General features: G+C 39.1%; 8 protein-coding genes, 1 long non-coding RNA gene and 1 pseudogene across 18 annotated transcripts; 5 read left to right on the forward strand and 5 right to left on the reverse strand.

The window, feature by feature from the left end:
* Positions 1 to 13,091: 13,091 nt before the first annotated feature.
* Positions 13,092 to 26,680, reverse strand: fbxw2 (F-box and WD repeat domain containing 2). 3 transcript variants are annotated; one of them, XM_042395905.1, is made up of 8 exons: positions 26,365 to 26,680; positions 24,286 to 24,578; positions 21,461 to 21,683; positions 19,657 to 19,851; positions 18,292 to 18,425; positions 17,081 to 17,167; positions 16,789 to 16,958; positions 13,092 to 15,079 (listed from the first exon to the last, which is right to left on the reverse strand). In XM_042395905.1, the coding sequence occupies exons 2-8, from the start codon at positions 24,550 to 24,552 to the stop codon at positions 14,791 to 14,793; spliced, it is 1,365 nt and encodes a 454-aa protein (XP_042251839.1). In that variant the 5' UTR covers positions 24,553 to 24,578; positions 26,365 to 26,680; the 3' UTR covers positions 13,092 to 14,790. The 3 variants fall into 3 exon arrangements, with proteins under 3 accessions (XP_042251839.1, XP_042251837.1, XP_042251838.1); XM_042395903.1 differs by having other exon boundaries at positions 26,332 to 26,680; XM_042395904.1 differs by having other exon boundaries at positions 26,522 to 26,679.
* Positions 26,681 to 31,678: 4,998 nt separating this feature from the next.
* crb2a (crumbs cell polarity complex component 2a) lies at positions 31,679 to 65,661 on the forward strand. The gene is made up of 13 exons (XM_042394342.1): positions 31,679 to 31,858; positions 46,886 to 47,578; positions 49,294 to 49,489; positions 51,595 to 51,734; positions 53,276 to 53,446; positions 53,533 to 53,646; positions 54,882 to 55,835; positions 56,683 to 57,257; positions 57,807 to 57,972; positions 58,852 to 59,722; positions 59,847 to 59,963; positions 61,597 to 61,723; positions 62,090 to 65,661. The coding sequence occupies exons 1-13, from the start codon at positions 31,792 to 31,794 to the stop codon at positions 62,309 to 62,311; spliced, it is 4,413 nt and encodes a 1,470-aa protein (XP_042250276.1). The 5' UTR covers positions 31,679 to 31,791; the 3' UTR covers positions 62,312 to 65,661.
* Positions 65,662 to 69,258: 3,597 nt separating this feature from the next.
* dennd1a (DENN/MADD domain containing 1A) lies at positions 69,259 to 103,467 on the reverse strand. 5 transcript variants are annotated; one of them, XM_042394855.1, is made up of 23 exons: positions 103,164 to 103,462; positions 99,509 to 99,573; positions 93,006 to 93,049; positions 92,726 to 92,775; positions 89,875 to 89,994; positions 89,312 to 89,381; positions 88,062 to 88,142; positions 87,876 to 87,929; positions 86,681 to 86,791; positions 84,948 to 85,048; positions 83,719 to 83,764; positions 82,555 to 82,656; positions 81,532 to 81,657; positions 80,133 to 80,234; positions 79,940 to 80,027; positions 79,650 to 79,690; positions 77,695 to 77,766; positions 77,539 to 77,595; positions 77,048 to 77,245; positions 76,095 to 76,159; positions 75,335 to 75,472; positions 73,246 to 73,492; positions 69,259 to 72,824 (listed from the first exon to the last, which is right to left on the reverse strand). In XM_042394855.1, exons 1-23 carry the CDS (start codon positions 103,178 to 103,180, stop codon positions 71,754 to 71,756), a joined length of 3,066 nt encoding a protein of 1,021 aa, XP_042250789.1. In that variant the 5' UTR covers positions 103,181 to 103,462; the 3' UTR covers positions 69,259 to 71,753. The 5 variants fall into 5 exon arrangements, with proteins under 5 accessions (XP_042250789.1, XP_042250790.1, XP_042250791.1 ...); XM_042394856.1 differs by having other exon boundaries at positions 77,093 to 77,245; positions 103,164 to 103,461; XM_042394857.1 differs by lacking the exon at positions 75,335 to 75,472 and having other exon boundaries at positions 103,164 to 103,459.
* Positions 103,468 to 105,810: 2,343 nt separating this feature from the next.
* On the forward strand, positions 105,811 to 133,432 carry nek6 (NIMA-related kinase 6). Of its 2 annotated transcripts, XM_042395057.1 has the most exons (10): positions 105,814 to 106,168; positions 119,798 to 119,898; positions 121,395 to 121,535; positions 122,304 to 122,366; positions 122,619 to 122,729; positions 122,869 to 122,977; positions 124,256 to 124,363; positions 124,696 to 124,790; positions 130,541 to 130,654; positions 132,450 to 133,432. In XM_042395057.1, the coding sequence occupies exons 2-10, from the start codon at positions 119,821 to 119,823 to the stop codon at positions 132,558 to 132,560; spliced, it is 930 nt and encodes a 309-aa protein (XP_042250991.1). In that variant the 5' UTR covers positions 105,814 to 106,168; positions 119,798 to 119,820; the 3' UTR covers positions 132,561 to 133,432. The 2 variants fall into 2 exon arrangements, with proteins under 2 accessions (XP_042250992.1, XP_042250991.1); XM_042395058.1 differs by lacking the exons at positions 130,541 to 130,654; positions 132,450 to 133,432 and adding an exon at positions 128,398 to 128,733 and having other exon boundaries at positions 105,811 to 106,168.
* Positions 133,433 to 139,690: 6,258 nt separating this feature from the next.
* Positions 139,691 to 145,798, reverse strand: psmb7 (proteasome 20S subunit beta 7). The gene is made up of 8 exons (XM_042396145.1): positions 145,694 to 145,798; positions 144,131 to 144,224; positions 143,536 to 143,633; positions 143,122 to 143,262; positions 142,852 to 142,967; positions 142,470 to 142,528; positions 142,221 to 142,372; positions 139,691 to 139,916 (listed from the first exon to the last, which is right to left on the reverse strand). The coding sequence occupies exons 1-8, from the start codon at positions 145,753 to 145,755 to the stop codon at positions 139,805 to 139,807; spliced, it is 834 nt and encodes a 277-aa protein (XP_042252079.1). The 5' UTR covers positions 145,756 to 145,798; the 3' UTR covers positions 139,691 to 139,804.
* Positions 145,799 to 154,035: 8,237 nt separating this feature from the next.
* Positions 154,036 to 161,922, reverse strand: nr5a1b (nuclear receptor subfamily 5, group A, member 1b). The gene is made up of 6 exons (XM_042395365.1): positions 161,782 to 161,922; positions 161,517 to 161,658; positions 159,457 to 160,103; positions 156,379 to 156,498; positions 155,194 to 155,341; positions 154,036 to 154,566 (listed from the first exon to the last, which is right to left on the reverse strand). Exons 1-6 carry the CDS (start codon positions 161,911 to 161,913, stop codon positions 154,313 to 154,315), a joined length of 1,443 nt encoding a protein of 480 aa, XP_042251299.1. The 5' UTR covers positions 161,914 to 161,922; the 3' UTR covers positions 154,036 to 154,312.
* Positions 161,923 to 163,126: 1,204 nt separating this feature from the next.
* Positions 163,127 to 166,760, reverse strand: LOC121885798. Of its 2 annotated transcripts, none has more exons than XR_006092613.1 (4): positions 166,515 to 166,760; positions 165,852 to 165,879; positions 164,704 to 164,758; positions 163,127 to 163,897 (listed from the first exon to the last, which is right to left on the reverse strand). It is a non-coding gene; the product is annotated as an uncharacterized LOC121885798 (long non-coding RNA). The 2 variants fall into 2 exon arrangements; XR_006092614.1 differs by lacking the exon at positions 166,515 to 166,760 and adding an exon at positions 166,020 to 166,494.
* Positions 166,761 to 169,962: 3,202 nt separating this feature from the next.
* LOC121885745 (carnitine O-acetyltransferase-like) lies at positions 169,963 to 187,788 on the forward strand. Its single transcript, XM_042395468.1, has 13 exons — positions 169,963 to 170,298; positions 170,416 to 170,531; positions 171,637 to 171,690; positions 172,400 to 172,565; positions 176,520 to 176,694; positions 177,933 to 178,111; positions 178,955 to 179,055; positions 180,830 to 180,949; positions 183,347 to 183,469; positions 183,898 to 184,033; positions 184,985 to 185,047; positions 185,661 to 185,798; positions 186,954 to 187,788. The coding sequence occupies exons 1-13, from the start codon at positions 170,014 to 170,016 to the stop codon at positions 187,161 to 187,163; spliced, it is 1,866 nt and encodes a 621-aa protein (XP_042251402.1). The 5' UTR covers positions 169,963 to 170,013; the 3' UTR covers positions 187,164 to 187,788.
* Positions 187,789 to 197,408: 9,620 nt separating this feature from the next.
* Positions 197,409 to 232,355, forward strand: LOC121886243 (carnitine O-acetyltransferase-like). Of its 2 annotated transcripts, XM_042396202.1 has the most exons (14): positions 197,409 to 197,636; positions 198,055 to 198,351; positions 201,165 to 201,286; positions 207,613 to 207,666; positions 208,332 to 208,497; positions 213,479 to 213,653; positions 214,861 to 215,039; positions 219,591 to 219,691; positions 220,539 to 220,658; positions 225,743 to 225,865; positions 226,293 to 226,428; positions 227,974 to 228,036; positions 228,487 to 228,624; positions 231,724 to 232,355. In XM_042396202.1, exons 1-14 carry the CDS (start codon positions 197,610 to 197,612, stop codon positions 231,931 to 231,933), a joined length of 1,911 nt encoding a protein of 636 aa, XP_042252136.1. In that variant the 5' UTR covers positions 197,409 to 197,609; the 3' UTR covers positions 231,934 to 232,355. The 2 variants fall into 2 exon arrangements, with proteins under 2 accessions (XP_042252136.1, XP_042252137.1); XM_042396203.1 differs by lacking the exons at positions 213,479 to 213,653; positions 214,861 to 215,039 and having other exon boundaries at positions 197,410 to 197,636.
* LOC121886244 lies at positions 211,176 to 212,423 on the forward strand (annotated as a pseudogene).
* Positions 232,356 to 240,365: the final 8,010 nt, after the last annotated feature.

The following is a 240,365-nucleotide window of genomic DNA, read 5'->3' on the forward strand; positions in this document are numbered from 1 at the left end:
ACACCAAATATCCATTCATTCGGAAATCGATAATCATTTGCATTTGGGAGCCTCTGTGCAGCACTGTTCTGAAATGTGAGTCAGCCTCTATGTCGTTGCCTGGGAAACTCTTGACGCGATGTGAGTGCCACTGCTGTCAGAGTGCCTTTAAATTACTACAGAGTAAGAGCGCAAGCGTATGGGATGCAGGTTAGCTAATGGCACCACCTAAAGAGAAAGATCTAACACAGGGGACAAATATAACCAAAGTTTTTCTCCAAAACTCTGGAGCCAAGCAAAAATACATATTGGGAAGAAGGGAGAGTGACAGAAGTGGGAGAAGTGAGAGGAGCCGATGAGGGGGGAAGCTCAAGCTCATTTTTATGCAATAAATGCAGCTTTTTAAGTTATCCTCTCCTTGTGATCTGACTGCACGAATATGCCATCCTGCGCACCTCGTCTCTTTAGGATTTTTTCGGTGCGTACCTCCAGGCCTGAAAAAAATTCTAGGGGAAACACTGAATAAGTAACAAGAATGGTATGATCAGTAGAGAAATGTCAGATATTTTTGAGGTAATTTAGAAACAGTGTCTCCATTACATAATTTGTCCACCAAAGAGCACTAACAATAATTTCTACATCAAGTCTGCATTAATTTGTGTCAAAGTTACATCACTGTTATGAGCTAATGTAGTGTTTACAAATCAATCATTTAAATTATAATTCATCTACATCATCATGCAGTAATAATGTAATGTTTATATGAATGAGTGCAGATTTCATGTGTAACATAAATGATTACACAACCCCAGCAAGTTTTAAGGATCTGCAAATTGATTTTCAAAATCAGTGAAACCAAATGACTGCCTTAGATGTTAACTTTTAAACACACAGGTATCGTCCTTTAATAAACACAAAAGCACATTTCTTCAAATAGTGACAGCAGAGATTCAGTTTGACTATAATTGTTCCTCTAACAACTAGTGAATATCAGGAATTAATCACAAATAGAGCATACATTGACCACTCCTACCAATGTCCTGTGAATGACTGAGCCTGTGTTTTTGTTTGGTGTTTAGTATTGTATTGTTTTATTATTGCAGTTCAGCTGTACTAAGTGTTCTGCATTGATTGACACTGCTGCATCCCATTTTCAAGTCTGAGTGGAAACATTGTACTTTTTTTTTTGCTGTTGTTGTACAGTACATCAAACTTTATTTATTTCACATGCTGTTTGAAGGGTAAAACTCCAATTAAGTAGAAGAATCAAAGACAGTTGAACATGTCCAGGTAATAGTATAAGCTTGTTTAAAAGATAGAAATGACAGTGACAGATTTGTTGTTATTCCATCCCAACAGATTTGAAATGAAACAGACAGACTATGAGGTTAAAGTAAGGAGTTTGATGTTAATGTTAGTGTGTAAACCTCCTCAGGTGAACTGTGTTTGATTTATGACCTTTTTATACATAATCTCCAATTTTAAGTGACAGAAAGTAATCAAACAAATTAGCTGTTTTTTTTGCTTGAAATCTGGTGTTCAGCAGGTGAAACTCATGATCAGTTTGAAGTCAGGTGATTGTTTGGCAATAAAAAATCCTTGGTTACTTATGTTTAGGATGATTATACTGCTTCATTGTATCAAAATTGGGGCCCTGTGTATAAAAAGAGCTTCGCAGTCCTATACTGTTCACCAAGTATTGGTATTATATACATCCTAACATACCTTAAAAGCTGATAGTGCTTTGACCTCATAGTTATTGTTTATTGTTCCATTATACTGGAATTGAACCAAAACAATTAAAAGCAAAATCCAAAATAATTTTGACCAGCTTGTAGGTCCAGGATGTGTTAGCCTAGCTAGAGCACAGAGAGTGGTTTACATAATATCTACAAGCTAGTCAGCTAGTAGTCCTAGTAGCTGGTCAGTTCATTCAAGAGTCATCTGGGTTATTGTTCAAACCTGGCTGCTGTGAGGAGGGCTGGGTATCCAACTTCAATACTGTTTTAGGTTTGACTAAAATGTGTTTGTAGTATTGAAAAGTTTTAAATACCAGAAGCTGGGATTGATGTCTGGTCAGATTTGTAGTTACTGACTTTTGATCAGAAACTGATCTGAAATGATCAGAATGTTTTTTTATTCACTTTTGATGTATGCTTCCAGTCTTTGTGCTCTGGCTAGGCTAAAAACACCCAACCTATGTGACCTGGACCAATAATATTTCTGTACAGAGATAAGACTTATATTGATTTTCTCATCTGACCCTGGGTAAGACCCTTGAAAGCTCACGATTTACTCGCTTTTTACCAACTTTAACTGTGTAGAGTAGGCTTTACCTGCATCATCTATATATAATTTCATACTGCAAAATCAAATAATATTGTGGAGTCATGTACACCAGTATGTTTTGATACAGTACATTTTCTGGAAGATGGACTGGATACAATAACCAGACAGGAATGGATGGTTTTGACTAATGTAGCAATTGAAATACCTGACAAAGTATTTTAAAAATCATATAAAAGTGTCCTGCTCACATTATGGCCACAATGACCAGAGCTCCCAGAGACATTAAAGGGAGAGCTAGGTGTAAATAGTATGTCAATATTTCAACAGTTGACAAATTTATGGTTTACATTCATCAGTTATATCATCCTCCCCCCAACCCTTCTAACTTCTAATTGTGCACAAGGTAAACATAACTAAACATGGCGACATCCAACACGTATTGCATTAGTAATGCTTAGATCATGGCAGAAAAAGGCAACAAGCTCTATGAATTTCTCTTCACTTTTCTGCTGTTGTTGTTTGTTTAGTCCACTGCTCTCTGCTTTATACAGCATCTGACATACTGCCTCCACTGTTCATGTGTTGAACTGCATCTTGCAGAGGTGTAGCATAAATTTCGGATAACACTCTGAAGGAATGCCAGATATGTGTGGCTGCCACAAACAGTTAACTAACCACAAGTATATCACAAGCCAAAGAAGCACATTCTCCAAAATGTTTCTTTTGAAGAACCTCAACGTCTTGCCAGGATTTAGCATGGGTCATTATAAATTAGACTCATCAGTTTAATGCCAACTACTGTATGTGCCACCACAGTTTTCATGAACTTATCTCCAAACAGTAAATTGCAAATGTTGCAAATGTTTTTTATAACCAATGCTGATGGATCTTTGAATGACTGATCAAAAACAGCAAGCAGCCCTAAAGATTAGTCTTACTCAAGTGAATTCTAGTTATAAGTGGCTTTAAAATGCCCATCTTTTCTCTTATTTATGCCACAAATAATTACAAACACCCAACCAACATCTCAGCATGTGCCAGTGAGTTTTCCAAAATGCAACCATTATCAATTTAGATGCAGGTTGACCCAACACTTTTTTGTCACAAATGTTGAATGAAGAACCAAAAGATGACACGTTTAGAATAAATTCCCTCATGACTAGCAGTGTTTTTTTTTTTTTTTAAAAAAAATGACTATCCCAATAAAATTGATCCAAATATAATGTATGTTAGCATAAATTTGTACATGATTACATCATATCACTTTCCAGTTTGTTTTCATGAAGTATTTCAACAGTATTGCTTTACTGTTTTCTTTCGATCGTTTTGATACTTGTATATGTTAAGATCCAGACATTTTTCTGTTTTGATCAAATTCCTCTGAGGAGAAACTGAGTGTGTTCTATGGGGCATTGCATGTATTTATTTGTACAAAATTTCTAGTGTCGTAACTGTGAAAAAGATAACCACTCGGTTGTGATTATCAGTCTGTGATTATTTTGCTAAGTTATTTCTTATCATGGCATTGCTATATGTTGCTGTATTTTTCAGCTTCAGCCACTGAATTGGGAATAAAATTTATGTACAGAAAGTTGTTGACTTTATGTCACATAGTTTCTCCTGTGTGGTGCATCAATACTACTTTCCATGTGGACATTAAAGGTTCCCTGTGGAGTTTCAGACCTCTATTAGTGCATACAGTTGACACGACACACAGTGCTGCTGCTGGTTTCACATTATTCCACTGATCTACAGCAATGCACCAAAAAAGGCAGAGAAGAAGAAGGCGACAAGCTAGTAAACATGGATGTAAACAGTGCAGGATTTAAAATACTTCTACTTTAAAATACTAAAACACTAAATCATTTATAGAGGAAATGCATTCAACACTCTGACATCTGAGTCAGAGTGATGGTGGTTTAGATATGGATTTAGACTGAGAGCATGGCTGGATTCAACTACGGCTTATCAGTCTCCCACTCAGCTTTTCTATGGTATAATACAACCTGGCCCCACATTTGCTGTGTCATAATTTGAATAAAAAACATACAATATATAAACACAAAACTGAGGTAATGAAAATCTTCAAACAAGATTCTGACGCTGGGACCCTCTTTAAGGTCAGATAGATCAGGTAATGAAGCAATCATACTGATGCTGGCCAACATGATCAGTGTATCTGAGCTCAGTGACTGCAGGTCTGAGTATCTTTCTGCCAAACTAGATTTAAAATGTTTAAAAGTACTGCACCCTTGGATACTCAGTGGTAAAGAAGTCCACATACGGACTGCCTTAACTGAAAAAAAGTTTTGACCAAACTTCAACATTCAACAGTCCCCTTTAGTGGAGCTCTTGTTAACTTTGATCCAGGACTACAGGTTGTTACAAACTGTTCAAAAGATTGAGGTGCAAGATTGTAAATAACCGTAAAGAATAAACCGACATTAGCTATAAGCAAAAACATCTCTGAAGTCAGAAGATGATGTTTTTAAATTTGGTTTGAAATAGTAAAAATGCATATATGATATCAAAGTTGTGTCTTATTAAGCATCTACAAAAATCGGAGTGAAAGTGAACATGCATAACTGTTAGAAAACCTAGTTAAAGAACAGCTCTTTCTCATATTACAGCTAAACAGTAACTAAAATATAGAAATAGGCAATGCAGTAACAGAATCTTGATTCATTTTTTTGTCGGGGACTACAGATGCAAATTAGCTTCGAGCTAACTCTGGTGCAGTGCATCTTTAATGTTTCAAACTGCACACTGTTCCATTCAATAAATAAATAAATAAATCATATCTGATCAGCACTGCCTAGTTTGACAGTTTGATCTGTGTTTCGTGAGCTGTGTGTTCAGGGTCAGCTTACTCTGTCTATCACAACACATTGCTGAGAACACAAAGGAGGGGGGGGGGCACAATCTAAAGGAGCCCTGTGGAGTTCTGTTGTAAACAAACTAAAGTTATGTTGACATTGAGTGTTACTAACCAAATAAGTGTGTATAATGGAGGTCTAACAAGTGTTGAATGCATTTCCTCTATAAATGATTTAGTGATGTAACTAAATTACATAGTTAGAACACTATTGTGCATTTGTGTTTCCAGTGGCTTCAACGATATTGCAATAGTGATGAGAGTTTTTAGGCTTATTATCCACTGTTTTCAGTGCTGGTTTATACAGATTATGGAGTGGTTGCATTGATGAACTATTTGTCTGAGACCAGGTTGTAACACAGAAGGAAAAGTTTGACAGTATCATTGAAGGTCTAACAAGTCCTATCAACAATCTATCAAGTATCAGTAAAGTATCAGAGCTGCTTCATTCATAGAACTGTTTATCAACAGTATATTAACATAATGTTACATCACATGAGTCTGCCCTGTCGCAATAATGTAATAACTGCTCTTAATGTAATAACTGCCAATAATATAATAATATTTCCATTCTTAATGTAATAAAAGTTGGTAATAACTTACCCATAATGTAATACATTATTACATTATTGGCTGGTTATTACATTATTTGCTGGGTTTAAAGAAAATCATAAAAAATGTAATAACTGGAGCCAATAATGTAATAATATACTTATATCACTTTATTCAAGTTTTATTTATTGGCTATGAAGTGTCACACTTCCATGACACTTATCCTTACTGTTGCTTCTTTCAAATAGCTGCTCAAAAACTTGACCACAGTGATTATGTAACATAACCATGGTGTAACCCCGGATTCACAGAGTATAGGTAGCTGCTGCTATTGTTTTCAGTTCATTAAAGTTAACTGTAACATTTTGCTCACCTAAAAAGGTCTTGTTCAGCGTTTGGTTGTAGTAAAAGACCCTCTAAGGAGTTTGATGTTCAGCTTTTCCAGTAAGTACATTTTGTTTTAATGGTTTTTGGCTTGCTTTTCACTTGCTAATTAACATTAGCATTATCACAATTAACCATAGATTGTAAATGCACCATACTAATCAAGCTAGCAGCTAGCGTTAGGGTCAGCTCCACCCTCTCATCCACAAATGGGCACTTCTCCAAAAATCAAACATGGCGATGGTCAAATGTCTAAATTCAAGGCTTCAAAATGACAGTTTACAAACAAATGGGTGACATCATGGTGACTACGTCCATTTTTTTTTTTTTACAGTCTATGGTAGTGAGTGTGTAAATGAGCGTGTCTAGAAGTGCGAGTGCAGAGAACAAGCAGCAGAAAAGTGACGTGAATGTTAGCAGGGCAGAGGAAAAGGTTAGCAGTAAGTTGTCAATGTTGCAGTGAATGTATAGCAGTGGCAGCTGGTGACTCAAAAAATTGGGGAGGACAGGAGGAAAACCAACATGGAATCTTACAACAAACTGCATCAAACTGTATCATTGTCCCCCACTCAATGAAATCAGAGGGGTGGGGGACAATTTTATATGCCAATAAATCAATTTGCATTCAAAAACAAAACCCCTGAGTGGTGAAAAGTCTGCTTCTTTAAAGACATTTAGCATATACATATTGTTTCTAAACAAAGAAGTGCTCATTTTAGCCGTGGAGTGGTTCAAATGTGTAATTTTACTAACAAAGTGAAATTCAAATTTATAGTATTGTTCTATTGTGACAACAGATTTATGTTCTCATCAAAAACAGACAACTTATCACATCATTTACAGGTGTTTCCTGTGTATTTTCTTAGTATACAGAAATATATAAAGTACCACAAAGCTTATAATCTGATACAAGTACAGATCAGTGCTGAATACTAGAAAGACTGAACACTAAAAACATTCACTGATCTAAAAGTGTAGGTTCACATCAGAAAGTGTTAATGCATGTATCAAATACATGACTTACACACTCTTATCTATATGCACAACATACAAAATATAGTCTACAAAACTGACATGTTAACACTTATGTTATTCTATTTACTTTACGCTATTAATCAATATACAGCTCAGCTTAAAAACAAACCGAAGAAATTGTCACAAGCCAGCAGCCAGACCTCCTGCACACTCAGTCACTAATCACACAACATCAACAGGTGACTGAACAACCACTCATTTAAAAATGGGATAAATTCCAAATGAATGAATGAGTCCAGACAGCTCACTGTAACTTCAACAAGCAAACTACCCACAACACATTATATGAACTCTGCTGCATTCTTGTTGAGGAGATAAATTCACACAATAGCCTCATAGAGACATTTAACCATCAGAGATGAAATTAGCGACCTAAGAGACAGAGAGAGAGAAGCCGTATCTGACTCACGTTATCTGACGTCTTCTTCTTTCTATCATGGAGATGAAGTATTCATGTCATAACGTCCATTTGTGGCCGTTGGTCATTTTGTTTGTTAGTTAACTGAACTTTGTGGCTGCTGGTTGTCCAGTCTGATATCATTAGCAACAATGACAAACAAGCTAACTCTCTCTCCAGCCTCCACGGCAGCGTCCTGCAGCTGCTGCACTGCACAGTCCAGATCCATTCTCCCATTAGCTTAACAACAGTCCTTAACAGTCCTTCCATGGATGTATAAAGAGTCATTCAGGCTGCTACAACAAGCTAACTTTTGCGTTGACTAACACAAGGAGCTATCTACTGCTCGTTATCCACTGCTGCTACTCTGCCTTACAGTGGAGAGAATTGAAGATGAAATCTGGAAACTCATTGGACCAACGCAATGTCAATATTACATTCTGGTTGTTGATTGGTTAAGGAGGACGTCCTCCCTTGGAACGTCATTTTACGTGTCTTTGCCAATCATAGATTAGCATGAAAAAAAATGAAGTACATTAAATCAATGTAAGAGAGCCAGCCCTGCGGAGGACAGCAGGCACCCGTCCTCCTCTGTCACCCACTCTCCCCCACTGCTCCCCACCACCACTTCACACACACTGCTCTTTCTCCTCCTGCCCTGCAGGTGTTGCTGTTGAAACATTTTAACTAGAATTTCAATAATGTTTTTTTTTTCCAAAGAAGAGAGGGGAAAAAAATTGTAAATAATACTGAGATTTGGTAATGGTGTATTTCAACCAAATATTCATTTTTATATTTTTATCTCCCTCTTTCCTCTCAAAAAATAGAGGAGGAGCAACCTCCTCTGCCTATATGGACCAGCCTCCACTGATGTACAGTATAGGCTAGGTGTGTCAGTTAATAAATGCTGCAGCTTCTCAAGACCAAGAAAATACTTGTTTATCAAAGGGGGTTAGCCCCGAAGTTAGCAACAATGCGCTAGCCTAACCTGACCAGGCTCACTTAAGGCACACTGACCTTTAAGGTGGACCAGCTATTCTCATTTTAGTGTCAATCTCAGCTGCCCTTCACAGAGAACGGAGAAATGTCTGGCTGATGAGTGTCTTGACTTTTTTGATAAGCCACATACATGTGACCTCAAGACATAAAGGCAGCAAGACGCCTCCCCAGCGGCTTCTTGCTGCTGCTGCGCCGCACAGTCCAGATCCATTCTCCTGCTCCTGTCCTGTGCTTAACAACAGTCCTTAACAGTCCTTCCATGGATGTATAAAGAGTCCTTCAGGGCTGCTACAACAAGCTAACTGTTGCGTTGACTAACACATGGAGCTATCTACTGCTCGCTATCCACTGCTGCTACTCTGCTTTACAGTGGAGAGAATTGAAGATGAAATCTGGAAACTATCATTGGACCAACGTGATGTCAATATTACATTCTGGTTGCTGATTGGTTAGGGAGACGGTTCTCCCTTGGAGCATCATTTTACATGTCTTGGCCAATCATAGATTAGCATGAAAAAAAAAGAAGTACATTAAATCGATCTAAGACATCCCGCACTGCTGAGGACAGCGGGCACCCATCCTCCTCTGTCCCCCACTCCCCCGACTCTCCCCCACTGCCCCCCACCACCGCTTCACACACACTGCTCTTTCTCCTCTTGCCTTGCAGGTGTCGCTGTTGAAGTATTTTAATCAGAATTTCAATAACGGATTTTTTCCAAAGAAGAGAGAAAAATATTTTGTAAATAATACTGAGATTTGGTAATGGTTTACTTCATCCAAAAATTCTTTTTTATATTTTGATCTCCCTCTTGCCTCTCAAAAAATAGAGGAGGAGCAACCTCCTCTGCCTCTAAGGACCAGCCTCCATTGCTATGATTCTTTCCCATATGTCTTACTGCATCACATATTAGGGGCAGGCTGGAGAAACAGCCATATAACCTCTTGAGTTCTTATACAAACAAACTCTAAAAACAACAAACAAAAAAAAGCCAATGCATTTCCATCACTGTAGGGTACTCGAGAAATACAATTTACTGAGCTTTGGCAATTTTAGATTATTCTCAAATTTGTGCCTGGTTTATAAAATTTTAAGTGGTTAGGCCCCTCCTCCAGTATGTGATTTTGTGTACACTCGCTCAGTAAGTTCTATTAGATCCTCCAGAATATCCTCTATACAAGATTGTACCATAACATTTCGTCACACTGCATCTGGGCAGTCAGCTTTCTCTGTGAAAGCCACAACTCAGTGGAATGTCTTACCTGATGATATGAAGAGCTGCAGTTCCATCAGTACATTTAAAACAAAATTAAAAAGTCTGCTGAAAGCTACTCAGCTCTGTAACCACTGACTCTGCATTTCATCTCATGGTCTTCTCATGAACGCAAATTATCTTGCTTTTAATTTGACAAGCTTACATTATTAATTTCTTGCTGACATTGTGGGTGTATATGATGTGCTATTGTGTGTAGCTTTGTATTTTGTATTATGTGTCCTGTGTGTTTTTTGTTTTGTACTGTCTGTTATTGTGCTGTTATATGTCTTAATTGTGACCTGCCGAAGGGACTTCAGATGAAAATTAACTATAAGCTAACTCTGGTACAATACATCAACTGGTAACATTTGTGTTACACAAAGTACATGGTCCCAATAAATAAATCAATAAATGAATAATATTGTACATTTCTCTCATCTATTCAATTCTGGTTGTAAATTAAAGGATAACTGGAGCTCAGAAATGTTGCTACATCAAAGAGAAAGAAAAAGTGACTTACCTGTATCACAGTGGTGATTTACAGTCCACTTCTTTAGATCACTTGCTTGTTAATTAGAGTGTGGTTGTCTACTCAACTGCTCAAAATAAAATGAACAGAATCCAAACGGCTCTAATTTATGCGGGACATCAGTTCTAGAACTCCTTTATGATGTTGACTGCTCAGTTAACCTGAGTTCTAAAGGGTTCACATCAACATCACATTCAATTCAAATACAAATAAAGCATTGAAGATACATTAAATCTTTAAATATGGCAAGCCCTTTGAAATGACACTTTTTAGCCTGTAAGATATATAAACATTTCTACAAAACAGATACCTGCTGGTAATATCTTAATATTTTGTGACTTAACCATCAATTACTTGAGCATGACCTGTAAATAACTCTGACAATAGGTGAACATTGCTGAATAATATTTCAAACTGTATGACAAAAGAATATTGAAAACATTTAATCAGATGACAATGTCCTCTGCAGGTATATGCAGTTTTTTAGCTTCTTAAACCTGCTCAACATACAAACATACTGCCAGGCCCTTTACTTATGCAACACAGACTGAGCTACTATTTGGAATGATATTGCCTGTAAACCTCCCAACATAAACAGTGTATATACTGCATACTGTTGTTGGAATATTAATAATTTTATTAATATAAAACCTGGTCTGGGCACCGCTTCCTTTAGGCTAATCTTTAATGTCTGGAGGAAACATTAAACCCTGAATTCAGTTCTCAGTTTTATCAATTACTCAGTCTCATAACTTCAAGTTCTTGTCCAAGCAGTGACCTCTATTTACTGCAGCTCAAAGAAAGCAAACAACAACTTCTTAGGATAAATGAAGACATTCATTAATAGCTAAACATCTTGAGGATACATGATAAAGCATGTGATAATAAATAAAAAGAGTAATAAGGCCTATAAATGGTAACAAAAATAAAATAATAAAGTTTGGAAATAGTGTCTCAAAGTGTTTGACTTGAGGCTGACATATTGCAACGAGGAATGCTAAGGAAAAGCTAAACATCCAACCTGAAATTCTTCACATATGTTTTTACATTTTTATTACTTCAGAAACTTCATTCATTCAAAACAACTACTTATCTAATTTAACTAGTAAAATATGATTGTCTATGAGGTTAATGGATCAAAAGACAAACAAATATATATATATATATATATATATATATATATATATATATATATATATATATATATATATATATATATATATATATATATATATATGTGTGTGTGTGTGTGTGTGTGTGTCTAGGTCATTCACTGTCCCTCAGGTTGCATGTTGCTACATATTGGGCAGCAAGATGCCCTGTCTCCTTCTCCTAGGAGTATTTTTAGTTGAACTTGTTAAAGTAAATGTACCATATTTCATTGAATGGTTTACATTATGGGAGGAAATGCATCTTTGCCTGCTGCCATGATGTTATTTGCCAATTTGTGGTCACTGAGTCTGTGCTTGGTTGGGATATGTCTCTGCTTTCTATCTCTGACTGTAAAGAGATATTCTACCAATTCATAATCTCTTTTAAGGCCACATAATATTCTAATCTACTTTGGCTTTTAGTTTCTTCTTTTCCAATGTTCAAAATCTTTCTCTCTCTCTCTCTCTTTGGTCTCTTTGGACCAAAAGTTGATCCTGGTTCAACTTTCTTTCTTTCTTTGCCACCCATGCAGCCTCAACGCTTTACCCTCATTCAAATGAATGGGAGGACTGGCGTTTTCACTGCCACACCTGATGTGGTGTGAATTCAGCCTAACGGGCTATTTACACTGCTGAAGTGTGTCAGACACTTCAGCAGCCTTAAACCCTGGACAGAGAGGCTGCGGAGCAGTTTTTATCCTCAGGCTGTCAGACCTATTAACAAGGAAATGTAGAAAATATGATGCATAGTGTTAATGTAGCAAATATTCTGCTGTCTTTTTTGCACATTCACCTGCTATTTTCCACAGTATAGAATATGAAGTGTACATATTTGGCATATACAGTTTATTGATTACAGAAAAATTCCCCAAACATTGTTGGTTTATCTTTTCTTCAAGTAAGGGTCAGGCAAACAGGCCAAAACACCAGAGGTTAACATGGACCTCACCAAGTCCAATTTAAAGGAACTGTGGTTGCTGTGATGAAACAACATTCTGTACACAATTTGCAAGGGATGATGCCATGACATGCACCATACTTCTGTACTTGATAGAAGTCTTGAAGATGGAGCTGGAGATGGAGCTCATCTTTAAGAGAAAACAAAGTGAAATCAGCATACTTACAACTAATACTAATTTGATGTTTTTAGAGGAAAGGTTTCTACCACTAATGACCTTTTCAGACTTTAATGTTGAATAAAATAACATTTTAATGGTGTCAGCAAGTCACATTTTAACTGCTATATTTGGTATACAGATGGGTTTTAACAAGACCAAGAGTCTACAGCCACACTAGCCGCTGTATGAGGCTGTTGTAGCATGCTAACATTTGCTAACGAGCACTACCGCACAACGTACAGCTGAGGCTGATGGAAATGTCATTAGTTTTGCAGGTATATGGACCCACATTACCGTCCCTAAAGCTGCTGCTAGCAAAACAACACTCACCAGGAACATGATGTTGACTCACACTCACAAATGGTGGCATGACCAAATACAGACACAACTATATGTATTTGCTACTTTTATTTCTTTGAACGACTGCAATATTGAAGCTGATTGTAGATGGATGCAGGTGACCATAAAGCTATGACAGTGCAATAGATTTTGTGAAATAAAAACAGTGTGCAGAGTTAACTCTGAAGAGATACTTCAACACAAAATTTAACATCCCATTTCATATTTCTCCTTTTCCATTTCAATGTATCACTTTATACACAAATCATATTACTGTAATTTCAAATTTAACCGAGTGCTGCTGGTGGGGCATAATGTGGTGCAATGGTCAGATAACAATACAAAATATATTGGTGGAGTTTTAATTAGATTTGAAAAACCTAAACTAAGAACAGTCTGTACATCTGCTGTGTACAATAATCCATGTGAGGAACAGGTTACAGTCTGTATACAAGAAAAAAAACTTATCTGTCATAAATGAGGTTTGGTGCACATGAATACATTTCCATCCGTAGTGATCTGTGACTTACCAATGCAAAGGAAGACATCAATGAAAAATTCTGGGAAAAAACACTCAATTATGGCTGAGGTTTCAGTTTTGTAGAAGCAGAAAACCTAATTGAGACAATGTTAAAACTGATGCACAGAAGGCATGATTTCAGATCGTTTCTCTTGTTAAGCCAGGAAAACCATCAATTCAAATTTTCTTGTTTAAAATAGTAATTTTGCACAGAACCAACTACTTCACTTCTTCTCTGTGCAATGCATTATCGCCTTTAGAAAAATAAACCTGATGTTTAAATACAGTCAATGATTCATATAAGCCATTCACTGAGCAAGTCGTGTCAGGTAGATAGCTATAAAATTACAGACATCTTAGACTGTTAGAGCACAGTAAATATGAAAAATCCAACATAAAAGTAAGATTTACAATGTAGTCATCACCTTACTGTAATGTGCCGGAGTTATCAAGGAATTCTAGTTTGTAACGTCAAATGAACTGAAAAGGCACATCACATTTCTTAAGCTGACATTTAAACCACATACCCCTTTTTAAAAAAAGCATATTCAGTGGAATTACATGAAATCTCACAATGTTTTACATGGTACACAACAATGTACCAAACCACTTTTTCAACATACGATACGGTGTACAGCTTCCTCGGGGATGGTCTGTAAAAACCTCAGGTAACATCTCCCTTGTTGTCAAAGTCTGATATCAAAGGAGATGTTCTGGTTTATAAACTGTGCTTAAGGCAACCCTGTTCTCTACAAGGAAACCAACATTTTGGCAAATCAGTTCAGTGAGCAGCTTGGCATTAGGCATGTTCGAGCCACAGCACATTTGACATAATCTTATCCTGGTAAGAAAAGGTCAGTGGCCAAAGTTGGCACCCAAACATAGACTGGATTAAAGGTTGGCTAAAATATTATCACTGCACAATGCTAAACTCTTCAAAGAGCTAATTTGCCAAAAAAAACAAACAAAAAACCCCCCAAACATTTCCATGTTTAAGTCTATTACATGAGAATTCATATGGTTATGTTTATTTTGGAACTTTTGATGGCATTTTTTTTTTTAAATGGTCGCCAAGACATCTTGGGTCTTCAAGAAGTCAATTTTCTTATCTTTGTTTAAGATCAGAGGACTGATAAGAGGTTTACAGGTTTCTGCAGGAGCAAGTGCTGATCTAGCTCTGAGTTTGCCTTACATTTCCATCTCTTACTGTTCATGTTTATGTCTAGAGGAGGACTGTATGCAAAGGAAGAAACAGATAAAAAACAAGATGCTTTGGTCCATGCATGATCTGTTAAGGTTCATATGTTCCAGAGCACACATGATGGTGGCTCATATCCTAGCAGTCTGGGGTTTGGTGTCCTTGTTTGCTTCTATCCGTTCTCCTTCCACAGTACCAAGTGAATGCTATGGTCGGGCATGCTTGTGGCAAACACCAGTCCAGTGTCATTACCCCCGTCCAGGCCGTTGAGCCAGGACGTCACACCGGCCAGGAAGCTGGATCCTCGTTTGGATTTTCTGTAGGCTGGTAGAGGCCAGCGGCCCGAAATGGCCTCTGTCCTCAGGTCCATCACATACAGGAACTGGTTGTCGAAAAGGAGTGCAAACACCTCGCCAAAGCTGAGCAGGGACAAGTTGGCTGGGTCCTGCGTTTTTATCACCCTAGGAACATAAAAACATGCTGCATTAAGACGTTATCTTATAATAACAAAGTTCTCTTATAATTCTCTGTAATTACAAAAAAGGAAAAACTTGTTACTGAGGTTTATGTTTTACATGTACAGTACTGTGCAAAAGTTTTACTAAAAGTTTAACCCTTAAGTTTTTCACTTTAGATGTTTAGATTCTTATCCATTATGCAATACCATGATAGAGGCATCCCATCAGTCCCAAATGTATTCTGCAAGAAGACAATGAGCCCAAACATCCAGCCAGAGTCATAAAGAACTATCTTCAAGAACAAGGAGTCCTGCAACAGATGGTCTCTGATCTCAACATCATGGAGTCAGTCTGGGATTAACATGAGGAGACAGAAGCAGCTGAGATGCCAAAATCCACAGAACTGTGGCAACTTCTCCAAGATGCAGGAACAACCGACCTGCCAAGTACCTGAAACACTGTGTGCAGGTGAACTGAGGAGAACTGCTGCTGTTTTAAAGCCAAATATCAAATTTTGATTTCATTTAAGTTTCTTCTGTTGACTGAAGTTTGTATCAAGTTGACTGATAAAAACAATTCATGGCATTATTTTTGAAAGCACCCTCACTTTACTTTTAGTGCCTAAAACGTGCACAGTACTTAGTAAAACAGTAAAAAGTTTTGTGTGATGTAATGCACACGATTTGATTTTCCATTTAAAACACTTTTTTTTCAGCACTGACAGCTATGCCGTTGTTAGACTATCGAGTCTTTATTTGTAAAGATCAACAGATCATTGGTTTAATGCCCTGACAACTGTCATTTATATTTTCAAATTCTTCTTTAAAAAGATGAGCTACATGATATCAAGTGTGATATAACTACCATATTTTTTGGGAATGTACCACACTAAGGCCATATGGTCAAATTTAAATAATTTATTTAAGATGTAATAACAATAACTTATTTCAAACTGTTTAACACAAGAACAAAAAGAACCACTAGATGGCAGAAGGTACTTTACAACAACTGCTTGAGTTTCTTCCCCTTGTTAAAAGCCACCAGGATTAATCCTGGTGTGAGGAAACTAAGTTTCTGCATGTTGCACATTTTAGACGGTCCCTGTGCACTTGTCTCACAGCCGGCTGTACATAGAGACTATAGTCCAGCTCAGAGGACTGATGGTGAAAATTAGGTTGTATCTCGTTGTCTACATTACTATTGTTTGAAAGAGGCGTTGTTTGTGTTTGAAAAAGGTTCCGCTTATGAGTTTAAGATCCAGAAAGTTTGAATCTGTTAGTATATTTCCAACTTTACCCAAGTGTGTAGCAAAGTCTTCAAACTAGTTTTTCTGTCAACGATGCCTTTGTTTTTTACACAACAATCCTACTTTTGATTTCACATGTTGAAAGTACAATATTTTCTTTTTTATAGAACTTTGAGCCCATGGTCCTCATGTTAAGAAAATACATATAAAACGTTTTTTAAATTCCCATAACTTAACTGCAATAAGAGCACATAAGAGCACAAAACATCACAAATTACATCTCAATTTTTGAGAAAAGCTGCTGCAAAATAAAAGATTTTTGGCCACAATAATCACAACTGTTATATACTTGTGACATCTGCTCCAGGAAGGTGAGTTTGAATTTCACAAATAATGCACAGCAGCTACAGAATAGGTTCATTATTTCACAGAGACAGATTTTGGCATTCGTTGTGTATTATTCTACCTGAGAATCTCAAAACTGGCAAAGTCCCACTGATAAACTCCGAGGTCAGAGCTGCAGACGATGTAGCGTCCATCAAACTGCAGGCGAGGCTGAAGGCTGATGCTGCGGTTCTCTGACACTGACAGCGTCTTCAGACACTTACAGTTGATTTCTCTCCCTAAAGGCCAGACCTACAGAAGGAACATAGTGTTTGCTCCATCTTATGGACTCCTCATGTACAGCAGCTCATAAAACAGTAATTTATTGTTTTTCAAACAACACACACATCAAACAATAGAGACATCAGTATTACCTTAATTTCATACTTGTCAGCACTTAGGAGGATATAATCACCAGGACTGTGCACCATAGATTCTACTTCACTTTTCTGTAGTATCACCTGATGGGAGATAACACAAGATGCACGTTTGAAAACACATTGTTTGTAATAAAAGCAACTGAGAACCCAAAATAACTCACACGTCATTTTTTTTTAAAATATGCGTCAACTTAATGCAGGGTTTCCACCAGTGTACTGACTCCCCGCTGGGCCTAAGCATTTTTAAGTTGTCTTTTAAACTAAAATGTGTTATACAAGTAGCTTTAAGGAATAGCTTAGTGTGTAGGTTGTGTGCAGTTGAGAGAGAGAGAGAGAGAGAGCATGTGTGATGGTGAGTATAAAGTTAGCAGTATAGCTCTGAATGAAGCAGTGCAGTTTGTGTACAGTTAAGGCTATTTATTGGTGATAAATGCTACAACTCCTCAAGACCAGAGCCAAGTTCCTGTGTCTTAGTAGTGGACTCAGTCCACCTTGCAGGTGTCCATCACCAAGTCCACCTGTCCACCTTTCAATGGTCAGTCCAAAAAAAGACACTTGGCTGCCGGGTCTAACAACTTTTCTGGTGGAAACCCTGTATTAAGGTTATGTTAAAAAAAAAAAAAAACCTGAAGAAATAGCCTATAATTAAGGATGGGGTTCAATAGCATTTTGTCTAATTTGAATCCAGTATTGAATCCACTTATCGAATCTGAATCGTTTCAAATTTCTAATTGAATCTTATTATGTTTACTTTTCAACTACTTCACCAGCATAGCTGTGTGGTCATTAAAATAAACTGAATTTTAATGAATTTGCAGGTAAAAAGGCTTAAACTATAACTCAAAGGGAAACTTTGGTATTTTTCAACCTGGACTCTATGTTCCCATCATTTTATGTCTAAATGACTAATGGGGACAACAATTTTTGAAATAGGTCCAGTATTGAGCGCGAGCGCTGCAGCCAGCAGCCGTGAAACAGGCAGCTTATTAGCTACAGTTGATCGAGCTTTAACCAACATCAGCAAAGTTGATCTAAAAGTGAGAAACTTGGTTTGCCAGCGTCTGAGCTTAATGAAGTCAGGGTTTTTTGCAGACCCAAAACCAGATCCAAAATGGAACCAGCAATCAGAACCCATCGCTACTTATAACACTTAGAGATTTTTTTTCCCCCCTAAAATAAAACTTGAAAAGGAACAGTGGGCTGACCTTGGTGACCCACTCAGTGTGTCCAGTCAGAGTGTTGAGACAGGCACCAGCTGACAAAGCCCAGACCTTCACGGTGAAGTCTGCAGAGCCGCTGACCAGCATGTCCAGCTCATCATTGTAGTCCACACTGAAGACTTAGCACACACACACACACACACACACACACACACACACACACACTTCTTTAAATAAAGAATATTTAAATGGCTGCAACTAACTATTATTTTCTTTATTGATTAATCTGCAGATTATTTTCTCTATTAACCAATTAATCATTTAGTCAATAAAATGTTGAAAGAATAATGTAAAAAAAAAGTATTCACAATTTCTTAGAAGCCATGGTGATGTCTTCAGTTTGTTTGTTGTGTCTGACTAACACTACAAAACCTTAAGATATTAATTTCACTGTCATATGACAAAGAAAAACAGCAAATTTTCACATTGAAGCAACTGCAACCAGCAAATATTTGGCATTTTTGCTTGAAAAATAATTTAAAAAAAAAACTATTCACTTATAAAACTAGTCACCAGTTAATTTTCTGCCAACTGAGCACTAAAGGTCATAATATCAAATGCATCATATCGCTCTCACATTGCCTAATTTTTTAAATGAAAATGCATCATACAAACATTTTGCTCTTTGAGGTTATATAGAGTAAATTCATGAGGAAAACTTTCCCCCGATTCTATTTGCTTGGTACACTGCAGTGGAGTGACGATAATACTAAAAATACTGCTGAGGTTTCATATTAGCTTGAGCTGAGTTGTATACAAGCAACAAGCAACCCCCAGAGCTGAAAAATGAAGCCAACACTAACTGCAGTTCCTTGAACGGCCACTTGAGGCTGTCTCCAAAAGCCAGTCAATCTCCATTGACCCTCATGTTAAAATGCCCAACTTTACAGCAGAAATAAACACGTTTAAAGCAGGAAGTGGCTCTGTAAACTGTGATGAATGGATGTTTACAACAGACAGTTTAGATAATAACTTCATCTTTATTTTATCGTCTCACATAAGTTTGAATAACCTGGAGGTTTGTTTACAACCTGCCAGACTTCTTTCTGTGGCATCACCCTGTTGCCAGAGCTCAAAAACTTGGTAAGTACAATATTATCATAACCAATTGAAATTATTGTGAACGCTACAAAAATATTTGTAGTAAATCACAGTTAAAAATTGTGAAAGCTTTGTTTTGTTGAGGTTATGTATTTAAATGCATTTGGTTGACTTGGTTGTTTATGTATAAATACTTTTAATGTTCTTTGCTTTTCTGTGATGTAATGAAATGACCTACATAAATAACAGTTTGCTTGTGTATTATTCTAAACAACCCGGAACAGAGAGGTGCTGAACATTTAAACCAACCTGCTCCTGTGTGGCCCCGGAACTGCTGGATTTTAGCCCCTGTGCTCCACTCCCAGCATGCAATGGTGTTATCAAAGGACCCGGTCACCAGCTTCTGTTCATCAAATTTCACTGTAGCGCAGGTGTGTGTCTGAATTCCATAAATGCACTGCCCAGTGCGCACATCCCATAATTTGGCAGAAAGGTCATCGGATCCTGAAAGACAAGAGGACATTTATGTTATTGCTACAAGCTCTGACCTGCTTTCATAACACCCCGTCCAGACCACACAGTCTTACCGTGCTGTGTGTAGCCCATAGACTGGATGGAAATAAGGTGTAGCTGTGGTGTCTCTGGTTTAACAGGTGACAGGTGTGTTATCAGTGTTTATGTTCTCTGAAAGACTTCATGATACGAATATAAAGTCACACAGCTGATGGACTGTTAGCCTAGCATGCTAATCCTACTATCTATCTATAATAACAACGTAGGTGTTACTTTGTTATAGATTAGTGGGAGATATATTATTGGGCAATAAGTAAGAAAATCAAATTATGGTTATTGTTACAATAATAGAATTTCAGCTGATAAATGACATCTGATTATACAAAGCCTTCGCTGCGGACGGGGGATGCATCTTCTCTTCTCCTTGTGTCAGTGTGTGTTTGCAGTCAACAAATAGTTGATACCAGTAAGGGAGACGACATGAGTAATTGATCAAAGTGTTGAACAAGCAGAACATAAACTTGCAGAGGTTTAACATCTTCAACTTCTCTCCTCGCAGTTAATTCCTGACAGGGCTCGTTATGCTAATAGTGAACCCCAGAACCAGCAAAAAGCAAGTGCTACCTGTTATAAAAAATATGATTACACTGTGTATGAGTGTTACTATTTTATCTAGATCATGATGAATTGTTCCTGTCTTGTACTGCAACTCTGCAACGTCAGCAGACTTATCAGCAAAGGTTAAAGGAAGTTCAGTATTACATTTGTAAAGAGGAAGATGTAGAAATTAAAATGCGTTGGAGACAGGCTGAGACATGTCATCTGGGGGTCAGTTGGGCAGGATGGCTCCTGGACAGGAGAACTGAAAACAAACATGACGTTATCTATAAGTCTGTATTTGATAGATTAAGAAAAGAACTGTAACGCCCACTTAAGATGTATAAAACCCTGTTGTACGTGCTCCTCAGGGAGCCTTTTTCTTTGTAACCTCATCCTGTGTGTTGCACAACGCTCCTTCTTGTACAAGAAAATAAATTCTGTTAAATTTGATACTTCGGCTCCGGACTCTATTGTTTAATGGTCATTACAAGAAGTTCTTTTAACACTAATTGTATGTAATATTTCGTATTGTCAACTAGTCTCAGCCAAACCAACAATGAACTGATCTACTAACAAGTACTGCTTGTATATCCAAAGAGTTTGATCACATTAGTTTGCTTAGAAACGGCTCCAAAGACTAATAACAGCGTCAAGTTTTCAGTCTCCAGAGAGTAGTTCTATGTAAGGCGGACGCCACTGAGCATGTGCAGGAATGTGGTTCTGTGTACACCTTAACTAGCTTGTTGTGCTACATATCACAACCTCTGACTTTGTACTGAAGTTCTTTGAGAAATTTACAATGTAGTACATAATGAGAGCTACATTAATACAAATGTTGCTGTGTCTGCTGGATGTGTAAATAGGCAACTTACACATTGATTTACATATATATCCATCCTTTCCAAGACAGACGAGAAGATTTTCAACACCTGTATGTAACTCAAGCCCAAATCTAACCCAACATTTTCCATATTCAAAATCATGCAGAGCCACAGTGTACCTGTGCAGAGGAGGCCGTCCTTGTAGTAGAGGGCGTACACACGAGCGCTGTGGCCGATGAGCGAGGACGTCTCAAAGGCTTCCTGATCCTTCAGCTGCATCATACGCAGTTTAGCCTTCAGGTAGACCCCCTTCCAGTGTGTTGCATCCTGAATGGACTCATCAATCCTCCAGCCCAGCTTCCGACACACACCCTGCCACACCTCTGTACATGAGCTTATCACCTATAAAGAGACGGACACATGTTGGAATGTTTGAACGCTGCTTTCAATACAAGAAAAGGTTTGTAAATTTAGTTTTTATGTTCTGAAAACAAATTGTTTATGAAACTGAATTATTATTAGCCTTTCTCGTCATATAAGGTAACCTTTCATTTAATCAAAGATCAGTAGTAACTCTAACTAACTTATTTTATCAGAAGAAAATCAATACATTTTGTGCCAATTTGCAACAGTTGTTCCTAGATGGCAAACACAGACACAGGACTTTGACTTGCACCAATGCAGCCTGTATGAGTAGAAAACTGTGACATTTATGCAGCAGCATCATCGAGACCTGAAATCTTGAGTAGTAATGATCACAGAACATCACACATCAACTGTGCAGACTGCCTATGCTGCGCTCTGTGACACCCGCCATCCCTCTGAATTATCAGTGGGATAAGTAAGTAAGTAAGTAAATTTTATTCATGTAGCGTCATTCAAAACCAATGCAAACAATTGAGAAAAAAAACTGAAAGTTAAAAACAGGAATATCAATATAAAAAACAATAAAAACCATAAAACTACACAGAGGCAAACCAAATCAAGAGTGTGAGCATGATTGTGGGTTGGCCCTGATACATGTTGCATTCAAATTTGAAGATTGAATAGTAAATAAAAACTTGGCAAATTCAATTAGGAAGCCATTATTTGGGCCAGGTGGGCAGTAAATCAACAGACAGTAAAAGAGATTCATCAATCTAATCCTGAGCACGTACACATCCAAAGTGTTGAACTTGTTGAACTATGTCCATGGAGTGGCAGATAAACTGTTTGGAAAAAACAGCAGCTAGGCTGCGACCAGACATCCTGGGTGCACTGACAAAGTCACAGTCAGTGGGGGACACAGACACAGTGAATCCTGTCTCTTTTGAAGAGCAAAGCATGATCCCAGAACAAGTTAAAAAGTTAAAATTGTCAATAAAATCCATGTTTTGAGTGCTGCATGCAGATTGGAGTAAGGTGTGCAGGCTGAAAATGCGGCTAAAGTGCTCAACTCCGCGTCCAAAGGACGCGAAGTTGAGCACTCAGCCCGAGAAAGACCTCCCAAGCGTCTGATGACGGCCTCCCACATTATCCTACGGTGCTTCCTCCCGATTGTGGAGTAATGAGGCCCCCGCTGGCCACAGGTGGAGGAAACGCAGCGGTGATGGGAGGGGCCATGGCTGGAGTGGGGTCTGCCAGCTGGGGTGAAAGCGGGACTGCAGGGGCATCACCAGGATGAACTGGAGCCTCATCCATCAGAGATATGAAGCCGTTAGAGAGAGTTCAAGGAGGTGGTGGAGAAACTCCCCCCCTAACCAAATCCCTCCTTCGGCCGCGATGAACCACTTCAGCCAGGATGGCTGCGACAGCATTGAAGTGGAGCTGTGAACCGGGGCCATTCCCATGCCGACCTCTGGATCAGCTGGCGGCTCTAGTGCAGAGGCAACCAGCTTTCATTCAGAGGAATGGCCACTCACTTCGGCTGCAGGACTCTCTGGGCGGCCGGCCCAGTGCAGGTGTGTGTTGAGGGCAGCCAGGGAAGGGTGGCTGCAGAGGCCGAGACCAGTTGTGACATTGGGGAGGAGGGTGATTGGGCTGCCTGGGCAATAAGGCTGGAGGAAACATGCTTTGCCTGGGTAGCAGCAATGCTACTCAGGCTGTCGATAAGCTGATCCTTTTTTTGAAGTTCTGTCTTCAGGTGGTGAACATCCTCCTTCAATTGTGAGTACTGATGATTGCGGTCCACATTCACAGCCATTATAGCCGACTTCAGTTCAGGAATAACTCACAAAACAACACAATCATTCAGATGGAAAACATGAAACAAGGTAAAAGTAATCCAAGATTGGTGAGAGTGGTGTTCTCAGATGTGTGCTCTTGCACTTTCGTGACTGTACCTGCATAAGACAAGTCCTTAAAACAGCTTAAGATCCACGTCCAATGATTAAAAATCCTTATCCAGTTAAATGACAAACGACCGTTATCTGAAAGTGTATTAAAATAGATATGGCCTAAAACTGGATAAAAAGTCCATTTCTGACAGATTTTCTGGCAGGTACACACAGATGCCGACGCATGCGTAGGGTGCTTCTCATTTGCCTTAATTCATGCCTCCTCACTCCTCGGGTGAGCCAATAATTCACTTATTTCTGCTCTGTAGAATGAAGACAGAGAAGCGAGGATGCTTCCCTGAGAAAGCACGATACACGAGACCATTTCCATTATGAAAATATTTTAACAGACCGACACAACCCTTTATCAGAGATCTGTTAGTGAAAAAAAACCAAAGTTGATCTAGCTGCTCTGAAACTGCATCAACACAGCAGTCATATGCAGTTTTACACCAATACTCACGTATATTATTATTCCCAATTTTTATTTTTTTCCCCAAATCAACAATTCAAAGTGTTAACTGGAGGCCAAATTAATAAATGAAGCACAGAACTACTTTCATTCATTAACATGTTTCTTTTCAATAGTCTTTAGAAGCTGCATCCTGGCTCATAATGGAGAGTCTTTAGACTTTATTCCTGTATGACAATGCCTGTTGTCCTTCAGCAATAAACATCATTATATTTACCTTATTCCACTGTTTGCAGACTAGGCAGCAGGTGAGCAGGGTCTGCGGATCCAGCCAGCGCAGTAGGTAGAAGGCCAGCTCCAGAGGAAGGAGGCGCAGGAAGTCGCGCTTAAGCAGCGTCTCCAGTCCATTAGACAGATGACGGAGCTGGACGGCACCACTTAGCGATATGAGGTGGTCCAGAGACTGGTTGCGCTGCTGGTCATTTAGTGTAAGGAAAGTGGCGGAGACTGACTCCAGCCACCCCTCAAAGGCCGCTTTCTCCATGGGCACATGAGAGCGACCTGCAACACCTACAAGAGTAACGCAGGATCTAACTTCAGCATTTCATTTTTTACTCAAGATGAAACTCACTTGTCAAGCAGCAACAGAGGAGTAATCTGATGAATCAAATGTTTTTTTCCCTGACTGAATCACAAAGATATTCAATTTGCAATGATACGATTAACAGAAGGAATACCTTGTATTTGAGAAACAGTGACAAATGTATGATAGTTTTACTTTGATCAAAATTGTAATTGATTAATTTCCTATTGCTTGTTTAATCAATAGGAGATTAATCTGGACGGCTGTGGCTCAGGAGGTAGAGTGGGTCGTCCACCAACCACAGCGTTGGCGGTTCGATCCCGGCTCTTCCTGTCCATGTGTCGAAGAGTCCTTGAGCAAGACACTGAGCGCCAAATTGCTCCCGATGGTCAGGCCAGCACCCTGCATTGCAGCTTTGCCGCCATCAGTGTGTCAGTGTGTGTGTGTGTGTGTGTGTGTGTGAATGGGTGAATGAGAAGCAAAACTGTAAAGCATTTTGTCTGTTGAGGTAAAAAGGTGCTATATAAATGCAGCCCATTTACCATTTACTCAAATCAGAATTATGTAAACCATAAAACTTACAGAGTGAGACATTGACAGTTAAATGTTTATGAACTCTGAGTGTCTGTAAGTTTGTAAATGTTTTGTTTTACTTAAAATGATATGACATACAGTATAAATGTGTAATATAGATACAATGTATTACAAAACGTATCAGTACTAATAACTATAGGTTTGTATCAGTTCCATTAGTATGTATTCTATCACTGAAACAATCACTGAATTGCCTCGAGTGATAACTTTACACAGAGGGAAGTGACACAATCAAAGTGCAGAAGTGAAAATAACATAATAATCATGATGGATTTGTCAACTAGAGAAAATTAATAAATGACAATTTTGAAATTAATTTATCATCAAAAACATATCAACTAAAACTGCCAAATATTTGCTGATAACAGATATTAAAATGTCAGCATTTGTTTTTATCTTCTCTTTCTTCAGTTTCATATCATTGCAAAATTGAATGCTTTGAGTTTTTGTCACAGCTGGTCAAATCAAAACCAGCATTCGTAATGTTTTAGTGATGTATGACCAATCAAATGACTCACTTGACCAATCTGTGGTAATTTCATTAGCCAGAAACAAGAATATTTTGAAGATTTGTTGGATAATAGCAGATACGTTTAATAGCTTATAAGTTAGCTGTGGTAACGAGCTGTCAAACATGTTGTAGCAAAAGGCAATTCACAATTATTGTGTCAACCCTCAATGAATACAATTTGGAAATAATTTTACCATAGAATATTTTCTATTCATGAACTAGCAATATTATTTGGCTGATATGAAATTAAACTACGGTGGAGTCATGTCATAGTGCAATGTAAACTCGATAAACTGAGACTGATAAAACAACCAGACGAACAGATGAAGGTTTTAACGTCAGGCTTAACGTTACCTAGCTTACCTTGGCTAAGAAAATGCAATACTGGCCTCTTATGTAACCTATGGCTGTATGTGATAAAGGTTTCATTTTACAGAAATACTAATTATGAGACAATGACTTTTACGAGCCGATTGTATCTGCTTTATGCATTCAGCCTATAGCTACCTGGCTAGTTAGCAACTTTGGTAGCAACCGTTAGCTGAGTAACACTAGTACAATTTAATAGCAAGTTAGCTACAAATAGTAACAGTTAACCAACCAATGAGCAGTATCTCGTCACATCATCTACTCACATTCAAAAATGGAAACACTAAATGTGCACCAACCAGCCAGTCGCAGAGTTTCTTTATCGCCACTTTCCTGGCTTAGTTAGTTCACATAGCGAAGTTAGCTGTCGTAAGAAGGGTTGTCCGAGTAACCTAGCTTCGTAGCTAACGTTAGCTAACCACCGTTATGAGAGAACTTGAGTCTGTTGTGACTTACATAATGTTTCTAATAGAGTAGTGTTCACAACATTTCCCAAGCAGGGGTCTTTGAGCAGCAGTAGGACAGAAGGATAGCAAGTTCTGACAGCATGAAAACCAAAAGATAATGGAAACGCTATCCCTTTACTGTACGCTTCCTGCTCCCTCAGGTTTGTCTTGAAGGAGGCGCCGTGGGGCAGCCTGCAAACTCTTCCCCGAAAACAATTAACGTTATATGCATAAACTGGATACATTTAGAAAGATACAGAAATTATCTTTATCCATACATATTCATTCATTTATTTTTATTTAAAAAGACACATTCATTTTATTTTTGCTTAGTAGTAGTATTGTCATTTTTCTCTTCATGGGACCTATCTTGCCTGTAAGACAATACTGAGGGCACGTAACAAAATCATATTCCCAGGTAAACTAGCTTCCGGTGTCGCGGTAACTGGGCTCTTATTGCCGTGTGGCTCCCTCGGTGGTTCCGTTATGTCTGCAGAGCAGCGGCAGCAGATGATCGGTAGTGCTTTAGTTTGGAGTAAAGTGGAGCCAAAATATTTTAATACTGCCAGCAATGGAAAGACGACTTTCCTTGACACTATATTAATGCATATTAAATCACACGAGAACGTGGCATGTACAGTCATTTGCTGAAATGTGTTGAAGAATAATTACCACCAGAGGGCAAACACGTGATGATTATTAATATTCTTGCATTTACAGTGTTTAATCAAAATCAATCAATACATTGATCAAAACTTAAAGGCAATGATGAATTGACTAATTACAGTTGCGTTTAAATAATGCCTTATACAACTCAAAGTCATATAAAAGTACTTTTTTATATGCCCATTCACAGGTTCTGTATTTTTCAATGAGGGAGGAGGAATAGTTTGTAATTTTTTTTAAAAAATTACCTCTTACCTGAACTTTTGTGGGAAAATATCAGAGACAAATCATTATTCAAAGAAGAGTATTTATACATCTTAAAACATGTCTGGAGGAGGATTTTAAGAATTAGATTGACTAAAGCCAAAAACTAAAATGTCACATAGCACATCATTTTTACACACAAGAAATGTGAGCAGTCTCTCATTCATCTCCTGAGGCATGTATGTCGCTGAAGCTTAGGTCAGGTATTCTTGGAACTAAATCTTTTGTTTCCTGGTGAATTCACATTTCTGGGCTTCTTTCCAGATCTAATCCCTAATACTGGAATTCCAGTGAAGCAGGTAACTGCTCTGGCACCCTTCTAACACCTCTTTGTGTCTGCCAAGCTGAGGAACCACAACCTGGCAAAGCAATCTTAACTATTTTTGCTCTTTCAAAAGGCCAGTTAAGCATCAATAGGCATTTGCTTGAGACAAAAGTCATTCCGATAAGCTGTAGTTTATAATAGGTGATTGACCGTTCTCTCCTTCACTCGCTCACATCAACATGAACCCTGTCTTTATTCATGGCTGGGCTAACCTGCTGGGGGCTGTGAGCTAAAACAAGCTGCTGGGTCCCTATTAATCCCCAGGCCCCCACTCTCTGTGCACTCTGTATAGTATACCAATGCTGGAATATTACATGGCCCCAGGTTTGTTGTTTGGCAACTTGATTAAACACAAATCTATTTATTTACAGTGGGAGATGCACCATTAAACACAGTCTTAAAACAAGATTTTTACACAAGGACCCTCTACTGAACAGGAGCCCCAAGATCAGGAAATAAAGCAGGACCCACATTAAGGCCCTTATCATGTCAAATGTTATTGCACTTTAGTAAAGTATATTGCCATATTCCCAAACAAAATTACAATGAATCACATTACCACAATGTTTACTGTAATATAATCAAACAGCAAATGAAAGACTAAACAATGCAAATAAGACATCTGAAAAGCTTAGAAATTCCATTAAAATCAAAGAAAACATAGCACCATATATAAACTAGACCTGCAAGCAGTATACCAGAGTCCAAGCAACCAATGCAGCTCGGAACCAAGGGTGCGCCGTCTCGTGGCAACCAGGAGGACAAAGTCATCACTCAACAGGGCTTCAATAGTTGGTTTAGTACACGTTTGTCTGTATGCTTGGGCAGAGTAAGATGCTCTCCAAATGTCTCTTAGAAATTGTGTTTATATACTACTAAATTACAACAGAAAGAAAATGTTAATTAATCTGCCAAACTGTAAATATGTTGATACTTAATGCATCACTGCAATGTTCAGTGACATGATATTTCTTGTTTTTCCCAAAAAATTAAGTGATTTTGAAGTTTAGTATCCAATGATAGTAATTATATCATATATCATTTTTTTAGGCACTGTCAGCACTTGGATCAGATTAGGGACAGATCATGATCTTTGTTTTATACAGAAAAAAGACACAGATCATGTGTTTATTACCATTTAACCGAAACCAAGACTTTCGAGTTAATTTTATGCCTACATTTAACCACATTTAACCACATTCAGGACTAAGGATGTGAACCTCGGTCTCTGCAATGTAGGCCTGCAATCCACCCCGATTACCCACGTCCGACCTAAATACCCCTGGTTGGGAATTACTGATCTAAACACTCTGCGTAATTCATGTTTGAACTACGACTGGATTTAAAGGACAGGTTCACATTTTTCAAGTGTGTCTTAAAACAACAGTCAGGTGTCCATATGAACAGTGAAAGAGGTTTTCCTGACTGTAATCATTCCTCCTGTTCATACTGACTATTAAAATATCCCCTTCAAATGTGCTCTCTCTTTGTTGTTGTCTCTTTGTCTGACTGTTGTTTTAAGACAGACTGTCAGTTTATCTGTGGAAGTAGGAAAAGACATAAAAGTCAGGTAAGCTCATGAATATATCCCTGCTACAGTCATAACTTATGTCTGTCATTTTGCATATGGCACAGAGAGTCACGTCGTGATCAGCTCATTTCATGGTAAACAGGAAACCTGTCTGTAATGCTGACACCAAAAAATAGAATGTTCTGGACAAAACAGCTGATGACTTCACAGATGCAAGGAACGTTGTCTTTGGGATGACACAATCCATGACTAACAGACAGTGTTAAAAACACTTGTCGTTTCTGTTGCTCACTCCTTCTTCCTTATCTATCACTGATTAAAAAAGAAACCTCTCAAGGACAGAACAACAGCAGCCTGTGGAGCAGAGCATGCATCATGCTTTACCTTATCACAGACTGCATTTAGTTACTTTATGTAGGCTACTTAAGTCAGTGTTAGGAAAGAACATGTGCTGAATGTGTAACAGAGCTGTGACTCAGAGTCTGAGTTAGTGTTGTAATCTTGCTGGAGTTGATACATTTTATCACTTAACCGGAGGTTCTTCACATGATTAAGGGCTGATATAATGTCTGTATTTGTGCCATGCACTACTGACCGACTTCAAATGCCAACTTGTCTACATGGGACAGGTCATGTGGGGTTGAAGCTTATCCCTTACACTGACCTGTTGGGCCAGTGTAAGGGATAAGCCTGCATACAGTTGCATCTTCACACACACAAACACATAATATAAATCATGATGAATAGATGTACTCAGGTGTTGTTGCCTGCTAGACAGGGTCTAAAAATGTCAATGTCTGTCTCTCTGTCCAGAGCAGGATATCAGGACAAGTACGTTGTAAAATCCTGTGTCATAGTGTCTCTCTGTGCTGTCTATCTCAGGGACCTTATTTTGTGTGATTGGCTTGAACATCTATCTGTTTAAGTCTTGACATTCACACAAGTGCACCCATATGCACAATGCACTGTATCCTGATCATGCGCCAGTTACTGTAGGTGACAAAAAGTTCATTGGTGCAAATCTGTGCGGTAGGCTGTGGGGTGTCAGGCACAGCTGGGGTTTAGGGAGGGGCAGGGAATGGAAGGAGGGAGGGAGTGAAGGGGGGGACAAGTCTCTTACAGGCTAAAGTGATGGATGTCGAATCGCTAAGCTCCACACTACAAAGAAGCCACCAAAGCTGCTGAGGACACTAATGAGCCAGTGACTAAAACCTGGTCTGGATCCACTGGACTGCACAAGTCAACACAACGCCAGAGGCTGATTGGTTCACACTAGGATGTCCAGAGCATGTACCTGTAGGGTCCCTAAGACAAGACCTGCATACCTTTAATTAAAGAAGAATGTTTTCATATAAATACTATTTTCTTGCATGTTTTTGAAAATCTGTCAACACTTGTAGAAAACTGTTTTCAGTCATATCAGCAGTCCAGTAGTAAATTAATGTTATGATCATTTCAATTCACTTAAAATTCACTTAAAATTAAAATTATTGGATTTATATCATCAAGAAAATGTCAAAAGACAGGGAAAGTCATTCAAAAGTTTCCATGTGAGAATGGCACATTGTTATCTTATCTTTATCTTGTCTTTCTATTTTTATCATCATATAATATTGTAATGTGTAAATGTAGGTGTGTGTAGTATAACAGTAGTATATTATTATACTGCACATACCTACATTTACACAGGCTAAGTAAATTAAGTATTTTTTAAGAACATGTTCAGATTTAGTTGGGTTAAATTGAGCATAACCTGAAATTGAATATACTCAAGATCTGAGATGCAATGATTAGTCGATGAATAGATTAGTCAATCAAAAGAAAATGATTGGATAACTAACTAATAACTAAAAAAATGATAGTTTAAGTAATTTTTTATGCAAAAAGCCCAAACATTAGATAGTTCCAGGTTTTCAAATATATACACACACAAATACATATAGATTTAATTTGATGATGTCACCTGAGTCTCATAGGATACTGTGATTTTCATTGTTTTCTAATGTTTTACGGACAAAATAATTGATCTATTAATCAAGAATGAAAATGAAAATTATTGTTACTTGATATAAGTATATAAGATATATATATATATATATGATATAAGAATGCTTTTGGACTTTGTCTTTTGATATATATATATATGTTTCCTTAAAGCACAGTGTAAACATTAGCTCAACAAGTGAGCGTCCGTATTAGCAGGTGTTAATCCAGCTCATGTTTTCTTGTCATCTCTCTGCTCTCATGGCTGATTACACTCTGTGAGTCCAGAGCAGGGAGGGCTGTCTGTTGAGTCCAGTGCTGCTCTCATTAACAGCCAGGCATGTGCGGTGTGTAGAATGCCAGCCTCTAAACACAGGACAACAGCAACACAGCCGGGAGCGCATCCATCAGACAGCAGCATGTCAGTCCTTTAGGACTTCTCAGTTCTGTTCTTTTCTGTTTCTTCATATTACCTTGTGGTCGTGTACAGACCCAGGTCAGTGGTTTTGCCATGGAGTTGGGTAGAGTTCATTTGAATCTAAAGACTCTGCTGCTGACGATGATGATGTTCAAATGGGGTGAGTAGAAAGACACTTCTGTTATTTTTCCTGTGTTAGAAGACAGTTTTTTCATTTTGGATGATCATTTCTGTGTAATTGTACTTAAAGTGTTGAAGGAAATGTTGTAAATCCCAAAGGAGACTCATGTGAAATCGATGTCTGTGAAATCAACAGGTTACATGGAAAGAGTTATTACTGGGACATAAATGTCCAAAGACTTCCTTATAAACTAAAGGATGAACTACTACAGTACACTAACTGACTAATAAAGTCATATTACTGCAAACATTTTAGCATTTATTGGATAGTCTAACAGTATCAAGAGGAGGTCTCAGGAATGTCATCAGTGCTCAGAGATGCTGCTCCGTGAATGGTGTGCAAGTGGGTTTAGGGAGGTGCTTATTGGGTTGTTTTGTGCTTCCACTATATTAAGAGACTCAAATGGATGGGGACAAATTGGGGGTGGTTTGTCACTTTCAACAGAACAATGACCAGGGGATTGGCTGATTTCCAGTGAATTTTCACAATACTGAAAAACTCAATTATTAACATTAGTAGCTGATTTATGATTGGCTCATTTATTGTAGAAGGTGTGGCTTCAAGGACAGAAATCCTATCAGTTATTTGTAGTTTTTGCAAGTTCTTTCTGTCAGATTTAACACATGACTGGTTCAGAATCAGAGGCAGCGCTTCTCAGTCATGCATACTCAAACAGAGCAAACAGGGATGCGAGCAGTGGAGAGAAGCTCAACCATATCTGTCCACATGGAGCTTCAGAATCAGGTCAAATATATAATATAATATAATAATTTCTGTCCAGAAAGTTTAGATATATAGATATATTTTGACATACTTTTTAAAGTAAAGGTCCATGAAGTTGAAGAAGAGACTAGAGAAAACTCAAGCAGCAGATCTGCTGATATAGTTCTGTGCTGTTTAAAAATATAGATTTTATTCAGAAGTCACCAAGAAGTTCTTGGTGTCTGTGTGGATGCAAAATTACTTTGATGCAAACTCTCTGAATTGTATCAAAGCATGGACTCTTTAGATTTAATGTCATGTAAAGAACTGTACATCATACTGACTGAGGAGTTAGAACAGTTAACATGAAACATTTGTGTTGTATTTTTCCAGATAGTAACATTATCCACATTTAACATCAGCTTGATCACTCCATACAATCTTCCTTTTTTTCTTGTTTTTAAAAAATATGTCATATAGACAATTGGCACTTAACCTCACACATGTGTGTTACTCAATTTGTATTTGTACAAATAAACATGTTTTTTTATATTTGCAAAACTCATGTAAAGTAAAACACCTAAATGAGCCAAACATTTAATTAGCAGTAATTTTGTAATAGGTGTAGCAACATATAAATGGAAAAAAACCCTGATATTTTCAGTTGTTATCATAGGATATGTTTGGAGTTTATTGTATGTGCATGACTCAACCTTTATATTAGGTGAACTGGTTTGTTTCCTTATTTAAGAGTCACTTTTAATGAAAATATTCACATTTTTGAACACAAAGGTGCTAATGACAGCAGTGATTACAGCCACAGTGAATGTCCTAATATTATCATTATGTAAATGAAGCCTCTGCTAGCTGGATATAACAGATAATATACTGTGACTACATGCAGTAATTTAATATGTTCTGCAGATCAAGCTGTGTGTAAAATGCAGAATGAATATTATTATTCCACAAGCACAATGGTTCTTAAACTGTGGGGCAGGCCCTTGGTGTTTAGGCACTGCAGGTACATGACTGTGGGGAAAAATGTGGAGTTGAACTTTAACATACCCTGTTGAAGTTTCTTGTGTGCAAAGTTATATTTACCCTCAGTGTTTCTCACAAAAACACACCACGCACACAACATATCTTCCTCGTAAAACATTTGTAAAGCCAATTCTAAAAAATATTTTCCATTGCTTACATCCATTTTTATCAGCTTGTCTTCTTTCTTACCTTTTCTGGCACGTTGCTATGTTGTGGAATAGCTGGACAACATCAGCACAAATGTGTATTGTGAGTATAGTATATCAAGAATGTGCATGTGCATTCTTGTGTGCATGAATGACACACAAACAAAAGTGGACAAAATCAGTGCTACAAGTGAACAAAATCTGCCCTTTAAGTTTGATTCATGTGGGGCAGTGGTGGAAGAAGTATTCAGATACTTTACTGAAGTAAAATAAATATAAATATACTGCATGACAAGTAAAAGTCCTGCATGAAAAATCCTACTGCAGTAAAAGTACATAAGTATTATGAGCTTGATGTAGTTAAAGTATTGCAGTAAAAGTAGTGGTTTGGTCCCTCTGACTGATATATTATTATATATGACATCATTAGATTATTAATAGTGAAGCATCAGTGTTAGAGCAGCATGTTACTGTTGTAGCTGCTGGAGGTGGAGCTAGTTTACACTACTTTATATACAGTTAGCTAGTTTAGAAGTCCAGTGGTTCCCAACCTAGAGGGTGGGCACCTCCAGAAGGTCAGCAAATCTGAGGGGTCGTGAGATGATTAATCATATATCTAATTGACATTGTGGGTGTATGTGATGTGCTGTTGTGTGTAACTTTGTATTTTGTATGGTGTGTTCTGTGTGTTTTTTTGCTTTGTACTGTTTGTTGTTGTGTTGTTGTATGTTTTGATTGTGGGGGAATGAGGATGCAAATTAGCTTCGAGCTAACTCCGGTGCAGTGCATCTTTAATATTTAAAACTGCACACTGTCCCAATCACTAAATCAAATCAAATCAAGGAAAGAAGAAAAAACAAAGTTCTGATACACAAATCTGTTTTCAGTTTTTGGACTTTGTCTCTAATCTTTGATTTTTGGTGAATTATTGGATCATTTGAACATTTCTTGAAATGAAAACATGTGAGAAGTTCAGAGGGAAAAAAACTATTTGGTGGAGCTGTTAACAACTCATAGACATCTGAAATGTGACCCCGACTACACACTGCTTTTTGTAAGACGTCAAAAGCCAAAAAGGTTGGAAACCACTGGTTTCATCTTTAACAATGTGTTGTATTTTAAAAGCTTGTTATATTATCCATTGTGTCAAATCTTCATCTGAAAAGTAACTAAAGCTGTCAAATAAATGTAGTGGAGTAGAAAGTGCAATATTTCCCTCTGAAATGTAGTGGATTTGAAGTATACAGTAGCATCAAATGGAAATACTCAAGTAAAGTACAAGTACCTCAAAATTGTACTTAAGTACAGAACTTGAGTAAATGTATTTAGTAACTTTCTACCACTGATGTGGGGACAGTACAAGAATACTTGTGCACTAGCAAGCCTATCAAGATTGAAACTGCAAAAATGACATGATGAATTTACAAGATGGACAGATTTTTGACATGGAAGAAAAGAAAAACTGATTCATCAATCAATCAATTTGGTGGATTTTGGACCCTTTTTCGATTTTTGAAGCGAGATGAGAATTTTTTTTTTTTTACATCTTGAGTGAGCAAAGCAGTAAGCTTCAGGTATTTGCAGTTGAACAATTAAGGAATCTTTGCTTTGATATAGTAAATGCAGACTACATTTTGAAACATTCATTCTTTTATCACAGGCATGTACACAGGAGAACAGGAATGGAATAGACCACACATTTGAAACATGATCAGAACATTCTGTTAGACAGATAAGATTAACCATATGAGATTAACAATAAAACCAGTCCCAGATATAGGTAGACACACATTCTGTACCTATTGATGAAGACTACCATGGTCTTTAGTTTATAGGGGGGTGAAATCTTTCAGTTTAAAAACCACTGCACAAGTTTCTGTAAAGTGGCAGCAGGTACTTTGTGCCTGGACTACATGCCTAAGATTAACAAACAATGTCATATGTACAGACACAACATATCAAATGTGTGTTAAGTGTCCATAATGAGCTCCAGTGACTAAATGCTGCTGTTCATGGTTCTAATTAAAGGAACTGAGTGACTCTTTTATTACAGCACTCTATAAAAAAAGCTTGGCATTTGGTCTGTTTAGAGACACTTCATACATTTGATTTTCAAAAAACAAAAAATAGATTAGCTGCTAATCTGTCTCTGAGGGAGGTCAGAGACAAATGACAGTCAGATTATTGCAGATTAAGGGATGATATCACTGAGAGAGGGGATGTGTCTGATAAAGAGAATGCTCTGCTTGTTTGTATGTGTACACTGGAAGGTGGTTGTGTTTGTGGGTCCATGTGATGTGGTACTGTGGTTCTGCTGAGCTGTAGATCTGAGAAGACACTTGTGTATGAAAGATAACATTTTCATCTTTATTGGACAGTTGATAATAGAGAGGCAGACAGGAGACAAGGGGAGAGAGACAGGAGTACGGCATGCATCTTAGCCTCTCAGTTACAGGACACCCTGGCTGTGACTTTATTAACTGTGTCAGGAGAATGAGACACCTGTCCTGGCTGTCACTGTCTGACCTGCTTTCTGTGTGTCACGAACAGTCAGGATCAACCTTGTGTGTGTATTCTGTGGATTACAATGACAGGACAGGTCGTAATGTTGTGTGTCTGGGTTCCTGCTCCACTTTAAATCTGCAGTAAGAAATAATCTGCTGTAAGAAATAAAAGAACAGTGACAGCAATCAACAGGTTATTAAATGCAACCTGCATAACAACTGCAGGAGATGTGTTTTCTTAAATACTTTGAAACTTGGAACATGTGACAAGCAAAATGTACTGTATCTGTTTGTCCACTACTTCTGTGCAGCATCTCTAGAGTTGGTGATAATGGTTTTGGTTTTTTTGGTCTCTGTACAAACATGATGGTACCAAAGCTGGTAACCTCATTGTGAGAACAACCGCCTGTATGTGGTTAGCGCCATAACTCCATCTAAAACCACAAATTGTCACTTTTACATTTCTGTTTGGATTAAACTACTGAAATACAACATGATCAGTGAGATTTAGAGGTGTTGGTAGTTGTATTTGTGAACTTTGGACAGTCAGGCTGGCTGTTTCCCCCTGCTTCCAGTCTTTATGCTAAGGTAGGCTAACTACATCCAGACTCCTGCTCCGTACTGAACACAGACTTTTCTCATCTCACTCTCAGAAAGAAAGCAAACATATTTCCCAAAATGTTGTACTAGTACTTTATTACTAGTCAGCCATATATGAATTGGTACTAAGCTTTTTTTTGTAGAAATGTTGTATGATCATAACAAGTCTTGGTGTGTTATTGATACCAAAACCAAGTTGGAGATTAAATCTCACTGGCCACACTCATCGTTAAAAGACATCTTAAAGTCCTCCTCCACTCAAAAATATGTTTTTGTTCTTTTTCCTTCGATTGGATGTTTGAGCTTCTTTGTGCAGAATGATCTATGTGCAGAGTTAGTTTTCACACCCATCTGCTGAAAGTGGAAGGTTTTTCTGTGCTCATTGTAAATCAGATTTTAAGGGGTGGGTCTACAAGCATGATTTGTGACATCACAACTTGTTTGGAAGCCAATCATGGTCCAGCATGCAACTTACGCAAGTGTAATGTGGAAACTTGAAGCCACTGGTGCACAAACACTGAGAATGGACTTTACAGTAAAGTAGGAGACATCTTGTGTCCAGCAGGAAAACTTCTGAACAGACACACATTTGCATATTCATATATTCTTGTATTTTTAATGAGGGAGAAGGAGAATATGTCATTTTAAAGATTTTAAAGTGGTAATTGGGGGTGGAAAAATCATATTAGACACATATTGTTCCAAACAGAGTATTTTCATTTGTCTTAATACGTGTCTGGAGGGGACCTTTAAATATTGAGTCAAATCGGTCGATTTGTATAAACTTGGTTCTAAACACCATATCTGATAACCACAACTTAACTAAATTATAAACTACAGTCACCCCAGCATATCTTATTTTGCATAAAATCTGGTGAAGCACCATGAAACAGCATGGATGAAATACTGTAACATGTTCAACTATCACTGTAGTGCCACCTACAGTATTATTCTACTGTTACCAAACCCTGGGAATTCTGACAAGTGTGCCAAGTTTTATGAGGTTTGAGCATGGGAACCTGATGAAATGGGAGGTCAAAGTTACAGAAGAAGAGTATGTGACGGAGAATATGGTGACAGAGCAGACATATGCTAGAGGTTGGAGCTTGAAGCTGTAATCTGTGCAGGTATCTTGCCACCAGGAGATTAGAGGAGCAAGGGGATTGGCCCAAAGAGGCCGGAGGGATTACAACATGGAAAGGCTGTGGAGGTCAGGGAGGCCATGAAACTTGTTCGGGTGAAAGAGGGGGAGGGAAAGTAGGATGAATAATAGACGTGGGGGTTGGATAAGGAAAAGTGAAGTGGTGAAGAGAGAAAGGGTGTGTATGATGACACAAAGAGAGATACAAAACTAAGAGAACAAAATGTGACTGAAGATTTAAATACTCACAAAACTAGAAAAATACAATAATTATCACAGAAAATGTTGATTATTTAAGATATGTTAATGAAAATACAAGCTTTTGAAGATTTTATTTTTTATTTGTGTTGATTTAGACAGATGGAACCTCATTTCATGAAGTTAAATTTTCAATCTTTCATCACAGTCACACCAGAGAGTAGCACAGTGAAATTCACTTGCTCCTCCTCCTGAAATAGGTGCTGCTGGGTCCACATGGGAACTGTACTTTGTAGTTTGATCACCAACTGAACAAACTACATATTCAGTGACTAAGAATCATTGAGCAAAGTGATTTGAATCAGCAACAAAGTCCACATAGGGAGGAGGTTGGAGGGATGGATGGGTCAACAAAACACCTGATTCTAATGCTGGGGATCACTGTTCCTTTCCCATTTCCAACCCACAGTCAACATTGTTTTTTAAAAACCATGAATACAATCGTCCCCTAAACTTAACCATGTGGTTATTATTGTAACCATGACAAGGAAGGTCCCCTAACACTTAAAGGACGGGTTCACAATTTTTCAAGTCAGTCTTAAAACAGCAGTCATGTGTTCATACTGGCTATCAAAAGATCCCCTTCAAATGTGTTTTCAATGTAAGTGATGGAGGCCAAAATCCACTGTGTGTCCACAGTCATTTTGTGCAAAAATGCATTTAAAAGTTGATGTGAAGCTTATATGAGTCTTCAGCCGTCTGAGTTAGTCATATCAAATGCATATCTGACACATTTACAGTCTTTTTGGCACCAAATTCCCTCTTTGTGTTTTCTCTGACAGTGTTTCCCTGTTGAGCTGCGGTGGAAGTATAGTAACAAAAAGAGGAACTTTGGCACTAAAAAGACTGTAATGTTGAAAGATATCTACTTGATTTGTCTCATTTGGACGCTGAAGCTTCATATTAGCTTTAGATAAACTTTTAAATACATTTTTGCACAGGAGGACTGTAGATTTTGCCCCCCATCACTTACATTGTAAGTGCATTATGAAAGGATCTCATTTGGGCAGGCTTAAAAAATTGCAAACCTGTTTTTTTAAGGAAATTGACATTGAAACCCACATCATGTTTCCCTAAAACTAACCAGTGTTAGTGCCCTAATCTAATCAAATTGTAACCATAGTGGTGTCACATCATAAAACTTTTTTTTTTATTTCATATAAAATCTTGTCTGCTTGGTCTCATCCGTGGCATTTGTTCTCGACCCATGTTTGACCAAACAGTACTTAAACTAAGTTTCTTATCAAGCAAGCAAAGGATTACTTCAGCACTCAGTTAACATGTTTATCCTGGTTTCCTTTTTACATCAAGGCCACTTGAAACTAATCTTGACACCCCTGTCAGCCACCTGGAACTCTTTTAGTCTACAGGTGGCTAAAACTCTCCTGGAGCCAACTGTAATCTGTGAAGTTCAAACACAGTTAGTGTCCACAGTTCAGAGGGGAAATTGGAAATGACAACCTTCCGCTTTGAAAGGGCGACGCCAGGCCACAGTTGTAAAGCTAAGCTGCCTTTACCTGGCAGGCCTAAGACCTGCTGCTAAGAGCCTATCAGATATATCACAAGTCTGTCTATTTTCAGCCATAGCACACATAATGATAAACCGTGTAATGGAGTTTGGAATTGATAAGACACTCTTCTGAAAGGAGTATGTTGAACTGTAAGATTTACAGTTCAGTAGTTAGAGTTAGTTAACATGTGCCACAGAGCCACAGTCTATCCAATCATTCGGTCCAATCAGCTTTTATCATGACTTAATCCAGGGTCTCCATATGTGCAGGGAAGAACTACACCGGCATGTTCATTCACTGGTGCAGTTCAATGGCAACACTGATTCAAACTTTTCTTGCTAATAACAAGAATTAAGAAAAAAAAAATCTATCTTTTTTTTTGGCCATTTTGCCTTTATTCAAGACTTTGTCTTGAGTTGGAAGTTCACTACAGCCCTGTAGTAAGAGGAGTTAACAAATTATGTTTTTGTGTTTTGTATTAGTCTTATTAGTTATCATTAGTAGTAGTAATAGTAGTGGTAGTAGGATTAGCAGTATCTCATGTTCCGAACTCCTCTGCCAGGTAATGATAGGAGGGACACAGGGGTGTTAGAGAGTTTTGGCCTTTTGAATTGGTCAACAACAACAAAAAAAACTGTCAAAATTTCTATGATATTCTGATTTGATCTCCCTTTTACTCCTGGAAAAACTCAATGACAGCCAACTTTTGCAACAAATAATGAGAGTAACTATCTTTCTCACTCCTCGTTTATCTCATTAAATATTCTCTGTTTCTCTGCCCCCCTTCCTCCCCTCCATAGCTCCCTTCACTGTTAATATCTTCCACTTCAGTGAGAATGTGGAAACAGAACACTGATCAAAGTGTTTGGGGCTGGGAGGCTGGGAGTGGTGGATGGGGAGTTGAGATTGGCCTAATAAAAGGAATGTGGACTGATTCCACAGAGAACTCATGGCATTGGCTGGTGAGCGGAGACAGCGTATGTATTGTAAATCTTCACTTAACTACCCCTCCCCCTCTGATGGCGTTCAGGTCCACTTTGTAAAGCGACATACAGAACGGCCGCACATGCTCAGAGAGTCGCTATGCATGGAAGATGATGCACAGTACTCTCATTATCTGCACACTCAGACAACAAACACAATTATAGCTAATAAAGAAACAGCTTGTTGGGCTGGCAAAACGTTCATTAACATTGGAACTTGTGCCCAATCTCAATAGTGGCCCCCAGAGAGAGAAAATGGGCCCCAAGGCACAGACCAAGCAGCAACTACCTCGACTTGAGGCTGAGGCCAACAAAGAAATACCTTAAAGTGCAATGCCACTGATGGCCACTAGATGCCCCAACTGACTCCCATTCAAAAAGCCTCAACTTCTCTCTAGAAATACTAAGTCAGTCATTTTTTTCAACAAGTCATTATAGTCTCTTTAAATTCGGGTCCTCTAAGTGTGCTGATGGTCATTTTGGAAATTATTGCTCTGTTAATAAAATTTGAAGACTTATAGCAGCTTTGATGTCTGCCATGTGGGTGTTGATTGACAGCTGGCGCACTTGCTGCTCTCCTCGTCGCTGGGACTCGCACTGAGTCAGACCACTGTCAAGTTTAATTTTATTTGATAATGATACCCGTCCTGCTTGCATAATTTAGCTAGAGTAGCTAATGTTAGCCCAAGTATGCAGCACTCAAGCTATGTCTCAAATCACATACTTCTGTTAGTACACTTTCATGTAGTACACTGTTTACACTATATGCTCACTGGCGTAGTGTGTGAATTTCTACAGGGTAGTGTTATCTCAAATCAAACACAGCCTGTGTGCACTTACCGGAAATGACTATCGCAAATTAGCATTAGCTAGCTTTAGCATTTGTGTTATCGTTCGCGCTACCAAATCATTACAGACTGCTAAATTAACCCAAAAAACATACTGATGGCTTATATCCAACAACAGTATAGTAGTGCTTAGTGCTAAAAAACACATTTGTATAATGTGTCGATGTTCACCGTAGTTACAACATACTCGGCCGCCATTTCCAGTTTGAAAAATGGTCCTTCCCCTTCCACTACGTAGCCAAGATGGCGACCATTGAGGGCGAGAAGTGTCCATAGTTCCACACTCAACTTTTTGACTGTTTTGAGTGCACCATCCGGGTACTCACAGTGCACTGCATTTTTCCATACTTCTCAGTGTGAACGCACTTATGCACTCAAAATGTTAAGTGTAAGTACAGAAGTATGCGATTTGAGACACAGCATCAGTGTTCCCAGTAAGCTAGTGTTAGTTTGGGTCTGTGGTAGCGGGGTGTGTTTTCAGAGAGTGAAAGGCAACACCCTGCACTCCTTATTTGGACAATCCTGCCTGGCTCCAAATGGAAAAGGTGTCATTGACCAAAAGCTGCAACTCCAACCAGCTCCAATGCAAACCAACGGGTGATATCACACCTTGCTATGCCCATCTTTATTTACAGTCATGGCTCAGACACATAAAGGTCCCAAACTCCTACTATTTACTCTGTTGTTCTGTTGTCATCATTCGCTTTCTCTCTTTCTCCACACTGTGAGGAGTGGAAGTTAATATATTATAACCACCAACATTGACACATTCTGTTTGTTGCTTTATGTTATTTTGGTTTCTCTCTCTGCCTGGCTGTCACTGTTTTTTTTCTGGAGAAAATCTAAATACAAAGACCTGGTGTTCATTAATATGTTTTCAACATTAGCACATCAATACTGAATCAAATAACAAAGGGCGGGTGGTGCAGTCTTTGGCAGTTGCCGTCAGAAAGTTTTTAGCTGTGCTAGCAGGATTTAGGGATGACAATGGTGGTCTGTCCCTGGAGATCCTCTGACTAGTCGATATTTAGGTTTATTGCGAAATACTTGCCGAACTAATGACATTCCCATCATCATCAGCTGAAGTTTGTGTGTAATGCTAATTAGTAAACATAAGCATGCTGACATGTTAAACTAATATGCGTTAGCTTTCTGCTAAAAGCAGCACTGTACTAAAGAATAGCCACACAGAGCTGCAGTGTGGCTGTAGACACTTATCAAATCATTATCAACTTGTTGGGGTCACAGGACAGGCTGCTGGAATGACCTGAGGCAAGAATTTATACTTAAAACAAAACAGACACTGGCACATGTTTTAGCTGTACTGTTAACACTCCACTGCCAAGACTCTCCCACACAGTCTTTTCAAATGAAGTGAGAGCAGATGAGAGGAAATATCAATGGATAAGTGTAACAGTGTAACATTTAAGTAACAGTTTAAAACCAGGTAACCTACTTTAGTCACACTTGGTTGTTCTAGATCATCCGCTTGTTTGTTGCTGCTAATTCAGACAGATATTTTCATTTAAATATATTTAATGGGGCTGGCCCTGTCCAGCACCCTCGGAGGGTCCCAACACCCCACTGTTAATGGTAAGTCTTATTAGATGTGTGATGTACAGTCCCACAACAGTAAAGTGTAAAACTGTTGGCTGAAGTTCAAGGCAAAGTCAGGAGCTGTTGTGATATATTATATATTATATGTATTGCGCAATATTATGTGATACTGACACTGTAGCAGATCAAACCATCAAGTGTCATAAGTGACCATACAAGTCAGTAACCACTGTTCTCATACCAACAACACAGTTGTTTAACAGTTTTTAAATGCATTTTGCAACATGCAGTACAACAAAATCTAAATGAATGAATCTTGTTAGTAGAGTGTGGTTCTTTTTATGGGAAGCACAAGCTGTCATTTTTAGTATTCTATACTTTTGGGTACTGATGGAGCACTTAATGTAGGACTACTATACAACATTAATGTATATCTTTCATATACAGTACATTTAATTAAACATTTGTATTATTCCCCAAACTTGTGTGATTCCACATGCACTAACAGGCTTTTTAAAGATTGTAATCCTGATGATTTTAGTTCTGGTTGATCTGGCGAAATGTGTACTTACTGATGGTAACACTCCTTTTTCAGATAACATGGTTAAGAGCTGTTGTTTATGTCACTGACATGTTGCAGGTGTACTGGTTCTCCTTACAGTGGCTGGTCTTGTTCCACCCCTCCTTTGCAAAAACTTGAAATGCCAACCTGCTGAAACAAAAAGCTGAAAATGCCCATTAAGCAAGACTACAGCACCGCTCACTTCAGTGACAAATATATTGCATTCCTTGTGACTGCTTCACAATAAAAGCCGCCATCTGAGGCAGCAGCAGTGGAAAATGTACAGTTTGCATTTGCATTAACTTTATACTGCAAATACAACTTTGATGTGACTGTAGGAGAGAGCTACAGTCATTTCAGAGGACTTCATGCATGCACTGTTTCCTCTGAATCTCTTGTGAGTGTGAAGGCAATCTGAGTCCTGTAGTCTACCAGTGACAAGGGAGACAACTATGTAACGAAGGAATTGCAGAATTTAAATATATGGAATGACTATAGAAAAAAATATAGAATATACATATATAGGACAAAATTCGCAAAATTTGGTATGTATGAAATAGTTATATATGGCTATATGTTGTACATTACATACAGTATTACAATACGTACAGTATTGATTTTAAAGCAATAAACAGATGCATTTACTGCAATTTAAAAATAAATTGTATGATAGGCTCTTGATGTTTTGTTTAGCTTTGTTTTGTCATTTGCTGTAAGTGTTGTCCTGCTCTTGATATGCTCTACATTAGTTGTTCCCAACATTTTTGACATCACCTTAGAGTAAAGTAAGTCTATGAAATTAGACTAGCCTCGTCACAAGTAGACTGGTCTATTCTTGTCACAGGTTATGTCATTAGTGTGTGGGATAAGAAACCCAGGAAATGAAGAAAAGTTTAATTCTTTCAAAAACATTATGATTCCTTTTGGCCGTCTGTGTGTCTAGGTTCAGGAGCACACACACAGACCCAATGACCTCTGACCTGAAGGTATAAGGATGTCAAGGAAACATGAACAGGACTAAAAACCCAGCCTTCTCACCACCAGCCACAGAGAGAAAATGGACAGTTTTGGAAATTAACAACTTTGTTTTTTTCTTCAGATACAAAAAGATTGCCCAACCTGGATGGACTATCCTCCATTCTTCTGCTAGCCAACTATCTCTCTTAGGTCGTAAATTTTGGGAGGAGCCACATTCCTTTGAGTTGCTCCGTCTCCTCCTCTCTCTTTTTCTTTTATGCACAATAAGTGTCTGAATTGGTTAGAAATGCCACTAAAAATGTGTAAAAATATGTATCTGGAATTATCTAACCAATGTTCACTTTTTTAAAACTATTAATTAGATTGATATTATGAAGATTCAAACACTGCTTCAAAGTCTGTTAATTATATGTCACATATTATTGCATCTGATTTATTTTATATTAACTGGTGTAAGTGTATTATTTAGCTATGATTTGATTGCTAGGATAATGCTTTCTTAATAGATTTAATTACAGATTAGAAAATGGTTTATTGATTTTGGTTTTGGTTGATTCTATATTTTATGTGGTTAATCAACAGTGTTCTGTTTCATGAGGTTGATGACATTGACGACAGAACAAGTTAGTAATTCAATTTGCAAGCATGTAATTTTTAGATATCTGACAGGGATAAAATTATTCCCCTTTAAATTTGGAGTTCAGTTCTCTCTCCACACAAAGTCATTAATTAGTAATCAATGTAGTCCCTAAAAAGAGCGCCAAGGATCCTATTTTTTTCAAAACCCACCTCCTAGACTATAAAAATGTCTACAACTCTTTGAAGGCTGTTGCTCCTCCTCTGCTTTTTGCCTTGCTGACCACTGTGTTCCTCTCGGCCCTGCAGCCAGGATGGTCTGGCATTTTGGGTGTTGATTTTTTCTATGACTGGGACCTGAGAGAAAAAGACTCAACTAAGAAGTAAATGACTGCAAAGATGTCTACGCCACAAGTCAAGCCATGCCGTTTGACATCTGAATAATCTATTATTTGTGTAATCTCCTATTGTTATCATGTAGTTAAATTTTTTAAAGACCTTTCCAAGGACTCTTCTGATTAGTTTAGAGCTCCATGCATCCAACTCTGCAGCCTACCACTGAATGCACCATGACTGAAACACCTCTCTGCTGTATGCGTGTCCACTACGTGGCCTCAGCTAGTCTGAGACTGGATTAATCCTTCTAAGAAGCAGTGAACCAAAGCTGTTTCACTGAGCCTACTGCAACAGTTCTTATCTGGCTGTCACTCTGGCAACCCAAGGATCACTAAGTCTGCTTTGCCTTGCTTACTGCTTTCCAGCAAGTGTGCTACCATGCCTCGGTCTCAGAGTTGATGCTGTAGTTTGAGTCTTGGCCCCTCATTGAGTTTTGATAACATTCATTCATTAATTCATTCATTCTGTTGGCAATAACTTAATTTAATTTACCCATTCATTCATGCATCCATCCATTCAGTGATTCCCATTCATCCCTCTTCCTTGGTAGTTAAATAAATATCTTGATTTATAGCCAAGTTGTTGTTTCTGTGTTTTCCTTTATATCAGAGATGGAGGTCACTATATTCAGAGTTCATGACTTTAAGGATTAATTTCATTTAATTATTTTCCTCCTAATTAATTAATCTTTAATTAATTAATCAATTGAGGTGGTGTCTCTATTAATTTCCAAGTGTAGTGTTATAAGTGTGAGCTCAACCAAACAATGATTTTCTGAGATTGCTTTATTTCAGAAAGAGTGGAAGTATGTAGTATTTCACAAAAAAGCAACAAAACTTGGAATCAAAAAAATTATTAGAAATTATTTATTTGTTTCAGTGTTTAATTTGAGGATAAGCCCATTTTCCAAGGCGATCCTCAGACACAAACACATGGAACAGACAAATAAATGTGTTGGTCTCATAATGAAGGTGTTCTATGTACTACAAGTGTTGCTGGAGTCTTAACCCCTTCAGATGTCTTTCCTTCTCCATGTTTCTTGGAAGTAGGTGAAGTTGTGCCAGAAATTCATACTCTACATGTGTATGTGACCCCTCAAATTTTTCTTGGGGGCCCTTAGGGACTCCTTACCTCCAGGCTGGGAACCATTGCTCTACAACATGTATGAACTGACCTGACCCTACTGTTCCCTTTGTTTTTTAGGAATCCTCTGCTCAGCCGCATCAGACAAATGCTTGTCTGCACCCTGCCACAACGGAGCTACCTGCGTGGACACCATGGATGATTACGCCTGCATCTGTGCCAGAGAGGGGATCCGATACATGGGCAAAAACTGTGATGAGCTCTATGATGCCTGCTCCTTTGCTCCATGTGAAGACTGCACCAGCACCCCTGGCACCGCAGAATACCACTGCATCTGCCCGGATGGACTCATAGGTGATAACTGCACAGAGGAGGTGGACGAGTGCCAGAGCAACCCCTGCTCCGAACCTCGCTCTCTGTGCGTAGACCAGCTGAACGAATATTTCTGCAGGTGTCCTGCTGGGTATGGAGGACAGGACTGCCAGACACATGTGACTGACTGCATCGATGAACCCTGCAGGAACCACGGGACTTGTATATTGCAACCGGAGGGCTTTGAATGCCTGTGTGCACCAGGGTTCGAGGGGAAGACCTGCGAAGAGGATGTGAATGAGTGTGCATCAGCGCCCTGTCAGAATGGAGCTATCTGTATGGACGGAGTGGCGGAGTTCCACTGCTTCTGTGTGCCTGGTTTTCAGGGCTACAACTGCGAAATTGATATCAACGAGTGTGCATCACGACCCTGTGAGAACAACGCCACCTGCATCAATGAGAAGGACCACTACGAGTGTGAGTGCCTGGTGGGCTTCACAGGTACATCCAAAAGTCATACAAACACACAAACACACACACATTTATCCACATGGATGTTTAGTACAACATTTACTTACTGTCAACGAGTTCCATGAAGAGACCAAGTTAGTCTGTCTCTCAGCATTTCTGACTTCCCTGCTGTAAACCTTTAAAAACAGCTCACAAATATGTAGTTTCATTTATTAAAAACTCTCAGTAATTTTCTAAAACAACTGGTCACTGTAGTTTTTAACAAACTACTCAAACAAGAGGAAATAGTGCATTTGTTTGAGACTATTTTCAGCGGCGGATGAATCCGCATTTGGTGCTTTAGTAAGTATTTCTGGAAGCAGGACAGTGTCAAAATGAACTACAGTGTGTGTATTTACGGTAAAAAATAAAACACTTTGAGTTCTTTGGTTCATTAGAATTTCTGATGAAAATAGAGCAGAAAATTGAGCTAGTTAATTTTAGCCTGATAACTAAACCCAGACCTGCAGTGCATTATTGCTTAAAGGAGCAGGTTTTGCTCAATGTAATCATTCCTCTTGTTCATACTGACCATTAGAAGATCCCTTCATAATGCACTTACAATGTGACTGATGGAGGCCAAAATCCACAGTCCTCCTTCTGTGCAAAAATGTATTTAAAAGTTTATCTGAAGCTAATATGAAATGTGGAAGCTGTCCAAATGAGTAAAATCAAGTAGATATCTTTCAACGTTAGTTTTTTTAGTGCCAAAGTCCCTTTTTTTGTTACTATACTTCCACCACAGCTCAACAGGGACACTGTCTGAAGAAACACAAAGAGGGAATTTGATGCTAAATGTGGCAGATATCCACTTGATATGACTAACTCAGACTGATGAAGCCTCATATAAGCTTCACATCAACTTTTAAATGCATTTTTGAACAAAACAAAGGCCCATGGATTTTGTCCTCCATCACTTACATTGAAAACGCATTTGGGTCAGTGCGAACAGGAACAGTGCGAACAGAATGATTACAGCGAGAAAAAACCTGTACAGTATAATTAGAACCTCAAAAACACAATCTACAGTGTTGCAGGTACTAAGACATCAAGTCAAAACAGGCTTGGTAAACTATAGTATTCAGCATTATTACTCAGAGATAGAAGCCTCCTGCAGGTGTGTTTGCACTTTTGTTCGAAACTGTGAATGAAGAAGTTTAATATTATGTCATCATTAATCATCATCTCAAAACATAAGGACTTTCTGCTCACTGACAGCATTTATTTGTTCCTCCAGAGCTATTTCTGCTTCTTGTTCCTCCCCATCGTTTGTTAAAACCAAAGTGTTTTGTTTGTTCCTGATAAACTGGGCACGAGGAGTATTTTAAGTGCACAGTAAGATGTTTTCAGTCAGGCCTCTTATCTGAGGCTCAGATAAAGTCTCCGTGCAGAGTGAGAAAAAACACTCCCATCTAGCTTTTTTTACACTCCTTTCCTTCTGTGTCAGGCTCTATGAGCATGGCTGCATTCCACTGTCACTCTATCAGGTTGTTTGGAGAATGGAAAGAAAGGCTTTTATCATCACTGATATCTGAAGACCAGAATAGACACACGGTGATAGAAATTTGGGCAGTTGAGTGTGGTTCGTGTGTTGATTTGTCAAAAATGTGACTGATCATTTGAACAACAGCTACAGTCATCATCATCACTTTCATAATGTTTCATATTTACAGTAATTACATCTTGACTTTCCCCTTCTAAACCAGGAGTCAACTGTGAAGTTGAAATAGACGAGTGTGAGTCAGGTCCCTGTCGCAATGGAGCCACCTGCCAGGACCTCGTCGGCATGTACGCCTGCGAATGTCTGCCCGGGTTTGATGGCATCGACTGTGAAATTGATGTTGATGAGTGTGCCAGTGAGCCTTGCCAAAATGGAGCTGTCTGTCATGACATGGTGAACAGGTAGGGCAAATCCTTACAGTCCGCCTCCAAAGAGTCCAACATGTTGATCTCCTTAAGAGAAAAAGGCATCTGTCCAAGTGATGATTTATGAAAGGGCACCTTACAATTCCCAGTAGATGCACCTCATGTTACTAAGTCAGCAGCCCTGAAAAGAACCACCAGGTCACTGAGCACCTGAGGAGCCTGGTTATTTAGGCATTTATAGAAAAGTTAAAGGTTAGCAAATGTGATAAAACTATCAAAACCTAACTTATTTAATTTCCTGGAAGAAAAGCAAACTGCCACAGTTTTCTTAATGTTTAGTGTGAAAGTTTTCAAATCATGGACTGTAAATGCTGTGATAACTGGCTAGAGATGGACAAAACACTTTTACCAGATATATATATATGACTGTATCATCTGCATACTTCTGGAAACCTGCTCTAAGAAGTGATTCTGGTAAGTCATTTACATATAGACTGAAGAGAAGTGGGCCAAGGAGAGAACCCTGTGGGATTCCTGTTTTACTCTTTATGTCTTTCACATCACACTCCAACTCCATTTCTGTGCACTTACAAGTTTCTTATGTAGATTACAAGCCCTCCTCCCTTACCAGTTTTTCTATCTTTCCTAAAGAATTTATATTCAGGGACGTCAATTAAATTGGTTTGAATCCTACAATGAAGCCAGGATTCACTGAGGCACAAAAAGTACAGATTGGATTCCATTAGCAGTGTTTTAATTTCATCATGTTTAGGGAATAGGCTAAGAACATTGAGATGACCACCAAATATGCATTTAGGTTTGGCATCATTGTCCCATATAACTTTTGCATGATTTACAGTCTGAAGAATTTGATGAAATTTATATTTACTAACTGAACTTCTTTTGGAGATATTTGACTGTTCAGATCCATGCTCCTGTCCTGTGGGATAAGTCCCAGTTGCTGTTAAATCTGTTAGGTTTGTTCTTAGACATTTTAGGACAGCCAGATTTTTTGGTGTGGCTTTCCTTTCCCCATCCAGTAAAGCAGGAGCCGTCGCAGACAGCTCCTCAGCAGCTGAACCGTTATGAGTGGAAAGGCCCACATATTGTATGTCTTCTCACAGTGTTAATTTACTCAGCAAGCCTTCAGACTCATTTCTGAATTGCTGTTCACATTGGATTTCTATGAAAGGCCAATTTATTGAGACCAATTATCTAAGATCTAAACTCAATTATAATGTCATCTCTTTTCTTGTGATCATGACTGAATAATCTCAACTGGCCTCATTCACATTTCCTTATTTTCTCTGTTAAACTGATTGTCACATATGCATTTGGTGTGAGTCAGAATTGGAAAAAAAGTCTGTGCAGGTTTTTGCTGTTTCAGAGACTGTGTATGGAGTGTGTGTATGGGACTGTGGCGCTGTGGTGGTTTTAACCACTGGGAAAGCATTGAACCAATCCACCAGATCGGTATCAGGACTAATCCTGTCTTTATTTAGTGGATCTGTTATCGGCCATGTCTGACCATTCCACCTTTTAGTGCCACAGCAATTCAATTCAATCTAATACAACTTTATTTATCCCAGTAAGCACAATTGTATGCAGCAGCTCACCACCCAGATCAACAGATACACATACAGTCCAGGCCTACCCTGAGTTGCAGTATTGAAATCAGTACCAGGAGAGAAAAAGTGGGATCGGTGCAGCCTTACTAACCACCACCTTTGTCTGTAATAGGGTGAGACACCAGTCAATCAAACATGCCCAAAAATAGTTCTCAACATCGTAATAAAACAGTGATTCCTTACAGTCACCTTAAACACAGTGGAAGAGAAAACTGACTTTATGAATGGAATCCCGCGCAGTAAGAGACTTTTAGGAGTCATCTAGGAGTCATTAGTAGTACTTCTTCTTAAACCATGTCTGTATTAACTGGTGGTTACCAGCTGAAGGCATGTTCATGTTTTCTAACATATACCACAAAACAGTTAAACCTCAAGAAATGGCAGTCGCACTAGTCATTTGAGAAATTCCAGCAGAGGTTTCCAGTTCAGTTATTGCACATTGGATATTTTTTATGCTGCTGTAAAAAAAAAAAGAAAAATAATAATAATGATAATAATTTGTGTGTGTTACAGTTATGAATGTGACTGCAGTGAAACAGGATTCGAGGGTGACCACTGTGAAGTGGACATAGCTGAGTGTGCCTCTGATCCTTGTCAACACGGTGCCACATGTTTAGAGGGCGTCAAAGGATACACCTGCCTCTGCTGGCCAGGTACTGGAACTACATGCTACACATCAAACATTTCTGTACAAACAGAAGGACAAGTAAGGGTTTTGAGCGGAGCCAACTGGTCTGCTGTCCAAGTGCTTCTGAGCCTAGAGGCTGCAGGTTTTCACCAAACCACAATTAGTTACATGGGCAGCCTGTTGGACTCCCACTCCTGCCCACAGACAAGAAATCAGTTGACCTGCATGCACATAACTCTCTGTTCTCCGAGTTACTCACAGAGGACACATGAGACTGCAGTCATTCACTGTAATAGTGGCAGAATTAGTATTTTTGCTTTGCACCAGGACATTGAATCCAACCGTTTATCTTAAAAGTACATTTATTTAAAGAACAAAATCACAAATACTAATACTGTACTTAAATAATATAAAAATAATACAACAAATATGTACATCAGTTTTTTATTAGCAATATACTGTCAATAAGGAACAAAAAGACTGAGAGTCAACAACCATGTTAATGGCTTGTGAGGCTTCACAGTGCTGTTTTGAGCTAAATGCTAACATCAGCATGCTAATGTTAATGTTACAATGATAATGTTAAGAATGTTAAATTGAGCCTGTAATATTTAGTATGCCCACCATCTTAGTTTAGCCTGTTAGCATGCCAACATTTGCTAATTAGCAGTAAACTCAAAGTACAGCTGAAGCTAGAGGTAATGTCATTTGTTTTGCCAGTATTCGCTCATAAAATAAAGTATTGGACAAAATAAACTTTTGATCTGATGATGGCGCTAGATGAACAGTCAACGGCTCATCAAAGTGATTACAGTTCATCCTGAGGGAAACATGAATGTCTGAACCAAATTTCTGCCAATCCATCAAGTAGATGTTGAGATATTTCAAAAGACAGAGGATCACCAAAGTCAGTAGGATTCATCCTCTGGGGACCATGAATGCAATCCATCCAGTAGTAATAATAGTTATTTGAGTGTGGAGCAAGTAAGAAAGACTGACATACAGACCCTAGAGCTATGATTCTATGAGCATGGCTAAAATCAAAAACATTACAATGTAACAGTTATATAATCTGAGTTTGACATTGTATAAAAGAAAAAGATAAGTAGGTTGTTAGTTTTGTTTTGCTTCTCTGATTGAGCATGGTAATGGATAACTGTAGGACAATGCTCTACTACCAATAGATTGCTTTTTTATCTTCAGGATAATGAAATAGCATGCATCCTCTAATCTGAGTGTATATGGGTGAATGTAATGGTTTAAAGGTTCCGTTCGACAAAGAGGTGCTAATCCATGAAGAGTTTGGTAAGTAATAGGTAGTAGTTTGTAGCATAACCTGAATGAAACAGGGGGCCAGTGAAGTGAGAACAGAACTGATATTTGTTCAAATCTCATGTTTCTGGTAAGGATTCTGGTAGCTGCATTTTGAACTAGTTAAGAACTAATTGAGATTTTTTTGATGCTGCATTGAGGAAGGTCTGAGAACATTAGTCACAGGGTCTCAGTTTTTTCTGTTCAGTGTGAATAAAACAGATAAAACTACATTTTGTATTTTGTTCCCTCTAGGTTATGAAGGACCAAACTGTGAGATTGACATTGATGAGTGTGCCGAGCAGCCCTGTGAGAATGGCGGGGAATGTTTTGAGCGTTCGGATCCATCCCACTGGGAACTGGACTGGGAGCTCAGCTTTGCAGACGCAGCTGGATATATTTGCCAATGTCAGCCAGGGTTTGCAGGTTGGTTAAATGAAAGAAACCAATCAGCAAAAAATTTCAGCTCTCACACTTCTACTGACAAACATTCCATCTCTTTCACATTACAGGAGAGAACTGCTCTGTCAACATTGATGAGTGTGAATCTGAACCCTGCCAGAATGGAGGCACTTGTGTGGATCAAATAAATGGCTACACCTGTACATGCTCTGTTGGATTTTTAGGTGAGTCTTATACTTGTATTGTAATACACAGACAGTTGCATGTTAAGAACAGAATACTGTAAGTGCTAAATACCCTTTGTATCAGTGGCAGCGCTTGTTGTATCAACATAAAACAACATTTTACAATTCCTGCTGTTATCACAATGACCGAAGCTGAAACATCACTAAAAACATGCCCAGAAATGAAATACAAATCAATCAAAATTGCTTACAGTTATTGCAATTATAGTGGACTAACATCAGTAATGAGCCAACTATGACAAACTTCACACAAATCCAACTGATATGCTGGTGGGAAACTCATGATGTGCAGCCAAACATTGTTCAGTCCCAGAGAACTTTTAAATTCTAGTGGAATAATAAAATGTCCCCAGTTCAAGTCCAGCCAGGGACCTTTGTTGGATATCATCTCCTCTCTCTCCCTCCTCACATTGCTGCTGTCTACAATCTAATAAAGGCAAAAGTGCCCAAAAATATTAAAAAACAAGACAAATACACTTTTTAAAGATGAAACTATATATTTGTGAGGCATTTTTATAGATTTTCAAGTATTGAGAGTAGGACTGCAACTAACAATTATTTTCATTGTCGATTAATCTGTCAATTATTTTCTCGTGTAATCAGTGAGTTGTTTGGTCCATAAAATGTCAGAAAATGGTGAAAAATGTCAATCGCCATTTCCCAAAACCCAAGATACAACCTCAAATGTCTTGTTTTGTCCACAACCCAAAGATATTCAGTTTACTGTCATAGAGGACTAAAGAAAACAGAAAATATTCACATTTGAGAATCTGGACTTTTTTTTTCCTTAAAAATTACAATTAAGCAATTATCAAAATAGTTGCAGATCAATTTAATACTTGGCAACTAATTGATTAATCGACTAATTGTTGCAGATGTCATTGAGAGATGGACGAATGTCAGCCGAAAGGTTAAGGCACATACTTATAAATGCAATATCCCTAGTTTGACTCTGGCCAGAGATCTTTAAAGAATGTCATACCCCTCTCTCTCCCCTTGTTTCCTGTTCGCCTATATGCTGTGCGTTATACAATACAAAAAAAGGGTGTGAATGCCTCCCAAAAAAAACAAACAAAAAAACAAACACATGACAAACACATTTGTTGTTGATTTGTTGACAATCTCCCCCCTTTCTTTTCCAATACAGCTCTGGTGCGCTCTCCATCAGTATCCTCCATCATACAGTATCTAACCATCTCTATCGTCTCCCTCAGGTGACCTCTGTGAAGTGAACATTGATGAATGTGAGAGCCAGCCCTGTCAAAACGGTGGCTGGTGTGAAGATGGCAGGGCATCCTACACCTGCCACTGTCCTGAGGCAGAACCAGGTCAACTTCCTTGGGGAGGCGATCACTGCGATGTGAAGCTCTACGGCTGTGTGGATCATGAATGCCAGAACGGAGCCACCTGCCACCCATGGCTAGAGGGTGGTGAACATGGCCACACATGCTTGTGCCCTCATGGCTTCTATGATGAGCAGTGCTCTACGCATACAACATTCTCTTTCTCCACTCCAGGATTCATTCACATTGAGGTTGTTGTGGAAGAAAGGACACGAAGGGAGGTTGAGCACCGTGGTCACAGTGGTTTTGGGGTGCAGCTACGCTTCCGGACAACTATACCCAATATGTTGCTCTGCTACAGAGGTGATGTTGACAACCACCTCCTCCTGGAGATTGTCAATGGTGGTCTTCATGCCAAAGCCTTTTCTGAGGAGTCTGAACTGGATGTAATGTTTTCTGGCTTGGTTAGTGATGGAGATTGGCGGGATGCTCATGTGTTTGTGGATAATGAAGGCCTAGTTTTGATTCTGAAAGGCCCTGGCTGTGACAGGGATGGATGCAGAGTTATAGATGGTGGTGCTGATGAACCACCTTTCCAGCCCTCTGAAGCCTTCACTCATATTTATGTAGGTGGAGCACCAGAAGAGCTTTTAGAGGACTGTGTAAGTGGTACAGCCTTCATTGGATGCATGGAAGACCTGATGATAGACTCTAAGCCTATCCTACCCCAAACATTTCCAGAAGACCAAGGTCATGAACTGGGATGTAGTAAGACTGAATGGTGTCAGCCTGACCCCTGCTTTGGACATGGACGCTGTGTGGACCTGTGGACCAGCTACCACTGTGACTGCTACCGTCCCTTCCATAGTGAGAGATGCTCTGAAGGTAAACACTTTTACCAACAGCCAGTTTTTTGTAATGGACAGATCTTGTCAAACCAGTCCTCATATGTGTAGTATTCTGTTGTTGCACTGTTACCAGTGTAGTTATCACAATAAGGGGACACAAATGTAATTTGCTAATGTTTTTGGGCCCGTTCACGGTCATTCCAAAACCAAAAAGATAGTTGAAAATACAAGAGTAGCGTAGTAGTAGAGTTTTTGTTTGAGCTTATGGCAACAACTTGATTTGAAATGTTGCCAGTAACTAAAGTACATTTAAATACTATACTTAAGTACAGTTTTAAGGTACTTGTACTTTACTTGAGTATTTCCATTTTCTGCTACTTTCTACTTCAATACATTTCAGAGGGAACTACTGCACATCTTCTACTAGGTTTATCTGACAACTATAGTTACTAGTTACTTTTCAGATTAAGATTTTACATCACAACTTTTTGGCTTGTGACCCCTTACTGAAAGTCTAGTTGGGGCTCTCTTGTCACATTTTAGATGTCTATTAGTCTTTAGCAGTTCCACCAAAGAGACATTTCTCCTCTAAACATTTCACATGGTTTCATTAAATAATTGAGTCCCAAGGAGGTAAAGCTATCCAATATTTGTCAGAAAGATAAGCAAAACATAATAACAGTAGCTGCACCACTAACTGACCATTGTACTACTGCCAACATAGTTACATCCACATTACATAAAGGATAAAATCATACTTACAGTATTTCTAACTTGACGGCCACCTGCAATAAAAGTCTGATACTGACGTCCTATTATTAAATGTTCTAGTCCTACAGTATTTTTCATTTGATTTATCCAAACTTCCAATTCCCTCCTGACAGAATACCCTTCCTGGACATACAGCCATGAGGACAAAGTGGGTTTCAGTGTCTATGATGTTGGTAAGAGCCATGGGAGCAACTTCAATGTGTCCTTCTTCCTGAGGTCACTAAAGCCAGATGGGCTGGTGTTTCAGCTAAGGAGACCCACAGAGGAAGAGGAGGGAGAGGTCTACTTCTCAGTCTACCTGGGGATGGGGAGGGTTTTTGTCAGCTCTCTGCTTAACAGTGCCCCACTCTCAGCTCCAGTATTTGTGACCACTGGCGAAAAGCATCTTCTACAAGTGGAAGTCCAACATAGAACGGTGATCTTTGAGCATGCAGGCCTTCGCTATGGAATAGGGGAGATCCCTGAAGTGAATGTGAACAGTGGGGATCAGGTATATGTAGGAGGTCTCCCGGGAGACTGGGACTCTGATGTTTGGGGGGGGCATTACAAAGGTTGCATCCAGGACCTTCGTTTAGACTCAGTGCATCTGGATGTGGACGCCTGGAACAGCTCAGATGGGGAAGATGTGTATTTACCAAGTGATGCTGAAAATGTAACGCAGGGCTGCATCAGTGACGATACGTGCAAGGTGGGAAGTGGTTCCTTTAATCTACTTTTTCCTTACAGTGTTTCTGTGACAGTAACTGTCTTCCATTTAACTGTGTTCCTTATACTGCGTTCATACTGTATACAGACCATAATTATAAACAGCTGAGTCACAAAAAAGATTCACACCAGCCTCTTAGTTGTGATTCCAGGTCAGAAATAATAACATTTTCTGACAGCTATGATTGCTCCCACTTGACCAAAAGAATTCCAAAAGTCTCAACCAGCCAGTGTCAAAATGGCTGCAAAGCCCCCATCCCTGACTAAACAAATATGTGAGCAATAAATGCACAGGTTGTATCTTCCAGTGAGACAACTTTGTAAACTTGTTGTAATTTATTCACTCTTAAAAATATGGACAGAAGGAGGCAGTCCCCAAAATGGGAAAATGGGTATTGACCCTTGACCGTTTGGGATATCTACCATAGCTACCACTATCAAGCTTTTCACTTTTGAAACTGTTCTGAAGATTATTTGCTGTCTGAGCTCCTTGTGTCTGGATTAAATAAAACCTTAATGCTTGCCTCTGCAGATGGAGCCCTGTCAAAATGGAGGAGAATGCACTGTCACGTTCAACGATTTTACATGTTCCTGTTCAGAGGACTACACTGGAAAGACCTGTGAAACACGTGTGTGGTGTGTTAGTGATCCTTGTGTCAATGGCGGCCATTGTGTGGACCTCCCTGATGGATATGAATGTAAGACCATCTGCATAAATTTATAACTCTGGTTAGTGAGAAGTTAGTCACACTCTGTCTAAGATATTGTAAAAAAAACCTGACCTATGTAAGCAGCATGCAAATAATAATTATTAGTAGCAATAGTATAAAAGGAGTGTGACATTTTTGGACATACTGTATATCTTATGGTTGAATGTTTTCCCATCCATGATTTTAATATATTCAGTATCACTTTTTTCCTGGGAAAACTGGAATTTACTGTTATAAATTTAGTTATTTTAAACAGACCTACAGATTATGACCCACAATTTTGATTATGAATATCGAAATTCATCTTAAAAGTACATCACCTATGATGTGGAAAAATTACAATGCCAATCATCAGTTCTTCTTACCAGTTTTAATATGTCACAGTGGTTATTTGGTATATATAATGTATGACTATCTTTATAGCACTGGGGTTTATACTGTCTGCAGTGGCAGGTGAAGAAATTCTGTTGCACGCAGCTATTTCAGGGTTTCAATGGTTTGAGGAACAGGTGCTTAAATGTTTAGTAACGCTAGGGCGGTCTTCTGCATGGCAGTTTTTTGCATAAAAAGGTACAGTTAGTACAGACACAGTTTGTAGCCTCATGTTATCTTACATAATAATGATCCCAATGAGTTCCAAGCAGTGAGGTTTACAGATTTGTTATCAGATTGGTATTTTGTATCAACTGGTACTGAGCTGTGGCATTGGAATGGGTATTGAGAGAGAAATAGTTGGAATAGTGCATCCCTAGTTAAATGATTGCTGGTTCCATAATAAAGAAATGCAAATCCAATTTTTCAGGCTGATTCCTTAATAAATGAAATAAAAATAATAATTGATAATAATTTCTACATGTTGACCTTTAGGTGTGTACAATGCCACATTTGAGAACAACCCTGTGCAGTTCAGTGCTGGAGGCTCCCTGGCTGAACCTGTCTCAACCATATACATGGAGCTGCGGACCCGTTCAGAGAATGCCGTGCTCCTGAGGGCCTCCTGGGGCTCTGACCTGTTGATGGTAAGCCTGCTGGACTCTTCAGTCCGGGTGGAGATCCACATTGGCAACAGTGTCGAGACACTGACCTTTACAGGAGTGCGTCGGGTGGCTGATGGAAGCTGGCACCGTGTGAACATCTCAATGGCTGAGAAAGAGCGTGAAACATCTCCCTGGATCATCACTGTGGATGGAATCATGGACGCCAGCAGTCTGCTACAGCACACGGGGAGTCTTCACTTTCTCAATGAGAAGGGGGCCACATTGGCCATTGCAGAGAGCTTCACTGGCTGCTTGGGTGCAGTGAGGGTCGGAGGAGTCTACCTTCCTTTTATGGATGATTATAAGGCCCCACAGCCATCTCAGTTCCATTTAGTTGGAAAACCAAAGATTCGTTTGGGTTGTACCAGCGCCCCTGTTTGTGATTCAGATCCTTGTTTAAATGGAGCAACATGTGAAGACCTCTTTAATAAATTCAGCTGTTTGTGTGACTTGGGTTGGGAGGGAGACCAGTGTGAGACAGACACTGATGACTGTGCTTCTCAGCCTTGTGTTCATGGAACCTGTAAGGATTACTTAGCTGGTTTTGAGTGCCAGTGCCACCCTGGATATGCAGGCACACTGTGTGATGAGGATCTAGATGAGTGTGAGCATCATGATTGTGAACATGGAGGCACCTGTCAGGATGGACCCAACATGTACACCTGTATATGCCCCAAGGACTACAGTGGCCCACTGTGCCAGTGAGTACTCACTCATTCATCTGTATACTGCTTTGAACAGGCAGTGGTATCTGTAGCTCTGGCATACAACAAAGAGTTCTTGCTTGGTTGTATTTAAGCACATTTTTATTACTTTTTCCAACAGGTGGGACTATCCACCAATACAGTGTGGTAAAGATGTCCAGTGTGCAAATGATGGAATTTGCCATGATGGGCTGTGGGGAGCTAACTGCACATGCATGCCGGGTTTTACAGGCAGCAGGTAGGCTCACTTTTAATAGACTTGACCCTTTTTATGTTTATTCCAAAACTTGTACCAAAAATGTTGTTATCAGTTAATGTTGAGAGTTATCCCAAATTACAAACATATACTGTATAACGTTTTTTTTTAATTTACTGTGAGGAGGCAATCCTCGTGTTGCTTTGTTGTACTTTGTGACAAGACTCGTTATATGCGTAACCTCTCCTACATTACAAATTTCAGTCTACAAAGATAGCTTCCTCCATTTTTGGATTTGACGATACAGTTGCCTCTTAGAACATCAATAAATGAAAATGACTTTGGATGAGTTGAATTTGGTGCAAATTATAATTGAAATGTGCTACATTGTATAGGCTTTAAATGGTCCATTCATCCAAATTACAAAAAATACATCTTCTCTCACATAACTCTAGTTGTGTCTAGCCATGTTTTGGTGTTGTTTGTCTGGGTTTTGAGATATCTGTTTCTGAGATGTCTGAATCTGCCTCCACAAAATGGAGCTGACTGGAATTTAGTTTGTTTTGCTTTGTCAAAACATTAAAATGTTTAAAGGTTTAAGAGTATGGTGAAAAATATTTACATTTTTGAAAATAGTGTACCTGTTATTCTGGATAATCCACAGAACACACTGTTTTCATTGAAACTCTGAAAGCTGTTCATAGAGAGGTCCTCAGCAGACTGGTAGCAGAGTTTTACATGTAAACAAAACAAAATGGCAATACATGTACCTGGTAAGAACAGAATAGTTTTAGGTCTCCCACAGCCAACTCTGTGACATCAAGCTCCAGAAAATACTAAACCAAAGAAAGAAACAATTAAGCTAAATGCTGGATTTCTTATAATCAAGCTAGCATACTCACTGATGATGTGGTGTGCTCAACAAATTACCCTACAGCAAATTATTCACAAAAGCATTTAACATACAAAGTACAGAAAATATGTCTTCACCAACAAAAATGATCTTATTCAATTATTTTAACAGAGTGTATTACACTGCAACCTCCCACAGGGACAGGATACAGCAGTATGGTAACACAATTTGGGGTTCACCCCCCCCCAAGTGTGTAGTGGCCCAGCAGAGGGTGCTCATGTTACACAAAACACACCAGTCCCAGTGAGAAACTAATAAAAACAAGACTAACAAAATAAAATAGGAAATAACATAGTATTAAAATAGAGAGATGACTAATAGTGAATTAAATTTGCATTAATAATGGCAAGAAATGGCTAAATAATGACAAGTGTAATCATTAATTCTGTTGCATCAGCACCACAGATTATATTCACTTCCATTGTATCGGGCTGAAGGCACAAATCTTAGAGACAGACACCTAAAAACTTCGACAAATAAAACCAAAACTATCTGCGTTGAAAATCTGCTTTTGTAAAGTTTAATGACACCTACTTGTCAGATACAGTTGATGTCTTTGAAGACGTGGATCGGCCTAAAATGTACACAGTTTATTTGGTTGCATTACCTTTTACATCCTCTTTTAGATTCACTCTTTTTTTTAAATACATGTGAAGCACTTTGAAATTGCCCTCAGTGTATGAATTGTGCTATATGATATATCTAATATATGATATATTATGCCCTTTCAAAATGTGACTTCATGTATTTTCTGTCTTCCAGATGTGAATTGGAGATTAATGAGTGCAGATCTAACCCCTGTCGAAATGGTGGTTCCTGTTTGGATCGTTTTAACATGTTTGTGTGTGAATGCCCTCCTGGCTACAGCGGTCCAACCTGCGATGCTAATGTATGTTGGTTACATTGTTGTTCTTTATTATTATACAGGTTAAGCAATGTCATTTTTTAATTTGTTGGGTTAGGGTTAGGGTTAGGGTTAGGGTTAATTGTTGCCTAGCAGCATGTAACAACTTATGAACTTAATTCTTTGTTCATTAAGGAACACTATAAAACTTATTTTGTTTTAAAGCAATGTTCTCACTGCGTTTTAATGAATTTTGAAATGGCTGAGAATCTTGGGAACTAGTTATACAGCATATACCCTTCATGTGATTTCAGTTAGCTGAAAATAAATTCAAACCACAAATAACAAATAGCTTTCACAATAGTTCAGTTCATCACTAAGGCACAATCTCTGCTCTGTGTGTGTTTGCAGAAACAAGCCCATAAACAGGGAATTCCCTGGCTGGTGGTAACCATCCCGCTGCTGTGCTTCTGCGTGCTGATCCTGATCATCGGCTTTACTTTCATGTTTTTAACGGCGAGGAAGAAGCGCCAGTCGGAGGGTGCATACAGCCCCAGTGCTCAGGAGCTGGCTGGAGCTCGCCTGGAGATGGACAGCATGCTCAAAGTTCCACCAGAGGAAAGACTCATCTGATGAATGAAGGGTGTTTGACTGTGGTGATCTGAGCACTGCGGGCAGGTGCACAGGACTCACTGTCAAAACTGTTTAGACCAATGAATATCTGGATTGAGCTGAAGGACATATGTTGTAGGCTGCAGCCCCCTCCTGGTGGTGACCAGTTACTGGCCCAGTGGTGCTGCTGTACAAGACACTTAACATGTTGGGGGTATATTTTTGATAAAAGACTCTGGACATCTGAAGAAACAGCCCCAAGTACTTTGCTATTCATTGATAGGAGCGGGAAAAATAAAGAAACAAATAATTGTATAACTCCACACACTGTAGTTTGTCAGGACCTTAAACCTGTTTTACAGTCCTACAGTAGCTACTTTATAAAGGACAGTTTAAGGACTGTATTTCAGGTATCATTGCACAGTCAAGCTCTAAAAACACAAGCTGCTGGAAACTGAGTTGCATTTGTAGGAAACATTATTACTAGCATTAGCAGCATCCAGCAAAGTCAGGCCAGTGCACAGGGGTCTGCAGCTGCAGTACCTGCACTGGCCACTAAATGCTGGCGCTAAATAAAACACTGAGGGGTGAATTTACAAAAGGATTACGTACTTTTACAGCTGCGTAACCTGCACAAAGAAGACAAAAAGAAACCATGTAAAACCGCAAAGGGCAAAATGCACCCCTAACTGCACTGCCAAGCAAATAGTGTGCTATTTGCACGTTTTTAAATTAGGTATACATTTGGCACAAAACCGGCCCCTTTCTATGCAAATGAGCTTTGTTGCAAAAACGGTCCAATTCACAAAGTGCACTAATAGCCACACAAAGTTAGAATGAAATTAATAGCGTCTTTAGAGAGTTGGTGGTAACTGAAGCCCATTTTTAAGGGATGTCGCTCAGACTTTCCAGTGAACATGTCACATTTAAATTCCTTGCCTGAAGTTTTGAGGAATGCCTCTGCACCTCGTTGGTTAGGATTTGTAGCTTGAGGTCTGAAAATTTAATTTTCTTTCTCTCTGTCATTGTCCTACCTACTGTGTTCTTAGCTCAAAGACAATATTTATAATTTGCCACATGGATAATTGCAATCAGACACAAAACAATGGCAAATTGCACTTAGCTGCAAAACCATGTTTGTGCTGTAATATCATTAGCGCAATATCTTTCGTGAATCAGACCTTGAGACGGGCAGTCAGCGGCCACAATCCAGTCTTTGTGAATTTGCCACTGACTGTATTGGAGTGATTGGAAGCTTTCTAATAGAAGGTCAGTACAATTTATTTTTTTCCAGTTTCACCTCTAATGTGGGTTTTGGTGGGGATTTTGAAAAATATAGCATCACTTTAAAGACGTGAAGGCTTAAGTAGAGGTATGATGATCAAGAATGTGTGTGTTAACGTGAAGGGTACATACTCTGCAGCTTGCTCTTCCCACCTCAGCTCAGCTTATAAAGCCTTACCATCCTACAAACAGCTAACCTGGACAGTATCTGACGGCATCGGAATGTAAATAATTTCAGTATTCATTTTCTAAAAGGATATTCCTGTCCTCCTGGTGAGGGTAGAATTCCATCACTCTGGAAAACTCAAACATGCACAACATGAAGGATTCCAGTTTTCTCTCATACTGCAAATCCCACCTCCTGTCAATGCTGGAATACCATTGGACACATGTCTTGTACATTTGGTGTGAAAGCAGGGTTAGCCTCTGTGACTTTCTAGTTCCATTACGGACAAAAATAAAAGCTGAACTCCCCCCAGAATCAAGTGGGTGACATCACAGAGGCTGTTTTCACTTAGGACCAATTGGTTCAACTTTCCTCAACCCACTGAAGGCACTGTGCAGTGTGCTGCGACACTATGACAGTCTGATGACAGCACAGAACCTCACCTGGGAGCAAACTGAAAATGAGCAGCAGGAAATGTACAGCACCTTATAAAAAAGGCACTGAGAGCAGCAGAAGATGTTTAACTCACTGAGGAGATGATACCACACCTGCTTATCATGGGTTACTTTAGTCTTGGACGATGAATTCACTGATGTGTTTCTGAGCCAGTGGGCAGTTTGGCTACATGTAGGACATGTAGGCTACTGAATAGCTTCTGCACAAGATGTGTTCACCTCTTTGTTTCTCACTCCATGTGCCATGGTGCACACTCACAGGAGAGTACAACAAGTTACAAACTGTCATATTCTCATATTTTTGTCCATTAGCCTATTTATTGGTCATGATACTGCAAAATTTTACTCACCTGTGTTGTAGAGATTTGGGAAAATTGAACTCAAACAAGATCAATGTTGGGGACAAGGAGTGTGAGTCTCACAGCTTTCCAAAATAACTTCAGAGAACTGCACTGTTTGAGATGATTTCTGTTAAACTGATCAACTTTTTGACCAGCTGTTGGAGGCTCTCACTTCTTTGCTGGAGTCATGGCAACACTAACCTGTTAAGGGCCGAACGTGTCATTACTGACCCAGAGTTTTCATGTCTGACAGACACATAGTAATGGACAAAAATAGGTGGACAAACACTGGAAGAACACAATAGCTTTGTATCATTTGCTGCACAGACCCATAATCCTTGCACTCTGATTCTTGAGCTTTGCTTTCACCCCTTACTGCACTTCTCACCCACTTTGGTGTGCTCTAGAAAAACTACTCTGAGTGTTTGATGAAGATTTTAAGCTCCAAGTCGCACCATTTAAATGTCCTTGTCTTTTATGTTTATAATATTGTTAGGGCAACTTTGTCACATGATATTCTGAGTGAAAGCAATTCACTGTACCTTGTATATGAAACATGACATCCTCAGTCTAGCTTTCTTTATTAGGAAGCCAGTAAGTTGTACAACTTAATCCACAAGCTGGCATTTATTTTGTGTGTAAAGCCTGTAAATATATTTTTGTTTGAACTTCTTTTTTTGAATTTTGAATTTGACTTTTAGTGCACAAAGGGAGTGTCTGCTCATGTTTGTCTCGGCCTCTTCAGTAGCATCTTCACATATGTTTACAATCAATCAAGAATTCATTAAATCCAGTGATTTTCAAGACAGTATTCTGGGAGATCAAGCTAACTTTTTAGGATGTAATGAAATGTTGCACCAAAACAAAAAAGAAAGGAATAAAGAAGCTTATTTTACAATGTAAAAGCAGGAGTAAAAAGACAGTGAAATATCCTGTAACTAAAAATGTGAAAAATGTGATGTACAGTATAAGTTTTTTTTAATGTACTAAAGAAAACAACATGTACTCATGTTAGTAAGAGTTTTAAGTCTTGGCTGCACATTCAGTATTGTCATTCATTTCTTTGTTTTCTTCATTTTGATGTACAAAATCCAGGATGTTTCATTCATAATGTATTATAAGCAAGCAATAAAGTGAAATGAGAAATGAATTTACACCTTCTGTCCATCCGATGTCCGCACCACTTATCCTGCTCCTTCTTTTTGCCAGTTTATTTGAAAAAGCACAAAAAGTGTAGCTTGTAAGGACCCAGACCTAACCCGGACTGTCTTGTGGGCTACAGGAAGCAATGAGTTAATGGGAAATGTGTTTAATTTAAGTAATCTCTGGCCCCTGCTGCTCTGCTGGTGTGATATGATATGAATGTTAAACAGTCCCCTCTAAAGCCCTCAAACAAGCCAAAGGTAAAGATACAGTAGCTGCAGTCCGGGCCTGACCGAACATCACCAGAGAAGATAGCAAGAATCTGCTCATGTCTGCGGTCATTGACTGCAACCAATTATTAAATATGATGCCTTTATTTGAGTTTATCCCAACTTGTCCACATTTTTTTGTCCCAAAAACTTTACTCTCCTTTTAGTTGTTTTTGGTCTCCATCAACTCCTGAGAAAAACATCTGGCTAAATGCTGCTAAATGCTCCACTATGTTCACCAGCTAGTCTCTGACTGTGTCTGTCTGTAGTTTTGGTGCTGAGTAGATAGTGTACAGTAGCTTTATCAGAGCTTTTTCACTGCCTGCTGCTGCTGGAAACCAGCTTGATGAGAGCGCTGTAACGCTGTGAGCTGTGAAACCAAAACAATGTGCTAGAAGAGGTTAAAAAGCTCCATAGTACTGATGGGAACTTCAGAGTTGTTGATTACTCTAAGTAGGTTTGTCACTATGAGCGCCTTTCACATTACACACAATCATTTCATCCATTGTTCATTTAAAAATATTGATTATAGCAGTTTTCAAGCTGAAAATCAGGACTTTAACCTGATAGTCACCCTTCAAATCTAATGGATGTGGAGCCAACACACAAAAAAAGCATCAAACCTAATATTTTCTGATGGGACTGTATTGTGACAATGATGCAAAAGTTTAAAAATGATTAATGAAGCCAAGTCAGATGGTCAGAGTAGAATTGTTCTGTACACTGTGGATGATAAATGATCAGTTCAAACCTAATAAGATACATGTAAAACAAAGACAAAGCAGAGCCGAGGGAGGGAAAGTCCTTCTCCAACATACAAAGGAGTCATTATGTTTACAACATGCTGGGCTGCAGAGCTCCACACACAGTTATACAGGTTTGTCCTGGATGTGATAGAGATGATTTTGAAAGTAAATATTAAGATGTACAAACAACATGAGCTGCACCACAAACCTGCTGAGACTGAGAGTGAACCGAATCCAGTCAGAGTGATTGCAAACAATATTTAATTATGAAAGACACAAAAACAAGCAATGAAGCAAAAACAAAAGTCAAAATTAAAAGTGCTCACTGTATGAAAAAAAGCAAATATTCTTCAGGGATTCATAAGACAGCAGGATAGTGGACAGCAGTTCCATCAATATATGATGGTCTCTTATTTAAGTGAGGTGTAGTCAGGTGTTTTCGCGTTAGTGCCAACTTATTGTATCTTATCTTCAATATACAAGTGTACTTTTAGACTAAAAACCCAAAAGCATGAAGCAAAAGCAGTTTGTATGGGAAGAGTAATGACATAAGATTTTAGATTATACTACCATATCAAATCTGATCTGTTTTCCAAATAGGATTCTTCCTCAGCAAATATTTTATTTATTTATTTGCCACAGAAACAAATAATAATAAAAAAAAAAGATAAAATATAGAATTAAGTTCTTAGTTTTTTAATTTAGCGTTCATCATGGACAATTCAGACTGTAAGTAGCAAAAAAGCAAGAGATGTTTTTCTTTCTTCATTTTCACTTAATTAATGATAGAAAAGTAGACTGTCAGGACAGAAAGAAACATTTAACATTATATTTATTTAAAGGTGTAGTGTGCCATTTGGAGAAATCCTCGTTTGCCATTTTACTCAAGAGTCAGATGAGTCTGTGCATCCAGTATGTAGTTAGCCTAGCTTTGCACTAAGTCTGGAAGCAGGAGAAAACTGCTAGGCTAAGCTTGGGCAAAAGCATTAAGTACGTATTAAAGTATTATTAAAGTATTATTAAAGTATTATAAAGTATTTAAAAAAAACTGATAAGACTTTCATTTAGTGGGACAAAAATGTCAGATTTGGCCAGAGGGTGGCAGCAGAGGAGAGGTCATCATGTCTAATCTCATTAAAAGGGTTTAGGTGGTAGCCTTTTTAGGACATCTCAGTCTCCTCACAATTTGTAGTTTGGTTAAAAAAAATATGCATTGTTGCCTTTTAGTTCTTATAATTATGCAGATCTCTTAAGACCTGACTTCATTGACAGCTCCCTTAATCAGCACATGGCTGACCTGCACCTTTTAGTGCGTTTGAATCACACTCTGGTTGGTTTTCATTGTCATTGACATTACATTGTGTTTTGACCAGTGGACCTTCTTCCTGTGTTTATGTTCTTGCTCCTGCCCCAGACCTTAAAGGTCTTAGTTGTTTTGGGCTGCATCCAAGTACAACTGCTGTGTTCAGATCTGCCCAAACTAATCGTACTGAGGGGAAAACCAAAGTCCTGTTCAACCAGACTGAACAACACTGATTGTAGAAACCAGTACTGAGGTTTTAGAAACAGTTAGTGTTGGAGGTATTTTTAGTCAACAACTGCTGCTGATCAAATAAATAAATACATTTTAAAAAATGCTGTAATGTGTATTATTTTGCTTTTGTTATAGGATAGATACTTCCCCCTGCCTTCAGTCTTCATACTAAGCTAGGCTAATCATGTTCACAGATAATCTGACTCCTGGAAACATAGCAAACTAGTTATTTTTTGTATTTTTTTTTCTCAAATTGGCAGTGTGCCAAAAATTAATTACATGAACTGTGAATCTTGTGTGATTTAATGTAAGTCACCTAGACTCCTACACAACTACTACACAGTGCACTGATTGAGGATCTGAAACCATCAACAGAAACTGACTTTTGACTTAATTTGAAATGATTTGACGGTCAATTTTTTTTTCCAAAGAAACTTGTTGTGCTGTAAGTGTACTAATTGTTCTAGCCTTCCACAGGCTGACTCAGTGATGGTCATCTCTGATCTCTGGCTGTCTCAGCCAAAAACCACTGCAATCCTAAGTTATCACCTCAAACTGTGCAGGGTTACTTTAGCTTGACCCTTCAAGTTTGGACAAATTACATGTATCTAATAAAGCCAGACAAATTGCAGCACAGTGTTGTGGGCTTTAATCTTTTGATATTAATTATATTATTTGTTTTGTACAAGTGGACATTCTAGTGTGATGGTGGTGCTAAAGAAAAGGTCAGAGAGTCACTAAAACCATTAGATCCTGTGACAACCACAAATTCATAGTGGCTAGAGGAGTCTGTTTTTGATGTTATATTGCTCAGGACCGAAGTGCAGTGCAAGTGGAAATATCTAGAGGACAGCAAGGGTGTCCAATTTCAATAATCAGGATTCATCCTGTGGGGAACATGAGAATATGAAGTAGCCCAGAAGACATCTTGCTATGGATCAATAGATGAATGGACACAGTCATCAAAAAAAAGTAACCAGGTAATGAATATGTCCTGCATGTGAAATTATAACCAAGTTACGCTGACATGTTAGGATGAAGGGTATGTATTTTAAACAATGCAGTGCAGTAGAATACTAGTCACCGCTCTTTAATCAGTCTTACAACAAACATAGTGTCATCTGTACACACACAGCAGCAACCAGACCTGTACAGCACTTTGAAATGATTAGGACTTTTTGGCATTCACCACAACATGGACGCCCCCCAAAGATCACCTGGAAAGCAGTGAAGGCTCACTAGGCGCTACACCCACACAACAAATTCTGTTGTTGAAGTCAAAACAGCTGAAATAGACGCTGGTGGCAAAATTGTGAGAACCATTATTTCTGCTCTCAATGCACAGTTGACATCACAATGTGTAAGCAGCCTGAAACTCATTAGCCAATATGTCATCAAACACAAAATACTTCACTAAAGGCAAGAAAACAGAAGGAAATAATTAGAGTGCATATACGTTTCAGCAGCAGAATTGGCAAAAGGACCCTTTAAAACAACAGAATATACAATAAAGTGTTTCAAAGTCCCCACATAGTTAATTAGACAGAAATGCTTAAAATCATTTGAGGGATATTACAGGCTATTGTAGGCTTGGAGGTTTTCTTAAAATGTTTTAAAAAACAGTAGGAGGCAACACATTTTCACAGGTCAGTGAGATGAGCCAAAGATGGGATTTATCATGAAGGCAAAAAACCCCAAAAACCCAAAACAAAAAACAGCACTGTGCATGGAGCTACTATAAAAACATCAACAGGTGAACTAATTGCATGATTGAGATGCACCACACTTTGTAGCTACAGTACCATAATGCCATTAGCATGTTAATCAACTATAGCAGACTAGCTACTAGTAATAATACAAGCTAATCATACAAGTTGACATCATTAAGACATATGCTGTTGTGAATGTGTCATATATCCTCTTTCAGGAAATACTGCGTGCTGTTTTTAAAGTCACAAATCTATACTGATCTATACTGAGCACTACTCTAATGTGGTGGCTTTAAAGGCAGATGACATGAGAGGGTGCTGTGCAAAGAATTGTATTAGTAGTTAGTGAGTGGCGGCGGGCTGAGAACAGTTGGCATCTGAACATCTTGAAGCAAGGCTGGCTTTGTGTGTGATGGTGGGAAAATGAAACAACACAAAATATCAAAGACGATCCTTAGACAGGTACAGGTGAGTTCAAGTGTTGTGTGCTGTTGAGGCAGTCCACACTCCTGTTTGTCATTGGTCAGCAGCAGAGCTGAGGGTAGTTAGGGAGGGGTGGTGAGTGTGTGTGTCTGTGGGGGGGTCACCATATTTCCCACCACTCCCACCTACTGGATCAGTACCTTCTGTCGGAGTTAATAATACATTACTGCTAATGCATTCGCACAATTGTTCTCCATAATCACAAAATCATGTGATTACAGTCTGTAACAACAGTCATAAATCACAGTAAAACTGACAGTAAAAATGTTTTCATCATATATTAATGTATCACTTACAAAGTGTATTATAGTAAGTTATGATCCTTAAGATTTCAGTCCTGGTTGATTGGTAACACCTGTGGTTACTGGTGGTAATGACAAGTGCGTTTTAATAATACCAGTCCCAGAGTTCCATTGGAAATAAGTTGCATTGACCATTAGGGGCAGCAAACACAAAAAGAAGAACTGGTGTATCTGTTTACACCACAGCCAAACGCATTGTGGACTGAGAGGATTCTTTATGTCACGTCATTTTAATAATGAAGATTAAAGAAGACAATCAACAATGTCATCTGACACGGTTAAACTGAGCGCATGGTCTAATATTGCCTTCTGCATCAAGTCCACTATGTGCATGCACAGTTTCCTGTGAATCCTGCGTGCATGTAAACCGCAATAACAATGACAGCTACTTTGTAGAGAGGTTATTGCAGAATCCAAATACATCATAGAATAAAAATGGGTTAAGATATAATGAAAATCTTATGGTTTATAATGTTAATATTGGGAGTTAGCTTGAGAGATTCGGTGCTTTTCAAGTTGCTGTCGCCAACTTCATTGTTTCCAGTGACAAGACAGCAACTGAAGTTTGCTATGAAGGGAAGTAATGTAAGCCTAATGAGCTAATGTTTCCTAACAAATTTTAGCTAACTAGCTACCTAACAATGTAAATGTTGTATGTACAGTCTGTGTTATGCACTACTTCATAATTCGTACTTTTCCAATTGATTCAAGTTGGGACATAACTTAAGGCTAGAAAATGGAAAAGCCCACAGATGTTGTCCACTACTCTTTTTTTTTCATTCTTCAGCATGGTTTTGAAACATGAAATAAATTTTGGATAGAGGATTAGGAAGAATCTTACAGAACTGTCAAGTCGTATTTGAAGGTAGCATAACAAACATCTTTAATCTCAGTTTAGGTTATAATTCTTCTACTGAGCCAGTGCTCATTAGAACTAATGCACATTTAACTTCAATAGAAGGTCCTGATCCAGTAATGAGGAAAGATTGAGTAGGTACAGAGAGGGACAACTCAGTGCATATTCACAGGATTTAGTCAAATGTTTCCCACCTCCTCCGAAGGTCCTCCACCTTCTTTTTTTGGGGCGTAGCTGGCTTGGCCATAGTCAGCAGGTCGCCAAAAGGATCCTGAGTCTTGTGGCTGTCTCCCTCAGCACGAAGTGGCTTTGCCAATATGTTGGGGGCTGTACTGGGGACAGACGTCGAGTCCACCAGGCTGGAAAGAGCGTGATTGCTGGCAGAGGACTGAGGCAGGGAGGTAACAGAGGAGGGGAAGGCTGACTGGAGCAGTCCATAGTTGGGTGGCAGAGTTGAACTGCCTGGTGAATGCTGTCTGTAGAGCCCCGGTAGTGTGGGAAAAGACTGTGGCTGGGGTGGAGTGTGTAAGTAAGAGCCTGGTTGAGGCCCGTAGACTGCACTGAAGGGATTCCCACTTACAGTCGGCGAGTAATGCATTTGAGGGGAGGTGTGCTGGAGAGACTGGGCAAAAGGGTTGAGTGATATGTGAGGATGTAGGGGGAAAGGAGGCAAGCCCTGTGGGTAAGACCTGGTTGGAAGGGTTGGTTTGCAAGAGGATGACGACACACCAATATCTCCCCCATCACTCATTGAAGTGGAACTGGTCTGTGCTGAGCTGTTAAGGGGGTCTAGAAGGCTTATCAGATCTATACTGTCCTCTGTGACCTTGGAGGGCTTCAACAGGTCTCCGTCTGTGGTCATGCTCAGGGCTTGTCTAAACTCTTGCCCCCCTGATGTAGTCCTTCCTTCACCAGCTCTTGCTGGTTTAGGGCGTGACTGGGCCAGGGGGGGTGCAAGGACAGTACCAGGCTCAGGTGTCTTCCTTCCGTGGGGACGTGGAATGGTGATGTTGCCAGGAGCAGAAGGGTCCAGAGGGTCAGGGCCTTGGCCGAAGCTCTCGCGGATGGGGGAGTGGGCTTCCGTCAGCACAGGAAGTTGAACAGATGGAGGTCTATCACAGGTAGGAGGCACACAAACAGGCAAGGTTGGTTCTTCCTGCCCTACACTCCACAGCTTGTTGTAAGGGTTGGAGAGCTTGAGGCCTGGAAGCGTTCGTGAATGTTCACTGACACTCAGGTCCATCCGCTGAAAACACAAGAAATAATTCAGACTGCAAGTGCTAATATAGGAGAACTACAACTTTAAAGTGTCCAAGTGCTTATCCATGTTGTTTGGGAGAGTATGGACAGCAAGACAAGGACCAGATCCTTTTTTGGTCAAGGGAAAATTTCATGACAGTGACACCAGATAGACTTTTAGGTGGTCACCAACAACCTTAAGGAATCGTTCTCTGAGGACTATGATTCACACCAAATTTCACGGCCATCTGAACTTTTGTTGTCAAGATATTTTCTCTGGTTCAAAGTGTTGATAGTGTACATGTACAGATCAACTGGCGATCTAGCCCTCAGGACCAAATCTGAAATCTGGACCGGATTCTTGTATTTTTTGAAATGACAGTTAAGCATTTAACAACTTTTGGCTACAGAACATTTGGACCTCTGACCTGGTAGGTGAACTTGGCTTGTAGCTCCTCGGAGTCTTTAGGAGTCCTCAGGTCCTCAAGACTTTTAGCCAAGGTAATTGGTTGGCTGTCAGGCTCATCCTGGCAGCCGAAGATATCGCCCAGCAGGTTGACATTGGAGAACTTCTCAGTAACTGGGCTGGGAGGAGCAGTGTGACTTTCTGCCCCAAAACCAGGATCATCCCCTTCCATCAGCTCAGCCTCCTTTAGGGAGCGGTATGGCTGTGGCCTGCAGGAACAGAGTTTGACCAATGGTCATTTATTTCTATCAGTATCTCTTTCTCTCACACACCAGAGGTCTTCATGGGTCAAAACACTATACCCAACCCTTAAATGGACCAATGACCTTTTTCCCAAAGTAAAGATGGACCTGCTTCATAACATCTTGAAGCCTAAACTCTTTTTATGTTCAATGTCTGAAATCTATGATCAACATACCGTGCTTATCCCTACACTCTCTCTAACTTTGCTTTATTAATTTTGTTAAAAAATAAAGCTGGCAATATTGTATATTTTTCTCATTGTCAACAAATTTATGGCTGCCACTTACAATTATTTTCATTATCAATTAATCTGTCAATTATTTTCTCGACGTTTGTTTGGTCCAGAAAATGGTAAAAAATGTCGATCACTGTTTCCCAAAGCACTGTGTGACTTCCTCAGATGATTTGTTTTGTCCCCAACAGTCCACAACCCAAATATATTCAGTTTACTGTCATAGCAGTCTAAAGAAACCAGAAAAATAACAAAATAGTAGATTAATAGCTGGGAACTAATTGATTAATCGTTGCATCTCTAATCTCATTAAACCTATATTTTTGCCATTATGATGAACATGGGCACTGCAGTTTTTTTCGAGTCGAAAAGGCTTAATACAGCCTGAGATGTTTAAGGGATAGTTATCTCAATGGAAATAATACAAAAAAGTCTCTGCCGATTGACAAATCTTTGTAATCTCGTGATAAACTTATTTCGTCATATCACACAACTCTCCAGGCAGGTAAGAACAAAACTGATACAGTGGAAACTGCTTATAGTGATCACGTCTGTCCTGGTCAAATTGATCACTATAAGCGGATGATTATTATAACCGATTTTTTTCTTTTTCTTTATTTATCATGCATATTACCATCTAATTGACATTTGTATATTTATTACATGAATACAAAGTAATGAAACGGGCAGTTTGGCAGTTTGTCATGAGCTTCAAGGAGACAATGTTTTTCATTGAGAGAAAAAGAGAGACTTTCTTTTTCCCGTCATGATCACGTTCACGTCAATGTGCATGTGGCTTTCCGACTCCTTTTTAAAAAGATGAGAGAGAGAGAGTGAGAGAGAGAGAGAAAAACAGTGGACGAGCAAGCTAGAGAGTGGATGAGGAGAGGGAGCAATGGTAGCGAGAAAGCCGGTGAATGAGAAGAATAAAAAATTATTTTCTGATTGCTTCATGGCGATTACAAATAAACACACCCCGCAACGCGCAATAATGGTGCCACAGTTGCTAATTACATATCATATGTGTGTCATGGGAGTAAGGTAAAAAAATAGAATTACCACAGTTTTAAATTTTTCGTCCATATGTTTTCATGTATGAAAAGACCCAAAATGAACACTGTAAGAGGACTACTTACTATAAGCAAATTATTTAAACAGCATTTGTATAGGAATGATTCTGTCCCAAGCTTTTTGATCCATATAAGTGGTTGATCACTGTAACCATGATCACTAAAAGCAGTTTCCACTGTACTGGCGCTTTTAACTGAGAGACTGGGGTTGGGCTGGGTTCTTACCTGTTGAAGACCTCTATCACAACACACCCCAACAAATAGCAAAATAGATATGCATGATCAACATTGAAGCCATACCTAATCCTACCAATGCCTTATGTAAATCAGAATTCTCTCTTGACCTTATAATCAAAACCTAATCCCAAGACTTCCCTGTACAATGACCAAAATGTCCTCAATGTGAAGCTTAAAAACGCATGTGGACACATACACACATTTGATTCGAAAGAAAAGAGATGAGGTGAGAAAGGCTTATTAATTAGTCAATAGTGCAAGATGCGTACAGAGGTGACCACTCAAAAGGGACGGAGAAGAGAAAGCTGTCAGGAAACCCAGAGATGGAGTCATCGTCATACTGGAGCTCGTCTCCGGACGAATCCTCAGAGAGAAAGACTGTGTAGTGACGAGTAGGACGGATAGAGCTACGGTGAAGAGAACAAGAAATTAGCAGCTCATTGCATCATTAAAAAGCAACAGGGAGGAAGGGGAAGAATAAGAAAAGGAAGGAAGCTGAAGCAGTTTTTATTTTTATGCACATAAAGTATATTAGGATTAGTATGTTACTGTACTTAGATGAGTTATTTTATCTGATTTATTCATTTGAATGATCCTAAAGCAACCTGTGAATTTGTTGAAAAGGAAATTGGACCGCAATGACATCCAATCAAATCAAAAAACTTTGAATCCTGTGTGATTGTATTTGGCAACTAAAGGAGTCTTATATTGTCTGTCCAACTGCAGCAGTACAGAGCTGCAACACAGTTCCTAATGCTCTGTCTTCACTACCTTTCAAATGTAGTGAATGTCACTCTAATGTAGGCTACCGTACATAATTTACAGTGGTCTGGTTACCTCACTTCTTTTTAACTCCACACCCCCATATTTTTTAAATTTTCAAACAAACTCTACAAGCTTAGAATCCTATCAGCGGTTTTTACCCTTCTAGCTCAAAGGTCATGCATCAACTGTCTAAATATGTAGATGTTATTTCTTAATTGCACCATGGATGGTGAAATATGCTGTATATAAAGGAAGTAGGCTTACTGGTCAACGCTGCTTTCCAGACTCACATTGCTGCTTGGTCTCTTTAACAGCATTGGTGGCCGAGCCTGTGGAAGTGAAAAAATAATATGAATAAACTAGAAATACCAGTTTGTGGTTGTATGCCTCTGCCAACCAGTTAGGTTGCAGTTTACATCCATGTCTGTCCAGACTCATAATATTTGTAGAAGACTTTGAATTCAATAAAAGGTGTTAAGTGTATGGAAGTTATCACTATATTGACATGTATGATTCCAGCAAATAATTTCCAATGAGAAACATGCAGTCTTCACTTAGAGTAAGTTGGATATAAAATGTGATTACTTCATCATTTTATCCTATTAGACATTTGTGTGAACTTTATCATAATTAGCCTCTGAATTCTGGAGTTACGGCCAAAACCGTGTTTTGTGAGGTCAAAGTGACCTTGACCTTTAACCACCAAATTCTAATCCGTTCATCCTTGAGTCCAAGTGGACGTTTGAGCCAAATTTGAAGAAATTTCCTCAAGGCGTTCCTGAGATATCACACTCACGAGAATGGGACAGACAGCCAGATAGACAACCTGAAAACATAATACCTCTGGCCACGGCTGTCGCCGGCGTGGAGACATAAAAAGGGGATCACAGCTTATTCTGTATACCTACTTCCTCATCAGGGAGACCCACAGGAAAATGAATACTGTAACAATGTTTGAAGACGTTTTATGGGGAAAGAAATTAAAACTTGCAGTTGACAATGTGCTACAGTTCAACTGTCAAAGTGCAAAGAAAGAAAACAGAAAAAAGTCAGTTCATGAAAGCAGAGATGTTACTGAGCTACCTCGGTATAACTGCTATGGAAACATCTCTTACAGTTTACATATTGTCATCTCATGGTATATATATATACACACACATCAGCCAGCTCTTGTTCAACATCGATACAGTGCAACTATAAACTCTTTCTCTCCACACCTTTTCTTCCTCACCACGTCCCCGGCTCGCCTCATTTCTGCCCACCTGTCCAAAGTGCACAGTGATTGGCCTGTGGTCGTCCCAGGTTCGCAGTGGCCCCTCCCTCCTGACCGCACTGGTGGAGGAGGTAAACCCTGATGTATTTTCCTCGCCGATGACTGCTGACCCCGCTGTGGAAAAGCCATTCTCTGCCTGCTCCTGCAGAGAGGGGACACGGGGAGGTGGAGGTTGACATGGGCGAAAGGAGTGATGGCACTGCAGGGGGATGGGGAGGGAGGCTGTACGCCGTGGCTGGGGTGGTGGGGTTCAGTGTAAGGTAAGTTAGGGTAATATTTAAGGTATTTTTTATGAGGGAGAGACCAAGAACTGTCACCAACTTTGCTGCTGGACCTTAAGTTTCAAACTCTCAAAATTTACACACCAGTGAAAAAGTGTTTCCAACAACAACAAAACAATGATCCAGAATAGTTTTTCAGTGTACAGCCACATACCTTCTGCTTCAGCCGGCTCTTGACTTCCTTGATGCCCATTTTTGCATGATCCTTAGCCTGTCAAATAAACATGAACACAACTAGATCATTGACATTGTCATTCCTAACTAAAAGTTTAATTTTCAGGTTTTTAAAAGAAGTCAGGGACGTGCTTACAAACTTGTAAACGGTCTTCATGGCCGGGTTTGCCTTGGTCTTCACTGTGTTGAAGATAGCCCCGCCCCCTTTCTGTCAGAAAACATTTAGGGGATCTGTTAGTGCCGGACACATGAGCGCAGCTCACAAACCACACTGGGGTTTCTGTTATGTACCATGATCAGTTATCTTGAGATGTATTATTAGTACTACATACTGCATGAGGAAAGGTTTAAACCCCCACTTGCAGCACCTACTGTAGAGGCTGCAGTAATCATGACAGACACAAGACAACACTGGAATGGAATGAAGAACATATCTTTATGATTCTTAAAGGCTTCCCAGAAAAATGTAGAGGTGCATCCTAAAAGGTACATCTTGATGGAGGCTCTGGAAGGAAGACCTTGTAGTTATTAAGATTCAAAGGCTTTACTCTCTGAGGCACATGAATATGAGCAGCCATCTGCCTGTTACATTTTGAATAGCCCAGATCAAAGGACCTTGATATGTAAAAAAAAAAAAAGAAAAAAAAAAAAGAAACACTATTAACTCCGACTACTGACCGAGCAAGATGTTCATCCATTTAACTCAATACAAACCATAAAAAAACTAAAAGATGGTGATGGTGATTTTTTCCTCACTCATCGACTGGGGTGTTGATCACCAACAGTACACTCAGTGCTGCCACTCGTAGAGGAAAGCTATCATTTTATCAATTTAATAAGTAGAATTGCAGCAACATAGCTTTCAGGCCACCTTTCTCAGTCAGAGTGAATAAAGTTTCTTATTACTTTGCACCCTCCTGACTGTAAGTTGAGTTTTCAACATACATTTTATTAGCCACTGAGTGACTGAAATGTCCAGGTTCTGTTAGATTGCCTTCCAGAACTGTAACACGCTGTGTGACAGTCCTGAAATAGATCAGTGTGGCCAGATGGTGGTGCTAGAAAGGTCAATGGGTTGCCAAGCATGGTAAGAAATATGCCGCGGATGAGTATCTGCAGCCTACTTTGATAAAATGTTGCTATTAGTAGTCAAGACCGCTGCTAACAAGCAAATAATAGGTGACAGAAATTTATGTATACTATTTTTTTGGGCAGCAGTTCCCAAAGTGAGGACGGGCCAGGAGTGCCACGAGATCAAACCAAATCAAATGTAATTGTTCATTTATTGTGTATTTTAATAATGTTTCTCCACATCAAAAAAACGGCAAGATTTACATTAAATATGTTTTACACATATCAAAACAGAATAAATAAGCAATGAATATCAAAATCACCATATTAAACTTTGTTTAATATGCAGGTAGTCTCAGCTGACATGAAAACTCACTGTTGCTGGTTGTCATAGTAACACAAAACCCTTTTCCAGGGCTGATGTTTTGCAGGAACTCAGCAGTCAGAAAAAAGTGAGTGTCAGAGCAGCAATAGAAGGATTTGACACAAAAAAATGAGTTTAAAGAAATGCAGAAACATCTCCGTTCTCTACACAGAGACGAGTGAATGTGCACCAACAGACTAAATGACTCAGCTAATGACTTCACGGACAGGTTGTAGCCTGTAGAAGACAAATATCCAGATATCATTGTCTGTGCACATTCACTGTGTTATGGGGCTCTGTGATCGCTTGTTGTTCTCTCTCTCCACATCAACACTCTGATGTCTCTCATGTCCCAAAACCTTTTTTTTGGTTTTGTTTGTTTCCTTGTACATCTTAAATAAAAGCTAACTGACGAAAGTGAAAGAAATAAATTTAACATATTAACATATTTAATTGTATTCATTGTTTATTTAAAGTAAAATTATTTATCTGTACATTTGCACAGTACCTGTTGGCTTTTAATACTGTTATTGTCATTAGTATTGCTAAGCCTGTATTATTTAACTGAATATAATATGATATAATATAATGGGAACCACTGTTTTAGGGTAATGTGCTGTCTGTCTGTCCAGGTAAGAACCTTCACACTTGCTCACCTTCACGGTGAACAGCCACTGGTGGTAGGTCTTGTCACTTCCTGTGGGGGGGAGTCACAACAATAAAAGGTCAACAACATTAACCAGTGTGCGTGCTGAGTGATATAAAACCATTACTGTGTATAACCAGTGTGTGTGCTGTTTTCTATTACTGCATCACTTACACAATACACTGTTATTTCAGTGATCCTCCTAAAAATGGGTAGGCACAAAGTATAGATGCACCCAGTGTTTCCATGCCAATGGACCTACTGGATAAATAACACACTACCATATTACTGCTGCCTCACCTGCATATTCACCCATGTTGATCTCTTCCTCAAAGATGTCACTGAAACCTTCTCCTGAGTTCAACAGGTCCAAACGGCCATCAATAAACTGCAGGTGGAACCAATGAATGTATTAGTGTATGAAGAAGGGATAAACAAAACTGTGTGTGTTCTGTATGTTTGTCTGTGTGTGTGTGTGTGTGTGTGTGTGTACCTGTTTGAAGAGCTGCAGCTGAATAGCATTCTGGAGGAACTGTCTCATGGCACTGGATCGATGGTTCACAAAAGTCTCCTCATTAAATGTTATTGGCTCACCCTAAAGATGCAGGAATACACATAAACTGTCTCAGTTCTGTACAACACATTGATAGAGAACATGTTCAGCATCTAATATTCAGTACCCATCAGCACTTGCTTTTGGCCTTGTTAATAAAAAAAATGCTGTGGACATATTGGGTCTCATGCAAGAACATTCTAGTATCCTAAATCTATTCCAAGTCGGATTCAACAAACTAACTAACGTATTTTGTGAGTTTTGATAATTTGCATAATAAACACCCCTAAAATGTCCATATAAGGCGACCTGTTCTGCTCCGTTTGTGAGTTTCATTCACAAAAATGTTCCCATAGAGTAAGAAGAGCTTCAAATCCTGCGGTCAGATATCAGAGGACACATTTATCAGTGTCAGTAGTCGTATTAGAAAATATGAATCCATCAGAGCAGCGTTGTAGTGACAGAAATAAAGAGTGAATGCTTTGACAGGAAGTTAGATGCTAAAAGATGTTATGCAATACAGGATGATACTTTATACAGAGAGACAGAGGCAGCTGTTTACAACAACTACTGAAATAAAAATCATCACATCTAAAAAAAATAACCTCTGAGTGAACTGGCAGCCATGATGATGACGATCTAGTGAACAGAATTTTAATTTAACATTAAGTTTGTTTTAGTATATATATACATTTTATTTGAGTTCATTTTGGTATCATATTTGAACTCTTATTATGACATTATGATTTCAGGTCTGTTGTTTTTTGCCCTGTGAGGATTAACAGATTGTCTGTTTATGACTCATACGACAGGTCTGAACTTGTGAATTTTGTTTGTATGTCAAGAGAAGATTCCAAGCATAAGAAAATTGGGGAATGCCATAAATCCTCTTAAATCACTCAAACATGCCACTTAAGAACAAATCTGTTCGTACAAGTGGTTCTTGCATGAGGCAAAATGACTTGGGGTGTGCCATCACATGTAGGTCACATAAAGGATCTTTCCCGGCATCTGAGGTGTAGCCCATGGTGGTTTTCAAGATGCACTCCAAACTTGTCGAAACCTTGAATAATTTATTTCAGCAAAAACACCTCCATAATTCCTATTAAACTCAAAAGATATCGAAAAAAATAACTAAAAGTTGTATTGAATTGCTATAAAGTGGTCAAAATTGGCATTGAACCACAGCTTCAACCCATCTGACACTGCAGGACTGACTGACTCGCCGCCATGACCAGGTGAGTATATTATTGCTATTCAGTCACCTGCCCAAACAACGGGCAGTCAATTTGAATCACTCTGAACTGTCACTCTTGTTGTTTCTCATCTATGTACTGACCGACTCGATCTGCAGAGCATTTCTGTAGCTGCCAAACAGAGCAGCCTGACTCTTGAGGAAGGCTCGAGCCACACCATCTCCAGTCGTTGTTGAAACCTTCTTCAAACGACTTTTTAAAGATGAAACCTGAGGGGAACATTAAACACAATTATTAGAACACAACTGTATAACTGCTGTGTGAGAAAGAAATGACTGAATGAAAAGTGAATCTTATAATACTGTCGCTCTGTGAGTGTGAAAACATTTGTGATATAAGTGCTGCCATATATCTACTGTATAGATGTGATTTGGTAACTATCCCATTTCTATGCTTAAGTTAGAAATAGAATATTTCTAACTATAGAAACTATTCTATTAATATAGAATAGACGTCCGGACATGCACCAAAAGCATCATGAGGCGCATAAATCTGTCTCGACACCCCTACTCCAACCTTGACTTTGGAGCGTCAAATGAGGACCCAGCGACCAAAACTGTTTTTTCTGCAGTCGAAAAGAGAGAGAGTGCGCAAGAGAGCTGAGAGCATAAGCGAGAGAGAGAGAGAGAGAGAGAGAGAGAGAGAGACAGCACGGCGGTGGTCGAGTGAGGAGAGCGAGTGGCGGTAGAGTGAATGAGAGAAATAAAACATTATTTTCTGATTATTTCATGGCGGTTACGTTCTGAAGCACAAATAAATAATCAGATGACTGACTGTGGAAACAGACAATCATAGTTTCATTTTCCTGCTCTGCGTTTTCTCCTTTCTATTCATTCATTATATCCAACTTATGCAGCAGTAAATACAGAGAACAGGACAAATCTGTGTTGTTCTGTGGTGTTGTCATTTCAAATCTGATGCCTGCAGTGCGCCACAGGAGCATCAAATGATGCGCGTCAAATGAGACACATCGCTTATCGCTTTCAGTGTGTTTGGGCCTTCATGGTGATGGTAATGTGCTGACCTGCAGCTTCTCTTTGACAATGTTTACATTCATATTCAAAAAGTGGACTGCTTTTCTAAATATGTAGTGTACTGTTGCCCACCACATCGTTGGGCAGGCTTTGGAGGTCTTCATAGGGGGTTTCCAGGGTGTTTGTGTCCACATTCAGGACCACCACATCATCAAGAGCCATCCCTCGAACCTTCTACAAGGAACAGAAAGAACACATTGCATACTGACAGTCAATTAAAAACACAAAGTCGCTGTGCTTGTAAGACAGGTGTATACTATACTATATAAAATCTGACAATAACAGGTAGAAAAAAGGCAGGCAGAAAAAAAACACTTTGCTTTAAATCTTTCATGATCAGGGCCTGTATTTGTCAAGCGTCTCAGAGTAGGAAATCACTCTTTAGGGACTAGGAGTAAAAGCACTTTATCCGCTTTGTTAACTTAAAAAAATTACTCCTATCTGTGGAGATATTTAGCAGAGCTCTAGAGGAGTCCTAACCTGAGATGGTGTTCAGGCAGAGATAATCTGTGAGAGGAGATATATTTTGGCAACGCTTGATGACAACAAGCCTATTAAAGTATTGATTTGACAAAAAGAGAAAGAGAAACTGTAGCGAATCAAACTGTATCTCATAAAAATAATGCAAAACTAAAACACAATTGTGTATCCCCGCCTGGTTGTCAGCTGCATAATGAAGGCTATTTCAGCTCTATTACAACAATAGTGCATTTCCTGACATAGAAAGAAGACTGTGAAATTACAGAAATCCTTTTTTCCCCACTGGTAAGCACATAAGCTAACAAGGAGTGGAGTTGAAAGTCCAATATATGCAAGATGTGGCAAATATACACTGCAAAACCATGTGACTGGACAGAACTGATGATTTTACATTTCATTTATTGAGTTTCAGTTAATTTTCCATATAACCTTGTAAGCTATTTATAGCCCACACATAAAAAATAGTGTTATATTCTGCATTTTAAATTTTACTTAATGTTTCAAACCAAACCAAACTGTCAAAGAACTATGATGTCATGATCATTTCTACTTTGCAGCTCTGAGTGTGGTAAAATAGCAACATCACCCTCTCTTCTGAGAGTAAACCTCTTCCCTGCTGAAAGTCAGTTAGGAAGCTTCTCTGAGGTAGGAGTGTTCTTAGTACTAGGTTCACTTTCAGCACGATTCCAAGAAGTGATTCTGAGACACTTGATATGTATGAGCCCTAGTTTCTGTATGCCAGGTATAGAATCTTACCTCCATCAGGCTGGAATGTACTCCAATGAGGTAGGGCATTGGGGCACTGAAAAAAGACCCATAGACACTGTTACACAACATTTATGCCTCAGATAATAGCTGGGTTATGGAGGTTGTACAAATTAGCTGTTGACCTAAGTTCTACTAAGCAGGCACTTCCTGACTTTAGTGAGATTTGTATTTTCAATACTTTCTCTGTTGTTATGCTGATGATAATCAGTTGTATTTTCCTGTAACACGTAATGTTGCTCAGGCTCCGTGAAGTTTTGCCTGGCAGATATCAACTCCTGGATGTCATACAGTGTTCTCCTAATGTTCCCTCAGACTTCCTGGATCTATGTGAGCACTTCTCAAGCCTGTACTTAAAACTGCAAACCCCTTGCTTTCTGCATGTTTTAAGTATGATGATGGAGGAGCATTTAGAGTGGTGTTTGTGGAGTTGTTTTGTTTTATTGTGTTTTCTATGCAGTTGAAATGTTATTGATGGACCAAGTGACACAACATTAACATAATATTACTAAGTTTATGATGGTAGATAACTCATTGGCATGGACTATGGAGTGCCTCTTTCTACAGTCCACTACACAGATGGATATGATAAACACACTGTATATATATGCATAACCATATCAGTACTTTGCTCTAAGTTTCTCTGTACTTTGCAATTTTATCAATTGATGTTTAACTACTCAGACTATTTACACTCATGAAATACAACACTTCAGCCGGCGTTTCACACTAAAAGCCTTTCAGGAAAGAACTGCTGGAATTATTTTAATGTGAAATATTAATGTTTAAGTGAAACATCTGTGCAGGAATTGTTGAGCTTACACTAACAACACATAAAAATAGAAAGAAATCAGAAAAGAGGAGGGTGTCATGAAATACATGTATAAAACAAGGTAAATTACAAATAAAGGCTTGTCTCTAATATAAACCTGGCTCAAATAAAGGCCTGTTTAATCTGCAGTTGACTTAACTAAAAGCCTCAGCCACTATCTGACAGTTACAGTATTTATGATGTTTATGTTTTAACTTTAGCACTTTCTTGTTGAGAAAAGTTCAATACAAAAACATTGTCATCATTATAACAATGACACAAAACAAACAAACAAAACTACTATTTGTGAAAGATAAGGTGTTCCTTGGTATTTGCAGTGATGTATAAATATATAAAAGTACATTGTGTTCAACTGGTTTTGTGTCTGGATGATACCCAGCATACTCACCAGCAGTAGTCTAATAGATGTTGAGGCAAGACAGGAATGTAAACATGTTGCCAGTGCATTGGATATAACATGGCTGCAGACCCATGGACACACGCTGTTAACTGAGGACAAATATCAAAAACATAATATGTGATGTCATACTGCCATATATATATATATATATATATATATATATATATATATATATATATATATATATGTAGTTTGTAAACTGAGTTTGTAAATTGTATAAATTATACTGTTGCAGACAAGAATCGTTTTTCTTTGCACCTATATTTTATGGTATTGTATTTTGTGAAGCACCTTGTAACTCTGTTTATTCTTACTATTTTCTCAAACACAATGATGGCAAACTATGGAGCCCAGCAAGTGTCATGAAGGGAAAAAGTAATGTGTGCTCATATAGCAAAACATAACATTAAACAACACTTACATTTTAGCAATGGTTCGAACCCAACGTTGTGTTGTGCTCCTCCATAACTGGTTGAACCAGCAAACATGAAACCTGAGTTTGTAATAGTGTAATGGTCCCTTGACAGTGAGCTTTAGCAGTTGTGTTTTGGTATTGAGGTGCCTACAAATACTGAATTGATTACTCCATATTAATATTGTTCAGTAATCACATTTATTCCATTTTTCTTATCCACTTTTACACTCTTCCATTCACAGTCATGATGCCACTCTGGCAGTTGTTTCAGCTGTACTGGCTAGCTCTGGCTGCTATGAGGTGCACATATACCACTGTGTAGCCAAATATTAATCTAAATAAGCCACAAGATTTGTGGGTATACTTTTTTTATGTTGCGTTATCTTTGACATCCCTTAAAACAACAGTATGTTTCATGCTATGTTCTGTTAATTCATGTGCACACGTTTTAATCTGACAGCACAAAATACGTAATTTGTGAGTATTCATTACTAATTCATGCTCACAAATTGGTTGGAGTTTTTTTGTTGTTTTTTTTCCTCCATGACACCTTCTAGGCTCTGCTGTGCAGTTGAAAAAAATGCCATTACAGTAAAAAAGGAGACTGTTATAATGGAATAATGTGCAGGATAAATCCATTTATGGAGTAAACTTCTTCATATCTTAGTATTCATCCACATTTAATGTATGTTTCAGTTTTGCAAATTTTCTTGTTTTTAGAATGGCTGAGTGGAAACAGTAAAACTGACTCAGTCCACATGGAAAATGGTTTTATTGTCCATAAAGTCATGTACTGTAGTTGTTTCTCACGCATATAACTCTTTATAGTCATTGTATGACCATTAGTTGTGATGACACAGCAACTATGAAGTCTAAAGTCATTTCTTGTTTGAGTCCTTCAAATGAAAAATGGCCAGCAGAAAGTAACAATGACAATTTCCATATAAAAACCTTAAAGCATATCATCATCATTTTCTTTTAGATATCTGTCCCACATATCAATATGTGCACTCTCTGACACTGGTTTTTATTGATTTCAGATGATATCCAAACTGGTTGCTGCCACTGCATAAAGTCCAACTCAAAGTTTTACTTAAAGTCATTCATATCTTACATTTAATGTAAGGGGAAGAAGAGACATCTCAAAACAGCAACATTTCATTCTGAAGTCTCAAAAAACCCTTTTCAGAGAGCTCACAGTGTAAATGCTATGGTCTTGTAAACAGATGTCACAGTATGATTTAAAAGAGACCATAATGAACAGAGCTGTACAGGAGAGAAGAAACAGGAAGTAGACTCTACTTACAGTGCTTAGTTTGCTACAGCAGATGAGGATTCGGCGTTCATAAAGCATACTAGCGTACAGATGAAGCATGTTATTGACATCTACTGCTACAAAGTACTCTGTTAGGTTTCTCTGCAAGGGTCAAACACAATAAGAGAAAAACAAACAGGAGAGTTATTTGTAAAGGTAAAGTATGAATGGTATAAACTGTGGTTCAAGTCATACAGCTCAATCTTGCACATTAAATATCCAGTAGCTATGTCAATTGACAAATGAAAAATGGCATCATTTTAAATCTGGACTAGTGAAGGATGCAAGTAAAAAGACAACAACAAAAAAACAAAAACACTTGTCATACCTCATAATTACAGCATAGTAGATCAAAGTAGCTCATTATCATTATTCATAAGGTCATAATCAACAACTTTGTAGATCAAACTGATGACTTGGTGCCTCAAAATTTTAGAAGTCATAATTGTTAGATATAAACTAATCTAATCGTTTCCTATAATTATTTATTTTCATGGTGGGGACTGGCCTCCACATGTTTCTGTGAAAATGTGGCAAAATCAAAATATTGTCAGAACATCATTAAGTGTTTTTTAAGGACCTTCTGGTTTTTCAAATATTGTTGGTTAATTATCTTTAAAAAACTGATGTTTCCATCTGGAGCCACACAATGCTTTATATAGCCTTGCATAGCCAGAACTATCTCCACAGTTTGATTATGTTATATGACTTTTACTGAAAATATAATTTGCCATTTTCAGGTCTTGTTGTTTCACATAGTGATGGAGATTTTGAAAACGGCAACACGCAGATAGCGGAAGGGGAGGAAAATGCCACCTGCAACAGGCTGGCTTATACCCACAGTCTACATCCGGTCAGTCAGACTATGCTTTATACACTTTTTTCACATATGCAAAGTACTCCCCAACACCTGGTAACACACTGTGATGAGTAAAATTGTTGGAGTTCCCCCTGGATTCTTCAGCTAACAGGCAAGAGCTCTAAATTTTGAATGTCACTGCTCACGGACACAAGTCAATCATATGAACAGTGAGTTTCTGCTTAGCCAAAAGTGAGGGGATTGAGATGTTTGACTGTGCTGTCTTTCAGCATCTCTCAGTGATCTTAAATGAGTTGTGTTGGTGTCAGAGCCAAAATATCAAACTAAAAGCACAATGACACTCAATGTCACAATGACAACACTCACGTTCTCAGGTATACTGGGGAGTTCCCTTGTGTCAGGCACAGTGAAGAAGGAATGCTGGAGAAAACAAGAGAGTCAGTGTCACTTTGGTAGTTAACAACCAAACCAATGCATTTAAATCATTCACAGTGTGGTCAAAGCATGTTCCTGATGTCTCCTATGGACGTGATGTGGTGACGTCAGACTCACCACACCCAGATGAACGGGAACTCCAGGCTCGGGGATAGGGAGCGTATGTAGTGACACCAGGAGCTCTTGCCATTGGCTTTCCTGAAACATTCACAAGTTCAGTCATTCAAAGAAACATGTTCTCATGCAAGAAAGACAAACATAACTCCAAAGGCTGATTCATTCCATGGAAGACAAGCTGCCCAGTCTGTACAGAATAAAAGCTACAAGAAATACAAGACACTTACACGTCATACTTCTGTTACAACTGTGTTCATCTTATCATCAGGCAGCAGTGCAACTGATTATACTGTCGTGTCAGTTTATTATCTCTCTTGTGCACAGCTTGTTGTGAAGAAGCCCAAACAGACATTAGCATGCTGCTGCTGTCTCTGTCACATTATTACAGACACATTTGGAAACTGTTAACATGTATACCAATGTATCAGTGTTAAAAATAAATCACTTGAAACAGAAATTAGCAGTCAATTACAGCATCTAAAGCCAAGAATGTCACAAATCAGGCCAAAAAACTGGAGCTAAACTAAAAAAAAGAGAAAGAAAATGTGAAAACAAGCTCAAAACAAAACACTGATAGCAGCTAATATGAAGCCACATGTTGAGTGAAGAAATCAGCTGACAGATTCCTGATTGAAGTCAAGAATTCTGATATAACACATGTCCTCGGAACAAGATGATGATTAGAAATGTTTCTCGGTGCCACAATTCAATTCAAAACAGATTACTGATTAAATACATAGGGAGGGAGGCTCCATTTTTAGACTCTTACTCTAGTCCACTGTGTGCCAAACCACTGACTCATGCCCTTAATCCACTGAACTGCAATATGACACATAACTGACAGTGAAACTAACAGGTGTTGATGAAGGTCACTGACTGATGAACAGGAAAAGCAGAGAAAAGTGTGTGAGAGTAAAAAAGTGAACTGCATTTATGTGGAAGGATCGCCCACTTCTCTGCCACAGAAGAATGGAATCAAAGTGTCATAAACTGACTAACATCACTGCTTCAATGTTCCTGTAAAAACACAAGTTGGTTTGTGTGTAATGGAGTGAGAGAGGAAAAAGAAGATGAATTTTGTGCGTGTGTGTGTGCTGAACACTGTGCGGGTGCTGCGCTGCCCTCGCACTTGAGTATTAAAACATCCATTTTTGGCATTTGTGAATCGATTCAGAATTGTACGAGATAAGAAGCGATATTCTTATGTGAAGCAACTTTTTTTGTCTCACTGTCGTCCGTTCATGACTTACCTGGCCTTTGATAGTGTAATCTGCGAGGATATTAAGCAGCTTGTAGAAGACTTCAAACCAGGGCAAGTAGCTGAGGAACAAAGAAAAGAGAGGTTTTTGTACTTTTTACAGAGCTACCACAATATGTGGTTAACCTGGTTGTTTCATTGGGCTACCTTTAACAAACTCATCAGAGATACTATTTTTTATTTTTCATCGAACATGTTTATGCTGTAAACATTTTTGATGAATATAGTACTTTGTGAGTCAACACTATACTGTCATACATGACGACACTACAGACTGTCTGTACTGCAAATGTTGCTTTTATAATCCAATGATCATCCTGATGTTTGAATTATAGTCTTTTAATTCTTTTAATTCAATGAATTCACTGAGCTAAACTGCACCAAAAGTCAGACAAATAGCTCTTGCTTTGCCAGAGCCTTTTCTATTTGGCTCTAAAACAGCTTTTTATCAGCAATTCCCATTCTTCCTTCTGCAAAGACCCACCCCTATGGATCCTACATGACTACCTACTGATTGCTACCTGCAGCTAGGGTCAAACACTGACTGCAGCTTACCTGAGAATGCAGTAGCAGGTGTGTGCACCTGAGGAGAGGCGACAGAAGCCAAATCGCTGTTTGCTCTCGATGTCAGTCAACACGAATGTGAAGTTCTGGCCGACCTGGTTGACCGTGAGGCTGCGGGGTGAGAGAGGTTCAGAGAGAACACAAATCATTAATCACAGCCCAGCAGGTTAGCAGGCTCTGTCCTGTGTGTGGAAGACAGCTGAGCACTTGTAGGAAATCTACCCTTTTCACCTGCTATTTTTAAGAAACTTACTACGTGTTCTGTATTAAAAACTGCAATAAACACTGCAGTAGCAGCAGTAGAATATTTATGCTTGCATCTCTGCACATAAGAGTACTAAATAACCTCCAAAGTCCCACAACACTCAAAAGCATGTTCTTCTTCGGTCCTTCAGTTGGATGCTGTCCTCTTCACTGTGCAGGATGATATATGTGTAGAGATTCTTTTCACATTCATCTGAAGGAGGAAAGTTTCTCTGTGCTCACTTTAAATCTCAGTTTAACACTTGTACCTACAGGCATGACTTGTGACATCACAACTAGTTTGGAGCCAATCATGGTTGGAATATGAAACTTCAAGCTCCCAGTGCACATACACTGAGAATGGACTTTTCAGTGAGATAGGAGACATCTTGCTTCCATCATTTATTAATTCCTTGGTTTTAATTGATACATTTGTAAACTGATTCGCTCATATGCGGTTCTTGAGAAATAATAAGCAATTGGCCCATTCCAATCAGGCACTGCGCTAGTCTAACAAACATGACAAATATAAACATTAGTGGTGCAACGGATCGTAGTTGGTCCGTGATCCATACAGAATACACACTTTGTATGAAGGCGGGTGGGCACGGAGTATGAATGTGCTTGAGCAAGCAAAGGACATAGCGGGACCATCGAACTTCTTTGAGCAGTGACAACCACTTGGGCGTCACAGCACACTTCACTAATAAAGAATGGAATCAATCATTCGCACTAACTGTGAGTAAAGTAGAAGAGCGACACTATGCTGAGGCATGTGCTCATCATTTTCTGGATGTTGCTAAAGAATGGATAATCAAGGAAAAGTTAATCACATTTGGCACTGACAGTAGCAGCCACAGCACTTGAAGCACGGTCCATCAAATGCTCAGGAATTAAGAGAACGCCAAGTTGCACTTGGACAGAAGCAAGAATCACCTGTTCAGGTCATTGCAACAAGATGGAATTCTACCCCGGAGATGGTCAAGCGAATCCAGTGAAACAAATCTCTACTGACCACTACCCTGGCTCAGCAGAACAACAACGTTGCCATGTGGACCGCACAGGAGCTTGAGCTGCAACCTCCTGCCGGCTGGACATCTATGTAAAAAGGGACAGCTGGCATGCCGGACAGGTCTGTGACGTTTTGATGATGTGTTATGTGTGCGAGCCACCACCAAGGGATTTAAAAATCTCATCAACATGTTGTATACAATGCACAGCAACTTTGCTTGTGTTTGAAGAGTGGTATAAATGTGGATGGCTAGCAAAAGCACCTCAACACTCAGTTCACCTGCCATTATTGTTTAGAAAGCGATGTCGCTGCCCGACGCATATGTTATACGTCACACTATACACCGACGCTGTTGTGTTACATGTCACACCTTTGATTGTGGAATGCCAGCATGCTGTGTAAAATCACACACAGATTCTGTGTAAAGAAAAGCCTAGCCGGCATAATGACAGGTCTTCTTTACGGCAATATTGCGGGACCTCTGTATAAAAGGAGCTCCTGTGTGTGTTCTCACTCTCTGTCCCCTTGTGCATGTGTGTGTTCTGGCTCTCTCTCTCCCCCTGTATCTTCTGTGTGTGTGTGTATGCATGTGTAGCATATGGATAGGAAGTTAGTGAGTGTCTTTCTCTGTGTAATTAATAACTTACTGACATGTTTAAAACATCGCCAAAGAAGAGGAGGATGTCCGTCTTCTTGCTGGGTTCTTCTGATATGAATACAGATGAAGAGGAAGAGTCCATAGAACAGTGTGTGGACTGCTACAAAGCAGAGCCCAAAATGGACATGGAGGGTTGTCCACTACAGTGGTGGTCAAAGAGAGAAGGAGCACATGCCAGGCTGGCACGTATTACAACACGCGAGTACCTGTCAACCCCTGCAACCACAGTGCCTTGTTGTTCTCACTCTCAGGCCACATCATCCAATAGAAGAGAGCTGCTTTGTCAACTGATAATGTAAAAAGACTGCTCTGTCTCAGTAACCAGCTGAATGTAAAGGAGCTGAATTGTTGTTGTTGTTGTTGTTCTTTGGAGTGAAAAGGATTCAACATTCTGAACTCTCAGCAGAACCTTTCTTTGTTCTTTTTATCATATTTCATGGACTATTGTGGACCTTTTTGAAATTCAACTGGCATTTGAACATGGAATGCAATTATCCATTATTACAAGCTTCAGTCTTAAGAAGAAAAAAAAAAAGATTAATCGTTATTAATCACAGCAAATTGTACAATTAATTTGTTAATTTTTTAAAATGGATCGACAGCCCTACATTTATTTATTTATTATTAAGTGTGTAGACCCCAGAAATGCTTCACTGTCTTCACTGGTCAACAGAACCAACCAACCCTGCTACCCCTGTAAAAATGACTAAAATAAATTTGTCATATCTGTGGTTTTAATAACTTTTTAAGATCTGATTTTGGGCAAGATGTTTTTCTAATATATTTGGGCACTACCACTGCCAAACATGCACGTTTCATGTTTCACGTTTCAAAGTACTGTTTGTTGAAACCTGTGTGTGTGTGTGTGTGTGTGTGTGTGTGTGTGTGTGTGTGTGTGTGTGTGTGTGTGTGTGTGTGTGTGTGTGTACCTGTCCATGCTGAAGGGGAAGCAGAACTTGGGCACAGTCAGAAGGGTTTCCTGCGGAACACAGATGAAGGATAATAGAAAGAATGACAGTAGTTACATGTATTAACATCAGTATGTACTATTGATGATTTAAAAAAGTCAGAGGGGCTGGTGGAAGGGTTTTATGTGAAGGAATTGATGGATGAAGGAGGGAGAGAAAGCGCAAAAGCATACACAGACAAAAATAACCAAAGAAAAGCTTTTGACTGATGGAGCATTTGTGAGGAGGGTATAGAACAAACCTGCTCTGTGTAGTCTTCAGGGAACTGCCTTCGCACCTCCGGCCCTGTTAGAAAAGAACAGAGGTCATGTGACTGTGGAGTAGTGAACACTAACAAACTTTTCCAAATGTACCCATGGACAATACATCTTATGGATCACGTATAGCCAGCCATCAGTTGCCAGGAAGTCAAGATCTCAATTTGTATCATATTTCTCAGCTTGCTCCAACACCTCTACAGAAAGAAATATCTCAAGTGTGAGAGCCAGCTTTGAGAAGGATACATGAAAGTCAGTAAATGCTAGAGCTTGACTCATGAAGTTTAAAGTGATTCATGGCTTACATTATTCTGTATAGATTTTATTTATGGGTTTCGCCTCTGTGTGATGGATATAAAGTATAGAAGAGCACACACCTCTTTTTATCTTGTTCTTGTCTGGTTGAATATCAGAAGGACATTTTTAGCTGGTTTTCTTTCATTTATGACAGAAAGCTACTGGCTCTTTTTGACGCTATGCTGCTACTTTTTAATGTACAGACTGTGCTTTTAAAACAGTGATCAGATGAACTTCCTCATTACACCTGGAGATAATTCATCATGACAGAATTGGCTGTGGTGAAAAGTCGATCTCACCTTTTTATTCTATTCTGTAAAGTTTGTGAATATCAGACTGCGTGGGTGTCTCCACCTGCTATTTTGGTTCATGCATGTGCAGCAGCACGAGGTGCAAAAGGGCTGAGTGAAGTTGAATATAGATCAGTAGGAGTGGTGATGATAAAATACTGTCTCAGCAATTCATATTATTGCTCTCACTTCTCTGAAACAGCTGAACCAATCACAGTTAAGCGTGATAACGACAGCTCAACAAACAGAAAGCTTCTCTTGAGGAAATGTCTGGATGATTCAGAGCGCCAACATGAACACACATCACCACAAATCTGCACCCGAAGACAGCTGGAGTAGGTTTTTTTTTTTTTGTTACTATGATAACAATAGATATATAGGAAATATTAAAAAAAAAAAAAAAAATCGGTGAAGCGCTTTATATGATGCACCAGACCGACACTATTTCAGTCACAATTCTGTGTGTATTTCAAGAATAAAACAAGCTGCTTTTGCTAAAAAGAAAGTTGGAAAAAAGGCCATGGTGAGCCCTGGTAACCCGATGTCTCCTTCATGCAGAATATCAAGGTGCAGTGTATGAAGAGGTGTGTGTGGTGAACGGCCATGTGTAATGGTACTGGTACTCTGGTGCAGCGCTCCTCTAATCAGAGGCTGCAGATTTATCAACACATCTGCTGCCTTCAGATGCTGCAGGGATTTAATGAAGTGACAGAGAAGCTTCTCATACAGCATAAAGCAGCTGTGCATTCATTTATAGACCAATGCAGACTGATTTACTGACTTTCCTGCTGTTTTTTTAAGCATTAATCTATTATTGCAGCACGTTTACAGTAAGTATTTAGTTTGTTCTTATTGATAAAATCACAGCAGCAGCAGTTGATTGCTCCAGAAACAGATGTGGTTCTGAGACATCTGTTTTCAGTGCAACGTCTAGGACCAAATTTACAGCCAGCTTCCAAAACCTGCTGGGATGCCTTTCAAACTAAGAGCGGAGGTTGTTACAGCAGCACAGCAATGCCTGTGATATTATAATACATGTTCAACTATAACAGATTTAATGTCTGCATACTTCTGGACATGTAGTGTATGTGCTGCTTTTAATTAAAAATGGTTGAATCAGAACAGATTATTATATCATTTCTTTACTCATTTCGGAAAATTCTATGGTCAGTGCAGAGGCGGTTCATTTTTATTTTGTGAGTCTGCCATGTGTGTTGTAGCATGTTCCCTCCAGCAGGTGAACTCTTGCTGACTGTCACATGAGACAGCAAGGGAAAATGTTCCACAAAGTTTTAGAAATGCAAGGAATGTTCGGCTAAAATGACTAAAATCATGCATACTTATGAAGGTGAGATGATCCTCCACATATCAAACTGTTGTGCATAATTGTCATTGATTTATTCCAATCAGTTATTCCTTCAGTTCAATATAAACTAAAGCGGGCTGAAGTGAATGTGTAAAGCTCTTCTGTCAAGCAGAATGAAACAAAATGCAATCATGGCCAAAATATTTCAGCTTTAAAAACAGCAGAAGAAGTCAGATTGAGGGAGATTTCTGTATCAGAGCGATAGATATGACGCTTTTTAAGACTGAACAGGAAATGATAAAAGCGCCAGACTCCAACAGGAAGAAATTCTTAGAAATACACCCGACAGCCTCTCCTCAGTACCCAGGAAATAAGCCACACAATGCAGACTTAAAAAAGCCTCAAGTACAGTAAAGCAATGTCTACTTGTGACACCTCGTTACAGTTTGTGTATGTCTAGGAGTGGTGAGCAACTCTACCACAGAGTGATTTTAAACTGCTCAGACTGTTTCATTTGAATAATGACCATAAGAGGTAAAACAGGACATGTTTAGGACAAAGACTGTACCAAGGGGGAACTGCTAGCCAAACTCCATCTTCAGTGCAGTATAAACACATTGCCAGGTTTTAGCTCTGTCCTCCACATTCACACTTCATTCATTTTTTGGCACCTTGGGGGCAGTGCACCAATACTGACAATCAATTTAAAAAAATAGATATAGATATGGTAAATGTGTTAGCAAAGTGTTGCCTCTTTACACATCCAGCAGACATAGAGCAACATTAGCGTTCATTTGGAGTGTTTGTAAGTCTGATATTCTCTCTCATTTTAACTCCTGAGAAAAATATCTCACTCTTCAGCAGTTTGTCCGTGTCTGTCTGCTGTTTGGTGCTGGGCAGATAGTGTACAGTGGGTTTATCAGAAAAAAGTGTAAAAATGGAGAGCTGAGAGAGGATACAACGCTCTGTAGAGCTGAGCAGAACTGTAATGTGGTGACTTTTCATGTGACACATCAGTAATGTGACTCCTTTCACATTACAGTCATTTGATCCATTGTTCATGTAAAAATATTAAATAGAGCAGCATTGACAAAACCCTGGGGGATGTTCAGATTGGTGACTAGCTTGCTAACTAATGAGATACACCATGTAAAAAAAACAACTAATCTACAACTACTTTTTCTAATCTCTCTTTTCAGACCTAAAAACAACACAAAAGTATCACATGACATTACATTTGTCTCCTAGCTTATTGGTTAACTGCAGAGAATATTTTTGACTGGTTATGCATGTTGGTCTATAGGTTAATTTGCATGCACACTCCGCTAATGGCAAGACAATTATATGTCCACAACATCAGATATTCGTTTTGAATTGATAAACTACCGGTGTAAAACCGACTTAAACACGGAGTGTTGCATTATGGGTTGTTTTTAGCATTAATGTTGCTAGGCTATTGAGTGTCTTAAAGTCTGTTTATAGTGAGTGTGTTAGCGTCAGTCAGCACTAAAAGTGTTTTGTTAGTCCAGTTTAGCCTGCAGGAGCTTCTGAAAGCGTGTTTTTCTGCATCGGAGGAAATAAATTCATGAAAACGAGTCCAAAGCGTCTTCCAACGTCTCTACTGCAGAAATGGAACATGTCAAGCTGCCAAATACCACTGTGACAGATAATAAGGAGCCCAAAAAGACAAACAGGCAGTCATATTAATGCTAACTGTTGGAGAAAATAATTTTTGACTGCTTACAAGAGCCTGGCAGGAGAGTGAATAAGTATGTAACTATACTATGATAACATAAACAGCTGTAATCAGGGTCGCCTTTTATTTGTATTATCATTAACATTCGTATAGTATGCCATCGAGGGCTACTGTGACTAAACACATTGAAAAAGACTTTGAGGAGAAGAAGGATGAGCTAAAAGTCAAGATAGCTCTGACCACTGACTGCTGGACAGCTCTCACAAACCAACACTACATCACAACTTTTCTTAAAAATTAACCAGTTAGTTACTGTTTAATGGATATCGGTCTTTTGAAAGCAAAATTAATCGAAATTGACATCCCTATTCAAGACCTACACATCAAGATCTACATTACAGAAATGAACATATCATAAAAAAGGGAAAAGTCAAAGGTGCAAAATAAATAAGTACATAATGGTTGTCCATTCGGCATTAAGACAAAGGAATTCATTGACTGTTCCTTCCAGAACCGTCTTTGGACATGACACAGTATAGAACCGATCACAATGTTTGTTTATATATAATAACTTCCAGGTAGAAAACCCCTAATTATTATTCTTATGTCCCATGAGGTTATATGTTAAAATGTTGCTTATGTAGGCTATAAATCTAGATATCTGAACAAAAAACAGATAAATGAAAATGTATCTATGAGGAAGACAAATACATAAATAAATAATCCTAACCAAGAAACAATCCTAGATAGAGTCTGACAAGAAAAAAAGACCTTTTTATTACAGTATAAACTAAAAGCAAATACTAAAAAAAAGGAACCCTAACCCAAATTTACAAAGAAAAAAAAAGTTAGCTTAGAAAGAAAATAAGAAAGAAAAAAAGACCCACATATAGATTCACTGTGTCTGCATTACCCTTAACAAAACCTTAACATTATTGTGCCCTGGACCCTGGAAATGGATCCACCTGTGACTACACACACATAGTTCTACTCACAACCATGTTGTCACTTGAAGGTCCTGAAAAAGCTGATTGTTAATAGAGAGTTTGTCCATTATCAGCCAAACTGTTGTTTTCTTCTTTGCTGCTCTTCATTATGAGTACAGAGTTTTTGACGTCTTTCCGGTATTGTTTGTGGATATTATTCATGTATTGCATGATGTTCATGATTGCACAATCATGTAAGGTTTGTTCTCTTTAACTCGTTTCCCGGTCTGAGCACATACTGTTGCTCTTTGAAGCTTTCACTACAACTGGTTGCAGCTTCTTTGGATCTTTTTTGCCAAGTCAATGCACTCTCTCAAAGTTCATTTCCCCAACTTTGGCTTCAGGTATTTTTAGCTTCTCATTCAGAAACTGTTTCAGTGTGGGCACCGTTGTTTGATATGATTCACCCTCACCTTCTTGAATGGTAAATTATTGTGTATGCTTTGGCACCACAAGCATGTGCTTTTTGGAAATTTTCTGTGGTTGGTTTTCTGTGGTCGCTCAAAAGTTAGCGTTTTCTTCTTTCAGCTCCTCAATTAGTCTGTTACTGTAATTAACAGCATTCTTAAGGTTGCCTACGTCTATTAGTAACTCTTCTAAAATATCACATTTTTTAAGACATTCATGGATAGACAACAACATAGGCTTGTGTAGCCTACATATTGTGCATCTCTCTAAGCATATCCGGTGGTTGACTCATTGAGACCTTTCTAGATTATCATACACTTTTATGGGAACAATCACATTTTAAAGTTCCATTAAAAAATCCAGCAGCTGAGATTAATAGTTCAGGGACTAGGGTAGTGAGACAAACACTCACTCCTCTACCTGATTCGCCATCTTCCCCCTCTTTTTTCTTAAAAAAATGACTCAAAATGATGAATCAATTATCAAAATAGTTGGCGATTAATTTAATAGTTGGAAACTAATCAATTAATCATGCAGCTCTACACATAATAATTGTTGAACTGCAAAAAAATCTATTTCCTAACATGTCAGACAGTTACTATAAGCACAGCTGGGGAAACTTCTGGAATCATGCTGTTAACCAAACTACTACAGAATAACAATCACTAGTGTTAATGACAACTGCCACTTACTACAATGTAGGTCTTTCAACCTACATTTCAAATACATTTTTACCTGTGCGCTAAAAAAAACGAGATAATACACATCATTCACACAAGTTCTATACGGGCTCAGCTTTGTGTAGATGTTCCTGCGGACCCAACACGTCCTCCACACTGACATGATGTCTTGGTAAATTTAGTAAAACATCCATTTCCACAGCACGAATTATACCACATCAGGTGTTCCACTTTGCTTTTTCCCCCAAACCATGAATGAAACTCACCACATCCTCCAGAATTTTCACATTTTAAGTCTTGCAGCCTTCCCTTCATTATTAGATTTTAATGTGATAAATCACCAGGAAGTGGTGAGTTTTATTGACTGCAGCTAGGCGGTACAGCATTCAGCCACAGGGTTGGGCGGAGGTGTGAGGGGGGTTGTGGGCGTGTTTATTTGTGCTCTAGAACATAACCGCTGTGAAACAATCAGAAAATAACGTTTTATGAGGACCTGAGTCTGTTGTTGTAATTAGTCTTAACATGCAATTTACCATGTGAGCTGTTGTAGTAAGCTACAAGTAGGCTACCTGACCTTTATTAGCAACCAGCCTTTATTTGTTCATGCTGGCCATGACCCTGGCTATTATTTGAGACTCTGCCATTATTTAAATACTGACTTTTATGTGATAATTTACAGTATTAAAGGTCAGGAAATTTAATACGTCTATTCATACATTCCAGCATGTCTTTACACACATGAGAGGCCTTGTTTGTTGTGTTTATTACTGACAATAAATGAGAAATAAAATGATTAGCTAGGCCCACAGCCTTCAGAGACTTACCAGAGCTTTGTGTGCCTGGATGGTCCACCTCCATATAGACCTCAAAAGTGGACTCAGGGCTCTCCCTGGAATAGAAGAAAACAGCTTAAGATTGTGTTCTTTGCAAAATTTCTGAGTGAGTAAGTAAGCACAGTCATCATGTATGCAAGCCTTCAGTGAAAAACAGGATTTTGAGTTTATGTCCACCTTACTAACAGGTAGGGGTGTGCATGAATCCAAATGGATTATTTGGCAAAGCACAAATAGTGGGTTTCTTACGAACAATTATTTTATACAAATATTTTAAAAATGATTTGTTTTTCGGGATGAAAAAAAACCATGTTAAATACTAGCACGCAGATCGGTTACACAGCTATCTCAGTCTCTGTCCTCTGCTCTGCTGTTACATCTATCAGCAGGTCTCAGTCACATCCACCTGCTACATGATGCACATTTCCTTATTTGGACATCACTCCCGGAGTTGGGGGTGTTCCCCAGGGATAAAGCTGAGCTACTGACACAAATGAAGTGCTCCAAAGGGACTGTCAATAACCTGCTGTTCCCCTTCTCCTTTCCACAAAGTTAGGTTGTAAAAAATAGGCAATAAATGAAATGTGCAAATCAAGAATCACCTTTGAAGTTCTTCTCTACACATTACACGCTGTGCTGTCTCTGTATTATGGATGTATAAATAAGTAGATGTCTGTCTGCATGTTGGCAATGCACTCAGTTTAGCTCAGTAGTCACCACGGTCATCTTTGATCTGGGAGACTGGAGTTCGAGACCCGGTGTGGAGACCTCCTTCGTAAAATAGTTTATTCATAAACACTTATTTTAATACTTTAATATTCTAAAATGAAAGGCATAATAAAAACAAAAACTGGATTTTTACACCTATTTCCACTTTAATCGAATACAAATAATTTCGCTGCCTCAACAAACATAGATACAAATACAAATACTGGGCTGTCTGAACATCCCTAATAACAGGCAACAGAAACTGCAATCAACCAGTTAGTTTGTTGCATTTCTCCATATAAACAATACTACATACACACATACACACACACATATATATATATATATATATATATTACATTAATATATGAATTAACATATTAATTATGGGGTCATTCCACCAGTGAGAGGTAATTAGTAACAAACTCAAGTAATAGGCTATACTGTTATGTTTGATCATGGAGGTTCACTCTTAAAACATATAAGCTACCTGTGGTACAATACTGTAAGCTCAAGGTTCACTTGCTCCATTTTTCTAGACCTTTCAGCCATATCTCTATCAAAGATGGGTTACAATCCAACCCCCCATAAGACTACCTGCTATTACGTGTGACTGAAGTTCCATATTTTGGTTGTAATGACACCTGAGTAGATTCAATTCACTAGTCAAAACCTCTGCAAAAAGCTGTTGGAGTGAAATTTTTGTTTTAAATATTGTTACAGTGAAGTATTGGTGTTATAGTTACCAGAAATTTAATAAACCATGCACATTGATTTTAAGCAATTTTAAACTGTCTAATTTTAGATTTTAAGGCCAATCACACAAGTCTTTTCAGTGGTATAGTAGTATAAGGTTTGGTAAAGTACTATCTTGTGTACTCTGTATTCTGAGCTTCAATAAGAAAAAGAGAAAGAAAAAGAAAAAGAGAGAGAGCGAGCAGTGGTAGTCAAGTGAGTTAGAAAGTGAATAAAGAGAGTGAGTGGCGCTGAAGAGAACAAAGTCATGAATCTGAGAAATAAAACATTTTAAATTTCTAAATCACACAATGTCCCCAAATAATACTACTCCCACAGTATTTTCCACCTTTGTCTTTCTCTAGTGAATAGTTAGAGATAGTGTGTGAAAAGGCCTTGAGACTTCTGTGGAGGTCAGCGGGCTGCATAACATTGGTATTTATTTTTCAGATAACCATTAATGTGGCTATTCCAGAGATTTGTACTTGCAGTGTTGTACATGACTGGCCTGCCGCTGTCCTTTCAGCACCACAGCTCAGTGTGCTGCAGGACAAAGTGACTTCTGTCACATAGGTGGAGCTACGTGGGTGAGGATGAACAATACTGATGTGCGCCGACCTGTCTTCTAATATACCTCTTTTTAACTTCAAGAATGGCAAAAATGACAAAACTTCAATGGTTCCAGGTTCTCAAATATGAGACTCTGCTGCTTCTGCTTGACCTTACATTATAGTAAATTGAATATGTTTGGGTTTTGGACTGTCAGTCAGACAAAACAAGACATATGCAAACATCCCTATGGAGTCCGGGAAACTGGGACTTTTCAGTTTTTTACAGTTTTATAGACCAAACACTTAACTTAACTGGCAGATTAATAAAAATAATGAAAATAATTGCAGCCCAAGTTTTACTGATTAGTTGAACAACAGAAATTAAATTGGCAACTATTTTGGTAATCGATTACTCATTGAAGTCATTTTTCTAGCAAAAATGCCAGAAATTCCCTCGTTCCAGCTTCTTACATATTAATATTTGCTACTTCCATGATATTTGGTTTTTCCAGGATGTTGTGATCAGCATTTTTCACAATTTTTATTACTTTTTAATATCATTATTTATTTACAATTTTATACACCAACATATTATTTGATTAATCTAAAAAATAATCAGCAGATGAAACGATAATGAAAATAATTGTTAGTTGAAGCCCTATACCAAACTGATACAGATGTAAACATTCCACTCATAGTTTAAGGTCTGTATGAATGAGAAATAACACAAACAAACAAACAAAGTGTATTAGTTCTAAATAACTGTGAATTCAGGTGGAATTTAACAGTGATGTCATTATAAATACATTTACTTATCAAATGAATATGTGCAGGATATATAAACTTTAATATTTAGTTTATTTTAGGTGCATTGACTTAGGAAATTCTTAGTCAACTTAGGCTAGATCCACATAAAGTGTCAGTGCATCATAATAAATACATCTCATATTATTCAAATATGGATTTATGCTCGCCACAGTGAGACACTGGATTGGTTCACCAACAAAACACAAAACCTGCCATTGTCAGTGTGAAGAAATCCTAATACGAATAGGATTCTAATCAACTAATTATTTCTATCAAAGTGTATGACTATGATGGTACAGATGTGAAAATCGTGACTGATAACTAAAAGCTCATTCTTCAGAAATACATAATAAAAAAAACTGACTAAAAGGTCTTAGTTGACCAAAAAGTAATAAATCATAGCCCAATATTTACAGAGGAGTGACATTAGGATACAGGAAAGCACAAAGCTATCAGTCAGTCTACAGCAATTGTGTTGTGCACTTTAGTCTTGGACACTGGCATCCGGTTTTGGAAGAGAATCTGCCTCAGTTATACATGTTTACACTAGCTGAACATACAGAAGCATGACCCTAACTCACTGTTCTCAGCTTGTGCCCGGAAAGCTTCGCCCTGACGTGTTTTATCAGCTTGTGAATGACTAGTAGACCTCAAACCAATACTAGACCTTTCATATGCTTTGTTTTTCTGGGTCCAGTGGAGTACCGCCAGTGTTTTTAGCCTGTGTCGCAACAAGTCAGGGCCTCGCACTGGACTGTATCTTCCCCAATGACTCACTGGAACACAGCTATTAGAGCAGCCGGCTGCTAACAGCCGCAGTTAAACCAGCAGGAAAACATTCTTACTTGATTCGGGACCCCATCCTTATTTCTCAGCCCGCCGTCGCTGACAGCAGATTACAGTGCGCAGACGCGTCTGTCCGGAGGTGTTTTTCTGATGCTAACCTGTCACACATACAGCGCTGTACAACGCCATGGTCCGTCTGCACCATGGGGTCTACACACGTAGATCACGCTCTGCGTCGCTCTGAACTCTGGGGGTTGTAGTTCGACTGTAGAAGACATGTAAGTCTGTGATACTGAGAATTCTGCTGCCACAAACTACAGCTTCCACAATACGTGTCGTATATAACGCACGGGTCGCGTGATAAGATATATCGGCTGATATGGTCGATATCGTGGATGTGTTAAGTCGATATAGTAACTCTTATTTACCTTTTGGCACAGCTATATCTAACGGAATACATTAGTTATATGTATATGCACCACTGAAGTTTAATGGCTAAAATATTTACTTACTTCACAGTCATGTCATAGCCTAAATAACTGAAAATTTTGATGTCTTTAATATTGTCTTTAATACATCAAAATTTGACAACTTTCTTTACAGACAAAAAGAAAAATTATTTAGTTACTGATGACACCAAAATTGTATTAATTGTCATTGTTGGTTAAATATAAATTTTAAAAAGGTTTTATTTTTTTATGCTGATGCCACAAAAAATTGCATGCATTGCAGCACAGAAAGCATGCCCCTTAAAACAATACTGATGAAGTATACACAGAATTTATTTTTTATTAAATGTTGTCATCTGTGATAAATTTCTTTCAATCAACAAAAACTTTTTCTGCTGTCTTGTTTCCGTTTGTTGTCCAACACAGATTATGACATACACAAGCTGAGGTGTGCATTTCGAAATGTACGTTGGTGTTGTCACTGATCAGACTATTTCCACACCAGCTTTACACCAAAGTTTAAAGTTAAACATAATGATAGGTTGCTAAAACCTCAATATGCCCCCAAATATTTTATTACTTCAAAAACATTTCAATGACATCATATGCATACAATACAATATTGTGCCCACAAAAACAATGTTATTGCCATACAGACAATTAATACATGATATATCGCAATCCAATATACAGTAAAATGTCAGCTTCAGTGCCTCTAGTGAAAGCATGAACAGCATTCTTCCAAAACATATTTCCTCATTTGGTGTGGTGGTGATGGTGATGGTGGAGAACACTGTCTGTGAGCCCTAGAAATACCTGTCTAGAGCATCTGCATTCATAATATCTCCTCCATTAATTTATTCAGCTTTTTCTTATTATTTGTCAGCATGTACATATCTGTACATAGAGACAGTCTTTTCAATTCAAAGACAGCAATATGAACACAAACACCATAACAGCCATAAACTGGCAAAATGCTGAATTGCTAGAGATGACAACAGATCAGAGTTCAAATAAAGCAATAAAAGAATGTACCTCAGCCTCAGAATGACATGTCCACATATAATTAGATTATCAGCTGATGCATTAAGGTATTGGCTCTTACTGACTCATTGATGTCTACGCAATATTTTTAAGATGTATATAGTCAATGTGCTAATGTATATAGTGTTAGGTAGTTTCATGTAAAACAACGGAAACATCATACTTGATAAGATTATCCTATGTTTGTATAGTTTTGTAACTAGTGACATGTTTGATATTTAATAAAGATATTGCCCCTTATGTGGTGAAGTAGATGTACAAGGTAACATATAATGTAAGTACTTTACACATACTTTAATACTGTACTTAAATACAGAGCAAGGGCTATTCCATTAAATTGGAATAGCACCCATTTTGCATATCAAAGTGTGTGTCCAGGTGTTGGTGCTATAGTCCTATGTGTAAAAAGTAGTAAATAAAAAAAGAAAAGCTTTTTGTGTCTCCAGAGGGAGCTGTGTGAAATCTGATAAATCACCCCAAGTGTTATCACATGAGTCAGTGTGGATTGGGGCTGAAGACTGTTTGAAGACTAAGTTTGAAAATGAAAAAAAAAAAAAAATCTGGGGGTTTGGAGCTAGAAAGACGTGAGATTAGCAGACCTCTGTAGCCCACTTCACATCTCTGCTGGAGGCTAAAAGCTCCAGGCTACTAGCATAACACACCCCAATCTGGTTGTATGGATGTAGGTTCAAAGTGCTACACATAGGTTTTTAGATTTGGTGCTCTTAAAGAGTAACTTAACAACAGCTGAAAATCGTGTTTTTGCTGATCTCTAGTGGTTTAATTTGCTGCAGGGTGAGTCAGTACACTGTGACATCACTTTTGCACACTTCAGACTATGTACATCCAACCACACTATCAACAGGGCAACTTTCAAACAGAGAGGGCAGTGTTTCAGCTTGGTGTTGTGCTACCCTGTAAATATGACAATTTTATGCCAAGAAAAACGAAGAAAAAATACAGAAATTAATGATGCAAATGTTTTACTGATTTACTTTTAGGGGAAAAAAAGCTTTTAGACCATCAGTAAAGAAACGATGAGATGAAAAAGTACAGTAAATGAATGACACATCTTACAAAAAAGAGTAAATAATTAAATGAGTCAAACATTGAATAAATATCCACTATAATAGAATTTTTTGCTCTTCTGTACCTATGCTTTTCTTATACTTTCTGTCACGTGTGTAAACTCTCATATCATATATCATCAAGCACTGGCTCCATCCCAAACAACAGGGCGGAGTGAAGCTAGAGGGAGCCTTGACGTTTGACCTACTTTTCAACAAACACTTGTCACAAGCTCACCATCGCTTCCCTGCGCAGAGGTTGGACACTTTAAAGTTTCCCTCCTCTCATTCAGTAAGTTGTCAGTAAACTCCGTGGACCAGCCTGCGTGGCAGCAGCGGCACAAACCGCAGAGACGCAGAGAGGAGGACTCGGGGAACGGAGGAGGGGTCCGTCTGTCTGTCTGTCTGTCGATGCGAGGAGTTGCACAATAACACGGACCCATGTAACTTGGAGAAACTGTTCAGAGCTTTCGAGTAAGCGGGACGTTATTGACTCCTCTTCAGGTAAGACATGAAGCGCTCATAATAAACAACTGTCTCTAAGCTATTGGTGACGCGTTTAAAAAACAGTAAGCATGGAGAGTTTATACAGTTAATTGTTTGTATCGCACAAAACGCCTCACCGACCAGGCTACAGTCTGTTTACTCATTTTGGAAAGCTACAAAACTTTCTTTAGTTAGCACATACCTTGCTAGCAACCACGTTAACGTTAGCCGTCTACTCTGAGCGACCATATGGAAATGATATTTACCCGCTGCCTCGGACGGAAACGAGGCTACATTGATTCTTGCTATCTGGTTTTAATGTGTTTTTCGCAATGTTTAACAAAGAGCTTTACGGTATGTAGCCTGAGCTATGTTATGCCAACACAGAAAACTACAATAATAACTCTACACAAACAAAATATTAAGCTAACATTAAGGCAGAATTCCAGTTCCAGTCACATTGTGCATTTACATGTGGCCAACGCTCGGTTGCTGTCAGTCTAACTCCATAAATGCTGATGTTTATTTCAACATATTCCAACCATTGAGATATTAATTTCCTCTACGTAGTCTATTATTTCATAATAGGAAACTTCTGCAACATTATGCTTCTGCAGGTTCTGAGATATTCAGATTTAGAATATTACTAACACGTAATTACAACGCAGTGCCACTTGCTCACTTATTTCTTTCCCTGGTTAGTTTATCAGGTATTGGATGTGGTCTCTGGTGTAGAATGTGATAATATACCATGTAAAACAACATGTAGAGACCAGGGTGATTTTGCACCAGTGTACACAGACACACCTTTTAGCAAGGAAACCCGCATGTTGACATGGTACATTTTTACATGCCGCATGGAAGCAGAGCGCTGTGTTTGTGTTTGTGGGTATAAATGAACATTACATGCATTACATGAACAAGTCCACAATCAGCAGGGTGGGGGCTGGGTGTGGAGTGGGTGGTGTTGAAGGGGTGGTTGCTGGTGGTTATGAGGATGCCTGGGCATCCAAGGTCAAATAAGTGGCTAAAATTAGTCACGTGCCAGCTGTGACAGGGAGCCAGTGTCCTGTGTGTGACTGGGAGGGCTGGTTAGTATCCACCCAGCAGGAAGCCATGTCTTCACACATCCTCGCTGAATATCTGCCAATGCTTCGCCATTATATTCTCTGCCATTTTGACCTTTTGAGATTCGGAAGAAGTTGGAAAAATCCAACTTGAGTTGTTTTTGGCAGGACGATTATAAACCGTAGATTTTGGTGCCTACTTTCTGTCAGACTGCCACAGGAGGTGAACGTGAGGAGGTTTAATGCCTCCACTCTCCAGAACAATTGCAACCAGGGGTGTGAATCTTTGGGATTCTCACGGTTTGATTCGATTTAGATTTCGATTCTTGGCTGTCCGATTTGATTTGGAATCAATTCTCGATTGAATGAATAGAAAAAGGGGCAATATTTAATAGCTCTTTTAATAGCCAGTATGAACAGGAGGAATGATTACAGCAAGGAAAACCTCTTTCACTGTTCATATTGGCATCTGACTGTTTTAAGAGACGCTTGGAAAAATTGTGAGCCTGTCCTTTAAGTTATAGTTTTTAGCACATAGCCAGGAGAAGTGAGCTTAGTGTATCAGTGGTAGCTATCAATGTTTGTAATATAACAAAATAACAATGCTGACTTGTGGGGAATTAATTTGCTCAAACTTAAAGCCAAATCAAGACAACAGTTTGATTCACAGATGAATCAGTCAGATGAATGATGAGTCAGCATTTTGTGTTTCCAAATAACAACTTAAGAAAACATCATGTTAATAGAGTTGCTGTGTAGTGTCAGTACCTGTATTAAAAGATCTGGATGTCCTTAAGTTTACATTTGGATTTTTTAAAAATATTTATTTTTAAAACTATTGATCAGAACAGTAGTTCATGTAGATACAGGTTACCAGTTTGTTCTGCCTCCTTCATGATGCCTGGGCTACTTCTCTGTGTTTCTCTTTCCTCCTTCATCACTTCTTTACTTTCTCCTTGTTTTACATCCTTCTTCCTCACTTCTGTCTCCTCTCTCCTACTTCATTCACTCGCTCTGAAATGTAAAAAGCTTCCTTTTAAAGATCTGACAGAGAGTGAATCAGAATTTGAACTTGTATAGTGTTAATGACAGTGGGAATGTATCAGCAGTAAAGCTATCTAAACTATCAGCTACATTAACATTACTGTAATGTAAAGCAGCAGATAAACTGGATGATTAAAACAACTTAAAAAGCTTTTCTAGCTACTCACTTTGTGGTCTTTTGTCTGACATTATTTGATGCTGCACATGTCAGTTAATGTCATGTATGATCCTCTGAACTCTGATTTATTCGTCTGTCTCATGAAAACAGCTCCAGTCTGCCTGCTGGCTTCAGCATGGAGGGTTGCTTTGTTTTAAACAGTCATTTAGCAGGAGCTGGTGCTGGTTTGTTGGTCCATGTTAACAGTAACAGCTGTCTCTGTGTCTCATACAAGGTTACAGTGTTCAAATGGTGAACAAAACGAGCGCTCCTAGAAGCTGCGACAAACTGCAGTAGGTGGCTAAACGGCATTTACGTGTGTGTAGCACTCCTGCTATCCTGCTAGTATAACTTACATTTGTTTTTATTTGTTTCTTTTGGGAGGGGTGAGGGTCAGGCAGTGGTAGGGGAAACACTGCACATAACATGAAGACAAGTTGTTGTTTTTTTTTATGACTTTTACCTTGTCCGGTGGAGCAAGTAAATTTCTCCTTTACTTGCCCTTTTAAAAAATCCACTTGTCCTATGGAGCCCTGGTGAACCTATCCTTTAATATATCAATTAATGATATACTTACTAATTTGTTTACTAACTATTTGTTTATAGATTCATTAATTAATTTGTAAAACCTTTTATTAATTCCTGTTTTTATTATCCAACTAAACAATAGATAATGAAATGCTTTATGACTATTTACTTGACTCTTCTGGTCCTCCACAGCTGTGATGTTAAAAGATAAAACTGATCTGAAAGGAAGTTGAAAGACTAAGAGATGACTAACAAAAGAGATATTTTGGTGCAAAGAACAAGGAACTTAGTTGTGAATGTGGTCTGTTTGAAGGAGGTTCTAAAATCTAAAAAGACTGGGTGGCTTTGTGAAGCAAAAGGCTGCTTGCATACATGGTATGTATGCATGAGAAAATCAGTTCATCAAATAATTGTTTTAGTCGTTTTTAAGCAAAAATGCCAAACCTTTGCTGCTAGCTCTAACATGTGACGATGTAATGCTTTTCTTTGTGATACATGATAGTAAACTGATTATCTTTGGGTTTTGGACTGTTGGACAGAACAAGACATTTGACACTATCTTCTGTAATGTTGTAGACAAATCAATTAATGGAAAGAAAAATCCACATATAAATCGATAATCAAAATCATTGTTAGATGTATAAATAGTTGTTTAATGCAATTTCATGTGATGATCCTCAATTTATTGTTTATTGAATGTTTGCCATTATGTTACTGTAGATCGGGGTGCAAATTGTCAAATTTGCCGTTTTGAATCCTAAATAGGTCACTTGTGTGAGTGGTGTTGATCCAATGAGTTTTTGAAATTGGGAGGTTGTTGAGAGAGAGAGACACACACACAGAACTTCCCTTTCATTACCCATCTTATTTGTGGAGTTTGATGGTGTAAAAATAACTGTGAGAGCTGCATCAACCAGATGTTGTTCTACGCAAATTGTAACACCCACAAGCCAATGTGATTGTTTACCATGTGCACGGATATCTAAACACACAGCATCGCTCAACTTTAGCTCATAGTTCCAAGTGACAGATCAAATATCGGAATTTCACACGATGGAATAACAATGGAGACTAGTGTTTTTGTTGTTGAATGTTCAAACAGTGAACAGGAGTTAACATAAATGATGGACGGATAGATGACGGTTTGCTACAGGTGGTAGCTGGCCGGCTAACGTTTAGCCAGCATTAACTGAGCAGCTGCTTCTGTTAAAGATGTTCATTTAGTGTTAGAGCCTCTGATACCTAAACTGCACAGGCGCCAGACAATAACAACAACAGTTTTCACAATTTTATGCGTTCATCAACATGACTGCCTCAGTGAACAGATCAAGGTATGCTGTGACTGGTGCGTTTGTTTTACAGTTTGTGCAGTCCCTACAGGCGGTCAAACACAACTGCATACTGCTGCTAATCTACACAACATTTTCTGACAGTTAGAACACACGTTCCTCTTCTTCTGCATTATCGGTTAATATATTTTTAATCATTTAAATTATTAACAGCAATTAACTGATAATCGATTAATCATCGGCATCCCTACATTATATGCTCTCTGTGTGGATGTAACTGGAGCACCGACCCCTGGCTTGTTATTCTGGTTAAAGTGGGAAGCAGCAGCGGGTCTGTCAGGCAGCTGAGTGAAGTGGAGCCTGCGGAGGAAGTACCAGGACCAGACAGTGGAAGACAAGGCAACAAATCGCTCATATCGGCAGAAACGTTCATTTCAGGCTGATTCCGATATTTCGATTTAAAGCCTTTATCAGTCGATACTGGTGACATGCCGATATTATCATGCATCCTTAATTTGTAAGCTCACTTAACTTTTCTTGTCTAACAAACTGCGTTAAAGTTAAAAATGAAATACATGATGATTTCAGATTTATTGATGACATTCGCTCAACACAGGCAATCTCTAAAACAGGATGCATGATAAGGCTTTTATACAGACATCCTGCAGCTGTAAAGAAGATCCATCATTAAGTCACCTTTGCTTCTTTACACTGAACCATAGAAAGCCAGCATAATGCCAACCCTGTGTTTGCTTTTACATAGCATGCCGGCATTCAGGATTCAGAGGCGTGATGTGTAACACAACAGCTTCAGCTCCTTGTCCTGCCGAGCCGGCTGTCCCTTTTACACAGATGATGCAGCTCAGTGACACCCCCCCCCCCCCCCCCATGTCCATACCTTTTATACAGAACAGAGTGACAGTGTAAAAGGGGCTAAAGTTATAGTGCAAAATAAGCCAAACATTTAACTTCATTCACTCTTGATGCCATTTTTGTGGCCATTTTTCTTTCTGGAAAGATGGCAGAAGACTAACTTTGCATGTTTAAATTGGTTCAGATGATCTTTCTGACTTTCTGTTATACCAGCAGAGGCAGGAGAGGATGAAGTTTAATACTCAGGGTAGTTAAAATCTCGCAATCGACTGGTTGGCAGCCATGGTATAATGAGTGTATAGTATGACTATGACGTTTAATGTCCTTTTACAGTTCTATTTTTTTTTATCACTTTGTGAATACCGTTAAAACCGTGAGCTACATTCTGACCTAAAAACAGCTAACTTTACATGCAACAACCATCAGTCATAAAATGGATGAATTTAATATCAGCTTTGATTTTCATGGAGGTCTGACTATGGAGCAGTGGATATAGCAGTGCTTGTCTCTGGGGAAAAAATCCACCTCCAGGGCCCAAAAGACAGCATGCAGACCTTTTTATAAGAGGAGAAAGATGACCTGGAAAAAAACATAACAAAATTGATATAGTTAAACAGACTAAATGGGCTGTGAAATGCTTTGAGAACTGATATCAATAGAAAAGTGTCATTTTGTATTTCAAGACGTCATCAAAGCGCCATGTTAATGATATTTTGCAAGATGTGAGAAACAGTGAAGGCGAAATGTATGCTCCAAGCAGCTTCATTGGTCTCTGAGCTGGCCCAAGCCGTTACCCCAACGACCCACCACTCAGTGCCTTAAAAGATAACAAAACAATGTATTCACTGGGGTTGTGAAGAATGGACTTGACAAAATGGTACACCATGCCTCTATTACTGAGAACGACTTCAACACTGGTTGAAGTCCAGCCCTGGATCCCAACATCCCGGACAGACTGGTAAAGGAAGTGTGGTGTGATGTCCAGTTGGGGAATCAAGGAGAATCAGCAGCTGAAACCCAGCTCATTCGTCAGCAAAATGGATGAAAACGGCTTTAAGTATGCAACTTTATTGTTTCACAAGCACACAAAAAAATCACTGTAACATACAGGAAAGGAAAAAAGAAAGCTGAAGAGGGTTCATGTATGGAAAGACTGGTGATGTGCTCTGCCCCGTTGCTTCATTGGAGAAGTACCTGTCCTGCCTGCCCTCTGATGCACCAGTGATGCAGACGATGTTTGATAAGTAGCATTAGTCTTGTTGTAGTGTATCTTTAGGTTAGTCAATGTTAATGTCGGCTAACGTTACAGCTCACAAAGCTAGCTAGCTAGCTCACAAATCATGATTTGTGTATTGCAGATACACTGGAGAATCAATGGCCATGAACCACCTTGCAAAAATGTTGCCCACAATCTGCAAGCAAGCAGAGACGACGCAGAGCTGCACAAACCACTGTCTCTGCAGCACCATAGTGCAAAAGCTTACGGGTGCAGGCACAAATGAAGCAAGAGAGACAATGTCCATAAGCGGGCACAAATGTGAGAGCTCTCTCCAGAACTATTGGTGACCGAAGCTCGGGGACCGGAGAAGGTGGAGCAGCATCCTCACTGCACCAAGCAATGCATCTCCTAACACAAGTAGCAGGCCTAATGTTATTGCAAACACTTTGCAACATGACTCCAGTGATGTTGGACAATTCTTCCACGAGTGTACAACTAATGTGAACATTCAAATTAATGTGAATAAATAAACTGGTTAGATTGCTGACTAGCTTGAACGTTAGCTTAAAAGTTTGCTAACATTGCATACCAACCACAGGCAGCCAGGAGCTACTTTCTTGTAAATGATTCTTGTAATGTAATTGTTATTTAATAAAACTGTTTTTATTGGATTGTGTCTGTAATTTCTGTATTGTGATATTTGGTAACCGTTTTATAAAAGCAATATCTGGTATATTGTGATTATATCACAGCGAAGGTGGCTGTCAGTGCCAGCGCCCCTTCGCTGTGATATAGTCACAATAGACCCCAGCCAGTCATGAGATAGTGCTTAATTATAATGGTCAAAGCTTCTGTGTCCTTTCTTTAAATTGTGGTTCAAATGATCAACCAAGTTATTTCTAACTTGCCTTTCTGTTATGTCAGCAGAAGCAGGAGAGGATGAAATTAAGCACTGAACAGCTGCATGTCTTTTGAAATGAAACAGACGACTGAGATATAATCTTCACTAGAATACAGTTAGATGGAAGTGTTGTTAAGTGCTACAATGTGTGTTTAGTGCTGACGTCCAGTGCTCCACTCTGCTAATGTTGTGTATGTGTTATGTACTCTGTCCAGGTACTGCACAGTACACAAACTGATTTGAATCTGTGAATAGATTCACAATCAAGAAGAGGAAAAGAGTAATACATTCTCATGTGAACTGAAGTGTTTGTAAACTAGCTAGAGGGAGGTTATTGCTCTGGTTTGTGGGTTTGAATGAACACTGACAGATGAAGAGTCCTGACAAAGCAGAGCAGAGATCACTGATTATATTTTGGAGTCAGACAGAATTGAGAAGGCAGGAAATTGAAGTAAAACACTCACTCTGTTTTGTCTGGTGGGTGTATGGGTATAGACAAAGTGTGTGTAATAAGAGGTTACCTGAGTGATATAACCTCTAACATATGCATATTTGCTTTTTATTTCTATATACATCTATTTTTTTAGTCCAGTTGGTTTGATTCACTGCAGAAGTGAATGTCTGTTTTGCTGGTTGACATCCTCTCTTTGATTCATGTGTTTCACCTGGGAACTCTGCAGTAAAATGTCTACTTAAATGTCTTACTTTGACTTAATGGAATGCTGTCTGACCCTTTGTAATGTTAAGAATCTCCCTCATTCTGATTGGTTGGGAATGTTTCTAGCATTCTTAAGATGTTCAGGGCTGTTTTTCATAATGACAGAGGAAGAGGAAACAGCTGTGTTGGTTCAAATTGACATTATGTCTCAAATTAGGATCAATAGCACAAGGTCAGAAGAAATTAAAAGAGGCAAGCAGCATGTCTGGAAAGCACCTCTCAGGTTCTGTCTTTAGTCACTATATTTTTCTGCTATTTCCTGTAAGAAACAAGGAAAAACGCCTCGGCTCTCCAACTCCTTGATGCCAAGATAGGCATCAAGGATTTGAAGATGGGAGATTTTTTACAATATAAAATAATATCTCAAAAATCACATACAGAATCATTAATCAAAACTATAATAAGAAACATCTAATAAGTTAAAAGCTATCAAATAATAAAGGTATTCTGTGGAGTTTTTGACCACAGCATGGAGCAGTGTTTTCATGAGTGCATCCCTGTTTTGTTTGTATCGTACACATGCATGAGCGCCAGCAGGCGGGTGATTCGATACACTGTCCTGCCAATGGTTTCCACTCATCTACTGTTGGCAGTAATGCACCAAGAATGTGCAACAACAAAAAAGACAGGGAAGAAGAGGTAAACATGGATGTAAACAATGCATGTTTCAAAATTCAAAAGAAAAATAAGAATTTGGCTTTTCAGTTGTTTTTTGAGGAAGGAAATACACGTAGCATGTGATTAGACCTCAAAGATACACACACTGTGTTTTGGTGAGAAACACTGAATGTATGTGAATATTATGTTTACAAGATGAGTCCACAGCACACCTTAAAGAAGGCCTTCATCATTGCAGACTCTATTATACGTCACAATATCAGAGGCAGATGAAACCCCCAGATTCCGAAAGCAGTGACATAAATTTTCTTGAAGATACCACTGTTTTCCATTTGACTGTACACATGAAAAGTGACAGATGTACTGTGGGTGCATTAAAGATGAAAACAAGAGATTGAGAGGGAAGTTCAAACCCTGCCTACTTTCACATTTGCACAAGTTAGAAAATCCCCTCTCTGCCAACAGAAAGAGGGTTTCAGATGCTGTTCAGACGATACTTTTTTGAATAATACTGAGGCCTTAATTGCAACTTTAGCTTGTTTCCAAAGCAGGAACTTTTCTAGGGGCACTGGAACCATTTCAGGAACTTAGGAACCTTGTCTGCATTTGGACCAGTTGAGATGCTTCATTCATTCAGGAAGGGAAGCACTGGCTGCCAGTAGTATCTACATTCAGGTTGGGGACATGAATTTTGCAGTAATAAATAACTATCAAACACTCAGCATATTGTATTATTTTGGAGATGGGTATTCTCAAGTTTTCAGTCTCTCGCAACCTCTGCAGGTCTCTTTCGCTTCCATTCATTATGTCCATCCAAACATTACAGTCAAGCCAAAGTCATTTTTTAACCTTTTAATTTGTCTAATCCTCATGGTTGTTCAGATGCAGTGGTAATACAAACAGGAATGTGTAGAAGGTAGAGTTAGGTACCAAACTCTGTACTTTTAAGGGTACCAACCAAATTACATCGGTACTACAGAGTAGCGATTCACATTAGATCAATCGGTGATTTCGGTAGTTAGTGCGACCCTGAGTGCAGCTCATTCCGCGGGACTGAGAGTGAGCACAGCCTCAAAAGAAGTTTTAAGAACACACATTTACTGACCGAAGCTTCTCACACAAAAGCTACAACACTGACAGGAGCACAAACCGGCAGAAACAAAGAGATGCGATGGATCCTTTTTGCTAGTCTGCATGGCAGCTAGCAGCTAGTTAGCATGGGTAGCATCGTTAGCATAGCCGTGCCATGCTGTGTGTAGCCTATAGACTATAAAAATAAAGTGTAGCTGCAGTGCTCCTGGTTTAACAGCACCGTGCTGGGCAGGTGACAGGTGTGTTTACAGTGTATGTATGCTCTGAAAGATGTCATGGCGCGGATATAAAATCACAGCTGATGGACTGTTAGCTTAGCACACTAATCTTATATAAACATGTTCATTCATATGTTTACATATGGTCTCTCTGTATTACTTTGTTATTACAGAGAGAGTAAAGCACTGAAAAAAGGTAGGCCTATCGGTTCAAATGTGAACGGTACCCAACCCTAGTAGGAGGGACTTTTAGTTCCTCTGGTTCAATAGTTCCTTGAACTGTTTGGTCAGAAATGGCGACTAAAATATGTCAGTGCTTCAACAGGATGGAGGTTAAGGAACTATTTCTGTTAATGCAGCACCACACACTGAAGAAACACACTCAATCTTCTCACTAAGCCATTCTTATCCTTTAAACATTGTTTAAAAGCCAGGCATGGTATAAGAACAGGGAGGCTCGCAGACCACAGAGTCACTGGATTAGAAAAAAAAATCATAAAACTGAGATATTTGTTTACAGCAGAGTTGCTTCTTTTTAGGGTGTGAGTTATTTTTATACAGGCCTCCACTCTAGACCTGCTGTAAAGTCAGGCAGGTCCATCACCTAAGTCATGGCATGAGGCCCAGTTGGCATTTCTAACATTTTAATGGTTAGTGGAGCTAAGGTGAGCGCAAGTTAGCACATGTATTCTCGGCTAAATACTTAAAGCTGACTCATCAGAGATGGGGGGTTGAAGAATAAATCTTGTAATGTTTTAAGTCAGAGAGCGAGTTTCAACATGACCCAGCTTAGACACTTTAGCAGCCATTTGTGGTCAGAACAAGTAATTAATAGTTCAGTACTTGGCAATGGTGACTGCAGGGAATCAAATGAGGTTGTGTCTTCAGTAAAGGCCTTTACTTTGTCTTTAGTTGAATACAGTTGGAGAGAGGAGGCACAAGATCATGCTCAGATGACTCAGCTAGTCACAAGAAAAGCTAAGAGGACACATTGATGTAGCAACTCACCAGCTCATTCCCCCAGCAAGCTTAAACTCCACCGTCAGAGAAGAGCGTTCAGAACTGATTTGTGTGTGTGTGTGTGTGTGTGTTTTGTGATCAGCAATTTATTATGTAGTTGAGCATTTACAATGATGCATTTATTAATTTTGTATTTTATATACTCTGTGTAAACATACACAGAAAGTGCTCAAACAATAGTGATGGCACACCAGTCAATAGAATGCAGTTAATGACAGGCTTAAGTAACCCACCAAAAAGGGAAAACAACATTAAGTTTGCTTGAGTATGGTTACTGTGTTGCTATAATCCTGTGGACAGAATCATGAATTGTTATCCAGACCTCCTGAATGACTGAACACTTAAGTGTCCTCCTCCTGGCACCATTCATCATCTGTAAATGTAACATTCAAGTATTTTCCCATACTAACTATAAAGTGGTGCATTTTATAGATTTTATTATCAAGTGAAGATATCTTCATGACCAAGTCTGAAAATAGACTTGAAATAGAACTTTAATCTTAGGAGGGGCAACATTCACTCCAAATGTACTGTATGTAATAAGACTTTGTATGAATGGAGAATTACCAATACTGATGTGTGTATGTAGTATTTGGTTTCTGTTTATTATATGTATTTTGTATTGTGCTATCACAAGGGTATGGAAGTACCTAACAGGCAAGGAGCCACAGCACATGAATAGCTGTTGCTTAGTAGAACCCAACCAATACATCAGCAAGGCTGATATCATTGGCCAGTTTTAGCAGTAGTTGACATATGTATTTTTGTTTCTTTTAGAGACAGTGTCTCCATTACCTAGTTTTTTTCCACCAGAGAGCTCTGACAAGTTTATTCTTAATCTATAAAATGTCTCACTCATAGCCTGTATATAAAGATGGGTGAAGCAAGGTGTGACATCACCCATTGGTTTGCATGGGAGTCAGTTTGAAGCTCAGAGTTGCAGCTTATGGTTGGCGCCATCTTTTCCGTTTGGAGTCAGGACCTTCCAAATAAGTAGTGTGGGATGTTGCCTTTCACACTCTGGAAACAAGCCCCACTACCTTGGACCTAAGCTAACACTAGCTTACTGGGAACACCAAGCGGTGCACACTTGGGCTAACATTAGCTACTTTAACTAAATTATACTAACACGGCAGGTATAGTTATCAAGTAACATTAAACTTAAATACGAAATATCGTGACAATAGTCCAACTTAGTGCGAGCCCTGGAGCTGGGGAGAGCATCAGGTGAGCCAGCTGTCAATCAATGCCCACACAGCAGACATCAAAGCTATTATAAATCTTAAAATCTTATTAATGGAGCAATAATTTTCAAAATGACCACCAGCACACTTATTGCAGGACCAAAATTTAGCAAGTGAGACCATAATGACAGATTTAAAAAAATGATTGAATCCGTTGGAGCCAGCATCTAGTGGCCGTTGGTGGTATTACACTTTAAATGACCTCTGCATTGGCTTCAGCCTCAAGTCGTGGTAGTTGCAGGGTTTCCACCAGTGTATTGCAAGCCTGGCGGCCCGCCGGGACTGAGTTGACCCACTGCCAGTCCTAAGCAACGGGGGCTGCCCGCGTCAAATTCAAAATCTTGATGCTTGCTTACAAAACAGCAACTAACTCACTATGCTCTGCCAATAAAAGGCGCCTGGTACCACAGCAGGGCCCTAAGTCACTAGCTAGACTCTTCTCTTCTGTAGTTCCCTGGTGGTGGAACGAGTTACCAAACTCTATTCGATCTGCAGTGGCCCTCTTGATCTTTAAGAAAAAGCTAAAGATCCAGCTCTTTTGCAAACACCTCTGCACCTGATGGACTTGTAAAATAAAATAAGATTAAAAAAAAAAAACCTATCCTGCAGTGCACATCCTTGCCTCTGTGCACTGCCTGTTGGCACTTATGTCCTATTGGGCCTGAGCTTAGCTTCATGGCACTTATTTGTGTTGTTCTCTCCTGACTAGATCCTTGCTAGTGTTGTTTTAACTCTCGTGTATGTCACTTTGGATAAGAGCATCTGCTAAATGAAATTGTAAACTGTGTAGACATGAAGGTCCTTGGCTGGGAGTCAACCATTGGACTTTGCATTTATGTGGTAATGAACCTTTAGGCCGCTGGGATGCCCAACATTGACATATTAACTCCTTGTTAAAGAAAAATTCTGGTTTATTTGATATATGATTGATCACACATTGATCACAGGTAAAGTCAGAAGTTACATCCTGTGGTATTCTTGCAAACTCAGCAACACTGTTGTATTTTCCCATGTCTGTTTAAACCTAGATCCAGATGCAGATCCAGTTACAGATCTTGAACACATGTAGACAGTCCTGCAGGCAAGGTGGATGTGTGCACTCTCTCTGAGCATTCTGGTTATGTTTCGACATCAGCTCACATGCTGGAGTTCTGAGCAGCTCTGGCTGGAATATTATGATCATTGTGGAACAGCCATTAAGCTTTGTGTTACTAATTTCATTAAATAAAATGAGGATTCAGGGAGATTTTACAGATGAGCTTACCCAGTCAGTGATAGGAATATCAAATACTGACTAGTGTCTATGTTCTTGTTACTGAATTGTAATGTTGCAGATGACAGCACATGCACATTCCTTTACACTAATACTTCATACACACAGTTTCCACAATCAGTCATCATGTAAGTTTAAGTTTGAGCATGAAAGCAAAATTGCTATAATTCAGACAATGTAACCTATGCAGACTACATGCAGCCTGTTGTCCTTAAAACATGTCACCTTGCTTTCATGCTTTATCTTTCACCTGCCTCTTATCACTTAAGTTGTACATTGTGTTTTTATGCTCTGCAACGTCAAATGTTCTGGAACTGTGCAAATATGCAGAATAAATCCAGATTTTAACTGTTATCTTTTTTGATATGTTTTTGATATGTTTACAGTTGTACGTGGGTGTGATGCCACCATGGAGGCACAGAACAACAACCAGCCAACTTTAGACAACCACAACAATATCTACAAGATACCTGGTCAAGAGGATCAGGTACGACATCTGGTACAGGACGTAGGACATTATCAGACAGGTTCAAAATAACTAGCGTCTAGAGAAAAAGATAAATGTTCTAAATCATGTTATGTCTATTGTATCTCCTGATTTCCATTACATAGGTGTAAATACAACTGCTAGTGAGGTTTGCTACCCCCTCTCTTCTAAATTCTGATAGTTTTAGGGCTCAAACATGCTGTTCATATGTTTGAGAACAGCTGGAGGAATGAGCTAAGTTAGCATATACTGAGATCAGTGCTCACACTTCACCATACACTATATGGAAATGCACAGTGCCCTTACAAATCTTTTACGACACTGAATCAGAGTGGATGTAATTACAGTTTTTTTCTGGTCATCATTCTCATGAAGCTACCACCGGCAGCAGGTTAGCTTAGCTTAGCACAAAGACTGGAAACAGCTCACCTGGCTTTGTAAATAAACAAAAAGTTAAAAAAAACAAGTTGTGGCTTTATGTGGGATTATGTGTCGCCGGATAACACCCCGTACAACCACAACAAAATATAGAGTGTTAATCAGTGAGCTTTAGAGGTACTGATAGGTGGATTTTATTACTTTTGGATGGAGCCAGGTTAGCCATTTTCCCTGTTTCCAGTCTTAATGTTATGACAAGAAAGTGAACAAGTATATTTCCCATAATGTCAAACTGTTCCTTTAATGGTAAATCTCTACATATAGATCTGTCTGTATCAGCTTTGGACATCTAGACGATGCAGTGTTTTTCCCATTATTAAAAAAAAACCCACAAACTCCTCTAAGTTGCATAAGTCCGGCCACAAATATTCAATACTCAGATGTTTAGAGATGTTGATGATCATTCGGTGATGAAGTAATTGCTGTTAAGAATTTGATCCATCAAGAATATATTAACTGGCAGTGTACAAAGTTGTCACGACTGAATTTGTGCTTCAGTTTGTGTTCCATCCCAGCAGCTGGCCCTAAATACAAGCACCTGTCACTGTGTAGATATGTTCATATTCCTAAATAAAAGCTAGGAAGAGTATGTTGTCAGGAGATCAGTGCAATCCAAACCAATTAATAACTAGGTTTCCATCCAAATGTAGCGAAACATTTTAACTGAACTTCCAGAAAATCTGCAAATTAATGTGTTTTCACATTCAGTGCTGTTATGCACTTATTTGGAGTTGGGACACTAGTCGAGATAAACAGCTGGTGGCGCTAATTCTCCAGTCAGTGCCATTAAACCATTGCAGAAGAAGAGGGCACAACAAGATGACGTTATTTTGAGATTTTTTTCAAACCTACAGCTTTTCCACTCAGATTTTTTTTAATGCGCAGATAAACAATACAAATAAAAACAGGAAACACACCTAATAAACAGTGTCAGTGTTTGACTGTAGTCTGACTCATGATTAAAAGCCACAAGTAAGAAAGCAAGATTTATTAGATGCAGCTAAGCTCTATAATGCTCTTAAATGTTCAACCTTTGAATATGGTGTTTTCTTGTACAGAAAAACATGCCAAGCTGTAAGTACTGCTGCACTCTGTCAAACTTTCGGATTGAGAAGAAGATAGGTCGGGGCCAGTTCAGCGAGGTCTACAAAGCCACATACCTGCTGGAGGGACAGCTGGTTGCACTCAAGAAAGTCCAGGTACTTTGCCACTTCAGGACTACTGCTTTGAATATTCATATAGATTCACAGTCAAGGTGGCTTGATCACACTAATATGTCTCAATTGGCCAATTTAATATTGTATATATTTTACGTATCAAGTACATTTGACCACTGGTGACAAACCTGGTGGTAAAACCTTGAACCTGACCGATATACATTGGCGTGGTTGACAGTATTCACCAATTTTTGCTCATTACAGATATATAGGAAGCAGCGTATATGTCAGTACAGAATATCATATTTAGAAACAATGTCACCATTACATAGTTTGTTCACTAGAGAGCACTGACAAGTTGATTTTTACACTGTACAATGTCTCACTCACTACATGTCTTGGTTACAATTTTATTTAACATTTTTTAACATCCAAATTTAGGGGATTCCACAGAAATCCAGTATCAGAGTCCACTTGTCCACTTAATGTAGTTCAGTTTACTGATACCGGTAGTAGTAGTATTAGAAGTAGTTGTGGTAGTAGTAGCAGTAGTAGTAGTAGTAGTAATTTAAAAAATCTGATAATCTGATATATATATTAGTTTTTTAACATAAACACAACATAAAACATTTTTTCTAACAACATTCTTTAAATTTGTTTTTTAAATTATTGTTACTAAGATGTTGCGCTTGAGACATTTAAAGTGTAAAAGTCAACTTGTCAGCGCTCTCTGGTGGACAACTATGTAACGGAAACACTGTTTCTAACTGACCCACGAAACATTTCTATTTACTTATGTTGTCACTGCAGATCTTTGAGATGATGGATGCCAAGGCTCGCCAGGACTGCATCAAAGAGATCGATCTGTTGAAGGTAAAGTTGATCAACCACAGCCACTATTTTCAGTAGCTCAGTGAGGAAATCAATTATTTTCCAGCATTGTTTTACATGAAAGTCTGAGGACAAGGGCAAATACTGAGACTGCATTTGAATGTGTATTTGATTTTTCTTTTTTGAAGCTCTATTTGCCCACACTATTGCATGAGCTCAGCTGTACTTGTTGATTGTCAGAGCTGTTGTATGCTGTGTTAAACTAAACATGTTTCTCCTTTTTGTCCACTGCAGCAGCTGAATCACCCCAACGTAATCAAATACTTAGACTCCTTTATTGAAGACAATGAGCTCAACATTGTTCTGGAGCTGGCAGATGCTGGAGATCTGTCCCAGATGATAAAGGTCAGGAATTACCACAAAGTCCTCTGGGACAGTGCACAGATACTGTACGCAGGAAAGTGGTCAAAACCCAACAGACATTACATCCAGAAATAAAAGATAAGTTGATTACTAGTGTGTAAGCATGTTATCTTCTGTTCAGTACTTCAAGAAGAAGAGGCGGCTCATCCCAGAAAGGACTATATGGAAATATTTTGTGCAGCTCTGCAGCGCTCTGGAGCACATGCATTCACGTAGAGTAATGCACCGTGGTAAACAACTCCTCCCAGATTTACTCACCCTTCTCTTTGTCGTCACTTATACCATGCACACTGTATCATCGTCTACTGATATATTTAATCCTGTCATTCGTCCTTCTACTCTAACCAAGCCATCCTTTCACTTAATGTGTTTACCATCACAGTTTTTTACAGTTGGTCATATGCATGGTTCAATACTGAGTCCACATCTTCGAAACTCCTTCACACAGTCAACTTTACCAACACGCTAGAGGGCACAGCAGTTATTTTTTCAAAGCAAATCCTTCCAGCGGATATGAACACAACTCAGGTGTCAATCAGAACACACTGAGATAAAAACACTAACAACAGCCAACACATGATGATCTTTTTATGGCAGTCTGTGAAGTAAATCTTGTAGTGAATTTATTTTTTATTGTGTATATGTTGTTTTTTAATGGTTGATAGTGTAGAAATGTGTATATAGTATATATAGTGTAAATACAGTCAGATGTGTAGCTCTCTATAGAACGTACTACAGTGTATCTACAGGAACAAGTCATAGAAATGCAGCAGGAAAGCTTTCAGTGGGCTTTATTTCTGACAGCACGTCTTGTTTTTTGGTTGAATATAGATGTATTTCAGTTAGGTTATGATTTGGCAGATTGCTGTCCATGTGAATACATGTTACTTTTTTAACATAAACTGAAGAGCTCTGAAGTGAGGATATAAATGTGCCGCAGATCCACAGAGTTTTGTTGCTTGTTTGTGTTTGAGTGTGAAAAGTATTCAGGATATTTGAAGGCAGTAGTCACTGAATGCTTTCTGTGTAAAAGCAATGCAAATGTGTCACAGTTTGGTCCATAATTGTTGCAGTTTGTGTTGACTGTGTGAAGAATATTGAAGATGTGGACTGAACCATGCAGGTAATGAAACCTAAAAAACTGTAACATTTTCATTTCCTTTCTCCACCTCTTTTATTCTACAGAGTCACAATTCAAACACAAGAAAGCAAATCACAATAGGGGCATATCTTTAGCCATAATGTATTTACACAGTGCGTACATGAATACATAAATAGATACATGATTGTAGAGTACATAACATATAGTAGTGTCCATGCTGTGACCACGTTTTTAGATGTTTCCAAAATGTTCTGATGATAGTTCAGCCTAAACATTTCAGGTCTGGTACAGAAGTACAGTATGGTTACTATGAAAAAGGGTGTGTATATTCCCAGGTTTAAATGTGTGTGTGTGTGTGTGTGTGTGTGTGTGTGTGTGTGTGTGTGTGTGTGTGTGTGTGAACCAGATATCAAGCCAGCCAACGTGTTCATAACAGCCACAGGGGAAGTAAAGTTGGGTGACCTGGGATTAGGCCGCTTCTTCAGCTCTAAAACCACTGCAGCACACTCTTTAGGTAAGGCACTTACACACATCTACAAACACAATATACATAAATATACTGTACATGTTGTACATGAATGCCTTGCACATGTTTTTTTATATTAGCAAAACAATAGATTACAGCTCAGCTGCATGATATTTCTGTGAGTAACTGCTGATTCAAGAAAATGACAAAACTAATGGCAGGTATATAAAGTCGTAACAATATGTCAAAAAGAGTTGATTCAGGGACAATTTATATGTACTGATTTACTACACTAAGGTACAACACTCATCAGTGGATTTCTCAAGTGGTTTTGTTTAACTTTGGATCATTTTATCTGTCTGTTATTCTCTCTCTCTCAGTGGGGACACCCTACTATATGTCACCAGAGAGGATCCATGAGAATGGATACAATTTTAAGTCAGATATCTGGTCCCTGGGATGTCTTCTGTATGAGGTAAGCTCAGATCAAATTTAAGGTTTAATATACTGGCAAGGAACAATTTAGATAAATCATAACTTACCTATTCTAAAAGCAAAAAAGCCCTAGTGCAAAGTTTATTACACCCCCCAAATACTAAAGAAAAGTGTTTTGTGGGAAAACAAACAACATACTGATGATGACTAACACAGGATCTAAAATGCAGTTTATCCTGAGGGTGGAAACATCAAAAGAGTGGGAGCATGAATATATCTAGATTTAGAAGTGGAAGGTTTTGGTGATTGTGGGCGGTGTTAGATTAAGGTCGGGGTTTCCAATAGTTGTCAGATGTCTGTGCCTTGACCAAACTATTAGACAGACGGAGTATTGTACTTGCATAACGTTTGGGAAATTGTGAGGGTCAGGTTTTTAAAAAGAAAGATCAAAGTCAGATCAGCAGAGTCTGAGATATCCTAACTTTTAGCCCCTATGGGTCCAACTCCAAAAACACTGGATTCTGCATTTCCCATAATCACGTCATGTCATTTTACACCTCAAAGCAGCACACAATGGAAGTGCCACACAGACAGAGGGGAAATGATGATTTGGTGAGGGAATCATCATATCATATAATCATATGAAATTGCTGCTCTCTGGAGAGTTAGCAAGCCTCAACAATGTGAAATACAACCGCTACATATCCTCACAGATCTCTATGCTCTTGGTGTGTCAGCACACAAACAAAACAGCAGGAGCGGGTGTTTTGATGCGTGTTATATGTTCACACTTAGGCTCTGTTGCTAGCAATGCCGAAAGGTAAAAACACAACAGCGTCTAAAATGAGCTCATTTCGACAGCTCAAGTTGAGAGGAGTTAATCATTTGATTACCTTCTCTCAACTTCTGGTTTGAAACTTTCAAGTAGTGAAGGATTTACATAACCTGAAGCAGACATGACACAGCAAAAACACCTCTCACAGATGTTGGTTAAACCTAAAGTTTGGTATAAAACTGAAGGACTGGGCCCTGCTCTTTGTAGATGTATGTATAACTGAGTTAGCTTGACTTGACTGGGTACACTTAAAATAAAACAATAAACAAACAGATCGATCAAGAATGGACCTTCAAGCTCAATCCTAATATATAGTTTGGGGTACAATGTACAAAGAGGCATGACCTCATATCATGTCATGTTTCTGATTGTTATCAGAACAATGGAACTAGAAAACATTATAATGAGAATGTGTGATTTGAACACTAAATGTATCAGTTTATTCTAAACAGGACTACATTTTCAAACTAAGTAAATCCATCCAATTAAAGTGCTCTGTTCTGCATTAGCAAGAACCGAACGACATTCACTCCTAATCAGTACTTGAATAAATAATGGAAATGTGGAAACAGTGGACTGGCGTATGAGCAGTAACAATGTGGGAACACATAAATGTCTATGACTCTATCCCCTAGTGCATGCCGGGAGACATTTTATTTGAGTGTCTGAATCGTGTAAATGTATCCAATATATAATTCACAATGTCACAATGGAACAAAAAAATGCAGTGTGTTGCATGATTCTATATATGGAAAAAATGACTGTTGTCGACTCTACAGCTGAGAGTGATGACACAAAATGATTTCAGATACATATATCTGGTTATGCTGCATTGATTTTTTTATCCTTTTTTTTTTAACAAGAACTGTCCATCGTGAATGCAACACTGTTACAGGCGTACAATCCTGATTCGGTTTGATGTTATTACTTCCGCCTGTGCTTGTCCTACTGTGAAAAAGGTTCTTTTCTGTGTAGCAGCAAAGCTTAAGTGACAGCTTTCTCTGGAATCACCAGTCTTATATGCCAGTACAATTAGAGACCAGAAAAGTAGAAATACTTGTGTAATTGTAATAGATCATCTGTTTGTAGTAATTCCCTGCCCAACAGTCACATGTGAAAGCTGCCCAGTACAACACAGTCTTCTGACTGAGCAGCTCCACTGCACCCGCAGGGAGTTGAGTCAACTGCTGTCAGACAGCTTTTATGGTTTTGTTTGCCAAGTAATGTTCCTGCTATTATAACTTAAATAGTCAGGATACTTACCGACTGTTATCAAGGCTTATCAGCAGGTCGGTCCCTTGTTTTTGGTTTTTTAAAACTAATAGAAAAGGGAAATGGGGACAAGAAACAACATCCTCTGTTTCAGGAAGCAGTAGGCTTTCAATGGAAAAAATGTTTTTTTACAAAACACAAATCCAGTGTCATTACTACAGCTTAATATCACCAGTTTGGATACAGTACGTATGCCGCAACACTGACTAACAAAAAAAATCCCTTTCCCAGCATCTGTCCATGTAGATGCTTGCCACCACTGTGAACATAATAAGGCTCTATTCTTCCACATATTTCCTTGGATTTCATTGGAATGCTGAGCCATTGTCGAGACAGTCATCTTCAGAGACAATGGTTTCACAGTCCTCTATGTTGTGAAGATTCTCTGTGCATGCGAGAGGTTTTAACAGGCCAACGGAGACTCAATGAGCAGCATTATGTGTCAGTTTCAATTATTCTCTGGCTGCATCACCACATCTACCACATGAGATGCCAGACACTCTTCATACCTTGCTCTCTTCTTTCCTGCCATCTATTTTCTCTCAGCATAGTTTCCCTTCTTTACTATTGGCTCATTCACTTTTAGTGAAACACTTTTTTCAGTTCATTTTATCATAAAAATTTGTTGGAGTTACTTTATACTGTATGTTGTCAGTACAGGTTATGTATAGGACTTTTTTATATTTTGATTTGTCAGTAGGAAAATCACAGGTGTTACTAATAACATTAACGATGGCGCTGTTCTATTCAAGTGTCCCTGTAATGCATGACAGTGTGACAGTGAGCCAGCGTGCACAATACCAGGACCCTGACACTTCAGCCATCATTCATTTTATTATTTACACCTGTGCTTTTGCTGCTGTGACATGTCAAAATGTCTGCTGTAAAAAGGCCCGTTAACTGAAATGGACAGAGATCCTCTGGGGAGCAGTAAAGGACAGATTCAGAATTTTCAAGTGTGTTTTAACACAACAGTTAGGTTAAGAGGTTTTCCTCGCTGTAATCATTCCTCCTGTTAATACTGGCTATTAAAACATCCCCTTCAAATGTGCTTTCAATATAAGTGATGGGGGCCAAAATCAACAATGTGTCCACACAGTCATTTTGTCCAAAAATGCATTTAAAAGTTTGTCTAATAATAATCAAAATAAATAATACATTTAATTTGTACCACATTTTTCATTCATAGTGAATTGCCAAGTGCTACAGCATTAAAAAACATACAACACATAACATAAAGAAAGTAATAAGAGTTTAGATGAAAAAGCCTTCCTGAACAGAAAGGTTTTTAAGCCTGTTTTAATAGAATCTAAGGTCTGTGCTGCCTTCAGATGGCTAGGAAGGCCGTTGGAGCATGGAATCTTAGGGTGCGGTCGGAGGTTTGTGGTGTAGTCAGTTCCTGTAGGTGGGGAGGTGCATGTCCGTTGATGGATTTGTATGTGAGTTGCAGGATTTTGTGGTCAACCCTGAAGGAGACAGGGAGCCAGTGCAATGAAAACAGAATTGATGTTATGTGTTCATGTTTTCGCACTCTCATCAGGATCCTGGCAGCACTGTTCTGAATGTACTGGAGCTTCTGGATGCCTCTGCCAGTGATCCCTGTGAAGAGCTCATTGCATTAGTCCAGTGTTGATGAGATCAGGCATCTGACAGGGTTAGAGAGGGGCGGAGTTTAGAGATGGAAGAAAGAGGTTTTGCACAGATGTCTTATATGGTCATCAAAAGTCAGGTGAGGGTCACTCCTAACACCCATTAGTGACTGAGGAGGAAAGGGGGATGTCCTGAATGTCAAAGGTGAGATGAGGTATGGGGGATGATTCCTGCTAATTATGTATCTATTGTTGTTGTTGCTGCTGTTGTTCTGCTTCTCTGTGTCCCCACCCCCCACCCTCTTCTCTCTCTCTCAACCCAAACGGTCAAAGCAGATGGCCGCCCACCTAGAGCCGGGTTCTGCTCGAGGTTTCTTCTCGTTAAAGGGGAGTTCTTCCTTACCGCTGTCGCCAAGTGCTTACTCATGGGGGAATTGTTGTCTCTCTCTCTGTATGGTCTAGACCTGCTCCATGTGAAAAGTGCCCTGAGATGACTTTTGTTGTGATTTGGTGCTGTATTGAATTGAATTGAATTGAATTGAACTGAATTGAATTGAATTGAATTGAAACTGGTGTAGAGTCCCAACAATGAGAGCTTCAGTGTTGCTGCTGTTTAACTGGAGGAAATTTGTGCTCATCTAGTCCTTTATCTCTTTAAGACAGCTGCTGATGTGTGACATGGTTGCAGAAGGTTTTGGGGCAGTTTTGATGTACAGCTGGGTATCATCAGCATAGCAATTAAAATACATCCCATGTCTACTGATGACACATCCAAGGAGGAGCATGTAGAGGGTAAACAGGGTGGGGCCGAGAACTGATCTTTGCGGAACACCACAGGTGACAGAGAGCAATCTAGACCTTCATCCACCCAGTGAGACTACTGGAAAGGTAGGACTGAAACCACAAGTGCAGAGTCTGACAGCCCAATTTTGGCGTGGAGGTGCTCTAAGAGGGAGAACCAGGAGAGAAGGGGAACCTGCATCAGCTGCCATCTGCAGGTCATTCATAACCCTGAGCAAAGCTGTTTCAGTGCTGTGTGCTGAATGAAAACATGACTGAAATTTTTCAAATAGGTTGTTGTGTTTAAGGTGGTCCTGAAGCTCAGAAACAACCATCTTCTCCAACACCTTGGACAGGAAAGGGAGGTTGGAGATAGGCCTGTAGCTGGCAAGAATTTCTGCGTCCAGGGTGGGCTTCTTTAGGAGGGTGTGGATGATTCCTTTGAGGGAAGATGGAACAGTGCCAGTTTGAAGGAAGAGGTTGACAGTTTGGGTGATCAAAGGGCTTGGAATGGGGATGTGAGCTGTGGGAATGGGGTCCAGGGCACAAGTGCAGGGTGTCATCTTCCTGAGGGTTTCCTTAATGTGGTTGATGACAGGAGGAGGCAGAGAGGGAGAGCTGGACATCAGAGAGCGGATATTCTTGGATCTGAAAAAGTCTGTTATATCGCTCTTCTGTACCCTCAATTTGGGAAGATGATTGTGGCTTCAGGAGATGAATTATAGTGGAAAAAAGATGCTTAGGGTTGCCAGGATTGTTATTAATTAGATTGGAGTAAAACTGTGACTGAGTATCTTTAAGGGACTCTGAGTAAGTTCTTTGATGTTCTCGGAAGGCCAGTTTATGGACAGCAAACCCAGAATGTCTGAAGTGTCGTTCCAAGACACATCCAGCTGTTTTTATTTTCTGCAGTTTGTGAGTGAACCAGGGAGCAGAGCGTAAAAAATTGACCTCACCCGTCTTGACAGGGGCATGAAGATCAAAGACACTGCTCAGAGATGCACTATGACCTGAAGGTGGCGCTATGTGAAGGGTCAGGGCATCATCTCGTGGGCACTGTGAATAGCCACACCAAACCCAATGCCAGTCTGGTCAGCAGGTGTCATACTGTTCTGCCACAAAAAAGTGCACTTTACTTCATTCCTTCAGGCTGTAAGTCAAGAACAATATTATTTGGGCACTGGGTGAAAGGTAGTCCTAGTCTCCGTTTCCAGAAAATACAATACCTGAATTGTTTTTGTTTCCAATGTTCACAATCTGCACCAACACCAGTACATGCCAATTTTCTCATCCACGTGATGTCTCTTTCTCTAGATGGCAGCACTGCAGAGTCCGTTTTATGGTGACAAGATGAACCTCCTCTCCCTCTGCCAGAAGATAGAGCAGTGTGATTACCCTCCCCTCCCACCTGACCATTACTCTGAAAAGGTAGAGCAACAAAAAAACCAGGCTTTTTGTCCTATTCACACTTTTCACAGTTTTTTTGTTTGCCTCCATGAAAGAGGATGAAAAGAAAGATGTAGCAGCAGGACTCCCTCTTTCACTTTTTCATTCTCTTTCGCCTTCACGCTCTCTCTCTCCCTCTCCCTGCTTCACAATGTCAATAACAAATAAAATGCATCATTAATTTTAAATCAACTGCTGAGCGATACAGACGGGTGACAAATTAAAGGAAAAATCAACATTAAGTGTCCGCCAGAACAGCTTCAGTGCACCTTGGCATTGATTATACAGTCTCTGACCTCTACTGGAGGGATGAACACCATTCTTCCAAAAGATATTCCCTCATCTGGTGTTTTGATGATGGTGGTGGAGTGGTCCAAAATCTCCAATAGGTGGGAGAGTGTGAATGCCATAGCATATGATTCACATCATTTTCATACTCATCAAACCATTCAGTACCCTATGGATGGCAGCATTTTTATCCTGGAAGAGACCACTCCCATCAGGATAGAAATGTTTCATCATAGGATAAAGGTGATCACTCAGAACAACTTTGTATTGATCCACAGTGACCCTTCCCTCTAAGGGGACAAGTGGACCCAAACCATGCCAGCAAAATGCTCCCCAAAGCATAACAGAGCCACCAGATCCCCTCGCTGTAGGGATCAAGCATTCAGACCTGTACCAGTTTTTCTTTTAACTTGTCACCCATCTGTATAAGCATTTATGTACCTTAAAGTATAAGTTGAAATTTTTTCAAGTGTGCCTTCAATGTAATTGATAGAGGTCAAAATCTACAGTGTGTCCACACTGTCATTTTGTGCAAAAATGCATTTAAAAGTTGATCTGAAGCTTATATGAGGCTTCATCAGTCTGAGTTAGTCATATCAAGTGGATATCTGACACATTTACAGTCTTTTTAACAAATTGCCTCTTTATGTTTCCTCAGACAGTGTTTCCCTGTTGAGCTGGATGACTAAAGCTTCATATTAGCTTCAGATAAACTTTTAAATACATTTTTGCACAGAAAGAGAACTGTGGATTTTGTCCCCCATCAGTTACATTGTTAGTGAATGAAGGGATCTTCTAATGGTCAGTATGAACAGGAGGAATTACAGCAAGAAAAACATGTTTTAATATTCATTTGGACACCACAAAATTGTGAACCTGTCCTTTAACTGGTAAATTGACGCTTCAGAGACGCAAGTAGCTGTGGCAAAAATAGACCCAGATAGCAGCAGAGCCACAAGTGGGACGCTCTGGTCATCTAGCTGTGGATATTGCTACATATCTAATTGCCCATAAATCCATTCCCTTTGAATGGAACAAACTAAATTACTGTCTCCTAGCCTCTTTCTTTTTTTATTGGAATCAACAAATCTCATTTACAGACCCAAACCATCAACAAATTAATTTACTAACAAGTATTGTGTGTCTATCAAAGCCTCATATATCTTATTCCTCTGTGCCATAGACCATTGTTGTCCAAAAACTATTAAAAACATATCAGTGAGTCACACTGCTGCACTGGGTGACATGTTCCTTCATCACCATGAGCACACACACTGTAGTTTATTGTGACTTAATCACACACACACACACCGTCCTGCTGCCAGAAATACTCAATAGAGCACCAAATGTTAATTCATCCACCGTGGAAAATAGTCCCCAACAAATGCAATATTTCCTCCTTTTTAAAATAGTTTGTTTTGGTCCTTTCATGGGAAGAATATAGAATAAAACCAGTCTCATCCTTTCTAATCAAGCCCACTTTTCACAGCTGCGGGACCTGGTAAGCATGTGCATCAACCCAGTCCCAGACCAGCGGCCAGACATTGTATTCGTGCTTCAGATCGCCAAACAGATGCACATGTGGACTTCCAGCACCTGAGCACCATCCCCTCTGCTCAGTCTGAGGACCTTAAACCACTAGATGTGAGCTCCATCTGGTCTTATTTGCCTTACCTTCATCTCGTCAGGAGGAAACCATGGAAAGACTTGTACAAGTGGACTGTGATGTTCAGACGTCCAAACACCCACTCTTTTTTTTAACCGTTATTTATTCAGGGAAGTTTCACTGAGAGGAAGCCTCTCTCTTTTGCAGGAACACCCTGATCACATTCACACAGTTACACACACCTGGAAGCTGCTCAGTACAGCCACAGTCTGATCTGCCGACCACTGAGCAGCTCTACTGGAGCACTTGGGGTTAAGGGCCTTGCTCAAGGGCACCTCAGTGGTGGTAATGAGGAGGGGCAAGTTCTTCTTCTTTTTCGTTTACCCCACCCAGATTTATCCTGCCAGTCCAGGGATTGAACCGACCTTCCGGTCACAAGCTCGCTTCACACGGAGAAACTTCTCATGGCTTCGCATTTCTTCTCATCGAGGATGTGAAGAGGTGTGTTAGTGGTGTAGCACTCATGGGAAGTGGAGTTTACTAAAGCGCACTTGTTCTATATATATGAGAGGCGACTGCATTTACTGAGAGAGATTTGTGTCTCACCATGATGACGTCACAGGTTTCTCTAAGCTTATTTTTTGTATAACTCCACAGGGGTTGCATTCCAAGTTCATACCCTGTGTTTCAGGTAAAGTGTGTGCAGTAGAGCTGGGCAATTTGAATATTTATTATCTATCGTCTATCATAGTAATCACATCATATCATATCATAGTAATACATTTTCTTTTATACTGTCAATTTAAGTACATAGTTAAGGGGTCTAAATGGACATGTACTAAATACTTATTAATTACTGAGTCACATTTCTCTGAGAATGATTTCTATTAGCTTGCAGTCATTTATTTCTATCATAAGAAGGTGTTCTCTATGGAAGCCAGAGAGACTGGTGGTTAAAGCTTTTCTAGCCCTGTTATCTCAACATAATCACGTCATTACTTCACAGCTCATATTTAGGTTTTTACGGCCTGTTTTCCCCAAATAATGTATTTTATGACAAAATAATCTGGACTCAGTGTCTGCTTACTAGCTTCTTCCAGAGCTTTCAACCACATCTCACAGCCTCCATTAGCGGATGGAGTTTCAGTTGTCACTTACAGCTTTGACAAATGACTGTCAGATGTAGTTGAAAGCTCTGGAAAAAGCTAGTGAGTACACCTTGAGTCAAAATTATTTTGTCAAACTACTATTTCCATGGTCAACAATGCAGAATGTTTTTAATGATCTTTAAAGTTGCATTTATTGATTTTTTGGCCACTTGGGGGCAGCACAACCAGCTGTAAACAAAACAGTGATAGATTTTATAAAGTTTTGGTCTCCGCCAACTCCCGACAAAAATATCTGGCTCTTTAGCCACTAGATGATCCACTATGTTCACCAGCTAGTTGCTAACTTTAGTTCTGTCTTAACACCCACCCAAGTGTCTGGTAGTGTGACGTATATCTGGTACCTGCCAAAAGTGCCTGTTTAGACCTCAGAGCTCTCTGGAGTTATCTAGATCTATGTAGGCCTACTGTCTGTGTTTGTTTACTGCTAGGCAGGCAGTGTACAGTGGGTTCATCAGCTGTTTGCTGCTGCTGAAAACCAACTTGATGAGCATTTACAGACCAGAAAAACAAAACAATCAACTAAAAGAGGCTAAAAAGCTGTGTAGAGCTGAGGGGAACTGCAGAACTGGTGATTGTGCTCAAGGGGAAAATTAATGTGTAGAATAAAAGAAATAATAAACACAACAGCATTGCACAGAGAACCAATAATTAATGGGGAAAGAAAATCGTTCATGATGTGTTCATGATGACTATTAAAAGGCGGAAGATAAGAAATGGGTCTTAAGACAGGTTTTAAAAATATCAGTTGAGGGGGTGGGGATCTAATGAGAGGCTAACAGAGATGTAACCTGGTGCCAGTCCATGCAGTGCTTTAAAAACAGATAAAAAATCTTAAAACCAATTCTGTACTTTACTGGTAACCAGTGAGGAGAGGCCTGTGCAGGGGAGATGTGGTCTGTCTTCGTGGTACCAGTGAGGAGTCTCGCTGCTGCATTTTGAACCAGCTGCAGGTGAAATAAAGCTGACTAATTCCTATATACAGCAATAATGTATTATCCTGCTTGATTGTTGGCAAGTGGCTTTAAGTATTTTTATTTTGAACCAATAGTTTGTGTTCCACTGTTGTTCTCAACATACTCAAACATGCAGAAAAGCACTGATGAGGACACTGCATCAGAGCCATACTGTTTTCTGTGTACAATATGCACCTTCTGGCCAATCAGAAACAAGTATTCTGCAGGAGTCTGAAAAAGTAACCCTGATGATGTCACAGTGATGTCATCAGGGTTATCTCAGCTTGGCTATGGAGACTATAAATGTCTCTTTTACAAACTAGGGATGTAGAATTTGAAACACAGGATGTTTACCAGCCAAGTGGGGTCTAACGAAAGATATAATTCCGTTGCATTTTGGGAAATGTAGAGGACAGTGTGGAACTCAATTCATAAAGACAAGACAAAGCATCAGCATACCTCGGCCCCTGCTGCTTCAGTTCAGTTTCGCAATTCCCCCAACTTTATAGATGTAAAGTAAGAGAAAAGTTGAGATCTTCAGACAGCGGGCCTAGAAAAATTCATCATCATCATCATCATCATCATCATCATCATCATCATCATCATCATCCACCATAGCTGCTCTTGGCTTCTGTTTGTCAAAATATTTGAAAAAGACTGGACTTCAACTTTTCTTATTGCCCAGTCCCGTTGTGTGAACTAATTACTCACAAACTGTGCCGACCTCTGACTTCATCCTTTTAGCCGTGAGTTATAGTTTGAATTTGTGTCGCTTTTTATGTTGCCTAAATGCTTAGATTTTTGCATATCATTTTCAGTGTTGATAGTGGAATTAAGAAGGAAAGAAAAACTTGCTTCATCAACCATCTTTTTTCTGAGTGAAGATTAAAGGTGAGCTTTGTAATAAAAAGGAATTTAGAACTGAAATCATCATCATCCCTTCTCCCTGGAAACTGAAGAAAATCCACAATATCCAGTGCTGCAGTATCTGCTTATTACAAATCTAAATACACTCACACAAAATTAAAAAAAAAAAAAAAAAAAAAAGAATAACAGTGCGTGCCATGGTGGTGGGTGTTTTTTTATTTTATTTTATTTTTCTAGTGTTCCAAAGATGTTGCATAAGATTTCAGTTTTATGTGATGTTCAATCCCAGAATGCCATTTGTTCAAAGTATTTCTATGTGCAAATATAGACCATTGTTACTGTGAACACCATAGAAATGAGATGCTGTGAAAGTCATTTTGACAGATAGTACTGAACAAGAATATTTTTATAAATGATATCAAACAGTGCCTTACCACACAGAATGGTTGACAGTTATTTTAATCAATTTGTTAATGACAACTTTTGTTCTATGCTGATAAAAAAAAAAAAAAGTGTAAGGTAAATGTTTTGCATTCGTAGGAAGGGTGGAAGTTTTGAGTTTGCATCATATTTAGACAACTTACTGTATATCCTGTGCACATGTCTTCTTGTTCCATCTACTGTACTTATTGAATTGTGACTTTTCACTCCAAAGTATTGTGCCATGTTTCTACCAACTGTACTTTTCTGTGCAACAAGACATTAAATTTTGCTCCGTGTGGACTCACTTTTAAGTGCCTCCTTTTGTGTTTGTAGTAAAAAATGATCTGGAAATTAAAGATGAAAAAATTGTGCATGCATGTGATAGAAAATAGCAAAAAATACCCATCACAGTTTCACAGAACCCAAGGTGATGTCATTGAATATCCCACCAACAATCCAAAACCCCAAAATATTCTGTTTACAGTGATATCAAAACAGATAAGTAGCAAAACCTCAATGTTATAACATGATTGTTGCTTTATGACGTTATCTAGTTGATTAAATAATCAGACCTACAGCAGTCTGGCAGAGAGTTCAAATAAAATAAGCAGGTCAAAGACCCACTGGGGTTTTAGTCAGTGGGTTTGGGGACCCCCAAACCCACTGACTAAAACCCCACTGACTAAACCCCGCCGTACATGCATTTTCATGTGTTTCTGTCAATTTCAGTGTTATTGGGCCCAAACTAGTGGCTTTTCATCAGAACCGATGCAGACTCACCCCAAAGGCTCGGCTGCGCTGGCAGGGTCACGGCGCACGCCGTACATGCCTCCAAGAAAATATTATTTGACTAAAAAATATGCATGTTCACATTATTTTGGACCATTATCATTACAATATTTATTTAAAAAACACACACACTGTGTGCCATAGAAAATAATCTCAAAACATTTGTGAAACAGGCTTATAGTGGATGATCTGAACAGTGATTTTCTCATCTTCCCGTAGTCAAGCTGCAGCCACTAACCAGCTGTCAAATTCAGAACAGGATTAGAATAGATTTATAATTTAAATATGACAAAATATCGTCTCTACAGCAGCAACAGTAGTGTTCCCACCAGCAGAGTCACTATATAAATTCAATAATATCTCACTGGGAAGATATCAAAATTGTCAGTAAAATAAATAATATTCATGACATCGAAATACTGAATGAAGTTTAGAAAGAATGAAGAACAAAGACATCAGTTAGTATCTTCATCCTGTCCTCCTCTTCCTCGCTCTGCTGCTGATTGAGAGGAGGAGGAGAGGAGAAGACAAACTAAGCTAAACACAAACACCGACAAACAGAGTAGAGGACAGGACAGAGAAGCTAGTGGGACTATAAATGGATGCGTTCAGGTACAGTGTGGAGTGTAGATCACCCGCGTTTTTGTAGCGCTCAGAGCCCATTAGACGAATTTGACTGTAGTTACATTCTCACAGGATTAACTTATTATTTTCTTATGTTCTTTTGTATATTCCAAAATCTTAGTTTAATAATATAAATGAAAGTATAATGGAGATACAGGACTGGATGAGCACAAATTTCCTCCAGTTAAACAGCAGCAAAACTGAAGCTCCCCCTATTGGTCATCTTCCATACCTCATCTCACCTTTGATAGTTAGGACATCTCCTTTCCTCCTCAGTCACTAATCTGGATGTTAGGTTTGACCCTCAACTGACTTTTGATGACCATATAAGACATCTGTCAAAAACCTCTTACTACCATCTCAGAAGCATCTTTAAACTGCGCCCCTCTCTAACCCTGTCAGAGAAACTTCTGTTCCTTTATCTCCTCAACACTGGACTACTGCAACGTGCTCTTCACAGGGATCCCTGGCAGAAGCACTGAGAAGCTCCAGTACATTCAGTGCAGCACTGCCAGGATCCTGATGAGAGCGTGAAAACACAAACATATAACACCAATTCTGTCTTCATTGCACCGGTTCCCTGTCTCCTTCAGGCCCTCAGTACCAAGCTCCACACCGTACTCTGCTGCACCAAGCTTGTTGAACAGCCTTCTTAACCATCTGAGGGCAGCACAGACCCTAGTCTATTTTGAAAAACACCTAAAAACCTTTCTATTCAGGAAGGCTTTCTCTTTGTTATAGCTTATATGTGTTTAGCGCTGTAGCACTTTGAGATTCACTGCAAATGAAAAGTGCAGTACAAATTAAATGTATTATTATTATTGATATTAAACAGGGTGTTTTTTGGTGGAAGGACAAAAAGCCTAAAATCAATCACAAAAAAATCACTGTCAAGAGAAAGAGGGTGTATTTGTATTAGCTTGCATTTAATAGCAGATATCTGCTGATTTGGGGCTAGAAGGATAGAAACAAAGGTAGTTGGGACTGGCTGGAGGATCTTGTAAAGGACAAGAAATAAATTGACCTCTTCATCCTCACTGTGGTATCATCTTGTTCCACCCACAGAGCTAGAAGTTCTCATGTGATATAAAGTTCATAAAAAGATCAGTATTCTGTCAAACTGTTATTAGACTTTCCACAAATCATAGAGAATCAGAGATTTCACTATTTGAAATTCAACATAAGCACTGTCTTACAGTATGCCTCATTAAGATCCATTTTCTACAGATTTCCCAATGGTGATCTTAATGGTGAGACAGATAAACAATTCAGGTGTTTAGCCTCTGCCACAGGTACTGTCTCGGGTCTGTATAGGATGTTGATTGACTCCTCTGATCTCAACATTCAGACTTTGTCCCAACAAAAACAAGATTTAGGAGTTTCACTCACCTCTGGAGAGACATATCCAAGTCAGTCAGACTCAGAGGTATACAGGTATTCTTTCACAAAGCTTATATCACTCCCTTCACACTTCAAAATATAGAACCAAGCTCCTCTGGTCTCTGCTGGCATGGTTGTGGACAAGTGGCTACTTTGACATACTGCGGCACTGCCCTGCTGGACAGACGTGTTTCATTCAGTTTCAGTAATAATGAATATGAACCTCTCTCCTTGTCCTGATGTTTGCTTGCTGGAATCTAGAGCTGTAAGCTAAAGTCAATAAAGACAGGATAGCAGGCTTAGCACATTTAGCTGGTTTGAGGATTCAAAGGTCAAACTGTTCAACAGAAACCTGGTTACTAGTATTTTGAAATCTCATATGGAACTAACAGCTGATATGATCAGCGATACTTGATACCATTTTGGAATGAATTGGGATCAAGTTGGAAATATGTTTTAACATTGTGTATTTGCAATTAAATAACAGACCAACACTGTGCAGCTCTATTCAAGATTATTTTGAAACTTGGTTTCCACCAATACAGACAATGAATTTAATATCAGGAAATTATTCTTTTTTGTGCTAGAAACTGTTATAATGGACATCTTGGTGGCCTAGTGATGAAGATGCATATCATAAATCTTTGGGTTGATTTCCTGTCTGTTCCTCTGTGGTCAACCTATACAAAAGAGGCTAAAATGCCCCCAAAAAATCATCTTAAACTGTTAGCTGTTTCTACCGTTTGTTCTGATAATTGGTTTAACTATGTTCAACCTCACAACAGGCATCTCTGAATAATTTACAGTTCCGCAAGCAACTTTTCATGCAAGTGGACTTTTTTAAACTGTCTTTAAAGTTGTTGAGCCACAAATAAAACTGTCGAGTCAAACTACTTAAACACAGTAATGAACAAAAACGTGAACTCGAACACTTTTATTGTAAACCATGGAAAAACATGCTATTTGGGACAGGAATTCTGAGGGATAGTGTTGAGGGGGCAAGTTAAATCAAGAAATAGAATGTACAAGTATTTTAGGAGGTGTCCATCGTCTGTACAGTTTCCTCCACCACGTCCAAGTTCAGCTGGGTCACCACCTTCGTCAAGACACCGGTGGTTCCTCTTTTGTATTTGTAATCACCAGCTCTAGATCAGGGAGAAGGAGAAGAGTAAGTTTCACTTAAACCCATCAGTTACATTCAATAAATTTTTGTTTGGGCTTGTTTATTGTGGTTCCACACGTCTCAGAGAGTTTATCTTCATCAGCACAGCACACCACTTCACACAACTATCCAGCAGAGACAGCCATGCACATTATGTGATGTGAGCAAGCCAAGTCCATCCATATAACACTTGGTTAGTTCTAATTACAGATGAGTGAGAGAGGCGGCGGCTGTTGACTGATACCAAAATACACTTCAGTACTCACAGCTGAGAGGCTTCAAGCTCAAATACTCTTCAAGCAGAACAAGCAACAAGACAACAAGTCATCCACAAGTTCATCAAGTGATAGTAAAGTCAATGAGTCACATGTTACAACATGCTTTGTAATGATGTGAGATGACATGCAATGTACCGCTATACACATGCATTCCTTATATCACAGATAAAACTGTTGACTCCAACAATTAATCAATTATCAATACTGATGATAAAGTGCTGGAACTTTACTGTATATTATACATTAATTTTTAAAAACATAGTTATTGAGGTGGAATCTGAATCTGTAATCCGGTGTATAAATACAGCTGGCAGCAACTGAGGATGAAATACATATAAGATACGATAACATATAAGACCTGCTATTGTAAGCTCAGTCCCATCCAGTCATGACCTTTTTAATCTGCAGTTGAAAACTTGTCTAGATGCAAACTGTGAGTAAGTATATATATATATTATATATTAATCTTGGCTAAAAGTATTTAATGACAGTACAGTCAGAGGAAATACAGTCGCTGAAATGCTGTTAAAAAGTGCAGAGTGTTTTAAACTCTGGAAGTCTTTGCTGTCGGTTCAGGAGTATTTACATATAATCACAGAGTGGAATCATTATGAATATATGTGTAATATTTAAACACAGTTAAACAGTTAAACACAGTCCTGACATGAAACTCTGCACATTACTGATGTTTGATGTATTAAGGAGGAAATGTAACAGCGTGTCTGACAGCTGCTTCATGTCACATCAGACAGAATCCAGGAGAGTGATTGCAGCACCGTCTCACATTTTGTTTAAAGTTTGTCTTTATAATAATTGGGTCCCAAATTTAAGGCCTGTAAAATATTTTTGTTCAAGTCCAATTTTTTTAGTCCCTTGATATTTTTTTAAATTTTCACACTCTCAAAAAAGCCTTATCTGGGAAGCCATGTTTAGTTAATATCTTGAGAAGTATTGTTCCTAGCCTCACCAAACTTTGTAGGATGGAAGACAAACATGTTCTCAGTATGACTGAACCATTAGATGTTTATACTTCATGCCCATTGATTTTCTATAAGGCCCTAGATTTGGAAAAAAGTGCAAAATTCCTAAACGAGCATGATATTGAGGGTATTATGAACCCACATGGTATCAATCATTATTGTTCTTCAAACACAATCTTTTATTAATTTGTGCCAATATTTGAAGTCTCTACCACTAACGGACATGAAGATATTATGAATAAAACAAGGTGTGGTAGCATTTTTCGGTCATTTTCATAGGACAGAAATGGTATATAGCTTGATGTAAGGTGATTTAGTATACAAAGTGTCCTTCCATGTTCCCTTCATAGATAAATACACATAGGCATTGTTTTAACTCTCTATAATGAAGAAGCAGGGTCTTCCCTTATTATCTATACTTCCATGTGTCCCAGCCTCTGGAATACTGGTTGGAGTAAAGAAATCCATATTTTCTTATTATAGGTCATTATGGCTGGATGATAACGATACCTATCCTGATACAGCACATTTGAATTCAATGAGGAAAGAGTTTGTTCGTGCCCAAACATGGCTTTCCAGATAAGACACTTTTGAGGCTATAAAAACGAAATAATATCCAGGGGCTGAAAAAAATATGAAAACAGAGGATCTGTACAAAAATATTTTACAGGCATTGGTTTTGGGAGCCATTCATGATATAAACAAAGTTTGAATAAAATCACAACCTTCTGTGGTTTGACACAGAATGACTGAGCTGCTACAGGTGGAGACACAGGAAGAAAGTTCACACTTTCACTTACTCAGAGTTACAGTCATCTCTGTTTCTGGAAATGAAAACTCAAAGAGTTCTTACACAGACCCCGGTGTGTTTGCTCACTTTCAAAATCAGTGATTTTAAGTCTAATCCCCACAACGCTAAATTTAAGTGAGAAAATGTCATACAGATACAAAAATAATACCCAGGTTGCATGTTGGGAGTCAGAGGGGAATAATATGGATGAATTAAGGTAAACCAGTGTTTTTCCTCACCTGACCCCCTTCTTGTTGGCCTCATCATGGGGCCGGATGTAGTCCACCTTGCTCTTGGTGATAACACACAGGTCAATGTTGCTGCCGGAGCCCAGGTCATTGAAGATACCTGCAGCGATGGCGTCACGCACCAACTGCTTGGCCTCTTCCTCCTTTCAGTAAAAACACATTTAACATCATTTATGCTCCAATGATTAACAGACCTGCTTCTTAGGAATATATTACATGTGAGTGGCAGGTTGTACTTGCCTCCATTTCAGGCTTGTAGCGATCCTCAAACACTGCCATAGCAGCCAGAGACCCGGAGCCTTTAGAAAAGATAAAGAAAAGCTGCTTCATTACATCATCCACCTGACATCAGCCGTGTTTTCACCAGCATGGCTGTTGTCTAAAGACTATAGATCTGATTCTATAGACACTATTAAGTCAGATGTCCTTAAACCTCGCTTCCATAATAAATGTTGGTATAACAAGTAAATCTCTGCTGTGCTAATGCACTAATCCCGATTCAAATTATGTTCCATCATGGTGATAAACAACAAAACTGACAACTGTTAACCCATCAAGATTGTGACTGAAATCTGAGAAGCATGTAGAGAACAGTGGTGTTCATGTTTGTGTTGAGACTGACCCATGGTGACGTAGGGCAGCTTGTCAGTGGAGCCATGAGGGTAGATGCTGTAGAGGTGAGGACCGTTACAGTCCACTCCACCCAGGACCAGAGCAGCCCCGATGTAGCCCTGATACCTGAGAAAACACACACACACGCACGCTCATATCTGACACTTTCTAACTTGTTAAGACCAACTCTAAAATAAAACTACGACTCATTTGGGAGTATGTGACACTTTGTGTTAAGTCCCTCGACATGCTGTATGCTGATATAGACTGAGGAACGTACCTGAAGAGCATTTGCTTGAGCATGCGGTTGGCGGTGGCAACGCGTGGCAGTCTGCCTGTAGAGAGGGAGTGCAGCTCCAGGTTGGAGGAGATGATCTGAGTGGTCATCTCTGTGTCTGCAGCTGTTCCTGCTCCACAGCAGCTGGACAATAAACACAATTAGATAGCAGTCTGTGAGGTGTGCAACATCTCAACTCCATCATTTCAAGCTTGATAATGAGAAAACTGTACAAATCACATAGCTCCTTGAAGCCCTAATGTGTAGGAAATACAAATACTTGTTTTACCACCGAAGATGGTGACTGGACAACACGTCACCAACATTCTTCTTTGTTCAATGTTTCACACAATGTGAGTGCTACGCAAACAAACTCCCCAAACTGTCTGACTGTAAACCTGAGCTCCTGTCACTTACTAGATGTTGGGGGAGATGTAGTGGATCTTGGAGCAGTTCTTGTCTGCCACTACCATGCCCTCAGTGGCTCTGGTGTCAGCTCCCAGGACAACGCCGTCCTTCACAAGAGACACAAAACATCATTTAGATTCAGTAAATGCTGTTTTTCAGCAAAGTGGAACAATCAGCTTGTTGATGACACCTTCATGTTTTGTCATCTATGTAGTTGTGTATTTGCTGGGAAGTGCATAGCAACAAATGAAGTTCAGACAACTCAGCAGGTGTAAGTCACTGAGCTTTTCTGTCCACTACAAGTCTCCTGAGGCTTTTTAAAAAACTAATTTACAACAAGTATTTTAAGTCAATGAGTATATTCCTATTCAAACTATATTAGGATTTTGAGGTTCCATTGAGATATTATCTATCTATCTATAAATAAATGTCTCCTGAGAAAAAACATGCACCAGGAGAAAAAGAAAAACAAACTGCAAAAAAGGACAGAATAAAAGAACAGCATGACCACTCTGTGCATGCATGCTGGCCAGTGTGTTAATACACTTTATGCAGTATGTTTGAATATGCATTTATATCATGTGATGAACAATAACCCACTCACCTTGTAGACAACACCACAGATGGTGGTTCCTGTTTTACGAGCAGCAGGCAGGCTGTAGCCCACCTTGTTAGCGTCGCCCTCCAAAACTGCATTTCTAAAAAAAAAATTAAAAAAATTTAAAAAAATTGAAAGAAAAATTGGAAAAAAAATTAAAAAGGCACTTTTAAATAGGCACAAAAATCAATTGACTCATCTCCATTTCTATACTTACTAAACTCATCTTTATTTATAGCAAAGAGAGCATCACTTTTGACAAATCATGTCTGTCTCAAGTCAATCTATTTTAAATCAATGAGTATAATCTTATTTATACTATATTAGGATTTTAAGGTTCCATTGAGAGAAAGATAAACAATTAGATAATTAAAGTATATTCTTATTTAAACCATATTAGGATTTTGAGGTTTTATGGGATGTGACCATTTGGGTATATTAAAAATATTTATAATATTAATTATTATATTTTTAAATGTGAATTTATTTATTTTTAACCAGCTTCTGCAGCTTCACCAAGTTACATTTAAGACATTTCAAGACTATTTAATTTCTGTTTCAGAGTCAAAGCATGAAAGATATCACTCAAAACCATTAGGGATCATAAGACTTAAAATTATTTAGCAGGAGGAAAAACAATGAATGAATGGATGATAAATTTAACAGTTAAAAATAACTCATTCATTTAATGTTAGAGTCTGGAACAATAACCTGGCAGGTTTAGCTAAAAATCATATACACAAAAAACATTTTATAACTAACATTATTGCAGGCTACTAAATATTAAAGATCTTTGTGAATAAAATTTAAGAGTTATAGAAAAGGCCTTCTAAGGCCTCTATTTTATGGAAACCTAAATCAATGCTTCTTTTAAAAGGACTTTTCGAACCAGTGGATATCGCGTTTAACACATTTCGCGTTTAACGTGTAAATAATATTACAGCGAGGAAACTAACAAACTAACTAACTAACTAATAACATTTCATTATATTTAACTGAACATTTGATGAACAGCATTACGCTCCCAACAAGGACACTTAACACTATAAACTGTAGAACTGTATTAAAGTTATAAGCGCTTTCTAGTTTATAACATGTTTACTCTACACTGCCTTCATACAGTGTTTTCTGTATTTTACCGTTTTTTTCTATGCAGTTTGCGGTGTGGTTGTTTTAACGTTATTTATTAACAATTAACATTAGCGGGCTGAGTATCACCGTTCCGCCCGTAGCTTTCCTTATAAAAACAAATTAAATAAAATATAATGACCTACTCTGTTTCGGTAACGTCACTAATAAACATAAGTTAAATGCCTATTATAAAACATATATTTTCCTAGTTATCATAAGTGAAAATTGAGTTGACCTAAACTTTGATGCTAGCGTGTAGAAATGCCTGAGTCATTGTATGGAAGGCAGTAGTCACTCAACGTGAGCTAGCATCACAAGGAAAGCTCTATCAATAGCCATCTACTACACACAACGTCTGCGTTCAAACGGTAAAAACTTCTAAAACTCCTTGGTGTTATTATTCCAGTCTAATTATCCATCCATTGAAAGGCGCTTTACCTTTTACAGTTTTCGAAACTGAAACCCCCGAGAGGTGCCCGGCTCACTGTCAATGTCGCCATCTTGGTGAATGTGTTTCCGGGAAGTGAAGAAAGCGGTTTATTATAGATGCTGCATTTAAGGACCTTTGGTAAAGTTGTACTTTATTGTTCCAAAGCTGAGGAAAATCATAACACACTCGCATGTTTTGTTCTATAGCAACAAAACAAACCCCGAAAAGGTCCCATTAACCACAGTTGTCCTGATCCGGACACGTTCATTAACTACGCTATTGACTTGAAGTTAGTTATCTTTATCTCATTTATCTCATTTATCTCATTTATCCTCCCTAAAGACCTCTTAAACTCGAGCGCTCCCTGCTGGCTCCCTGCTGCTCTGCACCATTCATATGAACATCTTTGGGTACTTAAATATGGGCCTATTTGAGTCATCTAAGTGAACAGTGATAAAAGTGTGAGGAATGGGAACAATGCTACACATAATATAAGGGGCAGAAAACCTTTTTTTTTTTTTTTTCACCATAAACAATTTAATACAATTTTCTTTTTTATTAAATGTGAAAATAAAGATAATATTATACAAATCAAAACTGTGACAAAAAGAAGAAAAAAATGTAATGTAGTGCAAGTAGCTCTATTGTAGTGCAATAGATGAATAATATTCAGCAATAAGATGAATGACATTGAAATGAAATATATCTTTGCTCTTCCAATCTCAACCTGTTGACTATAAACCACAGTTAACACTATTGTCTTGCACCAGGCAGTTTATTTTTTAACTCTAGTTTAGAGTTATTCAAAGAATCTATTGTCATGTTGTTGTGACCTGGTTCTTTGGCCACAACAAACAGGGGACACACCATGTTGAATTTTAACAAAAGATAATTTATTAAATCAAATTGAACAAATTAACGACTTAACTCAGTTGTGTAAGGTGTGCATGGGTGACAGATGTATATGCATGTTGCAGAAGAAGAAACTAAGGTAACACAAAGCAAAACAGGTGCCTGTAGGGAGGAGCAGAGAGAGCAGCAGCAGAGAGGAAGCTGTTAGGTGCAGCCAGGCTTTACGCCGACGCCATGTGTTCCCAGTTGGTACTGATGACCCACCTGTTGAACAAAGCAGATAGATAGGTAAAAATATTCTATACTGGGTTCACTTTTTCAAAACATTCAGCTTGATGTGACGTCCAAAATGCACTAATGCAACCAAAACACTTCATCCATATTTCAGGGTCATCTCTTGTACCAGAACACTGACAACATCTGTCTCGTAACAGAAACACTCATTACACAATGATGTAAAAGACACAGTGGAGGGTGCTACCTTACAGTATATCTCACAGAAGTGAATCAGAAATGCTACAATATGTTTTTTTTCTTTTCTTTTTTAGATTTTTGTATCTTCAGTTCCAAGTATACAAAATTAAACTAAAGTAATTCCAGTGATGCGACACAAAACTAGCTACAGATATAGAAATACAAGAGTGCAAGTTAACCCTGTCTTCTGCATTTGGCCACAAGTTCTCATCACACCTTGCAATACACCTGGGAAAGACTCCTTTTGTAAATATGCCCAGACATCCAGCATTCACTGCATCTGATCATGCGGCTGGTGGTCATAAACTTTCCATCTCCATGAGAAGAATTCCTCTGTGGGGTTGAGGAATGGAGAGTGAGGTGGAAGGACTGGCTGTAAACCATTCTGCACCACTTTGTCAATTACAAAATGTTCTGGATTCATCTCACCTGCCCTCTTTCCTCACCTGATACAAGTCTTTCATACAGCCTAGATCATCAAGGAATGAAATGAGATTTAGATGTAGATGTAGCAGAAAGTAGCAAATGTCAGTCTAACTTACAGTTTTATGCCTTAAATTACATGTTTAAATGTGACAGATTTTTGCTTGGAAAACCAGTGATAACAATGTGACTGGTCATGAATATTGATCAGACATGTAAAAACCATTGAGTACATTGTGGAATTACAGACCAGATGAGGTGAGTTTGATATTAGCAATCCAAAATCCTCTAATCTGGCAAGGCGCTCTGGGTTTTTACTAATATAGTATCAACTGCCCCCTTTCCTCACCTGCCACAAGTCTTTCATAAAAGTCATCAACTAATGAAATGAGGAGCTCAGTGTTGTATGTCCAAATTAGGAGTTTTTGCATTTTTATTTTTCTGTTCTCTTTTTAGATGTAGCGGAAAGTAGCAAGTTACAGGAGAATTCACAGTAATTTTGTGTTAGGATTTAAAATGTAAATTTAACAGTTTGACAATACGCAAGCATGTGCAAGAAAAAAAAGGACTAAATACACAAAGGTTTAGTGGTGGTTGAGTTTGAATGACAAAATAGTTCATGTATTTTGAAAGATGTGGTCATTGAATGCATCTTGTGTCAAAACAATAAATAGTGATCAACAGTTGAGAGTTGTAGTGACTTCTGTTGTGCTGACTGTGTGAAGAGTTTTGAAAAAGTGAACTCTGTATTGAGAAATGTGTTACCAACTGTTAAAACTCTAAATTAACCAAGCTACCAATGACAATTTCTATCTTTAAATTAGCTGTACTGATGCAACAAACTTTGTAATTCTTTGATTCCATGTGTTATTTACTCTATTTCCCACAACTACTGATGAAAAGCAATCTAACACACACAAGTATATATTAGCAGGATCCCTTTATTTTTTTTTCAGTGAAGTATTAAACTATATTTGCACAGTGTTTATTTTTCACTTTCTGTAAAAAGTTAACTGTACTGCTTCGTCCCAAGCAGTTGTGGGCCTGTATCAGTGTGTATTTGGGTCACGCTGCCTTGTTTTGTCCTTGAACAGGACTGATGCCAATTTGATGCCAGCTGGATGTCAAGGTCTCCAGTGAGGTGGACGAGATCAGATAGGGCGCCTCCACACAACAAGATGAGTGCATTATGTTGATTAAGCCCTTCATTAAAGCAGAGTGGACAAAACAGGTGGTTGAAGGTGTAATCGGTGGGATCTCAGTGGTTGATAACAAAGGTTTAATGTGCTCTGACTTTAATCTGCAGGAAGTGTGTCTGTTTTCTCATCATCCACTGCCTTCATGTTCCAATATATTATCTTGGACTAAATAACAAGATTCATGTTTCACAGCATGTAATATGTATTCTGAAGGGATGTGTTGCAAATATTTGCAAAGAGCTAGAGCTTGTTTCCAAAAACCAAAGTTTGTGTTCACGCTGCACCTATTGACATCAGCATCATTAATCTCTTCATATCTGCAAGGATGACCAGTGGCTCCATCAGAACTCACGTTTTGTGGCTAAACATTGCTTAAACTCACAGAGCTTTATTCTAACCTTAATTCTACTCCATATCTCAAAGGTTTCTGAAATACCACACATGTCAGACTGGGTTTTTGGGAAAATTATACAGCAAACATGTAATGTAATATAATGATATAATCAATCTCTGACTTGGATTTGAATATTTTTTATCAATATGAGCATCATATAGTTACAATGAAAGAAGACAGACACAGAAGACACTGTTTATGCCATTATGTCACACATTTTATTTCTTAATTCAAAGCTATTTAAAGTGGCAACATTTTTATATTTAAGTCCCGCTCCACTCAACAATATGTTTCTCTTCTTGTTCCTACAGTTGAATGTTTGAGCTTCACTGTGCAGGATGATGTATGTGCAAAGTTTGAGTATGGAAGGTTGTTTTCACATTCATCTGCGAAAGTGGGATGTTTCTATGTGCTCAATAAATATCCAGTTTTAAGGGGTGGGCCTATAAGCATTATGTGACATCACAATTTCCAATTCTGGTCCAATATTCAACGTATAAAAGTGTGATTGATGTGGAAACTTGAAGCCTCCAGTGCACATATATTGAGAATGGACTTTTCAGTTAATTAGGAGACATCTTGTGTCCAACAGTTAAACTTCTGAAATCAAGTATATTTGCATATTTATAGTTTCTGGACGATTTAATGGGGGACATGGAGTAGATACAATGTATAGACTCATACAAAAATAATCCCTCTCAATCATCACTTATGACTCACTAGAAGTGTGTAGTGGTGTATTTATTTACAGAGACTCTGCCCTCTGCCTGTATTTTATTATTTTTATATTATTTTGCTGTGTTTGGGAAGCTTCTGGGTGTCAACCTTTGGGTGGTGGGTGTGTAGCCCCCAGCCAATAATAGCATGCAGGGTGTGAGGTTGGGACTCATAGTGTAGTGACCAGGTTACATTGCTATCTCCTCTCTCTCGTCTGCTCTGCTCTGCTCTCTGTCTCTGTGTCATGGATGTATGAAGAGCTGCAGGTCTGTGTGTCTGCTTGACCGAGGGCGGGGCTGAGCTACACTCACGCAGAGCAGAGAGACCACAGCAGACAGGATGAAGCTCTGTATTCACACAAAATCCAGCAATGTGACACCTTCCTGCAGGGTTGTGTGGAGATGTGGGCGCCGCTTGCTGTCTTCATTCATTCTCTAGCTCGCTTGACCACTTCTTTTCTCTCTCTCTCTTGCTCTGGTGTCAAGCTGGGGAGAAGAGGCCAACTTTGAATGCTGTGTGTTTACAGACACCAACTGAGAAATCCCGCATAGTAAACCTTTAAGGATTTTAGCAAGATAATTTAACTTTTTTTGTGGGAAAACCATATCAGACACAAGTTATTATTCAGAGTACAATATTTTATATTCATCTTAAAGCATGTCTAGAAGAGATCTTTAACAATGGATCTCATGACTACTTCTACTTGAAAAGTGGTCACTGATAGTGACAAACCCACAGAGAATTATAATCCACTCTGCAGTTCCCCTCATCTCTACGGAGCTTTTACATCTTTGCTCTTTACATTGGTTCACTCAGTGCTCTCATCAACCTGGTTTCCAGCAGCAGCAGTGAGCAGCTGTTTTCAGTGAAAAAGCTCTGATAAAGCCACTTTACACTACCTGCCAGAACAGCAGACAGACCCAGTTAGAGTCTAGCTGGTAAACACAGTGGAGCATTTAGCAGCTATATAGCCAGATGTTCTTTGTGAAGCCCAGAGAGAATATTCGACTTATATTCATTAGGTGAATACAAACATAACACTGAATGAATGCTAATGTTCTGTGTTCTGAGTAATGCTCCGTGTCTGCTGGACGTCTAAATGGGAAACTGATAGCAAGTTCCCTATATCAGCTTCAAAGGTGATAATATGTCAGTATTGTGTTTAGAGCTTGCTTTGCTGCCCCCAAGGGTCCAGAAAAGTCATGGCAAGTTACACAACCTGCTTCAAGTTTACATTTACATTTAATAATTTGGTGCACGTTTTTGTCCAAATCAACAAACAAAAGGAAGTACAATTCAAGCCAGATTGATGAGGCCTTCAAGAATAAGTGCCTCAACACTCAGTTCACGTTCAACCTGACGCAAGACACAAAACCTGCAGAGACGCTCTCACCAGATAATGCCTGATCTTTCTGATGTTATGTCCTGTTAGCGACATGAACGAGTGACAGATGCAACATAGTCAGTGGAAGTTAGTCGGTCTTTGTGAAGCCAAGATTTCTAGCTAGACTTCTAGACTTTGTTGGACAGAGCGAGGTGGAACAAAGCTGGACATGGGCACAGATTTGGGACATGTCCTTACCAATGTTAAGGTGTTGCTGAATTGTTCCTACTAACCGATCTCAAACAATCTTGCCATTTTAACTCCACATAATGTTACCGGTTAGATCTTTGCAGAGTTGCCAGGCTTTTGTGTTTCCTGCAAAAAAAGTTGGTTATTATAGTAAAGAGTGAAAGGAGATACTCCTCTGGTTATCTGACAAACCTCAACTTCAAGGTGTTATGCATTGTTGATTACTTGCAACCCTGTGTTGAATGACCAGTGGTGACTCTGAAGCGGGTAGTATTCATAGTCTAAATGTTTTAAACATCACAAATTTGAAAACGTCAGACATAAATGAAAGAACTTTATCACTGTTGGGGTAAATTCCTCCCATAAGAGAATTAAGACATTAGGTCCTTTTTAAAGAAGAACTGAAGTGTCAGTAACAGCTGAGCTTAGCTAATAATCAATCCAAAGACCAATCTTCTTTGACACTATTAGGACAAATATTTATTTAACCCCATCCCTCCTCTTTTCAGAGTGGATAAGTTATTACTGCATGCACTGTTTAGGGGAAGTATAAATAAATAATCAGTAAGGTCAACTTTTTGCAGTCAGGCTCTTAATGTATGTATGTATGCATATATGTATTTGTGCATATGTGTGCACTTGAAAGAGAAAAGAGAGATAGAAAGCAAGTGCACACACACAACTGTTTATTTTCGGTGTCTGATAAAAGAAAAATGTCCTTACCAAAGTTAAAACCAAATCTATGTTTTTGGAACTGGATATTGATGTGCTCAACAGAGGGCCTGGCTGAGATCACCAACAGCTCAGTCTTAGATTGAGATGAAGGAGACGTTTCTTCTGATTATTGATTGAGGCAGGCTGAGATCTGTGCTGAGACAATAGGTTCGTCTAGCAGGAAGGACCAGTAGAACTGTGTATCATAATCATAGCAGTGGTAAAAAAATCTAGAGGAGGGGACCATGAACAGATCCTTGCGGTACCCCAATGGAAAGGAAATGACACATGGACTTTTTGAATGATCATCCTGTAAAGTAGGACTCACAGCAGAGCAGCGCTGTACCCACAGGATGCCGACAGGTCCAGCAAGATGAGAACTGATGATTGGGCATCACTTCTTACTGACCTCAGGGATTCTATCACTGACAGCAGTGCAGTTATTCACCTCCTGAATGCAAAATGCTTTGATAGAGATAAATGTCCTTTCTATTCCTTTAAAAGTGAAAAGTTGTTAGTTACTTCATAAACATTTCATGAACAAAATGTCAACACATAAATCAATACAAAGTTTAAAATGGCTCAAATGAACACACAGCAAAATAATACACAGAATACGCATGTGATATGTATATGCTCTTTATGCATGTACTGATCTTATAATTACATTAAGCATTGTACATACGGTATAGTGTCTTTAAACTGTTCTACATGTTTTGTAGGGCCTCATGACATCCATAAACAGCAATATGAGATCTTTACTGGTGGTTATATAAAAATATGACCTTCTGGAACTCAAATGTATTTAATTTTTCATAACCAAACTAATAAATAGTTTTAAATAACAGGAATACATTTTACACTGTTACAGATCAGCTTCGCTTTTGTTTTTCTGTTATGCTGAATGTTAGCAATTTCCCCCTGTTTTCAGTCTTGATGCTAAACTAGGGGAAACTCTTTCCCCTACCTATCTCTACATAAGATGCACTGAGATGAAATTCAATGCTGGGTTTGATGGCAAACATATTTTCCAAAATATCAGATTGCTCTTTTAAAGGACGGGTTCACAGTTTTTCAAATCTGTCCTTAAACAACAGTCAGGTGCACAAATGAACATTGACACATGTTTTTCTTGCTGTAATCATTCCTCCTGTTCATACTGACCATTAGAAGATCCCTTCATAATGCACTACCAATGTTAAAAAAAAATTTTTTAATGACCATTAAACAATAGAGACCGGAACCGAAGTATCACATTTAACAGAATTTATTTTCTTGTACAAGAAGGAGCGTTGTGCAACACACAGGATGAGGTTGCAAAGAAAAAGGTTCCCAGTGGAGCGCTTATCACAGGGTTTTATACACTTTAAGTGGGTGTTACAGTTCTTTTCTTAATCTATCAAATACAGACTTATAGATAACGTCATGTTTGTTTTTCAGTTCTCCTGTCCAGGAGGATCTTGTCCAACTGACCCCCAGATGACATGTCTCACCCTGTCTCCAACAAATTCTAATTTCTACATCTTCCTCTTTACAAATGTAATACTGAACTTCCTTTAACCTTTGCTGATAAGTCTGCTGATGTTGCAGAGTTGCAGTACAAGACAGGAACAATTCATCATGATAGATAAAATAGTAACACTCATACACAGTGTAATCATAATTTTTATAACAAACAATGTAAGTGATGGGGGACAAAACCCACAGTCCTCCTTCTGTGTGAAAATGTATTTAAAAGCTTATTTGAAGTTAAAATGAAGCTTCAGCTGACCAAATTAGTCAAATTAAGTAGATATCTTTCAACATTACAGTCTTTTTAGTGCCAAAGCTCCTCTTTTTGTTCCTATACTTCCACCATAGCTAAATAGGGAAACACTGTTGAGACCCAAAGAGGGAAAAAGACTGTAACTGTTGGAGATATTCATTTTATTTGACTAACTCAAATTTGATTGCTGAAGCCTCATATTATCTTCATATAAACCTTTAAATATATTTTTGCACAAAACGAGGACTGTGGATTTTGTCCTCCATTTGAAGGGATCTTAGTGGTCAGTATGAACACGAAGATTATAGTGGGCAAAACCTCTTTTTATGTTCATATGGGCACCTGACTGTTGTTTTAAGACAGACTCAGTGGATATGTGTCACATTTTCCCGTTTATAAAAATATTTATTGTATATATTATTGCTAAAATGCACTCTTAAAGCACAGAAAACACATTCATCATAACCTAATGCTTGCGTATACTATCATGCAGACAATCACAGACCCACTCAGTCATCATGCCCAGCTGTGCTTAGCGTGGAGCATCTCAATGAGCAGGTTGTTGCAGGGCACCTCACCACTCAGGTGTTTGCAGTACAGGTAGTCTTCAGCGAGGGTGCTGAGAGAGCGTAACTCAGACAAGCACAGCAGCAGCTGAGAAAACCGTCCAAGGTACTGAGAGGAGGTGCACAGTGTATACTCCAGCAGGGCTCCTTCAGCCTGCTCCTGGACTCTCTCTATGAATGGATGGTCTTCAAGCTGTTTCACATCTGCTCAGTGGCGGAAAGGGAAAGTAACAACCAATGAATGTAGAAGGTTAGTATCATGGAGCAAAGAACTGATGCTAAACTAAACTCTGGAGAGAGAAACTGTAAAGATTAGGCAAATTAGTCAGATAAATGGTGATAAAAAACAATGGTAGTGTTTGAGAACTCCTGTGTTTGAGAACTCCAGAACATCTGTCTCCAAAGTCATTCACAATTGACACTAGCAATTGTGAATGAAGCTGTACTCAAAGTTGAAGCAGCAGTGGGGGCTGTGTTTGGACAGTGAATGACCTGCATATTCTGCCTTGATAGTTCCTAGGCCTTTGGAATGTACAGTCCCCAGAGTGGCGACTTTTTTGGACACCAGGAACTTGGGCTGAGAATCTACATTTAGACCCTGGTTCCTCTGGCTCAAGTGCAGGTACAGTTCCTGAAATTGTTCCTGTGATGAAAAGTTCTTGTGATGGAAACAGGCTATAATTGTACTGATGTTTGCATTGTTAGATAATCACTAAATAATTCACTGTTGGTAAGATCCAAAAATCCAAGTGATTGAATCTGTGGGTAACTCCAAGACTGTTTTTTGCCAATATGAAGCTTCATGGATAAAAACCATCAGATGTCACTAACCTGGATTAAAGAGGAGGAGGAATTTGATGCAGGCAAGCTCTTCCCGGTCCACCTTTAGAATGGTAAGCCTCTCAACTAGCTCCTGTCCTCTCTGGACCAAGCTGGCCAAGGTGGGACTAGCATGAGAGGCTATGGCTGACAGCTCCACCTGAACCCAAGAAAACGTGTAGATATCAGAAACAGTCATGGATGTAACTTTGTACAGCACAATTTCAGATTCATGTGAAATAGCTCCTTTCTAAGATTGGAAAAATGCTTGGGGCTTGCAGTTTAGTGTTTAAAGCTTTGTTTGGTAACCCTTTACACACTAGCTTAGACTCCATGCCTTTAGTGAGGTGATGTTTCATTATGTTCCAAAACAGAGTTTCTCCTTATTTTATCACCAAGCTCTACAAAGCTAAAATCTGCCCTCAAGTGCCCTGTGTCACTTTTTTGGCAATACACAGGACACAGGGGTTTCAGGGGTGTCTGGGACATCTGTACAGGGATTGGAGGTGCTCACCTTGAAGCACTATACCCAGTCCTGGTTACATTTCTATGCCCTGGTGTTCCTGTTCAAGATGAGGTATGAGGTATGAACCAATCACAGTGGTCTGTGTAAATCACCACCTAGCCTTTCATCTCATACCAATTTGCCTTGGGTGACCCTATCAGGAGCCCAGGCTCTGGACAAGACATCTTCCAGGGGCCCTCAGGCAAAAGCACAAATCCCTCCACCATGATACAATTGCGATGAGATGGGACAGACAACACTACAGGGACAACACTTCCCTTTATATCTTTAATGTTGAAATATGTTGAAATAGAAGAGAAGAGTTGATTGAGGTACTGGTTGAAGCATATAAAGAGACAAATTCAAGAATAAATTTGAGACTGCGTCACAGCTTACAGATCCATAACTGCTCTCTGTACATCAAATTAAATGGGAATCAGAACTCAAAATAGAATTATCAGAGAAGTGTTCTGCAAAACACAAGATACACCTAAAATTCAAGGAAATGGAGAGAATTCGGTTGGAAGAATTGCATCATTCCCACCTCTTCTGGAGACATTTTAGGTAGGATACATAGGATAACAGAAGAAGTAGCATTAAAAGGCTGTATCTTTGCAAAAAAAATTCTACCTGCTGCCTTCAAAAAGGCATTGACCAAAGAATGGGATAAAACAGAATCAAAGATGACTCGCCTCCTGTCCGGTGACCAGGAGCACACTGTCTTCTTTGCTGTTCAGGACCTGCCTTGAGATGATGTCCAGCAGCAACAGTTCACTCCAGCAGCTGTGCAGCAACTTCATCTGGTCAGTCACCTTGGAGAAGGAAGAAAGAGGTAAAACCATTTAAATACAGGTTTTAAGACAAGACCCTTTCAGCCAACCTGAACAATTGTTAAGCCACTTCATTCCAGCTGCCTCTGTTCACTCCCTTTTTTTCATTTCACTGCACACATCCTCTCCATTTTGCTCTCCCTTCTCAGAAATTGCAATAAGCTATCAGGTAGGTACCAGATACAATTAAAAGCTTGGTAAGCAAGCTTAAGGTGCTGGACCTAACTTCCATAAGTTGAAAGTGATGAAAAGACACTTTCATATTGTCTTTACCCCTGTTCCTGCACTCTCTGCAGCCATGCAGCATCTGATTCTTGTATTGTTGTATTAACTAACACTGATGGGAATATGGCTGTGACTGAACACTCTTGCCTGTACACAAATATGATGTCTGTACATTCCAATTAAAGCTGACAACCTGAAACCTTTGTAACCTCTGGGAAACAGCCTGAGGACAGTGACAGATGAGCACACACCAGTCTGAAAACCAGACACAAAGACCTGGACACCAGCCATCAACAGTCACTGAAAAAGCCAACAATTTCACATGCAATGTTAATACCTAAATGTAATCACCACTTCATTATCTGTATGGATAACAAATGGCAACACACGTGTATACTGGAGTTATGTCTAGGAAGCACTGGCAGTTGTGTGGCTGTGTGGATGTGATAGAGACATACATAGATACATTAGAATACTGTCATGAATGGAAGCATTTTCGTGAGAAAACACTTTTGCATTTAGGTTTACAAGTGTTTAACTGCATGCTATTGCTTCATTTTTGTCATGTCTTAAGCTGCGATTATCAAGAAACATTTACAATCACATTGGTTGGTACAGACTCACCTTTTTGCTAAGCTGAGATCATTTTGAAATGTGTGAACATACCATGATGTAATGTAGACATCTTTGTTTTTTGAGATTTTTGTTGTAGGGTAGCTAGTTAGGCTTAGTATTATAAAGCAGTATGACATGGAAAAATGTTATTGACTATTATTCTACTGCTATTTTATTCCGATAACTCTGAGTGCTTATCTTAGAAAAACATACCTGGGCTAGTAACACAGATCAGATTTAGTTTTAGCTTTAATGTTTGTATTTTCACCTTTACAAGTGAAAAGGCTAGAATGAGGACTAACAGATGAGTTAGGTACACGCTCTCGGGGAATGAGTTTGGCCGGGGCTGCTGGAGTAGAAACTTTCGCAAATACAGTTGTTGCTATTGAACACACTACACTGATATAGCAGCATTCAGGACCAGCTCCCATGCAGTGGGGCAATACCACACAGTGGACGTCACAGTCCTGAAGGGGCTTTTTCTAATGTATCCTGTTACGTTTCAAAATACTGTAACATTTGCTAATGATGTGCTCCCTGACTACTGTACTATGTTACACTACATTAGCATTACTTCTGTAGACAGTAAGCTAGTTAGCTGGGCATGCTAATGTTTGCAGCTTACATTAACATTACAACAGATAAACACACTGTTTAATTCATTCCTTCTGCTTTTTCTCTTGTGTTTTTAGTTTTGAGGAGAGTTAAAAAAAAAAAAAAAAAGAAGTTGTAGTATGTACAGGGAAAACAGAGCTTTGTAGAAACGCTGTCATATCAGTGACAAAATAAATGGTGGCAACATTTCATTGTTTTACATTGGTGTTTCATTGGATGAGGAAGAAGAAGAAATGCTTCATGTGAGTGTTGTTCTCTTTATTGTCTACTTTGACGGCTTGTTTAGAGTTAAATGTAGCTATCTACTACTATCTATCAAGCTGTTGGAATCTGCTTGCAATAAACAAAATGTCAGGAAGCCACAGCGGAAACTTAAATAGTATACTGTTTCTTCTTCACTGGTTTTCTGTGGCTGACTTGCTCATCTATCCTCCACACATCCTCCAGTAGGAGGAGAATTACCTGTTTGGGCATTTTAGTTTTGATGGAGGTATTTGCAGAAAACAAGCTGAAACTCCTGCTGTGGACACATGACATTTTTACTTGAAAACAACATTTTAGAATTTGGCTGGCTTATGTAGACATAGTCTAAAAAGTATTAGAGGGACAGAAAGATGAAATAACACAGCAGGTGCCACGCTGCCATCTAAAAAATGTAATCTGTAACTGAATTGTAATAATATAAACCTTTACAAATGTAACTGATCAGTCAGTATTCAGTTGCTCTATTCTTATTTCTGTCAGCAGAGTGTAATAACTGCTGAGACAGCGTTGGTGTTTCAGTCACTTCAGTCATACTTGGCTGTATGTGTGATTCATCCTGTCAGCATGTGCTCATCACAGCCAGCACATTTCAAGTAGAAAGCACAAGACAAACATGAGCGTGGCTGTTCCAATGTGTGATACATGGTATAAATGTGTGGGTGTGTTTGTGCGTGTGGGCAGGTGCATGTCTGCTTGCATTTGTAGCTTAGAGGAAGTCTGCAGTGACTCTGAAATTAGGATTTTTTCATTTATTGTTTCACATGTCCATGTTAATGAATTAATTTACCTTTCCCCTTGCTTCCAGTCATTGTGCTAAGCTAAGCTAAACTGGGAAGAAGCTGCTAGCCAGTAAACCTGTATGTAAACAATGCAGGTTTCAAAATCGAATTTTAAAAAAAGTCCGTTTTGTAAATGTTTCCTGAGGAAGCGCATTCAACAGGTTTATTAGACCTGGTGAGAAAGACTGAATATAAACAGAAACTCCACAGGGTACCTTTAACTGTCAGCCAGTTAACTGATTCAGAAAAGTTGCAGCAGTTGGCACAGTGGGAAGGAACCATGTAAGTGCTCATGCCACATGATGAAACAGGAAGTATGAATTATCAAAGTACATGCCATTTGTTGTCACTATATGTACCAACCTAATTGGACCATGTGGACACGATCAGTTATAATAACACTGTGCTCAGTATTTAAAACCAAAATCAGATAGGATCTCACCTTAAGCTGTTTGAAGAAGATGGATCTGCGAGCCCACTCCACGATGAAGAACAGTGTCTGGTCAGCCATGAGACACATCAGGCCGAAGGTGCTGAGGTTCCTGTGTTTCTCCCAGCTACTCTGCTCCTGCTGTAGGCGAGCAGTGATCTTGTTCTGCAGCTGTAGCTCATCTGTATCACAGCGCACAAACTCCATCACTAGCTGAGGCATCCTGGGACCATGTGGAGAAAAAGGTCTTGAATATACCTTGTCTGAGTCGATGTAGATTCCTGCAGCAGAGCGTGGTGAACTTGTACAGATGTTGGTGTGCTCTGACTTGATGGTCCAGTTTGAAAAGGAGGTGCACTGGTACTGGGTGGCACCAGGTGAGTTGGAGGGCAGGAGTGTACACAGTGATGGAGGTTGGTAGCTGATGCGGTCATTCTGTGCTGTGGTTAGTGGGATGGTGCTGAAGATGGGATCTGGGTGGAGGCCACCGGTACAGGTAAAGTCTCTCTGGTGGGCTGAGGAGACCACAGGTGGGCTGCTCTCTATTCTAAATCCACTAGCTTGTATCAAAGCCTTTCTCTGCTGCTTGAGAGCACGATCACGCTTGTACATGGGGCCAAACTTGTTTCTGCCACCTCGCATCCGATCTGCACGGACAGCTGACAAAAAATGTTTATTTGTCTGGAGCAGTTTTTCAAGCTGATGTATACTGTATGTGCACAAAACAAATTATGATATAAATAAAATAAAATAAATAAATACATTTAACTTTGGGGAATTACATTGTACATTTATAAAGGTATTGAGTAAATATTATTATTAATATAGCATAAATATCTTTTAAACATCTTTTCATTCAGGGAAACGTGAAAATGAACCAGTCCTGAACTTTTAAACTTTATTTATTGTCATCAAATATATTCTCATTGTATAGCCAATACAATATCAAATTTCAAAAAACAGAGGGTCTGCTGTCCTTAAACTGATTCAGCTGCTTTTTGTTGAAAGATGAATGGAGAATCCTGTTTCAACATTATCATTTTTCTTTCCTTTTTGAACATAAATTTGTCATTTTTAGTGCCAAAGTTCCTCTTTTTGTTACTATACTGCCACCGCAGCTCAACAGGGAAACACTCTGTCAAGACACAAAGAGGGAATTTTGACTAAAAAGAGAGTAACTATTGGGGATATTCAATTTATTTGACTAACTCAGACTGCTGAAGCCTGATATAAGCTTCACATCAACTTTTAAATTAATTTTTGCACAAAATTACTTTTTGGATTTTGTCCTCCATCATTTACATTGTAAGTGGATTACAAAGGGATCTTTTAATGGTCAGTATGAAAAGGAGGATTATAGCAATCTTTCTATGTTTATTCAGGCACCTGACTTTTGTTTTAAGACACACTTGGAAAATGATGAACCTGTCCTTTAAACTTGTGGGTCTGTTACACTGCAAGACAGACTGATTCTTATTTCCCAAAGCAACTGAATTTTAGAGATGATTTCCCTATTTGCTCAGTAACACTGTGTTTGACCCCAAAATTATGTAATACAGCAAATGCTATTTTGAATGATTGGACAGTATGTCGAAATCAAATGAACTGACTTTACTTTTACTGTTTGCTGAAAAAAGGTTCTATGATTTATTAAGTTAAACATGATAGAGCATTTTACTCTGCTCTCAACTATTATTGTTATTATTGTTGTTGTTGTTGTTGTTGTTACAGGAAACAGAAAAGAATACAAAGAAAAACGTTAAACAGCATGAAACCATCGAAGATTAGATTAGGATTGTTTAGGATTGTTTAGATTAGATTAGGATTACACAACGTCTCTTAATATTCAAATGTACAATTTTTAAAAAAAATATTCATCTCATATGTTGGCAGCAGGCTTTAAAATATACCATATAATAGACTATAGGCCGTCAGAAGCAGGTTAAAGTTGTATATTTGTAACATGTATGAGGATACAAGGTTTTCATTACAACAGCAGTTTACTTATAACCGACAGTTAAACTCTGTAGGCACTACAAATGTATTTCCTGAGAATGAAAAGCCCTCCTTACCTTCCAGTCGCATGCCAACATGAAGACACTTCTGAAATCTGCAGAACGGACACCTTTTTCTCTGAGTTTTATCAATTCTGCACTCCTGGTTCTCTGCACAGATATACTTCTTGTTGTTTTGAACCGTTCTTTTGAAAAAGCCCTGCGAGTGTTAAAAAAGATGTTACTAATAGAACAATAATTGTCCGCTTCACAAGCTACAGCAGAGGTTACAATACACAGTCCTAGTAGGCAACAGAGTAATGTAACGGAGAACAACGTCTACCTTGCAGCTTTCACAGGTCAGCAGACCGTAGTGGTATCCAGACACTTTATCTCCACAGACTGGACACAGCTCCTCCACATCCACATCATGTCTGTACTCCATGCTGGACGATGGACCTGGGAAAGGCAACATTACGGTTTCTCTTCCCCATTCACAATCGACTAAAAGTGACACAGAAAACTGAAGAATGTTTTAAATTCTGAAGAAGTTGCACCAGCAGCTGTGAGACATCGTGACGTTTGCTTCAGTCTGAAACCAAAATCAAATGTGCTGGTTGATCAAAAACATTTATCAAAAATTAAACAAATAATGCCAGTGGTTTAAATTGTCCCGGAAAATAAATGCATTCGGACAAACTGGATCATGACAATCCGAAAAGGAAAACAAAATAGTAGGCTACATGACAAATAGAAAACTACCATATCATATCATATCATCGCTCTACTGACTGTCCTACCTGTTGTTGTTCGGCCTTTGTTGAATACTATAAATGTTGAGTATTTGCTGAAATCAAAGTTGGTGTATATGCTGAGTATTCTTGCAGCTACCTGCACATATGCCGGGAAGCATCACTGGTCTCATGTCATCATCCTGTGGAGGAGGGACAATCTCCATGGTCCTGATCCTGGAGCTGTCTGAGGTACTGACCAGGGCCTCGTTTCCTAAAATCATCCTAACTGAAGACGTTGGATTTAAACAGGATGAACCAAACACATGCTTTATTTCAGTTTTCATTGTTTTTGGTGACTTAAAGTCTATATTTTCAAATTATTTGTGAAGTGACCTTTGTGAGTGATAATGTGTAAAGTAGAAAATAAATCAAAACTAAAATACTACACACACAAATTAATTCAACGATTGCTCAGCCAGTCGGCATTTCAGCGTTAATTCACGGCTGAATCAACGTCGTGGATCATGATGAATCACCACTGAATTTTGTTTCGATTTTGAAAGACGAATCAACGTTGAAAGTGCAACTTTGTTTCGTCTTACTTCTCAACATTGAATTTGCCTTTCATTCTACACTGTACACAACCGTACATTCAATTATATTATAACCGAGTTTGCAATTGGATCAACATGACAATACTGACTGAATCAGTGATTTACATATTCCATGTTTTCAATTGGTTGTTCAAATTTTGATTATGCAACTTGCTGTGCATAACTTGCAATACTATTATCCCTATACCATATAAATAAAAACAAACACCTCTAAATAACTCTAAATAAAATGTGATCAAATGAAACTCTTTCCCTTCATTTCTATGTAGTACAGGACAACATTCAATTTGCAAAATTTCTAAACTTACTTGAGTTAAAAGCATTAAGAAAAGCAGACAAGTTGAAGGATCTTTCCAAATGATCAGTGTATTTTCTTTTTCAGTGAAACCAGTACAGCATTATCCATGTAAGCAACCTCTATTCAATGTCCTGATCACAAGTCTTTAAACATTAACACAGTAAATTCAACTCTTAATGTAACATCAAGTGGGCAACGTACTGTCATATGTGGCTCAAATACTGCTGAGGCAGACAAATAAAAACAACAGCCTGATTGAGGTAAATTCTGTTTCTGAGAGTCTGCAGACAAAGAATGTCCAGCACATCAAAAACTTAACACATGTCCACAGCACCAAGCAGAGTGGGTTTGCTAAAGTGCCTGTCCGCCAAAACACTTGAGAGCATTGCCATTTGTCTTTAAGGCCAAGGAAGAAAGGGAAGGGAGATCTCAACCTTATGGTGAACCACAATGTTGAAAACTAGACTAAATAAGAACAAACAAAAAAGGTCACAAAGTCGAGATTGTTGTTTCTGAGGCATCTTGTGGCCTTTCTCAGTGGATGGAGTTACTCAGTTCTTAAGGAGTTTTGTTATCATGTGACCAATTTCTCTCATGTGATAACAGCTGGTTGTATATGAGGGGGGACGGCAGCCTCATCTTCAAAGATGGTCTGGCGTTGGATTTGAATGTCCTCCTTGATCTTTCTCCGGCCATCCACAGACTCCTGGTCAATGACCTTTGACCGCTTTCCAGTGGATGCTGTGGCTGGGTCTGGTCTGGTGTTCAGACATTTGATGAGTTTCCGGAGCTCTTTGTGTCTCTTATGCAGAGCTGTAGAAAGAGAAAAGAAATTATCAAGGGATAGCTCAACTTACTCTATGTCTCAATGGGCAGATTATATACAGGTAGAAAGACATATATTATTTCTTTGTCTAGGTTACCTTGTGAATCACTTACTACCAGGGCTCAGTCTTATTATAAAAAATAAGCTGAAAATGTGTTGAATTACCTCCATAAATATTGCCAAAAACTGAAGAAAGTATCCATTTTGTTATTTTAGTGTTTCCTAAAATTACAAGTCTGTATTTTATTGTCATCAGAGAAATCAGGTTTTAAAGTGCTCCTCCTCAGATCCACATGTCTGCTGTCCTCACATACAACCTGTTTAGCTGACAAGCAGCCACATCGTATTTGCACAGATTAGAGCACTCACTCCTGCTCCTTCATCAGTCAACAGAACTACTCTATCCTGACTCGCTCATTAGCAACCCTGATGCTGAACTTCCTTTGATACAAGTTTAAGGCTATACATTTAGTGAAGGTGAAGTGAAGTAATTTAAAATGTTAGGTGAACGAAAATGTAATCACGTGGTAATGAGGACTGAGACAGCAGTTGTGTATTTATATATTTTAGGTCACTGTATGGTTAGAAAACTGGTGTGCAACATTGCAGTGAAATTCTTGTTTTCTTCAAAGCTTGCCTTGCACGTCTTCCGATTTCTGTGGTCAAGGGATGACAGGATCACTGACAGAAGTCTCCTTCGACATCTGGAGTGATTCATTTTTGTGTCATTTCATGATATGTTAACCTCTATATTGAAAACAACATATACAAGCATTGTTATTCCAAACCATACCTCAGAACAATGTTGAAGAGAAGCTCCTTGCCCTGCCTCTTCTGGCTTAAGAAAGCTGGAAAAGACACATCAGTAGTGCATTAGTATAGAATTTATGATTCTGTGAAAAAGGGACATAATTTATCTTAGCATATAAATTGAGTTTTCAGATGCCTTAGTGTGGATATAGTCAAAATATTACTTTCAGTTGCCAATTTATTAGGTAGACCTCACCAAACCTGATGCAGTCTAATACAGACACCTTACAATAATCCTTCATTCATGAGGGTTGTAATGTTGAGTATTTGCTGAGACTGTGTTAGGCCTTGGCTACAAGTTTGGCTATCAGCAATAATTATCAGCAATAATTAATGATTATCAAAGATAATCATTAATTATTAAAATCAATAAAAAATATTCATAAGAATTCTCCACCCTGGAGTCAGGGAAAAAGATAGCTAATTCAGTCTCAAAGTGTACTAATGTATCAATTTGGAACTTTCATTAATAGTTAACTTAATAAGTATAAACAAAATCACCATATCAATAGCTAGTTAAGGTTGATGGATTTTGGAGTTCTTTACAGAGCAACGGTTGGCAAAACTCATTCTTGTGCAACATTAAAACAGACAACATGTATATCCAAAAGCATTTATTTAACAAAAGGGTAAAGAGCAAAACACACAACATTAGTCTAGCTAAGTGTACCTATATACGTGTGTGTGTGTGTGTGTGTGTGTGTGTGTGTGTGTGTGTGTGTGTGTGTGTGTGGGTGGGTGGGTGTCTTGAAACATGGGGTCAGCCAGTGAGACCCAACAACTGTGTCATTCAACTTTGTGTTAACACAGAGAGACTAAAGTCTTATCATTCAGACCATCAGGATGATGAACTCTGGGAAATATAGTTGGTGTTGGTGTTGAACTGCATCGCATTAACTGACAGATGTTTCTGCTATTTTTCAGCCTAATAGGGTGGACACACACACACACACACACACACACACACACACACACACACACACGTCATATGACAGAATGTGCAAACAAAGTGTGGCGGGGGATATGACACCAATAACATCTGGAATCAACACAGCTTTATAAAGACAGAGCCAGTGACAGAGAGGAAGAAAGTGTGTAGGGATAGACAGGGAGAGGCATAATTAAACTTACTGTTAAACTGGAGTTAAACTGTGCATGTCTGTCGGGAGATGGACAAAAAAACAGACCTGTCACTTCTAACTGGGCATCACAGACCCAAGAACAAAATTTTAAAGTGGGAGAAAAGTGTCTTAATTTTAACAATACACCTTAAATCAATCTAACATTAAGCATACACACCCAACGCTAACTCGTAGAAAAAGGGAGACAGCTTTGTAACATGTGCGCCTCTTGAATTGCAAGTTTGGCACACAGTATCACATACATCTGCTGCTGTTATAGAGCCACATAGCCTCACTGCGACTGCAACGATGTTAGACCTGTGACTTACGGACAGGAAGGCTGATTTAATACTCCATATCAAGCAAAATGAGTGAAACGAGATGCTGAAGCGACATTTCTTCAGAAATGCGCAAAATTAAGCTGAGCGATTTTACACAACAACTTTAGTAAACATCACTGCCACTTTTCTCTTTCTGCTCCGAGTGAGAATTGCAAGGACAGTTAACGTTTCAGCGTTTGCATTTTCTGTCCCTAAAACTTCAGAGAAAAGCCTGGTGGGGGCAGACATGTTTCTCACTCAGGTGTGTACAACGTAATGCTTTCCACTGTCTCTACCACAGTGGTTAGCCGTTAGCTTAGCCAAATATAGTACGGTGAATCAAGATGACTCACCCCACTTTATCGTTAATCACCAGTATTTTCTCTTTCGGGCATTGCTATTAACGTTAAGCTGCATATATAAATGGCTTAATCGAACACACAGGTGAAGTCTAAAATGAACACGACTCGAGACTTTTCCTCGCTTACACTTTGCATAATTACATAACAATTATAATTACAGCACCGCTTAAAACTTTCGATGCCAATGTAACTGTCACTGTTCTGGCTCCATATAATCCTCCTAATCTTCATCCTACCAGTCTGTTTTTATAGCGTTCATAACGATAATAATGATGGTGATAAAAATATCACTACAACAACACAACCATTATTATTATTATTATTATTATTATTATTATTATTATTATTATTATTATTATTATGTGTCAGCATCAACATCCTCCTCATTCTCATCCTCATATGTAATAATATGTTACATATGTAATGTTATAATAATAAAAATCATCATCATCAAAATAAACATCATAATAAACATCTTCGCACCATCCTCATATCAAAAATCATTATAATAATGAGTTACAAAGCGATGTTTTGGATCAGAGAGCATGATGCAAAAATAAAGTAAAACAAGATTAAATATTGATTAATTAATCAAAATGATAAATGTTAAAAAAAAAAAATAATAACTGAACTGCATTAATTACCATAATAAAAATAAAATATTTTAAAAAGTAAAACTGAACACGAAGGGAATGTAGAATTTGGAAGGGGAGAATCTCAATAAAAAATGAAGAAATAAAAGCAAAACTAAGCAACAACACACAAAATAATAAAACAGCAACTAAGAAAAGAGGAAAAGGATGAACGAGGAATGGATTGAGGGAAAAGAAAGAGCACTGAAAGTTAGACAGCGTAGGAAAATGTTTGTGTGACAGGAAATTGGGCTGAGGGAGGCAGAATTAATTGTGATTGAAAGAGTGTGTGTGTATATATTCATTCATCATTGTATTGTGGATTGGAGATCAGGCAATGATCGGCTGTGTTTTGTGAACAGTGTGTGCATTTGTCTGTAATATTTACAAACTTCTGACTTACCAGACCATCTCCACAATATCCTGCAAACACCGAGGATCTAGATAAGGAACCACTCATCTCCTGCATGGCCACTAAATCAGAACACTGACCCTGCCACCTCTGATCTTTCAAGCCCTTCAAAAGCCAACAATGGAAAGACCAATTCACATCCCACTGTGAACTGCAAGCACAACTTGGATAAAACTCACCTCACCATTTGCTAGGACAAAGGACAGAAAACCCATGGACTCTAAAATGTAGTTTTAGATTTTTGTCTGAGTACAGTTAATACTGCACACATCGTGTGTGTGGATATAATCTATATTCCCTATCCTTAAGCCAGGGTGTGTACCAATAACACAATTTTGTCATTATTGACACCCCTAACATCATGTTAGTACCATTCTGCTTGTTTCACTCTCATAATGCTAAATGTAATATAAAATACTTTTTTGTGTTTTTATTTCAAGGCTGTAAAAAATGTTACTCTTCAATAGACCATATTTGTGAAGCTAACAGTTAGTTTGTTTATGCACAAATACAGGAGATGGAAAGGGGGAGAACATATCCTGCTTACAGATCTAAAAGCCTCAGGCCAATCCTGCATGTCCTTAAAAACATTCACACAGCTCTGTTTACCAAAAAGATCAATTGAGAGGCAACTGAAAGATGTTTAATCGTCTCAATTGAGAGGATTAAACATTTAGGACAATTAGTAGTTTGTGTATTTTTATTTTTCTGTTTCTTTTTATGTAGATGTTGCAGAAAGTAACAAATTACAGGTTAATTTACAATCATTTTGCCTTATGTTAGGATTTTGAACGTAAATTTAACAGTTTAACAGTTTTTACAATGGTATGTAAGCATGTGCAAAATGTTTGAGTGAGAAAACAGTTCATACATTTTGAAAGATGTTGTCATTGAATGCATTTTGTGTCAGCAATGAAATCTGATCCACAGTTTAGTCCACATTGACTTCTGTTGTGCTGCCTGTGTGAGGAGGTTTGAAAATGTGTCTCAGTATTGAGAAATACATGTTAGCAGTTGTAAAAAAAAACAAACTGTAATGAACAGAGGAGGACTAAAGATCCCTACAAGAAAAATTCACTTTTGGTAAACATCCAAACAATAAAAATAATATCTGATGTTGATGAAGAGTAATGAAACTTTACAATGGACTTGCAATGACATGTTGGTGTTTTGTTGATATCAAATCCATATGCATGTTAATAAAAGGCTTTTTTTTTTTTTTTTTGGTGAAGTAAAAAAAAAGTTGTTGGGACACAAGTACAAGTGTTTAGGAAGGCAATCGCACACTTGTAGCCGCGATGCAAGAATAGTTTATTAAGTTACCAACGTTTCAACATGGCAGTCTTTTCAGAGTATGAGAGACATAATATCTCAACAAACATTATATTGTGTTCTCAATCAAATTTACATACTGTAGGAGTAGCAAGTCACTGATTCATATGCCATTTAAAAATCACATTAGAAAGGCTCAATACATTTGATAAATAGCTTAGGTTATACAATGTATCAAAAACATCTCCATATAAATATCAAAAAAAACAGCTAAAAGATAGACATTATATCTCATGTTCTTTCAAGAAGCCTTGTATAAACAGAAACAAACAATATAAAATCATCAAACCTTTCAGCAGTTGCAGAGAAAAGTATACAAACTGTTAGTTGGACAAACAATGTAGACAAATTGTTGGTCAGTCAAACAATGTAAAACTGTTAGTCAGTCAAACCATGTGGACAAACTGTTGGTTAATCAAACAATGTAGACAAAGTGTGGAAAGACAAATTTATGCACAGTGAGTCTATAAAAGAAGCCTTCACCAGTCTTTTTTTCCAGATAGTCAGATAGTCTCTGAGTGCTGGGAGAAGAACAGTGGTTACCAACAATACCAGACGCTTGTCTTTTCCAGACATTACTTCTCTGTATCACTAATACGCATTTTAAAAGGTAAATAAATACTGTTCTGCGTCAGTCTGTTGGAGTTTCTCTGAATGCACAATGTGGGGACTTTGCACCAGAACTGCGGTAAGTTACATACCTTTAGGTTACAAGTTAACTCTCCCTCTTCACAATGTTACTGAAATTAGAAGAGCACATCATTAACAGTATTCGGGTACAAATATTTGATTATCCTTGCATAAAGTTGCTGTTTCTTACCTTGTAGTCATAAATACATTGTACATTTTTTTAATCTTCTGTTTTAATTTAATGTTAATTCCTGCATTTGTTGTTCACCACCTGAACTCTTCTCTTCTCTTTATTTGTATTACTTAATCTAGTGTGTTGTTCTCATTCATTTATTTCTTCTTTTTCTTGTTCCTCTCATATAATTTACTGTAATAACTTTACTCTAGTCAAGATGCAACAACTGTCATTATTTCAGAGTTACTATTTACAAACACACAAACATGTATTTGATTACATTCTTGTATCTCTAAGGTAAAGGTGAGGATGATGAGACCCTGTGGTTTGGTGAAATCCTGTCACTTGGTGAAGCCTGTATCAGCAACTCTGGTCGCTGGCAGACACCTGACCCAGCAGGAGGGACTGCCCAGTCTGTCTGTTCCCCCTCTGCAGCACACCTGTGAGCGCTACCTCACCGCCTTGGAGCCAATCATGGAGGTGGACGAGCTGAAGCGCACAAAACAGCTGGTGGAAGAGTTTCAGAAACCAGGAGGGATCGGAGAGAGATTGCAGAGAGGCCTGGAGAGGAAAGCACGCAACACTGAAAACTGGGTGAGTTCAACAACTACACCAACAGCTGTGGACATGCTGTGGGCCAGATTTACTGAGAAATGTGGGCTGTTGTTCTCAATTAATTGCAGCCACAGTTATGTTTGTATTTATTTGTAGTCAACAGACTGCATCTTTGCTGAATATCTCGAAAACCGGAAGCCTTTGGTGGTTAATTCAAATATTGGGACGTTTCTCCCCCAAATGGACTACAGGGAAAAGCAGGGACAAATGAGGTGAAAACACACACACACACACACACACACACACACACACACACACATACACACTGCACTAAAAAGAGTTGAAATCAAATAGAAATAATAATAAATATATGTGAATGATTGGAGAAAACAACAAAAACACGACTCCTCTTCTTCAAGCCATCTTCTCATTTCTTACTTTATGTATCATTTACCTTGGGGGCCAGAGGTTACTAGCACATGGCCCCCGGAGGAGGACAGTTTTTACCACTGCCTCATTCAGCTTCCTGGAGGAGACAGACCTTGGTGATGGGCTTAAGTGACATGCTCATCTTCGCCTTGACTTTGACGAAGGGGTACAAGTCCGTTCTTTTCTGGGACTGCCTGAACAACCTTCCCCATGACCTAGGGGTTGGGTGGGGGGATGGTGGTGTGGGGGGCAACGACCTCACTTAGGATCCTAGTGGCATAAGAGTAGAGGCTCTTCCTGAACCTCTCAGTGCTGGCCTGTTGTGTCTGCACCATGAGTCTTGCTGATGCTCAGGAGTAGGTGCTTGTCCTGACATCAGTGGGTCAGGTCCTCTACTTCCTTCAGGTGGGCCTTTTCATTGTTATCTGTGATCAGGCCAGCAAACTTGATGATGGTGGACTTTCAACCAATGAAAGTCAATTCGTTAAATAAAGTAATTTAAGGTAAATTACTTCTCTAACTCAAGATATTTGTGTGGGTTTTTCCACACCTTCGTGCTCCCAAACAATTTCCAACCTTTCCCAAAAGTGTTATAATAGTAATAGTAAATAAAGTTACTATTCAAGTTAAATGGTACTTCTCGAATTGTACACATTTTATATAATCAAGATCAGTTTACTTGTTAAAAGGAGTACTTCGCAGCCTGTGAAAACAGTTTTAGAATATCTTTTGTGGCTCTGAAGGTAACTTTCTAAAGTCTGAGAAAATAACCCTGATGATGTATTTAGTGTTATCTTGGATTCTGCCTCAAATTCGGGGTTTCAAGAGTAACCCTTACCAGGGACCAAAAGTTAGGGTATTGCAATTTTGACCACTCTAATTTAAATTCTTATTCATTCTAAATTCCCCTTTACTATGAAAATGAATAACAATGTTTTTTCTGCTTAGGTCTGCTGCCAAAGCAATAGCGGGTATTTTGGATTTGAAGGCAATGATCGACAAGTGAGTACTGAGTTTAACATGTTTGACTGTATCATGCTGCCAGTTTTATCATTTGTTGTCTTAAAGTAGTATCATATTGTGTCACAAAATTTCATATATTTTAAAATATGCTGATGTTATTTTAAAAAATGTTCTTGTCTTAAGTCTGAGATGTGAAATACATTTTCCTGAGGAGTGTAAACTGGCTTTGTGTCCAACTAAGGTGTTCAAGTTCAGACATTTTCTCCCTGTTTTCATGAGAGCACTGTATTTTTGGTATGGATCAGTTCTTGTATTTGTGTGTTGCACCAAAATCTATTAGCAAAACTATTGCAAAATAAAATTAAATAAATAAATAAATTACTAAACCTGAAAACACTATATTTGCACTTTATGGAAAGCCAATGATATCCTCAACAGATTGTTTTCATTCAGACTTTCTTAAGAATACTGTGTATATCAAATCCTGTATCATGATTCATAGCAAACTGTGAGCTGATTTGTATCAGTACACCTCTACTACCTTCTGACTGGTGTAGGCCTTCTTCATTTCTCTTATTATGTAGGTGAAGACACTAAACTTGAGTCAAAGATGGAGGCAGCACTACATTACTCAAAGTAGTCCTGCAACACTCAGTAGTACTTGGTAGCTTCAGAGACATAAATGGCTAAAACTGTAAATTATATTGATCAGCTAAGTTAGTGTTTAATGACAGAACTTGTTTTGCAGTGATACATTACCAGTTGAGTACGTGAGAGGGAAGCCCCTGTGTATGAAGCACTTCGACAAGGTTCTATCATCCTGCCGTATCCCTGGTCCAGAGAAAGACTCGGTGGTGTACCATGCCAAGAGCTCCAGTCCCCCAAAACACATCACTGTAGTACACAACTCTCAGGTGAGGAGCACAACATCACTGATCCAAGTCACACATCATTGTCTGAAGTCTTCTGCATCCAGAGTCTGTATTTATCAAACTTCTAACAGTTGCAATTAGAAATTCTCTTTTCTTAAGGGGTGCTCTGGTGGCTGAGGGGTTAAGGTGCTGACCATGAACTGCAATGTCCAATGTTTGTGTGTTTGTGTGCAACTGGGGACATTTGTTGACCTTTGTTAGTCTTTGGCTTTGATCCCATTGATTAAATGGATATATAGGAATGGAGCCCTATAAATAGCATCCAATTGGAGCTCTCCCCAGAGGAGCCATAGATAAAGCCCTGACACTAGTGGAGGTGGGGTAGTGGAGGGGTGAAGTTGTGATGCTTCATAGACTGCAATGACAGCAGAGACAGGTAAAATGGTTTAAATATTCTTCAGCTAAGATTATTGTTGGATGATAGAAAAACCTGCACACAGAGCCCAGTGAAATAATTATATAATAGTTCAGGAGCTCAGTTTGATGACGAAATAGGTTGATAATTGTCTTCCTGCTTGAACTTGCACGCATAGCTGCATAAAATCTTCAGTAGATCTATTAACAATTAACATGTGAAAAAAATAAAATCTGCATATTTATAATATTTAAATATATATGAAATGATAGGAAATTGCCTAAAATGTAAATGAAGAAACCCGAACTGGAGCATGATGGAAAGACAACTGTTGGAAGACAAGGTAGATTGGAAAAATAATAATAACTAATAACAGTTGGTTTAGTATGCATTTGTTTGTGTGTTTAGGAAGGGTTAGACACTCTGCAGCGGCGCTCACTCCCATACCCCTGTCTAGAAATTGAGTTTATATACCACTAAATTGCAACAGAAAGAAAATGTTGTTAATTAATGTATCTGACAAGATGTAAATATGTTGATACTGAATGCATCACTAAAATATTCAGTGACATGACATGTTTTTTACAGAAAAATTATTAGTGCTTGCAGTATACTGTAATATCCAATGATAGTCTCTGTATCATTGTTAATCTTTTTTTGGTTGTATGTACTGTCAGCACTTGGTAATGGTTAGGGACAGATCATGGTCTTAGTTCAATACAGAAAAAACACACACAGACAATGTGGTTACTTTAACTTAACTTTCGCTAATCTTAACCAAAGTTATTTTTGCCTAAATTTAACCACACACAGAACTAAGGATGTGGACCTTGGTCTCCTGTGTGAATGTCCTGCAGTTATAGGCCCGCAATCCACCCCAACCACCTCCATCCAACCTCGATGTGATTTATAAATGTAGCTCTTCATTATTTTAAAAAACATTACCTTTGAACATAATCCAGGCAGAGATTGCATTTGCCAGTGCAAAATTTTTGTGAAAACATTTTATTAGTATATTAACGTAATTTCTAGGAGAAAGGACTACACTGCCATGACTACATGGACTAAAGATGCCATGGAGTGCAAATCTGCGTTTAAAAAAATCTCATTGACTCATTTTGCACCTCATTATCTATCTATCTATCTATCTATCTATCTATATCTATATCTATATATTGGTTACTCACTGTTAAAAGAAGCATGACAGGAAAGCATGATTATTTAATTTAATTTAGGAATTATTTAATTTGAATCAATGAACCACATAATGTTTCAGAAAATGATGGAGGATGATACTAATCTACACTTACCTTTCCTTACAAACAGAAAGAATAATGCCCAAGAATAGACTCCAGCACAAACATCTGTGCAGGAAAACGTATTGTTTGTTGTTTTTTTCTCTTCTGTTTGATAGATGGGCCTACTAAACTAGTATCAACTTTAGTTTTTCCAAGTCAAATTCAGAATTACATAGATAAAATGTACATTTTAATGAACAATATAGATATAAATAAGCAAACATGGATGCAAATAACCCAATGTTTCTTTTAGGTATCTGCTGTTTCATCCAGTAATACAGTTTTATACTTGAAAACTCATAAATTAAATGAATATATCCTGTTGAAAAGCCTTGTAATGTCACCAAGTATTATGCTGCAAAATGAACATTAACCACAACTTCTTGAGCCAAAACCATCAGTTGGATTTGCAAGCCACATGAAGATGCAACCTCTTAAAGGATAGGTTCACAATTTTTAAAACAGTCAGGTGGCCATTTTGAAGCTTCATATTAGCTTCAGATAAACTTTTAACTATATTTTTGCATAGAAGGAGGACTGTGGATTTTGTCCTCCATCACTTGAATTGTAAATGCATTATGAAGGGATCTTCTAATGGTCAGTATGAACAAGAGGAATGATTACAGCAAGAAAACCCCATTTCAATGTTCATTTGGGTACCTGACTATTGTTTCAAGACAGACTTGAAAAATTGTGAACCCGTCATTTAACACTGAGATGATTCCTCAGTAATACTGTTTGTTGAATTGCAATGACCTCCAATTTGTGGTCTGGTGCTTCCCTTTGGGAAATGACCTTTGCCTGCACAAAGAGTTTGGTGTAATGCACACAAACTCCACTAGGGACACCATGAGACCATGAATGAAATGTCCCTCCTGAGAAAAAAAAAAAAAACAGAAAAAAATAAACAGTTTAGCTTATTTCCACCTAATATCGATCTGGAGAAAATAGTACGTGTGTATTGCAAATATTATGAAGTTTGAAATTTGTACCTCTGAGTTATAAAAAAAAAAAACAGTAAAAGATACAATCACACTGCAAGTCCATGAAGATGCAGTATTAAAGAATTGTGAGAATATGATAGAAGATTATCTTAACTGTAAGTCCATGAGCAATGTGAGATAAACAAAATTATGACTTTACAACATCATATATCCTCCATAAACACATGGCTTTTAGCCTCAGTTTATAAATCAGGGGGGTTTTCTTTGATTTCATTGTGCTGACCCAGGTAACACCCTGAGCTGAGCCCCAGAAGAATAGCCAGTGTGCAATGAACAGAGGGCAACAGTAGACCACCACTTGAAAAGGACTGTTGGTAGTCTTAAGTATAACATTAGCTCTTCACCAACACTGACACGACAAAATACATTAACATACTCTATATAAACACATAAGTGTCATTTTGAGCAAGAGTCTGTAAACCCAAATGTAAATACTGTACATGTTGCGATTGATCCCAGTGATTTTTTTCAGTATCTGATTTTTCATCCAATAACAGTTTTACATTTAAAGACAAATTTGAAATACAAATCAGATAATCATGCTCCATCCACTTAAATAATTGTGTTTCTCAGATGTACTGTCACCATGTATTTTGCTATAAAACATCACCTCACAAGACTATTATCCTTGTAAAAATGCAAACAGCCCATTAGAGGACAGCAGGAGACCACATATGGGATGCCATATCTCTGTTTTATTGCACTCCCCATCACTTGGTTTACGTCAAATTCCCTAATAATAAAACAATAGGGTTCCTGCACCTTCACTGACTCCTCTAAACAGGAAGCAGCAGTTCTACTCTCAGCTGCATCTGGATTTCTGTTCTCCTCCCCCATCTCTCTAGGTGAGCCCAGCCACCCCTGCGAAGGAAACTCATTTTGCCTGCTTGTGTCTTTTTGCTCTTTCTTTTGGTCATAACCAAAAACCTATGACCATAGTTGAGGCTTGGAATGTAAACTGACCAGTAAATTGAGAGCTTCACCCTCAGGCTCAGCTTACTTATTATTAAGACCCAGAGACACCTGAAGTCCTTCATTGGTCTCCTTTTATATGCAACAGCATGATACCTGATTTTACCTCAGGGCATTTACTATTTCAGCTTTTAGTGCTTTAGTGATACACATTACCAAACAAATTTGTAATTAATGAAATTAACACAAAGTAATGTCTACATAGACTTCCTGGGGCCTTGTGGGTCCCTGAGTGTCTACAGCAGCAGGGAAGTTGCCTGCCTCAGTAATTAAGTCTTGCTTTCATTTGTCCTCCCCTTGGAATCAGTTCTTTGTTCTGGACGTGTACCACAGTGATGGGACTCCACTGACAGTTGATCAGCTCTGTGTTCAACTGGAGAAGATCAGCAACGCCTCACTACAGACCAGCATGGAGCCTGTTGGCATCCTCACCACCCAGAATCGTGACTCTTGGAACAAGACCTACATTAACTTAATCAAGGGTGAGTAAAATTCTGCTTTCATGCAAAGAAAACTAAAGGACCACTTACCTAATACTCAAAGATCCCTTCAGACATGATTTAAGATGTATAAAAATATTTCACTGGATAATAATTTGTGTATGATATTGTTTTCCACAAACAAGTTCAATTACATTGTTAAAAATTCTTAAAACATCTACTCCTTCTACCTCTTGGAAAAATCCAGATTCTGTATGAAAATATTTTTAATTTCAAAAAGATTTACTGCTCAACACAAGATGTCTCCTATTTTCATTCATTCTCAGTGTATGTGCACAAGTCTGTGCACATCACACTTGTTTAAGTTGCATGTTAGAACACTGTTGGCTTCCAACTTGTTGTGATGTCACAAAATCATTTCATACGTACAAAACTTAAACTCAGATTTAAGGTGAGCACAGAGAACCTTTCCCCTTTCAGCAGATGAATCTGAAAACATGCTCTGCATATACATCATTCTGCAAAATGAAGGCAGAAATACTTAAATAAAGAAGCTATAAATAAGACACATTTTGAATGGACTTTGATGAGAACGGGTAAAATGAACTTGTAGGAAGTTCTGTACAGTAAGAAAAGTGATCTTGTGACCTTGAAGGGTAAACTGTCTCTTCAAGACACCAGAAATCTGCAAATAACAGAAAAACAAAATATTTGCAGGCACCATGTTTCACACATTGTATCTCGGTGTGATCAACCAACAAGTTGGAAGTGGAAAAGACTATGTGAATTAATTGGCTGTGCTAACACAAATAAATATTGTAGGGAATAAATAAAAAATAGCTTACATCTGACCATGCCAATATAGTTTTAAAAATGAGGCTAAATGAGCTGTATATATTAGTAGAATTGTTGTCTAAACATACAAAAATCCACTTCATTAAGTAGTTTTAAAGAAAATTGGACATAATGTGAATAAAACCTGAAGTGCATCCCTGCTTAGGAGAGTTTAAGTAGATAAGTAAGTAGATACATCAAGATGGCACCACAGATGTCTACTTCAGTGTTGAGCTCTCTGGTACTTTTTCTGTTTTTGTTTGGTAAGGACATTGAGAGCCACTAGAAACCAGACAAAAAATCTTTGTATGCGTAAACACACAATAAAGCTGATTCTGACTCTGGTAATGTGAAAATATCTAGGAAAGATTAATTAAACTGTTGCAGTCTGATTACATAATGACATCATATCTGTTTTTTTGTGTGCATGTCCTTGATGTGTCCAGATGAGACCAACAAAGAATCAGTGTCAGCAATTGAAAGGGGCATCATCACACTGTGTTTGGATGGACCGATGCCTCAGGTGTCTGATGACATGTATGACGTCAGTGCTGCCAAACAGATACTGCATGGAGGAGGCAGCCAGTGGAACAGTGGCAACCGCTGGTTTGACAAAGCGATGCAGGTAAAACCAGGCAAATGGAAGTTATACATATGTCACCCTGAACGCAAACTCATCACGTTTTTCCAGGCACAAGTACTGGAGATCACTATCACTTATCAGAAAAACACACAATAGGCAAAAGACAGTCTAAAGACAGAGGAGCAATTTGGGGTTCAGTATCTTGCCCAAGGACACTTCGACATGTGGACAGGAGGAGCCAGGAATTGAACTGCTGATCTTACAATTAGTGGATGGCCCACTCTACCTCCTGAGCCACAGTCGCCAATAACCATGTAATATGAATATAACTGAACAGAACAATTAGAACAAATTTTTGGAAGATCATTAATAAAAATAGAGAAAAGTGAAGGTCCCAAAATAGATCCTTATGGTACAACCCTTTCAAAATTTAAATAATCTGATTGATTGTGATGAAAAGAAACACACTGATGACGGTTATGGATGTAAGAATTAAACCAAAAGAATGCCTGCTGACACCAAAAACATGAAGGTTATCAAAAAGAAGATAATGGGCAACTAAATCAAAAGCCTTGGTTAAATCAATAAAAACTGCACCTGTAAATTGACCTGAATTGAGAATACATTATTGGAAAATTTTACAAGGGCAGCAGGAGTAGGAAAAATAGAATGAAAATCAGACTGAAATGGGGACAAAATATTGAGATCATTAATATACTGTGATAATTGATTAAAAATTAACTTTTCAAATGTTTTATTCTCAAATATTATTTCTCAATAATTATTCAAATCTAGTGGATCGCCTCCTTTATAAAATGGAATGGCTTCATAGAGAATTGTCATGTAATGTTAATGCTTGATTTGTGTTTTTTATCTTCCTGTCAGATTATTATTGGAGAAAATGGGGCATGTGGTGGCAACGGCTCACATACCATTGCTGATGGTACAATCTTTATGGCCTTGAGTGATTTTTTTGCAGTATACATGTAAGTACCCAAAATCAAAAACAGCTTCACCAAATATATATATATATATATATGTATATATATGTGTGTGTGTGTGTCATTGTCATTGCACTTTAGCGGATAAAATATGACTCTCAGTGTTACTCACCAAAACACAGTGCGTATATACTTGAGGCCTAACAAATGCATTTCCTTTCACATAAAAAAAATCCTTAAGTTTGAAACCTGCATTGTTTATATCCACATTTAGTAGCTTTCCGCGATTTACTGCATTTTTTGCTGCATAACTGCCACCTGTAGATCATGTGTGTATGCACATCCTTATGTTAGTGCACAAAAACAAATAAAATGGGGACCTACATTTAAAACACTGCTCTGTAGTGCTAAGAGAGTGGTCAGAAACCCCTCAGGGTACCTGACAAAATCACTTGTGATACACTATATGAAAGAGATAAGCCACCAGCTGAACTGTTTCATACCCATGTTGGAATTCTCCAGCACTTTACATTTTACAGCAGTATTCAATGAGATAATCATTTACAATAACCTGATGGTCATGTTGAACCTACTGTTGGAACTAAAATGCATTTGCAAACTTGTCATTATGCATTTCTGTTAATGGATTTAATGTGTCCATGCCCAATGTCTTCTAAGATTACACTCCCACACTAGTTCATATCAACATAACCCTGTGTATATCTTATTTTAGACAGTTTATTTCTCCTTTTCTCATTGAGGTCAGTGACACTCCCAATATTGTAAGGGGCACCATTTGGGAGGCATTTAAAAACCACTTATGTAGACAAGCCATTTCATATGTCTAGAGAGATAAGAGAGATTAAGAGAGATTTCCAGTGCACGCGGCATACCTATAGCACACTTGTATATTGAGTGGAATCGGAAAGAATACACTACCTTAGATTACAGGTAGGCATGTTAGAGGATGTGGCAGTTGCAGCAATCACATTCACTACTTTCATCTCCTTTTAACTGTTCTCTTTGTTATAATTCAGTGACAATTTGGGAATACTGGAGTTTTTCCTTAAGAGGAAACTTATCATTATTATTATTATTATTATTATTATTATTATTATTATTATTATTATGATTATCATTATTATTATTATTATTATTATTATTAGTTGCAAGTATGAATACAGCAACTCACCATGTTTTCAGTGCATAATTGTGCACAGTTTTGTTTGGCATCACAATGATCCATACAATAACCACCTGCAGTTAAAATCCAGCATAGTGCCACAGATAAAATAAAATAAAAATAGAAGGAAATATGGTTTATGGTAAACTGCGGCACACAGCAAATCGCAAAAATAACAAGCCAGTGCAAGCAAGGAAAGAACCACTCCCTCAGTGCAGAGCTGGGCTTCTCACTGCATGCCGGAAACTAAGATCCTGTATAAATCTCCTCTCTTCTTTGAATATTGAAATTATTTTAATCAAAGCAAAGTTAGTTTGAAGTTTGGGATAAGGCAGGCAGGGTCACCACCCATTCCTGCCTCCATCCTCTGACATAACTTTCCCTATCTGGCATGACAGCAACGAGATAAGCATCAATAATCTCTATGATGATGATGGGGCCTGGACTAATTTTAGACTTTTCTGATCTTTGACCAGATTTGACAAATTATTTCATTCAACTATTGGGATCTCCCAAAGCCATCTGCAGGATCTAGGATCCTGGTATTGTGTGGGTTGTGTTTCTATGCATTTTAATTACACACTTTCACTAATTCTCTCCCATGTATTATTTCTTTTCTCTTGTTTGTGGAAACAGGAAGAAGTCAGAGATGATGCAGTCTCCCATGGTGCCTTTGCCCATGCCCCAGAAACTACACTTCAACATCACACCTGAGATCAAAAAAGACATTGAGGAGGCCAAGCACAGCATGGACATGTGAGGACAGTTTCCAGTTGTGTTACATACAGTTACATAGATAGTCAATGACCATAAAAATAGAAACCCAGAGGAGGATGAAGGGAGTTGTTATTGCCATTTCCATGTGTTGCTATTTTCACACATACACAGACTAGAAATTATTTATTAATTGAATTTACAGAAAATGTACTATGTTGTGATATGTATCATTATCATGATTTGAAGTGACCTCAGGATATGAGATTTTGGTCAAATAAGCTATGGTCAAATGTATAGATAGGGTTATGTAACTAAGACACTTCGGTAAGGTTAGGGGAAGATTCTGGTTATGATTTAAAAAAAGTTGTAAGTCTGTGACGGGATGCAAACTCCAGTCTTCTGCATGTCCAATATGCTACACACCTAACCACCTCCCTGACCTCCACACCCATACTTTTTGCCTTGGTACATAAAGAGCACACTACTTCCTGCATTGGCACTGAACAGGAGATCTAATGTCTGTTGTAAACCAACAACGATGTCTGCAGTGAGCTCAGAAGTGCCACCATGATTGTAGACTCAGGCTGTGGCATCGTGAGGTTCTGGCAGCAGCTCTCTCTCCTCAGGAAATTGGGGAACTTCTCAGTTAGACACAGGAACAAGCTGACCCAGGTGATACTGAATTGGCGACACTTATCTTGAGTGCCCACCTTGAAACTGTGGTTTTCTTCTTCTTCTTTCCGCATATAGCGGATTATCCTATTTCCTCTGCATCTTCGTCTACCACACCAGTAACCTGCATGTCTTCCCTCACCATGTCCATGAACTTCCTCTTTTGCCTGGCAGCTCCATCTTCAGCATCCTTCTCACAATATAACCAGCATCTCTCCTCCGCACATGTTCAAACCATCTCAATCTCATCTCTCTCACTTTGTCTCCAAACTGCCCAACCTGAGCCATCCAACTAATATACTCATTCCTAATCCTGTCCATCCTCATAACTTCCAATGAATATCTTAGCATCTCCAAGTCCTGCCTCCTGTCTTTTCATCTGTGCCACCACCTCCAAACAATACAACATAGCTGGTCTCACTACCCACTTGTAAACCTTCCTTTGTACTCTTGCTGGTACCCTTCTGTCACAGATCATTCTAGAAACTCTTCTCCACCCTGCCTGCACTCTCTTCTTCGTCTGTCTTCCACACACACTTAAACTCATCCACCTTCACCACCTCTATTCCTTGCAACCTCACCATTCAGCTGTCCTCCCTCCCATTCATGCACATGTATTCCGTCTTGCTCCTACTGACTTTCATTCCTCTTCTCTCCAGTGCATACCTCTACCTCTCCAGGCTCTCCTCAACCTGCTTCCTACCCTGCTTCCTACTACTCTTCATCACCTCACCTTCAATTTTCAGCTTAATACTCATCCCTCTGTCCAACACTCTCTTCACCTCCAATACACTCTTGACATACTCTTCCTTCAAGATTACCCTTACCCCATTTCTCATTTCTCTCATCCACACCATGGTAGGACAGTTTGAACCCATCTCCAATGCTCCTGGCCTCACTCCTCTTCCAGCTGTTCTCTTGCACACACAGTATATCTACCTTCCTTCTCTCAATCATATCTGCCAACTCTCTCCCTTTACTAGACATAGTTCCAACATTGAAAGTTCCACTCTCACTTCCACACTCCTACCCTTCCTCCTCTTCTGCTGCCTCCTGACATGCCTCCCCCCCTCCTTCTCCAGTGGAGAGTAGCATAGTTTCCACCAGCACCATGCTGGTCAATAGTAACACCGGCAGCCATTGGTAACCCAGGCCTCAACCAATCCGGTATGGAAATCTGATGTATGATCTGTATATTTGATTTGGCATTGGTTTACACTGGATGCCTTTCCTGACACAACCCTCCCCATTTAGTTAGGCTTGGGACTGATACTAAGAATGCACTGGCTTGTGTATCCCCAGTGGTTGGGTTACTCTGAAACTGTGGTGATTTTTATTAAATTCCTTCAAGTCTTCACTACAAATATTATATAAGTCTAGACAGACATGGACGGAACTGCAAGTTGACTGGTTAGCAGAGGCATACAACCACAAGGCGATATTTCTAGTTTCTTCACATATAGATTTTAGATTGTATTGCTTTAATCGTAAGCCTGCCAACTGATGCGGATTCAGACTCATGATGTACTGAATTTACTAAACTGTTTTGTGTATTGGTGTGTGGGTGTAGAGAAGCTTCCTGTCAGCAGAGAGAGATGCTGAAAATGTGTAATGGCATTACATTTGTCAGAATCTATGTATCAAAAATGTATATTGTACATATAATACATTTATACTTGTCATTAGGCATAGATATATGCTGAAACACTGCAAATATCTGTCAGACTCACTGTCCAGAGATTTCTCTCATCTCCACATCTACAGACTGGCCCAAGACCTGGATCTGAGAGTTAAGGTATTTGACCACTTTGGAAAAAATGTCATAAAGGCCCTCAAGATGAGCCCTGATGCTTTCATACAGATGGCAATACAGCTGGCCTACTACAGGTGAGACACTGAAAAGTCATGTGGAGATGGACTGTCTTTGTATGCACACGTTTTGCTCTTTACATTCTAAACCAAGGGTAGTTATAGAGCTGTGAAGGTTTCATGTATAAAAACCTTGATCACACAGTTAGGCTGCAACAGAGATTCTTGCATCCATTATCTGAGAAGAAATGGATTCACCCAGTTTTCGAAAGTTTTCAGGTTGTATTTAACAAAATCAGGGCATTAATAATATAAAAACACAATACTGTGGTCACATGCAGTACATTTTATTATTAGCCACAAAGTGGAGTAATGGAGAAACAAATCTTCTCAGCACTATCAAACTGTACTCATTGTGTTTGAGGAGCTACAGTGTGTGTTTGAATGGTTAACAAGTTTGTTGTTGGAACACAGTTTAAAAAGATTTCTCTGATTTCTTTTGGCAGGCTGTATCAGCGGTGCTCATCAGTGTATGAAGCTTCCTCCTTGCGTTTGTTCAGAATGGGCAGGACAGATGTAATCCGTGCAACCTCGAATGCCTCAGCTGCCTTTGTCAAGGCCTTCGATGACCCCAGAAAACAGGTAATTCTAAAGCAAACTCCTATATAATGTTCTCGTGGGTTTTAATAGTCCCACCAGCTCATTACATCATATACTGTAAACTATACAATACCTACCTCAGGTTTGAGAAGCCTGCACAGTCTGTCCCTGCACATTGCAATTAAAGTGAACATATATCCTGTTAACTTTTATCTTGAGTACATTCAGTCTCCATGTTCTGTGGGGCACAACAACAAAAACACTACAGCAAATCAACACCACTGGCTGAGTTGTTGTGGGCATATTGCCACAGGAAACAGGTGGAACTACATATTAAAAGTGGTGTATCCTGGAATTAATTTACATGTTCACGTGCTTTGTGTCTTTATCTCATGTTACACTGCTGCTCAACCAGTTTCCCCGTGGGAACAAATAAAGTAACTGAATGATTGAAATTATGATACACTATTACAGATTAACCCATAAGTCCAGTTGAAGGCAGTGGTTAATACTTCCCTCAAGTCAAATCAAGTCCCTCAGATATTATGCCTTTAAGATTTCTGAGGGTTTTTGATACTGTTGGTCGTACAGATTTTTTTGTACATGTTTTATTATAAATACTTCTCTTTCCACAGGCACTTTTCTTCTTGCTTTAAAGTTGCATTAGTGGACCTGTTTCTCAATAAATCTAAACTTGACCTTCTGAAGCCAAAACACCCATCTCCTAATTACCATCTCTATCAAAGGTTTTTAAGAATGTGATTCGCTCAAAGTTGATCTCTTTTATGAATAAGACATTTCAATCAGGTTTCCACCCCCTTCACATCACTGAAACCACCCTAATTATTGTAAGAACAATCTTTTACTCAGAGCTGATGCTGACAATTATTTAATTTAACTGCCTTTGGTGCTTTAATAGTATTGTGCTGCATAACATTCACACTAATAAACACTAACCTGCTACAAGTGATGAGTTGTTCCTGTTTTTCACAGAACACAGAGAAGGTGGATTTATTGGAGAAAGCTGTAAAAGTACACACATCATTATCCTACATGGTGAGTATCATTTACAGCACCACTCAATACTTAAGTTCAGTGGAGGTAAAGTTTATTATCAGTGTAAAGATGCCTTTAAGCAACAACTGTTGTTAGAGCATGTTATGAACAGTTGTCCCTTTATACTATCCTACCTTACATTTATGACTAGTTTCTGATCAGTTTCCTCCTATGGAGCTAATTTTTGCTATTTGTACAAGACATTTACTTAAATATCATTATCATCGATATCATCTCTAGTGGGATCACAGAGCAGTGTTTTACGTAGGGGTACACATGTTGTTTGTTCTCGTTATTGCGCATGAGGCCACACATGCACGTGCCAGTGGTTGATGTGATACACTGATCTATAGGTAATGGTAACGTGCCAAGAAATGTAGCAATGCACCAGCAAAAGCAAGGAATAAGAAGATTGCTAGCTAGTAAACAATGACGTTAACAGGTTTCAAACTATCAAGAAAGTATTATGAAAATGTTTTATGGGGAAGGAAATGCATGTATGAATGTAAATTGAAATTTTTGTTTACACGAGAACTCCACAGGATAACGTAATTACTACATGTAATGATCGACTAGAAAGAACAAACAAATTGAATTGTCTCTGTCCTTACAGGCGGTGATTGGACAGGGCATAGATCTACATCTCATGGCTCTTAAAACTCAGGCTATTGAGGAAAAAATCCCCATGCCTGATTTCTTCACAGACATCTCCTACGCTAAAGCCTTTGACTACGACCTCTCTACAAGTCAGGTAAGGGCAAGGGTTTAAACTGTGTTGTAGAATAAAAATACCACTATATTGCAACTAAAGATAGTTAAAGTTACTCTGCAAAAAAAATGGTTAATTAGTGTGCTCTTCTATAGGGATGCACATTTATATTCTCATATTTCTATGTTATTCTGAATATCTTCAGGTCAGATGGTGGAGGATGGTGAGGATGGTGAACACTTACATCTTTTCCACTTTTCTTATAGTGTTTAATTACCAATTTAAAAAACTGAGTTTGATTAGTGTAACCTGGTGGTGTAGCCAGTTATAATTTAGAACAGAAAACAAACACCTATGTCAGCAACGGGGCTGTGTGAAATGACTAGTGACAACTGTAGTTAAGCTGTTTCAACTGAAACCTTTCGGTTTAAACTTGTGAGCTGACATTAAGTTCTTACTGTTCCTACTTAAATTATCACTTACACTTTGACAACTTTACCTCTCTCATTGTTTGAATTACTTCAAACATTTTCAGCACTTTTACTTAAACTTTACTGTGGGTTTACATTTAAATTAACACAACTTAATTCAGTCCTTACACTCACACTGCAGCAGCACTTCCATTCTAATTGTCATTTCAACTCCTCAGTAATTGTGTTTGTGTGACTATGATTTCAAGAAAAACTTTAACTTATCATGTATTTCAGCTATTTTAAATGTTTCAAATGCAGATTTTCAGCAGTCATCATCAATGTTGCCTCCTAGTTTTACATGTTGCTGAGAAAATCACAGGAGTATGTCAGCATATTGCTGCCACCACCATGACAGTTTTATTGCATTACAAGGAACTTTCCTCATTTAACGAAGATCCTTTTCACATTATAACAAAAATGTTTTCATGTTTTCCTCATATATTTTTTCATTATTAGTAGATGTGTTACTGCAAATTATTCAGGTTTTACAAGAAACTTTTCTTGTTATAACAGTATATCACATTCTTATTTCACAGAACTTTCTCATTATTTCACAAATCAACATATCTCATTGCTGCATCTTTTTCTCATTACAACAATAAACCAACTTCTATATGTTATATATATGATATATGTTATAACTCATGTTATAACATATATCAGAAGTTTCAGCACTACAACAATAACTAACCTCTGCATTTCCACTTCTGTCCCTGTTCACAAGGTACCATCCAGGAGTGGCTGTCTCCCAGTAACTTGCGTTGAGAAACCCAATGGATATGATTTGTCCTACGGTTTTATGAATGATCGCATCAACTTTGTGGCGACAGCTATCAAATCCTGCAAAGAAACTAACGCTGCACATCTGATCCAAGCATTAGAGGATGCTCTGCTGGACATGAGGACACTGCTGGAACAAACTCCAAGAGTCTAACTGTGAAGCTATACAAGACTCAAGAAATAGTTCAGTATTCTGGGAAACAAGTGTATTTTCTCAAAAGTCAAAATATTGTTTTAACTAACCTGATCCAAGATGAAATAGATACAACAGGGCAAGTCTCAAATCTCACAGTAGTTTAGGCAGGTATGGGAATTGTTCTATAGCCACATGATATATATACCTTCCAATCATATACAGCTATGACTTTTCTGTAATAACTTGGTGTTTCATATTAACTGATTCCCTCTGCATACATAATTTGCTGCTGTGCAGCCAATTTTACTCTCTCTGCCTCCTGCATCAGCATATTTGTTATTTAATTGAGTGTTCATGTTCTTTCAGAAGTTGCATATCCAAGGCTGAGCTCAGGGGCAGTGTATGTCACATGTGTGTTTTTGTCACTGTAAATAGTTAAAAACTTGAGTGTCCTAACTAAACTAAAGACTCAGATAAGTCTTGATATAATAGATAGAGATTATGTAAATGTATAGAGCAAACTTTACATGATGTTTACAACACTATATTCTTTAATTTCATCACTGTACACACAAGAAACTGATTATCCAATAAACAGTTTGCCATAAAATCTACTGACCACATTCATGCATTCAATATGTTGAACTCTTGATTTTAATCTACCATGGCTTTTCCACTAGTGCCACCCTCAGGACAAAACATACATTTTTAGCTTTGTGAACATATACATAACACACACATACACACTCTCTCTCTGTCTCTCTCTCCCTCTCTCACTCTCTTTCTTTCTTCTTCTTCTTCTTCTTCTTCTTCTTCTTCTTCTTCTTCTTCTTTTTCTCCTTCTCCTTCACATTTGCTCACCCCCTACCAAACACAGACACAGGTGTAAATGGGGTATGAGAGTTTGGGGTCTGATGAGGAATTTATCCCTGTGGGTGCTTCTACCAGCAGATGGTCAGGTGGAAGTGGAAGCCATGGACAGGAGCATCTAGCAGGGGCTCTGGAAGATGGTGCAGAGGGTGTCGACAATCTGGGTGTCAATGAGGATATTGTGTATTGTATTTATTTATTTACTGGGACTGTGTGCAGTTTTAAACATAAAAGATGCACTGCACCGGAGTTAGCTCAAAGCTAATTTGCATCCGCAGTCCCCCCAATTAAAACATACAACAGCACAACAACAAACAGTACAAAGCAAAACACACACAGAACACATTATTGCTCAGCTGAATTACATAAGAACGTGTGGACCAACACTAGTATTTATCTTGCTTTTGGACACAAACAATTGCCATTGCACCCAACGTCACACTTAGTTTTATTTGAGTAGTTTTGGATGGAAAAATCCTTATTCCTTTTTTTCACTACAAGGATTGAATTGAACACATGGATTTGCAGCAGACATGGCCTATATTGAAGCAATGTCAGACACATGACCCCAGCCTGATGTCTGATGACTTTTTTGTTATTTTTGCATCAAATAATTCCAAGCGCAAAAAATTTAAATTTGTCTGTAATATTTCCTTTTTTTTCTTCCTTCCTTTTTTAAAATTTATTTATAGTGCAATACAAGTGACCAACATGAAAACAAACACAGAAAAAATGACACAGCACAAAAAAAGCAGGAGAACTAGACTCTAACAATCTGAAACAAAAGCAAAACAAAAAACCCAGCAACAGCAACAACAACAACAACAACAACAGAAAGGCATAATGTTTGGCGTAGATTTTCTGACTATAGTACACGTGTGTGTGTGTGTTTGTGTTTGTGTGGGCAAAAGGGGGAGACAGTATTAACCAAAATAAGAAAGAAAGAGAATTTTATGTATTTATTTATTTTTGTCTACTTTACCCTCCCTTTTTATTCTTCATTTTATATTTTTACCTCTTTTACCTTTCTCCTCTTTCTTGCTTTCTTTGCTCCAGCCTGCTTTAGGCCGCCAACAGGCCCGTAGGAGGTGGTTGGCCTGTTGTCAGTCAGATCCCCTTTAGAACAGCCTCCACCCTTACAGGAGGCGTCTGTTCAACTGGGTCTGAGGAGCAGCTTTCTATGTGGAGATGATTTTTGTGGGGATCAGGTCCTCTCACCTCCTAAGCCCCTCCAGTCACCAGGGCCCAGTCTAAGGTGGTCCCATCATTCAGAGATATGGTTGGGATGGTTGGGGGATGCGAACAAATTAATAAAAATAAATTAATAAATAATTATGAAAAATAAAAGATTTAAACATTTAAAAAGGAGACAGTGGGAATAGAAAGAAAAGAGAGCAAGTTAGTGAAGAGAGTGAGTTGCTGAGTGAGGAGGTTCAGTGTAATTGTTCATTTTATTTTTGTGTAATGGCCTGAACATGAAGATGCCTGTGTATTGCCATGTTTGTAAGATGGCAGAAATGAAAATACTTAAATAAGTTCAGTAACTGAACTGAATTTAAGAGAGTGAAATTCATCCTGTTACCAGATATTACATTTTTGAATTAAAAAAAAACAACCAAAAAAACAAGTCCATTAACAGAAGAAAAAAAACAATTTTAAAAAATTATAGAGGAAGCAGCTAGTAAAGTAAATGGGTTGTTGTGTCAGAAAGTTCGGTGCAGTATGAAGCCTGCAAATGAAGATGTTTGTGTGTTGTTGTGCATGTTGTCTGGTAGCACATGAAACTAATTCTTATCAGATTCATATCAATAATAATAATAATAATAATAATAATAATAATAGGGAATTTATAATATTATAATAGTAATAAAAAAAGAACCAATAAAAATACCATCAGCATCTTCATCATCCTATTACCATATGTAATAGCAATAAAAATAATATGAATAACCCTCTGTATAAAAATCAACATGATCGTATTATTAGAAATATTCAGTGTAATGAAGTTTATTGAAAATTCTCTTTTGCATGCTCAGGTCATTAGTATTATTTCTTAAACCATCTGTCATTCCCATTCCTAAACATGCCCACTTATAATTTCCTTGCTGTCATTCCACTGAGTGTCAATTAAGTCATCAGCTGGTCACATCAGCTGATCATATCTAACCAATAGCATGGTGATACACCTAAATTTGTCCACCTACCATAATGCGGCTGTCTTTTTAAATATGTTTTCTCCTACTCTGCCTTTAGTGCTTTCATGCTGCCGTTTTGTGAGCCCCACCACCTCCCCATCACCGCCCAGTCTTCACGGATTCATCAGTGCATCACCTCATCAGCCTTATCAGCCTCAGCAGAAGTCAACAGCCACCAACACCACCAGCGTCTGTACTCCATGGGGGGATTTATGTTGCTGCTGCTCAGGACTTAATGTCCTTTGATAAAAATTGATAAAAATCTTGGATAAAAAACTTGGATAAAAATCACCTCACCTTTTGCTAGGACAAAGGACAGAAAACCCATGGACTCTAAAATGTAGTTTTGGATTTTTGTCTGGGGACAGTTAATACTGTATGCTATCATGTGTGTGGATATAATCATATGTCTGCTGTAGTTACACTTGTATTCCCTATCCTTAAGCCAGGAAGTGTACCAATAACACAATTTTGTCATTATTGACACCCCTAAATGTAGTTAACTTGTTAACTTAGGTTCGGGAGCAGAACAACGCCTCAACCACACCTCTAATCACCTGCCAAGCCTACTTATACCTGGTCAACCTGTTTGTCTCAGATTTCTCGAGCTCAGACAGACTGCGCTTCCCACCTAAACGCTTCATAGAGAAAACTTTGATTCAAACAAAGACAAAATGTAAAGATTATCTACCTACCATGGATCCAGAACTGCAGATCTACCCGAACGATTCAGACAGCGATCCGTTTGACGATCTGTTCGACACCGGTCCACCAGACTCACAGCAGCAACCAGACTGCAGCCAAACACGCTGGTGTAGTCGCTTGTGTTCAGTGGTCAGCATACCTCAGTCCCGCTGGCGTCTCCATTCAAGCTCTACCAATAAGATCTCTCCGACTCCGACTCCAAATGCAGAGGCCTGCAGATCTCAGGCCTCCTCTCCTCCTTCAGCGAGGACCAGATGCCACAGGCATGGTCGTAGGAGCCAGCTCCAACTCTCTCCTCATCGGCAGCTGACCCCATCGCATAGGCTTCCAGCTCCCGGCTCTTCAGCAGCAATTTCACCCTTGCCACAGCAGCACCACTTGTCCAGCCGGCTTCATCCATTTATCGCCTTTCTCCTGTCACTCTTGCACTACACCAACAGATTCTCACTGGTAATTACATAGATTTAGCCCAGCTGCTTAAGCCATCCTTCATCGATACTAGTCAGCTCAGGGAAGTGCAGACAAACTTCAGTTCCATGCAACTTCACCACTCACTACCCTCACAGTCTAAAGACTTAACTCCCACAGAATTTGCCTTCGCTTTTTCTCTTTACCGCAATGTTATCTGTTCTGCCTTTCCCACACAGAGAGCAGAGCTGGATGATTATCTATCTATCGTGCTCGACATGGCCTTACATTTTGGAGGGACAGGGTTTTACAGCTACCATGTGCACTTTGCTAACCAGGCAGCTGGTTGGATACAGCAGTTTAACCAGGGGATATACTGGGGCATCCTCAACTCTAAACTCTACTGCCGCATATTTGCAGCCCGCACGTCCCTCTCTTGTGGGTTATGTGAAGCCCCTTCCCACCCTGCCACAGCATGCACTGTCACTGCTCCAACACCTTGCTCACGTCCTTCTTCCTCCTGCGACACCACAGTCTTTAACTGTCTGTCACCTGCCGCACCCCCACCTCCCATCATTCCTAGGCCCGCTAACATACGTCCTTTGGTCAATGTCCCTATGCCGAAAGGGGTCGACAAATGGGGAAGGCCGATCCTTTACCAGGGAGGCAGGATGGTGTGCAACAACCACCTGGGCTGCGCTCTTTCCAACCGCCGCCTCTTGCACGTCTGCTCCTTCTGCGGTGGTGCGCATGCCAGGAGCACCTGCCCCCACAATCCAACAACAGCTGCAGACCAACCAGTACAACACCTCAACACACCCGTTAAGGTAAATGTCCTTGCCACTGCTCTACCAAACCATCCTGATAGACAGCTTGTTCACTTTCTCATCGATGATTTTCATCCCAGTATAGCAGTTCTCCCCGACATTTCCCACGTCTGTCACAACCTCTAGTCTGCTCTCGCAGAACCTCACACTGTCGACACCCTATTGGCTAAAGAGGTCAAAGAAGGATTCATGATAGGCCCATTCGATATTCGTCTTTTTCCACTGTTCAGCATCAGCCCAATAGGTGTTGCCACTTGCAAATACTCTGGAAAAAAGAGGCTAATTATGGACCTGTCTTCCCCACACGGCTCACACATTCCAAGCATCAACAGTGTCATTCTCAGTCCAGATCTCTCCATGCAATATGCAACCATCAACCATGCCATCACCCTCATTCAGCTAGTAGGATGTGGAGCATGGCTTTCTAAAGCGGACATCACCAGCGCATTCAAAGTTTTGCTCATTCGTCCAGACTTCTGGTGTTTTTTCAGCATTTGCTGGAAAGGCACATATCATTTTTCTGTGCGCCTTACCTTTGGCTGCAAAAGTAGTCCTAAGATCGTTGATTCTCTTTCAGAAGCCCTATGCTGGATCCTGACTAACAACCACAGGCTCCCTTACATTTTACATCTTCCTGACGATTTTCTCGTTGTCACTCCACCATCCTCACCTCCTCACCACGGGCTCAATACGCTCACTAACGCTTTCTCTGAACTTGGTGTCCCTCTTTCCGAGGAGAAAACATCAGGACCTGGCACTTCCATTGAGTTCCTAGGCATCACACTGGACTCAGTTTCCTTCCAAGCATCTCTGCCCTTGGAGAAAATACAGGGCATCTCTCTGCTTCTGTCAAACTACCTCCTGGCAGACAGATGCACCAAACGCCAGCTGTTAGCCCTCCTTGGCCATCTCAATTATGCCATCCACATAATTCCTCAAGCAAAATCTTTCTTGTCAATCCTTTTGTCTAAAGCTGCTGCCGTTCCCTCTCTCCACAATAGGGTAATTCTGGACGATGCCTGTAAAGTGGATATGCGCATGTGGCTACATTTCCTGTCTTCTTGGAGTGGCATTTCCTTCTTTTATGATGACTTCATCACCCAGCCTGAGGACATTCAACTTTTCACAGATGTGGCTCCCTCCACAGGTTTTGGCGGCTACTATGGAGGGAGATGGTTCGCCTCTGTTTGGCCCCCAAAGTTTCCATCCTCTGCGCTTTATGAGCTGTATCCCATCATAATAGCTGCCATTCTTTGGGGGCACGAATGGTCTAGGAGGTTCATACTTATCCACTCCAATAACACTGCAGTTGTAGACATCCTAAACAAAGGTCGATCTCATTCTTTAGCCATCTTGCAGTTCCTGCGCAGACTTAACTTATTCTCAGCTCAACACCAGTTCATCCTCCAGGCAACCCACGTTCCTGGTCATCACAACAACATTGCTGACTCATTGTCTCGCTTCTCGTTCCAGAAATTCAGACACTTGGCCCCAGAATCGGATCTTCACCCAATGCCTATCCCACCGTTTTCAGCCACAATATTCAACTAGCTCCACAGCTGTCGAATCTCTCTTATGCTTAACAAGAAGTCATCCTTAACAGTCTCACCCCAAGCACGCTTTCAGCCTTCCTAACTGGCTGGAATTGCTCCAAGGCATATCACTCCACCTACCAGCTACCTTTTCCCTCTCTGGACGTCATGTCCATCTGCAATTTCATCACCAATGCTCATTCCATCCAAAAAAATATGGACCTCCACCATCCAGACCTACTTAGTAGGAATCAACTTCTTCATCAAACTAGTCACTGGCCTCCATTCCACCTCCCATTCTCATGTTACCATATTAATAAAGGGCTTGCATAAACAGGAACCGGCTCTCCCAGCTAGGCACTTGCCATTCACTTCAGACCCTCTCTGGTTCCAGAAACACTTACACCAAGTTCTACGCATTTCGCGCGTATCTCCAGAACTCTATTCTAGCCACTCCTTGCGCATCGGCGTGGCATCCACAGCAGCCAGACTAGGCATCTCAGACCAAACCATTCAGGTCCCATTCGCTTCTACATCCACAACAATCTTAACGATCTCCGTCAAGCTCATGTTCGAATCAGTTCAACTTAAATCTGACTCTTTTGGTGGCCAATGATCAGCTCGGGCGGATAAATGCCTGAGACGGAACTCCCACACTGAGTCTCCCTCCGCCTGACCTTCAGTACATCCTCCCAGACTAGCCTAACAGATGACATCTTCCTTCTACCTCACCCACATCCATTCGTCTATCCTCAACATTCAATACCTCCTGAATTCCATTAAACCTTTAAACAACATATTGCTGTGGCGTGGTTCTTGCTAGTGAACATCATGTTAATACCATTCTGCTTGTTTCACTCTCAAAATGCTAAATATAATGCAACATACTTGTTTGTGTTTTTATTTCAAGACAGTAAAAAATACTACTTGTGGAGGACAAACAGTAAAGCTGTTAATTAATTAAATCATTAATTTTAAAATTTTTTAAAAATAATTAAATGTAGTTAAAGTGTTACTCTTCAGTACACCATATTTGTGAAGCTATCAGTTTGTTTGTTTATGTACAAATACAGGAGATGGAAAGGGGGAGAACATATCCTGCTTACAGATCCAAAAGCCTCAGGCCAATCCTGCATGTCCTTAAAAAGGTTCACACAGCTCTGTTTACCAAAAAGATCACTTGAGAGGCAACACGTTTTTCTAATACAAATACAACAATGCTAGTCAACATTGTCTTCTGCATTTTGCCACAAGTTCTCATCAACATCACACCTTGCAGTACGCTCTTTCAGCAGATATGTCCAGACATCCAGCATTCATTGTGTCCAAGAGGGACATGTGATCATTTGATCATGTGGCTGGTGTTCATAAACTTTCCACCTCTATGAACAGAAGAGTTCCTCTGTTTCACTCTCCACCCCAGTCTCAATTCCTAAATCCACAGAAGTTTAGGAATGGAGAGTGAGGTGGAAGGACAGGCTATAAACCACTCTGTGACTGGAAGAGAAGGTGAAACGCTACATCAATTACTAGGGGTATGCCTGGATACAAATACTTTATTTGGCAAAGCACAAATAGTACATTTATTTTGTACAAATATTTTAAAAATTATTTGTTTTGGGGAAGAAAAAAAACATGTTAAATACCAGTGTGCAGGTTGGTTACATCGCTATCTCAGTCCCTCTCCCCTGCTCTGTCGTTACGTCTATCAGCAGGTCTCAACGAGGGGAGTCACATCCACCTACTCCATGACGCACATTTGCTTATTTGGACATCACTCCCAGAGTTGAAAAAAAGCTGTTAGGACACAAGTACAAGTGTTTGGGAAGGCAATCGCACACTTGTAGCCACAATGCAAGAATAGTTTATTAAGTTACCAACGTCTCAACATGGCAGTCTTCTTCAGGGTATGAGGGACATAATATCTCAACAAACATTATATAGTGGATAGGACACAGGAGTGCTCTATCATGGGAAGGAGTGTTCTCAATCAAATTTACATACTGTAGTAGTAGCAAGTCACTGATTCATATGCCATTTAAAAATCACATTAGAAAGGCTCAATACATTTGATAAATAGCTTAGGTTATACCATGTATCAAAAACATCTTCATATAAATATCAAAAAACAGCTAAAAGATAGACATTATATCTCATGTTCTTTCAAGATACCTTGTATGAACATAAGCAAATGCCATAAAATCATCAAACCTGTCACATCCTGCCAGGACATTCTTTTATGTTTGGACTCTTTGTGTTTTTGTTCCCTTGTATTCCTTGGTTTTCATTATCCAGCAGATACACTCAGACTTTTTCTGTTTTGAGTTGGACTTTTTGAGGGACTTTCTGTCAGTTGGGTTGCCTTTATTGGTCAGACTGTGCTTATTGTCATTTTGGTTTTCTGGTTTCCTTGTGTTGTCTCCTGTGTTCATGTGCTCCTCCTCGCACCTGCCCTGCATTACCCTCATTAGCCCTGCCCTGCTCTGTGTCTTCCCCACATCTGCCCTGTATCAGTCTGTTCCCTGTGTTTCCTTCAGCCAATCCCTCCCAGCCTGCCCTTGTGTTAAGTCACCTGTTCCCCATTCCCTGATTAGTTTAGTTTGTATTTAAGGTCTGGTTTTCAGTTGAGTCTTTGTTGGATCCTCTGTCCTGTCCACAAAGTTTCCTGTTCTGTCAGCTTTTGTTTTGACGCTTGCGCCAAATAAAAATGGTTTTCTTCAGAACTGCTTTCCAGTGTCTGCATTTGGGTCCACTCATTCCTGCTACTCTTTGACAAATCCTTTCAGCAATTACAGAGGAAAGTACGCAAACTATTAGTTGGACAAACAATGTAGACAAATTGTTGGTCAGTCAAACAATGTAAAACTGTTAGTCAGTCAAACCATATAGACAATGTGTTGGTTAGTCAAACAATGTAGACAAATAAAGTGTGGAAAAACAAATTCATGAAGAACACAGTCAGTCTATAAAAGAAGCCTTCACCAGTCTCTGAGTGCTGGAGACGAACAGTGGTTACCAACAATACCAGCTTTTCTTTTCCAGACATTACTTACCTGTATCACCAATACGCATTTTAAAAGGTAAATACTGTCCAGCCTCAGTCTGTGGGAGTTTCTCTTGTGGTGTAATTTCATAAAGACTCATGATGTGCCAGAAAAAAAAGAAATTAAATAGTGCAGAATGATATATATATATATATATATATATATATATATATATATATATATATATATATAACCTCACAGACCACATATAATCAATGTAAGGGCAACAGAAATATGTTAAAAAGAATCTCACTTAATGCACTGGATAAACTTGTGAATGTGTTTTTGTTAAACTTCACTTTGAGTGTGTTTGCATTAAACTTTGCATTAAACTTCACCTTTTTAAAAAATAACCTTTAGGAAAGATCAAGAAATAAGGGTGTAAAATGACAAGAAGAAATTGTAAAAAAAAAAAAAAAAAAATAGAGCCAGGGGAAGATTTGGCAATAATGGTGTAATGTGACCCTTAACAGTTACAAAAAATAAAAGAGCATAACTGGATAGAACTGGTTATGCCAGGTGTAACCAGTTCAGCCCAAAACCTATTTTAGAGATTTTTGGGCCAACAACAGGTGATGTAAAGAAATTATAATGGCATAATTGGCTAATACAAAGAGGTTGGACAAAAGGCGTGACCTATGCAGACCCAAGGGTATATAAGACAACGCCCTGAGTCTAGAAACTCAGAGCATCCTTGTGAACCTTGTGTACAGTGTATTGCTCTCCTTTATTGCCTGGCATTAAAGTACATTTTGCTGCTCAGAACTCTGACTCCTGAAGATTCTTCCTTTTTTGAAAATCAAAGAGAAGTTTTTGTCCTTGAGCTGATTTGAAACTTTTTCAACTGAGACCCAAAAGATTTACACGATACTCTGAATGCACAATGTGGGGAGTTTGCACCAGAACTGTTGTAAGTAACATACCTTTAGGTTACTAGTTAACTCTTCCTCTTTACAATGTGCATATGGTGGGCTACTGAAATTAGAATAGCTAGATAACATTATTTGGGTACAAATATTTGATTATCCTTGCATAAAGTTGCTGTTTCTTACCTTGTAGTCATAAATACATTGTACATTTTTTTAATCTTCTGTTTTATTTTAATGTTAATTCCTGCATTTGTTGTTCACCACCTGAACTCTTCTCTTCTCTTTATTTGTATTATTTAATCTAGTGTGTTGTTCTCATTCATTTATTTCTTCTTTTTCTTGTTCCTCTTATATCATTTGCTGTAATAACTTTTTATGGTCATTTTAACTTAAGAAATTAGAGATGGCCTTTACCCTAGTCAAGATGCAATTATTTGATTACATTCTTGTATCTCTAAGGCAAAGGTGAGGATGATGAGACCCTGTGGTTTGGTGAAATCCTGTCACTTGGTGAAGCCTGTATCAGCAACTCTGGTCGCTGGCAGACACCTGACCCAGCAGGAGGGACTGCCCAGTCTGTCTGTTCCCCCTCTGCAGCAGACCTGTGAGCGCTACCTCATCGCCCTGGAGCCAATCATGGAGGTGGACGAGCTGAAGCGCGCAAAACAGCTGGTGGAAGAGTTTCAGAAACCAGGAGGGATCGGAGAGAGATTGCAGAGAGGCCTGGAGAGGAAAGCACGCAACACTGAAAACTGGGTGAGTTCAACAACTACACCAACAGCTGTGGACACCTTGGCCCAGATTTACTGAGAAATGTGGGCTGTGGTTCTCAATTAATTGGAGCCACACTCACTTGTAGCTTCTGATTTTTTACCACACAGTGCACAATAAAGTCCAAATAGCATAAGCTGAGTCATGGCCTTCTCCTGTTCCAAACCAAAGTCTCAAAGGTCACAGCGAATAATACACTCCCCTCACATAACATACCTGCTGCTGTGAGAGAGCAGGGAGGATAATTATGTACTTGAGCAGAGCATGATCTAGAGGGCAGAAAAAACTTGCTGAGTCATAGTGCTGCAAGTTATAGGGAAATATTACATATATTACATCCAAACAGCGACCTTATATTTGGAGAGCAGACTGGGATGATGATCGTCACTAGGTATGTGCTCAAATACATATTCATTATTCGGCAAAACGCGATCAGTGGTTTTTTTATGGATATTTGTTTCAAAATATTTGAAAAATTATTTGTTTTTGGGAAGAAAAAAAAAGTCAAATACCAGCACACAGGTCAGTTACATCACTGTCTCAGTATCCCTTCTCTGCTCCGCTGTTACGTCTATGCGCAGGTCTTGACGAGGGGAGTCACATCCATCTGCTACATGACACACATTTCTTTATTTGGACATCACTCCCGGAGTTGGGGGTGTTCCCCAGAGATAAAACTGAGCTACTGACACTCGCAAAGTGCTTTGAAGGGACTCTCCATAACCTGTTGTTCCCCTTCTGCTTTCCACAAAGTTAGGTTGTAAAAAATAGGCAATAGATGAAAAGTGCAAAGCAAGAATCACCTTTGAAGTTCTTCTCAACATGTTACACATTGTGCTGTCTCTATGTTATGGCTGTATAAATAGGTAGAGGTCTGTCTGCAATGGTGCGATGCGAAAAGTTTTAGCTCAGTGGTCAGCGCAGTCATCTATGATCTGGGAGACTCCAGTTCGAGACGTGGTGTGGGGACCTCCTTCGTAAGGTAGTTTATTTAGTTGTGATAGCCTCACACAACCAGTGAGCCAGCCGCTCTGCAATCTGCAGACACATATGATGCTCTGGCAAACAATGATTCAGTGGGATTATTGGCTGTCTCTGTCTACCCTCTCAGGCCAAGAGAGAGAGGGAGAGAGAGGGTGGGGCTGAAGCAGCAGCACAGAGTGCAGGAGGTGGAGATGGTATAGATACATCTGATTAATAATGCATCCAGTTGTTGCAAGTAAAAGTCAGGGAATCACCAAAATCAGTAAGATGTATCATCTGGTATCTATAAATGGTTGTGTCATCCATCTAGTAGATAATGAGATATTCAACCAGAAAAGTGAAAATGTTGTAATGTAATATTAGTCTCCTTCATTAAAAATGGCAATGAATCCCCTTTCTGGTTTTATTTTTTGTTTTTTGTTTTTGGCTCCACTGTAAACAGATACACCAGGTCCCGTTCTTCTGCTCAGTATTACCAGATTTGACTGACCCCAAATAGTCCAATCAGAACTTCAAACCAGCCATGTTCGGAAGAAATTTGGCTCCACAGAGTTCTGTGGCAGAATATAAGTGTTACGACCTCTAATGTCTAGGGGGGAACACACGGAGTAACATAATTAGGTGACCGAAAACCCTTTGTTAAAACAGTAAGAAAAAGGCTGCTAAAACAATTGCAAAGGGTAACAGGGAGAACCATTTATTAACAAAAAGGATTATTAACAGATAAACTGACTGATATAAAAAAAAGAAGCAACAAGGCGTCAGGGTCTCCAAGGCCAAAACAACAAACAAATCCTACTCTAACTAGAAAAGAAAAGTCTCACTTGGGCTAGAGAATGGGGAAAAAAAGACAATGCTATGCTCCCTGGCTAGCCACAAAACTTAACTGTCCTTTCTAAAAGGAAAAATGAAGCATTGGGTCCAAAGTTCAGGTGAATCCAAAACCATGGTTATAGTAATGAAAAGCTCTATTGAATAACATCACATTCAACATAAAAAGTCTTAATTACATGGACAAATGGATGCTTTTATGAGGCTTATATCACAGAGTCGACCAGATAATAATTTGACAATGAAAAAGGTTTTAGCATAGTTGAAATGAACTGAAATGTCTTTGGTTTTGTTAGTCAGCAGTTATCAGTCATTGCACGTCAAGCCAACTAGTGCTCTGTCAATCTCATTCATAATTGGAAAACAGTACTTTGGAACCTATAGTATTAACAAACACTTGCCATTACCACCAGTAACCACAAGTGTCATCGAAACCAGCAAAAAAATCTTAAGGATTATAACTTTACCTTTATATTTTACATTTGAACCCTCTTGCCATAGAGCACTTTCAATGTCCAATCGGTGCAGCCTCACATTGCAGTTTACTTTGGGATACATGCCATGTAAGCATTCTATACCCTGGAAGGAAAAGAGGAAGGATATTACTGCTTTTGCTTAATGTAAATAGGAACCAACACCTAATGTTCTCTGGACAGCAAAATGGATTACATAACTCCCCCATCAGTGCTGCTCACTTGCTGACATGCAAGAGCTGAGACATGTGCTTTTCTCTCTAAATGCACTCTAATGCACTGTGCTGCTAACTGCTCGTTCTTTTTTTTTTTGTTTTTTTTCTCTTGGGAGTCATATGTTTTTATCTTTTTTTTTTAAAAGGTAATTTTTAGATATACAGTATTTCTGTATCCTTTCTGTTGTTTTTGCACTGCTCTGGGCTGGGAGGAACAACATTTTGTTTTTTGTGTATGCAAATATACAAGAAAATGACAATAAACTAAATCTTGAATCTTGAATCTTATTTGCAGTCATCAGACCGCCTGGTTGGTGAATATCTCAAAAACCGGAAGCCTTTGGTGGTTCACTCAAATGTTGGGACATTTCTTCCCCCAACTTCCCAGGCCGTCAGGGATAAGTGGGGACAAATGAGGTGAAGGCACACACACACACACCATCCAGAGAAGCCCTCCAAGAGCACTATAGTTACGTTCTTCTTATTTCTCTTTATTTCTGCTTTTGGTTTATACTGTCTCCCCCTTTTGCCCACATAAACACACACACACAAACACACACTCAATCACAAATTGTCACATGTAATCATATAAGGTACAGTCAGAGTGAAATGTAATCCCATCAGTTCCTTCAATTTGTGCATTAAAAAGAGTTTAAATCAAACAGAAGTAGTAATAACTATGTGTATGATTGGAGAACACAACAAAAACACAACTGTTCTTCAAGCCATCTTCTCACTTCTTACTTTATGTATCATTTACCTTGGGGGCCAGAGGTTACTAGCACATGGCCCCCGGAGGAGGACAGTCTTTACCACTGCCTCATTCAGCTTCCTGGAGGAGACAGACCTTGGTGATGGGCCTATGTAACGTGCTCATCTTCACCTTGACCTTGACCAAGGGGCGAGCTCCTCACACTTGGAGTTTCCAGCAATCTCTGAAATAATTTTAGAGAAGGAATCCTTTCTTGCCATGCGTACAGCTTTGTTATAGGCAGTCGTGGCTTCTTTGTATGTATCACAGTGAACTGTGAACTTAGTTTCCCTCCATTTTCTATCAGCTGCTCGACAGTTTCTCTTGATCTCAATAACATTATTATTGTTTAACCATGGAGAGATTCTGTTGGTTGACCACTTTTTGACTTTTAGTGGAGCAACAGTATTTAACACAGACGACAGTGCACCATTGAGATTTTCTACCATGTCATTTAGAGAGCAGTCATGACTATATGGCTCGAATGATCTCATAAGATTAGAAAATTTAGCTTCAGATTTATCATCAAAAAGCCTCTTTTGAACTTTAAGTACCTTTCTAGTTCTAAGTAAGGTTATCTTGGCATCAAAGAGTACACAGTGATGGTCAGAGAGAGGTAATTCAGTTACTGAAACAATGTATCAATGTTGAACCCAGTTGTTATCACTAAGTCTAGAGTATTGCCATGCTGGTGAGTCAGACCAATTATATGTTGAGTTAGTGCATAAATTCACCCAGTTCAATGACTTTAAATACAAGCTGTGAGGAGAAGATAGCTGCAATAGCGGCTGATTGATAAAAACTTTAGTTTGGAGGACAGGCCTCAAGCATTGTTGCTGTACCAGTGTCATTATTGAGCCACGTTTCAAACAAGAACATGCAGTGTAATTTTTTTTCTGTTATCAGATCATTAACTAGAAAAGTTTTATTGTTCAGTGAACTGACATTTAGGAGGACCAAGTTCATCTGCTGAGAATCTGCTTCAGGAGAAGAAACTGGTTTTGGCTGGACATTGACAACTTTAAGATTCCTAATTAAGGAATCTGAAGGCACTTGTGAGATTATTTTTCCAAGTTTTGTTGTTTTTTTTTTGTTTTTTTTTTCATGTGGTTGGGAACTGGTCTTCAGGCTTCTTCCCGATCAACTGAAGTCTGGGGAGTCAGTACCACCACATAAATGGCAACCACGAAAGGATTGTCACACAAAATGAAGGCTGCAGTCGAAAAGTCGCTCCAACCTTTTTTCCTAACCACTTTTCGTTGACCTCGATGGAAAACGTCACAAGGTCATAAGGACTTAGGAAAAGACAACTGCGGTGCTGAGAGAATCTGACTGCACTTACACTGGGCGACGTTAATATGTGACGAGGGATGTTATCAATGTAGGTCTGCCGTGGTGAAACTACAATGTTCTGAAGATGGGCTACAAAAAGTGCATCTTTCATGCAGACTACATAAACGTGGACACCACGGTGAAAAATATTACTGTCATTACCAAGGTCGGAATTGAATTCTAAAAAAGGAATATAGCCTACCAGTCACAAAACTGAAATGATAGGCAGAACATGTCACCAGTCCTCCGCCTTCCTCGTTCCACTTAGTGTACAGTCTCAGGGTGCTGAACTTGGGACCAAACCCTCCATGCATTGTGAGGAGCTTCCTTGTCTTGATATCATTGGCCTCTATCTCCTCCTTTGGCCAGCTTCTTATACCAGTATCTGATGACTGGCAGGGCATACGTGTTGATGGCTCGTATCTTGTTCTTCCCATTCAGCTGACTTTTCAGGACCTACCTTACTCTGTGTGGGTATTTGGCTGTGGCTGACTTCCTTGCAGCCTCCTCATGGTTCCCATTTGCCTGCGGGATCCCAAGGTATTTGTAGCTGTCCTGAACATCTGCAAGTTGGGGAACCAGGACACCTTGATGAGAAATGGGCTACTGGAACAAGACATAGATGGAGTAGAGGAACCCCCTCAGCCAGATAATCTTAAAGAGTGGCTACCGATACCAACCTTCAGTCACCTCCTCTACATGGATGACATCAAGCTGTATGAGAGTAGGGTAAGGGTGAGGGTAGAGTGAGGGTAAGGGTAGGGGTGAGTGTAGGAATAGGAGAGGGGTGGGTGAGGTGGGAGAGGGGTTTGGGGAAAGAGGGAGCTGTTGCTGTTATTTACTGCAACTCCAGCTCCAGAAGCTCTTCTTCCTCTTCCTCTACTTTTTCATCAGGAGCTCCTGAAGAGAAAAACAGCATATTTGACCATCTTACTCTGCTGGCTCTACTCTCTCATCTTGCCATGGTGGCTGATGAACTTCAAAACGATCTAAAATGTGAGCTAGACGTAAAATCTTGTCGAGTGTCTGACAAATGATTTTCTCTGAAAACGAATGTGTGTCTGTTCAGCTAGTGAAGAGATTGTGATGTCTGTTCTGATTTCTGAGGAACTCACTTATAGACACTTTACATTCTAGAATGGATTTGTCATAAACGCTGACATCATAACAGGAAGACAAACATTCTTCTGTAGACTGGCATCATGCAGCCAAAAGAGTTCAATCAGTTTGAATGATCACACAGATGTTTGACAGAATAAAATAAATGACTGGAGCTCAGATAAAGCACACAGACAGTGTTGATCTTTAGTTTTACTCACAGAAAGTGAACAAGCTTTTATCCTGCAGTTCATGGACACAGTATCATGTACACACCATACTGAAGTTTCCTTTATTGTTTTCACTAATAATATTATAATGTTTACCATCACATCCACATTCATAAAAGTGAAAATGTTTATCACAACAATGATTTCATACTGTCTTAATATGAATTATTCTGAGGTCACACACACCTTGCAGTCTGCATTCATGTATCCAGACAGAGTTGCTCTCTCTGCTTTGTGAGGAATCTCACAAAGCTTGTTTTTGATCTCACCAGCACAATCCCTGTCAATCATGTATTATATATCTTGGTGTTTTCTGCCTGTGCAATTAAATGAGCTAAACTTCACTAATGCACAGAAAATGAGAGGTTCAGTGGGGGCCCACGTCTTACTTTTCTTCTCTGGTGCCCCCTAACAGGTTAAACCAATCATGTATGTATAGCATTTAAATCACAGGTTAGTTGCCTGTGTGTCTAAACAAGATCACTGAAGATCACCTGAGGCTGAAATGGATGAGTGAGTCTGATTTCAGTTCAATACATACACTGCAATGCATACACTTCCTTAAAATAAGACTCTTCCACTAACTGGTAAAGACAGAAAGAAAGACATGTAATTTGATCCGACTTTCCCCATGGCTACCGTCCTAGTTTTGAAGCTAAGCCTATTATATGAGTTGAGAATTTGCACCAAATACTCAAGACCAGTACTTCTATTAGTTACTGTAATGTTAATTGCGTACACTGAATGTCTCTGGGTACTTTCAAAAACAATTTTACTTTACCCTAAATGGTTATTTGATGAATCTTTGAATTGTACAACTTAATGTTTTGTAACGTTTTGTCTTGTTGAGTAATATTTAAGTAACAATATACAATCTTATAGTATCACACTCTTTCCACTTCTGTAAAAACATGCATGATATTGTTCTGCAACCTTTCCTCCTCACACACTTCACCTTGATCCCTGATGCATTGCTGAAAGGTTAAGCTGCTGATTCAAATTGAAATATCAGGAAGCCTCAGTGGCATAAAAATTCATGATAAAAGAAAACTGACTTTGGGCTTGTTGATGTTCTTCAAGTTTTATATTAACCTTAATATTACATATTAAGGTTATTTCAATATACTGTACCCCCCCCCCCCCCCCCCCCCCCCCCCCCCCCCCCGCCAACAAAACATGGACAACAAACATCAGACGCCACAGTGGTTTCAAGACAAAAATATATATTTTTATTTTTGTAAATTAAAATTACTTCTCAAACAAACAAATCATGTAAGAATGAATAAATTGTTAAATGTTACCAACTACCTGTTAGTAACATCAGAGACACTGGCACTTGGTTATTCATAGATTACACTTGATAGATGACTCCTTCCACGATGTCATGTGCCTAGAATGTTCAGGATTGTTCTCATGGGTTTTGAGTATTTCACTGCAGTTTTTCTAGTCATTAAATCCATTACTGATTAGTTTGTAGTTTTTTTGTGAGAACAGCTTGCAGCAGAAGCAGTAAAGACTTTTTTTCTTGGAATATTCCACCCAACTTCTCTTGATTTTCTCTCCATTTACTAATTTTCTGTAAAAGTGGTGGTGATGGGAACTTCTCCCATCCTCTCATTTTGGAAATGGAGAGTCTTATTTCACCTGATATGGCCCTCTGCTGACTACCTCCGTCCTCACCATATCATATAGGGCTGCCAATCAGCAGGATCTATGGGTTCCGCCTTGATGGACTCACATATGTTCCAGTTGATGGTGTCTGCAGCCTGTAGAGTATTAGGAGTGTGTGTTGTTTCTGTTGTTCCTTCACCTGCAGGAAAATCTGAACATATATGCAAATATAGTTATTATTCCTTTAATAAGAACACATAATGATTCATTAATAACAACCCATCAGGCAATGAATACATCTGAAGCATAAATTAAAGATAACAGTTGACCAGAACAGTTCAATTACATGAGTTAAAAAGGTCAAGAATCTAGGTTTAAATTATTGTTGATGGGAATAAGTTATTCTAGCTTTAATGTGTCCTGTAGACAACTTGAATGGGCTTGGGGGGGGGGGGGGCTTGTAATCTGTCATAGTGCTTAGACCTTGCCACATGTTTCTGGGATTGCCCTGCTGGTATTGTAGTTCCACTTTCTTTCAATAGTCCCATTTTGCCTTCACTGCTCTTCTTACATTGCAGGCTGCTGCTTTATAACTGTCCATGTTTCCAGACTGCAGCTTGCATGTGTTTATGGCATTAAATTGGCAGTGAATAAATTGATGTCAATGGTGATGTCAACAGTTTGGATGTTGTTTCCATAAATATGTCCAAAAGGTTAACCCTCTCTGGCAGAAGAGACCTGAACCTGAAGAATCGATGCTTCAGTTTGTTTAATTTCAAATCACAGCTTGGTAAAAATATGAAAACAATTTAAATGTTTTGCTCCACTCAGATAAAATAAAAACTGCAGCAGGATCACCTATTTCTTTATGGTCATCTTGGCTTTTATCACACATATTTAAATGTATTTGTTGCTGTTTGATGCTTTTATGGCCCTTTATTATAGCGACAGTAGTGAGAATAGACAGGAAACTAAGAGAAGAGCGAGAGATGGGGGGCGACATGCAAAAAAGGTTCACTGCCAAGTTGAACCACAAATGTTGTGGTTATGTGGCATGTGTCTTAACCAGTAGGCTACCGGGACACACCTCAGTGGCAGTTTATAATATAACTAAATCCAATGGAGTATTAAGGGTTTCATGTTGTGTTTCTGCTGTCCTGAGACATATCATCAATAAATATTAGCAGGTGTCATCGCACACCCTGTGAAGATTCCTTCATTGAAAAACACAGGCATTTGCTGCACAATATTAATGACATTTTGGGAATTTCAGAAAACAAAACAATTTATTTAACTTTCAATCAATGAAAGTCAATTTATTAAGTAAGTGGGACTGTGGTTTTTCAACACCCTCATGCTCCCAAACAATTTCCAACCATCCCCAAATGTGTTAATAAAAGTTACTATTCAAGTTAAATGACACCTCTCAAATTGTACACATTTTACATAATCAAGATCAGTTTATTTGTTTGTGAAAACAGTTTTAGAATATCTTCTCTAGCTCTGGAGGTAACTTTCTAAAGTCTGAGAAAATAACCCTGATGATGTATTTAGTGTTATCTTGGATTCGGCTTGAGACCTCAAATTCGGGGTTTAGGGAGTTTGACCCTTACCAGGGACCAAAAGTTAGGGTATCGCAATTTTGACCATACTTTTGAATTCTTATTCATCTTAAATTCCCCTTTACTATGGAAATGAATAACAACGTGTTTTCTGCTTAGGTCTGCTGCCAAAGTGATAGCGAGTGTTCTGGATTTGAAGTCAATGATCGACAAGTGAGTACTGAATTTAACATGTTTGACTGTATCATGCTGCCAGTTTTATCATTTGTTGTCTTAAAGTAGTATCATATTGTGTCTCAAAATTTCATATATTTTAAAATATGCTGATGTTATTTTAAAAAATGTTCTTGTCTTAAGTCTGAGATGTGAAATACATTTTCCTGAGGAGTGTAAATTGGCTTTGTGTCTAGCTAAGGTATTCAAGTTCAGATATTTGCTCCCTGTTTTCATGAGACCAAAATCTATAAGCAAAACTATTTTAAAATTAAAAATAAATAAATAAACGGCTAAACCTGAAAACACTTATACATATTTGCACTTTATGGAAAGCTAATGATATCGTCAACAGATTGTTTTCATTCAGACTTTCTTAAGAATATTGTGTGTATCAAATCCTGTATCATGATTCATAGCAAACTGTGAGCTGATTTGTATCAGTACACCTCTACTACCTTCTGACTGGTGTAGGCCTTCTTAATTTCTCTTATTATGTAGGTGAAGACACTAAACTTGAGTCAAAGATGGAGGCAGCACTACATTACTCAAAGTAGTCCTGCAACACTCAGTAGTACGTGGTAGCTTCAGAGACATAAATGGCTAAAACTGTAAATTATATTGATCAGCTAAGTTAGTGTTTAATGACAGAACTTGTTTTGCAGTGATACATTACCAGTTGAGTACATGAGAGGGATGCCCCTTTGTATGAAGCCCTACCACCAGATGCTATCATCCTGTCGTATCCCTGGTCTGGAGAAAGACTCACTGGTGTACTATGCCAAGAGCTCCAGTCCCCCAAAACACATCACTGTAGTACACAACTCTGAGGTGAGGAGCACAACATCACTGATACAAGTCACACATCGTCTGAAGTCTTCTGCAACCAGAGTCTGTATTTATCAAACTTCTAACAGTTACAATTAGAAATTCTCTTTTCTTAAGGGGTGCTCTGGTGGCTGAGGGGTTAAGGTGCTGACCATGAACTGCAATGTCCAATGTTCGTGTGCGACTGGGGACCTTTGGGGGACCAAAAAGGCATAAAATGCCCAAAAAAACAATAAAAATAATAAAATTAATAAAAATTTAGGAGTAATAAAGTCCTCTGCTAAAAGTGAAGAGTTAGATGCATATATAGAAATGGAGCCCTATAAAAAGCATCCAATTGAAGATCTCCCCAGAGGAGCCATAGATAAAGCCTTGACACTGGTGGAGGTGGGGTAGTGGAGGGGTGAAGTTGTGATGTTTCATAGACTGCAATGACAGCAGAGACAGACAAAACAGGTAAAATGGTTTAAATATTCTTCAGCTAAGATTATCGTTGGATGATAGAAAAACCTGCACACAGAGCCCAGTGAAATAATTATATAATAGTTCAGGAGCTCAGTTTGATGACGAAATAGGTTGATAATTGTCTTCCTGCTTGAACTTGCACTAATAACTGCATGAAATCTTCAGTATACCCATTAACAATTAACGCATTAAAAAAATAAAATCTGCATATTATAATATTTAAATGTATATAAATAGGAATGAAACAATAGGAAATTGCCTAAAATGAAAATAAAGAAACCTGAATTGGAGCATGGTGGAAAGTATGGGTGTGCACAAATACAAATATGTTATTCTGCGAAGCACAAATAGTGGGTTTTTTATGAGTATTAATTTCAGACAAATATTTAGAAATTATTTATTTTCAGGAAGAAAAAAGAAACATGTCAAAAACCAGCGTGCAAGTCGGTTACATCGCTATCTCAGTCTCTCTCCTGTTCCACTGTTACATCTATCAGCAGGTCTCAATGAGGGGAGTCACATCCACCTCCTGCATGACGCACATTTCCTTATTTGGACAGCACTCCCGGAGTTGGGGATGTTCCCCAGAGATAAAGCTGAGCTACTGACACACGCAAAGTGCTCCCAAGGGACTCTCCATAACCTGTTGTTCCCCTTCTGCTTTCCACAAAGTTAGGTTTTAAAAAATAGGCAGTAAATGAAAAGTGCAAAGCAAGAATCGCCTTTGAAGTTCTTTTCTACATGTTACACACTGTGCTGTCTCCGTGTTATGGGTGTATAAATAAGTACAGGTCTGTCTGTGTGATGGTGATGCATTGGGTTTAGCTCAGTAGTCAGAGCAGTCGTCTATGATCTGGGAGACTTGAGTTTGAGACGTGGTGTGGGGACCTCCTTCTTAAGGTAGTTTATTCATGGACAAACACTTATTTTACCACTTTAATTTCCTAAAATTAAAAGTGTAATAAAAACAAAAACTGGATTTTTACGCCTATTCCCACTTCTATTCAAATACAAATATAAATAATTTTGCTGCCTCAACAAATATAGATACAAATACAAATACTCTCTGAACATCCCTCGTGGAAAGATTATTGTTGGAAGACAAGGTAGATGCAAGCAGGTATACCATGGTTCAAGCAACCGATGCAACTCTGAATCAAAGGGACACCATCTCGGGGCACCATCTGTTTGGGAAGGGTTAGACACTCTGCAGCGGCGCTCACTCCCACAACTCTGTCTCTTAGAAATTGCGTTTATATACCACTAAATTGCAACAGAAAGAAAATGTTGTTAATTCATGTATCTGACAAGTTGCAATTATGTTGATACTGAATGCATCACCAAAATATTCAATGACATGATATTTCATGTTTTTTCCAGAAAAATGATCTGTGCTTGCAGTATACTGTAATATCCAATGATAGTCTCTATATCATTGTTATCTTGTTATCTTTTTTTGGTTGTATGTACTGTCAGCACTTGGTAATGGTTAGGGACAGATCGTGGTCTTAGTTCAATACACACACAGACACACAGTGCACACACTACACTGTCATCCTCTAATTTCTGCTCCCCCTAAACCTACATCTCTTGCCTTAAATAGGCCCTCCAATCTTCTAAGTAGAACCACATTTACTGCAGGGTAGTCTTTCCCCATATATCATCTGGCATATAACAATGCTACTTGTATCAGTAAACATTGTTTACACAAAACACATCCATAGCATAAACCTCAACCCGAGCCAAAATGAGCACAAATCGTATAGATACTAAACCAAACATTTAACTAAGTAAAATAAATTCCCCTATACTTGGTCTAACCCAGTGACATCACTGATGATGTCACCCAGTGTATAAATATAGGCAGTGGTTTGGTGCCCCCTTTTAACACATGGTGAGTATGGTAAGTAACAAAGAAAGAAAATAATTAACTAATGGAACGCAGAACTAAACCAATAAATAATAACCAAACTTAACAATACTTGTCTGTGTTTACTAAACATGTTGCTGGTACGTAAACTGTAACCAAATATAATGCAAACCACAAAATTGGACAAAATTGCTAATTAGAGTTAAAAAAAAATAGTAATTTCTGAATAGTTGTTGGATCTGAGAGAGCCACGGAAACTGCAAGAACCATTCATGACAGGATGTGGCATATGCCCGATAAAAAAGCAGCAAGGAGTGGTGCATCTGGCTGAGTGTAGCCAGTAGACATGGGAGCCAACACCAGCCAGGTCAGTGACTAGTCCGAGAACCCCAGCCTCAAGGCCCTGGTGGGCACTGAATCCATATTGGAGAATGACCCTTTCTGGAACCAGCTCATCTCCTTCACCTTCATCAGTCCCACCAGCATTGGAGACCCTAAGTTGCTGGAAGAGGCCGTCATCTCCCTGGCAAAGATCCTCATTGAAAACAATCCCAGAACACGGAACTTTGGCGTCCTTGTGAGAATTTTCCTGGGAAGAACCAAAGAGCTGAAAATCTCTACAGAATGCCAAGATCAGCTGTTTATCTGGCAGGCCCACAATGCACTGTTCGTGATTCGCTGCCTGCTCAAGGTGTTCATCAGGGAGATGAGTGAAGAAGAGCTGCACTTACAGTTCTCCTACCAGGAGAGGGCACTAGAAGCAGGCCATGAGGATCTCCTTGAGGAGCTGTTGTCCAACCTCATTCACTTGATTGTTGAAGTGCCCCTGCTTGACATCACCTATAGCATCCTGTTTGAAGCGATGACCACGCTGCTGGTATTCTTCTCCTACCAGCTGTTCAACAAAGACATCCTCCGAGATGGATTAATCTACCAGCACATCATGAAAGGACGGTGTGTTTAACCAGTCGACTGGTGAAGACCCTGCTCTATAGCTTCATCAGACAGGAGAAATATCCACCTCCAGCAACCCACAACTTTGAGCCGAAAACTGAGGGCAGCCTGCTTTACTTTGGTGGAGCTGGCAGCAAAGCAGGGATGGACCAAGAACACAACCCCTTAAATTTGTCCAATCAGCACCTTTTGTTACTGCTGGTCCTGGCCAATCTGACAGACAGGCCTGATTGGCCCAACCCATACTACCAGGCTATTACCTGTTTCAGAAACACACAAGACACATCATCGCTGCCTGTGGAACAACCTCACACTTTCCAAATCAATTTCAACAGTCTGTACACAACGCTGTGTGAGCAGCAGCGCTCAGACCAGGCCACACTACTGCTCTACACCCTGCTTCACCAGAACGCCAACATGAGGACATACTTGCTCTCCAGAACCAACATGGACAATCTGGTGTTGCCCATCCTCTAGATCCTTTACCATGTGGAAGACAGAAATTCTCATCATGTCTACATGGCCCTCATCATTCTCCTAATCCTTACAGAAGACAATGCCTTCAGTCGCTCTATCCATGAGGTGGTATTGAAGAACATAAACAATAATAAATAATAATAATAATAATAAAACAATAGGGCTCCTGCACCTTCACTGACTCTTTTAAACAGGAAGCAGCAGTTCTACTCTCAGCTGCATCTGGATTTCTGTTCTCCTCCCCCATCTCTCTAGGTGAGCCCAGCCATCCCTGCGAAGGAAACTCATTTTGCCTGCTTGTGTCTTTTTGCTCTTTTGCTCTTTTGGTCATAACCAAAAACCTATTACCATAGTTGAGACTTGGAATGTAAACTGACCAGTAAATTGAGAGCTTCACCCTCAGGCTCAGCTCACTTATGAAAAAGACACAGAGACACCTGAAGTCCTTCATTGGTCTCCTTTTATATGCAACAGCATGATACCTGATCTTTTCTTTCAGACTGTTGTGTTTCTGCCTCAGCAACAGTTTTCCTCTTTATGTTTTTATTCAAATGTGTACTTAGAATCATTTGACAACCAAGTTTAGAGTATAAATGACCAAGTAATCAGGTTTCAGATTTCAGCAGAAATGTAGCTGTGTTAACCAGGTTATTATTTATTGCTTGAAACAAAGTGGGTTTCCTGTTAACATGGATTTTTTTTTTTAATTCGACCTCTTCATTTGAAACATGACGTGTGATATCCTAGCTCATATCCAAGCTATTAAAGGCTTATGGTTGCTGTACCAAACACACTTAGTCAAGACCAACATGATTGAAATGTTTGTGTATTTTAAAAAAATAAGTCTTTCTTGCAGGGCTGGTTTAAACTGCTTGGGGGCCTGAACCATTTAGCCCAGAGGCCCAGAAACTAACCAGTGTTTCTTTGCTGGAATACTACCCTGACCAAACTTATGTCATCTGTATGTCAGTTGGTGTAGCATAAACCTCAAGACTGTATAAAAAAAACAGGACCCACCTCAGGGCATTTACTATTTCAGCTTTTAGTGCTTTAGTGATACATATTACCAAACAAATTTGTAATTAATGAAATTAACACAAAGTAATGTCTACATAGACTTCCTGGGGCCTTGGGGGTCCCTGAGTGTCTACAGCAGCAGGGAAGTTGCCTGCTTCAGTAATTAAGTCTTGCTTTCATTTGTCCTCCCCTTGGAATCAGTTCTTTGTTCTGGACGTGTACCACAGTGATGGGACTCCACTGACAGTTGATCAGCTCTGTGTTCAACTGGAGAAGATCAGCAACGCCTCACTACAGACCAGCATGGAGCCTGTTGGCATCCTCACCACCCAGTATCGTGGCTCTTGGAACAAGACCTACATTAACTTAATCAAGGGTGAGCACAATTCTGCTTTCATGCAAAGAAAACTAAAGGACCACTTACCTAATACTCAAAGATCCCTTCAGACATGATTTAAGATGTATAAAAATACTTCACTGGATAATAATTTGTGTATGATATTGTTTTCCACAAACAAGTTCAGTTACATTGTTAAAAATTTAAAAACTTAAAACATCTACTCCTTCTACCTCTTGGAAAAATCCAGATTCTGTATGAAAATATTTTTAATTTCAAAAAGATTTACTGCTCAACACAAGATGTCTCCTACTTTCATTCATTCTCAGTGTATGTGCACAAGTCTGTGCACATCATACTTGTTTAAGTTGCATGTTAGACCACTGTTGGCTTCCAACTTGTTGTGATGTCACAAAATCATTTAATACGTACACAACTTAAACTCAGATTTAAGGTGAGCACAGAGAACCTTTCCCCTTTCAGCAGATGAATCTGAAAACATGCTCTGCATATACATCATTCTGCAAAATGAAGGCAGAAATACTTAAATAAAGAAGCTATAAATAAGACACATTTTGAATGGACTTTGATGAGAACGGGTAAAATGAACTTGTAGGAAGTTCTGTACAGTAAGAAAAGTGATCTTGTGACTGGAAGGGTAAACTCTCTCTTTAAAGACACCAGGACATTGCAAATAACGGAAAAACAAAATATTTGCAGGCACCATGTTTCACACAATGTATCTCTGTGTGATCAGCCAACAAGTTGGAGGTGGAAAAGACTATGTGAATTAATTAGCTGTGCTAACACATATAAACATTGTAGGGAATTAATTTAAAAAAAGCTTACATCTGACCATGCCAATATGGTTTTAAAAATTAGGCTAAATGAGCTGTATATATTAGTAGAATTGTTGTCTAAACATACAAAAATCCACTTCATTAAGTAGTTTTAAAGAAAATTCAACATAACCTAACATAACAAAACGTGAAGTGCATCCCTGATTAGGAAAGTGTAAGTAGATAAGTAAGTACATCAAGATGGCACCATAGATGTCTGCTTCAGTGTTGCGCTCTCTGGTACTTTTTCTGTTTTTGTTTGGTAAGGACATTGAGAGCCACTAGAAACCAGACAAAAATTCCTTGTATGCGTAAACACACAATAAAGCTGATTCTGACTCTGTTGCAGTCTGATTACATAATGACATCATATCTGATTTTTATGGGCATGTCCTTGATGTGTCCAGATGAGACCAACAAAGAATCAGTGTCAGCAATTGAAAGGGGCATCTTCACACTGTGTTTGGATGGACCGATGCCTCAGTTGTCTGATGACATGTATGACATCAGTGCTGCCAAACAGATACTGCATGGAGGAGGCAGCCAGTGGAACAGTGGCAACCGCTGGTTTGACAAAGCATTACAGGTAAAATCAGGCAAATGTAAATTATACATATGTCACCCTGAACGCAAACCCGTTACGCTTTTCCAGGCACAAGTACTGCAGATCACTATCACTTATCAGAAAAACACACAATAGGCAAGAGACGGTCTAAAGACACATTTTAACATTAAAGATATTTCTATCTCTTTCTCTCTGTCAGCCAAAGTCATTTTAACTCAAAGCATGATCTCTCTCTCTCTCAGTGTCACACGAACACACACAAACACACACACACTACATAAATGCTCTCATAGACCATCAGTCTAAAAGTAAACTCAGTGCAATAAAGACATGGTTGTAATGCCCTATCAGCCAATCCATCATGGTTAAGTGACCCGTAATTATTGATCCAGAGACAATTTATTACAATACAATTACAACAGTCTAGACGGCATGAAATAAAAGCATGACTTATCATTTTCATCTAAGCCTGACACTGGATAGGCCTGAGTTTAGCAATATTCTCAACTGGAAAGAACAGGGACAAATCAAACACATGCAGGCCCAGAATCAGTGCCTGGTCAAAAGTTACAGAAATATCAAAACACTGCAGCGATATGTGGGCTGACAAAGTCCTTAAACCTGCAATATTAGATTTTTTAGCCACAGGGGCAGAGAAACACCACAAAATTTACATATAATCACATCAATTTTAAGTGGATATGGCAAACTTTTAAATATGCAAACAGCTGCTCATATCCACATCCAGCACTTATGGAGCAACATTAAAATTAATTTAGAGTCATGTCTCTGTCAACCTCATGAATGTAAGTCCAATATTCACTCTCTTTTAGCTCTGTTTTTGATCTCTACCAACTCCTGAGAGACATATCTTGCTCTTTAGCTGCTAAATGTTCCACTATGTTCCCCAGCTAGTCTCTAACTGTGTCTGTTCATCATTTAGTGCAGGGTAGGTAGTGTATAGTGGGTTTTTAAAATATTTTCACCAAAAACATCATCATTCACTCATCACTATCCGCAAGACCTTTTACATCATACATGATCATTTGATACATTATAATAAAAATGATCAAATGATGATCACCACTTTAAACCTTTCCAATCCGAGAAAATCTCACAAACTTTACAAGCAGCAGTCCACAAAGAACATAATCTTCAAATCTTTACCATATGACTGAAACATCGGCAACTTGGTTCGTGTTTGATTTGGTTCTGGGTTTATTCTGGGTTGGGTAGGTTTGCTCCCAACTCCACATTGGAAGCACCAATCTCAATGATGAACCAACATTTGGAATCAGGGAGAACCAGGATGAGAGAGGTGATGAAGGGGTCCTTGAGGGCCTGGAGAGTCTGAATGGGGGAGCTACATGAGGGCATGTAAAGGGGCAGCAACAGAACTGTAATTTCAACTGAATTGTCTGTAATTTAGACAACCCAAAAAACCTCTGCATCTGCCTATGGATGGTCAGTGTAGGCCATTCTTTGACTTTTTGACTTTGCTGGGGTCCATATAGATGCTGCCGGCAGGGATGATAAAGCCCAGGAAGGAGACACTTTATTTATTTTTTATTTGTTTGTATATAAGAAAGTAAAAGATTTGATATGTACGCAAAGACATTCACATATACAATTAAAGAATTTAATTAAATTTTAATCACTTTATTTGAGCATAAAGGAAGATGAAGATGTTCAGACTAGTAGAAAATGAATGAATTACTGAGTTGAGCAAGCTGCTCTGCTCTGTGCCGGGGCTGAGTGGAGCATCAGGGCTCTGCCGTCTAACTCCAGCATGTAAGGAAGAGACCAGAGACGAGGCATGACATGAATCAGGGAAAAGTGCTCTAAAAAGAGAAAAGTAGACAGCGAAAACAGAGCTTTTAATCAGGAATGGACACTTTTACCCTGTATCTAGACAGAAAGCGTAGCATTAGCAGCACTTTTAGCAGATCCGCTGCAGCAGCGAGTGACTACACAGGAGGAGTTCAGGTACATTGTTGAGTGTAGGTCATCCACATTTTGGAAGTGCCAAGAGCCCAATACACAATGACTGTAGAGTAAAACGGAGCAAATACTTCCATAGGCAGTTCAAAATCAGTTTGTCTCATATGTTCCGGTACCACTACAGATAACGCACTAATCTTTTGAGCAAACATAGCGTGAGCAGCACATTTAGCAGATCAGTGTCTTTCCCTTGGAGTGCCTTATGTGCAATGTGGACAGCTCAGTTCATTCAAAATTATTACGCACACACAGAAATCACCATCCTCAAGGTATTCAGCAAACTAATGGTCAGACTTGACAACAGTCCCATTATAACTCAATGATTAACAATGCAACAATGGGTAACTTGTACAGTTCACATTGCTCCACAAACTGCTTGATGTAAAGATAGAGGGCCTTGGCATCCATCTTTTCAGAGCAGTCCATGAATCTAAGAAATCGCTCTTTTATTTCCAGTTTGTCTGCATATCTCACACATAGTGTCAACTGTTCCTTCTTGAAACTGAGTGGTTTGTCCACAAGAAGAGTATAGAATCCATTATCCTCAATAGTCTGAGTGATGTGTTTCACAATTTTGGCAGCAATCTCCAACAGCTCTTTCTGAGGATTGTGGCTTGTAAGATTGAAGGAGAATTCCACCTAGATTTGAAAGCTTCATCACACATGGAATACCATCTACACAACTCACACAACAGAAAGTTTCCCTGATTTCTTAAAATCTCAATTTCATCATTCCCCCGCAGTGCAAGTCCCTGTTTGCGCAGCATTTGACCAATTAAAATTGCATATTCCCTGTTGCACTGCATGTTGGCTTGCATGTTTTTTTTCCTGTTTGAGTCCTTGTTTGTATGCAGGTAGGAGTAGAATGAAGCTGTGATCAGCCTTACCAAATGCGGGGCTAGGGAGGGGTTTGTAGTAGAAGGGGCTTCCTGTTCTTAACAGTGGTTATTAAGGCCAGGGTTGATGATGCAGGGCTGACACATAATGGCTTTCTTTTTGGTGAAGAAGTCAAATCAATTTTATTTGTATAGCCCAATACCAAGAATCACAAACTTGCCTCAGTGGGCTTTACAATCTGTACAGCAATACAACATCCTCTTTCCATCCTTTTTCCTTTTTTCCAAAAAAAAAAAGAAAAAGCTGACACTGACAGGGGAGGACGATAGTTGGATGATGCCAGCAGCAAGGGAGCTCTTGATGCATGTCCTCTGTTTTGGGTGCAAAGGGAGATAACAGATGCACTTTGAGAGGTGCAGACCATGGTAGGAGATCTATGATGTAGTTGTGTAGTTGTGGGGCTGATGTGGAGGCAAGGGGGTGGCCTGGGCCCACATCTGGGGGTTTAACTTGGGTCAGACCAATGCTCTTTCTTAGGTAGAAGATGAAGCTTTTGGGAGCTATAGTTCAGTCATGGCTCCATGTTGCAATGTCCACTAAAAACTGTCAGTAATGGAGCATCTGTTTTTCAGCAGCCACAGTTCTAATACAGCTGTTTACTGATATTTTCCTGTGTATTACAAGCATATTGAATACAAACATGGAGCTTGTTTAAGGCTGGTAACAAATGCCATGTGGCTGTACTTTAATACAACAATCTTTTCACCCTTATCAATATAACCAGTCACACAGCACAGCTAATGCCATTACTGTTCAGAAGGTCATCTAACTCTTCACCAGTTTCAGCACAGGCATCCCTCTTTCAGCCCACTCACAGTTTACAAGCACACTTTGTGGCCTTGTACACGAAATGCATGTGAACAGATAGTGTCGGTATTCTCTGCACTAATCAAAGGCCTCCATTCAGCTGTCTATCAACTTGGCTTGTTAGCAGGGTAAAGAGTCTGGGCCTAGTCAAGTCAGAAAAGTTTTCTGGGCTTGTACTTCATTCATTGCTGCTTGTTTCATGTTTGCTGGTTTATTCTTTACTGTGCATCCATGAGAATGTGAGTAATCAGTTATTATTCTGTAATTGCAGTTAGCGTTGCAGTAGTGATATGGTATTGTACTGTACATATATAGTGACAGCGCTCAAGTCCCTGTAATAGTTTGACCGTCATGTCACTTTAGTTTACTATTGCAAATGTTCCTTATTGTTATTCATTGTAATGTATATGATCCCTGACAATGTTATTTATGTTTATTGGTGATTTATCACTGTGCTGTCAGCCTGGCCAAAGTGCTGTAAAGGAACCTAAGGCTGTTTTTATTCTCCTCTATTAATGATGAGTAATACGCAGCTCTGGCATTACAGAGGGCCTTCTATATGTTTAAAACTATCTTGCCAGAGTAAGCGAGATTCTTCTAGTTTGGTGGAATGCCAAATCCTTTCAAATTTTTGCGATGTTTGCTCTAATTTGTAGGTTTGGGAGTTATACCATGGAGCTAACCTCTTATGTTTTATTATTTTCCTTTTTAAAGTGGTGATGGAGTCAAGTTTTATTTGCAGTGACCTTGTGGCACTATCAACAAGATTATCAATTTGGGAGGGACTAAAATTAACATAAGAGTCCTTTCAGAAAGAATTGAGATGTAATGTTAATGCTTGATTTATGTTTCTTATCTGTCTTTCAGATTATTGTTGGAGAAGACGGGACATGTGGTATAAACTGCGTGCATACCATTACTGATGGTACAATCCAAATGGCCTTGGTTGATTATTTTGCAGCACACATGTAAGTAGCCAAAAATAAATGAGCTTGTGTGGGTGCAAGTGTAGATGTTTTGATTTGTTATCATCACATGAGTGAAAGGTCAGCAATGAGGCAAAGTGTACACATTATCTAAAATCTCAATATACTGCTAGCAACATGGACAGGTGGAAGGAATCTTGTTTTTGCTATACCACACATAGGGCTACATAATAGGCAAGGCAAGTTTATTTGTATAGCACATTTCAACAAGGCAATTCAAAGTGCTTTACATAGGGCATAAAAAGCATCAAGACTATAAAAGCAACAATGTACATGGCAATGTAAAAAGACATTTAAATACAATTAAAAAGTTTTAAATTGCAAACAAAAAGAAGCTAAAATAGAATAAGTTACACTGCACTGTAAAAGTTACAGTGCAGTGAAAGTAGGCTGACCTTGTAATTGTCTCAATGTGGCTGTTGAAATTCAGGTTCTGAGTCCATGACTACACCAAGATTTCTGGCTAGGTTTGTGGTTTTTAACATTACCGATTAAAGCTGGGCGCTGACTTAACATCATTCTTCCTTGGCTCCAAAAACAGGGTTAGGGTTAAACAATTGCTTCAGTTTTATCTTTGTTTAATTGATCCATCATTGATTTCCATCCAATCGTTGATTTGTTCAATGGACTAACTCAGTGCTTGTGTTGTAAAATATTTTGTTGTAAAATGGGGACCCACATGTAAAGCATTGCTCTGTAGCACTAATATTGGTCAGAAACCAATCAGGGTACCTGACAAATCACTTGGATATACTGTATGAAAGAGATTTAATGTGTCCATGCCTAATGTCCTCTCATATCATTTCTTTTCTCTTGTTTGTGGAAACAGGAAGAAGTCAGAGATAATGCAGTCTCCCATGGTGCCTTTGCCCATGCCCCAGAAACTACACTTCAACATCACACCTGAGATCAAGAAAGACATTGAGGAGACCAAGCACAGTATGGACATGTGAGAACAGTTTCCAGTTGTGTTACATACAGTTACGTAGATCATCAATGGCCAGAAAAATAGAAACCCAGAGGAGGATGAAGGGAGTCGTTACTGCCATTTCCATATGTTGCTATTTTCACCCATACACAGACCATAAACTATTTATTAATTGAATTTACAGAAAATGTACTATATTGTGGTATGTATTGTTATCGATATTTGAAGTGACCTCAGGATATGAGATTTTGGTCATATCACACACCCATGAACTGGCACTGAACTTTGGCATTGGATGTAAGTCACAAAATGCAAATTGTCCAAAATGGGCTGGACATTATGGTGGGTAACAGGAAGGCGGGTTTAAGCTGTGCCAAAGTTGAAGAGTTGCTCAGCTTTTCTAACTCATTGATCTCAAAGATAATTGATAAAAAACACATAACACTCTGGAAAAACATTTGCTGATTAGGAGGAAATTCTTTGTAGATGGACATGGGAGATGTTGAATGGCTTTTGGCACAAGTGTTTTAGGGCAAGACAACCACTGTCAGAAAACATGATCAGTGCTGCATTGTGCATGTAGCTTTTGAGGGAGATCTAATGTCTGTTGTAAACCAACAAAGATGCCTGCAGTGAGCTCAGAAGTGCCACCATGATTGTAGACTCAGGTTGCAGCATCATGAGGTTCTGGACCCATCATAGGGGCTCTAGGTGTGCATATGCGAGTGCTGACCCTAGGCACCTGACAATAAACTCGCCTTCCAGACCAATGCAGACAACATTTACAAAAAAGGCAAGGCAGCGGCTCTATCTCCTCAAGAAATTGGGGAACTTCTCAGTTAGACACAGGAACAAGCTCACCCAGGTGATACTGAATTGGCAAACCCTTTTCTTGGATGCCTACCTTGAAACTGTGGTTTTCTTCTTCTTCTTTTGGCTGTTCTCATCAGGGGCCTCTGCATCTTCCTCTGTCACACCAATCACCTGCATGTCTTCCCTCACCATGTCCATGAACTTCCTCTTTTTCCTGGCAGCTCCATCTTCAGCATCCTTCTCCCAATACAACCAGCATCTCTCCTCAACACAGGTCCAAACCATCTCAATTTCATCTCTCTGTTTGTCTCCAATCCATCCAACCTGAGCTGTCCCTCTAATATACTCATTCCTAATCCTGTCCATTCTCGTAACTTCCAGTGAATATCTTAGCATCTTAGAATATCAACTCTGCATCTGCAGCTCTGCCTCTTGTCTTTTCATCTGTGCCACCGCCTCCAAACAATACAGCATAAGTCTCACTACCCTCTTGTAAACCTTCCCTTTTACTCTTGCTGGTACCCGTCCGTCACAGATCACTCCAGACACTCTTCTCCACCCACTCCACCATGCCTGCACTCTCTTCTTCATCTGTCTTCCACACTCCCATTACTTTGAACAGTTGACCTCAAGTATTTAAACTCATCCACCTTCACCACCTCTACTCCTTGCAACCTCACCATTCAGCTGTCCTCCCTCCCATTCATGCACATGAATTCACGTCTTGCTCCTACTGACTTTCATTCCTCTTCTCTCCAGTGCATACCTCCACCTCTCCAGGCTCTCCTCAACCTGCTCTCTACTATCACTACAGATCACAATGTGATCCGGGAACATCATAGTCCACGGAGACTCCTGCATGATTTTGTCCATCAACCTGTCCATCACCATTGCAAACAAGAAAGGGCTCAGAGCCGATCCTTGATATAATTTCACCTCCACCTTGAACCCATCCATCACTCCAACCACACACCTCACCGCTGTCACACTGCCCTCATACATGTCCTGCACCACTCTTACATACTTCTCTGCCAGTCCCAACTTCCTCATACAATACCACATCTCCTCTCTGCACCCTGTCATATGCTTTCTCTAGACACGATGCCACTCCTTCTGACCTTCTCTATACTTCTCCATCAACATTCTCAATGCATTGCATCTGTAGTGCTCTTTCCTGGCATGAAACCATACTGCTGCTCACTAATCATCATCTCTCCTCTAAACCTAGCTTCCACTACTCTTTCCCATAACTTCATGCTGTGGCTGATCAACAGCTCTACACATCACTTTTATTCTATAAGATCAGTACCAGTACACTTACTCTCCACTCCTCAGGCATTGCCTCACTTTCCAAGCATGTGTAAAACAATCTAGTTAAGAACTCCACTGTCATCTCTCCTAAACATATCCATGCCTCCACAGGTATGTCATCTGTCATCCAACCACCTTTCCACTCTTTCTCCTCTTCATAGCTGCCCTCACCTCCTCCTTGGTAATCCACTGAACTTCCTGTTCACTATCCCCACACCATCCAACTTCATCTCTCTCTCATTTTCTTCAGTCATCAGCCCCTCAAAGTACTCCTTCCACCTTCTCAACACACTCTCCTCACTAGTCAGCACATTTCCATGTCTATCTTTCATCACCCTAACCTGCTGTACATCCTTCCCAGCTCAGTCCCTCTGTCTAGGCAATCAGTACAAGTCCTTTTCTCCTTCCTTAGTGCCCAACCTCATATACAACTCGCCATACGCCTTTTCCTTAGCCTTCGCCACCTCTTTCTTCGTCTTATGCCATATCTCCTTGTACTCCTGTCTACTTTTTCATCTCTCAGGCTATCCCACTTCCTCTTCGCCAACATCTTCCTCCGTATACTTTCTTGTACTTCCTCATTCCACCACCAAGTCTCCTTGTCTTCCTTCCTTTGTCCAGATGACACATCAGGCACATTCCTAGCTGTCATCCTCACTACCTCTGTAGTAGTTATCCAGCCATCCGGCAACTCTTCACTACCACCCAGTGTCTGTCTTAACTCCTCCCTGAACTCCACACACTTCCTTCTTCAACTTCTACCATTTGATCCTTGGCTCTGCCTCCATTCTCTTCCTCTTCTTGGTCTCCAAAGTCATCCTACAGAACACCATCTGATGCTGCCTAGCTATGTTCTCCCCTGCCACCACCTCGCAGTCTCCAATCTCTTTCAGATTGCACCTCCTGCATAAGACATAATGCACCTCTGTGCACCTTCCTCTACTCTTATATGTCACCCAGTGCTCCTCCCTCTTCTTAAAATAATTTACATATTTATATATATTTTCCATAGCCATTTCCATCCTTTTTGCAAAATCCACCATCATCTGTCCTTCCACATTCCTCTCCTTGACACCATACCTGCCCATTACCTCCTCATTGCCTCTGTTCCCTTCACCAACATGCCCATTGAAGTCCGCTCCAATCACCACTCTCACCCCCTTGGGTACACTCTCCACCACTTCATCCTAACTCACTCCAGAATTCTTCTTTCTCTTCTATCTCACACCCATTTTGTGGGGCATATGCACTGACAGCATTCATCACCTCACCTTCAATTTCCAGCTTAATACTCATCCCTCTGTCCAACACTCTCTTCACTTCCAACACACATACTCTTCCTTCAGGATGACCCTTACCCCATTTCTCATTTCTCTCATCCACACCATGTTAGAATAGTTTGAACCCATCTCTGATGCTCCTGGCCTTACTCCCCTTCCAGCTAGTCTCTTGCAGACACAGTATATCTACCTTCCTTCTCTCCATCATATCTACCAGCTCTCTCCCTTTACTAGTCATTGTTCCGACATTCAACGTTCCGACTCTCACTTCCACACTCCTACCCTTCCTCCTCTTCCGCTTCCTCCTGACATGCCTTCCCCCCTCCTTCTCCTTTATCCAACAGTAGCATAGTTTCCACTGGCACCCTATTGGTCAACAGTAATACTGGCAGCCATTGGTAAACAAGGCCTCAACCAATCCGGTATGGAAATCTGATGTATGATCCGCATATTTGATTTGGCATAGGTTTACACTGGATGCCCTTCCTGACACAACCCTGCCCATTTAGTCAGGCTTGGGACTGGCACTAAGAATACACTGGCTTGTGTATCCCCAGTGGTTGGGTTACTCTGAAACTGTGATGATTTTTATTAAATTCCTTCAAAGTCTTCACTACAAATATTATATAAGTCTGGACAGACATAGATGTAAACTCAAATTTGACTGGTTAGCAGAGGCATACAACCACAAGACGATATTTCTAGTTTCCTCAGGTATAGATTTTAGGTTAAGCTTTAAACCGATGCAAATTCAGACTCACAATGTACTGATTTTACTTAACCGTTCTGTGTATTTAAACAATGGCTGTTCTGAACCTGTATAATTCACAACAAACCTGCTACCATTATTACAGCATGTTACATTAGTTCTGCCATGGTCATTCACCTCAAAGCGAAAGTGTCTCCACACAGCACTCCTGCTGTTGTCCATATCTACAAACATTAGTAGTGAACGCTCTGCTGCTGGCTCTGTAATCTTAGGCAAGCTAACATTCTGAAAAAAAAACAACAGTGTGAGTGATGGGAAGTGGGGCTGCTGCTCCATGTGGGGTGGTGTGTGTGTGTGTGTAGAGAAGCTTCCTGTCCTAAGAAAGGAGGAGCAAAGAGAGAGAGAGAGAGAGATGCAGAAAATGTGTAATGGCATTACATTTGTCAGAATCTATGTATCAAAAATGTATAGTTTTTCCTTTATATTCATTCGGCAGCGGCACACCGCCACTGCCAAAATTTCACACAATCATTAACATCAGTGAGCTACTAATGATTTTCACTCACACACTGTGTGAACACAATAACAACCTACGTTATTGTGGAATTGTTTTGAGTTGAATCCTCCCTCTCTTCATTCTTCAAAGGACATCTATGTTAAAGGTACAAGAGTAGCATAGCTCTGTTAAGGAATAGGGCAGTGCTTAATGTGTGTGTATGTGTAGTGAGTGTGTAAATGAGCGTGTGTAGTTGATCAAGTGCAGAGAGCGAGCAGCATAAAAGTGACGTGAATGTGAGCAGAGTGGTGGAAAAGGTTAGCAGTAAGTTGTCACTTGTCAGTATGGCAGTAAATGTAGCCTGTCAACCTAGGACTGATTTATATTGTACATATAATACATTTATACTTGTCATTAGGCATAGATATATGCTGAAACACTGCAAATATCTGTCAGACTCACTGTCTAGAGATTTCTCTCATCTCTACCACTACAGACTGGCCCAAGACCTGGATCTGAGAGTTAAGGTATTTGACCACTTTGGAAAAAATGTCATAAAGGCCCTCAAGATGAGCCCTGATGCTTTCATACAGATGGCAATACAGCTGGCCTACTACAGGTGAGACGCTGAAAAGTCATGTGGAGATGGACTGTCTTTGTATGCACACGTTTTGCTCTTTACATTCTAAACCAAGGGTAGTTAGAGAGCTGTGAAGGTTTCATGTATAAAAACCTTGATCACACAGTTAGGCTGCAACAGAAATTCTTGCATCCATTATCTGAGAAGAAATGGATTCACCAGTTTTCAAAAGTTTTCAGGTTGTATTTAACAAAATCAGGGCATTAATAATATAGAAACACAATACTGTGGTCACATGCGATACATTTTCTTATTAGCCACAAAGTGGAGTAATGGATAAACAAATCTTCTCAGCAATATCAAACTGTACTCATTGTGTTTGAGGAGCTACAGTGTGTGTTTGAATGGTTAACAAGTTTGTTGTTGGAACACAGTTTAAAAAGATTTCTCTGATTTCTTTTGGCAGGATGTATCAGCGGTGCTCATCAGTGTTTGAAGCTGCCTCCCTGCGTATGTTCAGAATGGGCAGGACAGAGGGAATCCGTGCAACCTCAAGTGCCTCAGCTGCCTTTGTCAAGGCCTTTGATGACCCCAGAAAACAGGTAATTCTAAAGCAAACTCCTATATAATGTTCTCGTCGGTTTTACTAGTCCCACCAGCACATTACTTTCTATACTGTATACAATACCTACCTCAGGTCTGAGAAGCCTGCACAGTCTGTCCCTGCATATTGCAATTAAAGTGAACATACATCAGCCCTATTTTACGCCCGGCGCAAAGTGGCGCCAAGGACGACGTAAGTGTCTTTGTTAGTTTAAGACCAACGCAGTTGTCATTTTCTCATCCAGCACCAACATTTTTTAAATAGCAAATGCACTTGCACCCATCTGAGCACCCATGGGCGTGTTGGTCTTAAAATGAGGTGTGGTCAGGTGCATTGATGGCGCATTGCTATCTTGACGCAGTAGAGAGCGATTGCACTATTGACCAACAAAAACTTGGTCTGAAGTCAGTAGCACAGTGTTTCACTGTTATTTTAAGGGTGCATTATCAAGATAGTAGATAGATTGGTTTATTGCATGTTACGCCGAAAACACACCCATGATTAATTAAGAGACTATGGACAACCCCTATGAACCATGCGCCTGGTGCTCCGACCATTTTTTCCACCGTTAAAATAGCAAAGGTGGATTTGGACACACCCTAAATGCACTTGCGCCATGCACCTCAGACCGTGCACTTTGGATCGTTAAAATAGGGCCCTGTATCCTGGTAACTTTTATCTTGAGTACATTCTGTCTCCATGTTCTGTGGGGCACAACAACAAAAACACTACAGCAAATCAATACCACTGGCTGAGTTGTTGTGGGCATGTTGCCACAGGAAACAGGTAGAACTACATATTAAAAGTGGTGTAGCCTGGAATTAATTTATATGTTCACATGCTTTGTGTTTTTATCTCTCTGCTGCTGCTCAAGCAGTTGCCCCGTGGGGACAAATAAAGTAACTGAGTGATTGAAATTATGAAAAACTGCTATAGATTTAAAAATTTATCCAGCAGTATATGCTGTTGTGAAAATTTGCTTTAACTTGACAACATTATCAAACTTTACGCTTTTGCATATGAAGAAGAAACCCATATGTCCAGTTGAAGGCAGTGGTTCATACTTCCCTCAAGTCAAATCAAGTCCATCAGATATTATGCCTTTAAGATTTCTGAGGGTTTTTGATACTGTTGGTCGTACAGATTTTTTTGTACATGTTTTATTATAAATACTTCTCTTTCCACAGGCACTTTTCTTCTTGCTTTAAAGTTGCATTAGTGGACCTATTTCTTAATAAATCTAAACTTGACCTTCTGAAGCCAAAACACCCATCTCCTAATTACCATCTCTATCAAAGGTTTTTAAGAATGTGATTCGCTCAAAGTTGATCTCTTTTATGAATAAGACATTTCAATCAGGTTTCCACCCCCTTCACATCACTGAAACCACCCTTATTATTAAGAACAATCTTTTACTCTGAGCTGATGCTGATGATTATTTAATTTAACTGCCTTTGGTGCTTTAATAGTATTGTGCTGCATAACATTCACACTAATAAACACTAACCTGCTACAAGTGATGAGTTGTTCCTGTTTTTCACAGAACACAGAGAAGGTGGATTTATTGGAGAAAGCTGTGAAAGTACACACATCATTATCCTACATGGTGAGTATCATTTACAGCACCACTCAATACTTAAGTTCAGTGGAGGTAAAGTTTATTATCAGTGTAAAGATGCCTTTAAGCAACAACTGTTGTTAGAGCATGTTATGAACAGTTGTCCCTTTATACTATCCTACCTTACATTTATGACTAGTTTCTGATCAGTTTCCTCCTATGGAGCTTATTTTTGCTATTTGTACAAGACATTTACTTAAATATCATTATCATATCCAGTTAAGGATTAGCAAAAAACTGAAAATACTTTGTGGGGGTTTTCACGTTTAGTGGGATTACAGAGCAGTGTATTCAAGGATACACAATGCACCTCTTTGAAAAACACTGAATGTAAACTGAAATTTTTGTTTACACAAGAACTCCACAGGATAACATAATTACTACATGTAATGATCCACTAGAAAGAACAAACAAATTGAATTGTCTCCATTTTTACAGGCAGTGATTGGACAGGGCATAGATGAACATCTCGAGGGTCTTAAAACTCAGGCTATTGAGGAAAAAATCCCCATGCCTGATTTCTTCACAGACATCTCCTACACTAAAGCCTTTGACTACGACCTCTCTACAAGTCAGGTAAGGGCAAGGGTTTAAACTGTGTTATAGAATAAAAATACCACTATATTGCAACTAAAGATAGTAAACACATTACTTATACTCTGCAAAAAATGGTTAATTAGTGTGCTCTTCTATAGGGATGCACATTTATATTCTCCTATTCTATATTAGTGTGCTCTCCTTCAGTGATGCATACTTATATCCTCATATTTCTGTTATTCTGAATATCTAATGAGTTTCAGGTCAGACTCTAACATTGGAGGATGGTGAACACTTACATCTTTTCCACTTTTCCTATAGCATTCAATTACAAATTTGATGAGTGGAACCTGGTGGTGTAGCCAGCTATAATAAAACCCTTTTGGTAAACCGCTAGGTGCTGAAGCTTCAGTAGTGTAAAATACAGCCACAATAATTTAGAACAGAAAACAAACACCTATGTCAGCAAGAGGGCTGTGTGAAATGACTAGTGACAACTGTAGTTAAGCTGTTTCAACTGAAACCTTTCGGTTTATACTTGTGAGCTGACATTAAGTTCTTACTGTTCCTACTTAAATTATCACTTACACTTTGACAACTTTACCTCTTTCATTGCTTGAATTACTTCTGAATCTTCAAACACTTTCAGATGCAGATTTTCAGCAGTCATCAAAAATACATTTTTATCTGGAAAATGTTGCCTTTCCTAGTTTTACATGTTGCTGAGAAAATCACAGGAGTATGTCAGCATATTGCTGCCACCACAATGACAGTTTTATTGCATTACAAGGAACTTTCCTCATTTAATGAAGGTCCTTTTCACATTATAACAAAATTGTTTCATGTTATTCTCGTATATTTTTTCATTATTACTAGATGTGTTACTGCAAATTATTCAGGTTTTACCAGAAACTTTTCTTGTTATAGCAGCATATCACATTATCTTATTTCACAGAACTTCTCATTATTTCACAAATCAGTATATCTCATTATGACATGTTAAGCTACTGTTGTGATAACAAGAATCTGCCATATGTTGTTAAAACAAGAAAAAAGACACAAGACACAGAGCCTCCATTGGCTAGAAAATGTGATAATGGCTGGTTTAATGTATATGGCTTGATTTAGGTTTTATTTCATGCATGGGATGAGACTTAAGTATCATTCGTTCATGTTGTATCTATACCTGCTTTCTGTGAAGGGTCATGGGAGGGGCTGAATATCCAGCTCACAGAGGCAGGGTTTTTCTTGCATAGGTTTTATAGAAATATTTTTGGTTTTATAGAAATGTGATTGACTAACAGATGTTCTAATCATAAATGATTGTGATTCTGTAGTGCTACACGCGGGATAATTGCATCAAACTATTTAGAAACGCTCTTGGAGTTATCCATTCACTGTGTAGTCTGTAAGTTACTCTATGGGGAAAACACAATTAGGCCTATGTTAAGAGGGTTGTAACTGTTTGCACCCTTCCACTGTCCCAGCAGCCATGTTCATATTCAGCTATATCTGCCTGAGGACTCAAGACTAACGGCATCCCATTGTCCCGGGAACGGTAGAAAATGTGTTCAGGACAAACAGAGATCATCCCCGGGACTAGGGATGTGCCCAAATACAAATACATTATTCGGCAAAGCACCAATAGTGGGTTTTTTTTTACAAATATTTGTTTCATACAAATATTTTAAAAATTATGTGTTTTTGGGAAGAAAAATAAACCATGTCAACTACCAACATGCAGGTCGGTTACATCTCTATCTCAGTCTCTCTCCTTCGCTGTTACATCTACAGCAGGTATTAACGAGGGGAGTCACATCCACCTGCAACATGACACATAATTCCTAATTTGGACATCACTCCCAGAGTTGGGAGTGTTCCCCAAAGATAAAGCTGAGCTGCTGACACATGAACAAGCTTCATGAGCACTTATTGTAACCCTTTAATTTTCTAAAATTAAAAGTTTAATGAAAACAAAAGCAGGATTTTTAAGCCTCTTTCCACTTTTATTCAAATACAAATACAAATAATTTTGCTGCCTCAACAAATACAGATACAAATACAAATACTGGGCCCTCTGCACATCCTTACTCGGGACGCCTCTGGGACAAAAGAGATTTTATATATGATTTTTATTTATTTGTTTTAAAGTATCGCTTAGTAAATAATGAACTGAACAGAGTGCTGACTACAACAGAGCATGCCTTCTCATTCTGTTACTATAGTTATTATCACTGACTGGCTACTCAGAGCAAGACCTGAAATGTTCCCGTGGTACCACCAGTCAATCTGTCCCTTCAGTCACAAATGGCTTGCTAGCAGGACCTCACAAATATGTTGCGCTTGTTAAACAAAACACAGAGGTATCCTGGCTGTGTGTGTGTATATTAGCTAAAGCATACATTGAGACCATGTCAAAAATGACATTCTGATTAATAGCGGATGGCTCACAGGTGGTGAAATAATACATCATTAATGAGGAAAATAATAACATTCTCTAAATGTGAACAGAGCAGAGAGGCTGCTCAGCTCTCTGCATTTTTCATCAGGTATGAATTACTGACTCACAACTAAGCAAAATAACAACAGGGAATACTCAGAAATATACAGACACTAATAACAATTATTGCTGGAGAAATCTTTCCAGACCACATGGGTTATCAGGAGCAGAAACGGGACCACAGCATACAGCAGACATAGTAGGCTACATAAGCAAAGGCACAGTTCACACTGGAAACGTTTACAATTAGTGCCTACTGAAACAGCATCTCTAATCTTTAAAGTAAATTGTTAAAGAAAACACTCATTAATCAATCGGATTTTGCGATTTTGGGGTCCCAAGCAAACTCTACTGCCACTATATTGTCAACCATGTAGACGTATAGGAATGCCTCACGTCTCTCCCTCCATGCCTCCCCTTCAACGCTCTCCTCACAGTTTGAAAACCTCTGGTCTAGATCAATCATGTGATTAGGCAGATTTAGGCGACAGTGTCTCCAGGCGTTGTCACATCTTTTTCTCATTACAACAATAAACCAACTTCTATATGTTATAACTCATGTTATAACATATATCAGAAGTTTCAGCACTACAACAATAACTAACCTCTGCATTTCCACTTCTGTCCCTGTTCACAAGGTACCATCCAGGAATGGCTGTCTCCCAGTAACTTGCGTTGACAAACCCAATGGATATGATTTGTCCTACACTTTTATGAATGATCGCATCAACTTTGTGGCGACAGCTATCAAATCCTGCAAAGAAACTAATGCTGCACATCTGATCCAAGCATTGGAGGATACGCTGCTGGACATGAGGACACTGCTAGAACAAACTCCAAGAGTCTAACTGTGAAGCTATACAAGACTCACGAAATAGTTCAGTATTCTGGGAAAACAAGTGAACAAGTATATTTTCTAAAAAGTCAAAATATTGTTTTAACTAACCTGATCCAAGATGAAATAGATACAACAGGGAAAGTCTCAGTGACAAAATCTCACAGTATGAGTTTAGGCAGGTATGGGAATTGTTCAATAGCCACATGATATATAGCCTATACCTCCAAATCATATACAGCTATGACTTTTCTGTAATAACTTGGTGGTTCATATAAACTGATACTTCCTGCCTATACAACTTGCTGCTTTTCAACCACTGTATAGAGCAAACTCTACATGATGTTTACAACACTGTATTCTGAATTTCATCAGGCAAAGATGTCCACTGTACACACAAGAAACTTATTATCCAATAAACAGCCATTAAATCTACTGAGCACATCCATGCATCCAGTATCTTGAAGTCTTGATTTTAATACACCATGGCTTTTCCTCTAGCAACACCCTCAGGACAAACCATACATTTTTAGCTTTGTGAACATATACATAACACACATATACATGCTCTCTCTCTCCCTCTCTTCTTCGTCTTCTTCTTCCTCTTCTTTTTCCTCTTCTTCTTCTCCTCCTACACACTTACACCCCACAGAAATACAGAGCACATTTTATTACCAGGTGTAAATGGGGTATGAGCGTTTGGGGTCTGATGAGGAATTTATCCCTGTGGGTGCTTCTACCAGCATATGGTCAAAGTGGGAGCCATGGACAGGAGCATCTAGCAGGGGCTCTGGAAGATTATGCAGAGGGTGTGGACAAGCTTGACGCTGAGGATATTGCTCAGTTGGGTAACACTTCATTTTACAGGTCCGCAAATTTCATGGTAATTAGGTGGTAATTAGTAAGTAACTTCTTTGAAATTTCTTTGAAATTACCCCAAAATTTACCTAGAATTTCTGGTGTTTTTCTTGTACAGCCTTTTGAAACTGTAATTAGAGAGGATTTGGCATATTTTTCATGGGCGCAACCCACATACTCAGCTCTGCTGCTCATACCACAAATGCATGTTCCTCACAAATGTGGTACCATTTAAAAGGGAAATAAACAGGCTTTCCAACGGTATAAGATTTATTCCCAAGAAATATTGCTACATCAAAGAAATATTCTACCAAACACAAATTTCCTTACTTTTGTGCTATGTTTATATGTGTTTTCTGTAAATTACTTGCATGCTTGATACATAAATGAAATGTATCCTCTGTTGGACCAAAAATGCAGACTCAGAAAGACCTCCTAAGAAACCATTTCTGACCAACAATTTGAATTATGGCCTGAACTAAAAGCCTAAACTGACCCTAAGGCCGCCTGGACCTGAGAAAACAACTCCCACCTTAGATGGAACACAGACTCTTATCACCAAAGCCATAAACTAACCCACATTCCTAAGGACTTTGTTAACCCTCCCTGCAAATGTGTGGCAAACCTGAACTTCATGTAAATTAAATGTCTAATCATTATGCAACTCATATGATTATGTCTAATCATTATGCAACTCATATCATGTCATTTGTCATGCAAATACAAGAAGAATGGTATAACTTTCATAGTTGTATGACTATCTACTAAAGAGATATGAGACTTAGATTTTATCAACCTTTGTACTGAAGCAATTGCCAATTCATTTAGATATCCCTTTCTCTCTCTCAACGCAACTGGTCAAAGCAGATGGCCGCCCACCAAGAGCCGGGTTCTGCTTGAGGTTTCTACCCGTTAAAGGGGAGTTTTTCCTTATTGCTGTCGCCAAGTGCTTGCTCATGGGGGAATTGTTGGGTCTCTGTAAATTAAAGAGTATGGTCTTGACCTGCTCTATGTGAAAAGTGCCTTGAGATGACTTTTGTTGTGATATGGCGCTTGATAAATAAAAATTGATTGATTGATTGATTGATTGATTGATTGATATAGAGAGGCTGGATGAAGGACCTGGTATGGCAACCACTCTTCAGTTGCATCAAGCAAAGTGGCATACATCCTGCTGTCTGAAATTCAACACCACCAAGCTGAAGAGAGCAGAGAAGAAAGCTGAGAAGAGATCAGCACCTCAAGATGAACCCACCGTCATGAAGAAGTACACTTGGTCAAGTGATCAACATGAAAAAGAAGAGAATATGTGCTTTTGTTTGAAGATTTGACATCTGCTGAGCCACTTCATGAAGCATGTACCTTTCAAATTGATGGTCATGTCAGAAAATGTGCTGTAAAATTGCAAGATGAGCGACTACTAGCAAAAATGTGTGCAGGCGATATGGTTGCAATAGGGGCAAAATACTATGCACGTTGCTTAGCAAGATACTATAACAAAGCTACCAAACTGCACAAAAAAGAGAGTCATGATACCAATGACATGGTATGTCAAAGCATAGCCTTTGCTGAGCTGGTTTGCTATATTAAGGATGTCCATGTAGATAAAGAAATGCCATCTGTCTTTAGGCTTGCTGAGTTAAACAAAATGTACTCCTCTCGCCTAGATCAACTGGGGCTGGAACATGTCGGGTTAACTCCACACATTTGAAAAATAGAATACTGAGAGAGTTTCCTGACATGACTGAGCAAAAAGATGGAAAAGCTGTATTACTCGCATTTAAGGAGGACATCAATGTTGCTCTCAGATCATCCTTTCAGAATAATCTTGATGATGAGGCTGTCATTCTATCCAAAGCTACCAAGATTGTACGTTGGGATATGCATCAGATGAAGGCAAAGTTCACTGGTTCATTTGAGCAAGACTGTCAAAAGACATCTCTACCCAAATCACTGCCATCTCTAGTTGGCATGGTTCTTGATGGCCCTGACATCAAATCTCAATCTGAGGGTGTGCCTCAAGCTGTGCTCAGCATAGCTCAGCTTGTTCAGTTTAATAGCTGCATTCAGAGGCGTGATGGACACAAGAACCCAAAGCACAACCATTACCAGTGTATGTAGGACTCAGTGTTCATGCCAAGACATGAAAAAAAGACCTTGTCGACACACTCTTTCAGCTAGGACTCTCAATATCATATGACAGAGTGATGGACGTCACCACAGCAATGGGCAACCATGTGAGCGAGCTGTATCACAGAGAGCAAGTGGTGTGTCCAATGGCATTGAGAGAAGGATTGTTCACAACAGCAGCAGTGGACAACATAGACCACAACCCTAGTTCTACATCTTCAACTGGCACAGGAATTTCACTATTCCAGCATCCCATCAGCCAAAATAAGAGGATTGACCGCAGAGTGGGATGTGACCTTGATTTGTCACCCGTCTCAAGGAGAATCTCTGATCTGCCAGCATATTTCACCACTATTCAACCTACCTACCTGAGAAATACAGAAGCAACTATCCCCAAAGCCATCAGTCCAGTCCAGGGAAATGGGTCTGCTGTCATTGATGCAATGAGAGAGGAGAGAAGGTAAATATAGTGTCTTCCTTATATAACAAATATACTAAATTCATTTCTTGCATGTGAAATCATGAAATAGTATTATGATGTTGTAAGGTAGCCTGTGTAAGTGAAACAATTTTACTGTTTTTTACTAAATTTTTGTATGTTCATTCTCTTTCAGGTGGCTTGAGTCAGTGACTAAATGTGTCCTGGAAGATCAACCTGTAGAAAACATCTCCTGGGCAGCCTTTCATGCCAGTCAGCTGCAACCAAAGGAGCTCACCCCTGCCATCTCAGCTCTCCTCCCCCTTTTCCCTTATGACTTCAAATCTCTGGCCATGATTTGTCATGCAATGAATGTCATCAATCAAGCAGTACAGAGGGTAAATCCAGGGCAGGTACCTGTTGTCACTATGGACCACCCTCTGTACAGCATAGCCAAACAAATACAGTGGAGTTGGCCTATTACACATGGGGAAGATCATTTTGTCATTGTCTAAGGAGGACTGCATATTGAGATGGCGGCTCTCGAGATACTAGGGGACTGGCTAGCAGGTAGTGGTTGGGTGGAAGCCCTTGTCCAAGCCAACATAGCCACCCAGGGAGTTGCAGAGTCCTTCCTGAAAGTGTCCCATGTCACACGGACAAGGTGTGCACATCAAGTAACTGCCAGTAGTCTCCACATCCTGATGACAAAAGCCTATCATCAGTACACTGAATCAAGACTGCCTGCTGATCCGCTTGTCACCATTGACAACTGGTGTACCATGAGACAGCAAGAAAGTCCTCAGTTTCTGTTTTGGCACACTGCCCTGCAGATGGAGCTCCTTGTCTTGTCATTTGTAAGATCCCTGTGTGAGGCTGACTTCAGTCTCTATGTGGATAGCATGACAAGGCTTGTCCCATGTTGCTTTAGCCTTGACCACACAAATTATGCACGCTGATTTCCTGTTCATGTTAAAGGCATGGCAGGTCTCTCCAAAACCAATCCAGCTCTGGCAAAGGAATTTCTTGCAGGGAAATTCACAGTCACAAAGAGTCAAAAAGTGTTTTCAGCAATGGCTATAAATCAAGCACATGAGCAAAACAATGCTACAGTGAAGGGAGATGGAGGAGCAGTTGGTCTGATGCAAAACCAGGATTCCCTCTGTCACTGGACTGTTGCTGGACCAGAAGTGTCTCGTGTGATTGATGAGTTTGAGAATGCCATGGAGTTCAGCAGTAAGGGTGTCTCTGAAAACAGACAACATGAACAGGCCAAAAGTGTCCAGCTGAAATTCAAAAGACATGTGAATGAATTAGTTGACGTGATTGAGGGAAACCCCTTCACAGAAGACGGCAACAACCTTCTGAAGCTGGACTCAAGAGAATTAGCAGATCAAGCTGTTGTGGATGCTGTTCGGGTTGCAGAGAGGATGGGCCAAGAGCAGTACAAACTCTTTGTTGAAGAGAGGATGCAGGGCACAAAATCCATCATTGCCCCTTTAAAGAGGAACAAGCTTCCTCTTTTTAAAACAGCTCCAATAAGAGGACAGTCTAAGACAAAACTCACTGAAAAATCACTGAAAAATGACTGTGCACTGTTTTCCAGACTCTACATTGCCTGTCAGACCCGTGATAGGAACCTGGAAAAGTTCTTCAAACACAAAAATCAGGCCTACCCCCCCATCACTCTCCCTTCATGGTGGACTACGCTTGGGAAACAAGGCTGATCTGTTAAGTTGCCTAGAGAACAGTACAAGCAGTGCCCCAGACACTGCCTCACAAAACAGTGCCCCAGACAGTGAGGTTCAAATACTTGATGGGTCAGCAGTCATAAATATCCTGAAACCAAGTATAACTAAAACTTTCAATGACTTTTCCAGTAAGATCTTCATACCTTATATCAAAGAGAAACTTGAAAGAGCCAGCAGAGTGGATGTTGTATGGGACTGCTATGAAATTAACAGCTTAAAATCCCAGACAAGACAGAAGCAGGAAATGGGGACAAGAACAAGAGTGGATGGAAAGAACAAGATACCGACCAACTGGACAGGCTTCCTGAGAGTGGATGATAACACAACAGAGCTCTTTCACTTTCTGGCCAGGAACCTTGTGGAAATGTTGACTGCCAAACAAGTTGTTTCCACTTGTGGACCCAATGTTCTGTCATCTCACCCACAAGAAACAGATAAGATTGTCCCCTGCACACATGAAGAGGCAGACACAAGGATGCTACTCCATGCAGCAGATGCTGCAAGAGAAGGTTTTAAAAAGATCACTCTGTGGACTGTGGACACAGATGTTGTGGTACTAGCCATCGCGCATGTGTCAGAGTTGGACATTGAGGAGCTGTGGGTGGCATTTGGGACTGGCAAGAACTTCTGATACATACCTGCCCATGAGATTGCCAAGTCTTTGGGTCCTAACAAATCCAAGGCCCTTCCTGTGTTCCATGCCTTCACTGGCTGTGACACAGTATCTGCATTTGCAACCAAGGGCAAGAAGACAGCATGGGATACCTGGAATGCCAATGACATGGCAACAGAGGCCTTCATGACTTTGTCAAAGGCTCCAAAGCATTCCAGAATAAGTCATTTCCATTATAGAGCGCTTCACAATTCTCCTCTATGATCACACCAGCAGCCAGCTCAACATTGATCAAGCTCGTCTTGAGTTGTTCACCAAAAAAGGAAAAAGAATGGAGCAAATTCCCCCCAATAAGGATGCACTGGTGCAGCACCCAGGAAGAGCTGGGTACCAATGGAGGATACTGTTGGGGACAAGCCCTTGAGGTGGCACCAAATATGCCATCTCCAACAGACTGCGGTTGAGCGGACCCAAGTGATTGGAGACCAGTGTGGTCAACTCTTCCACAGGACAGCCAGTCCATCCTTGAACTCTTAAGTTGTGGCTGCAAGAAAGGCTTGGTGTGAAATTTGATGTGATAGTGTTCACAGTTTTTAGTTTTATTGACATTATTTTAATAAGTTACACAGCAAGCTAACTTGTATTGTTAGTCAGACAAAGCATTTTGCAAAGTTATAAAGTGATATACACTTATTTGTGAGTGCTGATGACTTCATGTTATTTTTGTGATTTTTGGGTCAGCACCCATTACACTGTGAGTTGAGCATACCGGTTATTTTGCTTAAGCTTTTCATATTTTTGGACCGCAGTAACTCTCAAGTTTTTATAGTATTTTTTAAGGCCGGCCAACAGAACTGCTCTCAAGACTATTCTATAAGAAATATAGCTCAGTAAAGTTAGTGTAGCAGAAGAAATGTTTTGACATTCCACCACAAATCACAAGGAATCAAGGGCGTACATCTGACTGCCTCGGGAGAACCACACCGGTGGCGCATCGATCTTGGACTTCTGCTCCATCGACCCTGAAGTAAGACCGCTGCATCTGCTGGGAGGCTCTGCAGGTAAACAGGCTTGCACCTCTGTAGTAGGCCATGTAAGTGGACTCAGCACTGCACAACAATTTCTGAATCAGCTGAAACAGGCTCATCTCTGCACAACGCTCCAACAAGTAGGTGAACTCCACATCTGTCTACGATATGAGTTAATGTCGAATAGAACTAATTCCCTTTGAGCATTTGATTATTTACCCCAGCATCCTGCTGTTCTTTGTATAACCCTTAATCCCATACTTCAGTTCGCTCTTGCCAACTAAGTGATCAGGTTATCTTACTAGGGGTGTAATGGATCACAAAACTCTGTTAGGATCGTACCACGATTTTGAGTCACGGATCAGATCATTTTTCAGATCAGCAAAAAAAGGGGGGGAAACAAATAACTTTGCTTTCCATTTATTCTATAAAACACTTAAAGCCAAGAACTTTTGCCCATGGTCTTAAATGAAAACAACATTCAAGATATCCAATGTTTAAATCAAATCTTAAAATAAATAAAACATTCAATACTCAATTGTTAAATTAAATTGCAATATGAGGCATGATACTTTCCTCTTTTATACATGGTAGTGAATGAAACAGCCTGTGTCCACATCATCATAACTTGATGATAACTTACAAACATGAACACACGTCTTATCCTGCAGCTTAGCTTGTTGAACGAGCCACCAAACAAACATTCACTGGGGAAAATTGCACCACTAGTTACACCTAGGACACACTGGATGCAGCATGTGCGCATCGTGGAACCTCTTGCAATTCATTTCGGCACCCATGTTAACAGGTTAGAGCAGTCACACACCCCGGCTGCTGCGTTGCGTCATCTAGAGATTCGAGGTCTCGCCTATTTTCTCTGCATGACGCGTGCAGTTATCAGCAAAAATAGGCAGGGAACACGATAGAAAGATAGGGCTGGCAGTGGCAGAAGCGCAGTAGCAGACACGCTTCCTACGTGGACGCTGCAAGCATATGAGACGCAGCAGTTCAGCGACGCACACACACTGCTTGAGGTTCACGCATCCAGTGTGTCCCAGGCGTTAGTCAGCTGCAGCACATTAAACAGCATGTAAACATAACTGCAGATGTGACTTCGGACCCGTTGCTCCTGGGACACACTGGATGCGTGTCTTCGCGCATCACACGGAGAAAATAGGTGAGACCTCGAATCTCTAGATGATGTGACGCAGCAGCCTCACGTGAGACGCACGTCTCACGTGAAGCAGTGTGGCTGCTCTAACCTGTTAACATCGTGGATGTATAAAGAGAACTGGATACAACGTCGGAGGCGGGGCCCCGTTCGTTCCCATGAAAGTTGCTCAGTGGCGCATGAAGCCAAAAAAATCGACTTCCCGGTATAAAAGTACCCTGATCTTCCACATTGTGCGGCCGATAGAGCTTGCACACTAGTGACTTTCGCTGGCCGAGTCAGCTACTTCCGGTTTAGCCCTCCGGCTAACTTGAAATGATAAAACAATTCAATCATGCGGCTCTTCTAGGCTTTTGAAATGTGATTGGACCGAACGGATTTAATTCTGATAGTGGAACTTTCGCGGGGGTTATGATGCTCAGAAAAATTTATCAGCTGATTTACAGACTTCTCTTTCACAATGTAAGTCTATGGGA

Source organism: Thunnus maccoyii, chromosome 19 (genome assembly GCF_910596095.1).
Source record: "Thunnus maccoyii chromosome 19, fThuMac1.1, whole genome shotgun sequence".
Taxonomy (NCBI): domain Eukaryota; kingdom Metazoa; phylum Chordata; class Actinopteri; order Scombriformes; family Scombridae; genus Thunnus; species Thunnus maccoyii.

Bases quoted from the DNA above. Each gene is read 5' to 3' on its own strand.
- fbxw2 (XM_042395905.1), bottom strand. From the start codon at position 24,552: ATGGAGAAAGCGGCCTTTGAGGGGTGGCTGGAGTCAGTCTCCGCCACT. The intron at 21,684-24,285 runs GTAAATATAATG...GTCTCTTTATAG, and splicing joins TCTGCAAACAGTGGAATAAG to GTGATAAGCTCATGTACAGA. The intron at 15,080-16,788 runs GTAGAATAATAC...TTATGTTCCTAG, and splicing joins GCCAGTTTTGAGATTCTCAG to GGTGATAAAAACGCAGGACC.
- crb2a (XM_042394342.1), top strand. From the start codon at position 31,792: ATGGAGTTGGGTAGAGTTCATTTGAATCTAAAGACTCTGCTGCTGACG. The intron at 51,735-53,275 runs GTACTGGAACTA...TGTTCCCTCTAG, and splicing joins CACCTGCCTCTGCTGGCCAG to GTTATGAAGGACCAAACTGT. The intron at 57,258-57,806 runs GTGGGAAGTGGT...TTGCCTCTGCAG, and splicing joins TCAGTGACGATACGTGCAAG to ATGGAGCCCTGTCAAAATGG.
- dennd1a (XM_042394855.1), bottom strand. The intron at 86,792-87,875 runs GTGAGTGTTGTC...TGACCCTTGCAG, and splicing joins TCCCCAGTATACCTGAGAAC to AGAAACCTAACAGAGTACTT. The intron at 75,473-76,094 runs GTAAGCCTACTT...TCTTCACCGTAG, and splicing joins CTGGAAAGCAGCGTTGACCA to CTCTATCCGTCCTACTCGTC.
- nek6 (XM_042395057.1), top strand. From the start codon at position 119,821: ATGGAGGCACAGAACAACAACCAGCCAACTTTAGACAACCACAACAAT. The intron at 121,536-122,303 runs GTACTTTGCCAC...TTGTCACTGCAG, and splicing joins TTGCACTCAAGAAAGTCCAG to ATCTTTGAGATGATGGATGC. The intron at 122,730-122,868 runs GTCAGGAATTAC...TCTTCTGTTCAG, and splicing joins ATCTGTCCCAGATGATAAAG to TACTTCAAGAAGAAGAGGCG.
- psmb7 (XM_042396145.1), bottom strand. From the start codon at position 145,755: ATGGCGACATTGACAGTGAGCCGGGCACCTCTCGGGGGTTTCAGTTTC. The intron at 144,225-145,693 runs GTAAAGCGCCTT...TTTTTTTTTTAG, and splicing joins AGTTTCGAAAACTGTAAAAG to AAATGCAGTTTTGGAGGGCG. The intron at 142,529-142,851 runs GTCAGTCTCAAC...TCTTTTCTAAAG, and splicing joins GCTGCCCTACGTCACCATGG to GCTCCGGGTCTCTGGCTGCT.
- nr5a1b (XM_042395365.1), bottom strand. From the start codon at position 161,913: ATGTTGCCTTTCCCAGGTCCATCGTCCAGCATGGAGTACAGACATGAT. The intron at 161,659-161,781 runs GTAGACGTTGTT...TAACACTCGCAG, and splicing joins TGACCTGTGAAAGCTGCAAG to GGCTTTTTCAAAAGAACGGT. The intron at 160,104-161,516 runs GTAAGGAGGGCT...ATTTTTTGTCAG, and splicing joins TGTTGGCATGCGACTGGAAG to CTGTCCGTGCAGATCGGATG.
- LOC121885745 (XM_042395468.1), top strand. From the start codon at position 170,014: ATGATGAGACCCTGTGGTTTGGTGAAATCCTGTCACTTGGTGAAGCCT. The intron at 170,299-170,415 runs GTGAGTTCAACA...ATTTATTTGTAG, and splicing joins CACGCAACACTGAAAACTGG to TCAACAGACTGCATCTTTGC. The intron at 185,799-186,953 runs GTAAGGGCAAGG...CCTGTTCACAAG, and splicing joins ACGACCTCTCTACAAGTCAG to GTACCATCCAGGAGTGGCTG.
- LOC121886243 (XM_042396202.1), top strand. From the start codon at position 197,610: ATGTGGGGAGTTTGCACCAGAACTGTT. The intron at 220,659-225,742 runs GTGAGAACAGTT...CTACCACTACAG, and splicing joins ACCAAGCACAGTATGGACAT to ACTGGCCCAAGACCTGGATC. The intron at 226,429-227,973 runs GTAATTCTAAAG...TGTTTTTCACAG, and splicing joins TTGATGACCCCAGAAAACAG to AACACAGAGAAGGTGGATTT.